At 39.4% G+C, this 231,967-nt stretch overlaps 2 protein-coding genes across 12 annotated transcripts; both read left to right on the forward strand.

The window, feature by feature from the left end:
• Positions 1-6,056: 6,056 nt before the first annotated feature.
• Positions 6,057-179,648, forward strand: KLHL2 (kelch like family member 2). Of its 7 annotated transcripts, XM_086346171.1 has the most exons (15): positions 6,057-6,308; positions 19,530-19,655; positions 49,077-49,183; positions 69,975-70,096; positions 97,840-98,002; positions 146,800-146,909; positions 154,873-154,989; positions 156,194-156,343; positions 162,297-162,414; positions 171,784-171,981; positions 172,370-172,471; positions 173,747-173,875; positions 174,513-174,653; positions 176,768-176,911; positions 178,533-179,648. In XM_086346171.1, the coding sequence occupies exons 1-15, from the start codon at positions 6,283-6,285 to the stop codon at positions 178,559-178,561; spliced, it is 1,782 nt and encodes a 593-aa protein (XP_086202297.1). In that variant the 5' UTR covers positions 6,057-6,282; the 3' UTR covers positions 178,562-179,648. The 7 variants fall into 7 exon arrangements, 6 of the variants coding, with proteins under 6 accessions (XP_086202297.1, XP_086202298.1, XP_086202299.1 ...); XR_015144095.1 differs by lacking the exon at positions 162,297-162,414; XM_086346172.1 differs by lacking the exon at positions 154,873-154,989.
• A 6,161-nt stretch (positions 179,649-185,809) lies between these two features.
• On the forward strand, positions 185,810-202,554 carry MSMO1 (methylsterol monooxygenase 1). Of its 5 annotated transcripts, none has more exons than XM_086346180.1 (6): positions 185,810-186,039; positions 190,129-190,414; positions 195,877-196,025; positions 196,960-197,086; positions 198,715-198,869; positions 201,583-202,554. In XM_086346180.1, exons 2-6 carry the CDS (start codon positions 190,160-190,162, stop codon positions 201,776-201,778), a joined length of 882 nt encoding a protein of 293 aa, XP_086202306.1. In that variant the 5' UTR covers positions 185,810-186,039; positions 190,129-190,159; the 3' UTR covers positions 201,779-202,554. The 5 variants fall into 5 exon arrangements, with proteins under 5 accessions (XP_086202306.1, XP_086202304.1, XP_086202305.1 ...); XM_086346178.1 differs by having other exon boundaries at positions 185,810-185,938; XM_086346179.1 differs by having other exon boundaries at positions 185,810-185,866.
• The last annotated feature ends 29,413 nt before the right edge of the window (positions 202,555-231,967 follow it).

Genomic DNA, 231,967 nt, shown 5'->3' on the forward strand with positions numbered 1-231,967 from the left:
GGAAGTCTTTGGTGGTCTTGGCCTTTTTTTAAAAAATAAATTTTATTTATGTTTTAATTGAAGGATAATTGGTTTACAATTTTGTTTTCTGTCAAACCTCAATACGAATCAGTCATAGGTATACATGTCCCCTCCCTTTTGAGCCTCACTCCCATCTCCCTCCCCATGCCACTCCTCTAGGTTGATACAGAGCCCCTGTTTGAGTTCTCTGAGACATGCAGCAAATTCCCGTTGGCAATCTATTTTACTTATGGTAATGTAGGTTTCCAGGTCACTCTTTCCATACATCTCACCCTCTCCTCCGCTCTCCCCATGTCCATTAGTCTGTTCTCTATGTCCGTTTCTCCATTGTTGCCCAAAAAATAATTCTTCGGTACCATCTTTCTAGATTCCATATATATGCTTTAGTATACGATATTTAGCTTTCTCTTTCTGACTTACTTCACTCTGTATAATAGGCTCTAGGTTCATCCATCTCATTAGAACTGACTCAAATGCATTCCTTTTTATGGATGAGTTGGTGATGGACAGGGAAGCCTGGCGTGCTGCGATTCATGGGGTTGCAAAGAGTCGGACACGACTGAGCAACTGAACTGAACTGAATATTCCATTGTGTATATGTACCACAACTTCCTTATCCATTCATCTGTCGATGGACATCTAGGTTGCTTCCATGTTCTAGCTATTGTAAATAGTCCTGAAATGAACATTGGGGTACAAGTGTCTCTTTCAATTCTGATTTCCTCAAGGTATATGCCTAGGAGTGGGATTGCTGGGTCATATGGTGGTTTTATTTCTAGTTTTGTAAGGCATCTCCATACCGTCTTCCATAGTGGCTGTATCAATTTACATTTCCACCAACAGTGCAAGAGGGTTCCCTTTCCTCCACACCCTCTCCAGCATTTATCATTTGTAGACTTTTTGGTGATGGCCATTCTTTCTGGTGTGAGGTGATATCTCACTGTAGTTTTTATTTGCATTTCTCTAATAATGAGCGACGTTGAGCATCTTTTTGTGTGTTTGTTAGCCATCTGTATGTCTTCTTTGGAGAAATGACTATTTAGGTCTTTTTCCCACTTTTTGATTGGGTTGTTTGTTTTTCTGGTATTGAGTTATATGAGCTGCTTGTATTTTTAGAAATTAATCCTTTGTCAGTTGTTTCATTTGCTATTATTTTCTCCCATCCTGAGGGTTGTCTTTTCACCTTGTTTATATTTTCCTTTGCTGCACAAAAGCTTTTAAGTTTAATTAGGTCCCACTTGTTTACTTTTGTTTTTATTTCCATTACTCTAGGAGGTTGATCATAGAGGATCTTGCTTTGATTTATGTCATCAAGTATTCTGCCTATGTTTTCCTCTAATAGTTTTAAAGTTCCTTCCAAAGCATTTGGAAGTCTTTGGTGGCCTCATAATCTTTTACTTCAGAAAATGGTGAAACTGACATATAAAGGAAGACATAATAAAAGTCTCCCCCCTCTCCCCGACAGATGGATTTGTGCCCATCTTGCCAAGGTTTGTTTGTTTTTCTTGTGTTTGGTGAGATGAGGTTAACTGTTGAGACTGTATCTGTCCAAGGACCAGTTTTGTGCAGTTACTTGTCCCATACAAAGATGAAAATGGAAACTGGGCTCATAAATTGCTACTTTTCTTAAACAGGTATGCTTATGTCTGAAAGCCAAAGGTCCTATCACTTTTGTCTTTTCAGAAAACAACAAAGGTTCAGTATAAACCAACAAATTTTCAAATTGCTTCAAGACTCACAGATGAGATATTGAGCTGTGGACCTGGTTCTTTCTCTTCTCTGCAGGGAGTGGAGTCAGGGCAGAGAATTGAATTAGGAAAATGGACCATCTTAAAATGCACAATGACCATCACACTAGGAATACTAGAGCATGTGGGCTGATCTTTAACTCTTAGCAAGCTTGAGAATAAAAAAAAAAAAGTACTCTTTCTCAGGCCTATGAATTTAGGGATGGGTGTGAAAAAGAAAAGGTTTGAGTAAACATTTCACATGCTATCTGAATTGGATCCCTTAAGAACCATAAAATTGTACTGGACTAAACAGAATTGTACCAGACATAATCCAGGGGAGGATGTGAAACTGGCTATGGTTTGGAGTTGTGTGCTCACTTGTCAGATAGATATAGCCTCATTTTTCAGTATTTATTTGTACCTATAACATTATTTTGGTGGGAAGACACACAAGCATTAGAAGAATTTTGTTTTTGTTTTGTCCTGAGACAGCTCCTAAAATGGCTGATTAAACAGTCCTATTCACTCTACTTGCATGTAGAAGAAAAAAGTCAGACCAAAGGTTTGATCAAATCTAAGTTAGTATGTATCTCTTGGGTCTAGCACTTAACTTCAGTTCCCAACTGAATCAAGTATAACTGATAGTCACGTAAATGTGTAGAAATAATGATAGCAATGATAGCCAAAGAATGTTCATACTAATATACAACTGCACTCATCTCACACACCAGCAAAGTAATGCTGAAAATTCTCCAAGATAGGTGTCAACAGTACATGAACTGAGAACTTCCAGATGTTTAAGCTGGATTTAGAAGAGGCAGAGGAACCAGACATCAAATTGCCAATATTCACTGGATCATAGAAAAAGCAAGAGGATTTCAGAAAAACATCTACTTCTGCTTTATTGACTAGGCCAAAGCCTTTGACTGTGTAGATCACAACGAACTGTGGAACATTCTTAAAGAGATGGGAATACCAGACCACCTGACCTGCCTCCTGAGAAATCTGTATGCAGGTCAGGAAGCAACAGTTAGAACTGGACATGGAACAACAGACTGGTTCCAAATTGGGAAAGGAGTACAACAAGGCTGTATATTGTCACCCTGCTTATTTAACTTATATGCAGAGTATGTAATGTGAAATGCTGGCTGGATGAAGCACAAGCTGGAATCAAGATTTCCAGGAGAAATATCAATAACCTCAGATGTGCAGATGACATCACCCTTATGGCAGAGAGTGAAGAAGAATTAAAAAGCCTCTTGATGAAAGTGAAAGAGGAAAGTGAAAAAGCTGGCTTAAAACTCAATATTCAAAAAACTAAGATCATGGCATCTGGTCCCATCACTTCACGGCAAATAGATGGGGAAACAATGGAAACAGTGACAGACATTATTTTCTTGGGCTCCAAAATCACTGCAGATGCTGACTGCAGCCTTGAAATTAAACGATGCTTGCTCCTTGAAAGAAAAGCTATGACAAACCTAGACAGTGTATTAAATAGCAGAGACATTACTTTGCTGACATAGGTTCTTCTAGTCAAGGCTATGTTTTTTTCCAGTCGTCATGTATGGATGTGAGAGTTGGATCATAAAGAAAGTTGAATGCTGAAAAACTGATGCTTTTGAACTGTGGTGTTGGAAAAGACTCTTGAGAGTCCCTTGGACTGCAAGGAGATCCAACCAGTCCATCCTAAAGGAAATCAGTCCTGAATATTCATTGGAACGACTGATGCTAAAGCTGAAGCTCCAATGCTCTGGCCGCCTGATGTGAAGAACTGACTCCTTAGAAAAGACCCTGATGCTGGGAAAGACTGAAGTTGGGAGGAGAAGGGGACAACAGAGGATGAGATGGTTGGATGGCATCACCAATTCGATGGACATGAGTTTGAGCAAGCTCCGGGAGTTGGTGATGGACAGGGAAGCCTAGTGTGCTGCAATCCATGGGCTCCCAAAGAGTCAGACAGGACTGAGGAACTAAACTGAAATGAATGATAGCAATGAACATTTATGAAGGGACTCCATTATATACAGTGCCATATACCTAAAATAGATTATTTTAATTCTTACAATGACCTTATAAAGCAGGAAGTTTTATTTTAGATCTGAAGAAAACCATTACTAACACTAGTTAAATAACTCAATTACGTATGCCCTCCTCATGGTGGGTCAACAATGCCACCAAGTTACTGAGGGGTGAGCTCTACTAGATACAGTGTTTTCCTAGCACATATCAGTAGGTTACCAAGACATTACTCCTACTTCACTACTGCTCCCTTTTCTGTTTCCTTTGCTAAATCCGCCTTATCTTATTGTTTTAGTGTTGGAGGGCCCCAGGTTCACTCTTTGGTCTTTTCTTTTCTCTAGTTATATTATATAGTTGATCTTAATCAGACCTTAAACACCATCTATATAGTGACAATGCCCACAGTTATGCCCACTCCAGGTATCTAAATGTCTACACCTATCTACACATGGATACTTAACGGAAAATCTGTTTCTTCTTCATCTTTCAATCTCAGTAAATGTCAACTCCACTCTCCCAAGGGCCCAGACCAAAACTTGAGATCATCTTTCACTCTGCTCTCTTATATTCATGTTTAATCTATCAGTAATTCTGATCTGCTTTATATTTTCAGAAAAATCAGAATCTATAAACTTCTATCACTTTGATCATCCCAGCAGGTAATTTTTTGTTTGCTTTCTTGCATCTGTGGCTCATATAGCAACAGAAGATTCAGCTTACACATAAATGACTAACTCTGTGCACTCATCACTCAGCAACAAAAATTAACACTTTTTGCCATCTTCTTTCTTCCATTCCCTACCCTCCCTTTTTTGGTGGAGGATTTTAAAACAAATCCCAGCAAAGTCATCCTTTTAGTGATCAGATCACCTTGCTCACAGCATTTATTTCTCTTTTCAATAAAAGCTGAAATCTTTTCAAAGGCCTGCTGCTGCTGCTGCTAAGTCGCGTCAGTCTGTCCGACTCTGTGCGACCCCATAGAGGGCAGCCCAACAGGCTCCTCTGTCCCTGGGATTCTCCAGGCAAGAATACTGGAGTGGGTTGCCATTTCCTTCTCCAATGCATGAAAGCGAAAAGTGAAAGTGAAGTCGCTCAGTCGTGTCCGACTCCTAGCGACCCCATGGACTGTAGCCTACCAGGCTCCTCCGTCCATGGGATTCTCCAGGCAAGAGTACTGGAGTGGAGTTCAAAGGCCTACCAGGCCTATTTGATCTGTCACTACACATGGGACACCATCTCCTTCCACTGTCTCCTGTCCTGACTGCTTCAGATACCACAGAGGTCCTTAAACCTTTAGTATCCTCTGGAAGGCTTGTCACAACACAGGCTGCTGGTCTTCATCCTCAGAACTTCTGATTCAGATCTGAAATGGGCCTCGAGAATTTTCCTTTCTAACAAGTTCCCAGATCCTACCACTGCACAGCGGCATACTTGGGGGAAACATCAGCTGCACTGTACTCTTTCATTTCTTCAAGGTCCAGGAGTCTTTGCACTGCTCTTCCCTCTGCCCTGAGCATTCTTTGATTCGCTTTCTCAAGATTCGCTTTCTTCCATCTCTTCTATATGACATATTTTGAGAGGCCTTTCCCTGGTGGCTCAGAGGGTAAAACGTCTGCCTGCAACGCAGGAGACCTGGGTTCGATCCCTGGGTCAGGAAGATCCTCTGGAGAAGGAAATGGCAACCCACTCCAGTACTCTTGCCTGGAAAATCCCATGGACAGAGAAGCTTGGAAGACTACAGTCCATGGGATAGCAAAGAACTCGGACACGACTGAGCGACTTCACTTCTTGACCACCATTTCGGTCTCCTCACCTGACTATTCGGTATTTTCATGGCAGGCAGGTGCGCGGGCACGGATACCCAATTTTTCTCTGCATCCCATTACAGTGCTGCAGATCTCTCCCAGTAAGTGCAACGAGGGGATCACAGCCTGAGAAGGGAGGCTCCAGATGCTGCTTGGGACTCTGGACAGGCGAGACATTTCTTCTTGCCTCAGTTTCACTATCTGTAAAGGAAGGATCGGCTACGCCCACTCCTCCCGCCTCCCTGGCGGCAAACTGCTAGAGGACAAAACAAACGCGCCTGTGGAGTGGAGCAGTCAGAAACGCCAAAAGCCGGGACCACGCGCTTTCCGGCCGGACCCCGCCCTCACGTCTCCCGCTCAAGGGTTCGGGCGGGCGAACCCACCCTGGGAACCCACTCGGCGGCGGCAGGAAGAGGCGGGGCGGGGTCTCGAGGGCGCGTCACACCCGGAAGTGCCCTCCTGCCGCTCCGCCCCCAGCATCGCCGGCAGGCGGAGAGCGCCCGTGAAGTGCGGCTGCAGAGCTGGGCCGGCTAGCGGGGCCGCTTCTGGAGCGGGTGCCGGTGCAGGCGCGGGTGCGGGGCGGCGGAGGGCTGACGCCCGGGCGGATGGGACGCGGCGCGACGGGCGGGCGGGGCAGGCGTCCGCAGCTGGAATGGTGCTGGCGGCGGCGGGCGCCGTAGAGCTGAAGCCCGAGAGGAGCCGCCATGGAGACGCCGCCGCGGCCTCCCGCGTGAGTGAGCGGAAGGGCAGCGGGCGGGGCCGCAGCGGCCGGGCCGGGCGGCAGGCGGAACCCAGCTGACCCGCGGGCGGGGCGTCGCCGCGAGGGGCTGTAGGGAGGGTCCTCTGCTGGCTAGCTGGAGCCCAGGGAGGGCCGAGCATCGGCGGGATGGAGACACAGGATGAGCGCGAGGCCGTCGGAAAAGGAAGCTGCAAAGTACAGACACCGGTGCCGAGAGGCATTCCTCTCAGCTTGCCTGTTTCTCCGAATTCCTAGCAAAATTTTGTCCGAGGAGCTTGCACATCGCTCGGAAAAAGCTGAGCCGCGGCTGTACAGGGCATGTGACCTCTTTTACCTGGCATTGCAGACAATCGTATCTAGAAATCACAGCATCTTCTGTTTCTCTGGCACCTTGGGCGAATTAGTAGTGTACGACCTGCCAGGCACAGGTGTCTTTTCCTTGGTACCCAAGTACATTCAAGACCTGCAACAAAATTGCTTCCAAAATAAGCTGAACAGTTACTTGGGAGACATTGAAGAAACTGCATTATTGAATACAAGATTTTTCTTTTAGCATTTTGTTAAAAATGGACTATTAATCCCCAGGAATTTTGAACATTTCAAGTTTGAGTTACTTTCTTTAGTTTAATCTTTATAAAGGGACAAGAGCCCTTTGAATCTGACGTTTCAAACCGCCAGCAAATTTCTTCTGAGGAACCATGTATCTTTTTATGACAGCTTATTCTTGGAGCTTTATCATTTTTCATTTAGATTTGGCCAGCTTCACTTCAGGGCAGTTGTATGACAGCAGCCTTTTATAGCTATTTGACAGAATGTCAGCCAAATTTGTTTTGGGCTGGAAGTTTGTTTGGTGTTGAGTCCTTTTGGGAGAGCTAATAGAATTCTGAAACTACAGTTTATAAAAATGCCTTACAGAATTTTTAGCTTTAGTAGAACCAGGTCATGGGGATTAAGGAGTACCTGAGACTCTTGAATTCCTGGACTGGTAGGAACAGGAGCTCAGTTGCTTGATGATGGTTGTGGCTTTGAGGGCTTTGTGATTTGTTCATGTTCTTCAGCAGGTTTGGGAACACTCCTGAACCTCTAGGAAACATGATGGTGATTGTTAGCATCAACAATGTGAGCATAGCGTAAGCACATGAGTTCTGCTCAGGCTCAGAGGCATGAAAGGAATTCCTACCTGATGGTAGACAACACATGGTATAGAGGATATCTTAGGTAGGGTATTATTTGCTGTAAACCTGCCCCGTTTTTATCAGTTCCCTGCAGACCCTGTTTTACTTCGGAAGCAAAGTGAACTAAAGGAAAGAAAAGGAGTACCTTAGAATGCAGATGAGAAAAAGGTGTGGGAAAGCAGGCTCTGAAGGGAGGAAAAGAGAACGTTACACATCATTTAAATATAAGTAATGAAAAATGAAATAAATGTGTGCGTGCAAATACTGATAAACTGAATCTAATACAGATCAACCAAGCAGAATTTTAGTGTCCAGCATAGTTCTTTGCTATTAAGACTTCATCAGTAGTGCTGCAACAATGAGAGGCTGAGATGTAATGGAAAACCAGGGGTGAAAGAAAGTTAAAGAAAACCAAAAAACTCCTTTCAGTCTTTGGTGGCTTAAGTTGGTAGACATTTATTTCTGTTCATTTAATGATAAATAGAAATAGGTTTTATTTTCATTTGGTCTATCTAGGAATACTATAATTCCAGAACTGGAGTGTTTTTAGAGAAGGCAATGGCAACCCACTCAGTACTCTTGCCTGGCAAATCCCATGGACAGAGGAGCCTGGTAGGCTGCAGTCCATGGGGTCTCTAGGAGTCAGACACGACTGAGCGACTTCACTTTCACTTTTCACTTTCTTGCATCAGAGAAGGAAATGGCAGCCCACTCCAGTGTTCTTGCCTGGAGAATCCCAAGGACGGGGGAGCCTGGTGGGCTGCTGTCTTTGGGGTTGCACAGAGTCGGACACAACTGAAGCGACTTAGCAGGAGTATTTTTTACCTTTCTGTACATCAAAAATAGTTTTTCTTCTCACCCCTTGGCCTCTTTGCCTCCGCTCCCAATAACTTTGTTTTTTCCTTCGGCACTGACTCATGGGTGCTGGATTTGAGAAATGACAATTTTTAGGGAAGGAACTTTGCTGGGCCTCGCTGTGCTAGAACTGGGCTAGGAGGCCAGTGTGGGTTATTGAGAGGGCTCAGCTTTTCATAAGGTTAAATTTTTAGCCTGAGCATAAGTGCAAAGAAAGTTGGTTGATGGGGACCTATGTGCTTTGGATGATGTGGTTGGAAGTGGGGACTCACATCCTCTTTGTATGAATGTCTTTTTATTTGTGCAAATATTTGTTTCTCCAAATAGTTGAAATGCCTGTCTCTACTGGAGTATTATACTTTTGCTTGTGATTTTTTTTAACAACCAGTTTTGCATCATTTTCAAATCCCACCTTGCTCCTTTTCAGCCTGTTACGTCTTGGAAGGTTGGAGGCGACTGTATCCAGGTCTCTGGTTCCTTTAGATGGGCTTGTTGAGATTAGGTTTTTTTTTTTTTTTTTTTCTTTTTCTACTTCTTGCCTTCAAGCTCTTCTCATCCTCTTTGATTCTCATGTTGATTGTCATGGACTTTATATCTCTGTTTGTTGTTTTTTGCATCCTTGAGTATGTGTGTCTTTTAGATTCTGTTATATTTTTGGGTCTGGGCAATATTAAAACCATGGGATATTTGCCTCTGATTGAACCTGAAAAGTGTTCAAGTAAAATTTATATAGGTTAGCAAATGAGTTGTCTCAGGCAGTACTGAGATGTGTGAAAAACAAATGTAAGCTGATTACCCCTGACCTCAGGAGTGTTTTATACATTTTTAGCCTTTATAGTTACTTTTGTGAAGATTTTCATAATCACTAAGTTGAGGGAAGACTATGAGTATAGTACAGAAGCATCCTTTTGAACTTACTAAAAAGTTTTCTTGGTCTTCGTTTCTCTACTGGCCTTCTTTCACAAGTTAGCTTTCTCCCTACAGGCTTTGGTTTTTTGCTTTTTCTTCATGAAGCTAAGTAAACATGCCTCAGATATACAACTGTATCTTTTTTCAGTTGATTCCACATCACTGGAAGCTCTTGAACATTAGAGATGTTCAGCATAGGCAGACTACCATCTTGTTGACCGTATTCTGAGGGATTTGGAAAGCCAGAAAATTAGTTGAATTAGAGCAGAGGTTCTCATATTTTTGGACTTCACTGACTGAAATTTTTTAAATCCTAAAAGAAGATGCTCTGAAAATACTGCATTCAACATGCCAGCAAATTTGGAAAACGCAGCAGTGGCCACAGGACTGGGAAAGGTCAGTTTTCATTCCAGTCCTGCTGCTGCTGCTGCTGCTAAGTCGCTTCAGTCGTGTCCGACTCTGTGTGACCCCATAGATGGCAGCCCACCAGGCTCCCCCATCCCTGGGATTCTCCAGGCAAGAATACTGGAGTGGGTTGCCATTTCCTTCTCCAATGCATGAAAGTGAAAAGTGAAAGTGAAGTCGCTCAGTCGTGTCCGACTCTTAGCGACCCCCTGGACTGCAGCCTACCAGCCACCTCCATCCATGGGATTTTCTAGGTGGGAGTACTGGAGTGGGGTGCCATTAAAGAAAGGCAATGTCAAAGAATGCTCAAACTACTGCTCAATAGCACTCATCTCACGCGCTAGTAAAGTAATGTTCAAAATTCTCCAAGCCAGGCTTCTACAGTACATGAACCATGAACTTCCAGATGTTCAAGCTGGATTTAGAAAATGCAGAGGCACCAGAGATCAAATTGCCAACATCCATTGGATCATTGAAAAACAAGAGTTCCAGAAAAACATCTATTTCTGCTTTATTGACTATGTCAAAGTCTTTGTGTGGATCACAACAAACTGTGGAACATTCTTAAAGAGATGGGAATACCAGACCGCCTTACCTACCTCCTGAGAAATCTTTATACAGGTCAGGAAGCAACAGTTAGAACTGGACATGGAACAACAGACTGGTTCCAAATTGGGAAAGGAGTATGTAAGGCTGTATATTGTCACCCTGCTTATTTAACTTATATGCAGAGTACATCATGAGAAACGCTGGGCTGAATGAAGCACAAGCCGGAATCAAGATTGCTGGGAGAAATATCAATAACCTCAGATATGCAGATGACACCACCCTTATGGCAGAAAGTGAAGAGGAACTAAAGAGCCTCTTGATGAAAGTGAAAGTGGAGAGTGAAAAAGTTGGCTTAAAGCTCAACATTCAGAAAACTAAGATCATGGCATCTGGTCCCATCGCTTCATCACATCATGGCAAATAGATGGGGAAACAGTGACAGACTTTAATTTTTTGGGCTCGAAAGTCACTGCAGATGGTGACTGCAGCCATGAAATGCTTGCTCCTTGGAAGAGAAGTTATGACCAACCTAGACAGCATATTAAAAAGCAGAGATGTTACTTTGCCAGTAAAGGTCCATCAATCAAAGCTATGGTTTTTCCAGTAGTCATGTATGTATGTGAGAGTTGGACTATAAAGAAAGATGATGCTTTTGAACTGTGGTGTTGGAGAAGACTCTTGAGAGTCCCTTGGACTGCAAGGAGATCTAACCAGTCCATCCTAAAGGAAATCAGTCCTGAATATTCATTGGAAGGACTGATGCTGAAGCTGAAACTCCAGCACTTTGACCACCTGATGTGAAGATCTGATTAGTTGAAAAAGACCCTGATGCTGGGAAACATTGAGGGTGGGAGGAGAAGGGTACGACAGAGGATGAGATGGTTGGATGGCATTACCAACTCAATGGATATGAGTTTGAGTGATCTCCAGGAGTTGGTGATAGACAGGGAGGTCTGGTGTGCTGCAGTCCATGGGGTCACAAAGAGTCAGACATGACTGAGCGACTGAATTGACTGAGAAATTAAAAAAAAAAAAAAAAAAATTGGAGTCCCGACATAGAATTGCTAAGTTTTTTGTTTTGTCAAGGTAAAAAAAAAAGTTATAATTATCAACTATCATCTTTTTGTAAAAGAAAGAACGTTTTAGTGCTTCTCCCCAAAGACAAAGAAGGACATAATCTCAGGCTAAAGGATGCTTCTTAAATTGAATACATTTGGTTTTATGACGCTTCCTTGGTGGCTCAGTGGTAAAGAATCCGCCTGCCAATGGAGGTTTGATCCTTGGGTTGGGAAGATCCTCTGGAGAAGGAAATGTCAACCCACTCTAGCATTCTTGCCTGGGAAATCCCACAGGCAGAGGAGCCTGGTGGGCTACCATCCATTGGGTTGCAAAGTCAGACATGACTTAGCGGCTAAACTACAAGAACTTGAGGGAGGTTTTTTTTTTTTCTCCCATGTTTATTGGGTGCCTTTGGTGACCAAGCACCCAGTAAATATTCCCAAAGAAATATCTCAGAAAACAAACCAGTCTTTTTCCTCATGGTTGAAACTGACAGTAAACAAATATATGATACAATTACTCGAGAGGAGGGACTCTGAGTACTTTGTGTTATGTGCTTTTCTCTCTCACATTTCAGGCTGTGGGCATTTGCTACAGTATTGTTTTGATCACTGATCCTGTCTTGAAAAACAGGCCCTTGCTCCCTCTGACACTACTTTTTCTTGGTTTCCTGCTCTTGTTTTTAGGTTGTTAAATGAGATTTACTTAATTTTATTACTTTATTTCATTTAATATTGTCAGTAGCCTAGCTTATTAAGTGTGGAAGTGAAGTGGAAATGAAAGTTGCTCAGTCGTGTCCAACTCTTTGCGACCCCATGGACTATACAGCCCATGGAATTCTGCAGGCTAGAATACTGGAGTGGGTAGCCTTTCCCTTCTCCAGGGGATCTTCCCAATCCAGGGATCGAACCCAGGTCTCCCACATTGCAGGAGGATTTTTTACTAAGTAGATCTCATTACTTTTCAGGGGTTAAGTTACATTCCTAAGCTTATCAAATAGAGGAGAGACTGTGACTCTAATTTCTCTCTCATCACTTTTTTGGCTTAGAAGGCTTCTGTTCATTGGCAGTAACTGTTTCTCACAGATACAGACCTTGGCCAGTTCTTCTTTTCAATCAACTGTTTATCACTGAGTTGTGGCTCTGTATCTTAAGCCTGATCTCTAGATCTTTGCCTCAGTTTTGAATTTTAAGCTTCTTACTGTACACTTATCCTTAGCGCATACATCAAATTCAGCATGTCTAAAACTGAGTTTTCATAATCTTTTTCTCAAATTGACTTCCGTCTATAACATCTCCACTTATTCAATGGAATAATCATTCTTTTGGTCCTGGATACCCAAAGCCTTGAAATGGTCTTTGATTTCTCTTTCTTTAATTATCCTCCACATTTTATCAGCTCCCAGGAACTGTACATTATTGGTTTCAAGTGTCCATTCTGATTGCTGATACTCTGATGATACTCAGGATTTCATCCCTTGATACCTGGATTGTCTCTCATCACCTTTCAGTTCACCTACTGTTTTGACCGCCTAACATCTAGAGTCAAGTCAAAGACTTTACAAAATCAGGTATTGCAAAGACTGAGGCCAGGAAGTCTCAACCCTCCATCATTTTGGCTTATCTTATATGTTCAAAATTATTTTGTGCCTTAACCTCCTAGAGTAAAGTCTGCCTTATCATAGGCCAGAAGTTTCCAGCATTTTCCTTAGGAAAGCAACTTAGAAATCCTCTAAGTTGGGTGAACTCCGGGAGTTGGTGATGGACAGGGTGACAACTCGGGACAGTTGGTAATGGACAGCCTGGCGTGCTGCGATTCATGGCGTCGCAAAGAATCAGACACGACTGAGCGACTGAACTGAACTGAAGGCCCAGGTGGAGTCCTGTCCCGTTCACAAAGTCTTCCATGTTTACTCCAGCTCATTGTAGCTCCTCTTTGCAGTTCCTATACTGTTTATAATTGGTAGCCCATAATCTTGCACTTGTGTACTGACTTCGTGCTGTTTTCTGGTGGTTTCTGAAGTGTCTCCTGTCTTAGCTGGTAACTGGAGAAGGCATCTGTGTTTGGCATCTTTTGTATTTCTCACTCTGCCTAGTATAGGGCATTAGTGGGTGTCTAGGCAGTGCCTCCCTGCTTGATTTATTAACAGTGGTGGTGTGGTTTGGAGTATTGTCAGTAAGTTTTAATTTAGTGTTACAATTAAGAATGAGGAAGGCCAAGAAAATTCTTAAAAATATATCTCATGCTTAGTTTAGTTTCTAACCCCAACATTTTTCTTAACTATGTATTTATTTTCACATAGTGTTTAGTATTTATATGGCTCCCTGAGGCTTATAGGTGAGGTATTACTATCTTCGGCTTCCATATGATGTTTACTAGACAGATTTGTAGAATAACAAAACCTTATTTTTAAGTACACAGTCTAAAGCCCAGAGAGGCTAAGTGACTAATCCAAGGTCACTTGGTTAGTATCTGGCACAGGCCAGGACTGTGGTTCATGTTTTCCAGCTGATGTTGCTCCTCTTCTAGTGCCTTTTCAGTCAAATGTTGGAAAATGTAGCCCAGTCAACTGAATTGCCAAATCATATTGCTGCCCTCTTACCAACCAAGTGATGGTAATGAGAAACATCGCAAAAGATAGGTCAGAAATATGAGTGATAAAAGACATGGAAATGTTTGAAATGGATCATCAAACTCCTCCCAATTTTAGTATCTCACATATATGCCACTCTGACAGTAACTTTGTTAGTTGTTTTTAATACATTATTTAAAATAAGACTGATCTTGCAGAAGGCAGGGCTTTTTACCCTGGTCACTTTTCTGGTAGTAGTCACTGTCAGGGACAAAAAGTGCTTGCTTGTTCTCTTGTTTGTCATGTAGGTAAGAGGGAAAGTGGGAGAGGGAGCAAGGTTTGAAGCAGCGCATTTTACAGCTCTTATTGTCATTTGATCTGAGAGCTTCCTTCACCTCTCCACCTAAGAGTCCCATTCACATCGTGTGGGTGTTTTGCACACCACATCCTGGGAGAGTACAGGGCGGTGTGTAAGCCTCCATTCTGTCCTCCAGAAGGGTCAGCACTTTGCTTTAAGTGGTAAGCCATTTTAGTAAAATTGGGCATTGTCAGCTTTTCTAGACTTTTTCTTTCTTCCTCTGGGAAATTGGAAATATAACTTTTAGCAGTGTATCTACTATGCTAATGTATTCAGTGCCTTTGTTATGATGTCTGTAAGGTGTTCTGTGGCTGGATGGGAGGTGTTTTTTAATCACATGATGCTTCATAATCAGTTCTAAAAGTCTCCGTCCTGAAGGTCTAACTCAAGTTCTTAGATGTCTGTAGGGCAGATGTTAACATTATTTGGTAATACAAGCATATGTTCATAGATTATGGATAGTCTGCTGGGTGTGTACCTAATAAAAGTTTAAATTCTAAGCACTTGAAGGAAATTTGCAGAGCATGTTTTTTTGCCTGTACCTAATTGCAAAATCTGAAAGCACAACTCTACCACAAACCAAAATGTTTCCGGTGGAGAAGGCCTTCCATTTTTACAGCCTCTAAGTAACATGGTGTTTATTTGGGTGAGGTGAAGGATGTGAGGGTATTTTGTTGGGAAACTATAGGTGGCATAACATATGTTAAAATGAGAGTTACGGTTGCGTCTCTACTTCTCATATCCTGGACTTGTTATGGGAGCAGTGTTCTTACGGTAATCAGCTTCTGAATCCAAGTGTACTTAGAAGACAGCAGAGAAAATAGAAGAGATATAAAGTAATGGACAAACTTCATAGCGGTACATCACGGATGGTGACTTTGAAAACAACAGCTTCTGACGTGAACTTGGCAGAAATTTGTGAGTAATGGTGGGTGACATTGCAGGCAGGGGAATCTTGCAGCTTTTGAGGCGAACAGGCAAAGGAAAGAGCAAAGATAGTGGCCACCCAGGAGCTGAATGTTTGTCTTGAATGTGAAAATGTCTGGTCCACTGTTAAATTTTTCAGCTGCATCACTCACATGACTTACAGACTTATTTCCACCAAGAAAACCTTGAAAGCGTAAACAACCACTGTTTCCTAATGTGTTTGTTCTCAATCTGAGATGATTGTCCTGTGGTAGGAGGTAAGTGGGTGGTGGAACATATTACATCACTCCCCCCACCCCCTTTTTTTTAATTATACATAGCTGCCTTTCACCTCTATTCCTGGAGATGCTGTCATTCTGGTATACTTAGACCTGTAAAAGGGACTTGCCTGAATCTTCACAGGAAGAAGGGTGATTATGTGTAGTTTAGAAAAATTGCCTGGGTCATGTAGTCCTTCTATCCCCTCCATCCTCCATTGGAAAATGCTGCTGCTGCCGCTAAGTCACTTCAGTCATGTCCGATTCTGTGCGACTCTATGGACAACAGCCCACCAGGCTCATCTGTCCATGGGATTCTCCAGGCAAGAATACTGGAGTGGGTTGCCATTTCCTTCTCCCTGGAAAGTGCTATTCCAGAACAAATAATATGCATCTAAGGAAACTATGTTATTTCACAGATTTCCTCAAAATTTTTGCAGTAGACTTAAACCTTTGTTTGATTGTGGAATCCTGACTGTTTGAAGAAGACAACCCATATAAAAGTCTTTATTGGCTTCCTCTCTGAGAATCAGTTATTAGTAGTAGTATGTTCTGAAGCAGAGTTAGAAAGGTGGTCTGAGAAGCCAAGCTTGCCTACAACTGGGAGTTTGTAGAAAAGTTAGTCGTGGAAGGAAGGCTTCAGGATTGCCTGTTAGAAGTGTTCTGGGATGCAAACGCTTGAGACCTCAACAACTGTAGAGTATGTGTTGTAACAACAGGCTGCTGGGTAATTTTAACACTGGTTATGGGATGTAGAGTTGGGGGAAAGACTTAAAAGTGAAAGAACTTTGAAAAAGTATCTCCTTTAGATACTTTAAAGGTTTTCATAGTGAGGAGCTTTTCTAGAAAAGGTTAGCACTTTGCTTCTCAAGGGAAGCAAGGAGAAGGTGTGTGTGTGCACTTTTGTGTGTGTGTGCTCAGTTGTGTCCGATTCTTTGTGACCCCATTGACTTTATTTTTTTGGGCTCCAAAATCACTGCAGATGTTGACTGCAGCAATGAAATTAAAAGACCCTTACTCCTTGGAAGGAAAGTTATAACCAACCTAGATAGCATATTGAAAAGCAGAGACATTACTTTGCCAACAAATGTCCGTCTAGTCAAGGCTACGGTTTTTCCAGTGGTCATGTATGGATGTGAGAGTTGAACTGTGAAGAAAGCTGAGCGCCGAAGATTTGATGCTTTTGAACTGTGGTGTTGGAGAAGACTCTTGAGAGTCCCTTGGACTGCAAGGAGATCCAACCAGTCCATTCTAAAGTAGATCAGCCCTGGGATTTCTTTGGAAGGAATGATGCTAAAGCTGAAACTCTAGTACTTTGGCCACCTCATGTGAAGAGTTGACTCATTGGAAAAAACTCTCATGCTGGGAGGGATTGGGGGCAGGAGGAGAAGGGGACGACAGAGGATGAGATGGCTGGATGGCATCACTGACTCCATGGACATGAGTTTGAGTGAACTCTGGGAGTTGGTGATGGACAGGGAAGCCTGGCGTGCTGCAATTCATGGGGTCGCAAAGAGTCAGACATGACTGAGCAACTGAACTGAGCTGACTGTAGCCTGCCAGGCTCCTCTGTCCATGGAAATTTTCCAGGCAAGAATACTGGAATGGGTTGTTATTTCCTACTCCAACTGCACTTATAATGTAACTTAAAAGGTAAACCTTTCCCTCCTATTTGACTGCTTCCTAGTGGATGTTCCTCTTCTGCATTTGTAGTTTTAGACATGTTGTGTTGTTTTCTGTTACTCAGTTCTGCTTCTGAACCAGAGACCATCTGACACAAAATCAAGTAGGAATTAGAAAATTGTGGAAAGGAGTTTAGTGTCAGAAATGTAGACCTCTGGCAGGGTTCTTCATTTGAAAGGGACTTTGAATACAGACAATACTTAAAAGAAGCAGTGTTATTCCTTTAAGGTTTTGAATAGAATCTTTTCTTTGCAGAGTTTCTGGAGTACATTAGAAAAGCAAGAGCTAAAAATAGCTTTAAGAAAACAGCAATATAGACATTGGTTGTTGAATGGTATCTGTCTTAAAGTGAATTCTTTAATGCAGTAAGTTTTAATTCCAATTTCTTAGCAAATATAAATACTCATGACTCTTAATGATATTTTTTGTATGGCAGAGTTGCTTTTGTTTCCATTGTGAGCATTGAAAGGCCTTATGTGATAGTTTTGCCAGTCTTCAATATTGTATTTTCCCTCTGTTGTAAGCTTAAGTAATTAAACTTGAAGCATATATAAATATCGTCAACTTGCTACATATGTGGGTATTCAGTGTTACATGGTAAGAAAGTTTGTGTAGGTTGTATGTATCTACATAATTTTCCCTTTTCCTACTGTTTTCTTAATGAAGTAGTGGTAGAAATGGCATTATGAGAATATGTCTCATACTATTAGGAGTGTTCCCGCTTTCCTCTGTCAGATCTAGATGTTCTTTCTCTCTTGGCTTCTAGACTTACTAGCTGTTTCTCTTAGGCCAGGTGTAACTCATCCCTCTGTGTGTTCACACACATACATGAGGCCTCAGAGTAGACACACACACACATACACATATATGAGGCTTCGGAGTAGACACACACACACATATACGAGGCCTTGGAGTAGACACACAATCTGGGCTCCATTCTCCAGCCCTGCTCTCACATCCTGGAACACATGAGGTGCATAGTGGCCTTTGTGCTGGAGTTATTTCTTCCGTCTTGGCCATTTCCCACCTCCTGGTCCTTGTTCTAATCTCAGTTCTCAATTCAGCCTGCCCTGATCACCCTGTTTAATACTATAAGTTCCATCACCCCCTTATTCCTGACTCTCTTTACCCGACACATTTTCTTTTTTCCATAGTTCTTATTTTCTAACATGCTGTTTACTGGTCTGTTGTGTATATAATTATCCCACCCCCCCACCCCCCCGCCCCCGCCCCCAGCTACAAATTCCATGAAGACAGGAATTTTTGTTTTGTTTATTGAAAGGTTCCTAGGGCCTAGTGCCTAGAATAGTGCTCGGTACATAGTGCCAAAAATTAGATGCTGAAGTAATAAAATAATATTTAAAGAATGAGTTATCGTTAGGAAAAGAAGTGGCATGAAGAGAAATGGTGCAATACTAATGATGTTTGCCTTTTGTTCTGTATGTGATGTATATACAAGAATGTATTTTTGGGGGCTTAATTTAGTATCCTAATTTTTTTATTTAATAGCTTTATTAAGGTATAATTTACATACTGTAAAATTCAGCCATTATAATTGTTAGTTAATTTCTAGAGCTGTGCAACCATCTCAAAAAGTTCCTTGTGTCTGCCCATATGTGGTTAACCCTCCCCACAATGGCACCCTGATTTTATTTGTTAATTTTTTTGATTCCCAGATCTTGAAATAATAATTTACACAGCCATACTAATAGCTTTGTACTCTTAACAAATTCCATATAACTATGGAATTAACTATTCACTGCTTAATGCAGGAAATGGTATCTAACATTAGTGAAAAGAATGGACTTGAGAGTCAAACTGGCCACACTCTTATCCAGCTCTACCATTTACCAAGTTGCGCAAATTATTTTCTGCCTCAGTCTCTTTTTATGTTTTTTGGTGATAATAGTAATTAGCTTACAGAGTTATGAGGATTAAAGAAACAAAATAGAGTACAAAGCCTGCCTATAAGTTAATACTCAGTAAAGAATTAAAGTAGGTCTGAAATATATGTGGTAAATAACCTTGCAATAGAGAACAAAGTTCAGTTCAGATTTTAAGCTTCTGAAGTATGTATAAAATATGAACCAGTTCCTGTCTTGGTTTGTAAATAGGCCTACTGCAGAATGTAAAAAGCAGGTTAATTTCCAACAGGGAAGATCATTTCTCAGCATTTCTTTTGAAGGTATCTGCTGAACCATTTTACTGAATTTTCTGTGCTCATCTTTGAGAGAGTTTTGACACCAGGGAGGTAATTACCTACTTTTTTTGTTAAAATCACAGTGACCATCAGAAAGTGTTCTGAATTGTTGTTTAGTCCTATGTTGGAATATACTGTGAGACTTCCTCTAAGTAAGTGGGGGAGAGGTGTGATCATTGTATCTCTTGTAACCTGATAAGTCTGAACTAAACTATCTTTAATAAGATCTTTTTCTGTGTTTTGTTATTTTCTCTTACGAACAGATGCACAAATCAGGGTCATCAGAAGTCTCTCGATTCAAAAGATGATAATACTGAAAAACACTGCCCGGTGACAGTGAATCCTTGGCATATGAAGAAAGCTTTTAAAGTCATGAATGAACTAAGAAGGTATTATTTAACATACTTTTATTTTTCAGTTGTGTATAGGGGTACCCAGGTGGTGCTAGTAGTAAAGAACCTGCCTGCCATTGCAGGAGACTTAAGAGATGTGGGTTCAATCCCTGCGTCAGGAAGATCCCCTGAATAAGGAAATGGCAACCCACTCCAGTATTCTTGTCTGGAGAATCCCATGGACAGAGGAGCCTGCTAGTCTGCAGTTCATAGGATTGCACAGAATCAGACTGACTGAAGCAACTTAGCATATAGCACATAGTGAATATATTCCCTGTCCCTCATGATTGCTTTGTTTGCTACAGAGAACATTTAAAGCTTTTTCTGTGAGTTTTTAAAGGAAGGAAAAGAGCAAGTAATTTATCAGAGGTGTGAATGGTATAAGGCTGCTCTGTCCAATATGGTAGCCACTAGTCATATTTGGCTAGTCTGTTTGAGATATTCTGTAAATGGAAAATACATAATGGATTTTCAAGACTTATTACAAAAAAAATGTAAAATATAAGTTTTAAAAATATTACATTTAGAAATGATTTTTATTATTTTATAATATTGGATATTTTGAGTTAAATAGAATTCTACTTAATTCTATTAAATTAATTTCAGTTGTTTATTTTTAAATGGGATTACTAGAAAATTCTGACTTGCATTATATTTCTGTTGGACTGGCTAGTCTAGGCTTTCTAACTTATCATTGCAAAGCATATGAAAAGAAAACTTTTATTAAAATTTTTTAAATTGAATGGTTAATTTATGTTATTAGTTTCAGGTGTACAACATAGAGACTCAACAGTTTTATAGTTTATACTCCATTTAAAGTCTACAGAGTAATGACTGTATTTCCCTATGCTGTACAATATGTTCAGTTCAGTTCAGTCGCTCAGTCGTGTCCGACTCTTTGCGACCCCATGAATCGCAGCACGCCAGGCCTCCCTGTCCATCACCGACTCCCAGAGTTCACTGAGACTCACGTCCATCGAGTCAGTGATGCCATCCAGCCATCTCATCCTCTGTCGTCCCCTTCTCCTCCTGCCCCCAATCCCTCCCAGCATCAGAGTCTTTTCCAATGAGTCAACTCTTCACATGAGGTGGCCAAAGTACTAGAGTTTCAGCTTTAGCATCATTCCTTCCAAAGAAATCCCAGGGTTGATCTCCTTCAGAATGGACTGGTTGGATCTCCTTGCAATCCAAGGGACTCTCAAGAGTCTTCTCCAACACCACGGTTCAAAGGCATCAATTCTTCGGCATTCAGCTTTCTTCACAGTTCAACTCTCACATCCATACATGACCACTGGAAAAACCATAGCCTTGACTACATGGACCTTTGTTGGCAAAGTAATGTCTCTACTTTTCAATATGCTATCTAGGTTGGTCATAACTTTTCTTCAAGGAGCAAGCGTCTTTTAATTTCATGGCTGCAATCACCATCTGCAATGATTTTGGAGCCCAGAAAAATAAAGTCTGACACTGTTTCCACTGTTTCCCCATCTATTTCCCTTGAAGTGATGGGACCAGATGCCATGATCTTCATTTTCTGAATGTTGAATTTTAAGCCAACTTTATCAGTCTCCACTTTCACTTTCATCAAGAGGCTTTTGAGTTCCTCTTCACTTTCTGCCATAAGGGTGGTGCCATCTGCATATCTGAGGTTATTGATATTTCTCCCAGCAATCTTGATTCCAGCTTGTGCTTCTTCCAGCCCAGTGTTTCTCATGATGTACTCTGCATGTAAATTAAAGAAGCAGGGTGACAATATACAGTCTTGACATACTCCTTTTCCTATTTGGAACCAGTCTGTTGTTCCATGTCCAGTTCTAACCGTTGCTTCCTGACCTGCATACAAATTTCTCAAGAGGCAGGTCAGGCGGTCTGGTATTCCCATCTCTTTCAGAATTTTCCACAGTTTACTGTTATCCACACAGTCAAAGGCTTTGGTGTAGTCAAGAAAGCAGAAATAGATGTTTTTCTGGAACTCTCTTGCTTTTTCGATGATCCAGCGGATGTTGGCAATTTGGTTTCTGGTTCCTCTGCCTTTTCTAAATCCAGCTTGAACAACTGGAAGTTCACGGTTCATGTATTGCTGAATCCTGGCTTGGAGAATTTTGAGCATTACTTTACTAGCGTGTGAGATGAGTGAATTGTGCAGTAGTTTGAGCATTCTTTGGCATTGCCTTTCTTTGGGATTGGAATAAAAACTGACCTTTTCCAGTCCTGTGGCCACTGCTGAGTTTTTCAAATTTGCTGGCAAATAAATGCAGCACTTTCACAGCATCATCTTTCAGGATTTGAAATAGCTCAACTGGAAATTCCATCACCTCCACTAGCTTTGTTTGTAGTGATGCTTTCTAAGGCCCACTTGACCCACATTCCAGGATATCTGGCTCTAGGTCAGTGATCACACCATCGTGATTATCTGGGTCATGAAAATCTTTTTTGTACAGTTCTTCTGTGTATTCTTGCCGCCTCTTCTTCATATCTTCTGCTTCTGTTAGGTCCATACCATTTCTGTCCTTTATCGAGCCCATCTTTGCATGAAATGTCCCCTTGGTATCTCTAATTTTCTTGAAGAGATCTCTAGTCTTTCCCATTCTGTTGTTTTCCTCTATTTCTTTGCATTGATCGCTGAGGAAGGCTTTCTTATCTCTTTTTGCTATTCTTTGGAACTCTGCATTCAGATGTTTGTATCTTTCCTTTTCTCCTTTGTTTTTTGCTTCTCTCCTTTTCACAGCTATTTGTAAGGCCTCCCCAGACAGCCATTTTGCTTTTTTGCATTTCTAGCCATTTTATACATACTAGTTTATATTTCTCATACCCCACCTCAGTCCCTTCTCTCCCCTCCTTTTCCTCACTGGTAACCACGTCTGTTCTCTGTACCTGAGTCTGTTTTTGTTTTGCTATATTCACTAGTTTGTTTTCTTTTTTAGATTCCACATATAAGTTCAGTTCAGTTCAGTCCAGTCGCTCAGTTGTGTCCAACTCTTTTCGACCCCATGAATTGCAGCACACCAGGCCTCCCTGTCCATCACCAGCTCCTGGAGTTCACTCAATTTCATGTCCATTGAGTCAGTGATGCCATCCAGCCATCTCATCCTCTGTTGTCCCCTTCTCCTCCTGCTCCCAGTGCCTCCCAGCATCAGAGTCTTTTCCAACCATGTAGAATATTTTTCTTTGTCTGACTTACTTCCCTTAGCTTATATAATACCCTCTAGGTCCATCCATGTTGTCAATGGCAGAATCTCATTCTTTTATATGACTGAGTAGTATTCCATTGTGGGGTTTTCCCTGGTGGCTCAGTAGTAAAGATTCCGCCTGCAGTGCAAAAGACATGGTTTGATCCCTGGGTTGGGAAGATCCCTGGAGGAGGGAATGGCAACCCTCTCCAGAATTCTTGCCAGGAAAATCCCATGGATGGAGGAGCCTGGTGGGGTACAAAGAGGGTTGCAAAGAGTTGAACGTGACTGAGCACACACATATATATCACCACTATCCAGTATTCCATTGTATAGATAAAACACATCTTTATTCATTCAACTGTTATGGACACTTTAGTTGCTTCTGTGTCTTGGTTATTATGAGTAATACTGCTGTGAACATTCAAATGCATGCGTTTTCAAATTAGTGTTTTCATTTTCTTCAGATGTGTACCCAGGAGTGGACTTGTTGGTAGTTCTATTTTCAAGATTTTGAGAAACCTCCATAGTGTTCTTTATAGTGACTGTATCAAGTTATATTCCTACCAACAGTGTAGGAGTGTTTCCTTTTTTCCACATCTTTGTCAACATTTGTTATTTGTAGACTTTTTGGTGGTAGCTATTTTTACAGGTGTGAAATGATATCTCATTGTGGTTTTGGTTTGCTTTTCTATGAAAATTACAGATGTTTAGCATCTTTTCATGTGTCTTTTGACCATCTGTATATCTTCTTTGGAAAATCTATTCAGACTTTCTGCTCATTTTTTAATCAGGTTTTTGATATTGTATGAGCTGTTTACGTATTTATATAAATGATAACAGTTTATCAGATGTATAATTTGCAAATATGTTCTCCCATTCAGCAGGTTGTCTTATCATATGTCAATGATTTCTTTTGCTGTGCAGAAGCTTTTAAGTAAAATTAGATCCCATTTGTTTATTTTTGCTTTTGTTTCCTTTGCCTTAGAAAACAGATCCAAAAAATATTTCTACAATTTGTGTCAAAGAGTGTTCTGCCTATGTTTTTTCCTAGAAGTTTTATGGTTTGGGGTCTCTGTTTTTTAGTTTATTTTTGTATGAAGTGTGAGAAACTGTTCTAATCTCCTTCTCTTACATGTTAACTGTTCAGTTTTCCCAGCACCACTTGTGGAAGAGACTGGTTTTTATACTTTGTGTATTCCTCCCTCCTTTGTTGTAGATTGACCACAGATGCACGACTTTATTTCTGGACTCTTTATTCTGTTCCATTGATCTATGTGTCTGATTTTGTGCTAGTACCATGCTGTTTTGATGATGATAACCTTTTAGTCAGGGAGTGTGATACTTCCCGTTTTGTTCTTTTTTTTTTTCCTCAAGAGTGCTTTGGCTGTGCAGGGTCTTTTGTGGTTCGATGTAAATTTTAGGATTATATACTCTAGTTCTGTGAAAAATGTCATGAGTATTTTGATAGGGATTGAATTAAATTTATAGATTGCTTTTGATGATGTGAACATTTTAACAATATTAATTCTTCAAAACTTATGTACATGGGATATCTTTTATTTCTTTGTATCATCTATTTCTTTTTGTTTTGTCAGTATTTTATAATTTTCAGAGTATAACCTTTTCACCTCCTTAGTTAAGTTTATTCTTAGGCATTTTATTTTTTTGGTGTGATTTTATTTAATTAATTTATTTTTATCTTTAAAAATAAAGATAATTGCTTTTCAATCTTGAGGTGGTCTTTGTGGTACATCAACGAGATTCAGTCATAATCATATGTATTATATATATACACATATATATGTGTACCCTCCCTCTTGAGCCTCTCTCAAACCTTCAGTCCAGCCTTCTAGATGGTCATAGAGCACCAACCAGGCTGGGCCGTCTTTAACACAGCAGCTTCCCACTAGTTACATATTTTATGCATAATACTGTATATATGTCAGTGCTGCTTTGCCAGTTTGCCCTCTCTCCTTCTCCCACTGTGTCTGCCAGTCTGTTCTCTACATCTGCATCCCCTTTTCTTCTCTGTAAATAGGTTCTTCATCAGTACTGTTTTTCTAGATTCCATATATATGTGTTGATATATGATATTTGTTTTTTTCTTTCTGATTTAATTCACTCTGTATAACAGGCTCTAGGTTCATCCATCTCACTATGGCTGACTCAAATTTGTTTTTTTTATGGCTGAATAGTATTCCATTAAATATATGTACCACGTCTTATCTAGGTTGCTTCCATGTCCTGGCTACTGTAGATAGTGCTGCAGTGAACATTGGGGCACATGTGTCTTTTTGAATTACGGTTTTCTGAGGATATATGCCCAGTAGTGGTATTGATGGGTCATATGGTAATTTTATTCCTAGTTTTACAGGAATCTTCATATTGCTCTCCATAGTGGCTGTGTCAGTTTGCATTCCCACCAACACTTCAAGAAACTTCTCTTTCGCCGCATCCTCTGCAGCATTTATTGTTTCTAGTTTTTTTTGATGATGGTCATTCAGATTGGTGTAAGGTAATATAACCTCATTGTAGTTTTGATTTGCATTTTTCTAATAATGAGTGATGTTGAGCATCTTTTCAAGTGTTTATTGGCCATATATATGTCTTCTTTGGAGAAATGTCTGTTTAGGCCTTCTGCCTACTTTTTGATTGGGCTATTTGTTTTTCTGATAATGAGCTGCTTATATATTTTGGAGATTAATCTTTTGTCAGTTGCTTCATTTGTAATTATTCTCTCCCATTCTGAGGGTTGATTTTAATCTTATTTATTGTTTCCTTGGCTATGCAAAAGATTTTAAGTTTAATTAGGTCCCATTTGTTTATTTTTGTTTTTATTTCCATTACCCTAGGAGGTGGGTCAAAGAGGATCTTGCTATGATTTATGTCAAAGCGTGCACTGCCTATGTTTTCCTCTAAGAACTGTATAGTTTTTGACCTTACATTTAAGTCTTTAATACATTTTGAGTTTATTTTTGTATATGGTATTAGGAAGTGTTCTAATTTCATTCTTTTATATGTAGCTGTTCAGTGTTCTCAGCACCACTTATTGAAGAAACTTTAATCCATTGTTATATTAATGTCATTTTTATCAAAGATTGGGTGCCCATAGGTGTGTAGCTTTATCTCTGGGCTTACTATCTTGTTCCATTAGTTTGTATTTCTGTTTTTGTTCCAGTACCATAGTGTCTTAATTGCTGTATCTTTGTAGTATAGGCTGAAGTCAGGAAGCCTAATTCCTCTAGCTCCATTTTTCTTTGGTAAGATTGCTCTGGCAATTTGGGGTCTTCTGTGTTTCCATATAAGTTGTGAAATTTTTTGTTTTAGTTCTGTGAAAAATACCATTGGCGTTTTGATAGAGATTGCAGTGAATCTGGGTTGCTTTAAGAAGTACAGTCATTTTCATAATATTGATTCTTCCAATCCAACAACATGGTATATCTCTCCATCTGTTGGTATCATCTTTGATTTCTTTCATCAGTGTCTTACAGTTTTCTGTATATAGATCTTTTGTCTCTTTAGGTAGGTGTATTCCTAGTTTACTCTTTTGTTGCAGTGGTGAATGGAATTGTTTCCTTAATTTCTCTTTCTGATTTTTCATTGTTAGTATACAGAAATGCAAGGGATTTCTCTGTATTAGTTTTATATCCTGAAACTTTACTGTATTCATTGATTAGTTCTGGTAGTTTTTTGGTTGCAAACGTGGGGTTTTTCTATGTGTAGTGTCATGTCACATGCAAACAAAGAGAGTTCTACTTCTTCTTTTCCAATACAGATTCCCTTTATTTCTTTTTCTTCTCTGATTGCTGTGTCTAGGACTTTTCAAAACTATATTGAATAATACTGGTGAGAGTGGGCACCCTTGTCTTGTTCCTAATCTTAGAGGAAATGCTTTCAGTTTTTCACCATTGAGAATAATGTTTTTGTGGATTTGTTTTATATGGTCTTTATTGTATTGAGGTAGGTTCCTTCTGTGCCAATTTTCTGAAAAAATTTTTTTAATCATAAATGCTTGTTGAATTTTGTCAAAAGCTTTTCCGACATGTATTGAGATGATCATGTGTTTTTTATCTTTCAGTTTGTTCATATGGTGTATCATGTTGATTGATTTGTGTATATTGACAAATCCTTGGATGCATGGGATAAACTCCACTTGATCATGTTGTATGATCCTTTTAACATGTTGTTGGATTCTGTTTGCAGGAATTTTTTTGAGGGTTTTTGCACCTATGTTCCTCAGTGATGCTGGCCTATAATATTTTTATGGTATCTTTGTCTGGTTTTGGTCATCAGGATGGTGGTGGCCTCATAGAATGAGTTTGGGAGTTTTCCTTCCTCTGTTATTTTCTGTAACAGTTTGAGCAGGGTACATGTTAGTTCTTTTCTAAATATTTGGTGGAATTCACCTGTGAAGCCGTCTGGCCCTGGGCTTTTGTTTGTTGGAAGATTTTTGACGATAGATTCAATTTCAGTGCTTGTGATTCATCTTTTGTATTTTCTATTTCTTCCTGATTCAGTCTGGAGAAGGAAATGACAACCCACTCCATTATTCTTGCCTGGAGAATCCCATGGAAAGAGGAACCTGGCAGGCTGCTGTCCATGGGGTTGCAAGAGTCAGACACGACTTAGTGACTAAACCACCACGACCACCTGATTCAGTCTTGGAGGAATATACTTTTCTGATAATATGTCCATTTCTTCCATGTTGTCCATTTTATTGCTTGTAGCAGTCTCTTATGATCTTTTGTATTTCTGTGTTGTCGTAACTTCTTTTTAACTTTTAATTTTATTGATTTGAGTCTTCTCCCTTTTTTTCTTGATGAGTCTGGATAATAGATTGTCAGTTTTGTTTATCTTCTGAAAGAATCGCATTTTAGTTTTAGTGACCTTTGGTATTGTCTCCTTCATTTCTTTTTCATTTATTTCTGCTCTAATGTTCATGATTTTTCCCCTTCTGTTAAAAGGGAGATTTTTTATTTTTTTTTTTCCTGTAGGTGCGAGGTTAGGTTGTCTATTTGATGTTTCTCTTGTTTCTTGAAGTAGGCCTGTATTGCTGTGAATGTCCCTCTCAGCACTGCCTTCACTCGCAGGTTTTCGGTTGTGATGGTTTCATGGTCATTTGTTTCCAGGTACTTTTTGATTTCCTCTGATGTCTTCAGTGATCGCTTGGTTATTCAGAAGCATATTGTTTAGCCTCCATGTGTTTGTGTTTTACAGTTTATTTACTCTAGTTGATATTTAACCCTACAGTATAGTAGTCAGAAAAAATGCTGGATATAATTTCAGTTTTTTTTAATTTAGCCAGACTTGATTTGTGATCCAAGATGTAATCCGAATAAAGTGAATTCTATTATTCTCAGATGAAATTCTTGTAGATGTCAGTTTGGTCTGACTGGTCCAATGTGTCATTTAATGTTTGTGTTCCTTTATTAATTTCCTGTCTGGATAATCTCCATTGGTGTGAGTGGGGTGTTAAAGTCCCCTAGTATTATTGTGTTACTGTCTTACTTCCCCTTTTATAGTGGTTAGCATTTGCTTTAATGTATTGTGGTGCTCCTATTTCTTTTTTGCTTGATTCCTGATGATTATGTAGTGTCCTTCCTTGTCTCTTGTATTGATCTTTGTTTAAAAGTCTGTTTTATCTGATGCAAGTATTGGTGCTATGTTGTCTTTTGTTTTCCTTTTGCATGGAATCTTTCCAGTCCCTCACTTTCAGTCTGTATGTGACCCCAGCTCTGAAGTGGGTCTCTTGTAGACAGCATATACTTCTTGTTTCTGTTTCCATTCAGCCAGTCTGTGTCATTTGGTTGGAACATTTAATCCGTTTACATTAAGGTAATGATATATATTTTTTCCTTTCACTATTCACTTTTCCCTTTCACTATTGTTTTGGGTTGTTTTTGTATTTTCTTTTTCTTGTGTTTCCTCTCTAGAGAAGTTCCTTTAGCATTTGTTTTAAAGCTGATGTGGTGGTGCTGAATTTTCTTAACTTTTGGTTATCTGTAAAACTTCTGATTTGTTCATCTAATATGCATGAGATCATCGTTGGGTACAGTAATCTTGGTTGTAGATTTTTTCCCTTCATCACTTTAAGTATATCCTATGACTCCATTTTGGCCTGCAGAGTTTGGTTGAAATATCTGCTGTTATTCTTATGGGGATCCCCTTATATGTTATTTATTGCTTTTACTTTTCTGCTTTAATATTTTTTTTTTGTTTTTAGTTTTTGTGAGTGTGATTAATATGTGTCTTGGTGTGTTTCTCTTCGGGTTTATCCTGTATGGGACTCTCTGAGCTTCCTGGACTTGGGTGGCTATTTTCCTTTCCCACGTTAGGGAACTTTTAGACTCTTATCTCCTCAGATATTTTTTCATTCTCTTTTTTTTTTTTTTTTGTCTTCTTCTGGTATCCCTCTAGTTCAAATGTTGGTGCATTTAATGTTGTCCTAGAGGTTTCTGAGACTGTCTTCTTTTCATTTGGTTTTCTTTATTCTGCTATACTTCAGTTATTTACACTATTCTGTCTCCCAGATCACTTATTCATTCATTCACTTACTCATTCTTCTTCCTCACTTATTCTGCTTTTGTGAAGGTTTCCTGGTTGAGTGAACTAGTTCCTGTATTCTAGTGCTTTGAGCTGGATACTGTCTCTCTGAAGGGCAGTGCTGTTTCCATTGTTGTGTTTTGGGATATCTGTGGGCTTGGTATGTCTGTGGGAAGCCTATCTGCTAATAGGCAGGGTTGTGTTCCTGTTTTGGTAATGATTTGATATGAGGCATCTGGCTTTGGAGCTTGCTGGCTTTTGGGTGGGCCATGGTCTTAGTGTTGAGATGGAAACCTTTGGGAGAGCTCTTGCCAATTAATATTCCACGGGGTTGGGGGTTCTCTGGTGGTCCAACATCCTGGATTTGGGTCTCCCACTTTCGAGGTCTAGAACCAATGCCTTACTGTAGCACTAGGACTCTGCAAGCTGCACAGCACAGAAGAGAAGAAGAAAGAAAGGGACTTAAAAACAGAAAAGAAAGAAGAGAAAAAAGAAAACAAAAGAAAACAAAAGAAAGTCAACAATCATACAAGGAACAGACAGACAAAACCCTGTGAGAAATGGTCAAAGAAATTGCTAAATAAACTCACACACTTATAAACATACACTCACAAGGAGAACAGGGGAGAGAGAGAAAAAAGAATGTAAACAGGAACCAAAAAATGAAAGAGAACAGTTAAGTCAATAAATCCATAAGTGAAAACAAATACTTAAAATTAGACTAGCAAAAATACCAAACCAAAAACATGGGTAAAAATGCAATATCATGAGAGTACTGTAAAAATAGAAATAAAATGATTTTAAGATGGACACATTTAAAAGAGGAATAAGTAAAACCAAAATTAAAGGAATAATGAAAACGAGTTAACAATGGAACAGTATGAAGAAGAAAAATTATTTATATATACAGAGAGAAAGTAGTAGTAAGAGGAATGTCCTCCACTGTCCTCATTACACAGTGAGTTCCTGCCAATCTGCCAACTCAGGAACTCTCCAGTGTTTCTAGGAAGTTCTCTGGACCTGCTGTGGGTGCTGTGGGGTCAACTCAGACTTAGATCTGGTCTTACGGCAGCTTGTATTTGCTTCCAAAGTCTACAATTGGCCCCAAAGTCCACAGGCTCAAACTAATCCTGGGGATTTAATCTGCTGTACCTGTGGCTGGAGGGAGGAATTCCTTTCCTCTTAGATCACACAGCCCCTGGTGCTCAGCTTTGATTTTGGACCCACCTCTGCTTGTAGGCTGCCCTCCTGTGACTGTTTCCTGCCTGTATGAGAGGGGCCGAAAGTTGCTACTTACTAGGTTTCAGCTGTTTACTCGGGCTGAGGAGATGGAGGGGTGCAAGAGACACAATTGGGTTTTGTGGGATGTGCCTGCTGTTGCTGATTCCTGGGGGAATTTGCCATTCTGAGGCAGGTCATGCACTCCCTCAGGGCAATTGGCCCCGTGTTGTGGGTCCCTTGGCAGAGCATATCTGCATAGGCTCCCAGGAATGTGTGGATAATGACCTGTGCCTGCTCATAGCTTGGTGGTTTGGGACTGCAGTGATGTCTTTTCCATTGGCCCTGGTATTCTTGGTGGTAGCCAAGTGGCCTGCATTCCTCCTCTGGGATTACAAATTGAAGTCGTGGCTAGTCCTGCCTCTGGTGCTCTTCTTTGGTGTCAGGTAGTCAACATTTCTACCTCTGGGGTTGCAGTTCATAGCCATGGCTTGTGCCATCTGTGACACTTGCCAAGACCAAGTCCTCCTGTCTTTGTGCTGGCAGAGCTATTGTGTCCCTGTGACAATGATCCCTTGCTTCTCCAGCAGGTTGAGGCTTTTCCCTGGATTCTCAGCTTTGCTATACTACCCTCTTCAGAGTATCTTCACAGCAGTCAGCTCCAGTCCTCTTCCTGGAACCTGACCCCTGAAACTTAACCCTCAGTACCCAGCCTCCTCTCACCAGTGGCCATGTAGACATATGTTTCAGGCTGGGAAGTGCTGGTCAGCACTGATCTCTGTGCTGAATTCTGTTTTGCCTTTTAAGCGCCTGCTGTTGCACTCCCCTCTGAGGCTCCGAAGTTCTCCTAGGTTGTACTTGAGAGGGGGTTTCCATGTGTGTGGAAACCTTTCCTTCTTTATGCTCCCTCCCCAAGGCCCAGGTTCTTGTCCCAAATTCCTTTGTCTCTTTTTTTCTTTTGTCTTTTACCCTGCCTCATTCTGTGAAGATGAGCTGTGAAGTCTGGGTTCCTCTACCAGGGTTCAGAACGTGTTTTGAAGGAGTTGTTCATATGCAGATGTATTTTTGATGTGTTTGTCTGGAGGAAGGTGGTCTCATCTTACTTTTCTGCCATCTTGAAAGTAACCCCCTCAACTGTATTTGGACTGGAGGTGTGGCACTGTCTTGTGTTCAGGTTCCCCCCCACCATCACCCACACACACATTCATATGTTAACATCTTAATGCCCAGTACTTCAGAATGTGTTTGTTTAGAAACAGGGCTGTTGCTGAGATACTGGGGTAGGAAGGACCAGTCATTTAGTATGACTGGTGTCCTTATTAAATGGAGACTGGTGTGATTTTAAATGAGTTTATTTTCTTACTTTCTCTGTCTGATAGTTCATTATTAGTGTATAGAAAAGCAATAGAGATGTCTTCTTTCCTGCAACTTGACTGAATTCATTTATTAGTTCTAATGTTTTATTGGTGTTGAGATGTTAGGGTTTTCTATGTATTGTATCATGTCACCTGCAGGTAGTAACAGTTTTACCTCTTTCCTTCCAATTTAGAGTCCTTTTATTTCTCTTTCTTGTCTAATTGCTGTGACTAGGATTTACAATGCTGTGTTAAATAGAAGTAGCAAGAGTGAACATTCTTGTCACTAATTTTACAGAAGCTTTCAGCTTTAATCATTGGCTGAGGATTTATCATAAATGGCCTTAATTATGTTGAGATATGTTTCTTTATCTACATTTGCTGAGATTTTTTTATATTGAATAGATATTGAATTTTGTCAAATATATTTTTTTGCATCTATTGAGGTGATCATGTGAATTTTATCCTTCCTTTTGTTAATGTGGTATATCACATTGACTTATGGATATTAAACCATCCTTGCATCCCTGGAATAGATTCCACTTAATCATGGTGTGTGATCCTATTTATATTGTTGAATTTGATTTGCTAATACTTTGTGAGGATATTTTTCATCTATATTCATCAGAGATATTAGCTTATAATTTTCTTTTTTTGTAGTGTCTTTTTCTGGTTTTGTTATCAGGGTGATGGTGTCCTCATAGAATCAATTTGGGAGTGTTCCTTTCTTTTCAGTTTTTTGGAATAATTTGAGAAGAATAGGTATTAGCTCTTTCTTCTTGATATATTTGGTAGAGTTCTTCTGTGAAGCCATCATGTCTTGAACTTTTTTTTTTGCAGAAAGTTTTTTTTTTTTTACAGATTCAGTTTCACTGTTGAAATTGTCTGATTTTTCTTAATTCAGTCTTTGAAGGTTGTATGTTTCTAGAAATTTGTCCATTCTACTAGGTTATCTAATTTGTTAGTATACAACTACTTTTAGTATTCTCTTAAGATTTTTTGGTATCTCTGTGTTATGGATTGTTATTTTTCCACTTTAATTTTTTATTTGGATTCTCTCTTGGTAGTGAGCCTGGCTGAAAGTTTATCAATTTTATTTTTCTTTAACCAAAAAAACCCCCCAAAAACCCAAAACCAGCTTTTGGTTTCATTGGTTTGTGTGTGTGTGTGTTTGTCTCTGTTTCACTCAATATTTTCTCTGATCTTTACTATTTCTTTCCTTATGACTTTGGGCTTTGTAATTCTTTTTCTAATTCCTTTATGTGTAGAGTAGGTTGTTTTCTTGAGTAAGGCCTGTATCACTATAAATTTCCCTCTTAAAACTGCTTTTACTGCCTTCTATAGATTTTGGGAAGTTGTATTGTGTTGGTTTCTGCCAAACATCAACATGAATCAGCCATAGGTTTACCCATGTCCCCTCCCACTTGAATATACCTCCCACCTCCTTCCCCATGTATTTGATTTCTTGTGTCACACTGTTCTGGTTAGAAAGATTGCTTGGTTGGGTTTGTATCTTGCCAGAGTTTTAAGACTTGTTTAGTGGCCTAGCATGTGATCTATCCTGGAGAACATTCTAAATGCACTAAGAAGAACGTGCATTTTGGTGTTTTGCATGGAATGTCTTTCAGATACTCATTACGTCCAATGTGGTATTTAAGACTGCTGTTCCCTTATTGATTTTTCAGTCTGGATGATCTGTCCACTGATGTCAATCGAGTGTTACTGTATTATTATCATATCTCCCTTTGTGTCTGTTAATATTTGCTTTATATATTTAAGTGTTCTTATATTAGGTGCATATATGTTAATAAGTATTACATCCTTTTCTTATAATGATCTCTTTATTATTATATAATGCCATCCTTTGTCTTTTATTATAGACTTTGTTCTAAAGTCTGTTTTGTCTGATATCAGTCTTTCTACCCCTGCTTACTTGTTTCCACTGCATGAAATATGGGAAAGTTTTTAGATAGAAAAAAATATAACTCTCTCTTTAATGATGGTGGTAGTAGTGTTAGTGATTTTAGGCAGTAGTGACCTGCCCATTGCTAAAGTATCCTCAAATACTTGAGTCGTTGCAATGAAAAGAGTGACTTTAAGTGTTGAATGAAAAGTGAGTAGCTTTTTTAATTAGAAGACTGAAGTATGAATGAACCGTCTTGGTATTATTTTCCTAGCATTTTGTGAAAGGTATATGTTTTCCCATCATTTCCTTTGTGAAAGCACATATATTTGAAAGCTTGGGCTAAGAAGGGAGTGACTTAAACTTTCCTTTAATCTCTGTGTTGTGTTTTGAAAGGTGATCCTTTGTTTTGTTCCATCATTTGTTTGCTGCTTCTTTAATTAAGCTCATGATTCAATGAATATTCATCTGCTGGGTGTTAGAGATAACAGTGGTGAGCCAAAACAGACATGGCTGCTGCCTTCATGGGGCTTATGATTGATTATAGGAAGCAGGCATTAATGAAACAATCATACAGATAATGTACTGCAAATTTTAATGGCAGTAACTGCTACAGTGAGGGTTGTGAAGATAGATAACAGTGGTCAGGGAAATACTCCCTGAGAGGATAAGAATAATTGTGCTGTCATCAGAAGGAAAAGAGAAATCAGGAAATGAAGTTAGGCATAGGGAATGGCAATATCTAAGTCTTGTGGTGGGAGAGAGCCAGCCTCCTATTGGGGCTAATGCGTAGCTGGAGTCAGATGGGTCGGGTATCATGGCAAGAGAGGAGGCTGAGTGGGTTCGTGAAGGCCAGCATTCTTAGAGCTTTCTGCATTTTGGTCTTTATCAGGAGTTGCCATGGGAAAAGCCATTGTAGAGTTTTAAGCAGGGATGTGGCATGATCAGATTTGTATTTTGAACAAAACACACTGGCTGCTGGGTGGAGAGTGGATTGGAGAGAGAAAGATGAGGGAAAGTTAAACTGAATATTGGATATTTGATTTGTTTCCTAGTGCTGCTCTGACATCAGTTTCAATCAGTAGGTTTTCATTTAGTTTTGGGGAGAAAACATAGTTGGAATAATCCAGCAGGTCTGGCCCTGCTGTTTCAGTCAGTCTGGTTGGAAAAATAGTTATTGGGATGTAAAGTGTGGTAGTTATTAAGTGACATTGAAATAAAAGTAAGAAAAATAGTGTGGTTATGTTGAGACATTTTTTTCTTTGAAAAGTCTGTAAAGGTTGACTTTTAATAGGCCTATTCCTCTTACCTTTCCCCCAGCTCCTATGGAATTGGTAGCCTGGTTTTTCACTTATGTATGTGTAGGCCCCTGCTGATGAAGGTCTGACTCGCTTAACTACTGGGAAGGCCACACTAGCTCACCTTCCCCGGAGGAAGATGACCCAAGTTTTGGGACGAAGTCTTTGGCCTTGCCAGTTGTTTTACCTCTTTGAGCCATAACTATGAGGGGAGTGGATGGAATGTAGTCTAAGTTTCATTGCTTCCCTGACATTTTCTTAGCCTATGAGGTTTTTCTCCTGTTTCCCTGCAGGTTGTATGGTGCCCTTGTCTCTTTCAAGGATTATTTAGCTTTACCCTTCATTCAACTGTTTGTCCCATTTTGGCCGTGAATTGTGTGGCTGTGGACAGTCTGCTTTGGTTCTTTGTGTTGTACCATTTCAGTAGCTAGCATATAAGCAGGCTAATAGTTGGTACTGGTTTTCAGAAAGAAAGATAAGCTTTGAATAGCTGAATCTTCACTGCCAGGTCCACAACAAGGATTGTTTAAATGAAATCACTGACCACTAGTGTTTTAAAAAATGAACTCTCTTTGGGGCTCGTTAGAAATTTTTTTTAAAAAAATGTCATTCCCTTTTCTTTTACCCCTTATTGCCAATTTTATGTAATTCTTTAAAAAACTCTAAAGAGGTCTATTGCTTGTACAGCTGAAAATCTTTAGTTATTTCCTATTCTTGCATCAACTTCCTGCTGCCAGAAATGGGTAGCTGAGAGTAGTTTCCTGACTTCTGGGAAGGGAGAGCTTCTTGTTCTCACCATTCTGCTTTTGGGCTGTCACTTCTAATGGGTAGAATATCAGCTGTACACTGGGGTGTTTTTATGAACATTTGACTGATGAAAGTGAAGTTTTAGAAGTAAAAGTCACCTCACTATTCTTCTAATTATACTTGGCGTAAGGTATGGTTGTGGAAATAGAAGGACCAGGAGTAAGTTACAGAATTTTAATTTAAGTTAAGAATTATGATTTAAGCTTATAAAAGTGAAGTGTTACCTTTTCTTTAAACTAGTTTTTCATTTCTTTTACTTCAGAGGCCCAGATATAGCTCTATGTCCTATCTCAATATGAGCTTGAATAACTCAAAATTATTTTGTTTAAAAACCCTGAGGTCACTTCTAAACAGTGTATTCAATAAGTACTTATAGATATCTAGTTCTCCTTTGAAGTCAGCTAGCATGTCTGGAAGGCTGTGTGGGAGCCAGCAGAGCCAGTGTCTGACACTGCCCATGCCCTTTGTGCAGGAGATGTAGAGAAGAGAATTAGGTGGTGGAAGATTGTGTGCAAAATGTGGGTTCTGAAGAGGGTTCTCACAAGAGAAATTCACAGAAGTGATTTTAGCTGGGCCTGATAGGGGTGCAGTAGGATTCATAAAAAGTACTGGAGAGGAAAGGCAGTTCCTGGTCTAGATAATTGCACAAACTAGGGACGGGCCAAATGTATCTTGTTTGGTAACGTGCATCAAAATAGTTCATGTTGGGGAGTCTGTAGAAAAGGTCAAAATTATGGTAGGCTTAAATGATGATTTATTGGGACTTAATTCCCAGGGCAGTGGGAATCAGTGAAGGTTTCTGAGAAAGGGTGTAGCATTGTAAAGCTAGTGATGTCAGAGGAACAACCTTTCAGTGTAGTGAAAGATGCTGCTGCTAAGTCGCTTCAGTCGTGTCTGACTCTGTGCGATCCCATAGACGGCAGCCCACCAGACTCCCCTGTCCCTGGGATTCTCCAGGCAAGAACACTGGAGTGGGTTGCCATTTCCTTCTCCAATGCATGAAAGGGAAAAGCGAAAGGGAAAAGCGAAAGTGAAGTCGCTCAGTCGTGTCCGACTCTTAGCGACCCCATGGACTGCAGCCCACCAGGCTCCTCTGCCCATGGGATTTTCCAGGCAAGAGTACCGGAGCGAGTCTGGTACAAAAACACATCTCTGGTGGGGAAGTCAGCTCTGTATATTTCCTAGACGTGGCTTGGCAAAGGGAGGAGTTTTTCAAAGCACTAACACACTCACATTTTCAAAAGCAAAGCAGTAACCTTTACAGAGTGCTTAACATATGCAACAGAGTGTATTGGGCCTACAAAGTAGACAGAGAAACAGGCTGTATCCCCAGTACACCTTTACTTGAGGACATTACACTGTGAGCTTTTTGAGGTAACCAGAAGAGAACTCTTGGATTTAACGTTTTGCATTTAAAATAAAGAAAGCAAAAATGACTATCTTCTGCTGCTGCTGCTGCTGCTAAGTCACTTCAGTCGTGTCCGACTCTGTGCAACCCCATAGACGGCAGCCCACCAGGCTCCCCCATCTCTGGGATTCTCCAGGCAAGAACGGTGGAGTGGGTTGCTATTTCCTTCTCCAGTGCATGAAAGTGAAAAATGAAAATGAAGCCACTCAGTCATGTCTGACTCTTAGTGACCCCATAGACTGCAGCCTACCAGGCTCCTCTGCCCATGGGATTTTCCAGGCAAGAGTAGTGGAGTGGGCTGCCATTGCCTTCTCCCGACTGTCTTCTAGGATATGGGATAAGACTGGACTTGAATTTTAAAAGTTTCAAAGAGTATTAGTGGGAGCCAACCTATTATTTGTTGAGAAGGAAGCTAATATAGATCCTTGGGCCTCTGTGGTGGCTCAGTGGTAAAGAATCCACCTGCTAAGTAGGAGATGTGGCTTTAATCGTTGAATCAAGAAGATCCATTGGAGGAGGAAATGGTAATATACTACAGTATTCTTGCCTGGGAAATCTCATGGAGAGAAGAGCCAGGTGAGCTATAGTCCTTGGGGTCTCAGAAGAGTTGGACATGACTTGGTGACTAAATAACAGCAACAAATATTGATCCTTAACTTACATTTAGGAGTTGAAACTTTTTAGTAAATCATTGAAGAAGTTTGAATGTTTGCCTGTATATCACACAGAAGTTGTAAATATTTAATTGTTCAGTTATAATAGTTTTACATTCTAGAAGATAGGATAAACATAAGAGCCTGAGGTCTGTCTTAAGGGATTGCTTATTGTAGTTTTCCCTTAGGACTTTAGACATCCTGGACACAGATCACTACTAAGATTGTATCTGTTTTGCGTCTATGAAAACACTGAGTTTTGGCTCTTCTTTGGTTATTTGTACTTTGTTTCTTAGGTCACAAGTGAATTAAACAATAAACTGAAATGAGGCTGGCTTGCTTTCACTTCATAGCTTTATATTGCATATTACTGTTTTTTAAAAGGTTTTAGGAAATTGCACAGGGTGTGAATTTTTTTTTTAATTCCTAACTTATATGTGTGTGTATATATACATATGTTTCTATAGTAAAACATTATCAGCTTCTTTTGTTTTCTTGTTGTACTAAAGTAGAATATAAAACATTCCTTGAAGGATAGAGTAGTTGGGAAGAGCCCTAACTCAAGCAAACTCATTTATTTAAGAAAATTTAAGAGACATTTTGAAGCTAACAGTCTCAAGTTAGCTTATAATCTTCTACAGTGTATCTTAAGCACTTGTGATAGATTTCCTATTAGGTGGTATTTATTGACCATGGATAGAATCATTAAACATTTCAAAGATGTGAAGAATGGATGGTAGTAAGTGAACTTGCTTCTGTTTTTCTCTTCTGTTTTGTGGCATTGCTGATTTCCCACTAGCATGCTTCAGAGTTTGCCTTCAGATTCCCCTCCTAAAAGTCAGAAAACTGGAAGGTCTTACCTTGATGTTTCTCATTTGAATTATAGCTAAGAGTATCACCCCTTAGTGAAAGAGGAGAGTGAAAAAGCTGGCTTAAAGCTCAACATTCAGAAAACGAAGATCATGGCATCTGGTTCCATCACTTCATGGGAAATAGATGAGCACACAGTGGAAACAGTGTCAGACTATTTTTTGGGGCTCCAAAATCACTGCAGATGGTGACTGCACCCATGAAATTAAAAGATGCTTACTCCTTGGAAGAAAAGTTATGACGAACCTAGATAGCATATTAAAAAGCAGAGACATTACTTTGCCAACAAAGGTCCATCTAGTCAAGTCGATGGTTTTTCCAGTGGTCATGTATGGATGTGAGAGTTGGACTGTGAAGAAAGCTGAGCGCCGAAGAATTGATGCTTTTGAACTGTGGTGTTGGAGAAGACTCTTGAGAATCCCTTGGACTGCAAGAAGATCCAACCAGTCCATTCTAAAGGAGATCAGCCCTGGGTGTTCTTTGGAAGGAATGATGCTAAAGCTGAAACTCCAGTACTTTGGCCACCTCATGCGAAGAGTTGACTCATTGGAAAAGACTCTGATGCCGGGAGGAATTGGGGGCAGGAGGAGAAGGGGACGACAGAGGATGAGATGGCTGGATGGCATCACCGACTCGATGGACGTGAGTTTGAGTGAACTCCGGGAGTTGGTGATGGACAGGAAGGCCTGGGGTGCTGCGATTCATGGGGTCACAAAGAGTCGGACACGACTGAGCGACTGAACTGAACTGAACTGATCACCTCTTCATGGAACACAACTTTGTTGTGGTGAAGCGGCTTAGGTAACTCAGTGAAGCTATGAGTCATGCTCTGCAGGGCTACCTAAGATAAACGGCTCATAGTGAAGAGTTCTGACAAATCGTGGTCCACTGGAGGAGGTAGTAGCAAAACACTCCAGTATTCTTGACAGGAGAACCCCATGAACAGTATGAAAAGACAAAAAGATATGACAGTAGAAGATGAGCCTCCCCAAGTCAGAAGGTGTGTGGTATGAGGAGGAAGGAAATGCCATGAAATAATGGGCCCAGATACCATGATCTTAGTTTTTTGAATGCTGAGCTTCAAGCCAGCTTTTTCACTCTCCTTTTTGTCCTTCATCAAGAGGTTCTTAAGTTTCGCTTCACTTTCTGCCTTTAGAGTGGTATCATCTGCCTATCTGAGATTGTTGATATTTCTCCTGGCAATCTTGATTCCAGCTTATGCTTCTTCCAGTCTGGGATTTCATGTAATGCATTCTGCATATGAGTTAAATAAGCAGAGTGACAATATACAGTCTTCTCATACTCCTTTCCCAATTTTAAATCAGTCAGTGGTTCCATGTCCGGTTCCAACTGTTATTTTTTGTCTACATACAGGTTTCTCGGGAGACAGGTAAGTTGGTCTGATACTCCCATCTCTTTAAGAATGTCACACAGTTTGTTGTGATCCACAGTCAAAGGCTTTGGCATAGTCAATAAAACAGAAGCAGATGTTTTTCTGGAATTCCCTTGATTTCTCCATGATTCAACAAATGTTGGCAATTTAATCTCTAGTTCCTCTGCCTTTTCTAAACCCAGCTTGTTCATCTGGAATTTCTCATTTCAAGTACTGTTGAAGTTTAGCTTGAAGGATTTTGAGCATAACTTTGCTAGCATGTGAAATGAGCACAGTTATACAGTAGTTGGGACATTCTTTGCCATTGTCCTTCTTTGTGATTGAAATGAAAACTGAACTTTTCCAGTCCTGAGGCCACTGCTGAGCTTTCCAAATCTGCTGATACACTGAGTACAGCACTTTAACAGTATCAACTCTTGGGATTTTAAATAGCTCAGCTGGAATTCTGTCACCTCCACTAGCTTTATAGTAATGCTTCCTAAGGCCCACTTGACTTCATACTTCAGGATGTTCAGTTCTAGGTGAGTGACCACACCATAGTGGTTACCCATGTCATTAAGACATTTTTTGTATAGTTCTTCTGTGTATTCATCACCACTTCTTATTCTCTTCTGTTTGATAGTTCCCTTACTATTTCTATCATTTATTGTGCCCATTCTTATATGAATGTTCCCTTGATATTTCCAATTTTCTTGAGATCTCTCGTCTTCCGCATTGTTTTCCTCTATTTCTTTGCATTGTTCGCTAAGAAGGTCTTTTTATTTCTCCTTGCCATTCTCTAGAACTCTGCATTCAGTTAGGAATATCCTTCCCTTTCTCCTTGACTTTCACTTTTTTTCTCAGCTATCTGTATAAAGACTTCTTAAACAACCACTCTGCCTTCTTGGATTTCTTTTTCTTTGGGATGGTTTTGGACACTGCCTCCTGTACAATATTATGAACCTCTGTCCACAGTTCTTCAGGCACTCTGTCTACCAGATCTAATCCCTTGAATCTATTCATTAACTCTACTGTACAATCATAAGGGATTTGATTTAGGTCATATTTGAATACCCAAGTGGTTTTCCCAACTTTCTTCAACTTAAATCTGAATTTTGCAATAAGGAGCTCACGATCTGATCCCAGGTCTTCTTTTTGCAGACTGTATAGAGGTTCTCCATCTTCAGTTGCAAAGAGTAGAGTCAATCTGATTTCAGTATTAACCATCTGGTGATGTCCATGTGTAGTCATCTCTTGAGTTGTTGGAAGAAGGTATTTGCTATGACCAGCATGTTCTCTTAACAAAACTGTGTTAGCTTTTGCTTTGCTTCATTTTGTACTCTGAGGTCAAACTTGCCTGTTCTGGTTATCTCTTGACTTCCTACTTTTGTATACCAATCCCCTAAGATGAAAAGCACATATTTTTTGGTGTGAGTTCTAGAAGGCATTGTAAGTCTTCATAGAACCAGTCAGCTTCAGCTTCTTCAGCATCACTGGTTGGGACACAGACTTGGATTACTGTGATGCTGAATGATTGCCTTGGAAATGAACCAAGGTAATTCTGTCATTTTTGAGATTGCACTCAAGTACTGCATTTCATACTCTCCTTTTGACTACAAGGGCTGCTCCATTTCTTGCTCCCAGTAGTAGATACAATGGTCATCTGAATTAAATTTGCTTTTTCCCATCCATTTCAGTTCACTGGTTTCTAAGATATCAGTGTTCACTCTTGGCATTTCCTGTTTGAACATGTCCAATTTATGGACCTTGATTCATGGACCTAACATTCCAGGTTCTTATACAGATTGTTCTTTATAGCATCAACTTTCCTTTCACCACCAGGCCCATCCACAGCTGAGTGTTATTTCTGCTTTGGCCAGCTGCTTCATCTTTTCTGGAGCTATTACTAATTGCTCTTCACTCCTCATTTTCCAATGAGGTGTACTCAGATTGGAAAAGACCCTGATGCTGGGAAATGTTGAAGGCAAAAGGAAAGGGGCAGCAGAGAATAAGAAGGTTAGATAGTATCACTGACTCAGTGAACAGGAATTTGAGCAAACTCCCAGAGATAATGGAGGACAGAGGAGCCTGGTGTGCTACCGTCTATGGGGTTGCAAAGAGTTGGGTACAGCTTAGTGACTGAACAGCATCAACAGTAACAGCAAGGATATCTAGCTCATATTTTATTTCATCAGATTTTTAAAATAATTTTTAATGAAGATGTTTTCCTTGTACATATTTTCCTTTTTCTGCACGTAGTTTTTTCATCACACGTGTTCAGAACTCACTTCTACCATTACTGTTTCCTCTCTGTAAAATCCTCATGTTTCCACTTTGCTTCATCCCTATTATCTTTTCCCTGTTGCTCATATCTTCTTTCACTTTATTTCCAATTATTGGTGTTTTTTTTTTTTTCTCTCTTAACTATGACCAAGTATTCTTAGAAGTCCTTAAATCTGGATTCTTTACCTTCCCTTCTCTACAAATACTCAGTAATGTGCTTCTTGCCACATCTTCTTGTGACATGTTTCTATGTGAAATTCTCTATTCTGGGATCCTGTTCTTGTTTAAGGCACTTTCTAAATCATTGACCATAGTTGGCCATCACCCTTTCTTATTTTGCTTTGAAATCTCAGCAGGTACAATCTCTGCTGTTTTTCAGGACTCTGAATGTGGTGGTGAACCAGCAGCTAGGTTTTCCTTGTGCTTCACTGCTACAGAAATTCCCATTCTAACCATCATTGTTTTAAGGAGAAAAAGTTGATGGTGCTACCACTTGTTATGGAGTTGTGTTGCTCTTCAAGATTATTGACATTTTAGCTAGGTTACATCTCGCTTGTCTGTTGAACGACATTATCAGTTATAGGAGGTTTGGTTAAATATGACTGATTTAATTAAAACAGCTTGTTTTTCTGTCTCACCTCCTCTTGTGCTAAGCAGCCAGCATTTGATGAAGCAGCTTAACCAGCTCTGAGTCTGCCTCTTCCTGTGCACCTGAGGAAGAAAGGTGGACAGATGCTATGTAATCTCTCCACCACCCCCACCTCCAGTCGAAAGTAAATTCTTGTTTCCTGAAACTACCAATTATTTTAGATACCTCAGAGCCTAATGGCACATTCTAACTTTAAGAAGATATACATTAGTCCACTCTTATCCAAGGTTTTGGTTACCGTGGTCAACTACAGGCTGAAAATATTAAATAGAAGATTCCAGAAACAAAATTCATAAGTTTTAAGTTGAGCACTGTTCTGGTTGTGTGATGGTATTGTCCTGCCTGCTCCAGCTTGAAATGGGACTCACCCCTCTGCCCAATGTGTCTCAGCCATTCGTCACTCAGCAGCTCTCTTGGTTGTTAGGTTGATTGTTGCAGTGCTTATGTTCAAGTGACCCTTATTTTACTTCATAATGGCCCCAAGTGCAGGAGAAGTGATCCTGGCAATTCAGAAATGCCAAAGCTTTAAGTGAAAAGTGTAAATGTTCTTAAGAAAAAAACATCATATGCTGAGGTTGCTAAGATCTGTGGTAAGAATAAACCTTCCATTTGTGAAATTGTGAAAAACGAAAAAGAAATTTGTGCTAATTTTGCTGTCACACCTCAAACTGTGAAAGTTATAGCCACAGGGCATGATAACTGCTCAGTTAAGATGGAAAACACATTAAATTTGTATAGTAAGGTATTTTGGGAGAGCGAGAGTACGTTCACATAACTGTTATTACAGTATAGTTATTGTTCTGTTTTATTATCACTGTTGTTAATCTCTTACTATGCTTAATTTATCAATTAAACTTTATCATGGGTATGTATGTATGGAAATAACAGTACATACAGGTTTCAGTGCCATCTGCGGTTTTAGGGATCCACTGGAGGTCTTGGAACGCCTTCCCAGTGTAGGGAAGGCTTCTGTATATATATATAGAAACAATAGGGTTTTCCAGTCTTAGGAATTCACTCCTTTGATACCTGAAAACCAAAGAGTGTGTTGATATATTTGGGTATGATTTATTTTCAAAGGAGTTTTTTCCTGAGAAGGACCATTTGTTACGATGTTTCACTTGGGAGATGAGTGTCTATCTTTTTTCTGTATCATTTGAGTTTTATATGAGGCCTGTGTAACCCCTGTTCTTCTCCAGACATGAGCCCTTAGAAGTTATTCTCTTTCCGAAGCTTTCCTGTATGTTAGGGCTTGGCTTGTGTGCTGTGTACTCCAACCTCCCACACTTGCCCTAATAGTTGTCATTTCATTTTGTAAGTGTCTGTTAGCTTGTCTCTTTGCCAGCCTCCAGGGTAGATTCCTTACTATCATGGGCATTGTCTTATTTATTGTGGTGAACATGTGGTAAATATGTTATTGCTGGAATTGAATACTAAAACTAAGCATGTCTTTGGTCTATAACGTGGCATGACACTCCATGTGACCTATCCCAAGGTGTGACTTCGTACTGGTTTGCCTTTGTTTTTATCTTACTAGTTAATTAACTGACATTGTCCTTGGTTCCCTGTATGCACTTTAGATATTTGATGAATGAGTGAATAAGTGCAGATTTTACTAATTAGCAACTTTATTTATACCTTCATTCTGAAAGACTTTAATTTTTTTAGTCAATTGCCTCATTAGATTTCACATCAGATCAGATCAGATCAGATCAGTTGCTCAGTCATGTCTGATTCTTTGTGACCCCATGAATCGCAGCACGCCAGGCCTTCCTGTCCATCACCAACTCCCGGAGTTTGCTCAGACTCACGTCCATCGAGTCAGTCATGCCATCCAGCCATCTCATCCTCTGTCGTCCCCTTCTCCTCCTGCCCCCAGTCCCTCCCAGCATCAGAGTCTTTTCCAATGAGTCAACCCTTCGCATGAGGTGGCCAAAGTACTGGAGTTTCAGCTTTAGCATCATTCCTTCCAAAGAAATCCCAGGGCTGATCTTCTTCAGAATGGACTGGTTGGATCTCCTTGCAATCCAAGGGACTCTCAAGAGTCTTCTCCAACACCACAGTTCAAAAGCATCAATTCTTCGGCGTTCAGCCTTCTTCACAGTCCAACTTTCACATCCATACATGCCCACAGGAAAAACCATAGCCTTGACTAGACGAACCTTTGTTGGCAAAGTAATGTCTCTGCTTTTCAATATGCTATCTAGGTTGGTCATAACTTTCCTTCCAAGGAGTAAGCATCATTTAATTTCATTGCTGCAGTCACCATCTGCAGTGATTTTGGAGCCCAGAAAAATAAAGTCTGACACTGTTTCCACTGTTTCCCCATCTATTTCCCATGAAGTGATGGGACCGGATGCCATGATCTTCGTTTTCTGAATGTTGAGCTTTAAGCCAACTTTTTCACTCTCCACTTTCACTTTCATCAAGAGGCTTTTTAGTTCCTCTTCACTTTCTGCCATAAAGGTGGTGTCATCTGCATATCTGAGGTTATTGATATTTCTCTGGGTAATCTTGATTCCAGCTTGTGTTTCTTCCAGTCCAGCATTTCTCATAGTAGAAATATAAACTCACCATGTATACTTTGGGTATGGATGGCTAAAACAAATTTCTGTTATTTTTATTGCTGGATTTTATTTGTAGCTCTCTTCTCCTCATCCAAAGTCATTCAACTTCTTGTGAGCATGCACACTTGAAAAGATAAGAATGTGTCTACATTCAGTAGACACAAACTGGCTGAATGATAGGAAGATTGGTCAAATCTCTCTTGTCTGCAAGTACTGTTTTAAAAATATGTTATTGCTGGAATTGAATACTAAAACTAAGCATGTCTTTGATCTATAATGTGGCATTACACTCCATGTGACCTATCCCAGGGTGTGACTTCATACTGGTTTGCCTTTGTTTTTATCTTATTAGTTAATTAACATCAGCTAATAAGCTACTATTATACCTTGGTGGCTCTGATGGTAATGTATCTGCCTGCCATGCAGGAGACTCAGTTTGATCCCTGGGTCAGGAAGATCCCCTGGAAAAGGGAATGGCTATCCACTCCAGTATTTTTTCTGAAGAATTCCATGGACAGGGGAGCCTGGTGGGCTATACTCCATTGGGTTGAAAAGTTGGACACAACTGAGCAACTAACTTATATTAATTATCTTACCAGTAGCCAGTAAGGCCAAGATAATTATGTGATAAAAGGTTTGGATCAATGAGTAATTATAATTGAAGCTGAGTGTAATTACGGGATTTTGAGGTGTTCAGTGTAATTCCATTTAAGTTCCATCTTGAAACTAGAGCACTAGGAAGGATTATTGACAAAAGGAAAAGAGACATAAAGATGCAGTTGACTCACGTTTGAGCTGTGTGGAGATGGTTATGGTGGGAAACCTGGATGGCTCTGCTCACCCCAGCATCCCTCTTCTCACATGCTCTTTTTGTGCCACACTCCCCGTAGTACTTTGCTACTTAAGGTCTCCATCCAGTAGCCTCTGCTCTTCTCTCTGTGTGAGATTCTCTTGCTCCTCTCCATCCAGGTAACACTTATCTGTGATTAGAACTCAGCTAAGTACAGTAGCTGCAGGGTGCCTTTTCTGACCCCGAGTCTGATTTAGATGCTCTCCTGTTCTCCTAGCGTCTTCCCTCTGGCACTTTCTACTTTGTTCTGTAATCCTTGGATTGTCAGACCTTTCTGCTAGTCTCCTTAAGGGCAGAGAAGATCTTTCAGTGCTTTGTTGAATTTGACTTCTCTAACTATTTTTGTAGTGGTAGTGCTAAAAACCCACTAAAACTGGGCCTTTTGTAAACTATACGTAAGAATTCTGCATCGTATCTGGTGTACAGTATGTCTAATAAAAAATGGCTGTTGTTTATACTTTCTATTCCCTGTTTTATTCAAGCTTTAACACGTCTTAAAATCACATAACTTTAGATGGTTTTGTAAACCAGACTCCTTAGATTTGAATCCTGGCATTGCCACTAGTGGTGACTTTAGACTGCTTATTCATCTTTACCTTGGTTTCCCCAGCTATACATTTTAAGGGTAGAAATTACAATAACATGAACCTCATAAGATATTGATTAGAGAAGGCAATGGCAGCCCACTCCAGTACTCTTGCCTGGAAAATCCCATGGACAGAGGAGCCTGGTAGGCTGTAGTCCATGGGGTCGCTAAGAGTTGGACGTGAGTTAGCAGCAGCAGCAGCATAAGACGTTGATAAGGTCTAAGTGAAATTATACATGTGGATGGAGCTCCCGCATAACATCTTCCCGAAAAACCACTGACTTCCTCCTGCTTACTTAAGAACCCATGGAATTCATAGAATTGCAGAGTGGTTTCAACTGCTCAGAGTGTACTGTGGACTTTGTCAGTTTTCCACATTGATCTGGAGGAATTTCAGAGAGTGATGTGCCACATCTGGAGCCTAACAGGTTATGTCTCATCATAACCCATGCTTCAGCTTACAGGGCACAGTGAGCTTATCTCTGGGATGCTGTCCTCACTGTGGCTGGGTTGGCCCCTTTTCTTACAGTTTCTTCTAGACTTGGAGGGAATGTGAGTACCAGTAGGATCTTCAGAAGTTTTGGTGTGAACTCCACAGAAATAGGGCTTCCCAGGTGGCTCAGTGGTAAAGAATCCACCTGCCAATTCAGGAACCGTAGGAGACGCAGGTTAGATCCCTGGATTGGAAAGATCCCCTGGAGGAGGAAATGGCAACCCACTCCACTATTCTTGCTGAGATAATCCCATGGTCAGAGGAGCCTGGTGGGCTACAGTCCATAGGGTTGCAAAGAGTTGAAAATGACTAAATCGACTGAGCGCGCACAGCACAGCACAGAAAGAAGTTTGAAAGTGGTGTGGGAAATGGAACACTCAACGACTGGGTTAAGCTCCTGTGAAAATGTTTCTTGTAAGCTATTAGAAATTGCAGAAGCTGGTAGGCGCACCCTTGTGGGGAATGGGGATAGTTTAGCAGGAGGCCTAGTGTCACCTAGGTACACTATACTCATGAATTCAGTGTCAGGATATTTGAGGTGCAGAAAGGACTTTCGGCTCATCACACCTTGCTTCAGTCATTAGTGACGTGATTGCCAGTAAGGTTGGTGGAGTCCTCTTCTTTTTTCTGAAATTAGTGCCAGCAAAGTTTTACCCCAAAAAGATACTCAGTGACATTCTTATTTAGCTGGAGCGTTTCATCTAGCAGCTTATATAGCTTGTGAAAAGTGTTTACTGCATGTTTTTGAATGCATTAAAATGCATATCCATTAAAATGGATATTTTAGAACTAGAAGTGTAATTATATGTACTGAATAACTTTTAAGGTAACAAAATTCTTTTTAATTTTATGTGTGATAATATTTTCTGACATTGAAGAATGAGATGTTTTGCACTGGAAAATGTTCTGATTAAGTTAAACTTCAAATGCTCAAATGCCTTTCATGTAGCAAGTAGTTGAATATAACTCTACCTTTGCTTCATGACCCAGGACATTTCCTGTGTCTGTATAGTTTTGGTACTTTGACCCAATTTAGTTTTCTATGTGTGTTTTATTTTGTCTTGTCTTAGTGTCATACCACCATCTGCCACTTCTGCTGATGCAGTTCTTAATATAAACAACTTCCCCTTCCTACTCCATTGATAATTTGCTGCCAGTAACTTTCATTAGGTTGAGATAACACAAGCAAAATTCTGAGTGAGGGCAAAGGCATGTTGGCCTATGTCATGGCTGTTTTATTTGTGCTTCATGTTTGGGAACTCATTTTTAAGGATGGCAGTTTTTAGTTAAGTCTTCAGAAAATTGGGGCTTCACTGTAAAGGTTTTGCATAGGATGTTCAGTACATTTATTGTTGTTATCATTTAAATTTTTTCTCTCTCTCATAAACAGTCAGAATTTGCTGTGTGATGTCACGATTGTGGCCGAAGACATGGAAATTTCTGCTCATAGAGTGGTGCTGGCTGCCTGTAGTCCTTACTTTCACGCCATGTTTACAGGTATGAAATGTTTTGGTTATGGACGTTTATAAAATGTATACAGATTTGGGCTTTTCTTTCCACATTTTCTTTTTTTATATTTACTTATTTTTGGCTGCACTCAGTCTTCCTTGCTTCACGAGGGCTTTCTCTGGTTGTGGTGAGAAGGGGCTGCTCTCATTGCAGTGACGGGCATCTCATTGTGATGGCTTCTCTGGTTGCAAAGCACAGGCTCTAGGTATGCAGGCTTCGGTAGTCGCGGCACACAGGCTCAGTGGGTGCAGCTCGCAGGCTTTAAAGCATAGGCTCAGTAGTTGTGGCACATGAGCTTAGTTGGTCCATAACATGTGGAATCATCCCGCACCAGGGATCAAACCCTTGTCCTCTGCATTGACAGGCAGATTCTTACCACTGTGCCACCAGGGAAGTCCCACATTTTCTTTTCTTATTAACATTTTATTGTTATGAAATTAAGCATTGTAGTAGAAGAAAATGCTATTGTTTTGTTTTAAATTACTCTTCATCTTTGTTTTTCATTATTGTTACCATGTTGTGTACATACATGTGTACATTACATACAAGTACAATTTTATGCTCAGCCTCCCCCTTTTGCATTTATATTTGCATATATGGGCTAAGTTTGCCTCCCTGCAGTTTATAAGAGCTTTTAGCATTTTCTTATTTTGACGAAGGTAAATTGCTTTTACTGTTCTGCATTTCTTCAAAGGATTTTCACATTTGCCTCATCACTGTTTATAGTGAACAAATAAATGTTTAGTAAATGCCTTTTGATTCAGCAATATATGAAAATAGAGTGGATACTTAGTTATAAAAATACATAGAATAATTTTAGTATTTTGGACAAAAAAAAGTAGTTTACTAATGCCACACTGAAGCCGTTAAATTCATTTTTCTGTCTTTAAACTCTTTAAAAAAATACAGTTGATGTACAATATTTTGTTTTAAGAGCACTGTTTAATGATTTGGCATTTGCATGCTTTATGAAATGGTTAGATGATCACTATATGAGTCCTTTAGCCATGTATCCCCACACAGAATCACTATAGTATCACTGTCTTTATGTTGTGTATTACATCCCCATGACTTTATTCTTTTCATAATTACAGGTTTGTATCACTTAACTATTCACCTAATTCTCCCCCTTTCCACCGTGCTCACCTGTGTCAATTGCCCGTTTGTTCTCTGTGTTTGTTGATTCTGTTTTCACTTTATTTTGTTTGTTTTGTTACCTTTGATTTCACATATGAAATCATGTAATGTTTGTAGTCTCTGTTTGACTTATTTCACTTAGCATGATATCCTCTAGATATATCCGTGTTGTTGAAAATGGTAAGATTTCATTCTTTTTTATGCCTATTCATATTTCATTGTATATATACCACATATTCTTTATCCTTTTATCTATCAATGGACACAGGTTGCTTTTATATGTTGGCTATTGTAAGCAGTGCTGCAATGCTGCAATAAATGTAGAGGTGCACATATTTTTCCAGTTACTGTTTTTGTTTTCTTCAGGTGTGAAGAAAGTTGAATTGGTGAATCATATGGTAGTTGTATTTTTAATTTTTTGAGGCACCTGCATACTGTTTTCCATAGTGGTTGTATTAGTTTATAGTCCTGCAAACAGTGCACAAGTGTTTTTCTTTACATCTTCACCAATATTTCTTATTTGTTAACTTCTTGAAAACAGCCATTCTGACAGGTATGATATAGATCTTATTCTGATTTTGATTTGTGTTTCCCTGGTTATTAGTGATGCTGACTACCTTTTCATATGCCTGTTGGCCATCTGTATGTCTTCTTTGGAGCAATGTCTATACAAGTACTCTGGCCATTTTTATTTTTGATGTTCAGTTGTATGAGTTTTTTGTTTATTTTGGATGGAAACTCCTTATTGGATAGTTCATTTGGAAATACTTTCTTTCACTTGTTAGGCTGCCTTCCTAGTTGTTGATAGTTTTCACTGTGCAAAAGCTTCTTAGTTTCATGTAGTCCCATGTGTTAATTTTTGCTTTTGTTGCCGTTCCCTGAGAGAGAAATCCAATAAATATTGCTTTGATCGTACTGTCTATGCTTTCTTCTAGGAATTTTATGGTTTCAGGTATTATATTAAGTCTTTAATCCATTTTGAGTTTATTTTTGTGCATGATATTAGAAAGCAATCCAGTTGGATTCTTTTGCATGTAGCTGTCCACTTTTCCCAGCATCATTTATTGAAGAGACTGTCTACTCCCCATTGCCTTTTTTGTTGGAGATTAATTGACCATTTAAGTTTTGATTTATTTCTGTACTCTCTATTTAGTTATATTGACCCATGTATTTTTCTTTTTTGTACTAATACTAGACTATTTTGATTACTGTACCTTTGTAATATAAATTAAAGTCACGGAACATGATACCTCCCTCTTTGTTCTCCTTTCTTAAGATTGTTTTGGCTGTTTGGGATGTTTTCAGACAAATTTTAGAATTATTTGTTCTAGTTCTGTGAAAAGTATCATGGGTATTTTGATAGGGATTGCATTGAATCTATAGATTACCTTTAGGATTTATGATCATTTTAACTGTATTAATTCTTCCAACCCATAAGCATAGTATTCTTTCCATTTGCTTTTGTTGTCTTTAGTTTCTTTCATCCATGTCTTATAGCTTTCAAAGTACAAGTTTTTTTGCCTCTTTGGTTGTATTTATTCCAAGGTATTTTATTCTTTTGGATGAAATTGTAAATGTGATCAATTTCTCTTTCTGATGGTTTGTTATTAGTGTATAGAAACACAGCATGTTTCTGAATATTACGTTTTTATTCTAGATCTTTACTGAGTTTATGTATTAAATTAATTCTGATAGTTTTGGGTAGCATTATAAGGATTTTCTATATATGGTCATGTCCTCTGCAAACATTGACAGTTTTACTTCTTCTTTTCCAATTTAGATTCCTTTTATTTATTTTTCTTCTCTGTTTGCTGTGGGTAGAACTTCCAAAACTATGTTGGATAAAAGTGGCAAGAGTGGACATCATTGTCTTGTTCCTGATTTTAGAAGAAATGCTCTCAGCTTTTCACCATTGAGTATGATAACTGTGGGCTTGTCATATATGGCCTTATTATATTGAGGTAGGTTCACAATATATATATTGTGCTCACTTTCTAGAGAGTTTTTTTTTTATCATAAATGGATATTGAATTTTATGAATAGCTTTTTGTGCATCTATTGATATGATCATATCATTTTTATTCTTCAGTGTGTTAAAGTGGTATATCTCATTGATTGGTTTGTGGAGTATTAAATCATCTTTAATCATATATCTCTAGGATAAAGTCTACTCGATACGGTATATGATTCTTTTGGTGCATTGTTGATTTCAGTTTACTAATATTTTGAGAGTTTTTGCACCTGTGTTCGTCAATGGTACTGGCCTGTAATTTTATTTTTGGGGTGGTGTTTTTGCCTGTTTTGGTAGCGTGATGCCGATCTTACAGAATGCATTCCAAAGTGTTCCTTTGTCTTCAGTTTTTTGGCATAGCGTGAGTTGGTATTAACTCTTTAAATGTTTGATAGAATATCACCTATTGGTGTTGGATTTTTCTTTGTTGGTAATTTTCACAATTATTGGTTCAGTTTCATTACTGGTAACCAGTCTTCATATTTTATGTGTCTTCCTGATTGTCTTTGGAGATTGTATATTGCTTGGAATACATCTATTTTAAATTGCCCATTTTGTTGATGTATACTTGTTCACAGTAATCTCTAAGGATCTTTTGTATTTTTGTGGTTTCACCTGTAATTTCTCAGTTGTTTATTTGGGCCCTGTCTTTATGAGTCTAGCTAAATAGTTATTAATTTTGTGTATCTTTTCAAAGAACTAGCTCTTTCATTGATCTTTCTGGTTTTTAGTCTTTATTTATTTTTGCTCTGATATTAATTATTTCTTTCCTTCTACTAACTTTAGGTTTTGTTTATTTTAATTTTTCCGGTTCCTTTGGGTATAAGGTTAGATTGCTTTGAGATTTTTCTTATTTCATGAAGTAGGCTTGTATGACTGTAAACTTTCCTCTTAGAACTGCTTTTGCTGTGTTCCATAGACTTTGGATTATTGTATCATGTTTGGATTGTGTTTCATTTTAATTTGTCTCCAGATTTTTATTTCCTTTTGATTTCTTCAGTGTCCTGTTGGTTGTTCAGTGGCATATTGTTTAGGCTGCATGTGTTTGTGCTTTTTCATTTTTTTTCTTATTGATTTTTCTTCTCATACTACTGATATGATTTCTGTCATCTCAAATTTATTCAGATTTGTTTTGTGGCAACATATCCTGGAGAATGTTCTTTGTGCACTTGAATGTGTATTCTGCTGCTTTTTGCTTATGTTCTGATTGAACCCAGGTCTCTTGTGTTCACCATCGGAGCTACCAGGGAAGCCCGTATTCTGTATATACATAGAAAATTTATCTAGTTAAATGTGTTATTTAAGGCTAGTGTTTCCTTATTGATATTTTTTCCAGATGATCTGTCTGCAGATATAAATGGGGTGTTAAAAGTCCCCTACTATTATTGTAATCCTGTTGGCTTAATTTATTTATGTACTCCTGTGTTGGGTTTCCCAGGTGGCACTAGTGGTAAAGAAGCCAGTGCAGGAGACATTAGAGATGCACATTCAATCCCTGGGTTGGGAAGATCCCCTGGAGAAGGGCATGGCAACCCATTCCAGTATTCTTACCTGGAGAATCCCATGAAGCAAGGAGCTTGGTGGGCTACTGAGTCAAACATGACTGAAGTGAGTTAGCATGCAGGCATGCATGTTGGGTGTGTATACATTTACAGTTGTTATATCTTCTTGGATTGATCCCTTGATCGTTAGGTAATGCCTGTCTTTGTCTCTTGATAACATCTTTGTTTTAAAGTCTGTCCTGTCTGATATACATCTGCCACCCCAGCTTTCTTTTCATTTGGATTTATGTGGAATATTTTTTCCATCTCTTCACTGTTAGTCTGGGTGTATCTTTAGATCTGAAGTAAGTCTCTTGTAGGTTGCATATATGTGTGGTAAGTTGCTTTAGTTGTGTCTAACTCTGTATGACCCTGTGGACTGTAGACTTCTTGGCTCCTCTGTCCATGGGGATTCTCCAGGCCAGAATACTGGAGTAGGTTACCATGTCCTCCCACAGGGGATCTTCCTGACCCAGGGATTGGACCCACGTCTCTTATGTCTCCTTCATTGGCAGGCAGGTTCTTTACCACTAGCATCACCTGGGAAACATACAGATAGGTTTTATTTTTTTAAATCTATTCAACCATTCTGTCTTTTGATTGGAGCAGTTTGTTTATTTTCATTTTAACTATTGATGTATATGTAGTTCTTGCCATTTTGTTAATTGTTTTCTGGTCATTTTTATGGTTTTCTTTTGTTCCTTTTTCTTTAATATTCCTATTAAAATATCATGTAATTTAATTAATTTTAAAAGATTTATTTATTTGTTTCGGCTGTTTGGTCTTTTCTGCTGTGTGTACTTTTCTCTCGTTGCAGTGAGTGAGGTCTGCTCTTAATTTTTGTGAGAGGTCTTCTCGTTGCAGTGGTTTCTCTTGTTGCAGGGCACGGGCTTTAAGTCATGCAGACTTCAGGTGTTGTGGCAAGTGGGCTTAGCAGTTGTGGCTCATGTGGGGTGGTTTTACAGCATCTGAGGTCTCTTCATGGCCGAGAGATCAAACCCGTGTCTCCTTCATTGGTAGGCAGGCTCTTTACCACTAAGCCACCAGGGAATCCCTGGTGATTCTCTTTTGTTGTTACCATAAGGTTCATATATAACAACCTGTGCGTGTATATATGTGATTATTTCAAATTGAAGATCTCTGCAGTTCTAATGCATTGTAACAGCCCTGCATTTTTATTTCTACCTCCCTTTATTTAATGTTTTTTGTCATATTTTACATCTTTTTGTTTGTATACCCCTTAACTATTTGTTGTAGCTATAAATGATTTTACTATTTTTGCCTTTTTACCTTCCTTCTAGCTTTTAAGTTGTTTATCTACTACTTTTACTATTTGTTTGCCTTTACATGTAAGAATTTTCATGTTTCTGTTTGGAGTCTGTCTTTTCCACTTAGAGAAATTCCTTGAATTCATTTCTTACAAAGCTGGTTTGGTGGTACTGAACTCTCTTAGCTTTTGCTCATTTGGAATACTCTTCCTCTTCCCCTTCAAATCTGGGTGAGAGCCTTGCAGGTAGAACATTTGTGGTGTAGATTTTATTGTTTCATCACTTGGAATATCATGGCACTCCTCCTGGCCTGCTAAAGTTCCTGCTGAAGAGTCAGCTGACAGTCTGGGGTGTTCTCTTGCTGCTTTTTAAGATTTTCTCTTTATCTTTAATTTTTGCCATTTTAATTACAACGTGTTGTGGTGTGGACCTCTTTAAGTTCCTCTTGTTTGCGATTCTTTGCTTCCTCTCACTGAATGTTTCTTTCTTTCCCTAGGTTAAGGAAGTTTCACCTGTTATTTCTTCAAGTAACTTCTCTGCCCTTTGCTGTCTTTTTCCGGTACCCCTATAATACGAATGTTAGTATGCTTGATGTTGTCCCAGAAGTCTCTTAAATATTCTCATTTTTTTCAAATTCTTTTTTTTTCCTGTTCACCTTGAATGATTTCCACTACTCTGTCTTCCATGTTGCTATTATACTTCTCTGTATCATCTAAAATACTTTTCCTTCCAGTTTCTTTTTTCTGGGTATTTTATCTTCATGTCTGTTCGGTTTATTTTTATATTTTCTAACTTTCCTAAAATTCTCACTGTGTTCATCTAATTCTTCTCCCACATTCATGGAGCATCTTAATGATCGTTAATGAGAACTCTTTATCAGGTAAGTTGCCTGCCTCCATTTCTTTTAGTTCTTTTTCTGAAGCTTTGTCTTATTCCTTTGTGTAGAGCATATTTTGCTCTCTCCTCATTTTGCCAAATTTTCTGTATTTATCAGGTAAATTGGTTATATTTCTGGATCTTGGAGAAGTGGCCTTATATGGTTGACGTCCTGTAGGGCCCAGTAGCTTGCTCCCCTCCTATTTCAGAGCTATATGTTCTTAGGGTGCCCCCTATAAGGACCGTGTAACTCCTTCTGTTGTGGTGGGAAGAGTACTATGGGCAGTCTGGTAGGCAGATTCCTGGTTTCTGGCCCGGTTGGCTGCAAGACTGTGCCCTGCATAGTGGCTGTAGTCAGGCTGGAGGTTGGGGTCAGCTTCCCATGAGACTGTCTGCATGACCCTGGTTGGGGCACAGGGCTGCTGCCAGCTTGCTGGTGTGCAGATAAGCCCCTGGAGCTAATAGTCTATCGGGTGGATCCCAAAATGGCATTGCCAGCACCAGTGTCCTTGTGGTAGAATGACATCCTCAGAATGGTTGCCACCAGCATTGGTGCCCTCAGGGTGATCTCTTGCCTCTTGGGAGCCTAAGATCAGTATGTAGGTCTAGCCCAGGCTTCTTTCAAACTGCTGCTTCTGTCCTGGGTCTCTGAGTGTATGAGATTCTGCACATCCCTGAAACAGCTGAGTCTTTCCCACAGCCCTCTTGCTGTCCTGCACGCAGGCCCTTCTGGCCTTCAAAACCAGATGTTGTAGTGGCTTGTCTTCTTGATGTAGGATTCCTGGGCTGGGGACCCTGATGTGCAGCTCGGAACCCTTGCTCTTTGGGGAGAACCTCTGTAATTGTGATTATACTCTTGTTTGTGGGTTGCTCATTCAGGTGAGTTAGATCTTGACTAGGTCTTGTCATTGTCCCTTCTACCCTTCTCATTGTGGTTCCTACTCTATGTCTTTATGTGGGAGATATCTGCTAGTTTTCAGGTCATTCTCATTTATAGTTGCTCTGTGAGTAGTTGTAATTTGATGTGTCTGTAGGAGCTGGTGAGCTCCAGGTCTTCCTACTCTGCCACCTGGCCACATCCTCCCTTAACTTCATTCTTAAGAAAACAAAATCGAAACATCCAGTATAGTACTGTTGAAGAAAATGAAGTTATTATCTTTTCCAACAATGAGCTTATAGTCTTAGATTATTGATAGAACAAACAAATGCTTGTAAATACATAGTTATAGAAGAAAGCCCAAATTTAAGTCTATTCATACTTTAGAAACTTAAATATTTCCTATGTCTAACATTTTGCTAGATACTTTAAGGGGTAATAAACAAAATTAGCACACTTTTTGTACCAGTAATTTATTAATATCATTGGAGAAATGAGTTGTACACACTTCATTTTTATGCTTTTTTGCTTTTTGTTAAAGGATGGTTTATTAGAGTGGTCAAGGTGCAAGTGTTGAACAATCCAAGCAGACTAACAGCATGGCATGTATTAATAGATGTGCACCCTTTAAATACATAATAGTTTGTGGAAGATCTGTTCAGAGCAGTAATACAGATGGTGAGGACTATGATGGACAGTGTTGAGAGATGGGGATCTGACATTTCCTGAAATGTAATGAGTACCAAGGGTTTATACACATAAAAAAAAGTGCAGAGGCAATGTGGAGAGAATAGGCTTGGTGTTTTGAGAGTAGTGAGGACTCTGGAGACCACCTCACTTTTCAGCCTGTTACATTCTTGTTGTTCCTGAACTGAGTTAAATAATCAAGAATGTAAGAAAGGGGACTTCCCTGGTGGCCCAGTGGTTAAGATCTGCCTGCCAGTTCAGGGAACATGGATTTGATCCCTGGTCTGGAAAGATTCTATATGCTGCAGTGACGTCTCAGCACCACAGCTCCGGAGCCCACACTCCAGGGCTCGTGTGTTGCAACTGCTGAGCCCGTGCATTGTAACTACTGAAGCCCACACACCTAGAGCCTGTGCTCTGCAACAAGAGGAGCCAGGACAACAAGAAGCCCATTGCAACAAAGACCCAGCTCAGACAAAATAAATAAATAAATAAATAAATAAAATTAATTAATTATAAAAAAGACAAATGTAGGAAAAACAGTAGAGGGGTTGTGAGCCATATTGGGCAAGTGATTTGGGGATGGTGCCTTTAACTGAGGCTGATTAGAAAAGTTATAGAGGGACTAGTCACATTTTTATGTCCTAATTTCACTTCAATGACTGTCTTATTTATTACTCCTGGAGACTTTTTCCAAACAGAATTTCTAGGTTTGTAAAAGCAGTATTTGATCTGCTTTGTGTTGGCCTAATTTAGGAGTTCCCTAGTAAAGTGCCTTCTTTCAAGTCTTTGTTAGAATTACTGAATCTGGGATCATTAGTCTCTTCTTCAGTTTTGGCCTCAGTTTTCCCTTTTGGAAAATGAGCATAATAATGTTACTTCCTAGGATTCTTATAAAGATTATATGAGATCATGTATGTTTGTCCTTTATTTGACACATAGAAAATGTTCAATTAATATTGGCATTTTCGTGGTTATCATTATTATTTTTTACCCTCAATTCCTAAAGGTTGTTGTAAGGGTAAAAGATTGAAAATGTCTTAAAGTAGACTTCTTTTGATAAAGATTTTATTTTCCAGTTACAAAATGTAATGATTAATTTAAAATTACAAGATCAGAGTTGGTTTCCTTTCCCTTCAAAAGATAACACTTAAGAGTCTCGAAACTCCCTGAGCCTTTGACATCCAGAGACATGGATGTTGGTGATAGGAGATCTCATTATGTCTCTGTTTTTCTTCCCTCTTTACTTTTTAATCTAAACTACATTTCAGCTTCCCTCATTTCTTTCTTTCTTTCATCCTTCCTTTTTTTTTTTTTTAACCTAATGATTCTCACCTCTTCATATTTTAGTTGACATGCAATTTTTGAATTATGCGTAACGATGGGGATGGGACCCTGAAGATGTTTTGATTCTATAAGTATTCCTAATGTCTCAGTTAACTGGTAGCTGGGTACTTCTTGCAGTTCAGCCTGTTTCTGCCTGAGAATACTTGGTCAAATCTTAGATTGCTATGCCACGGTGCAAAATGGGAATATTATGTTAATTTCTGGCACATATAAAATATGAATTGAGTACCTTGATTGTGACTTTTACAATTTTATTGAGGCATATTTTACATTGTAATTTTCAGTGATTTTTAATAAATTTACTCAGTAGTACTGCCATCACCATAAATCAACTTTATAGCATTTTAGTCCCTATGTTTTATTTTTGAGACTCATCCATATTGTAGTATATATCATCAGATTGTTCCTCTTTATTGCTAAGTAGATTCCATTGTATGAAAACAGCAAATTTTGACTATATATTTACCAGCTGATGGACATTTAGATTGTTTCCAGTTTCTAGCAATTATGGCTAATGCTTCTATGAACATTCACATGTAGTTCTTTGTGTGGACACAAATTTTTATTTCTCATGGTGATAGATACATATGTGTGGAATGTCTGGTTATGTGGTAAATTTATATTTAACTTCTTAAAAATTGCTATATTATTTCCCCAAGTGACTGCATCATTTTATATTCCTACATTATGTATAAGTGTTTCCATTTTTCCACTTCCTTACCAACATTTGTTACTTTTTTTTTTTTTTCCAGTTGTGGTCATTCTAATGGATGTGAAGTGGCATCTCTTATAGTTTCATTTGCACTTCCCTGATGACTAATGATGTTGAGCATCTTTTCATGTACTTGGTAGGCTAGAATTTTATGGTTCTTTGGTAGTAGATATTATTTACCTTTCTGGCAATCTTTGTTTATTTTCTTCTTTTGAATCCACTAAATAGCAGTTTGGCAAAGATTAGGTAAAATAAGACATGGAGATTTGGTCTGGGGGGTTTAGTGTACATGTATTTAAGATTTGCTAGACTATGAACCCATTGTTTGTCTGTTTTCCTGTCTGAAGTCCTACTGTATTTATATTATCTTTCATAAAAAATATGAGGAGGCCCACAAGTAGACCTTGGCGTGCTTCCATGCTATTACGTGCTGTGATGTTTGAGTCCTCTGGCTCAGTGATCAGCTATACACAAACGTGTCTGCAGTGGCACAGGGCTACCTTGTACTCCTCTTGTTCCTTGTGATTTGCCTATTTAGAAATGGGGACTCTGCAGATACTCTTTTTGGCCCTTGTTTTTCATCTCCCTTAAACTCAGAAAAATTTTCATTCAAATTATATCACCTAAAAAAGAATTCTATTACTCTTCTTAGTTCCAAGTTTTCTGGTAGAAGAAGGGAAGTGAAAAGTAATTTTGTGATGTATCACCGGTTTTTCTTTTGTGAAGTTTAGATTAAGGCCAGGTTGTTTAACTGTTACTTGAAAAAGAATATATCAAATTGATTTCTTGTGTTTTTATTCATTTATCTATCTTTTTTTGCTTGTTTTGTTTTGGTTGATGGTGGCATGTGGGATCTTTGTTCCATGACCAGGGATCAAACCCATGCCCACTGTAGTGAAAGTGTGAAGTCCTAACCGCTAGACCACCAGGGAAATCCTGGGTTTTTGTGTTTTAAAATTACTTGCTTGTGTACAGATGTGACATTTAGAATGCCCTTTTCCTTAACACATATATTTGAGGCTTCTTTTGTGCCACAGGCTAAAATATCTGAAATCTAGTGGGAAATAGGAAATTATTTTCATTCTTTTTGGGGAGTGCTTTTTGATCATTTTCTTTTGTCACATTGAACATCATTTAGTAAGGTAAATTAGAATAGGAAGAGAGATTATCATTTGTGTAAGATGTGAGTTTTTTTAAAAGTTGCAAGCATGTTATATTTGTCTTAAGATTTGTGCTTTCCTTCATCAAGGAGTACTCATTGAGCACCTTCTGTGTGCTGGGTGTTATCCTAGTCTTTCAGAAAGGAAGAAAGGTTAGACAGAGAGGAAACAAGGTTTCTTATATTGCTGACTGCTGTAAAGAACATTAAATAGGGTATTGCACATAAAGTGCATATGTCTTTAGTCTGCATATGACAGAGAACTCCCCTTAAGGTGGTTTAAATAGCAAGGAAATACATTCTTTCATAACTAGAAAGTGAGCTGGTCACCAAGGATCCTCATCTGTCTGTGTTATCACCAAGCTGTACTCACTAAAAATTTTATCCTTTAATTGCTTCCCCCATGAATGCAAGATGCCTACTAGAGTGGACTAATATCTCAAGGAAGGAAAAGGGTTATCTCTTTCCTGTTTTCTTTTAGGAAGTAGGAGACCTGTTCCAGAAGTTATTCAAACTAGAGCCAAATTGGCAGGGAAATGCAGGTACCATGTTTGCCTTAGATTAGTTATAGAATTGGGGAATTTTGTATCATACCACCATAGCCAGTGCCTGGCAGGGCCATTCGGGTCATCTTGCCAGAAGGAAGATACCAATATGTTGGTAGTGTCTTTGTAACCTAAAAGCTAAAGAGCAATAATGATTGGAGGGGTTGACACATGTAACTTGAAGAGTAATGGAATACATTTTATTTATTAAATGTGGCTGTAATTTGTCATTCAAGTCTTAGTGTTTCAGCATAGTATAAAGTCTGTATTATACTTTTACTATTTTTTCAGTTTTTGTGTGCTAGGTAGTAACTAAAGTTAGAATCATATGCACTTTTTATTGATCCTAGGATTTGCCCTCTTATATCTATTCACTTCTTAGAACTTCAGAATGGGTAAACACAGTTATCAGTTTGTTCTGGGCTTCAAGAGTCCCGATTATGGTCCTTGAGATGGAAATGTTTACGTCCATATGTGTGTCCGTAAACGTTTACAATTTGGAGGTCTTCATTTCTTTTCTCAAGAAAAGTACAGTGTTCACTAGTCAAAGTGCTTAGCTCAACCTGTATAGTAACTTTTCAGTAAATGTTTGATGCCTGAAATCCTTCAAAGCTAGAACACAATAACTTAAGTGTTACTGGGTTGGCCAAAAACTTCCTTTGGTTTTTAAGTAAAAATACTGGATTGGCTAAAAAGTTGGTTTGGATTTTTCTGTTAAGATTTTATGGAAAAGCCTGAATGAACTTTCTGGCCAACCTAATAAAACACACATTTCTCATTTTTACCAAGAACTTTATGAACAATGTCATCACTGTTTTGTTCCATTGCTGTTGTTCAGTCGCTCAGTTGTGTCCTACTCTTTGTAACCCTGTGGACTGCAGCACACTGGGGTTTGCTGACCTTTACCATCTCCTGGAATGTGCTCAAACTTGTATCTGTTGAGTTGGTGATGCCATCCAGCCGTCTCATTCTCTGCTGTCCCCTTCTTCTGCCTTCAATCTTTCCCAGCATCAGGGTCTTTTCTAATGAGTCAGCTGTTCGCATCAGGTGGCCAAAGTATTGGAGCTTCAGCATCAGTTCTTCCAGTGTATATTCAGAGTTGATTTCCTTTAGGATTGACTGGTTTGATCTTGCTGTCCAATGGACTCTCAAGATTCTTCTCCAGTACCACAGTTCAAAGACACTCAGCTTTTTTTATTGTCTGGTTCTCATGTCCATATAAGACTATTGGAAAAACGATGCTTTTGACTAGATGGACCTTTGTAGGCAAAGTAATTTCTTTGCTTTTGAATATGCTATGTAGGTTTGGCATTGCTTTTCTTTCAAAGGAGCAAGCGTCTTTTAATTTCAAGGCTGTGGTCACCATCTGCAGTGATTTTGGAGCCCAAGAAAATAAAGTCTCTCACTGTTTCCATTGTTTCCCCATCTATTTGCCATGAAGTGATGGGACCGGATGCCATGAACTTAGTTTTCTGAATGTTGAGTTTTAAGCCAGCTTTCTCACTCTTCTCTTTCACTTTCATCAGGAAGCTCTTCAGTTCCTCTTGTTTTCTGCCATGAGGGTGGTGTCATCTGTATATTTGAGGTTATTGATATTTCTCCCTGCAATCTTGATTCCAGCTGTGCTTCATTCAGTCTGGCATTTCATATGATGTACTCTGCATATAAGTTAAATAAGCAGGGTGACAATTACAGCCTTGATATACTCCTTTCCCAATTTTGAACCAGTCTGTTCATGTCTGGTTCTAACTGTTGCTTCTTGACCTGCATACAGGTTTCTCAGGAGACAGGTCAGGTGGTCTGGTATTCCCATGTCTTTAAGAATTTTCCACAGTTTGTTTTGGTCTGTACAGTCGAAGGCTTTAGCATAGTCAATGAAGTAGAAGTATGTTTTTCTGGAATTTTCTTGCTTTTTCTATGATCCATTGGATGTTTGTAATTTGATCTCTGGTTCCTCTGCCTTTTCTAAACCCCGTTTGTACATCTGGAAGTTCTTGGTTCAAATACTGTTGAAGCTTGAAGGATTTTGAACATTACTCTGCTAGCATATGAAATAAGTGCAATTGTGCAACAGTTTGAACATTCTTTGGCATTGCCTTTCTTTGGGATTGGAATGAAAACTGACCTTTTGCAGTCCTGTGCTCACTGCTGAGTTTTCCAAATTTGCTAGCATATTGAGTGCAAAACTTTGACAGCATCATCTTTTAGGATTTGAGATAGCTCAGCTGGAATTCCGTTACTTCCACTAGCTTTGTTTGTAGTGATGCTTCCTAAGGCCCACTTTGCATTCCAGGGTGTCTGGCTCTAAGTGAGTGTTCACACCGTCATGGTTATCTGGGCCATCAAGATCTTTTTTGTATAGTTCTTCTGTGTGTTCTTTCCACCTCTTCTTAATATCTTCTGCTTCTGTTAGGTCCATACTGTTTTTGTTCTTTATTGTGTTTACCTTTTCATGAAATGTTCTCTTGGTTGGTATTTCTAATTTTCTTAAAGAGAGCTCTAGTCTTTCCCATTCTTTTGTTTTCATCTATTTCTTTGCATTTTTTGCTTAAAAAGGCTTTCTTATCTCTCCTTGCTAGTCTCTGGAACTTTTTGTTCCATTATTCTCTGCCATTTTTCCGACAACTTCATAATTCCATCTTCAGAAAACTTTTTATCTTTTTGAGTGAAAAACTGTTCCGGATGCCTTTTACAGTCTTCCAGGGAGTTGAAATTTTTTTAGTTAAGAAAATTTTGTAAAGACTAAAATAAATGGACATCTGAAGGTGCAATATCTGATGAATATGGCAGATGAATCAGAAATTCTCAGCCAAGCTGTAACAGTTTTTGCCTGGTCATCAAAGAAACACACGCTTATGTATTAGTATCCTGATGGAAGATAATGCATTTTCTGTTGACTAATTCCAAATGCTTTTCTTCGAGTGTTGCTTTTACTTTCCCATCTAGTTGGAAACAGTACTTGATGGAATTAATCATTTGGTTTTCTCCAAGGAGCTCATTATAGAGGATTCTCTTTCTGTCCTACCATATACACAGCATCACCTTCTTTGGATGAACATTGGCCTTTGGCGTGGGTAGTAGTGGTTCATTTCTCTTGCCCTATGATCTCTTCCATTCCACATTCTTGTACATTATCCACTTTTCACCACTCATCACAATTTGTTTTAAAATTGGAACGTTTTTGTTAACATTTCAGTAGAAAATTGCAGGTGGAAATATTGCCAAGAAGGGTTTTTTTTTCCACTTAACTATGTGGGACCCAGACATCAAAAAATTAATATAATGAAGCTGGTACAAATGGTTTTCAGTGCTTAGGTTGGATATTTTTGAGTATATTGATTATCTCCTATGTGATGTAATATTGATTGTGTTCAGTTAATGTGTCAATCAATTTCAACTGGTCTACCCAACTGTGAGACATAGTCCAGCGAGAAATTTCCAGCACAAAACTTCACGAATCACTTTTGATATATTTGCTGAGTCATAACACTTTCTCTATACATTGCAAAAATCTTTTTTTTTTTTAGTTGCATTTTTAGTTGTGTTTCAGTTGCAGTAATATGCTGAAAGTATTCCTTTTTTCAGTATTAAAATGGCTATACAATAATTCACCAATTTTAATGTTTTTTAAAATGCATGCTGATATGATATCACATATACAATACACAATACTGTACTGTACTGTATGTGCTTGGTCATGTCTGACTTTTGCAGCCCCATAGACTGTAGCTTGCCAGGCTCCTCTGTCCATGGGATTCTCCAGGCAAGAATATTGGAGTGGGTTGCAATACATAATACAAGCTAACAAAATTTTTCAAATGAAGTTAAAGACAACTAAGTGCTACTAGAGCCAGCTCACTGAAAAAACTGGACGAACTTTTAGGCCAACCCAGTGCTAATTGTGTTGAAAGGTGCTGCACTTCAAATTGGCACTTGTTTTACTTCTCACTTTTCTAGTCTTTTATGTCTCCAGCCATTACTTACTGGATATCTACCATAGGTCAGGTGTTGTGGGATACAGAGGTAAGAAAGATATTATCTGTACTCTCAAGAGGCTTAAGAATCCAGGTGGGGAGAACCAGATGTTAGTATGACAGTGGATTTGTAGGAGGTAACCTAGGGTAAGAGCCTAACCTAGCCTTGGGTTATCAGTGGATAAGCCTACTTGGAGAGGTTCCAGCTGAGTCTTGAAGACTCTGTGGGAGTTAGCCTGGGGAATGAGGGACTAGAGGAGACAGATGGTGAAGCTTGACAAAGACAGTAAGGTAGGAAGTTGCTAGATGTGTGTGGAGAGCTATACAAAGTTCCTTCCTTATATAAATTAAGACTGGAAGTGGCAGAGAGGAGACTAGTTGGTGAGGCAGGGGTGGAACGTGGACAGGGCCTGCGTGGTTTAAATGGGAGGAGCTGGAGGCTTTGAGCATCACAGTCAGTGGTGTGGGGTGCATCTTACAGCAACACCTTAGAAACTATAATATGAAAAACAGCTTGCAGATAACTGATAATTTTTTAATCATACATATAAATTAAAGTCAAATTGGCTTTTGTCTAAATTGTGCCCGAGTCCTGAGGAATGAATTTACTCCTTGAGGACTAAGTACACGGCTTTATGCTTGTGTGACACCAGGCCTTGTGGGTTTTTGCACATCGCTGGGGCCATAGAGGTGAATTAAGAATGGCCTTTTGTTAAAGTCCAAGTAGGAATTAGGAAAGTATTCTCATGTTTGTCACAAAAGAACTTTTAGATGACACAAATCCTGTCTAGCTACAAGGTCCAGAGAGAGTAGGACAAAGGAAGGTACCTTATATGTAAGTTAGGAATTATGTTTCCGTATTCTTTGCTTTCCTCCTTTTCTGGAAAGGAAAAAAAGTGCTGAGGCAGCAGACACATAGCCCAGTACTTTGTCTTCCTGCCATTTAGTATGTAACAGAAGCATATCATTAACTTTCTCTCTTCCCTTGTAATACCACTGGATGTTTCACTCCAGGAGGTAACATAGTAATTTTTCAGATATTTTAGCTCTTAGGAGAACAGCTATTTTTTGAGATCTTGTGAGAGATAATCTCCAAGGAAGCAGGTAGTTAAATATGTGTACTGTGCTCAGTTGTGTCTGACACTTTGTGACCCTATGGACTGTAGTCTGCCAGGCTTCTCTGTCTGTGGAATTTTCAAGACAGCAACACTGAAGTAGGTTGCCATTTTCTTCTCCAGAGGATCTTCCTGACCCACAAATAGAACCTGGGTCTCCTGTGTCTCCTGCATTGGCAGGCGGTTTCTCTACTACTATCTTCTTTACTACTGTTTCTTTACTACCTATCTCTTTCCAGTGTTTAAGTCTGCAAAAGAATTTTGTATAATTATGGATTTCTCTAGGCTTTTGTGATAGTTTACAGTACAGTATAAGTTCAGTTCAGTTGCTCAATTGTGCCCGACTCTTTCCGACTCCATGGACTGCAGCATGGCAGGCTTTTCTGTCCATCACCAACTCCCGGAGTTTACTCAAACTCAAGTCCATTGAGTTGGTGATGCCATCCAACCATCTCATCCTCTGTTGTCCTCTTCTCCTACCTTCAATCTTTCCCAGCATCAGGGTCTTTTCAAATGAGTGAGTTCTTCACATCACATCAAGTATTGGAGTTTCATCTTCAGCATCAGTCCCTCCAATGAATATTCAGGACTGTTATCATTTAGGATGGACTGGTTGAATCTCCTTGCAGTCCAAGGGACTTTCAGAGTCTTCACCAACACCACAGTTCAAAAGCATCAATTCTTCAGCACTCAGCTTTCTTTACAGTCCAACTCTCACATCCATACATGACCACAGGAAAAACCATAGCTTTGACTAGACTTAAGCAAAGATGGTACAGTATACTGTACCTGAAAAAGAAACAAATTTTCAAGAAATCTGGAAACCATTGTGTTGTTTTTCTAACAGGCAAGGGATGATGGCATTGTTTTCATACTTCTTTTATCTTTGATGCTGAAAACTTGGCTTCTCTGTACAGCGGTGCCAAATCAAATGTCAGGGACAGAGTTTTGGGTGAAGTAGAGAAGAATTGCTTTATTGCTTTGCCAGCAAAGGATGACACGGTGGCCTCATGCCTGCAAAACCACGTGTCCCTTCTTGGGAAAGAGAGAAGTTCTGTAATAATTGTTCAAAGAGGGCATTATCAGTGGATATTCTGATGGGTTGATAGTGAGATTAGTAGGAGTCAGCATCATCAAACATCAGGTTCAACTGGCCTGGGATCTACATGCTTGTGGGCGACGTACCATCGTTAATCATCTACCTCTGTCATCCGGAGGGAATTTCAGTATCTGCAAAATAGCTAAAAAATATTGCTGTGTGTATCCTTTGATGCGGAAATAGGACCTTGCCCCAAGGCTGCTGTTGACTGTTTCACCTCCTTTCCATAATTAACAACTGCTTGAATCTTCCCATTGGAACTCAGGGAAAGTCATGGAGGCTGAATAAAGGCTGTGTCTATAATGAAAGAAATGGAGGACAAAAAGGCCTTGTGACCAGGAGCCCCACAGGACCCTGCACGGTATCAAAACCTGATGAATGTAGAACTAAACCTTTTTGCCAAGGTGTCCCCTAGTGCTCAACATTATTTTTAGACTGTCTCGTTTTTGACTTTCTTTCACCAGTGATTATGTGTTCCTATTCTTGGGCCATTATATGTCCATGCATGTGTGCCCAAGCCTGCTTCTAACTCTTCATAAGTCCCCTGGGTTAAGAAGCAATCCCTTCTCTTTTCTGCTTCTCCATTTGTTTCCATAAGAGAGCATCTTACTTAGGATCCCTGAATGCTTAACTAGTTCAATGGGTAGTAGGAAGGAGGTCTTGTACTAAGTCTTTAGTGCAGTGATGTAGAAGGCATCCAGCTTTAGTAATAAATTGTTGTTGTTCAGTTGCTCAGTCATGTCCAACTCTCTATGACCCCGTGGATGGCAGCACGCCAGGCTTCCCTGTCCTTCACCATCTCCCGGAGCTGCTCAAACCCACGTCCATCGAGTCGGCAATGCCATCCAACCACCTTGCCCTCTGTGGTCCTCTTCTGCCCTCAGTCTTTCCCAGCGTCAGGGTCTTTTCTAACAAGTTGGCTCTTTGCATCGGGTGGCTAGTGTATTAGAGCTTCAGCTTCAGCATCCAGTGAATTCACTTCCAGTGAATATTCAGGACTGATCTCCTTTAGGATGGACTGGTTGGATCTCCTTGCAGTCCAAGGGACTCTCAAGAGTCTTCTCCAACACCACAGTTCAAAAGCATTAATTCTTCAGTCCTCAGCCTTCTTTATGGTCCAGCTCTCACATCCTTACATGACAACTGGAAAAACCATAGCCTTAACTAGATAGACTTTTGTTGGCACAGTAATGTCTCTGCTTTTTATTATGCTTTCTAGGTTTCTTCCGGGGAGCAAGTGTCTTTTAATTTCATCGCTGCAGTCACCATCTGCAGTGATTTTGGAGCCCAAGAAAATAGTCTGTCACTGTTTCCATTGTTTCCCTATCTATTTGCCATGAACTGATGGGACTAGGTAACACTGTGTTCTACTCATGAGTCGAAATTCAAAAGGGAAAGAAACTGCTTTAAAGCATTGTCAACTAAAAAAATGGACACATTAGAAGTTGAAGATTATGTTTTATTCATTGGACTTTTGGAGCCCAGGGGGTAGCCTCTCAGATCTTTCTGAGGGAATGATCTGAAAAAATCAGAGAGGAGCCAGGATATGGAGGAGTTTTTGCAAAAAAAAAAAAAAAAAACCCAGGTAGTCGGAACATCTAAAAATGAAAAACCAGACAAGTCAATTTAGTGCTTTTCTATGTATGAGAAGATACACGAGTCTGGGCTCATTGAAATAATTCCTTTATTTATATTCGTTTGCCTGTTTTTTTTTCCCCCCATTATGAATTCCCTCATGGCGTACAGTCTGGGGTGGCCTGCAGTGACTGATGGCTGCAACATCCTTTGTTGACTGGTACGGCAGATGACATTGTTTATCCACAGCATGGACCAAAAAACGGCATGGACAGATCAGGCTGTGAATCTATAATGCCACAGGTGTTAAGAGTTCATGCAGTTGGACATGTGGCATATTCATCACCATGATGTAATTTTCAGGTATAAGTGGGTAACAGAGGTACCTTGTATGGTTTGTTCAGGTAAGCTTTTACGGGAGGTAAGGGAATGTTGTTGGAGAAGACAGTGGCACCCCACTCCAGTACTCTTGCCTGGAAAATCCCATGGACAGGGGAGCCTGGTAGGCTGCAGTCCATGAGGTTGCTAAAAGTCAGACACGACTAAGCAACTTCACTTTCACTTTTCACTTTCACGCATTGGAAAAGGAAATGGCAACCCACTCCAGTGTTCTTGCCTGGAGAATCCCAGGGACGGGGGAGCCTGGTGGGCTGCCGTCTGTGGGGTTGCACAGAGTCAGACACGACTGAAGCGACTTAGCAGCAACAGCAACAGCAGCAGCAAGGGAATGTTGTAGGTTTGCTGAAGGGGCTGACCATTTTGCCTACTGAGTACAGTGAGTGGCTGGCCATCTGCCTGGCCTTGGTCTTCCTGCTGGGTGTCTGGTGCAGTGTCAACAATGCTCCTTATGTTTTAGGTGAGATGAGTGAGAGCCGAGCAAAGAGAGTTCGCATCAAGGAGGTGGATGGCTGGACCCTGAGGATGCTGATTGACTATGTTTACACGGCAGAGATTCAGGTGACAGAAGAGAATGTACAGGTAAGGGTGACAGCTTATACCATTTGGTTCTTCACACATGACAGTTTTCTAATGCAAAAAAGCATACCTATACATAGATACTTTGTATTGTGAAGTGGAATGTCCCCTGCCATATCAGTAAACAGTGCCACAGCTATCTGAGATTCTGGCCCTCTAATGTGAATTTCTAAGTGATGCCGGCAAGCAGCAGCCATGAATTCCTGAGCTTCCTGACAAGCGGCCCCACTCCCTGCACAAGGAACTTAAGAATGTCACAGTCATCAGCAATTACAGCCCTCCTGTGTGAACCAGAAGGCCCCAAGGGAATTCAAGAGCGAGAAAAAGATCTCTGTAAATATGCTGGATGCTGACCCCAGATAGCTGAGATGCGTATGAAAGGCATGACTTCAATAATCTCGGACCCTCGCACCTTCCCTACATAGAAGAATGCTAAATTCATTAACTTGATATCTGGTTTTTCTTACTTAACAATAATCTTTTGATGTTCAGACTGCCTGCCCCTTTGTGGCAAACTTATAGATAGCCTGACTCTCTCCCTCCTGCCTCCTTGGAGCACTCTCTCAGGGCTACTGAGACGCTGCCTCCTATACTCCAAGTCCTAAATATTCCCACCAAATAAAATAACTCTATTTGAGGTTCTGACTATATTTTGTAGTCAACAGTACCAAAGTAACAGAATTTGTTGTTATAACTGTGTTTTTAAGAGAATGATTATAGCTTTTTAATAATGTTTCTGATTTCAGTATCTTTTCTTAAAGTTCTAAGACACAAAGCCCTTAGTTCTCTGAATGATGCTTGTTCTTTTATGAAAACATGACATGTTCATTCATAAGTACTGGTCAGTGCTGCCCACATTTTCCATTATTTCCTGGAAGGTTAAGTCTGTAAAGGGTGTTTCTGATGCCCAAGAGCCTTCTTACTTCTTTGACAATTTCAGCATCCTCTGTTAGTGATTCTACAGTTCAGCTAAAATTTGACATTGCATCTCTCTTACTTTCTATAAAGAATCAGTGTTTTATATGTATGATGCAAATGTTTAATACAGGTGTATAGTGGAGTAGAAAGTAAAAGTCCCTGTTTAAAACTATACTTCTCTTTGTACTTACCCATCCCACTCTGTGATTTACGTTCTTTCCCTAAAGATTAGGCTCTGTTTGCTGTTAATCTTTAAGACTGTTTTCTGTGCGATTACACACACGCGCATACACAAGTTTCCTGACAAAAAAGAGACACTGATGTATAGAACAGGCTTATGGACTCTGTGGGAGAGGGAGAGGGTGGGAAGATTTGGGAGAATGGCATTGAAACATGTGAAATGTCATGTATGAAATGAGATGCCAGTCCAGGTTCAATGCACGATGCTGGATGCTTGGGGCGGGTGCACTGGGACGACCCAGAGGGATGGTATGGGGAGGGAGGAGGGAGGAGGGTTCAGGATGGGGAACACATGAGAAATAAAGGAATAAAATTTATAAAAAAAAAAATAAATAAAAACAAAAAAAAGTGTATTTTTACTATACCTGCTTTTCTGTAACTTGCTCTTTCACTGAGCAAGGTGTCTTGAAATTCTTTGTATGTCAATACATATGGGTCCAGCTCCTTTCTTTGGTGGGATGTCCCATGTGTTAGTTAGCTACATGATTTTTCACCTTTACAAAAAATGTTGCCGTGAATGAGCATTTTTATATTTGCATTAAATTTCATGGGATAGATTCTTCAACATATAATTGCTGGATCAAAAAGTACGTGCATGTTTTGATTTCTGATAGACATGCCAGACTGCCATCTAAAAGCTTGTATTTATTGATACTCCTTCCAATAGATTGACTGTGTTTTGAGGATAGTAAAAAGAACTAGGGCTAACTTCTTAAGAAATAATCTCTCTAAATTCTACTTGCACAAATAGGAAATCTTTTTTGTTCCTTGTAATTATGTCCCTATGTAATCATGGCATATGAAATATGCCACAGAATATTTGAGTTGGGAGACTGAAAACTTTGCACTTTAACTTGTTAGGATGTGGTGTTATTAAGTTTTAAATATTGGCAGTGGTAAGGCCTCCTTCTGATCTTTCCTAGATAGCCTCAGTAAACCTCTGCTTGGAAGTCCCATTCATAAGGTAAAGCATTTGAAAAGCCTTGGTTGAGCCTGAAGTCATATATTAAGGTGTGAATCAGATGCTCTGTGAACATTTTTTTAAACATGGAGGAAATGTTTGGTACATGTTATCTCATTCTGATCTTTTCTGTACCAGTAATGCTATTTGCTGGATTCTGGGGCATTATTTCAACAAGAACCCTGATCTTGGGTTTCTTTTGTCCCTTCTTTGTGTTAGTTTGAGTGCAGAGTCTCATTGTGCCCTGTATCTGTCCTTTAGTAAATGAGTTACTGATTGGTTTCTTTGATTCACATAATGTGTCACCTGGGTAAAATTACAAAAGCTGGTTTAGGCCTAGAAGACTGGACTGTGTGAATTCAGCCCTGAATGCTGTTTGTAGTAATTCTTGCAATAAAGACATTGGCCTGTGAGGAACTGGGAACGCCTTTCATGTTTCTTTTAATAGCTGTCACGTTCCAGTCCTGAAGTGTTAGTCATCACACCTCTCAGAAAACCTTTTGTCCTGCTAATTTGCCTTTGTGTGTATTGCTGACTCTTAGAGGAATACATTCAAAGAGTTGTATTTGGTTGTATTGTTTTGTTGTTTTTTGGAAGAGGGATGTAGGGGTATCTTGGTATATAAAGCCTTATTTTACGCTCCATTGAAAAATACTTGTTTTGGAAAACTAAGTTTGGAAATAAAGTTGGTTAAAATAAGCTACCTTTTCTGTAACAAGTATTTTTAAAAATAAAGTACAAAGTAAGGGCTTAATTATTGAGATATGCTAAACTGCAGTTTCCTCTATTTTGTGTATTTTTGTCTGTCTGCACTTTGGAGATCTTTCTTCTAGATGCTTTTCACCTTAAGGAAAGAAACAATTCTGGGGAGGTATATGGTGTTCTTATTCATGTGAAGCTGGAGTTTTCAATGGTCCTAACTAGAAGCCCTGCTCTGAGTATATCTGCCTTGAAAGTGCTAGCAGTGGGGATAGAACTTTCTGTAATTCAAAGGTTTATTGTTGTGGATAGATTTTCTTATGAGACCTAGAATCATATCTTTTGTCAGGTAGGTAGGTAAACTTCCTTTTGTACATTTCTCTTTTAGTAATATAGTCTTAGGATAGCAGGTATCTTAGTATTCTACTTTGGGATTGCATGTTTCATATAGAATCATACCTAGTGCCATAGAATGCTGAGCAACTGACTCTTTACAGCTGTCTTTATAGAGTCTGCTGGTGACAGAGCAGGACCATAACCCTGGTTTCCCTGATTCCTACTTAAGGGTCACTTCTCTGATACCGTACAGTCTCCTTATTATGCAAATTTAAAATATACAAAAAAGCTGTTTGAAGTGAAGGTTGTTAACTTTGAGTTGGAATGAAGGAATTAAGTAGTTTGAAAAATTAATTCTAAAGGAGGAATAAATGTCACTTTATTATTATAAGTATTAATAATAGGGTTTTAAATTTTGACTGTTTAAGGTTTTTTTTGGTATTGCTATTGTTTTTTGTTTAGGTTTTCAAATTTTGATTTTGACTTTGAGTAGTTGCTTTAATAATTTGAGTCAAGTGAATTTTTTTAAGAGAAATAGAAGGAGAATATTTTACCATGACCACACTTTTAGTTGAACTTTTATTTGCTGTTGTTGCTGTTGAATAATTTAAATTACTTGTGTCTAGAGTATCCAATCAAATTTTATAAACTTTATAAATCTAGGAACAGAAAATAAAGCCAAAGGCTTTTAAACTTTTTTGGGGTCATGGAATCTTTGAGAAGCTGAGGAAAAACTGAACTTTTCCCCAAGTGCACTAAAGCATATATGCACAGAGTTTTGCATACATGTTCAGAGAATTCTTGTACTTTGTCTCCCCTTATCTCCCCCACTGAAAATACTTGACTCTGTATGTGTGTGTGTGTGTGTATGAAGGGTTTTTACATGGCTTTATTTTCAGTTGTATGCTAGGCATTTTACATGTCTTTGTTGATATTCATCAGCATAGTAGATAGGTATTACTACTCCATTTTTCAAATGAGGAAGCTCAGGAGGGTTAAGTAATTAGTTCAGCATCACACAACACCTATTAAGTTGTCATTAACTACTAGTGTTACTTAAAAAGTTTGTGAATTCAAAAATAAAAGCACATTTATAACTGAAAAAAACCTTTTGTATCCCCCAAATTATTGAAGGTTTTGTATTCTTCATTTGATGTGTTGATTAACATGTTGAAGAATCCTAAAGGATACTGAATTTTTAAAAGCATTTACTTTATTGCTAAATTTTTCGTTTTGTTACATGCATTTTTACTTCTCAGCTTTTGGATATTTGTTTTGACTTGCTAAAGGTAGATAAGAGTTTTTCAGTACCAATGTAAGTAAATGATTTTGTTCCCAAATTAATATTATGAGAGTTTGTCTGCAGGTTCTGTCTACAATAAAACTTTTATCATACCAGAATTTAAGAAGCATCTGATATAATTTTGAATGGATTGGTTTTAAACAGTTCATGAAACTTGTGTGTTGCATAAACTGAAATTATTTGAGATAGAAAAGCTCATCCCTTTTCAAAAGGAACAGAATTTAAGCAAGAGTTTTTTAAGAGAAACACATTGGAATGTTTAACACAATCTCAGTACAATAGAGGGAGAAAGCAATGGCAACCCACTCCAGTACTCTTCCCTGGAAAATCCCATGGATGGAGGAGCCTGGTAGGCTACAGTCCATGGGGTCGCTAAGAGTCGGACACGACTGAGCAACTTCACTTTCACTTTTCCTTTCATGCATTGAGGAAGGAAATGGCAACCCACTCCAGCGTTCTTGCCTGGAGAATCCCAGGGACGGGGGTTCCTGGTGGGCTGCTGTCTATGGGGTCGCACAGAGTTGGACACAACTGAAGCAACTTAGCAGCAGCAGAAGCAGCAGCAGCAGTACAATAGAAAATTGAACATGGTTGTGTGCATTTTCTTGGTGGTGTAGACTAGGATGTCTGTTTGAGATCAGAAGTGTCAGTGGTGTGTCACTGTCGAGCCTTTTACTTGAGGGCTCCCGAAAGGAGGATATTACAGGAAGGGCTTCCACGGTAGGTAGGATGCCTGTTGATACAGTTGAGCACTTAATAAAAAAAAAGGCTGTCGAAGTGGAGAAATTATTAAAGAGCACTTGTTTACCCTAAATATTTAACCCCAAACATGTTACTTTATAAATTATGCCAGTATTTTGTTGTAGAATTAAGTACAGCCAGCTGCTTGGAGAGACACATGCTTGTTCTTAAAGTACAGCAAGAACTGGGAAACTTGAGGGCTTCCTCAAGTTTCCTCACCTCTGGGAAACAGAGGTGGTCCACTGGTTAAGAATCTGCCTGCCAGTGCAGGGACACAGGTTCCTTCCCAGGCCCGAGAAGATCCACATACCATGAGGCAACTAAGCCCATGTGCCGCAACTAGTGACCCTGCAGTCCAGAGCCTGTGAGCTGCAACTGCTGAGCCCGCCTGCTGCAGCTACCAAAGCCCTCTCACCCTCGAGCTTATGCCCTGCAACAGGATGATGTTGTTGTTCAGTTGCTCAGTCGTGTCTGACTCTTTGCGACCCCATGGAGTGCAGCAGGCAAGGCTTCACTGTCCTTCACCATCTCCCGGAGCCTGCTCAAACTCATTTCCATTGAGTTGGTGATGCCATCCAACCATCTAGTCCTCTGTCATCATCTTCTCCTCCTGCCTGCAATCTTGCCCAGCATCAGGGTCTTTTCTAATGAGTCGGCTCTTCGCATCAAGTGGCCAAAGATTTGGACCTTCAGCATCAGTCCTTCCAGTGAGTATTCAGGACTGATCTCCTTTAGGATTGACTGGTTTGATCTACTTGAAGTCCAAGGGAATCTCAAGAGTCTTCTCCAGCACCACACTTCAGAAGCATCAATTCTTCGGTGCTCAACTTTCTTTATGGTCCAACTCTCACATCCATACATGACCACTGGAAAAAATATAGCTTTGATTATATGGACCTTTGTTGACAAAGTAATGTTTCTGGAACAGGATAAGCCATGGCAATGATAAGCCTGTGCACTGCCCTCCGCTCGCTGCAACTAGAGAAAGCCTGTTTACAGCAACAAAGACCTAGCATGGCCAAAAATAAATAAAATTAAATTAAAGTTAGAAAAAGAACTGAGACACTTGAAAAGAAATTTCAGTGCAAAGTCATCTTCGGACTATAGACTTTCTCTGACTTTCTTCACACGTCTAATTTGATTAAAATTTTTTTTTGTGGTAACATAGTGATCAAACCATTCTAAGGCAGTCAAGTTAGATTTCACATAAAAGCACTCTTTTTATACTCACATTTCATTGGATTACATAGTTGTTTGAATTATTTCAGTAACAAGTGCATATGTCCCAAACATATCTAAGAACATGCATATGTTGATGAATTGCGTGTCAGCTAAGAGGAGAGGTAGAAGTGTGCAAGCCTGTTCGAGTGCACAGAGGACTGGAAGAGTTGGTCAGTCAGGCCACTAGTTAAGTGGGGGTTGGTAAAGGATACTCTTTCTATATTTCTGCATTGGATAGATCAACACTGAGATGAGATGCCCGTTGATGAAAATTTATTTTAAAATGGGCATTGAAGATATCCTGTCAGTTAAACAGACATTGACGGAATATCTGCTGAGTACTCTGGCCTGTGCTTATGGTCCTGATGCTACAAGAATAATAGAGTATAGACTTTAAGCTGGATTTGAATCTTGGTTTTACTATTTAAACACTGTGTAACCTTGTTCAAAGTCCTTAACTTCTCTGAGCCTGTCTGCAAAGACGGCATGATTCTGTTCTTTCTTATGTAAGAGCTTGTGGAACATCGTGGTTGGATAACTGGTTTATATAGGGGTGAGACATGCTGGGACTTCATTAAAAGTCCAGTTTGGATTGAGGTTTGAGCCAGAAATGAATGGAGCTAGGAATAAGGGTGCTGATCCGGGGTGGGACAGGGGCAAGTACTCGATAAATATCTCTTGAAGTTGAGAGTGGTATGCATTCCAAATTGAAATGTTCAAGGTTGAGTGATAAATTCAGCTATAAATGAGGTGCCACAGGATGAATGGCAATGGGGTCTTGTGGTGGTGATACCTGCTGTTAGACTGATGACAGTGTCTTTGATGATCCAGAAAGAGCTGCCCTGAGTGAACAGTGATTCAAGCCTGAAGCTCTGGGTTCTAGCTTGTCTGGAAAGAGGCTTAGTAAGGGCTAGGCATTTATTATTACCAGAGGTAAGTAGGTTGGTATTGTCATGTCCGTATTCCCATTAGGGAACAGACTGTAAACCTAGAGTCTGGGACTATGCTCAGTCCTATGGGGCTTTAGGGCCACACGTGGCTTAGTAAGCCTGAGGGTGTGTTGGGGAGCCTTCTGTATTTAGAACAGCAAGTTTAATGACAGACCATACTCACTGATTAGGTTACTAATAAATTTTGCAGTCTTGGTCAGGATTAGTTTAGGATTGAAGTTGAAGATCTAAGCCTTTTACGGTCTGCAACTAGACCAGGCTAGTTCATATACAGATTAATAACCATTTTACTGCTGTTCATGCATGACTTGCTCTTCCCTTTTCATTCTTCTAAGGTTTTGAGCTTGCTTGTATTTTCCACTGCTGGTATTGATTCTGATAAATTTCAGTTTTCAATAATAGTTCATTAAAAATCTATGGAACATCTATTTTATGCCAGATAATGTTCCAGGAATTGGTGATGCAATACTAAGCAAGACAGACAAGGCTCTTGTCCTGAGAACCTTAAACAACCTATTACTTTACAGCTAATTGAGTGTTTCTAGTGACTATAGATGTGTGTAGTGTCCAGTGTACATCACTTCTAAGATCTAGGTCCCTAGTGATAGCATTAGTAATCAGAGGATTGTGTAGTTAATGTGGAATCACAGAGAAGTCACGGGGGGCGTGGGAGTTACTTCTGATGGGTAAGAGAGGGCTGTAATGAATTGTCATCCCACTATCAAACATACATTTCTAGTAAGGAATATTGATTCAGTGCCATCAAGTCTAATGTATCTCCACCTTGTGTGATATCCAGAAAACTTCTCTTCAGATAGCCCATTTCTGAACATTTGATATTCTAGTAGTTGTCTTTCCTACCCTCACACTCTTGAAAATGTGGCCTATTTGGTATACCAGCCACAGTTCTTACTTAGGCCAAAATTCCAACCAGAGGGTAGAGGACTAGTATTTTTGAACTCTTATCTGTCTCCAGATGGAAATTAAATAATGTTTCTATAATTAATAACATTGTAAGACTTGTTGGGAAAAGTTCTTATTCTTCATTCAGTCACTCAGTTGTGTCCAACTGTTTACGACCACATGGATTGCAGCATGCCAGGCATCCTTGTCCATCACCAACTCCGAGAATTTACTCAAATTCATTTCCATCGAGTTGTTGATGCCATCCAACCATCTGATATTCTGTCATCCCTTCTCCTCCTTTCTTCAGGAGGGTCTTCAGACCAGCTTCAGGGTCTTTTCAAAAGAGTCAGCTCTTTGCATCAGGTAGCCAAAGTATTGGAGTTTCAGCTTCAACATCAGTCCTTCCAATGAATATTCAGGAGTGATTTCCTTTAGAGTGCACTGGTTGGATCTCCTTGCAGTCCAAGGGACTCTCAAGAGTCTTGTCCAAAACCATAGTTGAAAAGCATCAATTCTTCGGCACTCAGCTTTCTTTATAGTGCAACTCTCCCATCCATACATGACTACTGGAAAAACCATAGGTTTGACTATATGGACCTTTGTTGGCAAAGTAATGTCCCTGCTTTTTAATATGCTGTCTAGGTTGGTCATAGCTTTTCTTCCAAGGAGTAAGCGTCTTTTAATTTCATGGCTACAGTCACCATCTGCAGTGATTTTGGAGCCCTGAAAAATAAAGTCTGACACTCTTTCCCCATCTATTTGCCATGAAGTGATGGGACTAGATGCCATGATCTTGGTTTTTTGAATGTTGATCTTTAGCCAGTGTTTTCACTCTCCTCTTTGACTTTCATCAAGAGGCTTTTTAGTTCCTCTTCACTTTCTGCCATAAGGGTGGTGTCATCTGCATTTCTGAGGTTACTGATATTTCTCCCGGCAATCTTGATTCCAGCTTGTGCTTCATCCAGCCCAGCGTTTCTCATGATGTACTCTGCATATAAGTTAAATAAGCAGAGTGAAAATATACAGCCTTGACGTACTCCTTTTCCTATTTGGAACCAGTCTGTTGTTCCATTCCAGGTCTAACTGTTGCCTCCTGACCTGAACACAAATTTCTCAAGAGGCAGGTCAGGTGGTCTGGTATTCCCATCTCTTTAAGAATTTTCCACAGTTTGTTGTGATCCATACAGTCAAAAGCTTTGGCATAGTCAATAAAGCAGAAATAGATGTTTTTCTGGAACTCTCTTGCTTTTTTAATGATCCAGAGGATGTTGGCAATTTGATCTCTGGTTCCTCTGCCTTTTCTAAAACCAGCTTGAACATTTGGAAGTTCATGGTTCATGTACTGTTGAAGCCTGTCTTGGAGAATTTTGAGCATTACTTTACTAGCATGTGAAATGAGTGCAATTGTGTGGTAGTTTGAGCATTCTTCGGCATTGCCTTTCTTTGGGATTGGAATAAAAACTGAACTTTTCCAGTCCCGTGGCCACTGCTGCATTTTCCAAATTTGCTGGCATATTGAATGCAGCACTTTCACAGCATCATCTTTTAGAATTTGAAATAGCTCAACTGGAATGCCATCACCTCCACTAGTTTTGTTCATAGTGATGCTTCCTAAGGCCCACTTGACTTCACATTCCAGGATGTCAGACTTTAGGTTGGTGATCACATCATCATGATTATCTGGGTCGTGAAGATCATTTTTGTATAGTTCTTCTGTGTATTCTTGCCACCTCTTCTTAGTATCTTCTGCTTCTATTAGGTCCATACCATTTCTGTCCTTTATTGAGCCCATCTTTGCATGAAATATTACCTTGGTATCTCTAATTTTCTTGAAGAGGTCTCTAGTCTTTGCCATTCTGTTGTTTTCCTCTATTTCTTTGCACTGATCCCTGAGGAAGGCTTTCTTATCTCTCCTTGCTATTCATTGGAACTCTGCATTCAAATCGTTATATCGTTCCTTTTCTCCTTGCCTTTCGCTCTCTCCTATTCACAGCTATTTGTAAGGCCTCTCAGACAGCCATGTTGCTTTTTTGCATTTCTTTTCCTTGGGGATGGTCTTGATCCCTGCCTCCTATACAGTGTCACAAGTCTCTATTCATAGTTCTTCAGGCACCCTGTGTATCAGATCTAACCCCTTGAATCTATTTCTCACTTCCACTGTATAATTGTAAGGGATTTGATTTAGGTCATACCTAAATGATCTAGTGGTTTTCCTTACTTTCTTCAATTTAAGTCTGAATTTGGCAATAAAGAGTTCATGGTCTGTGCCACAGTCAGCTCCCAGTCTTGTTTTTGCTGACTGTCTAGAATTTTTCCATCTTTGGCTGCAGAGAATATAATCAGTCTGATTTCAGTATTGACCGTCTGATGATGTCCATGTGTAGAGTCTTCTCTTGTGTTGTTGGAAGAGGGTGTTTGCTATGACCAGGGTGTTCTGTTGGCAAAACTCCTTTAGCCTTTGCCCTGCTTCAGTTGCTCAGTCGTGTCCGACTCTTTGCAACCCCATGGACTGTAGCCTATCAGGCTCCTCCATTCATGGGATTTTCTAGGCAAGAGTGCTGGAGTGGATTGCCATTTTCTTCTCCAGGGGATCTTCCCGACCCAGGAATCGAACCTGGGTCTCCCACATTGCAGGCAGATGCTTTATCGTCTGAGCCACCAGGGAATCCCTCATTCTGTATTGCAAGGCCAAATTTGCCTGTTACTTCAGGTATTTCTTGACTCCGTAGTTTTGCATTCCAGTCCCCTATAATTAAAAGGACATTTTTTTTGGTTATTACTTCTAGAAGGTCTTCTAGGTCTTCATAGAACCATTCAACTTCTGCTTCTTCAGCATTACTGGTTGGGGCAGACTTAGATTACCGTGATACTGAATGGTTTGCCTTGGAAATGAACAGAGATCATTCTGTCATTTTTGAGATTGCATCCAAGTACTACATTTCAGACTCTTCTGTTGACTATGATGGCTACTCAATTTCTTCCAAGGGATTCTTGCCCACAGTAGTAGATATAATGGTCATCTGAGTTAAATTCACCCATTCCAGTCCATTTTAGTTTGCTGATTCCTAAAGTGTTGATGTTCATTCTTGCCATTCCCTGTTTGACCACTTCCAATTTGCCTTGATTCATGGACCTTACATTCCAGGTTCCTATGCAGTATTGCTGTTTACAGCATCGGACTTTACTTCCATCACCAGTCACATCCACAACTGGGTGTTGTTTTTGCTTTGGCTCCATCTCTTCATTCTTTCTGGAGTTATTTCTCCACTCATCTCCAGTAGCATAATGGGCACCTACCGACCTGGGGAGTTCATCTTTCAGTGTCTTATCTTTTTGCCTTTTCATACTGTTCCTGTGCCTTATGTCAAAATAATTTCTAAAATAATTTCTTTTGAGAGAGACTGTAACTATACTCGTAATCATGGTGTAAGCTTGGTTACAGTCATGTTTGAGATCTGCCCTTAGTTATTTTGAATGAATGATCATTTTCCATTCTCAGCCCCACATGTAGAAGTTGTCCGAATACCAAAGGAGTTTAGTAAACGAAGGTTCGTCTCCAAGGTGAAAAAACATCTACTGAATAGTTTACCAGATGTTGACAGTGGCATTTTAGCATAACATTATTTAGTGAGTATATAATACTGCATATTTAAATTATCATTGAACAACTTAGAAGATAATAAGAAACCTGTAGATTGACTCTCTGCTGGAAACTTCATGAGTCAGTAGACTCTTGATAGTTGTTGTCCTATTAGAATTCAAAGCTGAAATCATGAACTCACTATCAACTTCAATAATGGCTTTGAGTAAGACGTTAAATTTTCTGTCTGATGTACAGCTATTAAATGAGGCTAATAATGTTTCACTACCTCATAGAAATGCTGTAAAATGTCACAGCTAATACTTCTAAAAACACTAAGATGTTCTATGATGTTAGTTAAGCTTCCTAGGTGGCTCAGTGGTACAGAATCTGCTTGTTAATGCAGGAGACATGGTTTGGGAAGGTCTCGTGCTGAAGTAAATGGCAACCCACTACAGTATTCTTGCCTGGGAAATCCCATCGACAGAGGAGCCTGACAGGCTACATACTTGAGGTCTCAAAAGAGTCAGATAAGACTTAGTGACTAAACAACAACAACAGTGGATGTTAGCCAGAAAATGCGACAGCAGTAAAGGACTTGAGTCCTTGAGGAGAAACTCATTTGAGATTGTTTGGGATCACTGTATAAAAAGCGCTCATGTCATCTTTCCCTTACTCTTTATATTTTCACTCTTTATAATCAGCATATATTATCTGTGATTCCCTCAAATAAAGAATCATAATTTGCTATTGCTTCCTCTCCACCGAACAAGTCTTATATATTTGGATTAGTTTGGAGATAGCACTCTGGTATTGATTGTGGTACTGTTTTCTGTAACAGCCTTTTCCATTGGTTTGACTATGGTGGCTAGAGTTACTTATGGCAGAATCTACGGAACGCTTGCTGTTTTTCCATTCAAGTTCTGTTTCTCTTAGGAAATAGAGAGTAAGTGCCTTGTGTCTAAAAGGATTTTTGGTAGATGATATGCTTGGAAAACATGGTTAACACTTAAAAAATAGTAAAAATGCATTGAATCATACCTTTAGGGTTAGTGGTTGTTTATGGTATAGCAATGGAAGGCTTATGGGAGTGAATTTATCTGATATTCTAATACCTAGAAATCTGTTAACTTAGTATTTTATCACTTTACTGGAATAGTGATACTTTTAGTTTATTATTATTATCTAGAGGCAAAACATGGTGAATTTAAAATGTAAAATTTTAAATTACTTACAGTTGAGTTTTGAGCTTATGTATTAGTTGCTCAGTTGTGTCCAACTCTTTGCATCCCCATGGACTGTAGCCCACCAGGCTCCTCCATCCATGGGATGTTTCAGGCAAGAATACTGGAGTGGGTTGCCATTTCCTTCTCCAGGGGATCTTCCCAACCCAGGGATCAAACCCAGATCTTCTGCATTGCAGGCAGACTCTTTACATCTGAGTCACCAGGGAAGCTTGAGTCTGATCTTAGTTATATTTTATTGTGTTTTTAGTTAGAACTCTGTAAGCCTCATAATTTTAATCAAAATATTTGACTAGTGAGAATATCCAGTTTTTAGTCATGCCAGTTAAATTATGTTTTACTCTATATACGTTAAGATACAGAACAGATAAAGAACTTATTCAAAATTTAATATGGAAAAAATCACTGGGGTCAGCTAGTTTGAGAAAATCTAGAAGCTTTATTATAAGAACATCCTATAGAACTAGATGGACATCACACTTGAAGTGGTTAAGTTCTTGTTTGGAGAAAAGCTAGTTACTCCAGAAGCATTAGTAATTATGTTACTTATTATAGCTTCATATCATTGAAATATATAATCTTTGAAGATGTCGACAGTTGAATCATTTTGCAGTTCATGTTTCAAGAAGCTTCATGTGGTATATATGAGGTATATATCTTGATGAATAAAAAATAAGTCTACCCTGATTATGATTTAGCATCTTATAAACAATATTGAAAAATTTGAGCAGGGATGAGAAAAATTAGAAATAAGTCAAAATCCTTATCATGTGGGTTTTTTTTCCTTGATCTTTGCCTCATGTTTAGGTATGGAGCCTGCATGGGAGATAGCACGTTTGCATCAGGCACGTGGCAAGTGTGAGGGAAGAGTCTGTCTCACCAAACCAGTTTAAGTGCTTAGTCTGGAGTTCTTAATTTATCTGTGATTCTGGCATATTTGGTTTGAGATAAGCCAAAGGTTTTATAAACCCTAGCATTATTTACGTAAAATTTTTTACCTTTTGAACCTTGATGATTAATCCCTTGTCAGGTTAGTAAAATTAATGTGCTCCTCTAGTTTAAGTGTACTTGTGCCTTCCTCTGGGATGTATAAGTTACAATTATTTTACTTTGTGTCACTAACATGTATTTATAAGCTGCTGTTTTAAATTAACTTTATAATGACTAGTGTAGAAATTTGGTCATATAAATATGTTTGATTTGGGGGGACGGGTTACATTCTTATTTTGGATTCTATCAGATAGGATTATTATTTTCCATTAAATGTGTTTCATAATTTATAGAAACCTTCCATTGACCTTTGGTTAATCTCAGCATTTGCTTGAAGCAATCATTTTCCACCACTTCATGGGCTGTAGCTTACATTCCATGGATTTTTTTTTTCTTTTTTTTTCTTTTTTCTTTAATAGAAAATTATTTAATTAGTATACATGTGTTTGGGGCTGGTGCCCTGGGACGACCCAGAGGGATGGTGTGGGGAGGGAGGAGGGAGGAGGGTTCAGGATGGGGAACACATTCCATGGATTTTAACTTTTCAGTTTGCTAAGTTTTAACAAATGCGTATACCACACCCAGATCAAGATATTGAGCATTTATAACTTCAAGCCTCTTCCCTGTAAATCCCTCACCCCAAATCTAGGGTGATATGATTTCTATTATAATTGATTAGTTTTGCCTATTGAACTTCATATAAATAGAGTCACACAGAATGTACTCTTCTGAGGGTGACATTTTTGGCACAACATAACATTTGTGACAGTCACTTATATTAGCACACATTCCAGTAGTTTGTTTCTCTTAATAAATATACCGAGTATTCTGTTGTGTGTATTTATTGCAGTTTTCCATGTATACAGGTAAGGGCTTCCCTGGTGGCTCAGATGATAAAGAATCCACTTGCAATGCAGGAGACCTGGGTTCCATCCCTTGGTCAGGAAGATCCCCTGCAGAAGAGAATGGCTACCAATCTAGTATTCTTGCCTGGAGAATTCCATGGACTGAGGAGCCTGGTGGGCTACAGTCCATGGGGTTCCAAAGAGTTGAACACGACTGTGCAACTAACACTTCACTTTCACTATGTTGATGAATATATGTTTAAAGTTTTTTGGCTGTTATGAAGAAAACTTAAAGCACTCTGATAAGGAACATTAACAATAATGCTACAATTTAAGTGCTATTTGGGGTCAGGTAGAAGCTGTGATTAAGATGGATGATGTTACTTAATTGCCTATTAAATATGTTTTTATTTTTTTCTTTGGTTTGCTTCACATGTGCTTTCTTATCATGTATTTTCTCCCTTTTCCTTCTCCAACAGTAATTTAATTTTATCTTAGAATCTCTTCTTATGAATATTGATTGCAGACAGAGTTGAGAGGAGAGAGTATAGAATAATTTCTGATGAAAAATAACATGTACCTGAAAAAAGTTATTTATTTAAGGAATAAGAGTGTATTATGTGGGAGAGAGTTTTGATTTAGCATTATATTTAGCAAAAAAAAAAAAAAAACAAAACCAAAAAAATCTTTAATTAGCAATCTCTTCATCATTGAAAAAAAATCCCATTGAAATAAATTTGGTAATTTGTGGATCATAAAACAATTTACAAAGACGATGGAAAAGTAATAGGCATAGACAAAAGGAGCAAGAAGGAGAGGAAGAGGAGGGTGTAGTATATAAGCGAGTCATGCTGTGCCATCACATGACCCCGTTTTTCTTTTAAGACAGAGATCTTGCTGAAGGCCTTACTTATTTTATTACACATGTGAAATTGTTCCCCATTAACTATTTTGTGGAACCTACTGAACAGTGATGGTTGGATAAAATACTTTCCCATTTTAATCAACATTATAGATTTTGGAACAAGGAAGAAATATTTGTTGGTGGAAAAATAATGAACCCTTGTTAAAGGACTTCTCAAATGGATCATATTGAGATTTTCTTTATTCACTTAAAAATTTTCCAATTTTCAAGCACGTTTGAATGAAAGTTTAACCCAATCCTGTATTTATAATGCTTTGGATGATTATTTGTTTGTAGGCCAGATGACTGACACACAAAAGAGACAATGAATATAAACTGTTTTGACAGTTATATTTGGCAGTTTATTTGGCAGTTAATTTGGTGATTATCATTCATAGTTGTAAATATATGCAGCACCTTTGAAAAGTCAGAGTTGTCCTTAGTCCCTGATGTTAAGAGATAGTCTGTTCTTTGAGTTAACTGATAATCATGGCCTTTTAAACTTGTTTCTATTTTAATTAAAAAAAATTTTTTTTGAGGCCCACTGGGGGCACTTGTCAATTCCTATTTTCTTGTTTAGATAGTAACTTGAGGCCTCAACCTCACAGCCATGATTTAACCAGCTTAAGTTCTGGTTTTGCAGGTAATTATTTGTGAAATTCTGAGGTTGTTGAAAGGAAGAATCTTGGAGGATCAGATGGAGATACAGAAGAGAATTTTGACCTATAGGAGTAAAACATACATTCAGTTTTTTGAGAGATCAGCAGTCATGTTTTTTTGTTTGTATTGATTTTAGAGAGGAGAGACTAAAGGAAAGGAGATTGAAGTGGATTAATTCTGAGTAATGATAGGAAAACTGGAATGAAATATTCATTTTGGAAGAGGGGGTTACCTGCCTTCTGTGTTCCAGTTACTTTGCTAAATGCTGAAATGCTGACCTCATTTAGTTTTTGTAATATCCTAAACAGAGGGTTGTTTTTTTTCTTTTTTTACACATCAAATAATTTGCAACTTCGGTTTGACTTTCTAGGGTGACACAGTGAGTATGTTGCTCATACACCCTTCAAGGCCAGAGCTCTCTGACTCTGGAGCTTGTGAGTAGTTTCCATTGTCCATTCTTTTCATATAACTCCAGTCTGCCCCTGAAGCTGTACAGGAACTCAGTAACAGATTGGGGATTAATATCTATGGCTCCTAAGTGCTGTCATACCTGTGAACTTTAGACTCTGAGATCCAGAGACCACTGTGAAGGGCAGAACTTGAGTGATGGAAACTCCACATGCCCCTACTAAATGTAAGCACTCCCTTTTAGAATCCAGGTTCTAGAGGGGCTGATCAGTTCCCAATCCCCCGAACTTAGACTAGTGATTGGTATTAATTAGAAGCTTGATAAACAATTGTCAGAGAATAATGAGGGAACGCCTGTAAGATAGGCTGGCCCTGTGTGATAAATAGAGGCTGAGACAAGCAAGAAGTCCTGGCAGGACAGGAGGAAGGTACCTGAGAACAACCATTCTATATCTGCTGAGCACGATTTTAGTTTCTTGGAGAAGTGGTCAGTGCATAGTAATGTAGGGTCCACTGGGATAACAACCCTAGATAGAGGCATCGAGGGGCACGTGAACTAGAACTAGGTCTGGAGAGCAGAGCATTAGTGTCCAGGGCCACATCAGTGTGGGCAGAAATAAATGTCCAGTGGATCGAGCTGCTTAATTAGAGCTAAGACGTTCTCTCTGCTTAGAGATAAGATTAGATTCAGATCCAAAGCTGCCAGTTATGCAAATGATGGATGCAAGGGTGGGAAGGCAAGCTGGCATTGGAAGGCCCTCTTTATTTATTCCACTGTGTGTCAGGAAAAATGAATCATGTGGGAATGTTCAGTGTTTTGTTTGTTCAGCATTGTCTTATGTTCCTTGAGATCAAAGCAAATGTAATTGATGTCTATTAAACTCTTTTTAATGTGACTGTAGGTTAAAGCTGTATATTCATTTACTTTTATAATATGATTGTATCTTATTGCAAATATTTTAGAAATATTAGTGTGTTCAATCATTATTAGTCTTCATTGTCATTGATTATAATATTTCATTACGTGAGTGTAGCCTAGTTTAGTAAATTGACATACTATTAAACCTTTAGCTTTTTTCCCCCATACTCTAATAAGTAATGCTAAAGTAGAATTCATGGACGTAGAGCCTATTTCATTTTTTGAACTGTTTCTCAAGGTAGAATCCCAGAACATACTTTCAGGGCCAAAGACTTTAAATTTTTATTTTTTTGGTAACTCTTGATGACTATTGCCTATTTCCTTTCTAAAAGAACTGACTAGTTTACAGTGACAGCAGAAATGAGCCAGGGGCCAAGGCTTACTATACTTTGACTTGAATGTTTGATGTTAATCATTTTTAATCAATAGTCATAAAATACTTTCATTTTAATTTATATTTATTTGATGACTAGTGAGGTATCAAATGTATTTCCTATTTTTGTATATTGTGTTGCTTTTTTCCAAATTGTCCCTGATTATATCTTTTACTTTTAGAATATTTGATATGAAAAGAAAGCAATTTTATGTTTATTGTGAATGATCTGGCATAGAATGTCGTCTTGTGAGGGAGAATAAATTGTGGCATTTCATTGTAATGGGACTGAATGTTCAAATAACAGAAGCCTTGAATCAGCGCTAATGTGCTACTCTGGTCATGTGTCAGGCAGTGTTGAATGGTTGACCAATTTTTAAAATTTTTTCAATAACTCTGCAGGCAGATGCTGTCTTCATTGTAAATTTGAGCCAGCAGCTATGAAAAGGGTAGTATAAGAGGGACTTTCATTCTGTCTGAAAGTTGTATTGCTCCCATATTTTTTGTGTGTGTGCTCCCTTTGCCTTTCCCCCTCATTTATAATATCACTGGAAATGACATCAATTACAAATATGTTCTGCATAAGAGTCAGCTGCTTGTAAAGCTTTTACCTCTGGAAGAAATTTTTCCTGGAAGGTGATATGTTATTAACTCTAAATATGAATTAATAATAAGATGTTTTTTCTTTTGACCCTCCTGGCAGTAGCTATCCCTATGGGTTGAAGCTTGGGTATGGGATGTATTGGGGGGTGAGGTAGGTGTATTTAGAGAATGAAATGAAACACTTAGCAGGAAAGACAGATTGGGGTGTAAAATCATAGCTGGGTGCACAGAGCAGAGAGCTGGCTGCCTGTGACCCAGCTTTAGGGCTTTGAGACATAGCAGTGTGTATGAGGGGAAGCCCTGGTGGCTCAGTGGTAAAGAATCCACCTGCCCATGTAGGAGATGCAGGAGACGTGTGTTCGATCGCTGGGTGGGGAAGAACCCCTGGAGAAGGACATGGCAACCCACTCCAGTATTCTTGCCTAGAGAATCTCATGGACAAAGGAGCCTGGCGGGTTACCTTCCATGGGATTGCAAAGAGTTGGACACGACTGAGTTACTGAACACACACACAGCACAGTGCGAATGAGGTGGCAGGATGCCAGAGACAAACATTTCCTATTTCAAAACTCTGTCCCCAGCCAGGCCTACATCCCACAAAGAGGAAGGAAACTTTTTTCTTTCTTCATTGCACCTACTGCCCCCTGAGGTCATAGCCATCAATAAGTAATACTGTGTTCATTGCTATTTTGGTTTGTAACTATTTGTAATACTGTTTCTATGAGTAAATGTGCAAGGTGTGTCACATATCCAATTACAAAAATAAAGTTGTGGCATATGACTTACTTGTAACTTGGGGACTAAAGGGAGGTTTTAATTTTTATTTATTTTAAAATTTTTATTATTAATTTTTCAGCTGTGCTGAGTTTTTATTTCTGCACATGGGCTTTCTCTTACTGCAGCCAGTCAGGTTTACCTTGTTACAATGCACAGGCTTCTCATTGTGGTGGCTTCTCTTGTTGCCGAGCATGGGCTCAAGGGCTCGAGGGTGCGTGGGTTTCAGTAGTTGTACCTCCTGGACTCTAGAGCACAGAATCAGTAGTTGCAGTGCTGCATGTGGAATCTCCCCAGACTGGGGATGGAACCCATGTCTCCAGCATTGGCAAGCAGACTCTTTAACATTGGAAAGAAAGTGAAAGTGAAGTTGCTCAGTTGTGTTCAACTCTTTGCAACCCCATGGACTGTAGCCAACCAGGCTCTTCAGTCCATGGAATTTTCTAGGCAAGAGTACTGGAGTGGATTGCCATTTCCTTCTTTAGGGGATCTTCCCGACCCAGTGATCAAACCCGGGTCTCCTGCATTGCAGGCAGATAGACTCTTTACCATCTGAGCCATCAGGGGAACTACCTTAACCACTACCTTAACTACTGGGCAACCAGGGAAATCCCAGATTTTAGAAGAGGTATGCTAATGAAAGTTATAGGTTATATTTCATAATGAGGCTTTTTTAGTCTAACAATACATAGCTTCTTTAACTTTGGGGATAATTTCTACCCTCTGCTCATGCCCTTTGGATAGCTGTTTTCCTTGTTTTCACATCATTCCTGGCATACAAGGCCCTGGCACTTTAAAACAAACAGGTTCTTCTGATACGGTTATAAGATGGCTGCAAAATTAATAAAAATTTGCTTTTTGGCAGTGCACTAACTGTAATGTTAACAGTGACTGAGCTGTGAGCATCACGTAAGCATCATTCTCAGACATCTGGAAATCTTACATCTATGGAATAATCAGACCCTGTGGTAGTGTCTTCTAATAAACATCCCTTAAAGGCTCAAGATTTAAAAGATTTACTACATAAATTATTTCGCTCTATAGAGTAGGTGCCCAAGCTAAAAATAAACTGCATATCCTAATAGCCAAGCAGAAGGCGTGTACTTGTCTAAGCAAGACATCTTATATGTAATTTGGCTTGTCAGATAATGTGAAGTAGGATGGAAGCTTCTTACTTTAAAATGTGCAGCTGGTGTAAGATGTCATTTGGGTGCTTATTGTTTGGCTCGGGTGTGTTCCATGTCTGATGTTCCACTTGTCTTCAGGAATCATTGGTAGCTTTCCCCCTACTTCTTTGTTCGTTAAAGAAAACATCTCCACAGTATAAGATGTTTAGGCTTTATGTGTCTCCATATACTGGAAATCAACATATCTAGATGGAAAATTTTTTTTCTGCCTAACAAAACAGTGACATATGAAGTTAAGTTTATTTAATCAGCTATCATATTCCTCTGAGCACTTAAAGAGATGCTATTCATATGGACAAGAAGAGGAACGTGTAGAACCTCTTATGGCTCTACAAAACACTAGCTTGAGAAAGACTAAAGGTCTTTCAGCCTCACAATACTCAGAGGACAGGCCAAACTGTGGTAGTCCCTGGTGAGTGTGGTAGTCACTAAATAAACAGCTCCCCTTACAATTGTGAGATTGGCTAGAATTCTAGAGATCCAGGAAGGCATTTCTTTCTTTGGCTGCATTGGGTCTTAGTTGTGGCAGGTAGGATCTTCGTTGCTCTGTACAGGATTCTCTAGTTGCGACACGCAGGCATTTCTCTAGTTGTGACTCGCAGGCTCAGTTGTTGCTACATGGCATGTGGGACCTTAGTTCCCAGACCCAGGATTGAACCCCTTCACTGGAAGGCGGATTCTTAACCACGGGACCACCAGGAAAGTTCCCAGAACGGCATTTCTTTACTTGTTTCTCCCTGACTTTCATTAGAATGTGACTATTTAAATGGTACAGGTATATTATTGAACTTTTAGAAAATAGAAATCAAGAGAAGACAATAGAAAAGCCTCCATACTACTGTTAACCACAGGTAATCCCAAATAACAATTGTGGACTATTGCTCTAGTACTGTCTTTGTAATCATGTATATGTGTGCTTACAAAAAGGGAACTGTTTAAAAATTAGATTTTTTTACACTAAATATATCAGAAACAAATGTCCTAGTCATTAACTATTCATCTCTTTTAATTCAGTGGGCCCTTCATATCTTCAGGTTCCACATCTGCTGATTCAACAAACCACAGGTTAAAAATTTGAAAAAACAAAACAAAACCAATTTCAGGAAGTTCTAAGAAGCTTTCTGTTGGCAGCTGTTCACATAGCATTTCAGTGAGATGTTGTTGCCTGTCAAGTGCCTGACGTAGTAATTACTCAGTAAATGGAAGCAACTGCAAGAATGCAATTGAAGTGATTGTCGTCTTTATTATTGTTGTGGTTGTGTCCTATACTTTTGCAGCACTATGGACTATAGCCTGCTAGGCTCCCCTGTCCATGGGATTTCTCAGGCAAGAATAATAGAATATATTGCCATTTCCTTCTCCAGGGGATTTTCCCAGTCCAGGGATCAAACCCACGTTCCCTGCATTGGCAGGCAGATTCTTTACCACTGAGCTACCAGGGAAGCCCATCATCTTTATTCTACCGAAAAGAGCAGTATTGCAGATTTCGAAATTAGACAAGCACTTCATACTTACAGATGGGTATGAAGGTAGTGGAAAGAATACTAGACCAAAGGGTTAGTGAATTTGAATATATCCTTATTCCCAGATGGCGCAGAGGTAGAGACCCTGTCTGCCAATGCACGAGATGCAAGTTCAATTCCTGAGTTGGGAAGATCCCCTGTAGGAGGAAATGCAACTCACTCCAGTATTCTTGCCTGGAAAATCCCATTGACAAAGAAGACTGGCCGGCTACAGTCCATGGGATTACAAAGAGACATGACTTGGCGACTAAGCAGTTACAGCACGCACTAGCTCTCTTCTGATAGGCTGTGGAACTTGGTCAGATCTTTTGGCCTCTCTAGGATTAAGTTTCTTCATCAGACAAATTCAGTTCAGTTCAGTTCAGTCGCTCAGTCGTGTCCGACTTTTTGCGACCCCGTGAATTGCAGCACGCCAGGCCTCCCTGTCCATCACCAACTCCCAGAGTCTATTCACATTCATGTCCATAGAGTCGGTGATGCCATGCAGCAGTCTCATCTTCTGTCGTCCCCTTCTCCTCCCGCCTTCAGTCTTTCCCAGAATCAGGGTCTTTTCAAAAGAGTCGGCTCTTCGCATCAGATGAACAAAGAATTGGAGTTTCAGGTTCAACATCAGTCCTTCCAATGAATATTCATGACCGATTACCTTTAGGATGAACTGGTTGGATCTCTTTGCTGTCCAAGGGACTCTCAAGAGTCTTCTCCAACACCATAGTTCAAAAGCATCAATTCTTTGTCACTCAGCTTTCTTTATAGTCCAACTCTCACATCCATACATGACTACTGGAAAAACCATAGCCTTGACTAGATGGACCTTTGTTGGCAAAATAATGTCTCTGCTTTTTAACATGCTGTCTAGGTTGGTCATAACTTTCCTTCTAAGGAGTAAGCGTCTTTTAATTTCATGGCTGCACTCACCATCTGCAGTGATTTTGGAGCCCCCCCAAAATAAAGTCCTGTCACTGTTTCTACCATTTCCCCATCTATTTGCCATGAAGTGATGGAATGAGATGCCATGATCTTTGTTTTCTGAATATTGAGCTTTAAGCCAACTTGTTCATTCTCCTCTTTCACTTTCATGAAGAGGCTCTTTAGTTCTTCACTTTTGCCATAAGGGTGGTGTCATCTGCATATCTGAGGTTATTGATATTTCTCCTGGCAGTCTTGATTCCAGCTTGTGCTTCATCCAGCCCAGCGTTTCTCATGATGTACTCTGCATATACGTTAAATAAGCAGGGTGACAATATACAGCCTTGACGTACCCCTTTTCCTATTTGGAACGAGTCTGTTGTTCCATGTCCAGTTCTAACTGTTGCTTCCTGTCCTACGTACAGGTTTCTCAAGAGGCAGGTCTGGTGGTCTGGTATTCCCATCTCTTTCAGAATTTTCCACAGTTTGTTGTGATCCACTTTGACATAGTCAATAAAGCAGAAGTAAATATTGTTCTGGAACTGTCTTGCTTTTTTGATGATCCAGCAGATGTTGGCGGAGAAGGCGATGGCACCCCACTCCAGTACTCTTGCCTGGAAAATCCCATGGACGGAGGAGCCTGGTGGGCTGCAGTCCATGGGGTCTCAAAGAGTTGGACGCAACTGAGCGACTTCACTTTCACTTTTCACTTTCATGCACTGGAGAAGGAAATGGCAATCCACTCCAGTGTTCTTGCCTGGAGAATCCTAGGGACGGGGGAGCCTGGTGGGCTGCCGTCTATGGGGTAGCACAGAGTCGGACATGACTGAAGCAACTTAGCAGCAGCAGCAGATGTTGGCAATTTGATCTCTGGTTCCTGCCTTTTCTAAAACCAGCTTGAACATTTGGAAGTTCATGGTTCGTGTACTCTTGAAGCCTGGCTTGGAGAATTTTGAGCATTACTTCACTAGCATGTGAAATGAGTGCAATTGTGTGGTAGTTTGAGTATTCTTTGGCATTGCCTTTCTTTGGGGTTGGAATGAAAACGGACCTTTTCCAGTCCTGTGGCCACTGCTGAGTTTTCCAAATTTGCTGGCATATTGAGTGCAGCACTTTCACAGCATCATCTTTCAGGATTTGAAATAGCTCAACGGGAATGCCATCACCTCTGCTAGCTTTGTTCGTAGTGATGCTTCCTAAGGCCCATTTGACTTCACATTCCAGGATGTCTGGCTCTAGGTGAGTAATCACACCATTGTGATTATCTGGGTCATGAAGATCTTTCTTGTACAGTTCTTCTGTATATTCTTGCCACCTCTTCTTAGTATCTTCTGCTTCTGTTAGGTCCATATCATTTCTGTCCTTTATTGAGCCCATCTTTGCATGAAATGTTCCCTTGGTATCTCTGATTTTCTTGAAGAGATCTTTAGTCTTTCCCATTCTATTGTCTTCCTCAGTTTGTTTGCATTGATCAGTGAGGAAGGCTTTCTTATTTCTCCTTGCTATTCTTTGGAACTCTGCATTCAAATGGCTATATCTTTCCTTTTCTCCTTTGCTTTTTGCTTCTCTATTGAAGTTTAGTCCTAGTAAAATTGTATCATAAAACTGAGGCATTTTGATGGATTTATTGATAAAAGGAAAATATAAAGAAATTGATTTTCTACATTTTACTAACATTTATGGTGTGTATTGCCACCATAATAACTACATGTGAATTTCTAGCCATGTGGGCAACAATTTAACTTTTATATCCCTGGCCTACATGACTTATTATATCCTTTCCAGATTTGGGATTCAACAGTTTTATGAGTTTCAGTCTCCTGTTGGATAGGTCTAGTCTTGGTAGTCATGAAGTTGAAATTGGGGAAGCAAAATAAATTTTTAAAAGTCTACTATAGCTGCTTTTTTTTTAATAGATGTATATATAAATGTGAGTGGGTATGTATAGTTTACCATGTGTGTTTGTGTGTTCAGTTGCATCTGACTCTTTGCAATCCCATGGACTGTAGCCTGCCAGGCTTCTCTGACCATGGAATTTTCCCAGCAAGAATACTGGAGTGGATTGCCATTTCCTCTTCCAGGGGATCTTCCCAACCCAGGGATCCAACCTGCATCTCCTGCATTGGCAGCTGGATTCTTTACCACTGAGCCACCTGGGAAACCTGTATGTTAGCATAGTATCAACCCGTTGCTGATATTTTTTCATTTAAGAATAAATCTTAGAAATTGTCCTATTCATATAGCTTTCTCATTAATGTATACAGAGTGTTCCATTGAATGGATGAACACCAGTGTTTAACCAATCTCCTTATGGTGGGCATTTAGGCTTTTTATAACTTATGCTATTACCCATAATAATACTGTAATAAATGTGGTGTGTATGTGTGAGCTTTTGTGCATATGTTAGGTATCTGTGCTTCCCTGGTGGCTCAGATGGTAAAGCGTCTGTCTGCAATGTGGGAGACCCGGGTTTGATCCCTGGGTCGGGAAGATCCCCTGGAGAAGGAAATGGCAACCCACTCCAGTACTCTTGCCTGGAAAATTCCATGTACAGAGGAGCCTGGCGGGCTATAGTCCATGGGGTCGCAAAGAGGCGGACACCACTGAGCAACTTCACTTTCTTTCTTCAGTGTATCTGTAGGTTAAATTGCTGTATTGGAGGATATATGCATTTGTAATTTTGATTAAATAGACAAATTGCTCTTCATGGAGATTGAACCAGTGTACACGTCCGCCAATAATGTGTGGGTGAACTTGCTTCTGCTTGACTGCTTTCCCCCTCAAGGATTCCCATCTTTCTGTATTATAAAGCAGTTTGCATTATACTATATTACACTATGGTGTCTCTGGGAAAATGCTGATTAGATGGGTGATCATTACCATTTTTACAAGTTTCACAGAGATTGAATTTTACACAGAAGACCACTTTCTTAATATATGTATTTGCTGAATTAAATGGCTGCACAGTTAAGCGTCATGTAATGTACTTTACATTGCTTCAGAGCATAATTATACCACTGTAGAAAAACTCCAGTTTGCAAATTGTCAGCCTTCCATGGAGATTCATTCCCATAACATAATGAAGCACCCTATCCATATTATATAAAAGATTTGAGTATAAACAGAGTTATTTGCACTTTATTTCTCCTATTCAGAAAGAAAAGGCATTATCACCAAATACTGTTTTCATAATTTTCAGAGAAAAGTTATTCAGTTGGTGGAGTTGAATTAAAAAACACAAAAAGTTGTCCTCTTCATCCTTGATTCATGACTATTTGACTGTATATGTGGACACACACACAGTTTTTAGCTGAGAGAGTTAAAGCTGCTATGGTTCCTTTAAGGAAATAAAGCAGTTTGTATTACAGAAAGACAAAAGATGCACTTTTTCTCTTCTACATTTAGGACTTACTGCATACATTTAGGAAAATTTGGAAGGATATTTAAAACTACTCTCTTTTCTTATTTTCTCTTTGGGCCGCAGCTTGGAATATATGAAAATCAGTTCCTGAAGGAACTTAGAACTTAACTTAATTTTTATGCTAATATGCCCAGGTTATCTTTTCTAAAATTGACTATTTTTCTAATAGTCCCCTCCCCCCCACACACACACCTTTTTGGCTTTTATAGAAGGATTTGCCAGCTTCTTTTTTATAAAGTTTTCCAATTTGACTTTCCAGTATGGTCCTTTACATAGCATTGTACTAATTTACGTACAAATAAAAATGTTTCCATTATTGGCCTATTTGAAAAGTAATTGTGTTGGATATCATATTTATAGTGAAGACACTGATTAAATCCCAAAGAATAACCTAATTAATACAGAGTCTTATGGAGATACTGAAATAAAAATATAAATTAAAAAGTTATTATTAAATAATTACTCCTTTTGTTTTCTTTTTTAGCACATATATTTCAAAGAAGTTGCTTGCATTTAGACTGTTGAGTTTTAAATCGTTCTACCCCGCTAAGGAAAGTAGTTTGTGGTGTTACTTAGTGGAATAACAAAAAGATGAAGCTTTGGTGTGGGCTTTCCTTATGGCTCAGACAGTAAAGAATCTGCCTGCAATGTGGGAGTTCTGGGTTCAATTCCTGGGTTAGGAAGACACCCTGGAGGAGGACATGGCAAGCCACTCTAGTATTATTACTCTGTGCTCACCCCTTCTTCACAAATCACTGAATCTCATGACTACTCTAAGGGAAGAAAATCATTTTCATGGAACCATGGCACCCCCTAGCAGTCTAATAATTTATGTTTTTAAAATTCAAAGGAACATTTGTTTAGATCTATGAAAAGAATTGTTAATCTAGTATAATCTGATGTCTCTTATATTCTTGTGACCAAGAAGAAACCTTTGAAAGATTCCATAGATATTACGGAGATTGGAAGGAGGCATCATCCTTTTTGCAAATAATAGTTACATTACTTCTCTATGGGATGCTGGGGTCTGGGTGCAGATATTGAGCTGTGGCTGAATCCCTGAGCTCTCTGTAGACACAATGAAGAGTAAACTTCTAGCCAGTCGGATAAGCATGCTCACTTGTTGTGTTACAGGTACTTCTCCCAGCAGCTGGTCTGTTACAGTTACAGGATGTGAAGAAGACTTGCTGTGAATTTTTGGAATCTCAGCTTCACCCTGTCAACTGCTTAGGAATCCGGGCTTTTGCTGATATGCACGCATGCACGGACCTACTAAACAAGGCCAACACCTATGCAGGCAAGTGGAATAAATCTTGACTGAATTTGAGACAGGAAGAATCTGAAACTCTTGATTTCTAATATGATTCTATAGTGATTTCTGGAAATTTGTCTCATGTTTTTAGATCTGCACATTAAAAAAATACATTTAAAATCTTATGCTGGTATTATAGCACTGCATAATTGAAGCATACTCATAGAGTTCTGAATTTTAAAGAAAAACATAAACTGTACATGATATTCGGAGAAGGCGATGGCACCCCACTCCAGTACTCTTGCCTGGAAAATCCCATGGATGGAGGAGCCTGGTAGGCTGTGGTCCATGGGGTTGCTAAGAGTTGGACACGACTGAGCAAGTTCACTTTCACTTTTCACTTTCATGCATTGGAGAAGGAAATGGCAACCCACTCCAGTGTTCTTGCCTGGAGAATCCCAGGGGCAGGGGAGCCTGGTGGGCTGCCATCTGTGAGTCACACAGAGTCAGACACGACTGAAGCGACTTAACAGCAGCAGCAGCAGTACATGATATTAGGCCTAAATATTAGAGTAGATCATTTTATGCAAATATTGAATCTCTATGTTTTTCTTTCACACTGTCAAATTAATAGGATTTAAAAAAGTGTTTACATATGAAATTAAGTCATTTTATCCCTGCTTTTTGCAACCTTTTCTTGTATCCAAGAAAACAACTTGTGGCTTCAGTTCAGTTCAGTTCAGTCGCTCAGTCGTGTCTGACTCTTTGCGACCCCACGAATTCAGCATGCCAGGCCTCCCTGTCCATCACCAACTCCTAGAGTTCACCCAAACTCATGTCCATCGAGATCAGTGATGCCATCTAGCCATCTCATCCTCTGTTGTCCCCTTTTCTTCCTGCCCCCAATCCCTCCTAACATCAGAGTCTTTTCCAATGAGTCAACTCTTCGCATGAGGCGGCCAAAGTACTAGAGTTTCAGCTTTAGCATCATTCCTTCCAAAGAAATCCCCGGGCTGATCTCCTTCAGAATGGACTGGTTGGATCTCCTTGCAGTCCAAGGGACTTTCAAGAGTCTTCTCCAACACCACAGTTCAAAAGCATCAATTCTTCGGCATTCAGCTTTCTTCACAGTCCAACTCTCACATCCATACATGACTATTGGAAAAACCATAGCCTTGACTAGACGGACCTTTGTTGGCAAAGTAATGTCTCTGCTTTTGAATATGCTATCTAGGTTGGTCATAACTTTCCTTCCAAGGAGTAAGCGTCTTTTAATTTCATGGCCGCAATCACCATTTGCAATGATTTTGGCTTAAACATTTTCAAAGCAATGAAATCTAGTTGACTGTGAGTAGAGGAGAAATGTTGACTTCAACTAGAGGCAGCCCTCTGCTTAGATTAAATGCTGGTTTTCAGGACCTCCTGGTGGCATCCTCTCCTTATAGTGGGCAGAGGCCTGTGGTTGTCCAGTCACGGAGCAGATTATTGTCACAGCTTTGGGTGTAGCTAAAGTACACAGGAGTAACCTATAATTTATTTAGCTCTGAGTTTATAAACATTTAAAAAACTCATATTAAAAATGATTATTAAAAAGTTTCTAATTAAAAAAAAACAACATTTTCTAGATGATAAACTTGGTGAAAGATACAGTCCACATCTCCACCCTGTATCTGTGAGACCCAGTAGAAGCAAGTTACTAAAGAACATTCCAAGACTGCTGCCCCTTAGTAAATTGTAGGGCCCCAACTTCCTGTACCCTTCAAATGCAAAAGCCCCTCATCTAAACTCTCCTCCACTCTGCCTACTCTGATAACTAAGGAACATAGATTCATGCAAGGCAGAGTATCTGACAGGAGCTTTATTCCTAGAATCCCTATTGCGTTTATCAAAGTAATAGTAGTACAAAGGGGTTAGTTGGGGGAAAAAAAGTGCTGCAATAAACCATACCAGGTCCAGTAATTTTGAAATTTATAGATTTCTCTGGGGTGGCCTGATTGGCTTAACTACCCTTTGTAAAATTGTTTCAGTGGGAAAATGTGATCTGAGTCCCAGAATGCTTAATTACAGGTAAACTTTTAGAATGTAATTTCTGTAAGTTGGGCAATACATTATAACATGTAGCAATATTCATATAGTTCTTTTGAGGGGGATGAGGTATTTTAAGAAAACCAAACACAAATTTGTATTTATTGATGTGTTCTCCAGTGCAGCCAATTCTGTTCTTCAGCTAAATAGAAATCCATTAGACCTGTTAATTGCTAGACATAATGCACCTGTTCTAAGTGATTTATATTACAAAAGCCAAAGAGGCTTTGTGCGGTTTTTTTGGATAGTTTTTTCTACATAAAGCAATCTCTAGTTAATATCTTTCTTGGACTGCTAGTTGTCCTTCGTACTTGATCAATGTTACTGAGTTTTAAGAGATAGAAAGAGAAGGGATAAAGTAGGATTAATGCAAAAAATTTCCATACATAGTTCTCATGCTGTGGTAGAACTCTTAGTTTTACTCACATCAGAACAAACTCACTTACTGTGTTTTAGAATACAATAATATTTTATTATTTCTTTCTCTTCTTTACAGTTTTAAATTTATTGTAGTTTATGACAGAATGTCAACAATTTTCTACTAGAATTACAACACCTCTACATCTTAGTATACAGACTCTTTCTACATAATTATGCCAAGAATTTTTTATGAAAAAATTATCACTTTCAGCAAAATTACAAATAAAATTTGATTTACCATATTTACACACTATAATCAGTCTTATTTTAAAAGATGTACTGCATCTCATACCATGCATCTGAATCTTAAAATTGCTCATTTCTAAGTAACATTTTACAGCATCTTTTATTATGAAAAGTTGCAACCATGAAAAAATGGAATAGTACTCACTACCCAACACTGAGAGTTGTCAATTCATGAATAATTTTATTTTAACTACACCCTTCTTGACTTCTCTTTCCTATGTTATAATTTTTTCTGTAAACTTTTTAGTGCAGACTAGTAAACATGTAAAGTATGCAAATTAGACATCTACAGCTTGATGAATTTTTGAATTCTTGTATTATTTTGGAGCAATTCAGTCATATTATTTCATCTACATATTTCTTATACTTATAAAGAAATAAAATTGCAGTGACCAATTTCATATAGTCAAGTTGTTTCCATAACTTTGGTGTATTGATAACTAGCTGCAGGAAACTTTCTAAAATAAATGTGTGTGTGTACTCAGTCACTTCAGTCATGGCCAACTCTTTGCAACCCACAGGCTCCTCTGTCCATGGGATTCTCCAGGAAAGAATACTGGAATGGGTTGCCATGCCTTCCTCCAGGGGATCTTTCCAACCCAGAGATCAAATCCATGTCTCCTGCATTGCAGGCAGAATTCTTTACCCACTGAGCCACCTGGGATGCTCTTTCTACAATAAATAATCCAGTATAATACTGAAGTAGTTCTTCATAATGAAAATATCTGAATGTTGTTTTTATCTTAAGCAAACAGAAGGTAAAGAGTCAACACAGGAAAATACCTAGAGTTCTCTTTTTCTGCCTTATTGTTTTTCAATCCCTTCCTCGTTTATTTTTACAATTCAAGTACTTATGTGTCCAGAGGCCTACCCAGACACCTAAATTGCTTTCAAGTTCAAATTAGAACATGTGAATAGATCTAGGAGAGTGAAGGTATTTCCATAACAATGGTAATAGATGGAAGTTAAAATCTTAACTTTTTTCCCCTCTCCTAGGCTTTTAAGTAGGGTCTGAGACATACAAGCAAGAAAGAAAGAAAGGAAGAAATAAAGAGCAATAGACAAGTTAATGCATATAGAAGTCCATACATACATGGAAAGAAGGAGAGGGGAGAAAGAAGGTTGAGAGAGAGGGTGGGAAAGTGAAGAAAGTTACATGACCTCAGCGTACTTTCTGATCTAAGGTATAACTGTGTGTTGAGACTGGAGCATCCTTATCCTCTGAAAATTCACCAGGGCTCTGGGCACAAGATCTGCATCATTCCTTTCTCTTGGAGATTGGGAATGAGCTCTGTTGTATTCATTATAGTTAAATTGTGCAGGTATAATAGAAGAGTGAAGATATTCTATGGGAATCTCTGTGAATGGTGCTTGTTTTTCTTAGTATCAGCATCTTTAGAAAAAGTGAAAAATGTGGGAAACCAGGTGGAGAAGGTAGGAGGTCTGAGCAGTGCAGGAGAGTCTGCTCTGCCCAGCCTGGTGCCCCCCTCCCTTGGTTTCAGTCCCAGCCCCACGCCCTGGCCCATGCTATTTTCTAGGGTTGTGAACAGCCTCAAACCATGAACAATCAAGGGTCACCAGACCAGCCAGGCAAAATGACCTGCATATTGAAGCCTGGTGTTCTGGACTGTAATCAACCTTTGTTATGTTCTTGAGTGGTGGTTTTCTTAGCTAAAAAGCTGTATGAAATTATTTTTGCTGTATACCTAAAAATGAAAACTTTCACATCTCCTAAGAGTGTGGACTTGTTTGGAGAATGCTGGTTTGTGGACTCTTCTGATGTGTTTTGAGTGATGTCTATATTTAATTCATTCCCCAAATCATTAAGACTTTGAGCATTTTTGCTGGACTGAAAATATAGAGGAGATAAAAACTGAACTTACAACTTCAGGTGCATTTTAATAATCTCAGTAAAAGATGCTTTTGGAAGTTAGATTTTAATTTGAAATACAAATTTTATTCAGCCTTCTTTGTTGATAAACAAAAGTTACCAGTGGTTGAATTGTGAGAATTTCTAACAAATTTAAGGGAAGCAATAAATTCCAGATTCTTAGTCATTCCAACATCTCAACACTCACCACACTAAAAATCTGAGAAGCTGGTTAATATAGATTCTAACTGACCTTTGGGGAAATATTTACTCTCATTTTCAAACCAGCTGAAACTCTGAGGAACCTGGCATTCCTCTGTAATAAAGCTACCTGTGAAGAAGTCCCTTTCTCCTGTCTCTGACATGCTTTCAGTTTATTTCTCATTCTCCTTGAACTTAACCCTATTATCTGTTTGTATATCCTAGGCCTGTCCATGAACCCCATACTGCCCTACTTTAGCCTTCCCACTGTGCTTGTGCGATGACCAAGCTGTTTTCATGTGTGCCCTCTCTCCCGTTATTTTAAATGAAACTTTGCTTTTTCCCCTACCTGTTTGTTGGGGGCAAACTTCTTTAAGTGGTACTCCCCCTTAAAGAGAGTGACTCACCAGGAAGGTGGGTAGGAGGGTAGACTTCCAGACTGTTCCTCTCTCACTGTCACCATCCTCAGTTCTGCACTGGCTCGCTGTCAGTCTGCAGCACTCTCTCTGCAGCCTATTTTCTCTCTACGCCTTCAGGCCTCCGTTGTTCCTTCCCTCTGCACTTTGTTTCTCTTGCTGCCAGCAACTTCAAAATCTGTACTGTTGTCTCTACTGAGACTCCCTCTTCCTACCTCCTTGTGACTACTGTCTTCCTTCCATAAACCCATTTGTCACACAACTCTAGGTCATTTTGAACCTTGTTCCCATTTGGAGCTCCAAGGTATCAACCTTTCTGGGGACCATAAACTACCGATGCTGAGCATTTCCTGCCCTCATGCTCTTTTATTTCTTCATAAATCTGTGTTCTCTGGTCCCAATTCTTCTAGTTATCTCTTGGCTGCTGAGCTTAGACCCAGTAGTCAGTTCTTTCAAAACTACCGTCTGTGTGCCTGGTATTGCCTGAACTGCTGTGGATGATAACAGGTTCAGTGTGATTTAACCCCTGATTCCAAGGAGTTTATTGGCCAGTAATAGTCAACTCACACCCAATTTTAGTATATCCAGATTATGCTCTATTCTCTGTGAGAGCTCATCCCATGACATTTTCTTCTGCTGTCAGTTTCCATTAGTCATTTTTGCATTCCTATAATTTAGGCTAGGAATCACTACTTGGGGTAAACATCTGTCAAAATAAACTCATGATTTTGGAAACAGCCCTCTTGAAAGAAACTTGAGAGAGTGGTTCTAATAATGGTGTCACCAGCCTTGACTTTGTGATATTCATAATAAAGAGTAGATGCTGTTTATTGAAAGTCTATTGCTATGTTAATGTACTACTAAAGAAAATTCTTCCTTTGGAAGATAATGAAAGCATTTGATGTGCACCGCTGCTTGATTGTTTGCTGACTTAAATGACAGCTCTTAAAAGAATTAATCATTTTTATATTCTTAAATTCATTATAGTCCTCATTTATGTCCTAGTTAACTATATGCAGTCTGTTTTGCTTTGTTGACAGTTTTTCTAGCTGACGTGAGTTAGCTGTTCTCAGGTTTCACCAAATTGTGTGTTAATGGGGACTGCTGGAGATACATATATGGGTTTTTTCACCCCTAGAAACTAATAGTTGGAGAAGGCAATGGCACCCCACTCTGGTACTCTTGCCTGGAAAATCCCATGGGCGGAGGAGCCTGGTAGGCTGCAGTCCATGGGGTCGCTAGGAGTCAGACACGACTGAGCGACTTCACTTTCACTTTTCAGTTTCATGCATTGGAGAAGGAAATGGCAACCTGCTCCAGTGTTCTTGCCTGGAGAATCCCAGGGACGGTGGAGCCTGATGGGCTGCCATCTGTGGGGTCGCACAGAGTCAGACATGACTGAAGTGACTTAGCAGCAGCAGCAGAAACTAATAGTATTCAGAATGAAAGACTCATGGAGTGCTAGCCCTAGTTGGGAACTTAGCAGTTATCTAGTCTAACACTTTAATTGTATTAATTAAGAAAATGAAGACTAGAGATATCTTTATTTTCCCCAGAACACTTTCTCAGAGGTAAGCTGTTTGTGGACTTAAAATACTGTTGTTATCCAGTCACTTAACCTCACTTTTCAGATAGGATTCTGCTCTAGATGGAGTATAGAGGAATTATATGAACCCCTCTTGGTATTTAATTTTGATCAAAAAGGTTCTTGTTGTGTAGAAATCAGGTATGAAGACTACTTTGTTTCTTATCAGAGGGTGCAAAACAAAAAGAACTTTGGGCTTGTATTGTTGACTTCATCAGCTTAATTTGAGATGAGCGACTTGAGCCTTTTAGACCTGGTGTGATAAATCCTGGTGAGTATCTCTCATTTCTGACAAACTAATTTTATTTGTAGGAGGGAATAAAACAGGAAAATTCAGTTGCTCTACAGAGTGAAGAGATTTCTTATATATAAGGAAGAATGCTTGTGTACATTATATATGTATAATATATATGTTTAATGTATATTGCATGGCTATAGCATAGTTAATACTGCTGGGAATCATGCTCTTTTAGAGAGAAGGAACTGATCATCAAATGGCAGTGTGATTACTGGTTGGCTTTACTCAGTGGCAGAGGAAACTAGTAGAGGCAAATCACTAATACCACAATAAAAGCTCTGTGCCATAAACAGAATATTCTGTTAACATATGGGTGGGATGACTGGAAAGAGTAAGTAAGGTTGGTAACAGAATTAGGGTAGTGAAGATAGAGAGAAGGTTGTGGATCTTGGAACTGACCCTGGATATAAGTACAGGAAACAGACTAGACTGAAATGTTCTGCCCTTCAGCATTACATTTTAGGTAAAGCTTTGTAGGTACATTTCAGTGGGTGCATATGTATTGCCAATGTGCAGTAGCTGCTCAATTTTACTATACCTTACTAAGATACAGAAATCTGAATAACAATTCATTTAGTGAAAAGGAAGAATCTCTTATCTCAGCTTTATGACAAGGAAGGAAGGAAGGAAGGAAGTGAAGTTGCTCAGTTGCTCAGTTGTGTCCAACTCTTCGTGACCCCATGAACTGTAGTCAGCAAAGCTCCTCCGTCCGTGGGATTCTACAGGCAAGAATACTAGAGTCGGTTGCCATTTCCTTCTCCAGGGGAACTTCCTGACCAGGGATCGAACATGGGTCTCTGGGTTTGTAGATTTCATGGTACAGAGTTTGCAGGCAGACTCTTTACAATCTGAGCCACCAGGGAAGCCCTTGTGACAAGTATTAGGCTTATATTGGCCAAACCAGTCCAAAGATATTAGGGTTTTTGTTGATCGTGGATTCAATAGCAATCAGAAATGTAATTATATCTATAAAGGTGTAAGGTGATTATCTCATTCTCTTCCACCCAGATCAGATTATATCTATGAAATTGAACTCATTTTCAATTACATGTTTTAAGAGAGAGTGATGAACTGAAGCACTGAATTCAGAGCCAGGATGATGTTGAAGACCTGAAACTATGTTTTACAAGGAGTAGTCAAAAGAATTTGTAAAATTCTGGAGAATATAATGTTCTCTGTAAAAGTTTGAGGGAATTTCATGAGAGAAAGAGCTTAACCTTGTTCTGTGGTGAGTATAAGTAGAATCAGTGTTAAAAATTAAGGAGAAAGATTTTAGTGCAACATAAAGAAGCTTGTAGTGAGTGCTCAAGGGTGATGTGGCTGCTTTGCTCTCTGCTCATGTCTGCAAACGATAGCCAGATACCCATTGAATGTGAACATTTTAGAGATTACTCTTTCATACGGAAGTTGTGGTCAGGTCCCTTGTATCAGTAAATCTTATGACTTTCCAGAGTTACTATTTAGGATTCCCAGGATTTGAGAAGCAATTTATTTTACAGGTTATAGAGAGGAGGGGATGGAGGAAGAGAAGAGTTGTTTACTGGGTACACAGTTTTAGACTTTACAGTGTGAGCATACATAACACTGCTGAACTATATGCATACTTAAAAGTGGGTAAGTATGACTATACAGTGAGCAAAAACAAGACCAGAAGCTGACTGTGGCTCAAATCATGAACTCCTTATTGGCAAATTCAGACTTAAATTGAAGAAAGTGGGGAAAACCACTAGACCATTCAGGTATGACCTAAATCAAATCCCTTATGATTATAAAATGGAAGTGAGAACTAGATTTAAGGGACTAGATCTGATAGATAGAGTGCCTGATGAACTATGGATGGAGGTTTGTGACATTGTACAGGAGACAGGGATCCCCAAGAAAAAGAAATGCAAAAAAGCAAAATGGCTGTCTGAGGAGGCCTTACAAATAGGTGTGAAAAGAAGAGAAGCGAAAAGCAAAGGGGAAAAGGAAAGATATAGCCATTTGAATGCAGAGTTCCAAAGAATAGCAGGGAGAAATAAGAAAGCCTTCCTCAGTGATCAATGAAAAGAAATTGCGGAAAGCAATAGAATGGGAAAGACTAGAGATCTCTTCAAGAAAATTAGAGATACCAAGGCAACATTGCATGCAAAGATGCACTCAATAAAGGACAGAAATGGTATGGGCCTAACAGAAGCAGAAGATATTAAGAAGAGGTGGCAAGAATTCAGAGAAGAACTGTACAAAAAAGATCTTCACGACCCAGATAATCATGATGGTGTGATCATTCACCTAGAGCCAGACATCCTGGAATGTGAAGTCAAGTTGGCCTTAGGAAGCATCACTACGAATAAAGCTAGTGGTGGTGATGGAATTCCAGTTGAGCTATTTCAAATTCTAAAAGATGATGCTGTGAAAGTGCTGCACTCAATATGCTAGCAAATTTGGAAAACTCAGCAATGGCCATAAGACTGGAAAAGGTCAGTTTTCATTCCAATCCCAAAGAAAGGCAATGCCAAAGAATGCTCAAACTACCACACAGTTGTCCTCCTCACACGCTAGTAAAGTAATGCTCAAAATCCTCCAAGCCAGGCTTCAACAGTACATGAACCATGATCTTCCAGATGTTCAAGCTGGTTTTAGAAAAGGCAGAGGAACCAGAGATCAAATTGCCAACATCTGGTGGATCATCAAAAAAGCAAGAGAGTTCCAGAAAACCATCTATTTCTGCTTTATTGACTATGCCAAAGCCTTTGACTGTATGGATCACAACAAACTGTGGAAAATTCTGAAAGAGATGGGAATACCAGACCACCTGACCTGCCTCTTGAGAAACCTGTATGCAGGACAGGAAGCAACAGTTAGAACTGGACATGGAACAACAGACTGGTTCCAAATAGGAAAAGGAGTACGTCAAGGCTGTATATTGTCACCCTGCTTATTTAACTTATATGCAGGGTACATCATGAGAAATGCTGGACTGGATGAAGCACAAGCTGGAATCAAGATTGCCAGGAGAAATATCAATAACCTCAATATGCAGATGACACCACTCTTATGGCAGAAAGGGAAGAAGAACTAAAGAGCCTCTTGATAAAAGTTGGCTTAAAGCTCAACTTTCAGAAAACAAAGATTATGGCATGCGGTCCCATCACTTCATGGGAAATAGATGGGGAAACTGGAAACAGTGGCAGACTTTATTTTTGGGGGCTCTAAAATCACTGTAGATAATGATTGCAGCCATGAAATTAAAAGACGCTTACTCCTTGCAAGGAAAGTTATGATCAACCTAGACAGCGGTTCATAGGGTCACAAAGAGTCAGACACAACTGAGCGACTGGACTGAACTGAAAAATGGTTAAGGTGGTAAATTGTCTTATGTTTTTACTATAATAAAAAGAGGAGGGACTAGTGAGGAATCAACTGTGACTGAGACTATTTAGATTTGGAGTCAGTGTGGGTAACGAAGCCATTGATACCCAAAAGAAACACGAGAGATCAGGCAGGTGTCTGGAGGAAGGTGTAGATGGGTTTTAGTCTTGATTGCTCAAGGGCCAGTCAGCAGTGAAATGTGTTATCAATTTAGAGGTTCTCACACTTGGCAAGATTATTAGCAGTAGCCAAAGACAGCTTGGCCAGCAGAAGACCTTGATTTGTTTTGAGGGAGACAATCAGTAGACTCAGCCAGAGCATCTTTGTTGAGCTTCAAGCCAAGAAGTGAAGAAGTGCCATCAATGGAAAGATGCATAATGATTAAAAAACATCACAGAACTCAAAACAGATGAAAATAAGTGATCTATGGCAGTGAATAATGTGAATCTTACAAAACTGCTTTTATATGTTGCAGGTGCATGATATAGGGGTGGATCTATTTGTTTAAAAAAGCCATGACAGTTAGACAGATCATATAGAGACTAAAGATGGCTGGAAATTCATTTATTGGGGTTTGGGAGAGAGGTTGAGTCTGGGAACAACCATACTGGGGTGACAAGTTGACAATAACTGGGACACACACAAATGTGGATGGAATGATTAAAGGAGATTGAACAGAGAATGGAAGGGGGTGTCAGGGCAGGCAGGACCATAGGTAACATCTAGTTTTAGGGAACTGTTAGAGACAGAGTAGTTAGAAAGGTAGAAAGAAGTGTTATAGAATCCAGGCTAGGAGAAAGAGTTCTTAGGTGAAACACTGCACAAGGGTTGAGACAGATTATACTAATCTCAATAAAAGAACTTCCAAAGAACAATTTGATGGGAAAGGGGGCCAGAGGCTGTATTACCACAGACAAAGGTGTGCGTGCATCAGCATGTAGGCGTCAGTACTAAGGTCTGCCCTAAAGAATTTTGGTGTGAAGGCCAGCAAGGTAGGGCAGTGGCCCAAGTAGGGGAGGATAGGAGATGTTTGGTCACTGAAGTGAACACAATAAAATGCATTAATTCTCTGTACCAACACTTATCTTTCTCACTGGGGACAGAAAGTAGTTAGGCTTAGTTGGGTGACTTTTTTTTCCTTTTGTTTTTAAAATTTCAATCAAAAATATTTCACACGGTTAAAAACACTTTTTTAGTCATGAGCATAACACATCCCTCATTCTTGTCTTCCCTCTCTATGCACCAAATATCCTGTATCCACCCACAAATGAAAGTGTCTTTGTGGCAGCTGTGGGATCCATCACCATACATTAAGGGACCCAGAAGGAGCCTTGCCCACTGTGCATTAGGCAATAGGCAGGCAGACTTTGGTCCTGGCTGTGGCTCTCAAGTGATCTGTGAACCAGTTTTAGCCCCTCTTGACTGCAGTCTGGGAGCACCCAGGGAACACTGATCTAGACTGTTCCCACAGATGAGGGAGCTTCTGTGGAAGTCTAGGTTTCCAGAGGAGACGATTTAGCATTCCATTGGAGCAAAAACAATATCAACACATGTTTGGACATACTGAAGAGGCTGAAAAAAGCAGTTTGACTTCACCTGTGTCCCCTCACCATGTGGCAGCACAGCTTAGTGCCAGGAGAAACCTTCCTTCTTTAGTCCATGATTCACAAATGAAGGAGAGAGAAAGATTTCTCAGACACAAAGGCTGAAGGAGTTCATCACCACTAGTTCTGCCATAAAAGAAGTGTTGAAAGGAGTTCTTGTAGCTGAAATAAGAGGGTGCTAATTAATAAAATGAAAATGCATTAAAATACACATACAACTAACATGATAACATGAAATAACATGAAAATGTATAAAAATATAAATACAACACGCTGGTAAAGGTAAGTATATAATCAAATTAAGAATACTCTAGTACTCTAAAATGATGGTATAAGATTAAAGAACAAGTGTATTAAAATTAACTGTAGCTATAATAATTTGTTAATGAATATAAAATATAAAAAGAGGTAAACCATACATCAAAATACATTAAAGGTAGAGGGGAGTAAAAGAGTAGTTTTTGTATGTGATTAAATTTGTCATCAGCATAAAATAGATTGTTACATCAATAAGGTGTTTTATGTAAGCCTGGAAACCACAAAGCAAAGCAAAAACCTAGATACACAAAAGATGCACAACCACAGAAAACCATTAGTTTACTAAGGAAGACAATGAGAGAACAAAGAAACTAAAAACAGCCAGAAAACTGTAAGATGGAATTTGTAATATCTTATCTATCAATAATTTTGCTAAATATAAATGGATTGAATTCTCCAGTCAAATGGCATAGAGTGGCTGGATGGACTTAAAAGACAAACAAACAAAAAGTAATATATGGTACTTACCAGAGACTCACTTCAGCTTTGAGGACACACACATGGGCTCAGAGTGAAGAGATGAAAAAGATACTTCATGCAAGTGAAAGCCAAAAGAGTACAGGGGTACCTATACTGATGTCAGACAAAACAGATGTTAAGCCAAAAATGGTCATTAGAGACAGCAAAGGTCATTATATAATGATAAAGGGTTCAATTCATTGAGAAGATATAACAGTCATAAATATATGTATACACAACTTTGGAGCACCGAAATGTATTAAATCCTCAAACGTCTGGAAAGAGAAACAGACAACAATAAAATAATTTTCAGGAACATCATTACCCACCTTCAACAATGGGTAATCATCTAGATTATCAACAAGGAAACTAGACTTCAACCAAGCTTTAAACCAAATGGACCTAAAAGATATATTCTTCTCAAGCACACACAGAATGTTCTCCAGGATACACCATAGGCTAGACCATAAAGTTAGTCTTAACAGATTTAAGAAAATTAAAATCATACAAATATTCTTTTTGACCATAGTGGTACAATACTAGAAATCGTTAACAGAAGGAAATTGAAAAATTCACAAATGTGTGAAAATTAAACAACACAGTCCTGAACAACCAGTAGATCAAAAAAAGGACATTTAAAGAAAACAGCTAAAGAAGGAGAAATCAAAAAGAAAATTGAAAAATATCTTGAAGCAAACAAAAATGAAAATGGACCATACCAAAATCTATCATTTCAGTTCAGTGGCTTAGTGGTGTCTGACTCATTGTGACCCCATGAACTGCACCTCGCCAGGATTCCCTGTCCATCACCAACTCCTGGACCTTGCTCAAACTTATGTCCATTGAGTCAGTGGTGCCATCTGGCCATCTCATCCTCTGTCAACCCCTTCTCCTACCTTCAGTCTTTCCCAGCATCAGGGTCTTTTCCAGTGAGTCAGTTCTTTGCATCAGGTGGCCAAAGTATTGGAGCTTCAGCTTCAGCATCAGTCCTTCCAAAGAATATTCAGGACTGATTTCTTTTATGATTGACTGGTTTGATTTCCTTGTAGTCTAGGGAACTGTCAAGACTCTTAACACCAATTCAACAGCATCAGTTCTTTGGCTCTCAGCTTTCTTTATAGTCCAATTCTTACATCCATACATGACTACTGGAAAAACCATAACTTTGACTAGATGGACCTTTGCAGGCAAAGTAATGTCTTTACTTTTTAATATGCTGTCTAGGCTTGTCATAGCATTTCTTCCAAGGAAGAATTTTTTTAATTCTTTTAATTTCATGGCTGCAGTTACCATCTGCAGTGATTTTGGAGCCCAGGAAAATAAAGTATCTACTGTTTCCATTGTTTCCCTATCAATTTGCCATGAAGGCTATGGTTTTTCCAGTGGTCATGTATGGATGTGAGAGTTGGACTGTGAAGAAAGCTGAGCGCCGAAGAATTGATGCTTTTGAACTGTGGTGTTGGAGAAGACTCTTGAGAATCCCTTGGACTGCAAGGAGATCCAACCAGTCCATCCTAAAGGAGATCAGTCCTGGGTGTTCATTGGAAGGACTGATGGTGAAGCTGAAACTCCAATACTTTGGCCACTTGATCCTGATGCTAGGAGGAATTGGGGGCAGGAGAAGGGGACGGCAGAGAATGAGATGGCTGGATGGCATCACCGACTCGATGGACATGAGTTTGAGTGAACTCTGGGAGTTGGTGTTGGACAGGGAAGCCTAGCGTGCTGCGATTCATGAGGTCACAAAGAGTCGGACACGACTGAGCAACTGAACTCAACTGAACTGATGGTACTGGATGCCATATTAGTTTTTTGAATCTTGAGTTTTAAGCCAGCCTTTTCACTGTTCTTTCACTTTCATCAAGAGGCTCTTTAGTTCCTCTTCACTTTGCCATAAGGGTGGTGTCATCTGCTTATCTGAGGTTATTGATATTTCTCCCAGCAATCTTGAGTCTTGCTTGTGCTTCATCCAACCTGGCATTTCTCATGATGTACTCTGCAGGGTGACAATACACAGCCTTGACGTACTCCTTTCCCAATTTGAAAACAGTCCATTGTTCTATGTCTGGTTCTAACCATTTTTTCTCGATCTGCAATCAGGTTTCTTAAACAGCAGGTAAGGTGCCTAATTCCCATCTCTTTTAAGAATTTTCCACAGTTTATTGTGATCCACACAGTCAAAGGCTTTAGCATAGTCAATAAAGCAGAAGTAGATGTTTTTATGGAATCCTCATGCTTTTTCCATGATCAATTTGATCTTGGCAATTTGATCTCTGCCTTTTCTAAAACCAGCTCGAAAATCTGGATGTTCTCAGTTCAGGTACTCTTGAAGCCTAGCTTGGATAATTTTGAGCATTTCTTTGCTGGCACATGAAATGAGTGCAATTGTGCAGTTGTTTGAACATTCTTTGGCATTGCCTTTCTTTAGGATTGGAATGAAAACTGACATTTTCCAGTCCTTTGGCCACTGCTGAGTTTTCCAAATTTGCTGGCATATTGAGTGTGGCACTCTAACAGGCTGATAGTGACATAAATATAGACATGTGGACCAATGGAACAGAATCGAGCACGTGGCGATAACCCCCTCATATATAGCCAACCAGTATTTAGCAAGGAAGGTGAGAATATTCAATGAGGGATATCACATGTCTTCAGTAAATGGTGTTGGAAGAATTGGATACTTAAAAGAATAAAATTGGACCCCTATCTTACATCACTTAAGGAAATTAACTTAAATAGGTTAGAGACTTATACATAAGACCTGAAACCATAAAGCTCCTAGATGAAAACAGAGAGTTTTTGTGAAACACATTGGTGTTGATAGCAATTTTTCAGATATGGCAAAAAAAAGCAAAAATTACTACATAGGACTTTATAAAAACCAAAAAGCTTCTGCACAACAACAGGAACAATCAGCAAAATGAAAAGGCAACCTACAAGGTAGGAGGAAGTATTTGCAAATCATGTATCTGTAAGGGATTGATATCTAAAATATATGATCTCATACAATCCAGTAACAAAACATAATTACTGTTGATTTTTTGAGTACATGAGATTTATTCTGTTAGCAGCTTTCAACTGTGTAATGTCTTATTGTTAATGGTAATCACCATTCTATATGTTAGATCCCCAGAACTTATTCACCTTCTAGCTAGAAGACTGTCCCCTTTGACCTAACCCCTCCAAGCCCTGGTAACTGCTCCAATCTACTGTGTTTATATTGCTTTGACTGTTTTAGCTTTCACATATAAGTGATATTTGTCTTCATGTGACTTATTTCACTTAGCATGATGCCCTCAAAGTCCATCCAAGTTGTTACAAATGGCACAGTTTTCTTCTTTCTTCATAAGTAATGTGTGTGTGTGTGTGTGTCTATCATATCCTTTTTCATTCATTTGCTAATGGACTCTTAGGTTGTTTCCATATTTATTGGGAGACTGATGCTGAAGCTGAAGCTCCAGTACTTTAGCTACCTGATGCAATGAGCCAACTCATTGGAAAAGATCCTGATGTTGGGAAAGATTGAGGGTAGGAGGAGAAGGGGACAAGAGAGGATGAACTGGTTGGATGGCATCACCGACTTGATGGACATGAGTTTGAGCAAACTGGGAGACAGGATAGGTAAGGATTGCGTACTGCAATCCATGGGGTTGCAAAGAGTTGGACACGACTGAGCAACAACAATATGTTTGCTATTGTGAATAACACCGCAGTGAACATGATAATATAGATACCTCTTCAAGTAGTGATTTCATTTCCTTCAAATATATACCAGCAGTGGGTTTGCTAGATCATATGGTAGTTCTACTGTTAATGTTTTAAGGAACCTCCATAGTGTTTTCCACAGTGACTGCACCAGTTTACCATTTCCATCCGCAGTGCAGGAGGGTTCCCTTTTCTCCATGTCTTCATCAGTACTTGTCTTTTTGATAGTAGTCATTCTAACAGTTGTCAGGTGATATCTCACTGTGGCTTTGATTTATATTTTCTGATGATTAATGACGTTGAGCATCTTTTCCTGTGCTTGTTCACCATTTGTATATCTTCTTTGCAAAAACGTCTGTGCAGATCCTCTGCCTATTTTTTAATCAGATTTTTTTTTTTTTTTGCTTAGTTGTAGGAGTTATTTTTATATTTTTAATATATTACACCTAATCAGATGTATGATCTGCAAGTATTTTTTCCCATTCCAGTAGGTTGCTTTTGCACGTTGATTATTGTGTCTTGATGCACAACATTTTTATGTTCAATATAGTCCCATTTGTCTAGTTTTGTTTTGGTTTCCTGTTCTTTTGTTGTCATATCTAAGAAAAAATTGCTAAAGAATATAAAATAACAAATAGTTAGCCCTAACCATTTTCTTGCCTTTCTTCCTACAGAGTTCCTTTGAACATATTTCTACCCAAACATGTTTTCAGTTGCTTTTGGTGCCTAGAAATTTGAATATGCATATAAGAATCATTAAATTTAGAACTGCTACTGTCAGTCATGCCAGGCTTATGTTATTTCAATGTTTTAGAAACATTGCAAGATTTTATTCATTCATTAAAGGTATTGTTAGGAAATCATATTTTTTTTAAAAAAATATATATTGGAGAAATAGCTTGCTGTATTGTTATTGTCTAGCACTGATTACTTACAGTGAATGATGTCAGATTTGTGATTTCTGAAGAAGATTTAGGTCAGGACCAGGGACCAGGCTTGATCACTCAAGAGCTTTTATGTAGCAGTTTATTAAAGTACAAAACGGGACAGAGAAAGCTTCTGACATAGACATGAGAAGGGGGACAGAGAGTGGCCCACTAACTAGTCTTATCAAGGCCTTATGTACTTTCACAGACCCACTCCCATAGCATACATCTTAAGTTAACAAGATTAGAACTAACAATAGGACCCACTCCCACAACATACATTTTAAGATAACAGGATTAGTCAGAAGGTTCTTCTGAAGGAGAAACAAGTCCTCCAGCAGGATACATTGTTACATAGTTTCAGTTCAGTTCAGTCCCTCAGTCCTGTCCCACTCTTTGCCACCCTAGGGATTGCAGCACGCCAGGCCTGCCTGTCCATCACCCAACTCCTGGAGTCCGCTCAAACTCATGTCCATTGAGTCAGTGATGCCATGCAACCATCTCATCCTCTGTCGTCCCCTTCTCCTCCCGCCTTCAAGCTTTCCCAGCATCAGGGTCTCTTCAAAAGAGTCAGCTCTTTGCATCAGGTGGCCAAAGTATTGGAGTTTCAGCTTCAGCCATCAGTCCTTCCAGTGAATATTCAGGACTGATCTCCTTTAGGATGGACTGGTTGGATCTCCTTGCAGTCCAAAGGACTCTCAAGAGTCTTCTCCAACACCACAGTTCAAAAGCACAGTTCAGTGCTCAGCTTTCTTTATAGTCCAACTCTTGCATCCATACATGACTACTGGAAAAACCATAGCCTTGACTAGACAGACATTTGTTGGCAAAGTAATGTCTCTACTTTTTAATATGCTGTCTAGGTTGGTCATGCGTGGAAAATCCCATGGGCAGAGGAGCCTGGTAGGCTGCAGTCCATGGGGTTGCACAGAGCCAGACACGACTGAAACAACTTAGCAGCAGGTTGGTCAAAACTTTCCTTCCAGGAAGTAAGTGTCTTTTAATATCTTGGCTGCAGTCACCATCTGCAATGATTTTGGAGCCCCCAAAAATAAAGTCTGCCACTGTTTCCACTGTTTCCCCATCTGTTTGCCATGAAGTGATAGGACCAGATTCCATGAGAATGTTGAGCTGTAAGCCAACTTTATCACTCTCCTCTTTCACTTTCATCAAGAGGATCTGTAGTTCTTCACTTTCTGCCATAAGGGTGGTGTCATCTGCATATCTGAGGTTATTGATATTTCTCACAGAAATCTTGATTCCAGCTTGTGCTTCATCCAGCCCAGCGTTTCTCATGATGTACTCTGCATATAAGTTAAATAAGCAGGGTGACAATATACAGTCTTGACAGACTCCTTTCCCTATTTGGAACCAGTCTGTTGTTCCATGTCCAGTTCTAATTGTTGCTTCCTGACCTATATACAGATTTCAAAAGGCAAGTCAGGTGGTCTGGTATTCCCATCTCTTTCAGAATTCTCCACAGTTTACTGTGATCCACACTTTCAAAGGCTTTGGCATAGTCAATAAAGCAGAAATAGATGTTTTTCTGGAACTCTTCCTTTTTCGATGATCCAGTGGATGTTGGCAATTTGATCTCTGGTTCCTCTGCCTTTTCTAAAACAGGCTTGAACATCTGGATGTTCACGGTTCACGTATTGCTGAAGCCTGCTTGGAGAATTTTGAGCATTACTTTACTAGTGTATGAGATGCGTGCAATTGTGTGGTAGTTTGAGCATTCTTTGGTATTGCCTTTCTTTGGGATTGGAATGAAAACTGACCTTTTCCAGTCTCGTGGCCACGGATGTGTTTTCCAAATTTGCTGGCATATTGAGTGCAACACTTTCACAGCATCATCTTTTAGGATTTGAGATAGCTCAGCGGGAATGCCATCACCTCCACTAGCTTTGTTCGTAGTGATGCTTCCTAAGGCCCACTTAACTTCACATTCTAGGATGTCTGGCTCTAAGTGAGTGATCACACCATCGTGATCATCTGGATCATGATGATCTTTTTTGTATAGTTCTGTGTATTCTTGCCACCTTTTAATATCTTCTGCTTCTGTTAAGTCCATAGCATTTCTGTCCTTTATTGAGCCCATCTTTGCATGAAATGTTCCCTTGGTATCTCTAATTTTCTTGAAGAGGTCTCTAGTATTTCCCTTTCTATTGTTCTCCTCTATTTCTTTGCATTGATCACTGAGGAAAGCTTTCTTATCTCTCCTTGCTATTCTTTGGAACTCTGCATTCAGATGGCTATATCTTTCCTTTTCTCCTTTGCTTTTCACTTCTCTTCATTTGACGGCTATTTGTATGACCTCTTCAGACAGCCTTTTTTTTTTTTTTTTTGCATTTCTTTTTCTTGAGGGCAGTCTTGATCCTTGTCTCCTGTACAATGTCATGAACCTTCGTCCATAGTTCTTCAGGTACTCTGTCTATCAGATCTAGTCTCTTAAATCCATTTCTCACTTCCACTATATAATTGTAAGGGATTTTATTCATGTGATACCTGAATGGTCTAGTGGTTTTCCCTACTTTCTTCAATTTAAGTCTGAATTTGGCAATAAGAAGTTCATGTTCTGAGCCACAGTCAGCTTCTGGTCTTGTTTTTGCTGACTGAATAGAGTTTCTCCATCTTTGGCTGCAAAGAATATAATCAGTCTGATTTCAGTGTTTACTATCTGGTGATGTCCATGTGTAGAGTCTTCTCTTGTGTTGTTGGAAGAGGGTGTTTGCTACGACCAATGCGTTCTCTTGGCAAAACTCTATTAGCCTTTGCCCTTCTTCATTCTGTACTCCAAGGCCAAATTTGCTGGTTACTCCAGGTGTCTCTTGACTTCCTACTTTTGCATTCCAGTCCCCTATAATGAAGAGGACATCTTTTTTGGATGTTAGTTCTAAAAGGTCTTGTAGGTCTTCATAGAACCATTCTACTTCAGCTTCTTCAGCATTACTGGTCGGGGCATAGGCTTGGATTACCATGATATTGAATGGTTTGCCTTGGAAATGAATAGAGATCATTCCGTTTTTGAGATTGCATCCAAGTACTGCATTTCGGACTCTTTTGTTGACTGTGATGGCTACTGCATTTATTCTAAGGGATTCTTGCCCAAAGTAGTAGATATAATGGTCGTCTGAAGATCATGGCATCTGGTCCCATCACTTCATGGGAGATAGATGGGGAAACAGTGGAAACAGTGTCAGACTTTATTTTTTGGGGCTCCAAAATCACTGCAGATGGTGATTGCAGCCAGGAAATTAAAAGACGCTTACTCTTTGGAAGGAAAGTTATGACCAACCTAGATAGCATATTAAAAAGCAGAGACATTACTTTGCCAACAAAGGTTCGTCTAGTCAAGGCTACAGTTTTTCCTGTGGTCATGTGTGGATGTGAGAGTTGGACTGTGAAGAAGGCTGAGTGCCGAAGAATTGATGCTTTTATTTATTTATTTTTTTTTACCCATTTTGAGTTTATTTTTGTGTATGGTGTTAGAAAGTGTTCTAGTTTCATTCTTTTACAAGTGGTTGACCAGTTTTCCCAGCACCATTTGTTAAAGAGATTCTCTCTTCTCCATTGTATATTCTTGCCTCCTTTGTCAAAGATAAGGTGTCCATAGGTGTGTGGATTTATTTCTGGGCTTTCTATTTTGTTCCATTGATCTATATTTCTGTCTTTGTGCCAGTACCATACTGTCTTGATGACTGTGGCTTTGTAGTAGGGCCTGAAGTCAGGCAGGTTGATTCCTCCAGTTCCATTCTTCTTTCTCAAGATGGCTGTGGCTATTTGAAGTTGTTTGTATTTCCATACAAATTGTGAAATTATTTTTTCTAGCTCTGTGAAAAATAATGTTGGTAGCTTGATAGGGATTGCGTTGAATTTATAGGTTGCTTTGGGTAGTATACTCATTTTCACTACATTGATTCTTCCGATCCATGAACACGGTATATTTCTCCATCTATTAGTGTCCTCTTTGATTTCTTTCACCAGTGTTTTATAGTTTTCTTTTTTTTTTTTTTTTTTTTATGGTGTATGATCTTTTTAATGTGTTGTTGGATTCTGATTGCTAGAATTTTGTTAAGGATTTTTGCATCTATGTTCATCAGTGATATTGGCCTGTAGTTTTCTTTTTTTGTGGGATCTTTGTCAGGTTTTGGTATTAGGGTGATGGTGGCCTCATAGAATGAGTTTGGAAGTTTACCTTCCTCTGCAATTTTTTGGACGAGTTTGAGCAGGATAAGTGTTAGCTGTTCTCTAAATTTTTTGGTAGAATTCAGCTGTGAAGCCGTCTGGACCTGGGCTTTTGTTTGCTGGAAGATTCTTAAAATTCCAACATATGGAGGCTGAACAACACGCTGCTGAATAACCAACAAATCACAGAAGAAATCAAAAAAGAAATCAAAATTTGCATAGAAACGAATGAAAATGAAAACACAACAACCCAAAACCTGTGGGACATGGTAAAAGCAGTCCTAAGGGGAAAGTTCATAGCAATACAGGCACACCTCAAGAAACAAGAAAAAAGTCAAATAAATAACCTAACTCTACACCTAAAGCAACTAGAAAAGGAAGAAATGAAGAATCCCAGGGTTAGTAGAAGGAAAGAAATCTTAAAAATTAGAGCAGAAATAAATGCAAAAGAAACAAAAGAGACCATAGCAAAAATCAACAAAACCAAAAGCTGGTTCTTTGAAAGGATAAATAAAATTGACAAACCATTAGCCAGACTCATCAAGAAACAAAGGGAGAAAAATTAAATCAATAAAATTAGAAATGAAAATGGAGAGATCACAACAGACAACACAGAAATACAAAGGATCATAAGAGACTACTATCAACAATTATATGCCAATAAAATGGACAACTTGGAAGAAATGGACAAATTCTTAGAAAAGTACAACTTCCCAAAACTGGACCAGGAAGAAATAGAAAATCTTAACAGACCCATCACAAGCACGGAAATTGAAACTGTAATCAAGAATCTTCCAGCAAACAAAAGCCCAGGTCCAGACGGCTTCACAGCTGAATTGATGCTTTTAAACTGTAGTGTTGGAGAAGACTCTTGAGAGTCCCTTGGACTGCAAGGAGATCCAACCAGTCCATTCTAAAGGAGATCAGTCCTGGGTGTTCTTTGGAAGGAATGATGCTAAAGCTGAAACTCCTGTACTTTGGCTACCTCATGCGAAGAGTTGACTCATTGGAAAAGGCTCTGATGCTATCAGGGATTGGGGGCAGGAGGCGAAGGGGACAACAGAGGATGAGATGGCTGGATGGCATCACCGACTCGATGATTGTGAATTTGGGTGAACTCGGGAGTTGGTGATGGACAGGGAGGCCTGGCGTGCTGCAGTTCATGGGGTCGCAAAGAGTCGGACACGACTGAGCGACTGAACTGAACTGAGCTAAAGTCACCCATTCCAGTCCATTTTAGTTCACTGATTCCTAAAATGTCAATGTTCATTCTTACGATCTCCTGTTTGAGCACTTGCAATTTGCCTTGATTTGTGGACCCAGCATTACAGGTTCCTATGCAGTATTTCTCTTTACAGCATTGGAGCTTGCTTCCATCACCAGTCACATCCACAACAGGGTGTTATTTTTGCTTTGGCTCTGTCTCTTCATTCTTTCTGGAGTTATTTCTCCACTGATCTTCAGTACCATATTGGGCACCTACTGACCTGGGGAGTTCATCTTTCAGTGTCCTGTCTTTTTGCCTTTTCATACTGTTCACGGTTTTCTCAAGGCAAGAATACTGAAGTGCTTTGCCATTCCCCTCTCCAGTGGACCACATTTTATTAGAACTCTCCACCATGACCCATCTGTCTTGGGTGGCCCTACATGGCATGGCTCATAGTTTCATTGAGTTAGACAAGGCTGTGGACCATGTGATTAGATTGGTTAGTTTTGTGTGATTGTGGTTTTCAGTCTATCTGATGGAGAAGGATAAGAGGCTTATGGAAGCTTCAGGGTGGGAGAGACTGACTTGAGGGGGAAAGTGTTCTGATGGGCAGGGCCATGCTTAGTAAATCTTTAATCCAATTTTCTGTTACATAGTTTAAGATGAGTTGTTTTGTTGTGTAATTATCACTCTGGTCTTAAAGAAAGTTAGTCTTAAAGATTGTTGTCACTACAACTTAGAGTTTAAGAAAAACACATCTCATGTGATTAAGGGAAAGCAGTGTAGGAAAAAAAAAAAATTTTTTTTGCCCTTTCTCCATCTTGAGAGCCCTGGACCCCTACCTCCTTGAGGGCCCCAGACTCTTTATCAGCCTACCTAACAGTTAGCTCTCAGCATTAGCTGAGTAACATTTGTGATCGTCTCACCCAAAGCTCTTCCTTTTGAGATGGCCAGGAGACTCCCTTTATAAGTGTGGTTTGGATTTTATATGTTCTTGTAACAACTTTGTAAAGCTGCTTTTTCTCTTTCAAGTGTGACAACAGGTTTTTTGTTTTTGTTTTTTTCTTCACCAGATACAGAATTAAACTTTTCTATTCAAATGACAAGGCTTGCTTTACTTTAGTTCAAGATAATTGGTTATAGGTACTTTAAAACAAACTACTCTTGATTCTTCTTACTCTAAAGCATTTTGAGGCATAAAACTAAATTGTGGTGAAGTGTGGCCGGCTAACAGGGCTCAGATGATAAAGAATCTGCCTGCAATGCAGGAGACCCAGGTTCAGTCCCTGGGTCAGGAATATTCCTTGGAAAAGGCTATTGAACCCATTGTGGTGTGCATATGTCTGTGCACCTGGACAGATGTGCCGTTTTTCTGCACATCTTTTGCATGTGATACTACTACTCTATATATAGTTGTCCTAACCCACGATCAAAAAGAAGGATGGTTTCATGGCAACAGTGGAACTATCATCTTCAGCATAAGCTTTGCAAATGACGGTGGAGATAGTGGTAAAGAACCTGCTTGCCAATGCAGGAGATGTAAGAGACTCAGGTTCAATCCCTGGGTCTTGAAGATCCCCTGGAGGAGGGCATGGCAATCCACTCCAGTATTCTTGCCTGAAGAATCCCATGGACAGAGGAGCCTGGCAGGGTCACAAAGAGTTGAACATGACTGAAGCCACTTTATACACAAACACACACACACACACACACACACACACACACAGTAAAGGTAGTAGATTAAAGCACACCCTAATGTAGTTTAGAGAAGAGTTTATTAGTACATTATTTAGATGTTCTGTATGTGTTCTCTTGGCCATTCATTAGTACTTTCTCATTAACTGAGTAATAATTAATTCCCTCCTCTGTTCTCAGTTTCCAGTCATACTTTGTCAGAAGCTTGAATCAACAAACTGTTTTTCACAAAAAAATTTTTTTCTTATAGTGCAAGGGTTGCAAAGAAGTAAAGAGACATGTTATATGCTTTTGAAAATAATATAATAGGCTCACATACTTTTTTTGTAGATATTAAAAATTATTGGAATACAATTCCTTTATAATGTTGTGTTAGCTTCTTCTTTACAATGAAGTAAACCAGCTGTATGTTTACATTTCTCCCTTTCCTCTTGAACCTCCCACTCCCTGACTCACCCCTCCCAGGTCCTTACAGAGCACCAGGTGGAGCTCTCTGTGCTTTATAACAGCTTCCCACTCACTCTTTACATATGGTGATGTGTATATGTCAATCCCAGCCTCCCAATTTGTCCTACTCCACCCTCCCTCCCCTAGCCACATGTCATTTCTCTAGGTCCGTGTCTCTATTCCTGTCTTGGAAATAGGTTCATCTATACCATTTTTCTAGATTCTCTGTGAAAATGTTAGTTGCTCAGCTGTGTCTGACTGCGGCCCCATGGGCTATAGCCCACCAGGCTCCTCTGTCCAAGGGATTCTCCAGTCAAGAATACTGGAGTGGGTTGCCATTCCCTTCTCCAGGGGATCTTCCTCACCCAGGGACTGAACCCAGGTCTTCCACATTGCAGGCAGATTCTTTACTGTCTGAGCCACCAGGGAATATATATCCATTAATATATGATATTTGTTATTCTTTTTCTGACTTACTTCACTGTGTATAATAGACTCTAGGCCCATTTATGTCTCTACAAATGACCCTATTTCATTCCTTTGGTGGCTGAGTAATAGTCCATTGTGTTTGTGTACCACATTGTCTTTATCCATTCGTCTGTCGTTGGATGGACACTTAGCTTACTTCCATTGCTTGGCTATTGTAAATAGTGCTGCAGTGATTGGGGTACATGTGACCTTTTGAATTATTATTTTCTTGGGGTATATACCCATTAGTTGGATTGTTGGGTCATAGGGTAGTTCTGTGTTCAGTTTTTTAAGGAACCTCCATACTGTTCTCCACAGTAGCTGTATCGTTTGCCTTCCCACCAGTGGTGTAAGAGCGTTCCCTTTTCTCCACACCCTCTACACCATTTATTGTTTGTAACTTTTTAATGATGGCCATTCTGATCCATGTCAGGTGATACCTCATTGTAGTTTTGATTTGCATTTCTCTTATAATTAATGATGTTGAGCATCTTTTCATATGTTTGTTGGTTATCTGTAAGTCTTCTTTGGAGGGATGTCTATTTAGGTCTTCTGCCCATTCTTTGACTGAGATGATTATTTTTTTGATGTTGAGCTCCATGAGCTATTTGTATATTTTAAAGATTAATCCTTTGTTTGTTGCTTTCTTTGCAAATATTTTCTCCCATTCTGAGGATTGCCTTTTCATCTTGTTTGTGTAGAGCTTGTATGGGGAGCCTAATTCCTCCAGCTTTAGTTTTCTTTCTCAAGGTTATTTTGGCTATTTGGTGTGTTTTGTGTTTCCATACAAATTTTAAAAGTGTTTATTTTTAATTAATAAAAGATTCTTTAAATTCTGTCATGTTTTATAGTTTTCAGAAGTTTTCCTTCCATAACAAAATACCATAGACTGGGTGACTTAAGCAATAGAAATTTTCTTCCTCATAGTTCTGTAGACTAGGAGTCAAAGATCAAGCTTCCAGTAGGGTTGGTTTCTGGTGAGACCTCTCATCCCAGCTTATAGATAGCCGGCTTCTCACTGTGTCCTCACACAGCATTTTCTCTGTGCATGTCCCTCTTTTTATAGCGACACCAGTCCTATTCATTTAAGGCTCTCTTGTTACCTCATTTAAATTTAATTACCTCCTTGAAGGATCTATCTCCAAATACAACCATATTGAGGGTTAGGGCTTCAAAATATGAATTTGAGGGGGACACAGTTCAGTTCACCGGAACAATCCATAATGTTCAACAGTGAGCCAAGAGATATCATAAAGTGATGGCAAATGAGTAGTTTGAGGGAAAACTGATTCAGCTAACCATCAGCTAAGTTTATTATGAAGTACAAATAGAGGTAGATCAAAGAAGTTGGTATAAAAATACGAAAATGTATGTAATGGCTTTATAAGATAGGCTTGTTTTTTACTGTTGTTATGTCCTATAAATGCTATACTGAAAGTAGATTCCCAGACAAATATATTTTGCTCTGAAAGAGCGTTGGGTAAAGGCCAGGTACAGCCTGTGCAGTAAAGATTCGAACCTCAGGCAGAGAAATATCTCTTCTTTGCCTCAGTTTCTAGGAGGTAATCTCTAGACCCTTGGAATGTTATGCTGATAGGAATGTCTTCGTTTACTCCAAGGCCTTGTGATAGTAATTATGTAATTAGATAGTCAGATAGTAATTATGCAATTTTGCCTGGGGCCTCAGAGCCACACCCACAACTTAATGAAGGGTGTGGGCTTTCAGTCCTGCAGCTTGATTTCCTCAGGATTGGAAGCTGAGGTGGTCAGATCAGCCCTGATGGGCAGGCAACTATGCATGCAAGATATTTAAGGCTCTTGACACCAAGGCTTGGTTGGGTTTCCTGTTTGGCAACAGTTCATGCTTTTTTCACATACCATTACCAGGAGAATCATGCTGTCTTGATTCTATGAAAAAGACAACTGGAAGCTCTGAATTTAGCTTTCTGGACTCTTCCCTATATGCTTTTTCCTTTGGCTGATGTTAATCGCTATCCTTTTGCTGTAATAAAATAAAACTGTAAGTAACACACATGTGCACATTCACACACACATACAAAAAGTTTCCCACAAATGATTTTATATAATAACCTTTTTCTCCCTACCCTTCCCCTGTTTTCTCTCCCCTCTGATAACCACTAGATTGTTCTCTAAATCTGTGAGTCTGTTGCTTTTTGTTTTATTCACTAGTTCGTTGTATGTTTTAGATTCCACATATAAGTGATATCATATAAAATTTATCTTCCTCTGACTTACTTTACTAAGCATAATGCCTTTCAGGTCTATTCATTTTGCTGCAGATGGAAATTTTTCATTCTTTTTTATGACTGAGTAAATTCCATTGTGTGTGTGTGTATATATACAAATATATAGATAAATATATACACACCCCACATCTTCATCCATTCATCTGTTGATGGACACTTAGGTCACTTCCATACCTTGGCAATTGTAAATGATGCACTCTTGAACATTGGGGTGCATGGATCTTTTCAAATGAGTGTTCTTGAGGTTTGTTTTTTGTTTTTTTTTTTTTGATATTTACCGAGGAGCAGAATTGCTAGGTCCTATGGTAGGTCATATGGTAGTTATCTTTTTAATTTTTTGCAAAACCTCCATACTGTTTTTCACAGTGGCTGCACCAATATACAATTTACATTCCACCAACAGTGAGCAAGGATTCCTTTATCTCTACATCCTTGCCAACATTTGTTATTTGTGTTCTTTTTTAATGATAGTCTTTCTGACTAGTGTGAGCTGATACTTCATTGTGGTTTTGATTTGCATTTCCTGATGATTAGCACTGTTGGGTATTTTTAATGTGTTTATTGGCCACCTGTATGTCTTCTTTGGAAAAATGTTCAGTTTTTCTGCCCATTTTTAATTGGATTTGTCTTTTTGATGTTGACTTGTATCAACTGTTTATATATGTTGGATATTAACCCCTTATTGATCATATTATTTGCAAATGTTTTCTCCTACTCAGAAGGTTGTTTTTTAGTTTGTTGATGGTCTCATTTGCTGTCCAGAAGCTTTCAAGTTTAATTATGTCCCTTTTGTTTTTGCTTTTGCTTCCTTTGCTTTAGGAGACAGATCAAAAAAGAAATATTGCTGCCATTTATGTCAAAGAGTAATCTGCCTATTTTGTTTTAGTAGTTTTATAGTGTCGTTTCTTACATTTAGATCTTTAATCTATTTTGAGTTTATTTTTGTATGTGGTGTTAGAGAGTGTTAATTTTATTCTTTTACATGTAGCTGTCTAATTTTCCCAGAAGCACTTATTGAAGAGACTGTCTTTTCTCCATTGTTTATTCCTGCCTCTGTCATAGATTAATTGACCATCAGTGTGTGGGTTTCTGTGCTCTCTCTTCTGTTCCATTGATCTCTGTGTGTTGTGCCATTAGCATACCATTTTGATTGCTATAGTTTTGTAGTGTGGTCTGAAACCAGGGAACATTATTCTTTGAGCTCTGTTCTTTCTCAAGATGGTTTTGGCTATTTGGAGGTCTTTTGGGTTTCTATAGGAATTTTAAAATTATTTATTCTAGTTCTGTGAAAAATGCCCTTTTGTTTTGATAGGGATTGCATTGACTCTGTGGATTGCCTTGCGTAGTATGGTCATTTTAGCACTATTCTTCCAATTCATGATCATGGCATATCTTTCATCTGTTTGTGTTGCCTTTCATTTATTTCATCTGTGTCTTATAGTTTTCCAAGTACAGATCTTTTATCTCCTTATCTTTTCTGACCTCAATACTATGACATTAGAAGTTAACTACAGGGGAAAAAACTAAAAAATGCAAACATATGGAGGCTAAATGGTAAGCTGCTAAACAATCAATGGATCAGTGAAGAAATCAAAGATGAAATTTAAAAAAATATATCTGAAGACAAGTGAAAATGAACACACAGTGATCCAGGACCTGTGGGAAACAGCAAAAGCAATTCTAAAGGAAAGTTTATAGCAACACAATCTTACCCCAAGAAACAAGAAAAGTTTCAAATAAGCAACCCAATCTTACACCTAAAGGAACTAGAAAAAGAAAAACAGACAAAATCCAAAGTTAGTAGAAGGAAAGAAATTATAAAGTTTAGAGCAGAAATAAATAAAATAGAGGCTAAAGGGAAAAAATAGAAAAGATCAATGAAACGAAAGCTGGTTCTTTGAAAAAGCAAACAAAACTGATAAATCTTTAGCCAGACTCTTCAAGAAAAAAAGAGAAAGGACCCAGATCAATGAAATCAGACATGAAAAAGGAGAAGTTACAACCAGCACCACAGAAATGCAAAAAAATCATTATGAGGCTACCTCAAGGAACTATATGACAATCCAGTGGACAACCTAGAAGAAATGCAGACGTTCTTATAAAAGTATAATCTCTCAAGACTGAACAAGGGAAAAATAGAAGATATGAACAGGTCAATTACAAGTAATGACATTGAATCAGTATTTTTAAAACTTCTAGAAAACAAAAGTCCAGGACCATATGGCATTATAGGTGAATTCTATAAAACACTTAGAGAAGAGTTAACACCTGTCTTTCTCAAGCTGTTCCAGAAAATTGCAGAGGAAGGAACACTTCTAAAGTCATCCTGTGAGGGCACCTGAAACCAAAACCAGACAAAGATATCACACACAAAAAAGAGAATTACAGACCAAAATCACTGATGAACATAGATGTAAAAATCCTCAGCAAAATACTACCCAACCAACTCCAATAGTACATTTGCAGTTGTTCAGTCGTGTCCAACTCTTTGCGACCCCATGGACTGCAGCACACCAGGTTTCCGTGTCCCTCACCATCTCCTTAAGCTTGCTCAAACTCATGTCCTTTGAGTTGGTGATGCCATCCAGCATCTCGTCCTCTGTCATCCCTTTCTCCTCCTGCCTTCAATCTTTCCCAGCATTGGGCTCTTTTCCAATGAATCGGTTCTTCACATCAGATAGCTGATGTATTGGAGCTTCACTTTCAGCTGAAGTCCTTATTAATACCATCACATCATAAAGAATGGATGCTTTCAATGTTTTTAGCTTGATACTGAATAAATTGGTTAAACTTTTAAGGTTGGTAGGATCATCCAGAGCAAACATGGCCTGATAAGAAACAAATGGAGATTCCCTGGCACCTCAGTGATAAAGAATTCGCCTGTCAGTGCAGAAGACACAGGTTCAATCCCTAGTCCAGGAAGATCCTATGCTTTGGAGATCTAAGCCTGTGTGTCACAGCTATTGAGTCTGTGCTCTAGAGCACAGGAGCCATAACTACTGAAGCCCACACACCCTAGAGCCCGACCATGAGAAGTCTGTGGACTGCAACTAGAGAAAAGCCTGCACAGAAACAAAGACCCAACACAGCCAAAAATAAACAAATATTTAAAAAAAAAAAAAAAAAAGGACTTCAAAGCACAAATGAGGAACAACAAAAAATCCCGATAGGAACTGGAGACCAAGGCTTCAGAATATATAAAGTAGCAGATTATTGGCAATGTCAAGTATAAGCTGTTTTGAAAACAGTTTAGTGAAGATTGTGTCAGGGATAGTGGCCCTAGGATATCCCCAAGTCCTGTTGGCCTGTGGGATGATCAGGCAAGACAAATTGTGTAAATTGTTTGCTGTAGGTAGGTAAGTGGAATCTTCAAGTTTAGTGGGAAAGATCAGTAAATCCTCACATTAGATGACATTAAATTAAAAATATTTTTCACAGGACAAACTTTTGTAACCAAAGACATTTAAAGTGTCCCAGAGTGCCTTTCAGTGACTACACCAGTATTCTAGTGTTTCTGGGCACATGTGGTGTATTACACAAAGAGTTCTGTCATGCTGCCTGCCAATTAATACAGCAGAACATTTGAAGACTGATACTGTCAAATAGAGTTCAGTTCAGTTCAGTCACTCAGTCGTGTCCGACTCTTTGCGACCCCATGAACTGCAGCACGCTAGGCCTCCCTGTCCATCACCAACTCCCGGAGTCCACCCAAACCCATGTCCATTGTGTCAGTGATGCCATCCAACCATCTCATCCTCTGTCATCCCCTTCTCCTCCTGCCCTCAATCTTTCCCAGCATCAGGATCTTTTCAAATGAGTCAGCTCTCCACATCAGGTGGCCAAAGTATTAGAGTTTCACCTTCAACATCAGTCCCTCCAATGAACACCCAGGACTGATCTCTTTTAGGATGGACTGTTTCCATCTCCTTGTAGTCCAGGGAACTCTCAAGAATCTTCTCCAACACCACAGTTCAAAACTTGCTCAAATTCATGTCCATTGAGCCCATGATGCTATCTAACCATCTAATCATCTACCACCCTCTTCCCTCTTGCCTTTGATCTTTCCCAGCATCAGAATCTTTTCCAGTGAGTCAGCTCTTTGCATCTGGTGGCCAGAGTATTGGAGCTTCAGCTTTAGCATCAGTTCTTCCAATGAATATTCAGGGTTGATTTCCTTTAGGATTGACTTGTTTGACCTCCTTGCAGTCCAAGGGACTCTCAAGAATCTTCTCCAAAACCACAGTTCAAAAGCATCAATTCTTTGGTGCTCATCCTTTATGGTTCAACTCACATCTCTACATGACTACTGGAAAAACCATAGCTTTGACTGTACAGACATTTGTTGGTAAAGTAATGTCTCTGCCTTTTAATACACTCCTAGGTTTGTCATAGCTTTCCTTCCAAGGGACAAGCATCTTTTAATTTCTTGGCTGTAGTCACTGTTCACAGTGATTTTGGAGTCCAAGAAAATAAAATCTGTCAGTATTTCCACTTTTTTCCATTCTCTTGCCATGAAGTGATGGGACCAATGCCATGATCTTCATTTTTTGAATGCTGAGTTTTAAGCTAGCTTTTCACTCTCCTCTTTCACTCTCATCAAGAAACTCTTTAGTTCCTCTTCACTTTTTGTCATCAGATTGATATCCTCTGTGTGTTAAAGTTTTTGATATTTCTTCTGGCAGTCTTGATTCCAGTTTGTGATTCATCCAACCTGCAGCTTTTCATGATGTACTCTGCATATAAGTTAAATAAGCAAGGTGATGGTATACAGCCTTGTCATTCTCCTTTCCCAATTTTGAACAAGTCCACTGTTCCATGTCCAGTCCTAACTGTTGCTTCTTGACTCGCATACAGGTTTCTCAGGAGACAGGTCAGGTGGTCTGGTATTCCCATCTCTTTAAGAATTTTCCATAGTTTATTGTGATCCACACAGTCAAAGGCTTTAGTGTAGTCAATGAAGCAGAGGTAGATGTTTTTTCTGGAATTCTCTTACTTTCTCCATGATCAAATGAATGTTGTCAATTTGATCTCTCATCCCTCTGTTTCTTCCAAACCCTGCTTCCAGAACTTCCAAACATGTGGAAGTTCTGGGTTTGCATACTGCTGAAGCCTAGCTTGAAGGATTTTGAACATAATCTTGCTAGCATCTGAAATGAGCACTGCCGGAGTCCAACTCCAGTAGCCAGGGATTCAACCTGAAAAGATTAATGGTGTCGGCGATGAGACAGCCTCTCATTTTTCTATGGACTGCCTGTTTATTTCAAGTTTAAGATTCTCTTTTATACTTTTACAAAAACTTTAGGCCAGAGGTTTGACATTTTCAGTTCCCCCTCTCCCAGATTTATTATCTCCATAAATCGCTGTTGCTCTTCAAACAGAGTTCCTGCTTCAGTGATTCTCTGGAAATCAGCCTTATCATCTATTATCTACCTCTTCTAATGTGTCCTATAGTTAACTTGTGATTACATTGTAACTCATGCTACAGTCCTCAGTTTACTACTTATCTTCCTAAGTCCTGTTCGCCCCTAACATCCTGAGCTCACTATCTCTTAAAAAAGGCTTCTAGTTATAGTGTCTCTAAAAATTCCTAACTTCTATAAGCTATGGTAAATTTTGCTAACTTTACAACATTCCTTAAATCTTTAACTTATAAGTATTTTAATTATTTCTAAGCCCTAAATTCAGTAAACTCCTTTGCCATAAACATTTTCCTCACAAATAAGCTTCAGATAGTAATCCCTCCCATGGCCTCAAGCTATGGCCTATGTGCTTATCCTGGAACACTCTTTTGTAAAAGTCCTTGAACAAATGTCAATGATTAACTTTATGAATTATTTTCTGAGCAATGCTGCAGAAGGCTTTGTGCCTTCTCATGCTCCTCTCAAGAACAATAAGCACCTTAGTATTCCTTTTCCGTCTACTCAGCCGAGGAGAGGAAAAGACAAGTCAGAATTACAAGGCCTAACTCCTTCATCCTGGGATCTGTGCCTGCGGAATGAGGAGAGGGGGCTGGGGACCGTGCCTCCATTTTGTCAGTAATGCCTAACGCGCCTCCTGACAGAGCACAATTGTATGGCAGTTGGAACATTCTTTAGCATTGCCCTTCTTTAAGATTGGAATGAAAACTGACCTTTTCCAGTCCTGTAGCCATTGCTACATTTTCCAAATTTGCTAGGATATTGAGTGCAGCCCTTTAACTGCATCTTCTTTTAGGAATTTTAATAGCTTAGCTAGAATTCCATCACCTCTACTAGCTTTGTTCATAGTAAAGCTTTCTGAGGCCTATGACTTCACATTCCAAGATGTCCAGCTCTAGGTGAGTGACCACAGCATTGTGGTTATCCAGCTCATTTCTTGTATAGTTCATCTGTGTATTCTTGCCACCTCTTCTTAATCGCTTCTGCTTCTGTTAATGTCCTTTCCATTTCTATCCTTTATTGTGCGCATCCTTGCATGAAATGTTCCTTTTGTCACGCGAGTGTATGTTCCTCAGTTCTTTGTCTCGTCACAACAAAGATTTGGAGTGACCGACATTAAAGCCCTCGGCATGTCACAGCTCTCGGGTCTTGGACAAACCGTGCTACAGCTCATAGGCAAATCAGTGTTACAGCTCTATTTTATTTAGAAATAGCAGGAGAATGAGAGAGAGAAAGAAAGAGAGAGCGTGCGCGCACGTGGGAAATAGAGTCCGAGAGAAAGCGCTTTGGCTCCTCCTTTTATATGTTTTTTCCTCCACCTGGGCCTGCCCTATGCAAATTGGGCTTAGCCAGGAGTGCTCTTTGTTCTGCCTGAAGTTTTCGCTCTGGTCCTCGGACCTTCCTTTGACCTTCCTTGTCTTTTAGCCACCACCATTTTGGACTCCTTTTCCCTATTCTACCTACCTAACATTCCCCCCCCCAAGAGATGGAAGGCCCAATTCTTTGGGAATAGGGGCGTCGAGGTCTTTTTGGCTACTTCCTGCTGAACTGGGGTGGCGAGGGGTATTGGGCCTCTCCTTCTTGCTAGTCTCAATCCTCAGAGTCCTTATAGAGGTGTCCAAGGGTGTGTGATATTTTCCGTGGTCAGCTGTAGTTTTATATCTTTGTTGAACTGACACTGCATGTTGTAGCTGGTTGACCTGGGCAGAGACAAAACAGGTTAGACAATTGACAGTACATGGAATAATCATAAGCATCATCAATATAGCATGACAAGGACTAGTAGGGACATTGGTCAATTTTAAATTCACATCGCCAGGATAGCTCAAGTCCCTCCTTGTTCAGGGATCAGAAGATCTATCTCCTGTCTGTCTTGGAGTACGGTCTCTGTCAAGCTGTGTTGGCTCCTTAGAGTTATCCTGAGAAATCTTATCCCCAGAAACCATATTTTGGGGGTTTTCATTAGAATGGCACTCATTGGTAGTTTTGAATAGGTATTTGAGATCTCCCAGGGGCTCACAGGTGTATCGAGTGTCCTCTTCTGTTTTCTTCCACAGCTTGACTCGTGAGTAGTGGATCCAGAAGTCATTTCCTGGTACCTTGACTGCTGTGGGGGTAGAAAGTATTACAGGGTAGGGGCCCTTCCATGTGGGCTGGAGTTGAGCCTTTGGGGACCCATCTTTCCAGACTTTAATTAGGACTTGAGTTCCTGGAGCATATAGTGGTGACTCTTTAGAATCTTTTGGGTCCTGGTTCATACCCCCACAAGCGTATATCCTGTTAGAATTGCCCAGTGGCCATGGTATAAGACTGGAGGGTCTGAACCTCTGGATCTAGGAAGAGGTCATTGACATAAACAAAAGATCTCCCACATAGCATCTGATAAGGACTAAGACCAACCTGTTCCTTAGGGGCAATGCAGGTGTGGAGGAGAGCTATTGGTAAAGCCTCCTTCCATCCCAGGGAGGTCTCCTGGGTTATCTTTTTTATCGCTGATTTTAAGAATTGATTGGCTCTTTCTACTTTTCCTGAAGATTGAGGCCTCCAGGCACAATGGAGATAATAAGTAATGCCCAATGCTTTCGCGACTCCTTGGGTGACCTTAGAAGTAGATGATGTCCCATTGTCACTTTGTAATGACCTGGGCAGACCAAATCTTGGAATGATTTCATGGAGCAGTTTTTTTACCACCTCCTCAGCCTTCTCAGTTCAGGTGGGAAAGCCTTCAACCCATCCTGTGAATGTATCTATCATAACTAATAGGTATTTATATCCTTGAGAAACTGGCATCTGGGTGAAGTCCATCTGCCAGTCCTCTCCTGGGTAGCCCCCACGTCGTTGGATGGGCTGGGCCAGCTGGGGTCTTCGAGCTCCTTGGGGGTTGTTTATTTGGCAAATGGGACAAGAGGAGACCACCTGTCTTATTATAGTTGTTTGGAGGCCTGTTCCTCTGAAGGACCTTTCTAGTACTCTTTGGAGGGCCTTTTCTCCTAAATGGGTAGTGGCATGTAAGTAGTTAACCAACTTCCATTGGAGGTTTCCAGGCAGAAAAAGGAGTCCCTCCTTTTGGAACCACCCCATATGATCTTCTTGAAAGCTCTCGCTCTTAGCTTTAAGAGTCTCACCTTCAGTATATGAAGGAGTTTCTGGCAGATTAGTCTGTGGAACTAAGGTGGCAATCCCTGTTAGGTCATGGTTCTGTAATACTGCTCTCCTAGCTGCCTGATCAGCTGCTTGGTTCCCTCGTGCCACTTCCGTGTTCCCTTTTTGGTGTCCTTTACAGTGGGAGACTGAAACCTCAGTGGGCAGATGGACTGCCTCCAAGAGTCGAAGAATCTGATCACCATATTTGATTGGGGACCCTTGGGTGGTCAAATGGCCCCTTTCTTTCCAAACAGCCACATGTGCATGTAGCACCAGAAAGGCATACTTGGAGTCAGTGTAAATGGCTATCCTTTTTCCTTTTCCCAGCTCTAAAGCTCGAGTCAGGGCTATGAGCTCAGCTAATTGGGCTGAAGTACCTGGTGGCAGAGGCTTAGCATCTGTGTTCTCAAAATTGGAGACTACTGCATACCCGGCTCTTCTTTTTCCATCCAAGACAAAGCTGCTTCCATCAGTGTGCCAGATTTCCTCAGGATTGATCAGAAGATCTTCTGACAATCCCTCTTGGGGTTTTGTTCAGTGGTCCAAGGTTTCTAGACAAGAGTGAAACGGGAGAGAGCCCTCAGGGGTAGGTAGGAGGGTGGCTGGGTTAAGAACCTCACAAGGGGATATAGTGAGGCCTGGATTTTCCATCAGCATTACTTGATAGCTGAGGATTCTTTGATCAGACATCCATAAGTGGCCTCTCCCACTTAGGAGTTGTTTTATTTGGTGGCTGGTAAAAAATAGTTTGCCCCCAAAGGAGAGTTTTAAAGCATCTTCTATCATGATTGCAATAGCTGCAAGATTTCAAAGGCAGGGGGGCCAACCTTGGGAAGTTAGATCGAGCCTCTTGGATAAGTAAGCTACAGGCTGGGGCTCAGATCCCAACCTTTGAGTTAACACTCCCAAGGCTATTCCCTCTCTTTCATGGATATAAAGTTGGAATGCTTTTTCTGGGTCTGGCAACCTCAAGGCAGGTGCCTGAGTTAAGGCCTGTTTTAGTGTAGCCTCTGCCTCCTTTTGAGGAGTTCCCCACATCAGTGGGATTGAATCATCTCGTCCCTTTAAGCTTTCATATAAAGGCTGGGCAATTAGACCATAGTTGGGTATCCAGATTCTACAATAACCAGTTAGCCCCAGGAAAGCTCGCAATTGTTTTCGAGTAGTGGGGGAGGGCAACTGGAGGATTCCTGGTACCCCATCAGAGGATGGCCTCCTGGACACGTGTATAATATGAACTCCCAGGTAAGTGACCTTTGTCTCGACCATCTGTGCCTTAGCACAGGAGACTTTATATCCCCTTTCTGCCAAGAAGTTTAGAACCTGAATTGCATGTTGTTGGGCACTTTTCTCATCTGGAGAGCAGATTAGTAGGTCATCTACATATTGTAATATTTTCCCATTAGGTCCCAGGTCCAGATCTAGGAGATCCCGGCTAAGGGCCTGTCCAAACAGGTGGGGGCTATCTCTGAACCCCTGAGGTAATACTGTCCAAGTCATCTGTTGGTGTTTTTCTCCTGGGGCTTCCCACTCAAAGGCAAAAAGGTATTGGGATTCTTTAGCCAGTGGTATGCAAAAAAATGCATCTTTAAGATCCAAGACAGTAAACCACTTGGCACTGGGTGGGATTTCTCCCAAGATTACATAGGGATTGGGTACTGTGGAATGGAGGGGGATTACAGCTTCATTTATGATCCGGAGAGCTTGAACCATTCACCAGGTTCCGTCTTTTTTCTTTACTGAGAGGATTGGGGTGTTACATGGCGAACTGGTAGGGACCAGTAGCCCACAAGCAAGGAATTTATTTATTAAAGGCTGTAGTCCCTCCCGAGCCTCTCTTTTGAGAGGATATTGTTTCCGATTAGGAAATCGAGTGGGATCTCAGAGGACAATGATGACCGGTTCAGCTTGGTGGGCTCGTCCAGGAATCCCCTGGTCCCACACCTGGGGGTTAATTTTGTCTTCCCATAGGTTTTGGTCCCTCTCTATTGAAGGTGTAATGGGTTCTTCAATAGTAACCAGGAGCTGTAGAGCTCTAGGGGCTGAAAAACTTCCCATCACAAGGGTGGTCCCCAGTTTAGTGAGTATATCTCTTCCCAATAAGGGGGTAGGACACTCAGGGACCACCAGAAACTGGTGGGAAAATATTTGTCCATCCCAGCAATAAAGAAGTGCTCGGGTGAATCTTTTAGTAGTTGCTTTTCCTGTAGCACCCAAAATGGTACAGGTTTGGGAGGAGAAGGCTCCGGAGTAGGAGATCAAGACAGAGTAGGTAGCTCCTGTGTCAACCAAGAAATTCTTGGACCTACCTGCCACATCCAGTTGCACCCTCGGCTCCAGCCCTGTGATGGTTATCTGTGACAGGCGGGCTGGCTGGAGTGGGCCGCTTCAGTCCTCTTGAACCATCGTGAGGGTAGGCTTGGTGCTTGACCTTGAGGCTCTTGGGTCCCGAGGACAGAGTGCCGCCCAATGTCCCAGTTGATGGCATTTGTGGCAAGCCGTTCTAGGAGACTTGTCATGGTTTGGACACTCTTTGGCCCAATGCCCCGCCTGTCTACAGATCAGGCATCTGTCTTGTGCCTTGTCCCTCAAGGACTCGGGGTTTGCCATAGGGCTTCTCTGGAGGGCGGCCAGCATCTGGGCATGCCTTGTCTCTTTCTTTCTCTCCTTCTCCTGGACCTCGGCCTCCCTTTCCTGTTCTCTGTTATAAAAGGTATTGGTGGCTGTCTGGACCATCTCATCTAAAGAGGCAGCAGGGTCCTGCTGTTGTAGCTGCTGTAACTTAATTCTGATATCTGATGCACATTGGGACAGGAATTTGTCCTTTAAAATCACCCGTCCCTCGTAAGAGTCTAAGTCCAGGTTGGTAAACTTTTGGAGTGCCTCCTTTAGCCTCTCCAGAAAGGCAGTGGGGTTCTCATTGGGCTCCTGAGTTATTGCTGAGACCCGGGCATAGCTAATTACTTTTTGTTGGGCTGCTTTCAGTCCTGCCTTCACACAGATTAGAAAATTATCTCTTTCCCAGATGTGCTCAGGGTCATTATAATTCCAATTAGGATCAGACGAGGGGACTGCAGTTTCCCCTACTGGGTATCTATCACTGGACATGTGGAGCCTTGTTGCATACCTCCGGGCTTCCTTTAAGACCCTGGTATGTTCAGGATCAGATAAAGTTTGACTAAATATGACCATGATGTCTTTCCACATCAAGTCAAAGGCCAAGGTAATATGTTGGAATGTATCTATATATTTGCCTGGGTCATCTGTATAACTTCCCAGGTCTTGTTTGATCTGCCTTAGTTCTAAGAGGAAGAAGGGCTTATGGACCCAGGTTGGTCCGAATTCTCCAGTTTCAACTAAGGGGCATACTCGAGCTGGCTTTTGCGGAGGAGGTGCTCCCGGATATGGGGGCACGTTTGGGTACGAGGAAGGAGCACCAGACAACTCGGGAGCTGTGGGAGGTGAGCCTTCACGAGGGGGTACTCTGAGGCTTGAGACTAGCAAGAGGGGGAGGCCCAATACCCCTCGCCGCCCCAGTTCAGCAGGAAGTAGCCAGAAAGACCTCGACGCCCCTATTCCCAAAGAATTGGGCCTCCCATCTCTTGAGGGGGGAATGTTAGGTAGGTAGAATAGGGAAAAGGAGTCCTTTTGGTGGTGGCTAAAAGAAAAGGAGGGTCAAAGGGAGGTCCAAGGACCAGAGTGAAGACTTCAGGCAGAACAAACAGCACTCCTGGCTAAGCCCAATTTGCATAGGGCAGGCCCAGGTGGAGGAAAAAAATATATAAAAGGAGGAGCCAAAGCGCTGTCTCATGGACCCTCTCTCTCCCGCGTACGTGCGCTCTTCTCTCTCTCTCTCTTTTTCTCTCTCTCTCTCACTCTCCTGCTATCTTCTAAATAAAATAGAGCTGTAACACTGATTTGCCTAAGAGCTGTAGCACTGTTTGTCCAAGACCCAAGAGCTGTGACGCGCCGAGGGCTTTAATGTCCGTTGCTCCAAATCTTTGTTGTGACGAGACAAAGAACCAAGGAACATACACTCGCGTGACACTTTGATATCTCTAATTTTCTTGAAGAGATCTCTAGTCTTCCCATTCAATTGTTTTCGTCTGTTTTTTGCCCTGTTTATTTAAAAAGGCCTTCTTACCTCTTCTTGTTGTTCTCTGGAACTCTTTGTTCATTTGGGTATATCTTTCCCCTTCTCCTTTGCTTTTCACTTCTTTTCTTTCCCCTTCTCCCTTGCCTTTCACTTCTTTTTTCTCAGCTATTTGTAGAGCCTCCTCAGACATCCACTCTGCCTTCTTGCATATCTTTTTCTTTGGTCACCACCTCCTCTACAGTGTCATGAACCTCTATGCATAGGTCTTCAGGCACTCTGTCTGTCCGATCTAGTCCCTTGAATCTGTTTGTCACCTCCACTGTATAATCATAGGGGATTTGACTTAGCTCCTACCTGAATGCCCTGATGGTTTTCCCTACTTTCTTCAATTTAGGCCTGAATTTTGCAATAAGGAGCTCATGATCTGAGCCACAGTCAGCTCTTTTTGCTGAGCTTCTCCATCTTTGGCAGCAAAGAACATGATCAGTCTGATTTCAGTATTGACCATCTGGTGATGTCCATGTGTAGAGTGGTTGTTTACTATGACCAGTGTGTTCTCTTGACAGAACTGTTAGCCTTTGCACTGCTTAATTTTGTACTCCGAGGCCAAACTTGCATGTTGTGGGTATCTCTTAACTTCCTACTTTTGTAGGAATCTTTTGATGAATCTTTTTTGGTGTTCTAGTATGTGTTGTAGGTCTTCATAAAACCGATCAGCTTCAGCTTCTCTGGCATCAGTGGTTAGGGCATAGACCCATTCCAGTATTCTTGCCTAGAGAATCCTATGGACAGAGGAGCCTGGCAGGGTATAGTTCATAGCATCGAAAGGACATGACTGAAATGGCTTAATACACACTGTGTTGTTGAATGGTTTGCCTTGCGAACGGGGATTGCAGCCAAGTACTGCCTTTCTGACTCTTGTTGACTATGAGGGCTACTCCATTTCTTCTAAGAGATTCTTACCCACAATAATAGATATAATAGTCATCTGGATTATTATAAAAGTTGCCCATTCCTGTCCTTAGTTCACTGATTCCTAAGATGTTGATGTTCATTCATCTCCTGCTTGACCACAGCCAATTTACCGTGATTCATGGACCTAACATTCCAGGTTCTTATGCAGTTTTGTTCTTTACGACATCAGACTTTACTTTCACCACCAGATACATCCACAACTGACTGTTGTTTCCGCTTTGGCCTAGCCACTTCATTCTTACTTGAAGTGAAGTGAAGTGAGCTCGCTCAGTGGTGTCCAATTCTTCATTCTTACTTGAAGTGAAGTGAAGTGAGCTCGCTCAGTCGTGTCCAACTCTTTGTGACTGTAGCCCATCAGGCTCTTCCATCCATGGGATTCTCCAGGCAAGAATACTAGAGTGGGTTGCCATTTCCTTCTCCAGGGGAACTTCCCGACCCAGGGATTGAACCCAGGTCTCCCACATTGCAGGCAGGTGCTTTACCCTCTGAGCCACCAGGGAAGCCCTCCAGTGGCATATTGGACACCTTCCAACTGGGGTGGGGAGACTCATATTGTGTTGAAATATCTTTTTGCCTTTTCATAGTGTCCATGGGGTTCTCGATGTAAGAATGTTAGACTGGGCTGCCATTTCCTTCTCCAGTGGACCACATTTTGTCGGCACTCTTCACTATGACCAGACTGTCTTGGGTACTACTAATACATGATGAATTCAGAGCCCAAACTTGACTTTGGATAGGTTACTAGTGCCCTTGCTTCAAAATTTATTAATGAATAGTTATTTATTTTTAAAAAGTCACCTGGTTTATTTTTTAGCAAGTCCATTGTTTTGATTGGTGAGGCAGAGGCTAGAGTAACCCGTACAGTCATGATTTGGAAAAGTAATATATTTGTTACTATTAGGGATTTTTTCCCATGGTGGCTCAGACAGTAAAGCGTCTGCCTGCAATGTGGGAGACCCAGGTTCGATTCCTGGGTCGGGAAGATCCCCAGAGAAGCAAATGGCAATCCACTCCAGCACTCTTGCCTGGAAAATGCCATGGACGGAGGAGCCTGATAGACTACAATCCATGGGGTCACAAAGAGTTGGACACGACTGAGCAACTTCACTTTCACTTTCATTAGGGATTTTTTCCCATGTGAAAAGTATGTAGAGGTAACCTCTTTCTTTGATTCAGATTTTAAAATTATAAAAGGAACTTAGTGTAAAATCACTGCAGACCTGTATTTGGAAGTGAAATATTTTATGATTAGGAAGTAAAGAGGCTTATATTCACTTGTCTTTTATTCAGTAGCTGTTAACACATTTATCTTTGAACTTCAAATTTGTTATCACAAGCATTTTAAAGTTTATATGAGTTTATATGCTATTTGCCAGATTTTCACTAAAATGAATTTATTTGGGAACTTTAAATACAAAGGATCTCTCTGTGCTTTTTTTTTCTTTGAAACACAGATCCAACCACTGAAAAAAGGTTTTCCTCATTTCTTTAAAAAGAAAGTATAAAAACTTCTGAAGTAATTTTTTTGTGTCAATTTCTTTTGAGATCATGAAAATTAGGATTTTATTTTAGGTGTAGAAATGATCTTTGTAATTAATCATGATGGTTTATTAAAATCTTTAACCCTATTAAATATTTCATGCTAGGTGTTGAAGTACTGTTGTGAAGTAATATGCTATAAAGACTAGGTATCTCTTCAAATTGGGTATTTAAGTTTAATCTTTAGTTTGTAGTCTTTCACATACCAATTTTACTTTCTTCCATTGACTTTTGATTTATTACAGATTCAGTTACAAAGTATTCATTTCTGTTTTTCTTTATTAGTGCACTCTTTTTTCAGTAAAATTTGTTAGAGCAGTTGTAGGTTTATAGACAGAGAGGGGCAGAGCAGAGTTCTTCCTGTGTGCTCTCTTCTTACAGCCCCTGCTATTTTCAACATCTTACATTAGTGTGGTGTATTTGTTATAGATTCTGAGCCAGTATTGATACATTATTATTAACTGAAGACCATAGTATTTATTATGGTTTGCTCTTTGTGTTGTATATTCTGTGAGTTTTGACAATGTATAATGACATGTATCCACCATTATCCTCAAAGGCACAGGTTCTTTTCTCAGCCCTGTCTAGTCTACTGATAAGCTCATCAAGGACATTCTTCATTTTTCTTATAGTGTTTCTGTTTTCTAGCATTTCTTTTTGATTTTTTTCTTAGACATTTCCATCTCTCTGTTTACATTACACATCTATTCTTTCATGCTGTCTACTTTATCCAGTAGAGCCCTGAGCATATTTATCATGATAGTGAAAGTTAAAGTGTTAGTCACTCAGTCGTGTCCAACTCTTGAGACTACATGGACTGTAGCTCACCAGGCTCCTCTGTCCATGGAATTGTCCAGGCAAGAATACTAGAGTAGGTTGCCATTTCCTTCTCCAGGTGATCTTCCCAACCCAGGGATAAACCCAGGTCTCTTGAATTACAGGCAGACTCTTTACCATCTGAGCCACCAGGGAAACCCTGAATTTATCATAGTTGTTAAATTGTGTTTTAAGTTCCCAGTTTGATAAATGCAGCATCCCTGCCATATCTGGTTCCGATGCTTGGTCTGTCTCTTCAAGTTGTGTCTTTTGCCTTTTGAAATGCCTCATAATTCTTCTCTTGATAGCCATTTGTGACGTACCCAGTGAACTGCTATAAACAGGCCTTTAGAGATCTGGCAGTGAGATGTGGGGAAAGAACCCTTCTATATATGACTAGAAGGGTTTGTTAGTGAGCTTTTGGCTCTGGACTGAGCTTCACAAGTGTTTCTCTGGTTTCTTTCTCCCTCCTAGGTGGAACTGGTTGGGCAGAGTGGGCTGGAGTTGGGTGTTTCTCTAACTTCAGTCAGTTAGGCTCTGGTTAACTGGATTCTCCTGAGGGCAGATCTTGTTAATGTAACAGATCAGAATGAGCACAGGCCTTAGCAGGCAGCCATTGCTGTTGTCATTATTCCCCACCCTGTTACTAGGCAACAGGTCTTACTCAGCCATTGGTTGGTGCCACCTCACTGCCCCCTCCCCACCCCAAGCAACCAACTGTCCTGCCCAGCTATTGGTCAGCAGCACAGTGGGCCCTGCCCACAAGGAACTGTCAATGAGGGACCATTAGGGAAGCGATTCAGCCAGGTTCAGTGGTGTGGTGGTCATCAGGTGGAGAGTGAGGTAAGAGACAGATTCAGGCCTTCTCCTGGAGGTCCTCTAGCTTACCCAGCCTTGGGCCAACGGGTGAGCAGGTGGGCCCAGGGAGCAACCTGGACACTCTATCCTGCAGGGCTCCAGAGCCCTCACTCAGCCCCTCCACGCCGAGGCCCAGGCCTTGAGGCAGCAGTGAACCCGTCTGTGACCTAATAGCAGTGTCCGTTTGTCTGGGTCACAGTCTGTGAGACCTGGTCTCCCCTACTTGGGCAGCCTGAGGACACTGAGGGCCAGATGGGTTGGATACCCAGCTCCCTCAGGGGTGACAGGTGGGCAGTGTGTGGGGAACCTGGCCCTGAGGAGCTGTAGCTGAGCTCTGCCTCCTCTTAGCCATGATTGTGACCTCGGAGGGTGAAAGTTGTGCTTTGGGACTTTGCTATCATCAGGACAGAGTAACATTATTCTGTTAACAATAAACAAATAACATTCGTTTGGTAGACATTTACAGGAAAATTGTTACCAGACAATGACCTGACCTCAAGAGCAAAGGATCTGACACCAAGAAGTTTGCAACAACTAACTACCCATCCCTCAGTTTTTGCTTTTAAAGGGGCTTGCTAAAAGCTTTCAGTAACTTTGTGGTTCTTAGGGTGTGAGCCACCCATCTCCCTGTATGAATCTGTAATAAACCTTTCTTTGTTCCAAACTCTTAATGTTTTAGTATTGATAGGTGTCTCTGTGCATCAGACACACAGACTTAGCGATTCGGTAACATTAAGAACACAATACATTGGGTATTTCAAAATCGTTTCATTTCTCCTCTCCCTACAGAAGCTACAGGTGGTTCTTGTCTCATATTTACTGTGGAAACGTTTGAGCTTCTGGAGGAAATCTCCCGGTATTGTAGAATCCCCCTGTGACTGGGTCCCCATGGTGTTTTTAATGCTTAAATTTCCACACTGAGATTTTCCTACACTTGCACCAGTTCCCATACGGTTTCCACTTGTGAGTCTCTGCTCCAATCAACTGCACTTCCCTGTATTCTCCTTTTAATGTCTTCAGTCTTGGGGACATGGTTTGCCCTGTGTTTTCTACAAGGGAAGCCAACTATTCATTTTTATGGTATGTTAAAACATGTACTTGAATCTTCCTTAAAAAAACCTTTGAAATAAATTACTAGTAGAATACAATTAATTGTAAAGACCTAGAAAATACCTACAATTCCTGGCAGATTTTTACTTTAGAACATAGGTATCACAATACAGTAGGAGCTGAATTATCGGATCTTTACCATTTACCATGTGCATGTGTGCATGCTCAGTTGTTATCTGACTCTTTGCGATCCCTTTGACTGTATATAGCCCAGCCAGGCTCCTCTGTCCATGGAATTTTCCAGGCAAGAATACTGGAGTGGGTTGCCATTTCTTTTATAGATGCTTATTTATAAGCTATTAAGGTATTTAATTCTCACAGCATTCTTTCTTATGTAAAGTATTTTTATTATCCCCATTTTACAGTTGAGGAAGCCAAGACTTAAAGAAATTACAAAACATGCCCAGGGTTTTACAAGCTAGCACATGGCAGAGCTGGGATTTGAAAACCACATTTCCTTGTGAGTTCACACTTTAAAATGAGAGCTGGGTGTGGAGGAAAGGATACTTTGTAAATGATTATTTATTTATTTACTTTTAAGTTTTTAAGTTACTGGCTGTGTTAATAGTCCTCTCTTCCCCTTTGGAGGAATGAGTATATTTGTGAAATCAAAGAAAGGTGTTTTTTTGTTTGGGTGTTTTTTTTTTTTTTGGTTTTTTAAGAATTGTTAATCTCACTGGTTTCTGGAATGGAGGTGAGGATATAAAATAGTATATAACTTGATCCCCAAATAAGTTGCTTACATAGTATTCAGAGCTATCTATGAACGTAAAAGTGTTCAGTTCAGTTAAGTCGCTCAGTCGTGTCCGACTCTTTGCGACCCCATGAATCGCAGCACGCCAGGCCTCCCTGTCCATCACCAACGCCCGGACTTCACTCAGACTCATGTCCATCGAGTCAGTGATGCCATCCAGCCATCTCATCCTCTGTCGTCCCCTTCTCCTCCTGCCCCCAATCCCTCCCAGCATCAGAGTCTTTTCCAGTGAGTCAGCTCTTCACATGAGGTGGCCAAAGTACTGGAGTTTCAGCTTTAGCATCATTCCCTCCAAAGAAATCCTAGGGCTGATCTCCTTCAGAATGGACTGGTTGGATCTCCTTGCAGTCCAAAGGACAGTCACTCCATTTTATCTGACTCTTTCAACCCCATAGACTATAGCCCACCAGGCTCCTCTGTCCATGGGGTTCTCCAGGCAAGAATACTGCAATGGGTTTCCATGCTCTCCTCCAGGGGATCTTCCCAACCCTGGGATCTAACCTGGGTCCCTTGCATTGCAGTCAGACTCTTTACCATCTGAGTTACCAGGATAGCCCAGAGCTATCTATATCATAAACTAATTCTGTTTTTTTAAATAATGGTCTTATATTCAGACTGATGAACTTTTAAGATGTGTTTGTTTAGTTTAGTCTTTAGTTTTTAAATAAAGCAGCTTCCTCTCCTTACATCATTATGTTCTAAAGCCCTCTGATATTTTACATAATACATTCAAATGTGTAATACATCATGCTGTTCATCTGATTTTACAAAAGGTTTTACAAATTTCAATACTGATAGTCTTATTAACACATAAGGAATAGATGTTTAACTCTAAAATACTCCCTAGTGGCAACAGGACTGGAAAAGATCAGTTTTCATTCCAATCCCAAAGAAAGGCAATGCCAAAGAATGCTCAAACTACTGCACAATTGCACTCATCTCACACGCTAGTAAAGTAATGCTAAAAATTTTCCAAGCCAGGCTTCAGCAATATGTGAAGCATGAACTTGCAGATGTTCAAGCTGGTTTTAGAAAAGGCAGAGGAACCAGAGATCAAATTGCCAACATCCCCTGGATCATGGAAAAAGCAAGAGAGTTCCAGAAAAACGTCTATTTCTGCTTTCTTGATTATGCCAAAGCCTTTGACTGTGTGTATCACAATAAACTGTGGAAAATTCTGAAAGAGATGGGAATACCAGACCACCTGGCCTGCCTCTTGAGAAACCTATATGCAGGTCAGGAAGCAACAGTTAGAACTGGACATGGAACAACAGACTGGTTCCAAATAGGAAAAGGAGTACGTCAAGGCTGTATATTGTCACCCTGCTTATTTAACTTCTATGCAGAGTACATCATGAGAAACGCTGGGCTGGAAGAAACACAATCTGGAATCAAGATTGCCGGGAGAAATATCAATAACCTCAGATATGCAGATGACATCACCCTTATGGGAGAAAGTGAAGAGGAACTCAAAAGCCTCTTGATGAAAGTGAAAGAGGAGAGTCAATACGTTGGCTTAAAGCTCAACATGCAGAAAACGAAGATCATGGCATCTGGTCCCATCACTTCATGAGAAATAGATGGGGAAACAGTAGAAACAGTGTCAGACTTTGTTTTTGGGGGGGCCCCAAAATCACTGCAGATGGTGACTGCAGCCATGAAATTAAAAGACGCTTACTCCTTGGAAGGAAAGTTATGACCAAGCTAGATAGCATATTCAAAAGCAGAGACATTACTTTGCCAACAAAGGTCTGTCTAGTCAAGGCTATGGTTTTTCCAGTGGTCATGTATGGATGTGAGAGTTGGACTGTGAAGAAGGCTGAACGCCGAAGAATTGATGCTTTTAAACTATGATGTTGGAGAAGACTCTTGCCGAGTCCCTTGGACTGCAAGGAGATCCAACCAGTCCATTCTGAAGGAGATCAGCCCTGGGATTTCTTTGGAAGGAATGATGCTAAAGCTGAAACTCCAGTACTTTGGCCACTTTATGCTAAGTGTTGACTTATTGGAAAAGACTCTGATGCTGGGAGGGATTGGGGCAGGAGGAGAAGGGGACGACAGAGGATGAGATGGCTGGATGGCATCACTGACTCGATGGACATGAGTCTGGGTGAACTCCAGGAGTTGGTGATGGACAGGGAGGCCTGGCGTGCTGCAATTCATGGGGTAGCAAAGAAATAGTCCATCTGAGTGTACAGTCAGACAGCCTTCTTGCCCGGGCTGCCACTGAGTTTGTTTGAGTTGTTACTAATTACTAGTTCTCACTTATGAAATGCACTTGGTTTTCTCATTCATAGGTTAGACTAAGAAAAACCTCTTCTTCTCTAAGTAGTTTGAAACTATGATAATAGAATCAATTCTCTTTGTAACCTCCAAACAGAGCAACATTTTGCAGATGTCGTGCTCAGTGAAGAATTTCTCAACCTTGGCATTGAACAAGTGTGCAGCTTGATCTCAAGTGACAAACTTACCATTTCTTCAGAAGAGAAGGTACGTGTATTTTTCTTTTTCTGGTGTACAGTGATATAGTATTTTTCCTTTTTCCTTTTTTTGCTTTGTTTTGTGACAGCCAGTTATCTTTGATCAGAAGTTGAGAAACTCAGTTAGTTGACTTGTTGGTTGTGTAAATGACTGTCTTCTCATTCCATAGGAGCTTCCCTAACTGTTTAGACACTGAAGTTTTGTACTGGACCCCACAGTAAGAGCTTGCACACATTAAACTATCTGAAACAAAGGACATTTTGGGAACTGGATTTCTTCTCACAGCTTAGATAGATACCTGGAATAATTGTGAGCTAAAACATAATATTCTCGAACCAAACTGAATTCATCATCTTATGAGTTGGAAGACACCCAGGTGGCAAAGTTTAACTGGTTCCACACTGAGCTTCTTCCCTTAGACTGGGCCCTGCAGCTTACACAGTATTCTCCCTGCGTTTTCTCCCCCCTCCCCTTACAGAGCCATCTGCAGTTCCTTTGTCTGGCTGTATAGCCTGTCTCTCCAAATTGGAAGTCGCCTCTGTTAGCCACCTGCACCTTTCATATCTGTGGAGAGAGAAGCTTCTCAGTGGCTTTTATTCTTTGGATAGGGTTTATACCTTGTGCAAATCAGGGCACGGAAGTTTATGCACAGGCTGTGTTTGGATGAAGTAAAACTTTAGTTTTTCTTTTATATGCTTTGTTGTATAAACTTTAGTTCTCTTCCTCAAGGATATTCATCCTGCTTGGGGGCAAGACACATTTCTCATAATAGTTACCAAATGAAAAAATACATGAATGTCGTGAAATGTATAATCTTTTAACATCCCAGAAATATAGAGGAAGACACTGCTATTCATGTTTAATAGATGTGTGTTGAGTTTCTACTGTGTACCAGATATTGCTATGGAATTCTGGATATAAGAAGATTGACAACATAAAATTCTTTAGTTATGACCAGCAGAACAACCAGTGAGGTAATACATGATCACAGAATGCTGTATAAGATCCAATAGGAGCATGTAATCATTCCTTGGATAAAGATTGGCATTTAGCATGACTCCAGTGTATGATCTGAGTTTTTTTAAAGTGAGTATGAGTTTTCCAGGGAAATAGGATGGGTGGGAGTGAAAAGGGAAGCCCAGGTAGAGGGAAAAGAATATGCAAATATAAAGAGATGTGAAAGATTGATTGCATTTGGTTGGTTTAGTAAGATTAGAGTTTATAGTGTATCTTTATAGTTTATACTGTAGTGTCTATACCAGAGAAGGCAATGGCACCCCACTCCAGTACTCTTGCCTGGAAAATCCCATGGACGGAGGAGCCTGGTAGGCTGCAGTCCATGGGGTTGCGAAGAGTCGGACACAACTGAGCGACTTCACTTTCACTTTTCACTTTCCTGCATTGAAGAAGGAAATGGCAACCCGCTCCAGTGTTCTTGCCTGGAGAATCCCAGGAATGGGGGAGCCTGGTGAGCTGCCATCTCTGGGGTCACACAGGGTCAGACACGACTGGAGCAACTTAGCAGCAGCATAGTGCACATGCACTATGGAGTTTGTGTGTGTAGGCACAGAGAGTGTGTATGTATGGGCACAGAGTTTGTGTGTGTGTGTGGGCAGAGTGTGTGTATGTGGGCACAGAGAGTGTGCATGTGTAGGCACAGAGTGGTGTGTGTGGGTGTAGACACAGAGAGTGTGTGTGTGTGTGTAGGCACAGATTGTGTGCGTGTATGTGTGTAGGCACAGTGTATGTGTGTGTAGGCACGGAGTGTGTGTGTGTGTGTGTAGACACAGAGAGTGTGTGTGTGTAGGCACGGAATGTGTGTGTGTAGGCACAGAGAGTGTGTGTGTGTGTAGGCACGGAGAGAGTGTGTGTGTGTAGGCACGGAGTGTGTGTATGTGCAGGCACGGAGTGTGTGTGTGTGTGTGTGTGTGTGTGTGTGTGCAGGCACGGAGTGTGAGTGTGTGTAGGTACGGTATGTGTGTGTGTGTGTAGGCCCAGAGTGTGTGTGTGTAGGCACAGTGACTAGAGACAAGATGGGAGATGACATAAAATACTTCCTGAGCCTTGTTAAAGAAAATTGACTTTATCTTGGTGATAAAGAGCATCTGAAGAGTTCTTAGCAGTAGGAGAATGCCATAATACCTACTCTGTAGATATGTCATTGGAGAAGGCAATGGCAACGCACTCCAGTACTCTTGCCTGGAAAATCCCATGGGCAGAGGAGCCTGGTAGGCTGTGCTCCATGGGATCACGAAGAGTCAGACACGACTGAGTGACTTCACTTTCACTTTTCACTTTCATGCATTGGAGAAGGAAATGGCAACCCACTCCAGTGTTCTTGCCTGGAGAATCCCAGGGAGAGGGGAGCCTGGTGGGCTGCCATCTATGAGGTCGCACAGAGTCGGACACGACTGAAGCGACTTAGCGGCAAACATGTCATGGATACTATTCTGGTTTTCTACTACTATATAACAACCTCACCGATCATTTTCTTAGGCTCACAATCTGCGAACAGAATTCATCCAGGGCACATGGGGACAGTTTGTCTCTGCTCTACAGGGCCTGGGGCTTCAGCTGGGTTGTCTTGACAGGTGGCATGGTTCTAACTGGAGCCACATTCCTGAGGCTTCAGTCCCTTTGCACATGGCATCTTATGTGTCTGGAACACCCAGGATAGTTTCTTCACTCACTTGTCTGGCTCTTGGGCCGATTGTTGGCTGGTATTGTTCTACCCACTTATTCTTTGTAACTGGCTTGGATCTCTCATGGCATCTCACCACCAGTAATCAGACTTCTTACATGACATCTGGCTTCCCCTCAAAGGAGCATTTCAAGACACCAGAACAAATATGACTCCATAATACTGCCTCCACAACCTTCCCTGTTGGTTTCTCGGGGCCAACTTAGATTCCTGTGTGTGAGGTTACTATATAAGGTACGGATACTAGAGAAATGCTTTTACTAGGGACCATTTTTAGAGACTAACTCTAAAATGGTGATATACATAATAGATCAGAAGTTGGGTGAGGATCAGATGGGAGGATGCTGAAGTTACCAGTGTGCAGTAAGATCTGTTTGGTGTAGGGTGGCAGAAAGAGAGGTGGAGAAGAGAGAACAGAACCAAGAAATAGCAGATAAAATTGGCAAGACCCTCTTAATCTCTAGCATCTGGCACATAAAGGTACTTGTGGACTGAATGAATTGAAGAAGCATGTTAATTATAGTGTAGATTATTTTTAGTGTCTTGCTCTATACTTGCAGTACAATAACCTAATTTTTGCTCTCCAGTTATTCATTTACATATCATCAAACATTTTCTATAACCCTTTAAAGATTATTGGGTTATATTCTCATCAATCTGGAAGGAAATTATGTGGTTAAATACCATCTTCTTAATAGCTCATTAACTTTTTCATAGGTATATGTTTAATGTCATTATTTAGATTTTTAAAATTTTAAATATCACATTTAATACATTCTACTATTATGATGAAAGAAAGTTAATCTGTTCTGCAGATTATTTAGAAGTATGTGGTCCAGCATTTTGCAAACCCAGAAGAAAACCAAAAATGCTAAGAGCAGATGATTGTTATTACAGGTATCACTTTGCTTTATTATTTTGGGTGCTTTATTCAAAAGGGACTTTAGATTTTAATCTAGTAGAAGCAAGTTCAGTTTGGAAAGGTTGTCAACAATGAATTAGGTCATATATCTTCAAATTATCACCTCTGTTACTGAAGTTCAAGAAGATTAGATAATGTACTTGGTGAGTTCAGTTCAGTTGCTCAGTCATGTCCAACTCTTCGCGACCCCATTAATTGCAGCACGCCAGGCCTCCCTGTCCATCACCAAATCCCGGAGTTCACCCAGACTCACATCCATCGAATCAGTGATGCCATCCAGCCATCTCATCCTCTGTCGTCCCCTTCTCCTCCTGCCCCCAATCCCTCCCAGCATCATAGTCTTTTCCAATGAATCCTCTTCGCATGAGGTGGCCAAAGTACTGGAGTTTCAACTTCAGCATCATTCCTTCCAAAGAAATCCCAGGGGTGATCTCCTTCAGAATGGACTGGTTGGATCTCTTTGCAGTCCAAGGGACTCTCAAGAGTCTTCTCCAACACCACAGTTCAAAAGCATCAATTCTTCGGCGCTCAGCTTTCTTCACAGTCCAACTCTCACATCCATACATGACCACAGGAAAAACCATAGCCTTGACTAGATGGACCTTGGTTGGCAAAGTAATGTCTCTGCTTTTGAATATGCTATCTAGCTTGGTCATAACTTTCCTTCCAAGGAGTAAGCGTCTTTTAATTTCATGGCTGCAGTCACCATCTGCAGTGATTTTGGAGCCCAGAAAAATAAAGTCTGACACTGTTTACACTGTTTCCCCATCTATTTCCCATGAAATGATGGGACCGGATTCCATGATCTTTGTTTTCTGAATGTTGAGCTTTAAGTCAACTTTTTTGCTCTCCTCTTACACTTTCCTCAAGAGGCTCTTTAGTTCCTCTTCACTTTCTGCCATAAGGGTGGTGTCATCTGCATATCTGAGGTTATTGATATTTCTCCTGGCAATCTTGATTTCATATTGTGTTTCTTCCAGCCCAGCGTTTCTCATGATATACTCTGCATAGAAGTTAAATAAGCAGGGTGACAATATACAGCCTTGACGTACTCCTTTTCCTATTTGGAACCAGTCTGTTGTTCCATGTCCAGTTCTAACTGTTGCTTCCTGACCTGCATACAAATTTCTCAAGAGGCAGATCAGGTGGTCTGGCATTCCCATCTCTTTCAGAATTTTCCACAGTTTCTTGTTATCCACACAGTCAAAGGCTTTGGCATAGTCAATAAAGCAGAAATAGATGTTTTTCTTGAACTCTCTTTTTTCCATGATCCAGCGGATGTTGGCAATTTGGTCTCTGGTTCCTCTGCCTTTTCTAAAACCAGCTTGAACATCTGGAAGTTCACAGTTCACATATTGCTGAAGCTTGGCTTGGAGAATTTTGAGCATTACTTTACTAGCGTGTGAGATGAGTGCAATTGTGCAGTAGTTTGAGCATTCTTTGGCATTGCCTTTCTTTGGGACTGGAATGAAAACTGACCTTTTCCAGTCCTGTGGCCACTGCTGAGTTTTCCAAATTTGCTGACATATTGAGTGCAACACTTTCACAGAATCATCTTTCAGGATTTGAAAGAGCTCAACTGGAATTCCATCACCTCCACTAGCTTTGTTTGTAGTGATGCTTTCTAAGGCCCACTTGACTTCACATTCCAGGATGTCTGGCTCTAGGTCAGTGATCACACCATCGTGATTATCTGGGTTGTGAAGATCTTTTTTGTATAGTTCTTCTGTGTATTCTTGGCATCTCTTCTTAATATCTTCTGCTTCTGTTAGGTCCATACCATTTCTGTCCTTTATCTAGCCCATCTTTGCACAAAATGTTCCCTTGGTATCTCTAATCTTCTTGAAGAGATCTCTAGTCTCTCCCATTCTTTTGTTTTTTTCCTTTCCTTTTTTGTTGTTTTCCTCTGTTTCTTTGCATTGATTGCTGAAGAAGGCTTTCTTATCTCGTCTTGCTATTCTTTGGAACTCTGCATTCAGATGCTTAAATCTTTCCTTTGCTCCTTTGCTTTTCACTTCTCTTCTTTTCATAGCTATTTGTAAGGCCTCCCCAGGCAGCCATTTTGCTTTTTTGCATTTCTTTTCCATGGCGATGGTCTTGATCCCTGTCTCCTGTACGATGTCACGAACCTCATTCCATAGTTCATCAGGCACTCTATCTACCCAGCAAAAAGTACTCACTAAATATGTAAAAGTACTAAGCATAGTTATTAAAGTACATACTTAATTAAAAGTAGATCTATCATATGATCCAGCTGTCCCACTTCTGAGTATATATCCAAAGGAAATGAAAACAGTCTTGGAATATCTACATTCCCCTTTGCCTGTAGCATTTTTTACTATAACCAAGATTTGGAAACAACCTGAATGTCCATCAGTGGTGAAAGGTTGTTGTTGAATCATGCAAGACGCTGGGATTCTTGGCCACTGGAGGAGAAGAATTCAATCTGGGGCCAGAGACGAGGCTTGATTGCTCAGAGCTTTTGTGTAATAAAGTTTTTTATTAAAGTATAAAGGAGATAGGGAAAGCTTCTGACATAGGCATCACAAGGGGGCAGAAAGAGTACCCCCCAGCTAGTCTTCAGTTGGATGTTATATAGTCACTAGCAGTCTGTTAATGAAAGAAAGGAATGTCTTAAAACTCAGCATGGCACCAGGCCCCTCACCCATAAGATGTATTTTGGGATAATCTTGGCACCAAATGTTTCATCCTGGGCCATAAAATGATTAATTTGAATCTTGAAGAAGGGCAGATCACCATACAAATAGTTTCATTTATATAGATTAGGGAAACAACATCTGAGTATAACATACTGGTTTGTCAAGTAAGTTCTGAGCCAACAGGCGGAACCAACTTGAAGACAGAGTTTGGGGGTAAATGCATAGTACATTAGCATGCTGCTGCTGCTGCATCACTTCAGTCATGTCCGATTCTGTGTGACCCCATAGACGTCAGCCCACCAGGCTCTCCTGCCCCTGGGATTCTCCAGGCAAGAACAGTGGAGTGGGTTGCCATTTCCTTCTCCAATGCATGAAAGTGAAAATGTGAAAGTGAAGTCACTCAGTCGTGTCCGACTCTTCGCGACCCCATGGACTGCAGCCTACCAGGCTCCTCCATCCATGGGATTTTCCAGGCAAGAGTACTGGAGTGGGGTGCCATTGCCATAGCTTAAGACAAACATTTCCATAAGTAAAAGGCATTGGTTATTTCTAGGTTTGAGAATAGTTAACTTCAGGTGAAACCAGGTATCATTATGGCAACACAGTATTTTAAGAGAAACCTCCTTTTAAATTTGTATAGAGAAGGAAAAAATATTGCTAGTTTGTTTCCTCCTGCTGCTTAAGAGAGATAAAAATGTCTGACACTTGCAGGCTATTTCCTTAGTTTGGAGACCCCTGGCCTTCCTGCCTTTTACCCTCTCAGTGGCTGCATGGATAGAGTGGTGCTAGAGTGAAAAAGCTGGCTTAAAACTCAGCATTCATAAAACTAAAATCATGGCATCCATTCCCATCATTTCATGGGAAATAGATGGGGAAGAAGTGAAAACAGGGACATTTCATTTTCTTGGGCTCCAAAATCACTGCAGACAGTGACTGCAACCATGAAATTAAAAGATGCTTGCTTCTTGGAAGGAAAGCTATGATAAACCTAGACAGCATATTAAAAAGCAGAGACATTATTTTGTTAACAAAGGTCCATCTAGTCAAGGCTATGGTTTTTCCAGTAGTCATGTATGGATGTGAGAGTTGGACCATAGAAAAGCTGAGCACTGAGGAAATGATACTTTCTAATTGTGGTGTTGGGGAAGACTTGAGAGTCCCTTGGAGAGCAAGGAGATCAAACCATTCTATCCTAAAGGAAATCAACCCTGAATATTCATTGGAAAGACTGATGCTGAAGCACCAGTATTTTGGCCATCCACCTGATATGAAGCACCAGCTGACTGGGAAAGATCCTGATACTGGGAAAGATTGAAGGCAGGAGAAGAAGGGGATGACAGAGAATGAGATGGTTGGATGGCATCACTGACTCAATGGACATGAGTTTGAGCAAAGTTTAACAGGTTCCACACTGAGCCTCTTCCTCTAGACTGGCCCCTGCAGCTTACACTTGGGGAGACGGCGAAGGACAGGGAGGCCTGGCGTGCTGCAGTCCATGGGGTCACAAAGAGTTGGGCACAACTGAGTAACTGAACAGCAAAAGCATAGTCATGATTTGAAAAACTTCAACCATTGATAAAACTTGGATGTCTTAGCAAGAGTGTTATATAAAATGTAATCTCCTTATATTTTATTCAGATACCTTGGTACATAACTCATTACTTTTCTGTCCTTCATATTCTCTGCAAGGTATTTGAAGCAGTAATAGCTTGGGTGAATCATGACAAGGATGTAAGGCAAGAATTTATGGCTCGGCTGATGGAACATGTACGGTTACCTTTGCTTCCTCGGGAATATTTAGTTCAGGTAAAAGTATTTGCATAACACATAAGTATGCACTAGCACCATGTCCCTGGGGCAACAGTGTGTAGATTCTCGTTACACAGTGGCAACCGGGCATAGGGCAGTAAATATACCTGATGTCCTTGGCAACTGCTACCTCTTGGGCTACTTCCTGGTCTTAAAGTTTGCTTCTCCCCAGTATCTGGTTTGCATAAGCAAGTACTGGAGCTTGTGGAAGCATTGTCTGTGGTGATGTGAGTACATGCAGAAACCACATCTGTAGTTATGTGTCATTTCTGCATCTCTTTTGCCTTCCTTCTAATAGCCTCCTCTAATTAGTGAATGGAATGGAATAGAATGGAATTCTAAGCTGAAGAAAACCAGGTTATTTGAAACAAATAGCAATAAATGGATCTTTAGTAGTCTCTGAAAAATTTTAAATTTACTGTTTTATTATTAGCATTCCTTTATACTAGGGTCATTTCAACATTTTAATTTATAATTGAAGCCATCCAGTGAAACTTTTTTTTTAATTATTTGTTTTTAACTGGAGGATAATTGCTTTACAGTGTTGTGTTAGTTTCTGCCATTTATCAATATGAAGAAACATTTCTTTATTAGCATTAGATCTGAACATTTTAGAATTGTTTGAAGCTTGTTTACTTGTTGTCATATGTGTAATCACTGGTACTCTGCCTTTAAGAAAACGAACAGAAAAAAAAAAAAAAAACAAGAAACCTATCCTGCACTTGAGGATAGGGATAGGAGGGACAAGATTTATTTGTGGTATAGGTACATTGTTATAAAGTATTTTGAATCCCTTTACTGGATTTTTTTTTTTCAAGTTTTAAAAGGTTGTCTTTATAATATTACGTCCCCTGCTTGAAGGACTCATTATCTCAATTTTCTAATTTTTCTTACTGTTTGGCCTAAACTATTTCTTAATTTGGCTTAAAGATAACAAATAGATGAACATAGTACTACTAAAGATTATTCTATAACTGACATTGAAGTATATGATTTTCATTGCAGTTCTTCTTTATTATTTATATATTTTTCTCTGTAGACCAGATAGTCAAGCATTTTTTTAGTGATATTTATAAACTTGCCTCTGAAACTTTTAGATTGAATCAGAAGATAGTTATTCTTTTTTCTTATTCTTGTTTCTTTGTCATTTTATCATGAATTAGCTATCCCCTCATAGGGTGAGTCTGATTTCTTCTTTCAGAGGGTTGAGGAAGAAGCACTAGTGAAGAATAGCAGTGCTTGCAAAGATTACCTCATTGAAGCTATGAAGTACCATCTGCTACCAACAGAGCAGCGTATATTAATGAAGAGCATCCGGACCCGATTGAGGACACCCATGAACCTTCCCAAAGTAGGATCTGCTGTTCTTATCTGTTACTATCTCATCTGAAAGGCCCATAATGAGGCTCTTAATTTATTTTACTCATCTGAATTTCCATGTATCCAGGAATTCATTGTAGTGTATGTAATTCAACTTCTTTTTTGATTTTGTCTGTGGAGGGTGGGTGTTGTTTGACTCATTTAATCTTTACAAACCACATGATACTGCTCTTCTGGAACAGAGGCCACTGGTATTTATCCCTTCTGAGTTTCTTCAGCTCTAGTTAACAGCAGAGAAGATAATCAGAGTATGTAGATCTAAAGATTTCTTTGTAAGCTACATATTTGGGTGATAAGTGAAAACTGAGTAGTTTCACAGAATTGCTTACAACTAAGGATGCTAGCTTGTTCCTTTTGTTGCCTCCTATTGTCTGTTGTGTACAAATAGTACACAGTTTGATGGTTCACTCACACATCATACATAGCCATTTCAGTGTAGATTTCCCAGATGTCTTCCCAGATCTCCAGTGTTCCTAAATTTCCTATGTGAAAGTTTGTATTCTACCTTTATCTTTTTAGTTGAAGCCATTCATTTCTTACTGATTAAATTTTCTTTACAAATAACCCCTCATTTCTGTCTTTCTGTTTGCAGTTTCTTCTGCTCTGTGTGCATCTTTATAGTACTAGGAGGCCAGCACTTTAAGCACCATTTTGTGTATGGTTGATCAAAATGATCCATACATAATATAATACTTTTATTTATGTATTGATTTCTAGCTCTCGTGTGTTTGGGGGCAATGATGGATTAAGAAATTATAATTAATCTGTTGTCTACTGTTTTCTTACATCATCTTTAGTTGTTTTTATATTTCCATTAAATTATATCTTTTATATTCTTTCACTTTAATACTTTTATTTAGTATTTTTTCAAAGTTTTTTTTTTTTTTGAGCCTACATTTTAATTGCTTCAAATTCATATTAGTAGTGTTTTTCTGTTTTGCCCAGTGTTAAGAGTTCTCAATTTAGAATTGACTATATTTTACCAGTGCTACTCCCTCCTTTTTTCTAAATTATTAGTTAATATTTTAATTTAAAATGGACTTCAGTACTCTTCCTGGTGATTCCTCATTAGAAATACCCACTTAGCAATATAGTCCATTTATAGTGTCAGTCCATATTATTGTGTTTATTATCTAAACCAAAACAAGTAATTTGGCAAATAGCATCTGATGAGATCTAGGATCATATAGATTCAAATTTAGCATGTTTTTTTTTTAATGTCCCTCTGTGTGTTACTCATTTTCATAGGCTCCTAGAAATTTGAATGCTTTTCTCAAAATATTCTAAAGTTTTAGTGAAAATTATTGTCACTTAAAAGATATTTACAAGGCACTCACTTCCTACCCTATTTTGAAAATTGGTATTTGCCGTTTTTAAATTTTCTGATCTCTCCTCAGTTCTCCAAGATTTTTCAAAAATAATTGTAAGTGGCTCAGTAAGTACATTAGCTAGTTCCCTTAATACCTTAGTATGCATGCCATCTGGGTCTGCTGATTTTATAAGTGTTTACATTTTCCAAATACCTTTTACCTCCTTTTATAAGAAGTCATCTCTATTAAGTCTTCATTACTTCATATCTGTCCATATTGTTTGGCGTCAGTTTTTGTTCTTACCAAAAAATACAGATTTATAAAAGCCATCTATAGCCTTAGCCCATTTGAATGATTATTTCTTTTATGCTGGTCTTTGTAACTTCCTTCTAAAAGGTTTGTCTTATCTTTAATACTTTTTAAACATTGCATATTTTTAAAAGGTCTCTTCTTAACCTGTATATTCCCTTAGCTGGCATCTTTAGCTTTGCTGTCTTTAGCTATGCCTTAACCTTTAGAGTGAAAACTAATTCTCTTCTAATTTCTGTAATAAGCATGCTACTTTTAAAAACATTCTAAAGAGTTCTTGGTGAAATCCTGTCAATTATTTTCTCTTTTGTGATCATCTGTTCAGTTGACACGGTCTCTGGGCTCTTCTCTGCCAATGGGTTTGGATGGCCCTCCCAACTGTATTAAACTTCGGATTTCTCAGTTCTTTAGCTTTGATTTCATGGTGGGTATGCCAATCCATGAAGGTTCTCTTCTGCTCTCTCAGGGTGACTGGAGAGTAGGGCGGCACACCTGACAGGTAGCAGGGAGATATACTGCTGCTGGTTTTGTATTTGCATAGTCTCTCCTGAAAGTTTATTTATCTGCACATAGTTTTGAAAAGTGCTTCTACTGGATGCTTTTACAATAGCACTGTTTGTCATTTTAGAGGGTCTATATTCAAGATTAATTCTAACTAGATAGTTAAGAACGAGGCAACATGATTAACAGTAATGACGCACTTTATTATAATCACAATAAGACACATCAGACAAAATGTGGTAGCAGTCCTGGAATAACAGATAATATTTCTACTATGACAGTGACTTATTAGTCTCTGATTCTGTGGACTCATACTTATTTGCATAAGATAAATCTTTTTATAACTCAGACATTAGTTTTGTATCTTCAGTAAACTATCTTGGGGTTGTGTAAGGCACTCATGGATTTGGACAGTATAATGAAAAACTGTGTATGTTTTGCTACTATATGTTATTGTTTAGTTCAGTCTCTCAGTTGTGTCTGATTCTTTGTTACTCCATGGACTGCAGCACGCCAGGCCTCCCTGTCCATCACCAACTCCCGGAGTTTACTCAAGCTCATGTCCATTGAGTCGGTGATGACATCTAACCATCTCATCCTCTGTCGTCCCCTTCTCCTCCTGCCTTCAATTTTTCACAGCATCAGGGTCTTTTCAGATGAGTCAGTTCTTCGCATCAGGTGGCCAAAGTATTGGAGTTTCAGCTTCAGCATCAGTCCTTCCAGTGAATATTCAGGACTGCTTTCCTTTAGGATGGACTGGTTGGATCGCTGTGCAGTCCAAGGGACTCTCAAGAGTTTTCTCCAACACCACATTTCAAAAACATCAATTCTTTGGTGCTCAGGTTTCTTTATAGTCCAACTCTCACATCCATATATGACCACTGGAAAAACCATAGCCTTGACGAGACGGACCTTTGTTGGCAAAGTCTCTGCTTCTTAATATGCTGTCGAGGTTGGTCATAACTTTTCTTCCAAGGAGCAAGCGTCTTTTAATTTCATGGCTGTGGTCAGTATCTGCATTGATTTTGGAGCCCCCCAAAATAAGTCTGTCACTGTTTCCACTGTTTGTCAGTAGTTGTGTTGTGTGGGCTTAGTTGCTTCTTAGCGTATGGGACTTTAGTTCCCTGACCAGGGATCAAACCCACATCCCCTGGATTGCAATGAAGATTCTTAACCACTGGACGACAAGGCTTAACAATAACCACTAGACCACCAGGGTTAACTATAACACCACATGTTATTGTTAGCTTCTTTTTTTATTTGGAATCTGTATTTTTGTAAATGCTATCATGTTATTTCTATTTTTCCTTATTTTACCCAGGATATCTAAATTTGATATTTCAGGAGGCAATTTAAACTAAACTAATATTTAATAGGTGAAGAAAATGAAAGAACAAAGTTTAATTGATCTACATTTCAGAATGCTCACTTGATTTTGTATAACTAACTCCCTACTTCTTACCTTCCTTAAATATGTCATATTTAACTTTTCCATACACATGTCTTCATAGTTTTCAATTCCTTTATATTAGCATAATAAGTCGGAGTAGGCAATGGCACCCCACTCCAGTACTCTTGCCTGGAAAATCCTATGGACGGAGGAGCCTGGTAGGCTGCAGTCCATGGGGTCGCTGAGGGTCGGACACGACTGAGCGACTTCACTTTCACTTTTCAGTTTCATGCATTGGAGAAGGAAATGGCAACCCACTCCAGTGTTCTTGCCTGGAGAATCTCAGGGACGGGGGAGCCTGATGGGCTGCTATCTATGGGGTCGCACAGAGTCGGACACGACTGAAGTGACTTAGCAGCAGCAGCATAAGTATGGTGTTTCTCATGTGAAACCAGCTGTCTCTTAAAAACAATTGGGATGTCAGAGTCATGACACATTTTTGTTGGTAGTGGCACTGTCTCTTGATCTCATACAAATATCCCTGCTCTTGTCTTCCCATTATACATTCTTCCTTTCCTGGTTATCTCTGATTTTTGGAGTTCCAAATCCTCAACCCATTTTACTTCTCTTGGGCGAGTAAAGGACAGATATTACTACCTTTCTCTGTAATCAGTAGCACATTTTCCCTTCCCATTTTGATCTACAAGAAGTGAAATGTTGCATGGAAATCATAAGATTCATAGTTGCAAATCATGAAATCTATTCAACTATTATGTTTCTCAAGGATTTTTTGAAAAGTATTCCCTTTAGAGATTTTTTTTTAACTGATCTTCATCAGATGTTAACCAAGCCTCTTCTAACTATTGTGTAACTGCTGGGCAGAGTTTAAAAGTTTAAGCACAGATAGATCTTCTATAGATGCCTAGATACAGGATTGATCTTACTGTCTGTTGCACCTCTGTGATTTCACAACTTCTCCCCCTCCTCTTTTTCCTTTAAGAATAGTAAGGAAGGGTAATGCAGATTTTCTTCATTAATTCTGCCTTTTATTTATTTGCATTCAACACTAGGGGAATGACAGGTCTGAAAAATCTTATATATTTGTGCTGTATCCGATCTTCTTTTTAAGACCTTTAAAATTCTTTCTCCTTTCCTGTAAATTACTAGAATAAGCTTCTTTTTGGAAATAGGACTTACTTTGATTTCTGTGTACCCATCTTTTCTATAGTTTTAAGTACAAGTAGACCATTGCTCAGTCAAGGTGCAAACTTCCCCTTTTTGTGTCTATGAAACATTCCATCTTCTGTTTGAGTTTGTGTTTCTTTTGAACATTCTTTTTCCTGTGCTTATCTAACTTTCTGCTTGAAATGTCCCTGCCGTTCTTTACAGTGTTCTAATTGTGACATCATTAACTTTTACATTCTTCTGAATTGACAAAGAGTACTCAGTGTGCTCATTTATGTTCATTAAAAGACAAACACATTGATTGCTAAGTCCCATCTATCTCTAAAGGTTCTCCCCGCTCCAGGAAGTTTTTACTAAATTATGGCTACATTTCTGATCAGGAATAGCAGTTAATGTCTATAATCATATATAATTGCATATTATTCTTGAACTACTTTAGAATCTTGTCTCCCTAGTGAAATCTATAAGCTCTTAGGGATAGAGACCATGTCTTATATTTCTTATGTAGAACACCTTAGCACAGTTCTGATTAAACACAGATGATAGACACTTAATGAATAGTTGGTGAATTGAGTTGAACTCACTTATTCTCTGCTCATTCATTTGTTATGATTTCTAGTATCTCCATTATCTGGCCTCTTGTTTGTTTTATTTGTGGGACATCCATGGAGATCTCTTTACTTGATATCTAGGAATCTGTACTCTCTCGTGAATTTAAATTTAATTAGTGCTCCTTTTCAGTAGTTTTTTTTTCTTCTTTTTCCATCTTTCTTTTAATACCATACTGTCCTCTTCACCTCATCTACCCACTAACATAAATTTCACTTTTGTCTGCTCTCCTAGGTTGTGGAGATCTAATCCCTAGTCATTACAAAGCTGGGATCTAGTTTTTAGCAAGCCCTATGACATACTGCAGCCTTGCCAGTGCTGATTGCCTGCTGTTTTTGGCTTAAATACTGCTTTTGCTTGAAGGATCAGAAACTTATTTTAGTTTCTGATATCCTTATTTTTGACTAAATGTGCTAGAAAATAGAATTGTAGTTCTAACATATGTGTGCCCCCTTGGTGATGTTTATTAAATGTTTATTAGGTGGTTGTTTTCCCCCAGCTCACCCTACCATCTTCATCCTAATACTCTCCATGTCATTGTCTTTGTGTCAGTAAGACATTTTAAATCCCTGAGTATGCAGTAGTTATTTGTTCAAGTGCTTATACTTCTGCCCTTCCAGTTAATGGTGGTGGTTGGGGGCCAAGCACCAAAGGCTATTCGAAGTGTGGAATGCTATGACTTCAAAGAAGAGAGATGGCACCAAGTAGCAGAATTGCCTTCTAGGAGATGTAGGGCAGGTAAGCATGATGCATTGTGATCATTTCCCTATTGCTGGGTCATTGGGAGTTTCCTCTCAGGTCTTATCTTACTAACTAGAAGAATCTTTATTGGAAAAACTTTGATTAAAATAGCTATGTGATTAAACAGTGATTCAGGAGCCTCATACAACTCACAAGACATTGATGAAGTTAGCAGCTTCTTTCTTTAATTTACATATTTTTCTGATTCTAACGTAAGGTGGAGTAGCTAACAATTTGCTGGATATTTTCCTAGTTACCTTTATTGAAGTATTGAGAAGCAGTTCTTTAGCTTGGGACACTTATTGCTAAGAAATTCCTAACTTAGCTATAAGCCACAGTTGCTTTCTTCCAGGCTTCTGCTTTTCAAGCATTTGTTGAAATGGACCTTAGTTTAGCCAAAACTGCAATCAGAAAAAGACGTTTGCAGTTTCTAAGAATTCTTTCTGAGACTCAAACCTGGATCTGTAAATTCATGTCTCTAATAGCAAAATGAGTTGTAAGCGTAACAGAACATTTCTATTGTGGTAGTCCTTTAACAGTACATCCTGGAGCTTGTTATATAAGATGATAGATTTAACTCATTCCTTTATAGCTGTCTAGTATGTGGGAGGAGGGGTTCTGGATGTAGTATAATTTTTACTAGTTTTTAATTGAACCTTAAAATTGTTTTTAATCTTTATGAACAGTGCTGCGATTCCTTATACATATATCATTATGTATGTGTGCTAATAGATTTAAGTTGGATAAAACTCTAGAAATGGAATAGTTATTAAAAGGGTATCTTAAGATATGCTAATTATTACTTCCACTAACAGTAAATATGAAGGTACTAATTTCCCTACATACCCTATGAAAGTGAAAGTCACTCAGTCGTGTCCAACTCTTTGCAACTCCATGGACTATATATAGTCCATGGAATTCTCCAGGCTTCCGAACCCAGGGATTGAACCCAAATCTCCCACATTGCAGGTGGATTCTTTACCAGCTGAGCCACAAGGGAAGCCCAAGAATACTAGAGTGGGTAGCCTATCCCTTCTCCAGGGGATCTTCCCAATCCACAAATCAAAATGGGGTCTCCTGCATTTCAGGTGGATTCTCTACCAACTGAGCTATCAGGGGAGCCCCTGTAGCACCTTATAATTAAATGTTTGAGTTTTGCAAGCTGGTAGGTGAAAAATTCTTTCACATCTAGTTTGTACTTCTATTTTGAGGAAAGTTAAACATCTTTCTAAATGGTCAGTTCGTGGTTTCATGATTTTTGCCATTGTTTTATTATTGATTTGATATGTTAAGGAGAATGGCCCTTTTTTCCTGTCAGTTGTGGTGTGAATATTTATTTGTATTAATCTTTTGACTTTATTTGCATTATTTTTGTGTTATTTTTGCCATGTAACACTATTACTTTCTATGTGTTCCTGTACCATTAGACTTTTGTCCTTGTACTTATGGATTTCTTTCTTGTATAGAAAAGTCTTACTTAAAAATTATTTGTGTGTATAATTCATAGTATTAATATATTATATAGCTGTGATAGTTCTCAAAACTTAAGAAATCAGTATTGGTATATTACTATTACCTAAGCTACAGGCTTACTGTATTTTACAATTTTTTGTGTTAATGTTTCTATTCTGTTTCAAGACCTCACATTGCATGCATGCATGTATTTATAATTGAAGTAAATATAGTTGATTTACAATATTGTGTTAGTTTCAGGTATACAGCAAAATGATTCACTTATGTTTATCTTAAGACTATTTTCCATTATACATTATTGCAAGATATTGAATACAGTAAATCCTTGTTGCTTATCTACCTTATGTGTAGTAGTATGTATGTGTTAATCCCACACTTCTAATTTATCCCTTTCCCCGTTTCCCCTTTGGTAGCCATAAGTTTGTTTTCTGTGTCTGTGAGTCTGTTTTGTATGTAGATTTGTTTGTATCATGTTTTAGACTCCACATATGTGATGTCACGTAGTATTTGTCTTCTGACTTACCTCTGTATGATATTATCTAGGTTCATCCATGTTGCTGCAAATGGTAGTATTTCGTTCTTTGTTATGACAGAGTAATATTCCGCTGTATATGTAACACACATTAAACCAATCATCTATTGGTGGACGCTTGGTTTGTTTCCATGTCTTTGCTATTGTAAATAGTGCTACTCTGAGCACTGAGTGCATGTACCTTTACAAATCACAATTTTCATCTTTTCCAGATATATGCCCAGGATGGGGATTGCTGGATCATATTGTAGTTTGCATTTTTAGTTTTTTAAAGAAAACTCCATACCATTTTCCACAGTGGCTGTACCAATTTACATTCCCACCAATAGTGTAGGAAGGTTCCCTTTTCTTCACATCCTTTCCAGCATTTATCATTTGTAGATATTTTGATGAAGCCATCTGACCACTGTGAGGTAATACTTCACTGTGGTTTTGATTTGCATCTCTCTGATAATCTCAGATGTTGAACATCTTTTCATGTGCCTGTTTGAACATCTATTTATCTTTGGAGAAATGTCTATTTAGGTCTTCTGCCCATTTTCTGATTGGGTTGATTTTTTTTTCTTTTTGTATTGACTTGTATGAGTGGTTTGTATATTTGAGATATTAACCCCTTGTCAGTTGCATCATTTGGAAATGTTTTCTCCCATTCCATAGGTTGCCTTTTCATTTCGTTGATGGTTTTCTTTGCTGTGATTGTGTTTGTGATGGTTTCCTTTGATTCCTTAAAAATCAAAATTTTTAAGTTTTGGCTACCTCATGCAAAGAGAGTTGACTCATTGGAAAAGACCCTGATGCTGGGAGGGATTGGGGGCAGGAGGAGAAGGGGACGACAGAGGATGAGATGGCTGGATGGCATCACTGACTCGATGGACATGAGTCTGAGTGAAGTCCGGGAGTTGGTGATGGACAGGGAGGCCTGGCGATTCATGGGGTCGTGCTGGTGATGGACAGGGAGTGCTGCGATTCATGGGGTCGCAAAGAGTCGGACACAACTGAGCGAGTGAACTGAACTGAACTGAGGTCCTGTTGTTGTTATTTGCTCTTATTTCTTTTGCCTTGGGAGACCGCTCTAAGAAAATGTTGCTGTGATTTATTTCTAAGAATGTTTTGCCTGTTTTTTCTTCTAGGCATAACATGTCTTACATTTTGGTTTTAAACCATTTTTGTTTATTTTTGTAGGTGATATGAGGGAGTGTTCTAATTTCATTGATTTACATGTGGCTGTTTAGCTTTCCCAACACTACTTGTTGAAGAGACTGTCTCTTTTCTATTGCTTTGTCTTGTCTCCTTTGTTGGATTAATTGACCATAGGTATGTGGCTTTTTCTGGGCTCTCTGTTCTCTTCCATTGATCTATATGTCTGTTTTTTACCATTACCATAGTGTTTTGTTTACTGTAGCTTTGTAGTTTTGTGTGATGTCTAGAAGAGTTATACCTCCAGCTTTATTCTTTTTCCTCAGTATTTCTTTGGCATTTCTGGGTCATTTCTCTGAAAACTGTCCTGAGTATTACAGATTGCATTTAACCTGTAAATTGTATGGTCATTTTAGCAATATTATTTTTGTAAGAGCAAGAGATTTCTTTCCAATTCTGAATCATCTCCAGTTTCCTTCATTGTTGTTTTATAGTTTTCAGCATATAGATCTTCCACCTCCTTGGTTACGCTTATTCCTAGGTTGTTGGAATTTCAAATGGGACTTATCTTTTAAACTTTGTTTTTCTGATGTTTCATTGTTTGTGTAAAGGAATGCAGCAGATTTCTGTGTATTAATCTTGTATCCTGCCATGTTGTTGAGTTTATTTAATAGTTCTAATAGTTGTTTGTGGAGTCTTAAGAGTTCTCTATAGAGAATGTCACATCATGTGCAAATAATGACAGTTCTACCTCTTTTCTTCCTGTTTGGATACATTTTATTTCTTGTCAGACTGATAAGACTAGGACTTCCAATACAGTATTGAGCAGAAGCAGTAAAAGTGGGCATCCTTGTCTTCTTCCTGAATTTAGCAGTAAGTTTTCCAGCTTTTCACTGTTGAGTATTATGTTTGCTATGGATTTGTCATAAATGACTTTTATTATTTTGAGATATGTTCCCTTTATACCCACTTTAATGAGATTTTTTTGTCATGAGTAGATGTTGAATTTTATTAAATACTTTCTTTGTGTCTGTTGATATGATCATCTAGTTTTTTTGGTTCCTTTTGTTAAATGGTGTATCATATTGATTGATTTACTTATCTTGAACCATCTTTTTTAACCTGGAATGAATGCAACATCAATATGATCCTTTCTCTGTATTGCTGGATTTGGTTCGCTAATATTCTGTTGAATAATTTTGCATCGATATTCTTCAGAGATACTGGTCTGTAGTTTTCTCTTTTTTGTAGTATCTTTGTCTAGTTTTGGTATCAGGATGATGGTGCCCTCATAGGATAACTTTGGAAGTATTCCTCACTTTGAAATAGTTTGAGGAACACAGATAAGCTGTATGGTCCTGGACTTTTGCTTGCAGGGAGTTGTTTTTATTACAGATTCTATTGTTATCTGTTCCTTCAGTTTTGGCTGAGCTTTCCAGGTGGCTCAGTGGTAAAGAATCCACCTGTAATACAGGAGACGTGGGTTCAGTCCTTGTGTTGGGAAGATCCCCTGGAGAAGGAAATGGCAGCCCACTCCAGTATTCTTGCTTGGGAAATCTCATGGACAGAGGAACCTGGTGGGCTACATATAGTCCACCAGAGTTGGACATGACTTACCGACTAAACAGCAACACGTTTCTTGAAACTTTTCCATTTCTTCTAGGCTGTCCAGTTTGTCATTATGTAAGTGTTCACAGTATTCTAATGATTTTATTTTATTTTTTTGTATTTCTGTGGTTGTTATTTCTCTTCTTTTACTTCTTTGTTTATTTGGATTTGCTCTCTTCTTGTGGAGCCTAACTAGAGGTTTGTTGATTTTTGCTTATCTTTTCTAAAAACCAGCTCTTGGCTTTATTGATCTTTTCTGTTGTTTTTCTTTTTAATCTTCATTTTCTTTATTTCCTCTCTAATATTTGTTGTTTTTCTTTCTGCTAACCTTGAGTTTTGTTTATTCTTCTTGTCCTAATTCTTTTAGTTGGTAGGTTAGGCTGTTTGAATTTTTCCTTGAGGAATGCCTTTATAGCTATGAACTTCTCTTGTAGAACTGCTTTTACTTCATCCCATAGGATGTAAGGTTCTGTTATCATTGTCCTTTGAAGTCAAGGCATTTTCTGATTTCTTAATTGAGTCCATCATTGACCCATTGGTTTTTTAGTAGCATGTTGTTTCATCTCCATATGTTTTTTCCTCTGTTTTCTTTCTGTAGTTGATTTCTAGTTTTACACTATTGTGGTCAGAAAAGATACATGAAATAATTTCTGTCCTCTTAAATTTGTTGAGGCTTGTTTTGTGACCTAGTGTATGGTGTATCCTAGAGAATGGTCTGTGCACACTTCAAAAAAATGTAATGTGTATCTTGGGTATTTTTGGATGTAGATATCAGTTAAATCCAACTAATGTGTTGTATTATTTATGGTCCCTCTTTCCTTATTAATTTTTTTGTCTGGAATGTCTGTCCATTGATAGCAGTGGGGTATTAAATTTTCCTACTATTATTATATTCCTGTCAATTTCTTCGTTTATGCCTGTTAGTATTTTTTTTTTTTTAATTTTATATTGGGTACATGTATCCTCTTCCAATATTGATCCCTTTATTATTAAATAATGTCCTTCTGTGTCTTTTGTTAGAACTTTTAAAGTCTATTTTGTCTTATATGAGTATTACAACCTCTCCTTTCTTGTCATTTCCATTTGCATGAAGTATCTTTTTTCATCTTTTCGCTTTAAATCTCTGTGTCCCTCACACTGAAGTGAGTCTCTTTGTAGGCAATACAGTGTAATTTCTTGTTATATTTTTTATTGTTGTCATTCAGTCTGCCAATCTATATGTCTTTTGATTAGCCCATTGACATTTGAAGTAATTATTGATAGGTATGTACTTATTAGGATTTCCCCAGTGGCTCAGCAGTAAAGAATCTGCCTGCCATGCAGGAGACTCAGGTTCAATCCCTGGCTTGGGAAGATCCCCTAAAAGGAAATGGCAACCCATTCCTGTATTCTTGCTGGGAAAATCCCATGGACAAAGGAGCCTGGTGGGCTGTAATCTGTGGAGTCACTAAGGGTCGAACGCAATGAAGCATGTACACAGAGAGCTGTCAAATCCCTGTGTAGACTGTGTAAGTCCAATACTTTTGGTGTGAGGGCTGTTTCTGGTCTGTATGCCAGCCACATCTCTCCTCAGAATGTGCTGGCTGTTAACCCTTGATAAGGAGATGTGATTGGAGTTGTTGTGTCCAGAACCTGCTCTAGATGTTGAGTGGGGCCTCCTCTTTTCTTCTTGGCTGTCACAGCCTTGTCAGGGGCTGGATCTGCCCCCCTCCCCATTGTTTGAGTAGAAGCCCTGAGTCTCAGGCTCAATATGGCACCGTTGCCCTTGCTCTGTCCCAAAGGAAGTGAGCTCTAGAAGCAAGTGAGGATCATATGGTTACAGTGTGAACCCCTGTGCAGTCATTTTTGGTTCTGCCTAGAAACAGCCCATGGTCATGTCCCTTTCTCCATGGCGTTCATCCCAGATCTATTGCTAGGCTATGGTGTGTGGTATGGAGTGGGCTGGTGCTTGGGGCCAGGGTGCTGTAGCTGCAGGAATCAAGATGGTTGTGCTGCTGCTGATACTTGGGCTGCCTCTGTGACAGGCCTCTCCCAGGACCTATCTGCTTTAGATCTGGCTCCAAGCTTCAGTGTCAGATGGGCAGAACCAGAGTGCTCCATCCAGAAAAGGAACCCCTGTGTACTCCTCCCCAGGGACTGTTTCTGTTTCATGTGTTTCTGTGGTGTCACCTAGTGTATACACCAAGAGTATCCGCTGGGGCTGGACCTGCCCTCACGGTGTGAGTACTGACAATGGGCTCTGAGATTCAATAAGGCCATACACAAGGCCCTCTAAGCTGTTTCCGTGCAGATAGACTGAGTCCTCAACCTGGGCCCATCTGCCCAAGATTCAGCATCTAGCTGCTGTGCGTACTAGCATCCCCACCCATTGTGCATTTTAATTTAGACAGGGAAGCATGGTGAGGTTGCAGTGATCAGCTCCAGGGTGTCTCTGCTCTGATTGCTAGTAAACCAGCACCCATACACTCCTCAAGAGCAAAGACCAGGCCACTTTGAGACAGACTGGGACCTGGGACATGGCATCCTTTTCTGTAGTCCTTATATCTGGAAACACCCTTAGCAACAGAATATAAAGAAACTCTGGTGGTAGTTTAGTTGCTAAGTCATGTCCAACTCTTGCGACCCCATGGACTGAAGCCTAACAGGCTCCTCTGTCCATAGCATTCTCCAGGAAAGAATATTGAAGTGGGTTGCCATTTTCTTCTCCAGGGGATGTTCCTGACCCAGGAATAGAACCCAGGTCTCCTGCATTGCAGGCAGATTCTTTACTGACTGAGCTATGAGGAAAGCCCACTTCACACATGCATAGTCAGGGCACTTATGAACAAGGCTAAAACACAACTGCCACGTCTGACATGCTGGGAGCAAAAGCAGGGTCCTGCACACAACACTACCAAGGGGTGGGCAGACCATCTAAGTCACATGCCCTGTGCAGCCCACCAATCCTCTCTCACCTTCACACCATTTAAGAAATCAGCTCTCCTCTCTTCAGGGAGTGAGCAAGGAAACCTGTTATTTGTTTTTGCTCCCTTTTGCTAAGCACATATCCCACATATTCAGGCCTGCCTGAATTCCTGATCTGGCCTCTTATCAATTTCTGTTGCTTAGAGAGTCCAGGAACCCACATCTGTAACACCTCCAGCCCCTCTCTTTGTCCTAGCAGACCTTGCAGCAAGCAAGGGGGGCTCCCTAGGACGAGGTCCTGCCCATGTGAACCTTTCCTTCTTTACAGCTCCCTCTCAGGTGTGCTAGGCCTGTTCTGAATGCCTTTTTACCCCCCATCCTCCTTGGTTACATGGAAACCTTCCTTGCAGCTTTGGTTGTAAAAGAGATCTCTTGCCAGTTTCCAGTCAGTTTTCTGTGAGAGTTGTTCCACATGTAGATGCATGTTTGATGCATTTGTGGATGAGATGAGCTCCATTTCCTCCTGCTTTGCCATTTTGATCCTTGTAATATTTCATTTAGTTGTCATGTTTTCTTAATCTCTTCTGACTTGTGACAGTTCCATAGTCTGTATTTTCATGCCCTTTTGAAGAGCACTTGATCAGATATTTTGAAGAATGTTTTACAATGATACTGCAAAGTGTGTAAGATTTATTAACCTTGAAATAGATGTTATTTGCTCTGGTGGTTCAGGAGTTAGTGATAATCCCTTCAGGATTAGTGGTTTGGGGAAGGCCTCATAGAAAATATGTAACTTTCATTGGGATTTCCAACTTGAAGAGGAGCTTCTCAGAACAGGACAGCAGCATGAAAAAGTTTGGGAAGGTGAAGAAGTGGTGAAATCCAGAGTCTGCAATTTAGTTTCTCCACCTAGGGACCCCCTAGCACCTCACTAGCCCAGGGGCTAGCAAACTTTTTCTTAAAGGACCAGAGAGCAGATATTTGTGGCTTTGTGGGTTATATAATCTTTGTCACAACTAATCAAGTGCCACCATAGTTGAAAGCAGCATGATGAATGTCTGGAGCTGTGTTCCAATAAAACTTTATTTATGGATACTAAAATTTTAATTTTATGTAACTTTTTGTGTATCATGAAATATTCTTTTCTTCTTGACTGCTTTTCAACCATTTAAAAATGTAAAAATCATTCTCAGCTCAGTGAGCTTCTACTGAAATAGCCTACTGGCTATAATTTGCTAACCCCAGATTTAGCCCACTAACATGATAAACTAGAAGCACATTATGCAAATTAAATATAAACATGTTCAGTTGGTTGGAAAATTCTTGCCCATTGTTTAAGTCTGTGTATATCTTTGAAAAAGTCAGGAGTCAAAGTAATACCTCACCCCATGCCGTTGCATTTTTTCATAGCAGAAAGGAGCACAATCTAGTTATTGTTCTGTATTCTCACTAATGAATAGTGTTTCTTAGGACCTATTCAGTCAAGCTTCTCCTTAGGGGAACTTAAAATCTGACAACAGTTTTAGACTGTTTGGAATGCAGTCTTTAGGTGGTGGCAGTGTTCTTGCCTGGAGAATCCCAGGGATGGGGGAGCCTGGTGGGCTGCCGTCTATGGGGTCGCACAGAGTCAAACACGACTGAAGTGACTTAGCACCAGCAGCAGCAGCAGTTGAGTTGCACACTCACTATTAACTGCTTTTTTTCTTTTGCAGGGATGGTTTACATGGCCGGCCTCGTTTTTGCTGTTGGTGGCTTTAATGGTTCCTTGAGGGTCCGCACTGTGGATTCTTATGACCCTGTGAAAGATCAGTGGACCAGCGTTGCTAACATGCGAGACCGGAGAAGCACTCTGGGGGCTGCTGTGTTGAATGGACTGTTATATGCGGTGGGAGGCTTTGACGGGAGTACAGGCAATTTTCTTTCATCTTTTCTAAATTACTGTTAGAAATTAACATAGCAATCATATTTATGGAACAAGGCCTGGCATAGTTAGGAGTGAGTTGAGTGTTTTACTAGGTATTATAACCATAAGTTTAAAATTTCCATCCAGAATTCCTTTAAATGATGTTAAGAGTGCTGAGTATATGTTTTTCTCATGCTTCAGTATCAGTCATCTTCTCAAGTTTAAAAAGCCAGTGAATGTCAGTCGCTTGTGTAGGTGTTCTCTAGAAAAGAAATTAATTCTCTTCATCATATAATTGGATGTTAGCCCATTTTAATGCAACTGAAGTATTTCCCTAATGTATATATAAGGAACCTGAGGAGGAGATGAAGCACATTGTGCTTTGTTCATTACAGGGCTGTCCTCTGTGGAAGCATACAACATCAAGTCCAACGAGTGGTTCCACGTGGCTCCCATGAACACCAGGAGGAGCAGTGTGGGTGTCGGTGTTGTTGGAGGTGCGGGCAACCTTCTGGTGGTTAAGAGTGTTTCTTCCAATAACCCAGACCCCAGTTTTCTAAATGGGCAAGCAAATGATTTTAAAAGGGAAACATACAGTGGTTATTATGAAATGTTAGTCGTCCTTTTTTGCCTGCCCCCTGGCCTCTCTCTGTCCTCCCTCCCTCTTTTTCTCATCTCTTTGTATAACGTATGTAAAATTATTAACTGATCTTAGTATAATCATTTGGGAAGCAAACCAGATGGCATGAATATGAAGTTTTACATCTAGAGAAGGGCTGTTTAACTTTTAAGTGATGGGTTGCCACAGTTATTTGTGTATATGCTACTTTGTTCCCCCAAAGAATTAGCGCTGTAAGTATGAGTTTTTTTTTACTTGTTGGGCAGATTTGTGGCTTCCCACCTACCTCTCCATGGTGGGTATAATTCTCTGCACTGACTTTTTTTTTAAACCAGATGTATTGTATTTTAATTCACATACAATACATTTCACTCAGTAAAGTGTACAATTTGGTGTGCATCTGTCATAACAGTTCATTTTAGAACATTTTTATTACCCCCAAAGCAACCCTATTGCCCTCAGTTATCATCCATATCCTCCCAGCCCTTGGCAAACACTACCCTACATTCCTGCCTCTGTATAAATTTTCCACTTATGGACATTTTCATATTAATGAAATTATAGAGTATGTTGTCCTTTTGCAGCTGGCTTCTTTGACTTGGCATAATGTTCAGGATTTATTCGTGCTGTAGCATTTACCAATACCTCATTTCTTTTTATTAGCAAATAATAATTTCATTGTATACTGTACTGACTCCTAATATTACTTTTTTAAAATGGCAACCCACTCCAGTATTCTTGCCTGGGAAATCCCATGGACAGAGGAGCTTGACGGGCTACAGTCCATGAGGTTGTAAGAGTCAGACACAACTGAGCACACACGCACACATACAAGATAACTTTGCTATTTAATTTGGTTTTCTAGGATATTGTTCACTTAGCAGTTAGTGTTATCCATAGATATAATAAATGTACTTTCTTTTCTGTCAGATTATTGATGAAAGTGTTAAATTAATATCATGTATATTCTACAGATCTTTATAATGTGATTTGGTAACTCCACCTATCACCATTAGGCAAGATTTTAAATAGTTCATAAAAATCAGTAATACTTTAAAGGTCAACTCTGCTACCATGGAGGAAAATTCAACATTTCATGACTTGGAAAAATAGCTGTTTATGAATTTGACTTTCTTTGTGATTCCATGTTTAGGTCTGCTCTATGCTGTTGGGGGTTATGATGGAGCTTCACGTCAGTGTCTCAGCACAGTAGAATGCTACAGTGCCACGGCAAATGAGTGGACCTATATAGCGGAAATGAGCACTAGACGGAGTGGAGCAGGTGAATAGGAACCTCATTCAGCAATTGAAACACAAAAATGATGGAAAAGAATTAAACAAGTGAAATAATGACATCTCTTTATATTATCAGAAAGTGTATACTGATTCTAGTGACACTGTTAAAATGTCTTTTGCATTATACAGGTGGAGTGGTAGGTAGATGCACTTAAATTCACTTTGTAAAATTTCTCATGTGCTATATTAAAGGCTTATTCAGTTTCATTTAATTATTCATATTGTTTGGCATTACTTTTAGGTTTTTGTTTTTAGTGCTTATTGGAGAACTTGCTTAATAATCAACTCCCTTCATATCCATTTCTTACAGATTTAATACTCTTAATACTCATTTCCTTTTGTCATGAAAGTTGTTTTCAAAAGGATTTTGTTGTAAAGGACTTCCCTCTGTTTTCACCTAGACATTATTTTTATTGTATTTGACCATAACAATAGTTCTTACTAAGATTCTCATTTGTAATTATTTTCATTTCTGTTTTCTAGGTTGAATGCTTTAATCTTGATTTTTAATATGAATAATTTCAGAAATTTTATTTACAAGTCATTTGAATAAACCCTAAAATGTTACAAATTTCCCGACCCTTTTACTCTACTACTATAGGTTGGTTTTGTGTGTTTTATAGGTGTTGGTGTATTAAACAACTTATTGTATGCTGTAGGGGGTCATGATGGCCCTTTAGTACGAAAAAGTGTTGAAGTGTATGATCCTGCCACCAACACATGGAGACAGGTTGCAGATATGAACATGTGCAGAAGAAATGCAGGTATCTAATTTAAGATTATGAAATTTGTATTGAATTGTATTCAGAGTTTTACTGATATCACTGTGTATTTCTGTTGTTCTTCTACAGATCTGAGTTCCTAATAGATTTGCCCTGTAAAGGCAGAAACTCACAATGATCAGAGGCAGTAAATGCCAAGCATGATGTGGGGCATGCGGTTTAATGTCATCCTTCCATCAGAGCTTACCTTTTGGTGATGACCATAAATACTAAGTTAGAAAAAGAACTCTATGTGATACTTGAATTCATTCTTTTGTACCACAGACATTTTTGAATGTCTGCCTGTATCATATTTTGGAGTCCAGTTTTCAGGGACTTTAGTCTAGTTAAGTAAATACTTATACCAGATTAAAAAGCTGGTTGTTTATCTGAATCCGGAGGGGAAGCCTAAAGAAGGCAACCACAATTTAATACAGTTCAGGGTTTCTAGAGAATGGAAAAGCTAAAACAACGACGACAGCAATTTTAAGAAACCTGAGGTCTTCAAGACCAGGGAAGTACTATCTTAAAAAGAAAATCCATGGAAGGGAAATAGAAATAGAAAATAGGAAAATAGATTCAGGATAGCTAGATAGTCTTTTGGGGAAATGCTCATCTTCTTAAAAACGCCATTGTCTTCATGCCAGGTCCTATAATCCAAAATAATCCTGATGATTCTCAGAATCACTGTGTACCATTGATTGATGTTGCAAGATGCACCCTCCATCACCCCAGAAATGCTCTTCTTATTTCTCTTTACTTTAAATGGGATCACTAAGGAAGATAAGTATGTGGGACTCCAAGAACTCACTCAGCAGAACAAAATATATAATTCACTTGACCTCTTGTACTTCATCCAGTCAGTGGTACTAGGTGAAGTACTAAAGCTCTTTCAGCTATGGATAGTCCAAAACTAGTAAAACCCCACAAATCTGGGCCCCAGCACATGTGAAGTTACAAAAGCATATGTGCTTGTGCTTCCTGGATTAGGAAATTTATTTGCAACAAGAGCAAGAAAGCTGAAAATAAAAGACAAATGAATTATGGTAGTATCATACATGGAATCAGAGAAGGCAATGGCCCCCCACTCCAGTGCTCTTGCCTGGAAAATCCCACGGATGGAGGAGCCTGGTAGACTGCAGTCCATGGGGTTGCGAAGAGTCGGACACGACTGAGCGACTTCACTTTCACTTTTCACTTTCATGCATTAGAGAAGGAAATGGCAACCCACTCCAGTGTTCTTGCCTGGAGAATCCCAGGGACGGGGTAGCCTGGTGGACTGCCGTCTATGGCGTCACACAGAGTTGGCCACGACTGAAGTGATTTAGCAGCAGCAGCAGCAGCATACATGGAATACCGTGCAGCCGTTAAAAATAATATAAATCTGTATTTATTAACTTGAGGAAATATCCAGGTATATATTGTTTGGTGTGAGTGTGTAAAAAGTAGCTTATGTAGCATGAGCTACTTTGGGGTTAAAAAAGAGTCTGAGAATATATGCATAGAAAAGAGCCAAAATTTCAGTGATCGGGATTCCAAGTGGTATAAGATTAGTGGTGGTCTTTTCTTCTTTGTACTTTTCTAGGGGTTTTGAATTTTTCCAAAAAAGAAAAAAACATAGTATTCTCATAATAAATAAATAATACTGTTCTCCCTTTAAAGAAGATAAAATAATTAGCTAGTCAGTATAATAAAATTCAGAATCATTTTTACCTTCTACGAATATATATATTTATTATTTTCTCTTTTTCCTTAAGATTTCCTTAGAAGCTGACTTTGGGAGAATTACTAAACTTCTTTGACTTTTAAATTTTCTACTGTTTTTAATAAAGTGGGAAATAAAATAGTTTCTGGCCTATAAAGGTTATTGTGAAGATTAAGTGAAATAATGCATATATAGAGCAACTGCTGTATAAGTAACTTGAATAGAAGCTTACAGTTGATATTAGAGAAATTCCTTGCATAAAGGAATTCTTTTCAGCTTCCCCCATCTTCTTTTCCTGCCTTTTACACAGAAGTAAGTATATCTGGATCACTTGACCAGACACGTTCAGAGCCATTTATAGTCATCCGAATTTTTTAAATAATTGTTTTCTCTCTGTTTAATTTTTTTAAAGGAGTTTGTGCAGTTAATGGTCTGTTATACGTAGTTGGAGGGGATGATGGTTCCTGTAACTTGGCATCAGTAGAATATTATAACCCAACAACTGATAAATGGACAGTTGTATCATCTTGTATGAGCACAGGGAGAAGTTATGCAGGTAATGATTGTTCAGTTTTCTTACAGTCTTCTATTATAATACAAAATCATTATGATTTTTCCATTAAGAATGGTTTTCTCATATAAGAAGAAAGTCTTTTCTCAAAGTATATCTTACTTCTTATTCTCAAAATAATTAATGTCAGATATGTATTTTCTAAAATAAGGTACTAGTATTCTTTTGTCATCGTGTAGTCATTTGTATTCGGAAAAGGCAATGGCAAGCCACTCCAGTACTCTTGCCTAGAAAATCCCATGGATGGAGGAGTCTGGTGGGCTGCAGTCCATGGGGTCGCTACGAGTCGGACACAACTGAGTGACTTCACTTTCACTTTTCACTTTCACACAATGGAGAAGGAAATGGCAACCCACTCCAGTGTTCTTGCCTGGAGAATCCCAGGGACGGCAGAGCCTGGTGGGCTGCTGTCTATGGGGTTGCACAAAGTCGGACACAACTGAAGCGACTTAGCAGCAGTAGCAGCAGCGGTCATTTGTATTCAAAATTACAAATATTTCCATTGTAGAAGGGAATTAACTATGTAGCAAGGCTTTAATTACTCAGATATCTAAAAGATATGGGAGCTTCCCCGATAGCTCACTGGGTAAACAATCTGCCTGCAATGCAGGAAACAGTTTCGATCCCTGGGTTGGGAAAATCCCCCTGGAGGAGGAAATGGCAACCCACTTCAGTATTATTGTCTGAAAAATCCCATGGACAGAGGAGCCTAATCGGCTGAGTCTAAAGGTCTCAAAGGGTCAAGACGTGACTGAGCAACTCGTCACGCATGCTAAAAGAAATCTCCCTTTGCAGGGCTCCATGTGATGGTATTATGGTGAGGCTACAGAGTAATTTTTTTTAAGCACAGCACTGATTGAATTGTAAAATAATCATTTTGGTCCATTCTCTTCATAAGAAAAATGGTAATACTCTTATAATATGAGCCTTTAAAACTATTGCATATGAATTTTCTGGTATCTATATTTATATTGCCTTAAATATTAGAATGTTTCAGTAACATTCTAATACTGATTTACTACTGGAGAAAAAAGAAATTTATACTAATTAACCATCACTGTTATTTATGTATCATCCAAAACAACATGTAATAGAACTATATACAGTAAGCTTCCAGGATAGCATTCATCAAAATTATGTAAAATTTTTTAAAACAGCTTTAGTGAGATATAACTGATATAGAATAAACAGCTTATATTTAAAGTGTACAATTTTATTAGTTTTGACATATGTATGAAACCATCACCACAATCAAGATAATGAATATTCATCACTCTCACAAATTTCTTTGTGTCCCTTTTAGTATTAGGTGGATCTTAGTATTTCTTGAGTAAAATTGTTTTCCCTTCATTATATAACTGTGAAGAGCAAAAGATGAGTTCTGGATTAAATAGTCTGACATAGTTTTGGTACATAATTTTTAAACAAAGATTTCATTGTCATTTAGATTAAAATGATAGTAATATTAAAGTTTCTTAGAGATTTTGAAACATCATGATCTGTTCAGTCCTTGTCACTTAAGTTATAACATAAAAAAATTCAAGATATTCTCAGAGAATGCTTCCTGTGACTTCAGTTTTATTTATTTTTTTGTTTCTTTGTTCAGGGGTCACAGTTATTGATAAACCATTATGAGCCCAAAGGACATTTTCGGCGCATTTACACATGAGAAGCAGACTTCAACAAGTACTTCTGAAGTTACTGAGAGTCTAGCACTTCTCCACTTGTAGCTGCACGTTAAGTCTCTGCAGAGGATAAGATCATCTGCCTCTCTAGGCCTCAGATACTGAAGATTATTTTTGGTAGATGCACCGTGTAGGCTTTTTCTGCAGTGAGCAGCAGCTGACTGAATTTTAATAAGAAACTTGGATTGCAGTATTATTCTGTAGTCTTTGGACAACGGTTGCTTTCACAAAGAGTAGTTATCAACCTTGAATAACTATGGATTATTTTGTGAAGGGGGATAAAGTAATATGTGTTCTTGTAAAATTAAATTTTATCTTTATTCCTTCTTCTGAAAATCTGTATGCACAGGAACTGAAAATCTTTGAACAGGTATTAAACTCTGTGTAAGTATATAAACTAGTTGAGGGATAAAACCATTTGCTTTTATAAAATATGTTTGATTACATGAGTATAATAAATTGTATGCATATAAATGTGTGTCTATATGCTTTCCTTTAAATATGTTTGAAAAGATGTTTGAAACTTGATTATACTATTTATAATTGGCACAGTACTTTGAATTATGCCAGTACTACATTGTAAAACAGAGTTGTATTTTTTGATATTTAACAATGCTTAACACTTTAAAATGCCACTTCTGAGGAATGAACATGGTGTAACACTCTTGAATACTTGTGTGATGCCAAACTTTTTAAAATAAAATATAAATTATGCTTATTTATTATTTTCTTTGGTTTAATATTGGTCATGTTTTGGTGTGAATTTCAAATTTTTTTTCTTAACACTTTGGCATGAACATTATTGCAGGTTTTTGATGAATATAATGAATGTATGGAATTCAACTGAATTTGCATGCTCTTAAGAATTTTTTCTGTGTGTGTATAAATTTAGCTGCTATTAACAGAAGAGAGAACTTTCTGTGAGTAGCCATATGCATTGATCAGATAGTTTTTCTGAGATCTTCAATTAATCTCACCTTCAAAATGACCAAAATATGTCTTTATTGAATTAACTTTGAATAAAAATTTGTATATTATTTGTTTCACGTTGTCCTTGATTTTTATCTAGTTTGTTATTAAGAAAGTTGCCTGTTCACTTCTTGTATTCTTTTATAAAATTTGCATTTTCTACTTCATAAATCAGTATTTAAAATTTGTTGTCAAAGAAACCTACAAGGCAAGTCAGTTAAGTCACTGAACTAAAGTCACTGAAAACTGTTCTCCAAGAAAAAACTACCTTAATTATCAAGGAGAACATCTCCCAAGGATTGGTAAAACTTAAAGTTTTCATAGTGTTCTGTCCCTAATATGGGCAGGACACAAGATAAAAGTAAAAGAAATAGCACTGAATCAAAAGGAAGCCAAAGGAAAAATATCTACTCTGACACAACTGAGAAATAAACTGTGGTTTTGATACCAAATTGAAGGAATTGAGGAAATGGACATAGGGAAGTTGGGTGGATACCTGAGGTGCTGAACACAGGAGGAGGAGATGGCATGGGGTGATGGGATATGGTGGCTGTTCCTTGGGGATTTAGAAGGTAGTAGACCTGAGCTCTTGCCAGAACAGTCAATAAGAGGAGAGAATTATACCTGTGATGAAAGTTCTGTGTAGTTAATAGAGTCGCATTTAAACATAGAACCACCTTTATTTTATTATTACCAACTTAGTTGAATTTTCCATTGTAAGTGGAATTATAACTAATTAGGAAAAGCAAAAGCCTATGCTCACCTTATGAAAATAAATTTCTGCATTACTGTTGCTCCATGCACATCCATAGTCAACAAACATGTTGAGGATCTAATGAACTTGGAGCACTGTTAAGTACTTCAGACAGTGGCACCAAAAAAAGAGTCATCTCTCCTGATCACTTCCAAACACTAATATTCCATGAATTAGTCAATTAACGATTTATCGAAAAATTTTTAAAGCTTTTCTTAAAATACAATCTCCTAGGGTGACAAAGTTCTAAATACTTAGCATGTCAGATACCTCTTTATCTTTTCTCTCCTTAAATATTTAATAAGCTCTACAGCTATACCATAAAACAGTTTGCCAAGGTTTAGTAACTAGATTCATAACTCTTGATTTCAAAGGATTTGAATTTATTCCCCTCCCCTCTATGCCAGTCTTTATCTCTCCAGTTTGAAACATCTTGTTTTGTTCTCTTCAAGCTTATACAAGTGTTCCTGGCTTGTTTGATTATTGTCCAGAAAAGAGGTCAGAAGTCTTATCCTGCCAGGAGAACCACCAGATATGAGCAGAGTTCAAGGCTAGTTCCATGAAAATACATTTTAAAGCAACTCTGCTCCTTGCTCCACTTGACTCTGCACCTTCGTAACTAAAAGCAGTGATGATTTGGGTTTAGATAAATGATGTGTATATTTTCACTTCCCTTCCCATGAACTCTGGTATATGATTCCGGGTTTTTATTACCATCCCTAAAGATAGCCTGAGGGCCCATGTATTTATAATCTCAGCTGTAGATGAGTTAGCATAGTACATAGTGATATAATGGATTAGCCTGCCTGTTGTTTCAGTTTGTTGAACAGATTCCCTCCTACTGGTTTATATGGCTGACTGTGTCTGATTTCGGAGAGAAGGCTAGATGGTACTGTAGAATCACACTTTGAATCAAGTTTCTGGCATTCTAATTCTGGCTTCACAATTCTAAAGGGAAAAAAAGCAGTGTAAGTGTTGCAGGGCTCATGGGCATAGGAATCAGATGGCTCTGAGTTTGCATCCCCTTCTTTCAGTTACTGGCTCTTCTGGTGGCTCAAATGGTAAAGAAACTGCCTGCAATGCAGGAGACCTGGGTTCAATCCCTGGGTGGGGAAGATCCCCTAGAGAAGGGAAAGGCAACCCACTCCAGTGTTCTTACCTGGAAAACTCCATGGACAAAGGAGCCTGGCAGGCTACAGTCTGTGGGGTCACAAAAGAGTCCCAACAACTGAGCAATTAACTTATCTGTCAGTTGCTAATTGTAACTTTAAACACATTTCTTAACCTCTGACCCTTATTTTGTGCTCTCTAAAATGGCAACATAAGTATCTGTATCTTAGTTTTTTTTAATGTTGAGTTTCAGACCAGCTTCTTCACTGTCCTCTTTCACCCTCAAGAGGCTCTGTAGTTCCTCTTCACTTTCTGCCATTAGAGTGGTATCATCTGCATATCTGAGGTTGTTGATATTTCTTCCAGCAGTCTTGATTCCAGATTGTGATTCATCCAGCCTGGCATTTCGCATGATGGACTCTGCATATAAGTTAAATAAGCAGGGTGATAATATATAGCCATGTTATACTCCTTTCCCAGTTTTGAACCAGTCTGTTCCAGGTCCAGTTCTAACTATTGCCTCTTAATCCGCATACAGGTTTCTCAGGAGACAGGTAAGGTGGACTGGTACTCCTATCTCTTTCAAGAATTTTCCAGTTTGTTGTGATCCACACAGTCAAAAGTTTTAGTGTAGACGGTGAAGCAGATGTTTTTCTGGAATTCCCTTGCTTTCTCTGTGATCCAAAGAAGTGGACACAACTGAATAACAACAACAACAACAACAAAAAAACAATGAAAGTGTATCACTTACAAGGTTATTGTGGAGTTTGAAAGAAATGATGGATAGTAGTGTGCTTGAAATACCAAAGACCCTCCATGTTGTTGTTCAGCAGATAAATTGTATCTGACTCTTTGAGACTCCCTGGACTGCAGCACACCAGGCTTTTCTCTATCAGCACTCCTCCACATCTGGAATTAGCTCAAACTCAGAGTCCCTTGGACCGCAAGGAGATCCAACCAGTCCATTCTGAAGGAGATCAGCCCTGGGATTTCTTTGGAAGGAATGATGCTAAAGCTGAAACTCCAGTACTTTGGCCACCTCATGCGAAGAGTTGACTCTAATGCTGGGAGGGATTGGGGGCAGGAGGAGAAGGGGACGACAGAGGATGAGATGGCTGGATGGCATCACTGACTCGATGGACGTGAGTCTGAGTGAAGTCCGGGAGTTGGTGTTGGTCAGGGAGGCCTGGCGTGCTGCAATTCATGGGGTCGCAAAGAGTCGGACACGACTGAGCGACTGATCTGATCCGATCATGTCCATTGAGTCAGTGATGCCATCCAACCATCTCATCCTCTGTTGTCCCCTTCTCCTGCTTTTAATCTTTCCGAACATCAGAGTCTTTTCCAATGAGTCAGTTCTCGATATCAAGTGGCCAAAGTTGAGCTTCAGCATCAGCCTTCCAATGAATATTCAGGGTTGCTTTCCTTTAGGATTGATTGGTTTGATCTCCTTACAGTCCAAGGGACTCTCAAGAGTCTTCTCCAATACCACAGTTCGAAAGCAATCAATTCTTCCGCATTCAACCTTCTTTATGGTCCAACTCTGACAGCTGTACATGACTGCTGGGAAAACCAAAGCTTTGACTATATGGACCTTTGTCAGCAAAGGGATGTGTTTCAATAAATTACCACTATTGTTGAAGTTCTCCGAACTGCCCATTTCTTTTTTTTTTATTTTTTTATTGAAGGATAATTGCCTTACAGAATTTTGTTGTTTTCTTTCAAACCTTAACATGAATCAGCCATAGATATAGCCCCTCCCTTTTGGACCTCCCTCCCATCTCCCTCCTCATCCCACCCCTCTAGGTTGATACAAAGCCCCTGTTTGAGCTTACCTTCTGTTTGAAGAAGCCTCCCAATTCTTCACTGGAAGGAACTGGGTTGAGCATATTTCTGTTCTGTTTTGTTTTTTGGAGTTATATCTATGTTTCCTTTCAGTTTTAAATCTCCAAGATTTAAAATAATCATTTGACCCTTTCACATACTTGCATCTTCTCTAATATCAAAAATAATATATCTTTAATGTAATAAGTTCCAAATAGGAAAAGGAGTACGTCAAGGCTGTATATTGTCACCCTGCTTATTTAACCTATATGCAGAGTACATCATGAGAAATGCTGGACTGGAAGAAACACAAGCTGGAATCAAGATTGCCAGGAGAAATATCAATAACCTCAGATATGCAGATGACACCACCCTTATGGCAGAAAGTGAAGAGGAACTAAAAAGCCTCTTGATGAAAGTGAAAGTGGAGAGTGAAAAAGTTGGCTTAAAGCTCAACATTCAGAAAATGAAGATCATGGCATCTGGTCCCATCACTTCATGAGAAATAGATGGGGAAACAGTGGAAACAGCGTCAGACTTTATTTTTCTGGGCTCCAAAATCACTACAGATGGTGACTGCAGCCATAAAATTAAAAGATGCTTACTCCTTGGAAGGAAAGTTATGACCAACCTAGATAGCATATTGAAAAGCAGAGACATTACTTGGCCAACAAAGGTCCATGTAGTCAAGGCTATGGTTTTTCCTGTGGTCATGTATGGTTGTGAGAGTTGGACTGTGAAGAAAGCTGAGTACCAAAGAATTGATGCTTTTGAACTGTGGTATTGGAGAAGACTCTTGCGAGTCCCTTGGACTGCAAGGAGATCCAACCAGTCCATTCTGAAGGAGATCAGCCCTGGGATTTCTTTGGAAAGAATGATGCTGAAGCTGAAACTCCAGTACTTTGGCCACCTCATGCGAAGAGTTGACTCATTGGAAAAGACTGATGCTGGGAGGGATTTGGGGCAGGAGGAGAAGGGGACAACAGAGGATGAGATGGCTGGATGGCATCACTGACTCGATGGACGTGAGTCTGAGTGAACTCCAGGAGTTGGTGATGGACAGGGAGGCCTGGCGTGCTGCTATTCATGGGGTCACAAAGAGTCGGACACGACTGAGCGACTGAAATGAACTGAACTGAATGTTGTAAGTAGGACTCTTAAGTCAGGGATAATAACCGACTTAGTATTACTGAGCACTTCCTGTATTCCAGATACTGTGTAAAGGGCTTACATACATAGTCACATTTATTGTCACAAACTGTTATAATAAGTACTGGATAAAATTTTGAGAAATAAATTATCTAAGAGCACACTGCTAATTAGTGGCAAAGCTTGGTAGGTCTCACCCCATGGCATATGCTCTTAATCCTCCCTTAAAAGAGTGCAGCATGTTTAAGCAGAGGGAAAAATAGGCTGCTTCCCAGTTACACCCACAACCTCAGTCACTGGGACTGTGGGTAGTGGTGGTCTGGAGCTAAGCTGGCCAAAGGAATCCTAAATTAGGTTGCGGGTCTGGGCCTTTATACTCCCCCTGGGAAGAAAAATGCTTCATGGGAAAATGGCTTTACCCATACTCGGTTACTGAAGGCCTGCTTCAGTCCTGAAGAGACACACAGCATCTACCCCAGGATACCACGGGCCTCCTGAAGACAGAGCTCTGAGCACGCAAGGGACAGATCCCATTTCTATCCATTTGATATGACTTTTCTGTCGTGATACTTTACAAAGAATGTGGGTGTCAAATACATGGGACAGTTAGATGAATGGGTTGAGGGATTTCCTAAAGCAGATTGCACCTGGCCTGTTAGGCATGAGAGTCAGTCTGATCACAGCCATGAGAAGCGACAGCGTCCCGTTTGCACAAAGTCCTGCATAGAAAGTGCCTTAAACGAGAGCAAGTAGTGCCCTTGTGCAAATTTTAAAAGGCTCTCTTAAGCGAAAGCTTAATTTCGTGGATTACCCCCCATCCGTGCACACCTCTGCATCCCCGTAGGGGCGAGGCGGCCGACCCTGGCAGCAAAACCAACTGCTGCGCGTTGTCTCTTCTAAACCTCCGACTCTTGGCTTTCCGTCCTCAAACAGGAATCGCGCTGCATTTGGAGTTCCCCATTTCCCACGTACAAACAGGGGTTCTCAAAGGACGCTGGGGTTGGGACGAGAAAGAGGTCTAAACTTTCGGCGCAACAGCGTTAAAGGGGCGCCAGTGAATACAGCTCATAGTAAAGATTTCAGGGCCGGTGCGCCTGCAAACTCCCCGAGTTCGCATGCTCCTGGAAGGGGTCGCGTGTGCTGGGCGGGGCTGAGGTTGCTAGGCGACGTCTCAAGGCCCTGCGTCAGCCTAGCCCGGCTGGCGGACCAGCTACTGGCCGGACGCCTAGCTCTCACGATCCTCACTCCATCTGAGCAGCCAATGGCCGCGCTTCCAGTTCCGCGTTCTCATGAGTCACACGATGCCGGCAGATGCGTAGGCCAATCACGGCTCTCAGAAGGCGGAACGCAGCCAATGCAAGCCAATACCAGCGGAGGAGCCGGTCGACCCCCGAGTGGTAGCGCCTAGCGCAGCTCTGGAGGCGGCGGCTGCAGTGGGTGGCGCGCAAGGTGAGGGACTGGGGTGGAGTGGCCTCGGTTGGCTCCCGCGTGTAGAGGCCGGGACGGACGGCCTGGCGGCAGGTATGGGTGAAAACGAGTGAAATCTCTTAATGTCGGAACCAGGCAGTGGTCACAGCACAGAGTGACCAGAATTCTACAAAAGGAAGAAGCAAGATCTGTTTGTATGCGCGGCGGGGCGCGCGGGTGGGAAGGGCGCCCTGGGAGGGTTCTAAAGGATGAATAGCAATTGGGCAGAGGACTATACCAGCAAGAGATGCTATTTCGTGGCCAGAGAGGCCCGAAGCGGAGGACAGTCAGAGGCCTTGGTGCGTCAATACGGAGTGTGAGAGTAAAGGAGAGCAGAGGCCCAGGTGTTTCATCTTGTGGGGAGGCGCTCCCTCACACTGTAAGGGTCTAAAGAAGGGCTGAACCCTGTCTGCTGTTCGCATGAATGCTGGCGTCGTGTTTTAGAGGGAGGGTTTAAGAAGGGCACACATGGAGGTGCCAGGCGTCCGGGCCGGGCAAAGGCCAGGCACTGCTGGCAGGTCTCAGAGACAGGGAAACTTCAAAGTTTCTGGGAGGGGGGGTGGGGGGGCGGTGATACACAGACAACTACATTTCTTTTTTTCTGAGTCTGCCTCAAGTCAATCCAGTTGTGCAAGGATGAAAAAAAGAAAGAAAATTCGCTCGTTATTTCCCCTCTCCTCTCTTCCTTAGTACCTATTTTTTGCTTTTGTTCGGTTGGCAGTAGTGTATCCGTTTCCCTCCCTTAAATGTAGAGAGTAAAGTCCTGAGTGTTAATTCAACCAGTTGTTTCTAAGTTGGGAAGTGCTATCCAGGCAGCAGAGATAGAGATCCGGAATATTCTGCCCTAGATGACTAGGTAGTGGCATCAGTTCACAAAGTTAAAGTAGGCGGGAGGGAGTATGTAGGCAGGGTTGCAAGGAGTAAGGACCGAATTTTGGGACATGTTGACTTTGCCATGCCTCCAAACTGCCTACATTGGAGATGGCCAGTATACTTTTGGATAATCAGAACCTGGGGTTTTAGAGAGAGAGAGAGGATATCAGCATATTCTCACAACAGGGAGTAGATATGATCACTCCTGACAATCTAGAATAGTTGGAAGGAGTAAATCAAGCATCTCTGGGAAACTGTTCAGCCTCAATTCTTGAGCCTTTCTTTCTCAAAAGCTGTACCACAGACATACTAAATGGGAAACTGCTGTATCCTTTCTTATCTCCTGGTTGAGTCTCTAGAACTGATATTTCTTCTACTCAAAACCACCCATCGACCCCATCCAGCCTACTTTACTCTCTTTTAATCTAGTTAAATTAGATTTAACTGCCTTCCCTCCACACTCCAGGTTTGAGTTTACATGCCTCTTTCTCTAGGATCTGTTCCCTGGGCCTCTCTGTTTTATATTTCCAACCTCTTATTGTTCTTATCACAGATGTTGTGACAGTCTTGTTACTTCTTTGTATTCCTCCCTAGATTTTATGATTTGAATAAATCATATTTATTTTATGATTTGAATAAATCATATTTATTTTATCATTTGAATAAATCATATTTATTTATCAAGGGTGAGAGCAGCAGGAAGTGCAGTCGCCACAAATAGTACCACATGTTAGTTAAATCAGAGTGAATACATGTGAATCCCAAGAAGCGAGAAAGGCAGATATATCAAGATGAGAAGTATCAAATTTTCCATAAGGGCCAGATAAAATAAACTCCAAAATATTTTTGTTGGTTCTGGCAGCTGGGAAACTTAATGATTTTATTTAGTAAGAATAAATTCAGTGCATTGATTAGAATACAAAACTGATTTTAATTGCTAGAGAATGGATGTGAAATCTGAAAATGAAGACAGCCTATATGGAATACTCTTTCAGGAGGCTTGGGTGAACTTTGAGAATTATTCCCCTGTTACTGTACTATTTATTGTGTGCTTTATTATTTAGGATCACAGTATGATACAATGGATGAGAGCACAGACTCCCCCACTTAGTGTTTTGTAATTTGGGAAAGTTACTTAATCTTTCTAAACCTCAGTTTTTGTCTGTAAAATGAAAATAATAAAAGTGCCTACCTTGAAGCTGTGGTAAGGAGTAAAGTCTATACTATAGAGAGAGCATGTGACACTCTTAGAAGTTACTGGTGTATATAAAGCGCTTAATAATTGTTAGCTTCTTTTAGCTTATGTGTCACCTCAACATAAGTACTTCACATGTATCATTTCTTGGGCTCTTTAGAAGAACTATAATTGTTATTCCTTATTTTTTCAACTTTATTGAGGTTCTGTTAGCAAAATGTACATTGTGGTAATTTGATATACATATACATCATGAAAAGATTCCCATCATCTACTTATTGTTATTGTTCTTTACATTTTGCAAATAATAAAACTGAGGCTTAGAGAAATTACTTAACTTGCTCAGGGTCTCACAGCTAGTAAGTGGTGTTGATTCAACATTAGATTTGGAATCTGCCTGCAATGGAGGAGACCCAGGTTTGATCCCTGGGTTGGGAAGATCCCCTAGAGAAGGGAATGACTGCCCACTCCAGGATTCTTGCTTAGAGAATTCCATGGACAGAGGATCCTGGCACACTACAGTCCATGTGATCACAAAGAATCAGACATGACTGAGAGACTAACACTTTCACAGTTTCATATATTATGCATTCAAGACATACCTAACTTTATTTTTTTTTATATTTCTAGGCTATGCAGTTTATCTGTGAGTTTTTTTCAAATTGTCACAAATCTCCCCAAGTTTTTCCAATTTGTTTTTTGAAAAAAACCTAAGTCTAAGTGGACCTGCCTGCACAGTTCAAAGCTGTGTTATTGAAGGGTTGGCCATAGTTGAGTGGGTTATGGGGTGGTGCACAAGGACAAAGGAGCATTTTAAACAATATTAAGAATGCTTTTGAGGCTTAATATATTTATTTTTAGAGTGGCCCATCATAATTTATAAACTAGGGACAGCAGTAAATATTTTTAGGAAAGTGACATTCTTCATAAGTTTCTCTGTTTTTTGATTTGGTGACCTATTAAGGTTATTTATAAGTAAAACATACTCATGAAAAAATTAAAATTATAAGAGGTATAAAATGGAAAGTAAATTGTTTTCTCCTCTTCATAACCCCTCCCTACCATGTATGCATATGCATTTTCTGTACATTTTCTGTTTGTGTGTTTCTCCTATGTATATATGTGTAAAGTGCATAGATAAAGACATAACCTTTTCACAAAAACATAGGTGAGGCTCTTCCTATACATTCTGCAACTTGCTATTTCACTTAGATGTCTTTCCATGTAGAATATGTAGATCTTCCTCCTAGGTGGCAGTGTCTTGGGAAGGACCTGATAGAATTTATTTAATTCATTTCTTGTTGATGGCCCTAACATCTTGCTGTATTTTCCTTTGTTTTTGCTATTGTGAGCAATGCTTCCTTCAGTCTTAGTGTGCTCATCTTTGTGTACTTAAGTGAGAAAACTGCTGGATCAAAAGGTGTATTCATTTTGAATTGTAATAAATACTGTGGTTTTTTTCCTTAAAGAATAAACTAATCCTCCCATCAACAATGTACAGTGGTGCTGGTTTCCCCAAACTGTTACTGCTAAGGCGCAGTGTGAAACTAAATTTTTGTTTTAGGATGCATTTCCTATTTGAGTCGAACCGAGCTGTTTATTTGCTTAGTATTTGTATGTATTTTTCTGTGAACTTTCTGTGAGTAGTCTGTCATTTTCTATTGGGTTTTTAGGCTTTTTCTAAAGCACTCATTGTAGCCTCTGTCATAATTCTTGGAAATATTTTTTCCAGTTTGTTGTTTGATCTTTGACTTTATTTATGGTTGTCTTTGTATTCCCAGTTATAAATATTTAGTATTTATGTAGTCATATTTGGCAGACTTTTTCTAAAGAAGTTCTTAAGTGATACTTTTCAACCCAGCTATTGCTCTTTGAAATTACAAGTGTTTCCTGGGAGACCACACTGATAAATCTCCTTAAAGATGGCTTGAAGTTTCTTATCCACTATTCTTTAGATGCTGCTGTTGAACGTTAACATGTGGCTTTTAAATCCTATCTACAAATGGAGGCGGTGATGACATCCTGTAGACTGGTGTTTTTAATCATGGGGTTAGGATGACCTGAGAGATTGGCACTCCTTTAGCAATTTAAAAATTAATCAGAAGCATTTTAAAAACTGTTATCTTATACTTTTGTTGTTTAGCTTGCTTATTTACTTATTTATTTATATTTACAGAATAATAAGGCTGTCTGCAAAGATTTGAAAAATGGCAACAAATGAAAGTATCAGCGTCTTTAGTTCAGCATCCTTGGCTGTGGAATATGTAGATTCACTTTTGCCTGACAATCCTCTGCAGGAACCATTTAAAAATGCTTGGAACTATATGTTGAATAATTATACAAAGTTCCAGATTGCAACGTGGGGATCTCTCATAGTTCATGAGGTCCTTTATTTCTTGTTCTGTTTACCTGGATTTTTGTTTCAATTTATACCTTACATGAAAAAGTATAAAATTCAAAAGGTGAGTATAATGGACTTACATTGGAATATTATCATTAGTCTTGTTGAATATTTTTAAAGTAAATATAATTTGTAACTGAAAATAGACTGTACCTCAGGGCTGTCCAATAGACATGTAATGAAGTCACATACATAACCCTACTAGAATATATTAAAAAGTAACAAAAGGGGGGGAATCATGTTCACAATGTATTTAGTTTAATCCAGTAAATCTCAATTATATTTCAGTAAGTAATCAAAATTAAAAAGTATTTAATGGGATATATTGTGTTCTTATTCTTACAATAAGCGTTCAAAATTTAGTGTATATTTTACACTCATTTCAGCTCATCTCAGTTAAGACTAGGTGTATTTAAAATGTTCACCACATTTCTAGTTGCTACCATATACACAGCACAACCCTAGGTCATTGCTGATAAGGTTTCAGAAAGAATTGGTTGAATTGTGCCTTCAATAGATGTGATGTTTATCTAATTTGAGTTTATAAGTTTTAATTAAAAGAAATTTTTATTGAGTTATAGTTGATATACAATAAATTAGTTTCAGATGTACAGCATTGCAATTCAGAATTTTTGTACATTATGCTCCACTTAACATTATTATGAAATACTGGCTATATTCCCTATGCTATCCTTTTTTGCTGTGCTTAATCATTCAGTTGTGTCCAACTCTTTGCAACCCCATGGACTGTAGCCTTTGAGGCTCCTCTGTCCATGAGTATTCTCCAGGCAAGAATACTGGAATGGGTTGCCATGCCCTCTTCCAGGGGATCCTCCCAACCCAAAGATCTCCCATATTGCAGGTGGATCCTTTACCATCTGAGCCACCAGGGAAGCTAACAAGGAAAATAACAAATAACAGGGAAGTAACAAGGAAGTAATAGCCTTGTTACTTAACTATTTTATATGTAGTAGTTTGTACTTCTTAATCTCCTACCTCTATCTCACTCCTTCCCTCTTCTCTCTCCCTGCTGGTTGTAACCTCTAGTTTGTTCTCTATATCTGAATCTATGTCTTGTTTTATTCATTCGTTTGGGTTTTTTTCTTACATCTAAGTGATAACATACATATTTGTCTTTCTCTGACTTATTTCACTTAGTATAATACCTTCCAGGTCTATCCACATTGTTGCAAATGGCAAAATTTCATTCTTTTTAATGGCTGAGGAGTCTATTGTGTATATATAACCCATCTTCTTCCACCATTCATCTGTTGGTGGACACTTAGATTGCTTCCATATCTTGACCATTGTAAAGCATGCTGGTATGAATGTATGGTGTGCATGTATCTTTCCTAATTAGTTTTTTTTGTTTTTTTCAGAAATATACCCAGGAGTGGAATTACTGGGTCATAAGATAATTCTATTTTTAGTCTTTTGAGGAACCTGCATACTGTCCACAGTATCTGCACCAGTTTACATTCATGCCAGCTGTATACCAAGGTTCCCTTTTTTTCACATCCTCACCAACATTTGTATTTGTAGTCTTTTGATAATAGCCATTCTGACAGGTGTGAGGTGATATCTCATTGGGATTTTTATTTGCATTTCCTTAATGATTTGTGATGTTGAGTATTTTTTCATGTGTGTATTGGCCATCTGTATGTCTTTGGGAAAATGTCTGTTCAAGTCTTATGCTAATTTTATATTGAATTATATGAGCTATTTTTATGTTTTAGATATTAATCCCTAATCAGTCTTGCAAATTAAATAACTTGCAAATATTTTGTCCCATTCAATAGTTGCCTGTGTTGTCAGGAGTTTCCTTTGCTGTGAAGACATGCTTTAAAGTTTAATTAGGTCCCATTTGTTCATTTTTGCTTTTGTTTCCTTTGCTTTAGGAGACAGATCTAAAAAGGTATTGTTGTGATGTGTTGTCTTCTATGAGTTTTATGGTGTTCCCATACAAATACTAAAATTATTTGTCCCAGTTCTAAAAAAAAAGCCAATGTTGTTTTGATAGGGATTGTATTGACTATACAGATTATCTTGGGTAGTGTGGTCATTTTAATAATAATTCAATTCAATATAACAGTTCTTCCAATCTAAGAACATGATGTATCTTTCCATTTGTGTTATCCCTTTGTGTTTCTTTCATCCGTGTCTTAAGAGTTTTCTGAGTACAGATCATTCATCTCTTTAGGTAGGTTTATTACTAGGTATGGTATTCTTTTTGCTGAGATGGTAAATGGGATTGTTTCCTTAATTTCATTGTTAGTGTATAAAAATCTATTGATAGAGCTCTATATATTAATTTTATATACAACAGCTTTACCAAATTCATTGATAAACTCTGATAGTTTTCTGGTGGTGTTTTTAGGATTTTTCATGTCATCTGCAAACAGTGACAGTTTTACTTCTTCCTTTCCAATTTGGATTCCTTTTGTTTCTTTTCCTTGTCCTATTGTTGTGTCTAAGACTTCCAGTACTATGTTGAATAAAAGTGGGCATCCTTATCTTGTTCCTGATCTTAGAGGAAATGTTTTCAGGTTTTCACCATTGACCTATGTTAGCTGTGGACTTATCATCTGTGGCCTTTATTATGTTGAGCTATGCTCCCTTTATACTCACTTTATGGAGAAGTTCTATCATATGTAAATTGTAATTTTTGAATAAGCTAGAAGGGAATCTTATGGGGATTCGTGAGTATTATTTTGCAGTTCACTACGATTCTTGATGTCTCAACTCTTCAATGTTGTTAATATGTTAAGACTTTGATCAAGACTGTTAAGATTTTGTTTTTATTCCAAATATAGCATGGTATTTCTGCAGCATTCATGTCATCTTCCCCAAAATGATGATGTTCCTAACTTCTCAGTATTTGCTTCAGTACACTAAGTGTTTCTTGAGAGCTTGCATACATGGTACATCTTCTCAGGTTTAAACATAGGGAAAATAATGAACTCTTTTAACTAAAGAGTTTGACACAGTTCTCAGGAAGGAGTCTGTACCATATTGTTAGAGAAAGAAAGAAAGAATTTATCAACACTTGGTAAACCTATAATAGTTTCTAATGCTTACTATTAACTTTTTTCAAAAAGTGATGCCAAACTCAGACTCAGGCACACAGTCCTGATGTAAAGTAGGCATTTTGGGAATGTTCATCTAAAGCAGACTGGTTGCACTCATTGAGTTCATGTCTGATGGCAGTCAATACACACATCCTCTGTAATCAGTCTCTTCACTTCGTAGCCTCTCCTGGTGAGTCTCAACTTTAAGCAACTATTAACATTGATCCTTTCTGGGGATACTGCATGGGGCCAGCTGCTTATAGACTCAGGTCAAAGGAGGGAAGAACAAAGAGTAAAGGGAGGAATTAAAAGGGCTGTGGCCTAAAGAAGAGTATCCTGTTACTGTATATAAAGGACACAACATTTCCAAAATGATTTTTATAAAAAGGCCTGCTTTGAAAGGCAGAATTGTGTTTGAGTGTCTTAAGTTCTCATGCATGTTTGGAATTCTCATGCATGTTTGGAATTTGGACTGCAGTGGGTCACCCACTGCATTATTTATGGGGCTGATTGGTTGGTTGTATGACTGACTGTCCAGGCCAAACTATCCCTCTCTGCCTTCTGCCCTCTACAGTTGACTCACTGGTCAGAGGTGGTAACTTTTTCAGAGAGAAAGGCCTGTTTCAGTTAAGATTTTATGAAGACTCCAGAGAAAAATGTGACAAAAGAAAGGACAAGCAATAATCTAGTTTACAACTAGTTACTTATAAACAGATCGAAAGCCTTCAAGTCTGTGCTTAGCATATGTTTCTTGAGTTTTGCAACCATTAAAGTCCCTGCTTTGAGATTTTTTAATAATAAAATTAACTGAAGATTAATCAATACAAGTTTTCACAATATAAAGGGATTTAAAAACAAGCCAATAAGTCAGTATAAGTTAATTACAGAGTTATGCATTTTGAAGGCAGATACCCTGAAACACTGACACTGGTGGAACAACACCAAAAATTCTGCTTTGAAATAGACAGTTAATGTACATGCTTGCTAGGGGGGAGGGTGATATTCACTTCTGTGAAAGTAAAGAAATGGACCTTGCAGGATTTTTTTTTTATTTATGTCATACATCTTAATAATTCTCTAGGAACTTTCCTCAAGGATTTATACATTAAAAACATTCTTTCTGAAATCTATGACCCTCGTAAATAGTAAACCATGTGATTTCTTTGTAGTTATAACTGACATCAGTGTTAGATTCTAGCCAAGGTATCACCAGTTACTTAAACATAGTTCTTTGGGGAAAAGAGTGGCTTTTCCCACCCAAGCCAGAATCTTTCATTTATTTTGTCCCCAGTCACAGACTGGAAGTTCAGAGGAGAAAGGTCAGATCATGCTCAGAGCAGAAATAGACAATTATAAAGTAATCTTGCCTAATTCCTTCATTTTATTGTTGAGACTGAGATATGAGCTTCACAGAGACCCTGAGGTTAGAATCAACTCTGATTACCAGTAGAACTCTTCCTTTTTTGTCAGGGAAGGAAGCTCTTCTAAAGAATTTCAGGAACAATACTGGAACCCTAGATTTTAGTTAGTCACAAGTTCTGCTAATAACTGCCTGTGTGATCTGGGCAAGATGGTTGACCTCTGGGCCTCTGCTGAGGTCAGTGGTTTCCATTGCAGATTTCTGAATTTAGGAGTAAGGACATTTAAAAGAGCAATGACTATTTATTATTTACTATCTTTTTGTAAAGCCAAAAGCACTTCTTAACTAAGTACAGCCCTTTGAATTGAATACATATTCACTTTTCTTTATGGCTTGCTGAGCAAGTTGATAATCCTGATGGGGTTTTGTGAACATTTCTCTACATTGATCACTTCCTCATTTGACTTTAATCTGTGAACTTCATCTGTTCCCATTCTTTGAGAACCACCGGACACATTTGTTTCTGGAGTTCTTTCAGCTCAGAGAGTTTCTAATTCTGTCAATGTGTATGAAGAAAAATGCACTTATTTCTGGGAATGAAAACCACTGAATGGTGTTGCCTGCCTGTGTAGTAAGGCTTTCAATGCTGTGTGTATAGCTCCCTCAGCATTTGGGAGAACTCAGCTGTGATTGTAGCATGACACACGTCTTCATCTCTGGAATTCCTGATAAAAGTAAATGATCCGTGGGCAGCAAAAACAAGACTTACTTATTCTGTAGTGTTGCTTAAAGATCATTCGGACCATTATGCCTGGGCCTGAGTTTTGACAATTTCTTCATGTGTTTATAGTAGTGATAATAGTTGTCAAGAATTTAGAATATTGGGAGTGAGTGTTATAGTTCCTGGGCCTTAGTTACTGTAACTTAGCAATTATAATACAGAATCTACATAACATAAGATTAATTAAATAACATAAATTCCAGGTCCCATATAGACTTTAGAGAAAAATCTAAGAATTTACTTTTAGTTTTCAGGTGAAACTTCTGATAGCAGAGGCTAATACTAAACGTTTTAATTTTTTCTCCTCTCCATAGGATAAACCAGAAACATGGGAAAACCAATGGAAATGTTTTAAAGTGCTTCTCTTTAATCACTTTTGTATCCAGCTTCCGTTGATTTGTGGAACTTATTATTTTACAGAGTATTTCAGTATTCCCTATGATTGGGAAACAATGCCAAGATGGTATGTAGATAAAGATTTGATTTTTATACTCAGTTATGGTTTATCATCCAATTAAAATATCCTTAGTATTACCTTCTTTCTTCATTTGGTTAATGTTTGCTCTTAACTTTGAAGTAAATAAAATATAGAAAACTATAGTAGAAACTTGAAATGTTCCCATTTTTATGTGTTTCTATATTTTAATATCTTTATTGGAGGGTGAGTTTCTTACATCAGAAGTTTCCATGGCATCCTTTATATGATTATGTACAGGATACAGGGGCTTATAGCAAGAAAAAATATATTTTAAGTCTAAAATGAATGAAAAAAATGAGTGAGGGTAAAGTTTATAAAAATTGTGTCCATATAGACACACACACACACACACACACATATATATATGTATGTATATTATCTGAACATATTTATGTTCAAATAATTTTTGTATTCTAGCTTTCTGTTCTGATGAAACCTGAATACAGAATACAGATGTACAATATATAGATATGTGCTTTTCCTATTACTCTATATGCAACATATAAGAGAATTTGTGTATTTGTTCCTATATAAATAAAATACTTTTGCCCATTGCACTTACATGCTTCTCTTTGGCAGAAGAAAGTGATTTTACTATTATGAGTAGTAAGTCCTTTATCAGTGTTACTCTTTGCCTAGAAATTTTGAGTTTTCTTTCTTAGCTCTGATTTTATAACTTTTTTTTTTTAATAATAGAATTAGAATTGGTATGGTGGTCAGCCTCTTTAACCCTTCTTCAGGTGGTATCATATATCTAGCTTGTATCTATATGTATTGTTTTGAGAATTTGTTGATCAATATAACCAGTTAAGTCAAGATAGTATTTGATTTTATGCAGTGTCCAGCAGTGATCCTAGGTAAAAGTCTAGATTATTTTAGTAAGTTATTTTATCCTCATTACAGTATTTTCATCTTAAAGGTACATGCTTTTGGCAAGATGTTTTGGCTGTGCAGTGATCGAGGATACTTGGCACTATTTCTTGCATAGGCTTTTACATCACAAAAGAATATATAAATACATTCATAAAGTTCATCATGAGTTTCAGGTATGTTCGAATTATATTTAATATATTTTTTACTCTTTGAGGCAAAAATGTTATTTTTTTTAAAGAATCTGAACTTAAAAAAAATTGTCAGTGATGTCTTTATTTCATTTTCCTTTGCATGATTGTTTAGAATACATACACACATAAACATGAACACAAAGCTAGTTCTACAGATTTTTTTCTAGTATCCTGATTTTGTGGTAAATTGAGGCCTGAAAGAAAAATATTCATTTTTGTATTTTGGTTCAGAGCACTGTACTCACACAGCTGGGTACCTGGCAGTTTGATGGAGGCTCTAATGCTGTTATGATTATTTAAGTGGGACCCCAAAACAACAAACCTTGAATTATTAAATTTCTAAAACAATTTTCAACTTAGTTTTAATGCTTTTCCACCTCATTGCTAACTTCTTCCCACAAAACAGGGTTTTGGTTTGTTTTTTTTTTTTTAATCAGAACTGCTTTGTTGTTAGCTTTGTCAGATTTGTTACGCTGGTATGTTCTGCATTGATCCTGATTACCTGATATGATAAATCAAATATCCCTATCTTGACAGAACAAATTCAGGTGCATAAACCAAATGTAGAATTCAAGCCAGTTGTTTTAATGCCTTTATCTCAAACCATTAAAATAGATCATATTAAGGACATCCCTAGCCCTTTTAATGTTTGGTAAAAACAGAGAGATATCTTTATTGAGAATTACTGTTAATGTTTATATAGGTATGACTAGATATACAGTTGACCCTTAGTATCTATGGGTTCTGAATCCATGAATTCAACCAACTAAATATGCACATCCTCTGGAAACCCTCATTGAAAATATTTGGGGAAAAAATTTCAGAAAGTTCCTAAAGGCAAAACTTGAACTTGCCTTGAATGGGCAACTATTTACATAACATTTAAATTGTGTTTACAACAGTTACACAATTACATAGCATTTATATTGTATTAGGTCTTGTAAGTAATCTGTAGATGATGTATATGAGAGGATATGCATAGGTTATGTGCAAATACTGCCAAATACTGCCTTTTCATTAAAGTTCGGTGTCCATGGAGGTCCTTGAACCAATCCCTTTAGAATACTGAGGGATGACTGTATTATCATAACATATAGAAGGGATATAGTATTATAAAATGATATGCACAAATAAATTAAAAATACGTATGTATATTAGGGTTCTTCCAAGAATCAATTGGAGATACGTACACGCAGATTTATTTTAAGGAACTGGCTCATGCAGTTGTGGGGGCTGGCAAATCTGAAATCTATAGGGCAGCTAACTGGAAATGCAGGAGAGACTTGATGTTGCAGGCCTGGATCTGAATTTCTATGGGCAACAGGCTGGAAAGCACACAGGTTTTCTGTACTGTAGTCTTGAGCATTCCTTCCTTCCTTGGGAAGCCTCAGTCTTTGCTTCTAAGGCCTTTAGCTGATTGAATGAAGCCCACCTGCATTATGGAGCATCCTCTTTACTGATTTAAGTATTAAATATTGATCACATCTAAAATAGACCTTCACACCAAATCTAGACTGGTGTTTGACCAAGCAACTGGGCACCATGGCCTAGATAAGTTGATGCATAAAATGAACCATCACAATATATTAAGCAATTCTTATTTATTTTAGGCTCCATTTGGAATGGAAGCTGAATATGCACATCCTCTGGAAACCATAATTCTTGGAACTGGATTTTTCATTGGAATCATGCTTTTATGTGATCATGTTATTCTTCTTTGGGCCTGGGTGACTGTTCGTTTGATAGAGACTATTGATGTCCATAGGTAAGGTTTGGTTTCTATTCAGGTAGAAGGTATCATAAAATATCCTTTCTTCATGGTCATACATTGTCTTTCTTATTTTTTTTTAATTGAGATGTAATTGACATATTGTGTTTTAGGTATACAGTGTAATGGTTTGATATATATATTGCTGATCCATCTTTATACATTGTTATAATTTTTTGTGTGTGTGTGATGAGAACTTATAAGATTTACTCTCTTTGCAACTTTCAAATTCACAGGACTGTTGACTTCAGCCTTTATGCTCTTCATTACATGCCCAAGGCTTATTCATCTTACAATTGGAAGTTCATACCTTTGACCACTTTCACCCATTTTACACACTCATAGTCATTGTCATAGATTATGTTTTTTAAGTAGACTATAGTAAGAGAAGTTAAACATTGTTAATGTTACTGTTTTTAAGAAAACAGGAGAACATAATCATTGGGACAAATTCAAATAATAGACTTTTTTTTGCTTTCTTGTCTATAACTGTTGTCATTTTTATGGTGAGATTGTATTCATGTATTATTTGGGAAAATGAAACAAAATTTTTGGAAGTGCTGCAAAACTGCTCTCCAAAGGGCCCCTCTTTACATGCCCAGCAGGAGCCTGCAAGAATGCTTTCCCTGCTTCTGATACCTTTTCCAGCCTGGACATTACAGTCTCATTAATCTTGGTTATTAGGAGAGCAGAGAACCTTCAGGGCTGTGATCTGTGTTCCCCAGGGACTGGTGAGGCTGCACGCCTGTGTGCTTGTTGACAACAGTTATTTTCTTCCTTGAATTAGCTTTTATTTCACTTGCCTACTTTTTGTTAGATTATATGTTTTATAACCTATTATGAAAAAAGTGAAAGTGTTAGTCACTCTGTTGTGTCCTACTCTTTGTGACCCCATGATGTGTAGCCCATCAGTCTCCTCAGCCCATGAAATTCTCCAGGCAAGAATACTGAGGGATGGAGTGGGTAGCCATTCCCTTCTCCAGGGAATCTTCCCAACACGGAGATTGAACCCAGGTCTCTCCTGCATTGCAGGCAGATTCTTTACCACCTGAGCCACCAGGGAGACTTATAACATTTTGGTTCACGTGTAAGCTTTGTTCAGTTCAGTTCAGTTTGTTCTCTCAGTCACGTCTGACTCTTTGCAGCCCCATGGACTGCAGCACGCCAGGCTTCTCTGTCCATCACCAACTCCTAGAGCTTGCTCAAACTCATGTCCGTCGAGTCAGTGATGCCGTCCAACCATCTCATCCTCTGTCATCCCCTTCTACCTTCAATCTTTGCCAGCATCAGGGTCTTTTCTAAGGAGTCAGTTCTTGAATCAGGTGGCCAAAGTATTGGAGCTTCAGCATCAGTCCTTCCATTGAATATTCAGGACTAATTTCTTTTAGGATTGACTGGTTTGATCTTGTAGTCTAAAGGATTCTCAAGAGTCTTCTCCAACACCTCAGTTCGAAAGCATCAGTTCTTCAGCGCTCAGCTTCCTTTATGGTCCAACACTCATATCCATACATAACTACTGGAAAAATCATAGCTTTGACTAGGTGGACCTTAGATGGCAAAGTAATGTCTCTGCTTTTTAATATGCCATCTAGGTTTCTCATAGCTTTTCTTCCAAGGAGCAAGCATCTTTTAATTTCATGGTTATTACATGAAATTACAAATTAGGTAACTTTGTTACATATGTTGTAAATATTTTCTCTTCCATCTGTCATTTCAGTTTTAACTCTTGATGGTTCTTTTACGGTACTGAAGTTTTAAATTTTTATATAGTAAAATCTGTCCGTTTTATTTTTTTCTGGCTTTTGGATTTCATGCCTTGATTGAAAAGCAGGTTTAATGTTCCTGAAACACTGTTGAAAGAAATATATTTGTGGTTTTAATAAAAAATTTGGTTAAATAGTATAATTCAGGCCAGCAATTATTTTATTCTTCTGTAATGACCCTTTGGAGAAGGAAATGGCAACCTACTCCAGTGTTTTTGCCTGAAGAATCCCAGGGATGGAGGAGCCTGGTGGGCTGCTGTCTATGGGGTCGCACAGAGTCAGACACGACTAAAGTGACTTAGCAGTAGCAGCAGTCTTAGGCAGAGAAGTGGTAGATGATGTGTCCTTCTTTCTTTCTTTCCATTGCTCCTTTCTATTTCCTTCCTTCTCAGCCTGCTCAAGGGAGGGAAGGATTGGGGTGATTCAGACTGGTATAATTATAGATATCAGATTTTAGACTTGTAGTTAGAAATAAAGACAGGTACTCTAAAAAGAAGTTGCAAACAGTAATCCTCAGATTTAACCTTTGTAATGCTTGGTGCTAATTTTGTACAACTTTTCCTAAAAGACATATGTAGTAGTATGGGTGTTACAAGTTTGGTAAGCAAATTCCTCTAAAAGAGAAAAAATTCATGAAAATCTGTGTCTAAGAATTCATTACTATAATCCTTCCTTCATCTCCTGATTGTAATATCAATATTAAAATATTAATATTACATTAATACTACATTAATATTCTATAAATTGTTCAAGTTTTTCTTTAATTACTGAAAGTGGTTTCTAGAGTATGTACCATTTGCTGTGAACTTTTGTACACATCAGAAATAAGTGACTTAGGTACAGTGGAATGTTATTTGAATGGTTAACAAGCATATTATGGTCAATGAACAAGTTAATTATTGAAGGTGTACTTACTTCCTTAATAATCTTTATCATTTTCATTTCAGTGGTTATGACATTCCTCTCAACCCTTTAAATCTCATTCCTTTCTATGCTGGTTCTCGGCATCATGATTTCCATCACATGAACTTCATTGGAAACTATGCTTCAACATTTACATGGTGGGACAGAATTTTTGGAACAGACTCTCAATTTAATGCCTACAATGAAAAGATGAAGAAAGTTGAGAAAAAGACTGAATAAGCATCTCATATAAACCTTCCGGAAAATATGCATTTCCTGAATTGAAGCTAGTAGCTAACATTGCTTCTGGGGAGCAGAAATACACATATGACTTGGCCACTAAGTGATTAAAAAGACTATTAACAACTTTTAATTAATTTCCTAGTGGGAGCTTTCATATATTTAAATACAGTTTTCCTGAGGAAGCTTTAAGGGCCATTTTGCTAATCTTACAAAAAGGATTTAAGTAACGGAGTATTAATTGAAGTCTTTCCGCCAACATTGTACCATGGGCCTGAAGCCAAAATTGGTCTTTAAACCTTTTAAATATATAGTGGCCATTTCAGGAACTCTTGGTAGTGGTGTTGGCCTCCTATTGAACTTACCAAAAAGGTATTTACCTTTTTGGAATTTGCATAAAAATCAAATGCCATGGATTGAACTATACCAGTCTGTACAGTATGAGTGAGTGCCGAATCCCAGAGTAGCCACTGCCAGGAATTTCTTATCTGGAGCTGATCAGTTCGAAATGACTCTTTGGGAAGTCCTTTTTGATTACAATGTACCACTGTTATCTATAAATTAAGGCATTTATGAATTGATGTAAGACTCTTTTAGTCTAAAGGTTTTCAGGTTACTTCAACTTTTTTAAAAAATCGAGCTTTATTTCTGCTATTTCCTCTTTCATTTTTGTATATCAAGTTTTCTTTGTACTTAAAGCAGTGTCCTGAAACTGTGTACTGGCTTGCTGTATTTGCACTTGCAGCTATTGAAATAAATGTGATTTTGTTTGATTATTCCGTTTCCAATTTAAAACATCATTTTTCACCTTTTATTTATTCTTATCAGGAAAAGTATAAAAATCACTAAATTATTGTTTTGTAACAAAAGGAACAATTTTATCTTTTTAAATGCTTCATTTCTTAAACTTTTTGACAGTTTCAACATGTATTTATCAGGCTATTGTGGGAAATTCTATTGACCTAATAAAATGGAGGATATTGAAATAGCTCATTACTCCACTTAGAAAATATACAGATGGGAGAATAGAGACAAACTTTATGGGGCTGACTTAATTTCAAGTAGGTAGCCCAGTGGAAAAAATCCACCTGCCAGTGCAGGAGACATGGGTTCAATCCCTGGGTTGGAGAGAGCCCCAGGAAAAGGAAATGGCAGCTCATTCCAGTACTCTTGCCTGGGAAATCCCATGGACAGAATAGTGAGGTGGGTTACAGTCCATGGGGTCGCAAAGAGTCACACGACTGAGCACATGTACATGCACCGTTTTTGGTTTTTTTTTTTAATACTTATACAGTAAAGAGGTTCAAATAAGGACTGAGAAAGTTACAGCTGAGACTCTGGCTGTTGTTTGGTTGCTAAGTCATATCCCACTCTGTAACACCATGGACTGTGGCATGCCAGGCTTCCCTGCCCTTCATTATCTCATGGAGTTTGCTCCAATCATGTCCGTTGAGTAAATGATGCCATCCAACCATCTCATTCTCTGTTGCTCCCTTCTCCCGCCTTCAGTCTTTTCCAGCATCAAGGTCTTTTCCAATGAGTCAGCTCTTCACATCATGTGGCCAAAGTATTGGAGCTTCAGCATCAGTCCTTCTAATGAATATTCAGGGTTGGTTTCCTTTAGGATTGACTAGTTTGACCTCGCTGTCCAAGAGACTCACAAGAGTCTTGTCCAACACCACAGTTCAAAAGCATTGTTTCTTTAGCACTCAGCCTTCTTTATGGTTCAACTCTCACATCTATACGTAACTACTGGAAAAACCATAGCCTTGACTAGATGGACCTTTGTCCACAAAGTAATGTCTCTGCTTTCTAATATGCTGTCTTGGTGTGTCATAACTTTATTACCAATGAACAAGCGTCTTAATTTCATGGCTACAGTCACTGTCCAGAGTGACTTTGAAACCCAAGAAAATAAAAGTGTCACTGTTTCCATTGTTTCCCCATGTATTTGCCATGAAGTTGTGGGACTAGATGCCATAATCTTAGTTATTTGAATTAAGTTATTTGAGTTAAGCCAGCCTTTTCACTCACCTCTTTCATCTTCATCAGGAGGCTCTTTAGTTTCTCTTCACTTTCTGCCATTGAATTGGTATTATCTACATATCTGAAGTTGTTGATATTGCTCCCAGAAATCTTAATGCTAGCTTGTGATTCATCCAGCCTGGCACTGCACATGATGTACTCTGCGTGTAAGTTAATAAGTAGAGTAGCAATATACAACCTAATGTACTCCTTTCCCAATTTTGAACCAGTTGGTTGTTCCATGTCCAGTTCTGTTGCTTCTTGACCTGCCTACAGATTTCTCAGGAGGCAGGTCAGGTGGTCTGGTATTCCCATATCTTGAAGAATTTTCCATGGTTTGTTGTGATCCACACAAAGGCTTTGGCATAGTCAATGAAACGGAAGTAGATGTTTTTCTGAAATTCTACTGCTTTTTCTATGATCCAACAGTTGTTGACAGTTTGATCTCTGGTTCTCCCGCCTTTTTTAAAGCCAGTTTGTACATCTGGAAGTTTTCGTTTCACATACTGTTGAAGCCTAGCTTGAAGGATTTTGAGCATTATCTTCCTTGAATGTGAAATGAGTGCAATTGTAGTTTGAACAATCTCTGGCATTGCCCTTCTTTGAGATTGTAATGAAAACTGACCTTTTCCAGTCCTGTGGCCACTGCTGAGTTTTCCAGATTTACTGACATATTGAGTACAACACTTTAAGAGCAATATCTTAGGATTTGAAATAGCTCAGCTGGAATTCAGTCACCCACACTAGCTTTGTTGGTAGTAATGCCCACTTGACTTCACATTCCAGGATGTCCGGCTCTAGATTTGTAGCCACACAATAGCGGTTATCTGGATCATTAAGACCTTTTTTGTACACTTTGGTATATTCGTGCCACCTTGTCTTAATCTCTTCTGCTTCTGTTAGGTCCTTAGCATTTCTACCTTTATCATGCCCCATCTTTGCATGAAATATTCCCTTGGTATCTCAAATTTTCTTGAGATCTCTCATCTTTCCCATTCTATTGTTTTCTTCTGTTTCTTTGCATTGTTCACTTAAGAAGGCTTTCTTATTTTTTTTGTTTGTTTGTTTTGTAGTCTTGTTTATTTTCTTTCATTTTTTAAAAAATTTTATTTTATTTTTAAACTTTACAATATTGTATTGGTTTTGCCAAATATCGAAATGAATCTACCACAGGTATACATGTGTTCCCCATCCTGAACCCTCCTCCCTCCTCCCTCCCCCTACCATCCCTCTGGGTCATCCCAGTGCACCAGCCCCAAGCATCCAGTATCGTGCATTGAACCTGGACGGGCGACTCGTTTCATACATGATAGTATACATGTTTCAATGCCATTCTCCCAGATCTTCCCACCCTCTCCCTCTCCCACAGAGTCCATAAGCCTGTTCTATACATCAGTGTCTCTTTTGCTGTCTTGTACACAGGGTTATTGTTACCATCTTTCTAAATTCCATATATATGTGTTAGTATACTGTATTGGTGTTTTTCTTTCTGGCTTACTTCACTCTGTATAATAGGCTCCAGTTTCATCCATCTCATTAGAATGGATTCAAATGAATTCTTTTTAATGGCTGATTTCTTATCTCTTATTGCTATTCTCTGGAACTCTGCATTCAGTTGGGTCTATCTTTCCCTTTCTCCTTTGCCTTTCACATCTTTTCTCAGCTATTTTTAGCGCTTACTCAGACAACCATTTTGTTCTCTTGCATTTCTTTTTCTTGGGATGGTTCTGGTCACCACCTCCTGTACAATATTACTCACCTCTATCCATAGTTCTTCAGGCAGTCTTTCAGATCTAATCCCTTGAATCTTTTTGTCATTTCCCCCATATAATTATAAAGGATTTGATGTAGGTCATACCTGAATGGCTTAGTGGATTTCCATATGTTCTTTATTTAAGTCTGAATTTTGCAATAAAGAGTTTATGATCTGAGCCACAGTCAGTACCAGGCCTTGTTTTTGCCCACTGTATAGAACATTTCCATCTTCAGCTGCAAAGAATATAATCGATGTGATTTCAATATTGACCCATCTGGTGATGTCCATGTGTAGAGTCGTCTCTTGTGTTGTTTGAAGAGGGTGTTTGCTATGACCTGTGCATTCTCTGGGCAGAACTCCTGTTAGCCTTTGCCCTGCTTCATTTTGTACTCCAAGGCCAAACTTGCCTGTTACTCCAGGTATCCCTTGACTGTCTACTTTTGCATTTCAATTGCCTATGATGAAAAGAACATCTTCTTTTGGTGTTAGTTCTAGAAGGTCTTGTAGGTCTTCATAGAACCATTTGACTTCAGCTTCTTCAGCATTAGTTGTTGGGGCATAGACTTGGATTACTATATTTGAATGGTTTGCCTTGGAAATGAACCAAGATCATGCTGTTGTTTTTGAGATTGTACCCAAGTAATGCATTTCAGACTCTTTTTAACTATGAGATCTACTTCATCCCTTTTAAGGGATTCTTGCCAACAGTAGTAAATGTAATGTTCATCTGAATTAAATTAGCCCATTCCCATCCATTTTAGTTCACTGATTCCTAAAATGTCGATGTTCACTCTTGTCATCTGCTTGACCACGTCCAGTTTACCTTGATTCATGCCCTAACATTCCAGGTTCCTATGCAATAATCTTTTTTACAGCATTGGACTTTACTTTTTCTTTTCATCAGACTTTATTTTCACCAGACAGACAGGGCATCTTTTCTGCTTTGGCTCAGCCTCTTCATGCTTTCTGGAGCTATTTATCTGCTCCTCCCAGTAGCATAGTAGACACCCACGGACCTGGGGGGTCACTTTCCAACCCTCCTCCAACGTGTATGTGTGTGTGTTTAATAAGTCTGTTCTTAACTCTCAAACAACAATTTTGAGGCTGTACCTAAAACTATGCTGTTTAGTTGTAAGGTATCTAAGGGAATTCTTTTATCATGTACTTTCATTCCCTAATACTCTTGGAACACAGGGGTCTGAACTAAGAGTAGAGTGACACCTACTGTTGAAAATGGTGCTAAATATTTTTAAACAACTTACGTTCTAATTATCTTTTCATACTAGATAACTTTTACTGTGAATTGTGCTTGATCTTACTTATTGCTCTGGAATGTAAGTGCCTTTTTTTTTTTTTTTTTCTTCTATTCATATGTGAAGGAATTGTCTCAGAGGTGAAGTTAATCCGGATGTATGGGGCCAGACTTTTAACTTTAGAAACCATGATTGTGGCCACTACATGCACACACTGCAGACTTGCATCTTCTATAAAATCTCAGAAAATGCTTCCCAGAATTTCCCCCTTATGCACAATTTTTTGAGAAGACAGATGCTTTGAAAGGAGAGAAAAAGTTCTAAGCCAGTAGCCATCAGAAAGAAAGACTCATTAATAGGCACTTCAGTACAAATGAATTTTTATATGATTTACTGACCAGACTTCTTTTAAGATTACCTGAATTAAGCTGTCTTTTTTTAGCACTTAATGTGGGATAGAAACAAATAAATATGAAGACTAGAGTACAAAAACAATATGTAGATCTGTCTAGAAAACAAGGGATTCTCTGTTTCCTAGATTTTCTATTTTTAATTTTGCTGAAGTAATAATTTGAAAACTTAAAGTTAATATCATAATTAAAATGAGAGTGTAGGATATGCTTAGTTAGTATCTATAATATTATAATTAATTAATATTTTGAGCTTCCCTAGTAGGTCAGTGATAAAGAATCTGCCTCCAACACAGGAAACCCAGGTTTAATTCCTGGGTAGGGAAGATCCCCTGGAGGAGGACAGGGCAACCCACTCCAGTATTCTTGCCTGGATAATCCCATGGACAGAGGAGCCTGGTGAGCTATAGTCCATAGGGTTGCAAAGAGTCAGACACCACTGAAGTGACTGAGCATGCACACAATTAGTATTTTACTCTCTTGTATATAATCTGGCTAAAGACATTTTAACCTTTGGGAAAGCTTGGATCTGCAATACTTAAAGAAATTCCTATCTCAACTTCTAACTCCTAAACTCACATAAAGCCTAGAGCTTTTAAATTTCCCAAGTTGGAGAAAGACTCTGTTCAAAGTCTTCATGTGTGAATGCACAGAGGGCTGTATGTTTGTCTCTGAGGATTTAGTCCCAATCTATTCTTTGAAAAGATTAAAATCTTCCAGTTAATGTTCAGAAGAGTGAGCTATGCCTTTGGTCAAATAGATGCTGTGGCAAGTGATTGTCAAATGCTGACATTCTCCCGTAAAATCACCAGACTGTGGTAAAATGTCGTAGGACACACTGAGTACTGTTGTGCTCCCCATGTTGAAAGGAAGAGGATGTAAGAGGGTAGAACCCACTATACAAAATGCTACTTTCAAACTATTGAAAAAATAAAAGGGTGGAGTTCACTGTGCAATTGGAGGCTCAGAGCCTAGGCTACTGCTCACAGGAGAATGAACCCAGTACCAGGCAGGACTGAGCTGTGGCCTTGTCCCTTTGCTCCAAGTAACTGATCCACTTGCTGGAAAACCTTTCCCTCTCCTGCTACTCTACACCAATTTCCTCATCCTGAAATGAGGATGATAACGTTTCATAGGGAGTTTGTGAGAATTCATTAAAATGTTACACGTGAGGTACGTGTTGCTGTGTGCAATAAATGTTAGCTATTGTGTTATAAGTTCCCGCCATGTTTTCTAACTGAACCAGCTCCAGCCCCCTCCCACCAGCCCTGACTCCCTCACTGAGGTCTTGTGCTGCTTCAGGGAACAGCAGCCTCCAACCCTCCTCCCTCCTCCCCATTCTGGATCACTAACCTCTGTCTGTCATGCCTCAGCACATTCTGCCTTGGGTTGCTACCTCTTTTAATCCAAAGATTTCTATGTACTTTCATTCTCCTGTAACATTGTTCTTGCTAATCTCTTTCTGAGCCTTTAAGAGGTTCAGTGAGGGTTATTAATAAGGTCAAAGTCATGCAGGTCATGAGTGACTGTGGAGCTGGGACCTTGCTATTCTCCATCTTTCCTCCCATATCCTCTGTACACCTGGCATGATACCTTGTACATGATAGGAGATGAAGAAATGTTCTATTAATTAAAAAAAGTGGAGACTATTGTAATAGGAACTTATAGGATTTGCCAATTATATTGCCATTTAAACAATTCAGAGTGTTTTAAGTAATAAGAGCCAATAGTGGGGGTGCAGGAGGGGAACGAGGGATGTTTGAAGTGCATGACAACACCAGAGCTAGGTGTGGGGCTGCTTGGGCCAGCTGAAGTCTTTGTGCTAATTCTTCAGGATCCTAAAGTTTGATATCACTGGTACAAATTCTCATGGAATATGCAGTTTGATGTGCTCTTTTTGGGAACAAGTTACAGATTAGAGGGCATATGTATTTAACTTGACAAAAAACCCTACCTAACTAAGATCATGGCATCTGGTCCCATCACTTCATGGGAAATAGATGGGGAAACAGTGGAAACAGTGTCAGACTTTATTTTGGGGGGCTCCAAAAATCACTACAGATGGTGATTGCAGCCATGAAATTAAAAGATGCTTACTCCTTGGAAGGAAAGTTATGACCAACCTAGATAGCATATTCAAAAACAGAGACATTACTTTGCCAACAAAGTTCCGTCTAGTCAAGACTATGGTTTTTCCAGTAGTCATATATGGATATGAGAGTTGGACTGTGAAGAAAGCTGAGCGCCAAAGAATTGATGCTTTTGAACTGTGGTGTTGGAGAAGACTCTTGAGAGTCCCTTGGACTGCAAGGAGATCCAACCAGTCCATTCTAAAGGAGATCAGTCCTGGATGTTCTTTGGAAGGAATGATGCTAAAGCTGAAATTCCAGTACTTTGGCCACCTCATGTGAAGAGTTGACTCATTGGAAAAGACTCTGATGCTGGGAGGGATTGGGGGCTGGAGGCGAAGGGGATGACAGAGGATAAGATGGCTGGATGGCATCACCAACTCGATGGACATGAGTTTGAGTGAACTCCGGGAGTTGGTGATGGACAGGCAGGCCTGGCATGCTGCAATTCATGGGGTCGCAAAGAGTCGGACACGACCAAGTGACTGAACTGAACTGAACAAGAAAAATGTAGGGGGGTGGCCCCAAGATCGCAGAGGAATAGGATGGGGAGACCACTTTCTCCCCCACAAATTTATCAAAAGATAAGTTGAATGTTGAGCAACTTCCACAAAATGACTTCTGAACACTGGCAGAGGACACCTGGTACCCAAAAAGGAAGCCCAATCTCTTCAAAAGGAGGTGGGAAAAAATATAAAAGATGAAAATAGAGACAAAAGATTTAAGGGTGGACACCCATCCTGGGGAGGGAGCTGTGAAGAAGAAGTTTCCACACAGTAGGAAATCCTCTTACAGGCGTGTCTGTGGGGAGTTTGGAAATCTCAGAGGGCAACATAACTTGGAGGAAAACAAAAACCAAAAAACCCACAGAATATGCACCTAACCACAACCACTAGTGAAGTCAGAGAAGTGACACTGATGCTCGCATCCACTACCAGCAAGTAGGGACTGGGCAGGAAGGCACAGGCTTCATCATTGGTCCTTAGCTTAAAGACCGGGCCCGAATGCCCTGAGGGCTATCTGAGGAAGCTAATGTGAGATAGCAACCCAAACTGTGGGATCGCCACAGAGACAGAAAAAGAAGACCTTTCTAAGAAAGGCTGTCATGCTGCACAGTGACCCCTGGCACACTCACAGAACAAAGGAGTGAGCAAATACCCAAGGAGAGCAAGCTGGCTGCCATAGAGGGAGGGTCCTCCCTCCCTGGAGGCAGAAAGGCAGGCGTGTGACAGCCAGAGCCGGAAAGCAAGAGGCTGCTGCAATCTTGGCCCCAGAGACTGCATCTTCCACCAAACTCTGAGCAGGCTGCCAGTTGCTAACCACATCTTCCTGGTATACTAGTCGGTTCACATCTGCCAGGAGTGTCACAGTATGAGATCAGCTCCCCAAAGGAGACACACAGCACACCTGGGACTGTGCTCTCGTGGTGCACCTGGGAACTGAGCAGCCAGGACCAGCGAGCGTATAAGATGCACGAACCGCTTGGGATGGGGTGCTCAACAAGCACCCAGTCGCCTGAGCTGCTTGAACCTGGAAAGAGCACAAAATGCACAGCCCATAGGGGTCTGTGCCTTTGCAGAGCACCTGAGAACCTGAACAGCTTAGAGCTGGTAAGTGCTTGAGACACAGGGTCCACTTGGGACAGTGCCCTTGCAGAGCAGGCTGGAGCCTGAGCAGTGTGCCTTGGGCTGTGGCAAACCCAGTGTGGTCCATCCACTGTAAGCACTCCCCACACATACCAGCAGTATTTGTCTGTAGTGTCCCTCCCTCCCCACAACACAACTGAACAAGTGAGTGTAAGTAAGTGGCCATGTTTGCTCCCTTGTGTCAGGGAAGAAATTAGACACTGAAGAGACTTGCAAAAAGAGGAAGCCAAGATAAGCAAAGAAGGGGGGACCACTCTGGAAGTGACAGATGCAACAGATTAAAAACCTGAAGTTAATGCTGAGACGGTACATTTGATAGACACCTATAGACCTTGAGAACATGTACAAGCCAGAACAAAGGACTATCTGACACTGAACCAACCCCACACTGCCCACCACAGCTCCAGAGAAATTCCTAGACATATTTTTATTATTATCACTTTTCAATTTTTAAAAAAATTTTAGTTCTTTATTACTCCTCTAACTTTCATTTTTATAACCTACTATTACCTTTCAAAAAAACTATTTTTTAAAACAAATTCCATATATATTTTTTTAATTTTTGTGATTGATTTTGTTTTGTATTTTTATATTGCATTTTTGAGAGTCTAACCTCTATTCTAGGTTTTTAATCTTTGCTTTTTGAGATTTGTTATCAATTTTGTACCTTTAAGAATCTAATCTTCAGTATCCATTTTCACTTAGGGATTTGATTACTGTCTTGATTGCTATCTCCTCTTTTGACTCACTCCTTTCTCCTCCAGGTCACTTCTATCTCCCTCCTCCCTCTTCTCTTTTCTATATAATTCTGTGAATTTCTCTGAGTGTTCCAGGCTGTGGAGAGCCGTTAGGGATTTGATCACTGGCTATATTGCTCTCCCCTCTTTTGACTCCTTTTTTTTCCTCCTGGTCACCTCTATCTCCCTCCTCCCTCTTCTCTATATAATTCTGTAAATATCTCTGGGTGTTACTGTCTGTGGAGAATCATTTCACCATTAACATAGAGGTCTTATCTTCTGTGCTGTATGGATGGAAAAGTCTTGAGTCTACTGTAAGAGAAGGACTGAGCCAGAGGCAGGAGGCTTAACTCCAGAACTTTAGAACATCAGAGGACTCCCGACTCCAGGGGACATTAATAGACAAGAGCTCACCCAAAAGTCTCTATACCTACACTGAAATCAAGCTCCACACAGGAGCCAACAAGTCCCCGTGAAAAACACACCAAACTAATTCTCCAGCAAAACAGGAACACAATCATGAACATTAAAAGACGGACTCCCCAAAGCTATGCCAAACACATGGATCCCCCCAAAACTTGCTACTGGATGCTTCATTGCACTCCAGAGAGACAAGATCCAGCTCCACCCACCAGAACACAGACACAAGTTCCCACAACCAAGAAACTGTGACAAGACACTGGTCCAACCCCACCCACAGGGCGCAGACTCCACAATTAAGAGGAACCACAAAGTTCCATTCTGCAGAAAGGGCACCCCAGACACAGCAATCTAGGCAAAATGAAAAGGCTGAGAAATATTCAGCAGGTGAAGGAACGTGGTAAAACCCACCAAACCAAAGAGGAGGAGATAGGGAGTCTACCTGAAAAAGTACTCAGAAAAATGATGGTAAAGATGATCCAAAATCTTAAAAACAAAATGGAGTTACAGATAAATAGAATAGAGACAAAGAATCAGAAGATGCCAGACACGTTTAACAAAGACCTAGAAGAAATAAAGAAGAGTCAATCAATAATGAACAATGCATTAACTGAGATTAAAAGCACTCTGGAGGGAACCAACAGTAGAATAACTGAGGCAGAAGAGAGGATAATGAGGTGGAAGATAGAATGGTGGAAATAAATGAAGCAGAGAGGATAAAAGAAAAAAAGAACTAGAAGAAATGAGGACAACCTCAGAGACCTCAGGGACAATGTAAAATGCCCCAACATTTGAAACATAGGAGTCCCAGTAAAAGAAGACAATAAGAAAGGGCACAAGAAAATACCTGAGGAGATAATAGTCAAAAACTTCCCTAAAATGGGGAAGGAAATAGCCACCCAAGCCCAAGAAACCCAGAGAATCTCAAACAGGAGAAAAGAAACCCAAGGTGAAACACCCCAAGACACATATTAATCAAACTAACAAAGATCAAACACAAAGAGCAAATATTAAAAGCAGCAAGGGAAAAGCAACAAATAACACATAAGGGGATCCCCATAAAGATAACAGCTGATCTTTCAATAGATATTGTTCAGGCCAGAAGGGAATGGCAGGACATACTTAAAGTGATGAAAGAGAAAAACTACAACCAAGATTACTCTGCCCAGAAAGGATCTCATTTAGATATGGAAGAGAAATCAAAAGTTTTATAGACAAGCAAAAGCTGAGAGAACTAGCACCACCAAACCAGCTCTTCAACCAGTGCTAAAGGATCTTCTCTAGACAGGAAACACAGAAAAGGTTTATAAAAATGAACCCAAAACAACAAAGTAAATGGTAACAGAATCATACTTATCAATAGTTACTTTAAATGTAAATGGATTGCTGCTGCTGCTGCTAAGTCACTTCAGTCGTGTCTGACTCTGTGTGACCCCACAGAAAGCAGCCCACCAGGCTCCCCCATCCCTGGGATTCTCCAGGCAAGAACACTGGAGTGGGTTGCCATTTCCTTCTCCAATGCATGAAAGTGAAAAGTGAAAGTGAAGTCGCTCAGCAAAAGACAAAGATTGGCCAAATGGATACAAAAACAAGACCCCCATATATGCTGTCTACAAGAGACTACCTCAAACCTAGGGACACATACAGACTGAAAGTGAGGGGCTGGAAAAAGATATTTCATGAAAATGGAGACCAAAAGAAAGCAGGAGTAGCAATACTCACATCAGATAAAATAGACTTTGAAATACAGACTGTGATAAGGACACTACATAATGCCCAAGGAATCAATCCAAGAGGAAGATATAACATTTATAAATATATATGCACCCAACATAGGAGCACCACAATATGGAAGGCAAATGCTAACAAGTATGAAAGGGGAAACTAACAGTAACACAATAGTGAGGGACTTTAATACCCCACTCAACCAAACAGAAAATTAGTGAGGAAACATAAGCTTTAATTGATACAATGGACCAGTTAGAGTTAATTGATATCTATGGGCATTTCACCCCAAAACAGTAGATTTCACCTTTTTCTCAAGTGCACACAGAGCATTTTCCAGGACAGATCGCATCCTGGGCCATATCTAGCCTTGGTAAATTTCTAAAAATTGAAATCATTTCAAGCATCTTTTTGATCAAAATATGGTAAGATTAGATGTCCAAAATCACTGCAGTCATTAAATTAAAAGATGCTTGCTCCTTGGAAGAAAAGCTATGACCAACCTAGACAGCATACTAAAAAGCAGAAACATTACTTTGTCAACAAAGGTCAGTCTAGTCAAATATACGGTATTTTAAGTAGTCATGTATGGATATGAGGGTTGGACCATAAAGAAAGCTGAGGACTGAAGAACTGATGCTTTTGAACTGTGGTGTTGAAGACTCTTGAGAGTCCCTTGGACTGTAAGGAGATCCAACCAGTCCATCCTAAAGGAAATCAGTCCTGAATATTCATTGGAAGGACTGATGTTGGAGCTGATACTCTGATACTTTGGCCACCTGATGGGAAGAACTGACTCATTGGAAAAGACTGAAGGCAGGAAGAGAAGGGGACAACAGAAGATGAGATAATTGGATGGCATCACTGATTCGATGGCCATGAGTTTGAGTAAGCTCCTGGAGTTGGACAGGGAAGCCTGGCATGCTGCAGTCCATGGGATCACAAGGAGTTGTACACAACTGAGAGGCTGAACTGAATGGAACTGAACAGGAGAAAAAACTATAAAAAATATAAACATATGGAGGCTAAACAACAAACTTCTGGATAACCAACAGATCATGGAAGAAATCAAAAAGGAAATCAAAATATGCATAGAAACAAGTGAAAATCAAAGCACAACAACCCAAAACATATGGGATTCAATAAAAGCAGTGCTATGAGAGAGGTTCATAGTGATATGAGCCTACTTCGAGAAACATCAAATAAACAACCCAACTTTACATCTAAAGCAACTTGAAAAAGAATAACAAAAGAACCCCAAAGTTAGTAGAAGGAAAGAAACCATAAAAATCAGAGCATAAACAAGTGAAAAAGAAATGAAGGAGACTATAGCAAAGATCAACAAAACTAAAAGCTGGTTCTTTGAGAAGATATCTAAAATAGACAAACCATTAGCCAGACTCATCAAGAAAAAAAGTGAGAAGAATAACATCAATAAAATTAGTAATGGAAATGGTAAATCACAACAGCCAACACAGAAATACAAAAGATCATAAGAGTCTACTGTGAGCAACTATATGCCAATAAAATGGATAACTTGGAAGAAATGAACAAATTCATAGAAAAGTATAACTTTCCAATATTGAATCAGGAAGCAACATAAAATCCTAACAGACCCATCACAAGCACGGAAATTGAAGCTGTAATGAAAAATATTTCAACAAACAAAAGCCCAGGACCAGATGGCTTCACAGGTGAATTCTACCAAAAATTTAGAGAAGAGCTAACACCTATCCTACTCAAGCTCTTCCAGAAAATAACAGAGGATGGTCAACTTCCAAACTCATTCTAAGTGGCCACCATCACCCTAATACCAAAATCAAACAGTTCAGTTCATTTCAGTTCAGTTGATCAGTCGTGTCCAACTCTTTGCGACCCCATGAATTGCAGCACGCCAGGCCTCCCTGTCCATCACCAACTCCCGGAGTTCACTCAAACTCATGTCCATCAAACAGAGATGCCACAGAAAAAGAAAACTACAGGCCAATATCACTAATGAACATTGATGCATAGATCCTCAACAAAATTCTAGCAAATAGAATCCAACAACATTAAAAAGATTATTCATTACCAAGAGGGCTTTATTCCAAGGATTGAAGGATTCTTCAATATTCACAAATCAATAAATGTGATACACCATATTAACAAATTGAAAGATAAAAAGCATATGTTTATCTCAATAGATGCAGAAAGTCTTTGACAAAATTCAACACCCATTTGTGATAAAAGCTCCAGAAAGCAGGCAAAGAAGCAACATACCTCAACATAACAAAAGCCATATGTGACACACCCACAGCATACATTATCCTCAAAGGCAAAAAACTGAAAGAATTTCCCCTAAAGTCAGGAACAAGGCAAGGATGCCCACTCTCACCACTACTCTTCAACATAGTTTTGAAAGTTTTAGCCACAACAGCCAGAGAAGAAAAAGACATAAAAGGAACCCATATTGGAAAAGAAGAAGTAAACTCTCACTGTTTGCAGATGACATGATCCTCTGCATAGAAAACCCTAAAGACCCCATCAGAAAATTACTAGAGCTAATTGGCGGATATAGTAAAGTTGTAGGATATAAAATTAATATACAAAAATCCCTTGCATTCCTATACACTAGCAATGAACAAAGAGAAAGATAAATTAAGGAAACAATCCCATTCACCATTGCAATGAAAAGAATAAAATACTTAGGAATAAGATTTACCTAAAGAAACAAAAGACCTAAATATAGAAAACTATAAAACACTCGTGAAAGAAATCAAATATGACACAAATAGATGGAGAAATATGCTATGTTTGTGGGTTGGGAGAATCGATATAGTGAAAATGAGTATAATACTCAAAGCAATCGATAGATTCAGTGCAATCCCTATCAAGCTATCAATGGTATTTTTCACAGAACTGAAACAAATAATTTCACAATTTGTATGTGAAACACAAAAAACCTCGAATAGCCAAAGCAATCTTGAGAAAGAAGAATGGAACTAGAAGAATCAACTTTCCTGACTTCAGACTATACTACAAAGCTACAGTCATCAAGACAGTATGGAACTGGCACAAAGACAGAAATATAAATCAATGGAACAAAATAGAAAGCCCAGAGATAGATCCATGCACCTATGGACACCTCATTTTTGACAAAGAAAGCAAAAATACACAATGGAGAAAAGACAACCTCTTTAACAACTGTTGCTGGGAAAACTGATCAACCATGTGTAAAAAAATGAAACTAGAACACTTTCTAACACCATACACAAGAATGGATTCAACTCAAAGTGGATTAAAGGTCTGAATATAAGACCAGAAGCTCTAAAACTCTTAGAGCGAAACATAGGCAGAGCACTCTCTGAGATAAATCACAGCAAGATCCTCTATGACCCATCTCTCAGAGTAATGGAAATAAAAACAAAAATAAACAAATGGGACCTAATTAAACTTAAAAGCTTTTGCACAATAAAGGAAACTATAAGCCAGTTGAAAAGGCAGCCTTCAGAATGGGAGAAAATAATAGCCAATGAAACAACTGAGAAAGAATTAGTCTCCAAAACATACAAGCAGCTCATGCAGCTCAATACCAGAAAAATAAATGACCCAATAAAAAAGTGGGCTAAAGAACTAAACAGACATTTCTCCAAAGAAGACATACAGATGGCTAACAAATACAGGAAAAGATGCTCAGCATCACTCATTTTCAGAGAAATGCAATGGAGAACCATCTCACACAGGTCAGAATAGCTGCCATCAAGAAGTCTACAAACAATACTAGAACCTATCATACAGATGAAGTGAGTCACAAAGAGAAAGATAAATGTCGTATTCTAACACACATATATGGAATCTAGAAAAATGGTACTGAAGAATTTATGTACAGGGCAACAATGGAGAAACAGACATAGAGAATAGACTTATGGACATGGGGAGAGGGGAAGAGAGGGTGAGATGTAAGGAAAGAGTAACACGGGAACTTACATTACCGTACGTAAAATAGATAGCCAACAGGAATTTGCTGTATGGCTCAGGAAACTCAAACAGGGGCTCTGTATCAACCTAGAGGGGTGGAATGGGGAGGGAGATGGGAGGGAGGTTCAAAAGGGAGGGGATATATGTATACCTATGGCTGATTCATGTTGAGGTTTGACAGAAAACAGCAAAATTCTGTAAAGCAAATATCCTTGAATAAAATAATAAATTATATATAAAAAAAGTCTACAAACAATAGATGCTGGAGAGGATGTGGAGAATAGGGAACCCTCTTCCACTATTAGTGGGAATGCAAACTAGTTCAGCCACTATGGAGAACAGTGTGGAAATTCCTTTAAAAATTGGAAATAGAACTGCCATACAACCTAGCAATCCCACTGCAGGCCATACACACCAAGGAAACCAAAATTGAAAGAGATATATATACCCCAATGTTCATTGCAGCAGTGTTTATAATAGTTAGGACATGGAAGCAACCTAGATGTCTGTCAGCAGACTAATGGATAAGCAAGTTATGGTACATATACACAATGGAATATTACTCAGCTTAAGAAAGAATGCATTTGAGTCAGTTCTAATGAGGTCGATGAAACGAGCCTATTATATAGAGTGAAGTAAGTCAGAAAGAGAAACACCAATATAGTATATTAATGCATATATATGGAATTTAGAAAGACGACAACAACGTGAAACAGCAAAAGAGACACAGAGGTAAAGAACGGACTTTTGGACTATGTGAGAGAAGGTGAGGGTTGGATGATTTGAGAGAATAGCATTGAAACATGTATATAATCATATGTAAAATAGATGACCAGTGCAAATTCAATGCATGAAGCAGGGCACTCAAAGCCAGTGCTCTGGGACAACCCAGAGGCATGGGGTGGGGAGGAAGGTGGGAGGGGGTTCAGGACGAAGGTACACATGTTCACCCATGGCTGATTCATGTTAATATGTGGCAAAAACCACCACAATATTGTAAAGCAATTAGCCTCCAATTAAAATAACTTACAAAAAAAAAGAAAAATGTAAAACTTTGTTTCATCTTTTGGCAGATTTGAGCAAGCCTTCTTGTATTCCATGAAGAGTCTCTGAGCTTTCTCTTGCTAGAAAATAACTCATCTGCTAGTGATAGAAGAAGGTAAAGAGGAAGCCTGAGGAATAGGTGCAACATCATTAATATCTAGGGGGCTTCAGAACCACTCAGTGCTTGCCCTTCTTCATCAAGGTAAATCCATGTACAAGGTGGAAAATGAATCAAATAGCCCTGCTGAAAGGGAATTGAATCCCAATATAGAGGAGGAGATATTTCGTCAAGTGTGTAATAGCTTTAAATGAACTATGAAGTTACCAGCTTCAAATGAGTTACATTTCTGAGAAGGGGAAGGATTTGCAAACATGATTCTAAAACCACTTTAGATGATCAGGCAGCACTCTGTTTTTTCAGACTTTGTCTCTTTCTTTAGGTTGAATTCAGTTTCTCCAGCAAAGAGTCTCCTAATTTCTGCATGGGGAAGAATATGCCCCAATGTCATCCTTCTGAGGATCAGCTATGGAAAAGGGACTTAGGATCCCTGAGTTCAGCAAAATGCTTCTGTTCTCAGCTGTATGCCCACCTCACATGAGGCCTCTCCAGTATCTGGAGAATCCTCAGCCTCTCTTTTTCAATTTCTATTCAATTTCTCCAGAGAATAATCTGCTCCCTTAGAGGGATGTCTCTGGAGAGCTAGGGGAAGAGGCCTGTGACATAAAGCCTTTGTGAACAGAGTTCTGAATAGAGATTGCAATGCTTTTGTCACTATTTTTCAATACTGTGTTAGAGGGTTTTAACTGAAATACATCATGCAAACAAAAACCCACAGCTTGATAAGTGATCACATTCATGCAGTCACTACCGAGATCAAGAACTTGACTACCTCTTTATCACTTTTGACCAGGAATATAGTTAGATTCTTATGGGCTTCCCTGGTGGCTCAGCAGTAAACAATCTGCCTGCAATGCAGGAGCCACAGGAGATGCAGGTTTGATCCCTGGTCCAGAATATCCCCTGGAGAAGGGCATGGTAACCCACTCCAGTATTCTTGCCTGGAGAATCTCATGGACAGAGGAGCCTGGCGGGCTACAGTCCATAGGGTTGCAAAGAGTTGGACACAACTGAAGCGATTTAGCATGCACACGTAGTTAGATTTTTACCTGGTTTAACAACAAAATACAAATTATCTTGATTAGTGAAAGTTTCTGTGCTGTGACAGGAAGCTTTGTGGTGGTATTTTCCTGTTAAACTCATATATCACTCATTTGGATAATACTTTTGAAGGCTAACTTATCAAATTATTGATCAAGACAAAGGCAAAAAAGAAAGCTAACACTTTGTTTTACATGACAGACTCAAGAACCAATAATTTTTTTGCTTTCATTTTAAGTTCAGCTGTTCAAATGGAAGCTTAGAGTTACAGACTTAGATAAATAGCAATATATATCTGAAGAATTTATAGAGTTTTAGTAGAGTACAAGCACTAACCTACTCCGATGTTAAAATCTTAAACTGAATTATTGGCAAGCCCAAACTTTGGAGAGAATAATCAGTCACCTCATTTGACTGCTTGGTTGACAGTACCTGGAACAGTATATCATGATTACTATGGTACATTTTGACTCAAAATGATAACCAGGAAGGGCTTCAGGCCCAGCAATAATGACACCAAAATAGTTATGAGTGAATGTAGAGACCTAGTCTAGAGCTGCTTTATCAAGTATGAAAGTGACTGGCTACATGTAGCTACTGATGCAATTGATGGCATAAATTATAGAACATGTTCATCATTACAGAAATTCTTTTAGAAAGCACTGATTGGTGACAAAAGGACTAAATACAAATTTTTCTGTAGAAGAGGATGAGGCATTCTTTATTGCCTCAGAGAGAAAAACTTTACTAGGAAATAAAGTTATAGAATTCTTTTTTAATAGCTCAGACTTTGAAAGTACTTTATAGCCATTAGAGTTTGTTGCTTGCTTCTTCCTTGATGGTTTAGGCAGCAGCTGCTGCTGCTGCTAAGTCACTTCAGTCGTATCCAATTCTGTGCGACCCCATAGATAGCAGCCCACCAGGCTCTTCCATCCCTGGGATTCTCCAGGCAAGAACACTGGAGTGGGTTGCCATTTCCTTCTCCAATGCATGCATGCATCCTAAGTCGCTTCAGTTGTGTCCAACTCTGTGCAATCCTATGGACAGCAGCCCACCAGGCTCCTCTGTCCATGAGATTCTCCAGGCAAGAATACTACAGTGGGTTGTCATTTCCTTCTCCAAGGCAGCAGCTATAGGATCATTAATCAGTATTTCACAGAAGAAATCCCTGAGTTGAGGGAAAGTTTGAGCAGGGTTGTTTCCAATGATACTTCCAGCTCTGCCCATGATTCTAATGGAGATATTTTAACTTATTGTTATAATCATTTTCATATGGTTACAGGGTTTTATCTCAATTGATCCTACTTGTACCACTCCAATCAGGTCCATACCAAGCTGCTCAGCCCTGCAAAGAACCTTATGCTCTCTTGCCTCTTGGCACTTTAATTTTCTCTTCTTTATCCCTAGAACAGTCTTTCATCTCCCAGATCTGGCTAATTCCCATGCATTCTGTCTCAGATCAGGCATTTCTGATGATCATTTTCTGATCTCTTCTCTCCAAGTCTGATATGGGTACTTTTCTGATGTACTCGACACTGTTCTTTCCCTATCACGCCACTGAGCATATTGCATTGCAAAGGCCAATTTGCTTGTCTTTAAAATTTCCCTCAATGTCTGTTGTAGTGGTTATTTTACTCACAGTAGCCTTCTCAGTTCCTACACAGTGTCTGGGGGTACTAGGAAAGCTAAATAAAATGAAAATATGACTATTTCTCACTGAAACCAGAATAGGTTGACAAAAATGCTAAGAAGAAAACTGATTTCAATGTAAATATTAAGTGGATGAATATTTAGTCATTGTTGAACAAAATGACACCACCCTTATGGCAGAAAGTGAAGAAGAACTAAAGAACCTCTTGATGAAAGTGAAAGAGGAGAGTGAAAAAGTTGGCTTAAAGCTCAACATTCAGAAAACTAAAGCCATGGCATTGGGTCCCATCACTTCATGGAAAATAGATGGGGAAACAGTGGAAACAGTGGCTGACTTTATTTTTTGGGGCTCCAAAATCACTGCAGATGGTGACTGCAGCCATGAAATTAAAAGATGCTTACTCCTTGGAAGAAAAGTTATGATCAACCTAGATAGCGTATTAAAAAGCAGAGACATTACTTTGCCAACAAAGGTCTGTCTAGTCAAGGCTATGGCTTTTCCAGTAGTCATGTATGGATGTGAGAGTTGGACTATAAAGAAAGCTGAGCACAGAATAATTTATGCTTTTGAACTGTAGTATTGGAGAAGACTCTTGAGAGTCCCTTGGACTGCAAGGAGATCCAACCAGTCCATCCTAAAGGAAATCAGTCCTGAGTGTTCATTGGAAGGACTGATGTTGAAGCTGAAACTCCAATACTTTGGCCACCTGATGTAAAGAACTGACTTATTGGAAAAGACCCTGATGCTGGGAAAGATTGAGGGCAGGAGGAGAAGGGGACGACAGAGGATGAGGTGATTGGATGGCATCACCTACTCAAAGGACATGAGTTTGAGTAAACTCCAGGAGTTGGTGATGGACAGGGAGGCCTGGCATGCTGCAGTCCACGGAGTCGCAAAGAGTTGGACACGACTGAGTGACTGAACTGAAGAGGATTTATCCCAGAAATATCAGTTCAGTTCAGTTCAGTCTCTCAGTCAGGTCCAACTCTTTGCAACACCAAGGACTACAGCATGTCGGGCTTCCCTGTTCATCACCAACTTCAGGAGTTTGCTCAAACTCATGTCCATCAAGTCGGTGATTCCATCCAACCATCTTATCCTTTGCCATCCCCTTCTCTTCCCACCTTCAATCTTTTCCAATGAGTCGGTTCTTCACATCAGGTGGCCAAAGTATTGAAGTTTCAGCTTCAGCATCAGATCAGTCGCTCAGTCGCGTCTGACTCTTTGCGACCCCATGAATTGCAGCACGCCAGGCCTCCCTGTCCATCACCAACTCCCAGAGTTCCCTCAGACTCACATCCTCGAGTCAGTGATGCCATCCAGCCATCTCATCCTCTGTCATCCCCTTCTCCTCCTGCCCCCAATCCCTCCAAGCATCAGAGTCTTTTCCAATGAGTCAACTCTTTGCATGAGGTGGCCAAAGGACTGGAGTTTCAGCTTTAGCATCATTCCTTCCAAAGAAATCCCAGGGCTGATCTCCTTCAGAATGGACTGGTTGGATCTCCTTGCAGTCCAAGGGACTCTCAAGAGTCTTCTCCAATACCACAGTTCAAAAGCATCAATTCTTTAGCGCTCAGCCTTCTTCACAGTCCAACTCTCACATCCATACATGACCACAGGAAAAACCATAGCCTTGACTAGATGGACCTTTGTTAGCAAAGTAATGTCTCTGCTTTTGAATATGCTATCTAGGTTGGTCATAACTTTCCTTCCAAGGAGTAAGCGTCTTTTAATTTCATGGCTGCAGTCACCATCTGCAGTGATTTTGGAGTCCCCCAAAATAAAGTCTGTCAATGTCTCCATTGTTTCCCCATCTATTTGTTATGAAGTAATGAGACCAGATGCCATGATCTTTTTTTTTTTTTTTTTTGAATATTGAGTTTTAAGCTAGCTTTTTCACTCTCTTCTTTCACTTTCATCAAGAAGCTCTTCAGTTCCACTTTGCTTTCTACCATAAGGGTGGTGTCATCTGCATATCTGAGGTTATTGATTTTTCTCCCAGCAATCTTGATTCCAGCTTGGGCTTCATCCAGCCCAGCATTTCACATGATGTACTCTATGGATAAGTTAAATAAGCAGTGTGACAATATACAGCCTTGACATCTTCCTTTTCCAGTTTGGAACCAGTCTGCTGTTCTATGTCTGTTTCTAACTGTTGCTTCTTGACGTGCATACAGATTTCTCAAGAGGCAGGTCAGGTGGTCTGGTATCCCCATCTCTTTCAGAATTTTCCACAGTTGCTCCACAACTGTCAAAGGCTTTGGTATAGTCAATAAAGCAGAATTAGATGTTTTTCTGGAACTCTTTTGCTTTTTCTATGACCCAATGGCTATTGGTAATTTGATCTCTGGTTTCTCTGCCCTTTCTAAATACAGCTTGAACATGTGGAAGTTCTTGGTTTACGTCCTGTTGGAGCCTGGCCTGAAGAATTTTGAGCATTACTTTGCTAGCGTGTGAGATGAATGCAATTGTGTGGCAGTTTGAGCATTCTTATGCATTGATTTTCTTTGGGCTTGGACTGAAAATTGACCTTTTCCAGTCCTGTGGCCACTGCTGAGTTTTCCAAATTTGCTGGCATATTGACTGCAACACTTTAACAGCATCATCTTTTAGGATTTGAAATAGCTCAGCTGGAGTTTCATCACCTCCACTAGCTTTGTTTGTAGTGATATTTCCCAAGGCCCATCTGACTTTGGACTCCAAGATGTCTGGTTCTAGCTGAATGATCACAGCATCATGGTTATCTGGGTCGTGAAGATCTTTTTTTGTATAGTTCTTCTGTGTATTCTTGCCACCTTTTCTTAATATCTTCTGTGCTTTATTGAGCTTTGCATGAAATGTTCACTTGGTATCTAATTTCTTGAAGAGATCTCTAGTCTTTCCCATTCTATTGTTTTCCAAAATTTCTTTGCACTGATCCCTGAGGAAGGCTTTCTTATTTTTCCTGGCTGTTCTTTGGAACTTTGCATTCAGATGGGTATATCTTTACTTTTATCATTTGCCTTTAGCTTCTCTTTTCTCAACTATTTGTAAGGCCTTCTCAGACAGCCACTTGGCACATCCTAGAAATATAAAGGTTAGTTTAACATTCCCAAGCCAATAAACATCATGTTAATAGAATAAAAGAATAAAAACCATCTCAATGGGTGGAGGAAAAGTTATTCTACAAAAATCCAGCAGTATCATGATGGAAAAGCTCAATAAACTAGCACTAGAAGAGAAATACCTCAACCTGATAAAGGGCATCAACACAAACCCTACCAAACATCTACCACAGCTAGCATATTTAATGATGAAATACTGATGGCTTTTCCTGTAAGATCAGAAACAGAACAAGGATGTCTGCTCTTGTCATTTCTATTTGTCATAGTAATGGAGGCTCTGGACAGGCTAATTGAGCAAGAAAAAAAATAAAAGGTATCTAGATTGGAAAAGAAGATGTAAATTTACCACCGTTTGCAGATGGGATAATCTTTTATTTTTAAAAAGTCCTCAACTAAAACTAGTTAGAATAACTAATTAGTTATAACTAATAATTATAACTATTAGTCAATTGAAAGTAATCAGAATAACGATCCCATGGACTGTAGCTTGCCAGGCTTCTCTGTCCATGGAATTCTCCAGGCAAGAAAACTAGAGTAGGTAAACCATTCCCTTCTCCAGGGGATCTTCTCAACCCAGGGATCAAAAATGGGTTTCCTTCATTGCAGACTGCTTCTTTACCATCTAAGCCACCAGCAAAACCCTTTAACAAGAACTAAATGGGTTTATCTAGGATTTAGAGTACAAGAACAATATACAAAAATAAATTGTCTTTCTATGCACTAATGAAATCAAGCAGGACCCTGAGGGGCCCTCCCGCGTACAAAAGCCCTTATTTGTTCCTTGTTTCTTGTTTGCAGAGAAAGGCTTTAGTCTCCCAGGGGCATCCCCCGAGCTACAAAAGCATAGCTCAAGAATTAATGATTGAAAATATACAGACATATATGACAAAAATAGCAGGCCAAGAGAACTGCTAACAATTTAAATAGTGAATCAATCATATGACAATCACAGAATCTTTAGTTTTCCCACTGAAGGACGTAGACAACAGTGTCAGATAGATACACATTCCTAAGCTGCTTTGCACAGTTCAAGAGGCTAGAAGCTGAGATCAGGTGTTGCCAGAGCTGATTTCTTCTCAAGTCTGTTCCATGAGCAACATTCTGAGGGAAAGTCTGTTTCACCCCTGTCTCCCAGGTTGTGGGGGATATTCCAGTCTCTGGTGTTCTGTGATGTATATTGATAGATGCATCCCTCAGATCTATGCTTTCACATTCACAGTGTTCTGTGTGTGTGTTTATGTCTTTTTGTCTAAATTTCCCCTTTTTATAAGGACACCAATCCTATTGGATTAGGAAAGTGAAAGCAAAAATGAACGTGATAGTGTGGCTCAGTTCTGTCCAACTGTTTGCGACCCCATGGACTGTAGCCCACCAGGCTCCTCTGTCCGTGGAATTCTCCAGGCAAGAATACTGGAGTGAGTAACCATTCCCTTCTCCAGGGGATCTTCCTGACCTAGGAATCAAACCTAGGTCTCCTGCATTGCAGGCAGATTCTTTACCATCTGAGCCACCAGGGAAGCCACTGGACTAGAGACTTACCCTAATGACCTGATCTTAACCTGATCTTCAAATACCCTATTTCCGACTAAGGTCATATTCACAGATCCTGGCGGTTAGAACTCCAAATTCTTTTTTTAGGGAGGGGGGGAATATTACAATGCAGTAAGAAACAGTTAGGACATTATTATTTTCTTTCTTTTTCTTTCTATTTCTTCTAAATAGAGGCCAAGATGTAAGAATCTTGTTTCCTTCTAAAAAAGTCACTGCATTCTCTTTTTAAGACTTCAAGACTGTAATACAGAGAGAAGATATTCTCCTTTTTAACGTCCTGTTAGCTTGAATACTTACTTGGAAGACACGGAACTTTTCCAGATGAAATTTCGGAATGTTTCTGTGTCCTTCAATGACCTTAAAAGTAATTTAATTTAGTCACCTTTCTAGACTTGAGTTTCTTTTATGTAATGATAGACATGAAACAGGGCTTGGAACTGGGACCATCCGATTCCAAGAATAATTCAAGTAGCTCCCTTTCCAACTGGTGACAGTATTTTGCTTGAAGCCCTGCAGTTTGAGGAAAGGGCATAAGAACTGCAGTGTTCCCTGGTTTGAAGCCAGTTTATTGTGAGGCCTGTCTGTGTCACCTTGGGTGGTTGCTTAACTGAGTCTTTGTTTCTTTGTGTATAAAATGAGACTATTAATGCTTACCTTGCACAGTTAGCTAAAAAAAAAAAAAAAAAAAGCTTTTTTAAAATAGCAAAGTACCCAATACAAAACAGAAACAAGACCAACAAAAAGCTGCAAATTAAACAAAGCAACTGAGATTTGATTTTCCAAATTAATTGACCAATGTTTCTCAAATGCACCATCAAGGAAATTAAAAGTTTGGAACCAATACTTATCCTTTTCATTGCAAGTTCTGTTTTCCCACAGACACACCAACTGAGCTTTTTTTTCTGTTAAGTGGTGGGTAGATATACTCACTAAATTAAATTGATATAAGTATAAAATGCACATTTAAACTAAAAATAGTTATTAGTTCACAATATTATAACTAAGCAGATTTATTAAAAATAAAACCCTGAAAAATTTGTCTTCAACTCTTTTTTACTTCCTTTTCCCCCTGCTTTGGTCTTGCTGTGCAGCACATGAGATCTTTGTTCCCTAATCAGGGATTGAACCTGAGTCCCCTGAAATGGAAGCAAGGATTTCTAACCACTGAACTGCCAAGAAATTCCTGATATTTCTTCAATTTGACTGGAAATTGTATGTTGCAATGATGTTTTTCAGCCATTTTGTCAGTTTTTCTTATTTTAGTCTAAATAAATCATTTTTTATTTTTCAGTATCTCTTATAACACTGCAAAAATGAAAGTGATGTTCCTTCTATGCTGAATTGAAAGCATAAAATAAGTCTGAAACTAGATGGTCTAGGTGGCTATTCCCCCAGATGATTACACTGACAAAAGTGAATAGTCTTCTTAAATTGTGTTCATTCTATTCCACTTTATTTTTACCTTCCCTCTCTCCTTTCTTCTTTCCCTTCCTTTCTATTTACTTATGCTGCTTTTAATTCAGCTTATTTAAATTGCAACAAAGGGGGAACTGATCACTTCACCTACTCAGGACCTTATAGTCAGTGGACTACATTCCAGGTTCCCTTTGGTTTCAGGTGTATTTCTACACAGACTGACTGAAGTGATAGTGAGAAAGGGGTCCTTTCTCAAGCTCATAACACTATTCCTCTTGGATCTGCATATGTCTATAACCATGGGCTGCTTCCTGTGGTAATGGAAATGTTACAGCTTAGTGAACATAGATTTTGAGCAAGTTAATTTTGAATTGATAAGGCTTAACTTTACTGGTGGTATCCATTATCAACTAAGACACAGAGCTTGATGTTTAAGAATTTATATATTCTTTCAGGAAATTTTTACTTAGTTTTAATTATATATCAAACTCTGCTAGGCACTAGGATAGTCTAGGAGGCATGAGAGAGTGTTTCCTGTCTTCATAAAATGTATAGTATAAGGAAGATTAAGGTTGATTAAGCAAATATTAATAATTATGAAAGAGCTCTGAGAAGGAAGAGAGGCACAGGGAACTTTGTTGACACAGAGTAGCAGGATCTTTCTTGCCTGATGAAGGCTGTTAGAGAAGGTTCCCATAGAAAGTAATGTTTACCTGAGACCTGAATGCATGATGGCAGGTTATCCAGGAAGAGGGGGGAGGGAGGGCAGGAGGGAATGAGTCATCCAAATCAGGGGACCTTGTGCTAAGATCTGATGGTGAGACTATGGATTACATTGCCACCCACCGAGAGAAGGATGGAAGCAGTAGGGTGAAGGTCAGAGAGAAAAACCTTGTTTGTGCTTGGGAGGTATTTTAGGCAAGGGAGCTTGCCCTTCCCTGAAGCCAGTAACTAGAAGTCAGGTGAGTGGAAAGATAATTAAGAGATGTGCAGTTCATGTTTCATCAGAGCACCTGTTACCACCACTGATTCCCTCTTTCCTCTCCTATGTAATCCCATCAGTTCAAGGTACCATTTATTTGGTGCTGTCGCCCAGAGCCTATTGGCTGCCCAGTTGAACCTGGGCAAGTCATAGACATCCAGGGGTAGACATTAAATGGTTAACTAAATAGAAGAGACTGGGAGGCAGCCTAAACAACATAAGGAGATAAAAACTTCTACAAGCTCTGTGTTAATCAGTTTTGTATTCTTCACTGACCGCATTCCACCAAGTAACTACCAAGCACATGGTTCTAAATAAAAGTTTGTCTAGTAAACAAATGAATGTAAAGCCCTTTAGTACTGCATGGAAATAAAGCCATGTTTCTCTACCATCTTGCTTTCATCACTTCCTATACATATAAACTTATACTAATTATTTATACTCTACACACCTTTGGAAAAGGAAATGGCAACCCACTCCAGTATTCATGCCTGGAAAATTCCATGGACAGAGGAGCCTGGCAGGCTACAGTCCCTGAGTCACAAAGAGTCGAACACGACCGAGCACTTGTCAGCAGCAAACCTTAGTCTTCTTATTTGTAAAATGCAGTAAAATGATGAAAGATTAAAAACAACAATTAGTACAGTGTTTAGTTCAAAGATTTTATATATTGAGACTACTAGAAATCATATTCTTCTTTTACAGGTAAATTGGTTATTTCCCCGAAATCTTTAAAGTCTAAAAGACATAAAGTTTTTATGGACTTAATTTAAAATGTTAGGACATGTCTTACTTTTCAGCAAATGTTTATCATCTTCTTTATGGATTAGATTTTAGCTGCCATCAAGACGCTCACCTTCTCAAGGGAAAAGAAACAACCCAAGTAAAAAACATCAACTTTTGCTGAGTGTGAAGAGAGAAATGAGCCCAAAGCCTGACAAGTGGTAACAGGAGTGCCTGGGAGATCTAGGAAAGGAGATGGTAGAGAGGAAATAGGGGAAGGAAAGGAGAGGGGGGCAGGGAGAGGTGATGGGGGAGGCGAGACACAGGAGGGATGTGCTGTGCACATCTGTGCATTTTTGATTTCTGAGCAACTTAGCTCACACCATAAAGATCTTATTTATTTACAAGACTGATTAATTTACAATATTTAAAAGTTTATAAGATGGCCAACTTATAAGTGCTGGACTCAATATGCCAGCAAGTTTGGAAAACTCAGCAGTGGCCACAGGACTGGAAAAGGTCAGTTTTCATTCCAATCCCAAAGAAAGGCAATGCCAAAGAATGCTCAAACTACAACACAATTGCACTCATCTCACATGCTAGCAAAGTAATGCTCAAAATTCTCCAAGCCAGGCTTCGACAGTATGTGAACCAACAACTTCCAGATGTACCAGCTGGATTTAGAAAAAGCAGAGGAACCAGAGATCAAATTGCCCACATCCATTGGATCATTGAAAAAGCAAGAAAGTTCCAGAAAAACATCTACTTCTGCTTTACTGACTATGCCAAAGCCTTTGACTGTATAGATCACAACAAACTCTGGAAAATTCTTAAAGAGATAGGAATACCAGACCACCTGACCTACCTCTGTATGCAGGTCAAGAAGCAGCAGTTAGAACTGGATATAGGATGAGGGACTGGTTCCAAATTGGGAAAGGAGTACCTCAAGGCTGTATATTGTCACCCTGCTTATTTAACTTATACGCAGAGTACATCATGAGAAACGCTAGGCTGGATGAAGTACAAGCTGGGATCAAGATTGCCAAGAGAAACATCAATAACCTCAGATATGCAGATGACACCACCCTTATGGCAGAAAGTGAAGAGGAACTAAAAAGCCTCTTGATGAAAGTGAAAGAGGAGAGTGAAAAAGCTGACTTAAAACTCAGCATTGAGAAAACGAAGATCATGGCATCTGGTCCCATCAGTTCATGGGAAATAGATGGGGAAACAGTGTCAGACTTTATTTTTTTGGGCTCCAAAATCACTGCAAATGGTGACTGCAGTCATGAAATTAAAAGGTGCTTGCTCCTTGGAAGAAAAGTTATGATAAACCTAGACAGCATATTCAAAAGCAGATACATTACTTTGCCAACAAAAGTCTGTTTAGTCAATCTATGGTTTTTCCAGTAGTCATGTTTGGATGTAAGAGTTGGACTATAAAGAAAGCTGAGCACCAAAGAATTGATGCTTCTGAACTGTAGTGTTGGGGAAGACTCTTGAGAGTCCCTTGGACTGCAAGGAGATCCAACTAGTCCATCCTAAAGGAAATCAGTCCTGAATATTCATTGGAAGGACTGATGCCGATGCTGAAACTCCAATACTTTGGCCACCTGATGTGAAGAACTGACTTATTTGAAAAGACCCTGATGCTGGGAAAGATTGAAGGCAAGAGGAGAAGGGGATGACAGAGGATGAGATGGCTGGATGGCATCATGGACTCAATGGACATGAATTTGAGTAAACTCTAGGAGTTGGTGATGGACAGGGAGGCCTGGCATGCTGCAATCCATGGGGTTGCAAAGAGTCGGACATGACTGAATGACTGAAATGAAGATAGCCAACATCTCATCTAAAGAGAAAACCAGTCATCTTTTGTGATACTTGTCTGATGAGAGTGTGGCATTTGATTTTTTTTTTGGTAACGTCATTCTCAAATGTAATGGATGTAAAAAATTAGCAGAAAAATTAAGACCTATAAAACAAAGCATTCCTGTAGCTACTAGGGTCTAGCATAATATTTTATGTTTTTGTTATCTTTTTTATTATATTTCTGGAATGTTGTTTAAAATAGCAGAGTATATCATTTTAAGTTAAAAGTGGTGGCGGCGAACACCATCACCACATTTTATAGTTGTTAAAGACATATCACAATTTATCATTGACAAAGCCTGAGGAACAATTTCTTCATGGAAGGAGAGGAGTAGGCAGAAAAAAAATTCATTCTTGGCTCCAGTAACATATTAAGCCTCTAGATTTATAGTATGTTTTTCTAAAATATAATGATTCAGATCCAAAAGATTAAATGAAGGAGTAACTGTAAAATATATCTTTGAATTATAATAATTCCGTTTGACCCAGTGTACCCTTGCTTTGGAATTTATCCTCCATAAATTTAGGTGACTGGTCTCTAAAATGTGGATAATGAAATGAGGTCATTGTGAGAATCAAGTTAGAAAATGCAGGAGAAACACTTTGTAAATGTTACAGATTTTATTTGT

This window comes from Bos grunniens, chromosome 17, assembly GCF_055505025.1.
Source record: "Bos grunniens cultivar Pamir isolate PY7600 chromosome 17, Bosgru_T2T1.0, whole genome shotgun sequence".
Taxonomy (NCBI): domain Eukaryota; kingdom Metazoa; phylum Chordata; class Mammalia; order Artiodactyla; family Bovidae; genus Bos; species Bos grunniens.

What these genes read in the sequence shown, in the direction of transcription:
- KLHL2 (XM_086346171.1), top strand. Translation starts at nt 6,283, where the DNA reads ATGGAGACGCCGCCGCGGCCTCCCGC. An exon ending in AGGCTTTGACGGGAGTACAG is followed by an intron (nt 171,982 to 172,369) that starts GCAATTTTCTTT and finishes TGTTCATTACAG; the next exon opens with GGCTGTCCTCTGTGGAAGCA. An exon ending in CATGTGCAGAAGAAATGCAG is followed by an intron (nt 174,654 to 176,767) that starts GTATCTAATTTA and finishes ATTTTTTTAAAG; the next exon opens with GAGTTTGTGCAGTTAATGGT.
- MSMO1 (XM_086346180.1), top strand. Translation starts at nt 190,160, where the DNA reads ATGGCAACAAATGAAAGTATCAGCGTCTTTAGTTCAGCATCCTTGGCT. An exon ending in TGGGAAACAATGCCAAGATG is followed by an intron (nt 196,026 to 196,959) that starts GTATGTAGATAA and finishes TTCATCTTAAAG; the next exon opens with GTACATGCTTTTGGCAAGAT. An exon ending in GAGACTATTGATGTCCATAG is followed by an intron (nt 198,870 to 201,582) that starts GTAAGGTTTGGT and finishes TTTTCATTTCAG; the next exon opens with TGGTTATGACATTCCTCTCA.